A 287,652-nucleotide genomic window follows, 5' to 3' on the forward strand; every position below is an offset into this window, starting at 1 on the left:
TTCATTACTCAGCTGAACCTGCATGAATAGGAAGAACAGGAGGAGATGGGATTTGCCTGGAACATCAGTTCCAGGACCCTATTCATACACAAGGACCTGAGGGTTATTAAGTGAGAAACACACCATAATTATGACTTCAGTTTCGTGAGTTATCAGAGAATTAGCACCTCCAACAGCCCAATGACTTTTCCACTATTGTGTGACATTAGTTCAGGCTTGACTCGAAAACACAACCAGTACCTTGTGTATCACGCCAGCATATTCAGAGGTGTTTCCTGTTGGTAATTCAAGCACTGATTGTCAGAAGCTTTGAAAATGCGAAGAGGTGACATTGTAAAAAATGATTTTTCACCTGTTGGAAACTTTCCGATCTATGCCAGGTGCAAATGAATAGGAGGCCACTACAGCATCTAGAGAGGAATACGTCTCAGCACGTGCCGGCAACGCACCTTTTTTGCCTCAGTTCTGCTGTAAGAGAAAGACTGGAGGGGGAGGACGTGCCACGAGCAACTGCCTGTGCTCTTCGCATTCTGAACCCTCTGAGGTGAGGGTGAATCTATGAGGTGGAGGGCTGGTTTTATTTTAAGAACAGACCCAAGTTCTGCAACATGGCTCCCACTACCCTTGTAAGCTTGCAAATGACTGTACAAGATATGAGGTAGGGGAATTACGTCAAAAATCTCTTTCTTTTGGAAGTGTTTGCTACACATACACTTTTGACTACTGAAGGTGCTCTCAAGTCTCTCCCTTTTTACATTTTCCACTTTTCTTTGTAACAGTTTTTTTCTAGAGAGCTCTTTACATGCTCAATAGGCTTTCTCCCTCCTCTCTCACGTCCATAACTCAAATGCCACAAAAGACTTACAATATCTTCTTGTTCAATCCTCTTCACTTTTGATGCAATTATCAGCCTCAACTCATAGTATCTAGAGAAAAAAACAACTCCATTCTTTATCTCTCTCCTCTTGCAGACTGTATTTCTAGACACATATCTGCTTCACAAACCTCTCCCCCCTTAACCTACAAAGCACCCCAGAAAACAGGTTCCTTTCTGGTGATGATAGTCTTCAGTGCCTAAACTGCCTGTCTGTTACGGTGACAATCATTTGTTAGAACGTCTCTGATATGAGGGGACTAGCCAAGCAGGAATTCTGTACCTGCAGAAAAACACTGTTTTGTAATAGAAGACACAGCCTTTTCTTTTAACACTAAGAGGTCTCAAGATACCAAGTCTTAGACCTACACCATTGTTCTACACAGGAAAGGAACTTTAAGCTTGTTCTAGAGCTTTATTGATTTCTAATGAAGGTTTTGATTCCCCCCCCCCCCGCCCCTTTATTTCCTCATGGATAGATGCAGAGATAGATTTGCTTTACTTCAGGAGTTTGAACTTCTAAGGTACGAAAAGATTCCAAACTATTTTAAAAAGATCCCAAACTATTTAAAAAGGAAATCTTTCCAAAACATTTCTATGCTTGCATTTTGAGGGGGAGTAAAACTGTGTATACAGAGTAAGTTGCTGTCAAGAAAATGTGTTGCTGGCACTCTTTTGCTATGCCCTGTGTAACAGGAGTGGCAAAGCTCTCTGCGAGCTCTGAAGCTGTCATGAAATAGTTGTAGCCTCATCCCCTCCCTGGTCTGCCCTGAGCTCTCCCTTCTTGTTGGGTTTCCTGACTTCACCTCTGCAGGGGAGAGGTAGGATTTCACAGCTCTCCTGTAATTATGCTGGGCTCTGGGACACTGTCTCTGCAGTACCTGTACTAACCCAGACAGTCTGAATGCATTTGCAACTTTTCTTTCCAGGTGTCTGTGAATACTCCAGTTCATTAAAAACAGAATGCTATTTAAATATGTCAGCTCAACTATGTAAGTTTAGGAATTCCGAATAAATGGATTTGAAAATAACAATCTAGACGCATACCTGTCCTGCCTCAAGATTTCCCATCCATTAATGTGAGATGAATCCAGCCTAGTTTCTCTGTAAACTATAGCAACACCTTGCATCCCAGCCTGCTCGGACATAAATCGTGTCTGTTCTGAAACGAATCTCTTGATCTTTTCTATGCTTTTTTTCCTGTGCCTGCCTGCGTTTTCATCTTTTTAGATGAGACGCTTTTTTCAGACCGGTTGTAGCACCAGTAGAGTCTCCAAGGCCACCAGGATGGACATCAACGTTTTGTAAATCTCACTGTCTTCCGAGAGGCACTCCCTTGTCAAACATTTTCTGCCTGTTGTTCTTTTTTTCCCTAAAGCCTGCTTACTGTACTTACCTAACCTGAGACCGATAGCCAAGTCAACACTGTACTCATAAATTATTACAGAGAAGCTCCACTTTCATCACAGCAGCTTATGTGACTTCCTGCAGATTCAGCTTTCAGAGCACACTCTCTTGAATTATGTATAAGGCAGTCGGTATGCCTTTCCCACCGGAGAGAGCTTTGGTACTCTGGTAACATATACAATCTATGTTTATATTTATTAGTTATATTTTGACAATGTTGATACTGAGCGTCTTCAGTGGTGCTAAAATGGCTCACCAGCATGGGCTTCCTAGAGTAGTCCAGGAAATGCTCTTCCTCGGATCAGTAAGGCACCAATGCACGTCCTCAGTACCAACACAGTGAACAGTCCTCCTGATGATACAGTGCAAAGCTTTAATTGATTTTTTCCTGTTCTGTAAACTTAACATGCTTTGTGCCGTTCCAAAGGACTGAGTCCCATATAGCGTAAGAGTCACAGTCTACACTTGAGTGGAAAAATTTTACATAGCCATACCAGCAGCATTCTCCTCTCCGAGTCAGTTAAGGAGAGGTTTCCCAGCAACAGAAACATTGTAGAGGCACCATCAGATAAAACATAAAATCACAGCCCCGAGCACGCGCTATCATCAAGCATCCTCCAGCCTCAGAGCAGGATTGGAGGTGTTAGTTCCATTTTCCTGGCCAGATTCCCCTCTGATATTTAAATCCCACCTGCAGCTTCACTTTCTCTTTCAGTTCCAGCTCTTGGTTTCCTGCGTGCTGTTAAAAACCTGCCAGCTTTCAGCTGGAGCTAAGGAAAAGGGGACTTTTGTGTGAGACGTTTATTCATTTGGACCAGTAAACAAAAGCCACTTCTGAAGTTAAGATATTACTTGCCTTGGAAATGACAAGTGGCTCTGATCAGCACCTCAATTAACTCCTGTGCCTAATGCTGCCTCTTCTTCAGGAGCATCCCTCTTTCTTCCTGCTTTACAGTACAGAAAGCACAAGTGATAGGAATACTGTAACGATTATCAGTTTTGAAAGGTGGCTTTTGATTTCAGAATGTTTGCAGACGCATTGTCCAGCTGTGCGTCTACTGTCACATTTTCCTTTGTCTTTCTTAGCTCTGCAGTCTGCTCTGGGCCACGATTTAGCCATTTTCTGACCCCAGAGAGCTCAGTTTCGACCGGCAAGCCTCAGAAGCCAAGTGAATCTTGAGTAAAGGGTTAAACCGAGCCTCAGCTGTGCTATGAATGAGTGAGAAAATTTTCCATCAAAACATGTATTAATATTCCTGTCATATGTGCTACGTTTTATCTGTATTTTGGATGGTCTGACAGATATTATATCAGCTTTGTCCAAGAATTGCCTCACTGTCTAATTAACAGCTAGGTCGTATTTTAACATCTACAGAATTTTCAAGCATATTCATTTGTAGAAATAAAGTCATATGAACTTTTCAGGTCAAGGAACTTTCACTCAGTACAGATTTGTCCAATATTTATATCAAACTGAAACATCTTTCTGATTAGGCAGGGGTGTTATGTTATAATAGAAGTGCTAAAGAATAATGATTACACATTTTGCAAGTGCAAATAGTTGTATGTGCAAATCTAGGTTTTTGCATGCTCTCATCAGGTGGTTTTCAAATTTTGCAGGCACATTTATGGACGTCTGAAAAATTTGACATTTTCAGCAGGAGAACTCTATTACTGAGTTCTAAAATAGTTACCCTTCTTTTAAATGTTTACACACTTTAAAAATACAGTCAAATGATTGCAGATGTATGAAGCCTGTTACATTAATGGAGTGTAATAAAAAGTTAGTACATATAAAAATTTATAACATACAAGCAGTTAATTGATTAAATAGATATAGCAAAATAATCTTGGAACTAGATTATAATGTATTTATTGTTCGTCTTCACATTAAAAACTTTCAGAAGGATTACACTGAAGCCAATCAAAAAAACTGAGAAATAGGAAAAATGGATGGATCAAATAAGTCCTTTTTGGAAACTTAAGGTTTTCTTAATATTGGTCCAAAAACACATCCATAAAAAGAAATCAGGAAACAATTGCTTTTTTCCCTTGTAAAAAATCAACCCAATGAAAAAATTTCATGTTTGCTCAAAATTTTCTTCAAAAACATTGAATGTGGTTGTAATTCTCTAAGAAAATGTGCAGTTTTGTTACTTAAACATAAGAAGTCAAAATCATTGCACATATTGAAGAAGAAATTTTGCAGGGGAACTTTTGTGCATATATAGTAAGTCTTGTATTATCTTACTGGTTCTAGCTGCTTTCTCTATGCCTGACCAACATACATACCCCGGAGATATGTATATTTTTCCTTTAGTGCTTGCCAGAAGCAAAAAAAACAGACAGGATTACTGATTCCTCAGTGTCTGATGATCACAAGGGACTGCGGAGAAGGGAAGTTGCTTCCTTGACAACTCTTTGTAGAATGAAAATGAGAGATGCAGCTATCCTATACCTTTTGGTCCAAACCCCACAGGTTTCATACCACTACTTTTTTTAAGGCCAGGAATCAGCTTTTAGCACTGCAGACCAAAGTAAGGGTCAGGTCGCTGCTGCTTGAACAGAAGCCCAATAGAAACAAAAGATAGTCTGGAAAGAGATGGTTACATGCTGGGAGAGTGAGAGGAAGAGCCATATCAGCAGAAGTATATCATACAGTGATCTAAAACTGAGTTCATGGAGTGCAATACATGACTGACATATTCTTGAGTGTCTGCTCACATATGTTACTGTCCGCAGTGCCACTAGAATCCCAAATCTACCTGTGGTTTAGGGTCCTACTTAACATTTTGCATAGACCTAATATAAATTTTATGGTTGCTTAGAGCAAATCTAATGGTCCCTGAAATCTTCTTTAATGCGGGGAAGGGAAACAGTTGCCTGAAAACAATATTTACCCCAAAGACTAGAATGGCTCATTAGATACATTTGTATGTGGGCTTTTTCACTTTACAATGCATTATTGAAAATAAATATAAAAATTTCACAGCTCCCCTGGAACCACTTAATCCATCATCTACTTTCTCTGTACAGTTCTGTGGTTTACTGTTGTGAAAGTATAAAAAAGCTCTGCAGTGCAAAATACAATTCTTATTAAGTACTGTTACTGTTTCCAGTAAATCGTTTCAATAAAAATAATTCAGGCTTTTAGGAATGTGATTTTTTCAAACTATTGTAAAATTACTATAATATATTTCACACCAACCATTTGCCAGATTTGATTTTTTTCAAATTAGGCCAATATTTGTGATATCACAGAAATGTGAATAAACAACAAAAGAACATTCAGGATGGGAGCAGGGAGTTTACAACTTCTCCAAAATAAAATATTTTCAATTCCTTAACAAAGAGATGCATAAAGCAATATATTCACTGACTAAAACTGTGCTAAGTTTTTACGCGAGACTTCTGTGAGTACACTCAGAGAGTAACTTGTGAACCAAGCTCTAAAGGCAATGGGTTGCTTATGCTAAATATATACCCTGTCTTGTGAGATACTAAGAAAGCAATGGCAAAAAAAGATCTTTCGCTTTAATTATATTAATCTGTCATAAGGGACTAAAAATCATTAATTATGGGATTATTTTTGAAGTTAGATGTCCCGATAATTTTGCAGCCTGATTTTTCCTAGATGCAGAGCACCCATCAATGAAGTTTAGACACAGAAGTCATTCACTACTGTTATTAACAATATCAAAAATAACACAACAAGAGGGCACAAACTGAGCTATTATTCCTTTGGTGTTCAACAACAATTTAAATTTAAGAAAATAAATATTGAAATACCTTACTACTCACGATGAAACACACAGGATACTCATAGAGAACACTGAAATAGTTAAAAAGATGTTGCTCATTGCTGAACAGTTATGCTACATTTGACTGTGAAATCATTAGTTTTTTGGATATTAGGTGCAAATAAGTGCAAAGAATATTTAGTTAACTGTTACAGTACCACATTACAAAAAGTATTTTCTAGGCCACAAAGGCCACTGCTGATACAATTTATATTCAGATAAATGTATACATAAAATAGTTTTTCAGTCTCCACATATATATATATATATATCTGCTTCTGTATCAACCTTGCAAAATCACGATGAAAATGATCTAGGCCACAGAATCTCATGATAACAATGATGGGAGGGGAAAAAAACCCCACAGAGGAGAGTTTGTTCTCCTATTTAAAACATTACTCAGCCAGAGCAAAAAGAGGAATGAAATTCTGCAAGGCTGCTCTGTATTTACGGTGATGAAAATACAATCTTGGACAGGGAGGATCAGTGTTCAGCACTTCCAACCCTCCTTGGGAAAAGCTATTTCTGTCTCGAGGCCACGAGTAGCAACCTGGAACAGACATTCAAAACCTTGGGCTGGAGCCTTTTTTTTTCTTTTTTTTTTTTTTCTTTTTATAAAATTTGTAAAGAATGTCTGAAAGCTTTACTCGTTTGTTTGTTTGCTTGCTTGCTGTGTTTGTAGGCACAGAAGGCAAGGTATAAAATCTGACTCCTTTTTTGCTGTAGAAACACCTGTAGTGTTAAGACCAGCCTCCCTATCTTCTCCGGAGCAGTTAAGACACTTCAAGGCGTAGTTGACTGTCTTAGAGATTAGTTAGTGGAACAGAGGGTCTAGATCTTCATAACTTATTCTGTGCCAACCAGGCCAAACCAAGCCAAAACAGCTCTTTGGAAGTCTGTGTAAGCTGTCTCTTCCCTTCAAAACTAGATTAATTCTCACAAATTCTTCCATTATCATAAAACAAACTACCATTGGCATTTTTCTCGTGTATGACATTTTTCTTCTGTAAAAACGCTGTTTTGGAAAATACTACCTTCTCAGTTTTCTTTATATGTTACAAAGATACAAAAAGAGCCACCGTCCCAACTTTTTTCTAGCTGCATTTCAGCTTTAAAAGTCTCAGGCCCAATCATGCAGTCTTTGCCACGCTCTTCGCAGACAGAGAAAAAAAAAAAAAAGACAGAAAAAAGAAAAAAACCTGTGTGACTGAGGTAAACTGCAGTGCTAAAAAGAGCTAAATCCACAAAATAATATGTACTTGTCTTCCAGTTTTTAAAACAGCTCACTGCAGCCAATACTTTTTTGCATTTGCTGTCACTGTGTATCCTAATAAATGAGTTTACTTGATTATAAAATTGTTACATTTCAATTTCTATCTCCCGATATTGACAAAAAACATATCTCAAATTCATGCTTGGCTTATAATTCTAGAGGCATCCAGCCAGGGACTAGAAACTACTCCACGTGAGTTATTCACTCAGTCAAAATAAGTTCAAAGAAATCTAATGCTGTCACGCTAAATCAAGAATCAGAAAAATGTTCTGCGTAAGTGCAGTTTTTGGTCAATTTTTTGAACAGCTGAAACAGGTTAAATAAATTCCTTTACTTCAGAGCATTCTCTCGCCTACGGTTTGACCTGCAGAAGACTGGATAAGGACTGCATGATCTCAGCAGCAAATGGACTATTTCGAAGGGCCTGGATGCACCTCATCAGGAGACACCCACGTCTCTGTGGAGCTACGTCAGTTGCCGCACAACTCGTTGCAGACGTATTTGCTTTCCACAACGATACCCGTACGTGGGCTGCTCAGTGCCACGCAGAGACATCCCAGCTAGTCCTCCATCGGCCGGTGGGCAGTGAAGCAAACAGCCGCTGAGTACAGCCACCCGCCCGGGTGCACGTGCCCGGCTGCTTTGCTGGACAGGCTAACCAGTTCCTGTAGGGGCAGTGGGCGTCTTGATTGCCAGAAGGTTGTAACTGCATAGATCAGTTGTGAATCCTGTTCCGTTAAGGCTGAACTAAAGCCCAGTGAAGTCCGTAGGGTTGTTCTCGTTGGCTTCAGCGGGCTTTTAATCAGCCCTTCCTCCCTGCCCAAGGAATAAACTGACTTTCCAAACACTCAAAACTTGACAACAGTTGTTTTTTTTTCATGCAACATTCAGTTTGAAGTGTTATCTTGAGAAGTCATACAGGATTTAGTGCAATTTAGAAGAAATTTATTCCAAGAGCTATATACGACTATTTGCTCTCCCTCAAAAGAATTGGGCATTACCAGATGCAGTGGTTTTGAATTGCTTAAGAGATTTTTTTTTTCTGATTTCTTTGTCTACGCAAAGATATAGGTCATATCAAAACAGCTTGTATGTGACACTGGATATATGCCAGTGAGAAAACACGTGAATGAATTTGCATGAGTAAGGGTTATATTTGGCTCAAGTCAACTTCATTCTTACATTAAGAAATTATTATAAACTGTAATATAAGACTTAGAATAGGAAAAATGTAATTTAATAAAAAAATATGGATACAGTTCATCTGTGGAAGCCAAACCTTCTGTTTATGTAGATGTGAGCTACAGTGGAGCTTTGGACACTGAACACGATGAATCCACTCTTGTTCCCTAGGGCGTAAGCGGTGGTTTTGGTGATGAACAAGATCCCTGGCTATCAAAACTGGTTGCTCGGCCAGGTAACTGCAAGAAAAGTGTTAGTTTTACAAACGTCATCATGTCTGGCCACGCATTACACTCCATTCAGAGGATGAAAGACTCCCTCACAGAAGACCCCAAATCACACCTAGACCCTTTCTGGATCAAAGTCTCGAGCAGAACTAAAAATGGAAAGAAAAATCCTAAAGTGAGCTCCTAAAAATGCCTCTGGCTTCTTTCACAGGAGTGGGTTTAGTTCACTACTCAGGGGTGGTACATAATCCAGAGAAAGCCATGAACCTCCAAAAAGGGGCTTCTCTCCTGCACTGACTGTTTCCCTGCCCTCACACTGTAGGTGTTGTGCTGAAGCCTTGCTGTTGGTTTTTTTCTACCTATCACTGGAGTTACTGTGCAGCCCGGTGGTACACAGAAGGGAAAACAAATGGCCTGCGATGCCTCAGACAGCAACTCATTTTTCTACAGACATTGGGTTTGCAGAGGGCTAAACAGTGTGACCTCTGTGTCCCACAGTAAGGTCTGCTGCTTCTTGAGGGTTCAATATGAATCTTTCTGAACCCAAAGCTGTGCATGTTTTGTGTCTAGAAAGCCAGTAAGGTGTGGCCACAGCAGGTTGATCAGCGAGTCCAAGCCCAGGGACTTGTAGATATAATCACCCAAGCATTAGAATAAGCTTCCAATAAAAGTCTGTTTGAGTAACTCTCGAGGTAGCTGCTGTTTTGTTGCCTCAACTTAGCCTAATTAGCAGGCCAATTTCAGATTAATGTTTTAGCAACATAATTGTTCATGCTGAAGAACTTTGAATACGACATGATTGCTTTTGAAATACTTGCAAATGATCTTTTCTAAGTGGATGTAAGCTCCTTATCCTAATCTCTGGAAATTTCAAATGTCTTAATTGTTTAATGGCACAATGCCGTCAGCGCATCACAGAAACTTTTGAAGTGGTGCATTTAAGTAATCAATAAACCCATGCAACCAGATTTAGGTTGTGCTAAGGATCTCGTAGCTGCTCCACAGACACTGCACTGATTTTCACGATTCTTAGAAGCACATAAGTGTGAGAGAGACAAGAACATTCAGTATACTGAGAAGGAGAGAATTTCACTTCTTCTTACCTCTACTAGTGGATGCCAGTGAGTTATTGGTTTACGTGGGTAAGCCAACATTTCATTCCAATGATCTCTTCCAAGCCCTTCAGCATCAATTCCTGTCCGACATACCCCAATGACCTCATTGTGCCCTACTCTGAGAATTGCAGAGAGGCAGAATTTTTTTTTAATAAAAATAGTTCTAATAACATCTGATGTATAATTCAATTTACTGGTTTAGTGCAGTCCAGAATACATGCCCCAAGTTTTCACATTATTTGTTACATTATTTGTTTTAGTGTTAGTATAACAACATTAAGTTCTGTAATGGTAGCATCAAAAACCTCCAGCCACTAGCAAGGTGCTTATAGCAGCTATAAAAATAGCCATGAAGACACAACCCTTGCCATTAAAAGGTTACGAGACAAACAGCACAAGGACAGAAAAGGACCATAATACACCAAATGATCTAGGAGGAAAATGTGCTCAGATTTTGTGGGACAGGAAGGTGAAGGAAGATGGCAGGGAGTACACTTCCCACTGCAAATGCCTCAGATGTCGCTTCACACTGCATTTCCCAGCTCTAAATCTCGTGAACTTCAGCCAAAAATGTGAAAGAGAGGGATACAGCTGTAATAGGCTATACCTTAATACTTCATACTCCTGGCAGCGCCACAGAGCTGTTGAGGGACTCCAGCAAGCAATTTTCTGTACGTTGGCTCTATGTACCTTAGAATAATGTTTCCTAACTTCCTGTTAGCAAATGCTTTGAAAGCAGCAGCTGAAGAGGACTGAAATTGTGCAAGCTGCTGTGCTCTTCTCCTCTTAACAGCACTGCAGTGCCCCTTTCACATCTGACTGAAAAGTCTTCTTGACAGAAGTTGGAGGACGATCAGAAATCTGACGGCAAGGAAAAATAATCTGCAGGTTTGTTTTTTTCTGAACTGGACTCCCGCTGTTTCTTTGCCCTGCCGTCTCAGTAGCTCATTACTAATAGCACTTGAACGAAGCAGCCTTGGCTCAGGCATCATTCTATCAGTCACTGCCTAGTTTAACCCGCTGTCCTTGAGCTACTCTACGCAGAAGCCTTCCTGTCAGTTCTCAGTGAGGACATAGATAACTGAGGCTCAGATGCGTTATCAGTGAGCACTGAACACAAAGGTTACAATGCTTCCTTATTGAGTCAACCAAAGGATTAATTATGACTTAATTCAATAAGGTAATTAACATCTAACTCCTTTTTTAGTCATCCAGATTTTCTTTGATTTCAAATACCTGGCATTTAAATGGAAATTAGAGGCGTAAGGGTCTTTTTCAAACCGAGCCATACCTGATTTATAAAGCTTTTACATAGTCCGGCCACCAGATGGGACAGAAAGGTGTGCCAATGCTAATGGCCCATAAGAAGACTGAGCCATGTTTCTTTCTCATCACAGTTATTTCTGATGCTGATGAAATGGCCTGAGTTCTAAAAGGCGGGGCAGCTTTAAAACTCCTCAGGAAAAGACCCAAAGGCTAACCTTTTGTGACACTGAACTGACTTGAAAGTTCAGGGAGGTAGAAAGCAGTCGCTTGCAATGATCAGGTAACCTCTCACTGAAGATCAATGTCCAGAAAGCAAACTGTGCTTACCGATCATAGTCCATCACCGCAATGGAAAGGCTGACCTGGTCCACATTCTCTGGAGGGATATCAAAGATGATGGCCTCATTATAAACGGGATTGAGCGTGTTCTTCTTCGTGGTTGTTTTCCGCTTTTTCAGTCTTCGACCCTCACACATCAGTGACACTTTGACATATGGATCTGAGGAACAGATAATCAGTTGTGGGCATCTGGACTCAAAAGTCATTCAAATGTGTAGCACAAAAGCAATATTTTTTGGTAGGAATGCCATATTGATAAGACACAAATTTACAAAGATTTTAGTGACCCTGGCAAGCACTGCTGTCAACGTGCTGTCAATGTAAAGGAAAGGTATAGGCATTCTGAACAGACGAACTGACTGGCAGAACAAAGATAGCCAGCAGATCTGAACGGCGTCTATACCCATTCTCCTGCCACTTCCATTTCAGAACCATGCTAAACACATCCAAAAAAAGGAGTTCCTATTTGTCCCCTTCCTGAAATGATGCTGCCTTTTTATTTAAAAAAGAAGTAGATTCACCTGATGCGCCAGTTATATCCATTGCTTTGAGATTCCTACATTTAATGACTGTTAATGTCATTCTCCCAGCAGTAGGCAAATAACAGAGGGAAAACATGATCTCACCCAAGTCTATGCTTTCCTGAAAAAGAAAAGCAACAATTAGAAATCTGACCACACTGCCAACAATTCAGTTCAGATCATGCAAAAATTCAGAATTTTTTTTTAACATGGAGAGAATTCTTTTGCCGCCTCAGATGCTTTTGAAGAGGTCACAAACAATTTTCACAAATTATTTCTATAAAATATGGAAAGAGTACCAACAGGGTATTTGAGTGACAGGAGCTAAAATTACTAAACTGAGAAATGAAAACAAAAGCAGAGCCAAAACTTTCGGGATTCCTGATATATCTGTGTTGAAGTCACACAAACGAAAAGGTGATGAACATTTAAATGTCCAGTTCGGCTCTTGAAAAGACTCAGGTTCCGTCATCCCCAATAGAAAGAAATCCAGTGGGATACTTAGATCACATACTTTTACATGTGTTTTAGCCACTGGAATTTATGTAGGAGATTTATTTCTGTACACATGTATGCGTATGAGAAGTTTATGCAAAGTGCTTTGAAAAGATGCACATGCTTGTAAACGTTGCTAGCTTTATTGCTCTTACTGTTCTCTGAGGGGTTGTTCCATTTTAGGGAAAGTGAAGTGAAGGAGTAGCACCTACAGCTTTCCTAGCTCAAGGGCAACTTTTGGAGGATAATATACTCGGAAGGATGGATAAGGCCCGTGTTAATAATCTTCACAAAGAGATAATTTCTATGTTGAGACAATTTGATGTGAATTCATGCAATACGATGTTGTTATACAGTTTAGATGCTATAACACTTGAGAAATGTAATCTAAGGAAGAAAGGTTCCATCAATTCTTATTTTTCTTTCCTTACAGTTATATAATTATCCTAACATCAGAAAGTTTAGTTGTTGAGATGTTATGTTCCAAATTCCTAATTCCTGTTCTTCTAAGATTTTTAAAACATGCCCCAAAAAGCCCAAACACAATTGCATACTAAGAACAACTCAGGATTTTTAAATACGAGCTTGTAAGGAGCATGGAAGGAAGTCACTTCTGTAAGGCAGCCGTTCTCAAGTACGTTCATATGATCTCAGAGGACTTTCTCTGACTACTACTAAAAAGCTCGTTTTTAATATCCCAGCTTCAATATTTTATCTGTCAAACCTCCAGCTACCCCAAGAGCACAAATTCATTTGAGAACCGCTGGATTTATGGCACAGCTGTTCTAGCATCAGAAGGCAAGCACCATATATTTTTAAATGATACATACTAAAGTAATGATCACTGTGTAGGTGACAAATACATTGCTTATAGTTACGAGACAGACTGGGGCTTCTTGTCCACATTTTTCAGCTGTTTATATGAACAGCTTTATTGACTTCCTTTGGGTTAATGCTCTGTCTAAATTAAAATAGGCACTTCAGAGCTTTCTTGAGTAAAGATGGACTTAATCACATGCTTCAGGGTTTTTGGTTTGCTTTTTTTCTTCCTGCACTGCAGACTCTAGATCAAAGAATGCAGTTTTAGAATAGCTTTAAATTCTCTGTTGCACTGTTAATAAAATATTGACTTTTGTGTAGGTTGGTCAGTTCACACGTTCAGTCATTTTGCTGGGATTCTGTTCTGAGAATTAGGAGATTGATGAGCATGTGAGCATGCACTGAGGGCAAATTTCATGCTTGTCAGGATTTCAGGATTTCAGATTGCTCAGGATTTCAAAATGATCATTCAGTTCACATAAGATAAATACAGCTGTTTGACATCTCCTTAGCCCAGCCCCTTACTTTGCCACACAGAGCACAGAATTTTGTGCCACTGAGTACATTAACAAACTCACTTTTTTGTTTCAGAAAATATAAATAAAACTTGAACAAATGAAGTGTAGTTCTTTTCACTCATTTGTTAAAATGGCAAGTGTTCTATTTTACAGCTTTTGTCGTATCTGAAATCTGTTGCTAGTATCACTTTCTGAATTCAGTCTGATCGTTGTTCCTCATATCCATACGTGAAAGAGATCTCACTCTTCTGTTTGAAAAGGAAATTTAGCTCCCCCACATCCAGTGCTTCAAAATTTAAGGTCTACGTTGAGGGAGGTGATGAAGATGAGTTGGATCAAAAAACACAGTGAGCAGCTCATACAAGGGACTAATTCCTCCTTCTTCAGAGAGATGACTTATGTAGGTGAATAGAGAAAATCATAATTTTTGCAAGATGGCAGTATGAACTTGAGGGTTCTATTTTTTCTTTTTTAAGAGAAATTGAATAGACACTCAAAGGTTTGGGTGAGCTCAAATGATAAACAAGAATACAGACAGACAGGACTATTACGATGACTAAAATACTTTAAAAGAAACATTGTGTAAAATACTTGCAAAGCTCCATATGGCAGCTACCATACCCTACTTTTCTGAAGTGCAGAGAAAAGCATCAGTGCTTAACAAAATGGCAACAGATTGAGGCTTATGCTCAGTCCTTTTTCTGAACACCATGTACTGAAGTCATACTGAAAAAGAGCTTGGAAAATCCCCTGCAATCAAACCCAGAGATCTGACCAACCCTCATGTTGCTCTATGCACTATCTCAGTAGATAAATTCTGCAGTAGACTAGATATTATTTCAAATAAACACTCTTGTCTATATCAAAGACATTTATGAGTCACGCAGTGTAAGATCAAAGCGTTAGAAATAAAATTAGTTGCTACCCTGCACCAGTCCACAGACACCATTTAATTCTCCTCCTGGTGGAGAGAACTGGCTGTCCTAGATTGCCACCACTGACTCGGACTTCCCATGGTCCTCAGCTCAAGTTCAAATGCAAGTCCTTTCAGAAGCCTTTGAAACAAATCTGACTATTTTATATTTTTAATTTCATTTGGTACTAGTTGTGGCATCTGATATCCAGTAGACAGTGTCTTTTTGGTTAGTAAGGAATAGAAAGTTTTAGCACTCAGTTTCTGCTCTGAGTATCTGTCGAGACTGGTGGTCTTTCTTCGTACTTGGGTGAACTGAGCATATTTTGTTAGGAGCTCTAGTAGGGCAACTGGGAATTAAGACATTAAAATGCATCATTAAAATAAATATTCTTTGTAACTCCATCACACAGGGTCAAGCCTAAGACTTCTGAACATTTAAATGTTCTTTTTAAGGATTAAAATTACGCATATATATACGCATCTGAGACTGGGTATTGAATTAAATGCCTGGAATATCACTATTCCCCCTCACACATTTTTTTGTTGACTTCAACACTACAGGTTCTTGAATGTGGAGCTGAAAACACAGGTTCAGACCTAGATAATGACCAAAGTAAGGCTCAGCATTTAAATTTCTTATGGCAGTCTTTGTCTGCCTCATTGATTATCACAAGTAATATTTTTAAATGCCCTGAATCCTTAAGTATTATTGATTTTAACTGAGATTTTAAAATAGGATTTAAATTATTTCAGAATCCCAGTGCTCTAGAAAATTCGTGTTTTTCTCACTTTATAATACACTAGCTAATTAAGTTCACCCAACTCATGTGACAGGAAGCCTTCAGTACCAGTAAATCTGAGGAAGCCAAGGCACAGACTGCCTTCAACAATCATGTCTGCATTACAGCCCACTTCAAACAAAACATGACTCAAAAGATACATGCTTGGACCCATTGCCATTCATGCAAATTTTTAACTATGCTTCAGATTGTCTTACGTGTATCACATATTCAACTGAAATTGCACATTACTTTGGTAACTCCCACGAAATGTTATCTCTTTCCTAGGCCTACTTTGAGTTTTCCTTTTTCTTCTTAAATTAAACTTAGATTTCAATTAACAGCTAGCTTTACAGATGCTCGTAATGATTCCTCCCCACCGACTTGCAGTAACGGGTACAGAAGAACCAACATTGAGCACAGCTGCACCAATGCAAAAGAAAACATTTCTTGGTACCGCATATCTCTTCCTCACATTTCTCTTTTGTGTACACAAAGCATCATACAGAACTAAGGGACTGGAGCGCTGGTGAGCAGTCTACTGGCTTCAGTTATTTTTATGGGTCCCAGTTTAACTCACTATCCAATCCATTTTCCAGTATGGCAATGACGGAACAAAAGAAAACAAAGAAAACACCAACCTCAAATGCATATGACAGCTATTCAGATGAACTTGGGGTTTTTTTAGCTACAGAATAAGGGTTCTTCAAATAGCATAATTCTCATCCCACACAACCAACCACACCTGAATGGACGTGCTAGCAATTTTTTCCGTTAAATCACTAAGGATCTGTCCACATTCCCCGCTTTATGGGCTCTTGGGAAATCAGTCCAAGGGTTGGCAAAGTCAGATGAAAAAAGCTCCTTCTTCTATTATCTCTGTCATCAGACCCAACGGACACCAGTCCTCTCCTTTTCAAACTCTTGCCTGTAGAAGTAGTAGCGTTTCTACAGAGGCTGTTCTCCCTACTCACAACATGGACAGAGAGGGGAGGGATGTGAGAAGTTTGCAGCCCTTGTAGGGGAGCATCAACTAGCCTGATGAAGTTTTCAGAACCGTTGTTGCTGGAGAAAGCTTTCCTGTCTCTTATTCCAATTAATTTTCCCAGTTGTTTCCACTAAATTCAACAGAAGAGACAACTTTTAGTCATGAACTTCCACAAATTCAGTGAGGAAGTTAGAGATCCTTCCATGTTCCGGGTGGTTTCTTCTCACATATCACCACCCATAATCCTGAACTGAACAGGAAAAATTATTTTCTGACTATACTGATATTATAAGAACTTCACTAGTCTCCTTCCTATACTCCAAGATCTTATCTGGTTTCCTATGCTAGCAGGAGTGAAAAGCTTACAGGAGCTGATATATGAAATATCATGTGATTTTTGTGTCATTCTTTGATCACAAATGAACTCTAGGCCTTTTTTTTAGCAATGTTTCTTTCTTCTTTTCCCCTAGTTTTTGAAGTTTTGTAATTCAAACAAAGTCTTAAAGGAGCAACTCGCTATGGATTCTTCCAACAAGCTATGCAAATTTTATGGGAACAAAAAAAATTATACACTTTGATTGTTACTAGTGTGTCATTAATTGCCATGGTGAAAATAACAAGAATTTGCGTAACTAATACTGCATTAGAAATGAAATTCCCTCAAAAACTTCATTGCTGTTACTTTCATTATCATTTAGATTATCACAATCTACAGTAAGTAATCATTTTAATTCTTAATCTTAACCTTAATAACCAGAACTGCTTTCTTATTAATTGTAATTTAAATAATATTTTAAAGATTGCATGTGAGAGTAGCATAGCAAAAATACTAAGGGTGGCAAGAATTTATTTTGTACTTGATTCCTAAACAAGTGATTTGCAATTTTTTTCTCATTTTCCCCCTGTATTTTGAGTAAGCATCTGTACTAACTAATAATAGATATCAAAAAAGTTATTTAGGCAATTACATTCCTAGACTTTTAGCTGCTTACTTCAGTCACACTGAAAGTTGCTTTTCTGTATAGTATGCACTTTTTTTTTTTTTAAAAAAAGCATTGGCAGAATTAGACCCTTGGGCTACTGGAATCCTGCAAGAAGAGAATTGCCCCACAGGACAGATTTTTCTCTCTCTCTTTTTCTTGTTCTGATTAGAAATATATTATGTATATTCCTGCTTTCCAATAAAAACTACTGACCTCAAGCTTCAAGAATCAGGGATAAAATAAAACAGAATGATAAAAGTTGGGGGTTGGATGGAAAGGAGAGGGAAATGTGTCCCCTCAGGCAGCTGGCTAAGAAGGTATTAAGACATTTCTGGTTTTGAGGTATAGATCAAGAGTTAAAAGAATGAGAGGAAAAAGCAGTCTGTTTCCCATGTGTTTAGAATTTGATGGTATTTATGCTATCACAGAAATCGTCAAAAGTTACATGGAGCTGGAACCAGAGAGCTAATTCTACCCTCTCAAGGGGATTTGATTTGGAAACCTTGTCCCCACAGCTAATATTTATTTTCCTCTTCTGTTATTCTTTGCATATCAAATCTTCCTCCCAGCACCACTTCTTGATCGAGCTGTTGTCCTGGGAAACGAATCAATGAGGTTTGTGCTTGCTCTTGCCTCTGCGGAAGAGAGTGGGGAAGCAGTAGGGCCTGCTGCTCTGTCACCACTGCGTCTTCTGCTCGTGGAGGCCCAATGCTTGATTTCTGCGGGCACCCTCACTGCTCTGGGTAAGAGAAGCTGCTGATCGCAGCCTTGATTGCAGAGAGAGGACTCCCTGAGACAGCACGCTGGGTCCAGCCGGCTGAATGCTCTCAGCAGCACCCCAGGAAGCCTCCGGGGTGCTTCTTTTCTCGCTCCCTCTGTACATAACCATCTGGCTTGCGCATCAGCGAGGCAGTTTCATCTCGCCAGGCAGCAAGAAAGCCCATTCCTGCTTCAGAACAGCTGGGAACAGAGGTACTTCTGTAAACTAACTGTGGCATCTACTGGCACGTGAACAAACCAAAACGTATGTGGCTTCCCATATGAAGACGTTCTTCCGAAGCAGCAGTGCATGGACTGCAAAGAGATGATCTGCAGAAACTCCGCGAGCACTTTGGGCACAGCAGGTCAGTCAACCATGCACCTTAGCATAGCTACCACACTACCGCCTGGACGCAGAGGTATTAACTCCCCTGAGGAAACCATATTCTTCTTTCAACTAATATTTCTTACTTTTAAGACAGACTGAAAGTAGCAGTCTGCCTCTAGCAAAGCAGACTATTCAAATCATCTGTCATTTCAAATGAAAAGAAACATTCAATGGTAACAGAAACCTTCCCTGCTCTCAGTAACTGGACAGAAACCCACTTCTTCTCCGTCGTCTTTTCTAGCTATCCCCCAGACCTAAAGCAGTCCAAAATCTAAATGAAAGACCTCACCACATTTCCCGAGAAGACTGACCCAGAGTATTCTCTCATCTACTCAGCAGCAGGTGATCATGTGAATCCCTTATATCACCGGGCCCTGATTAGAAAGTACAAATGTCGGCTAGTCTTGGCTTTCAAGGGGCTGTTCCCATTATATGTTACAGATGATAAATGTTTCTGTGCTGACAAGCCTTTATTCTTTTACATGTATTTAGCATTATGTCAAAACTTTTTCCAAAAACAATAATAGTCTTAAGTCCATTCTGATGAGTATGGCGCATTGTAGAGCATCGTCCCCTACACTGCCGGTGACAAAACATTTCCTGATCGTGCTGCTCTTTGAACATGAAGAAATAGGACAATGTTTATCATGTGGCCTCGAAGTTTGACTACCATAAGACAAATCTTTTTCAGCTCTATACCACTACTGCCTTACTCCAAGTAAGGTCTAATGTGCCATTTTTTGTCCATTTACAAAAGAGTGAACTGCGGAGAAAACTAAGCAAAGACAATGCCTGCAACTGCTCTGGGCAATCCGCAGCGGTGGGCTTCATTCTTGTTTGATCAGGAAGACAGAAGATTCTCCTTCCATAACAGAGGCCAACAGCTGACAGGACTACCTGTGTGACACCCTGCTCTGGCAAATGTTTGAGATAGATCTACTGAGACAAATGTTACTGTCCTGTTTGTTCAAAAAAGGTATCTAAGTATTTCTGGTTTTTCCAGCAATGCTATCCACTTATATTGCAACTGCTTTAGAAATAGCAATCACGCATCACGTGCATCACATGAAGTCTGTGTCCCTCCAAAACCTTCTTGTATATCCCACTTCACAAATGAGAAAACTGCAGCACTGAAATCCCTGATGTTGGAAAACTAAATAATAATCAAGTTCCATCCATCTACAAGAGATCATGCAAAAGGCTACAAATATATGTCAGCTCCATGACTAATGTCTCCAAGAGACTACCACTGTGCTGGAAATGGCTTTCATCTAAATTCTGAGCCCTACTTATTTTTTTTTTCCAACTGCACAGTTTCCTATCATTGGTTACATTAATAGAGTTCACAGAATACCTTTGGAAAGAAAATGTTTCTGACAGTCACCTACCACTTTTTTTTAGGCAATGACGTTAGAGACAGAGATTTCCAAAGCCATCAATCATTTTTAAAAGTATAACAGGAAGTTAATAAACTTTTACATCCAGAAACAGAGGTTTTAAATCCAGAAACTTTTACAGCCTCACAAGAGGTGGTCTTTTTGCCTAAACAGTTTTACAACATTTCAATAAGAAATATATTCAAGCACTTAAGTGCTTGTTAGTAATTGCAATCAATGAGTTTTCTTTTTTTAAAGTATGTGGTATATTTTGATAGCAACAAAACCTCAGAAATGTATGCTAAAATCACAAGCACTTCACAAAAACAGAAGCTAGGTATGTTGATTAAACAATCCATTTGATATTGTTTGTTTGCCTCTGATGTTATGAATTATTTTCCTAAAATGTATTAAAAACTAAAGTATTCCAATATAATGAGAAACCTTCACAGGTCGTCCAACAGCTGCCTCCTGAGTTTTTCTTTTTTTTTAATTAATCGAACGAACAGAAGTAAACGATGGATTATTTATTGAAAATTCAATCACCCATGTATAAGAAAATTTGGGGATACTAATATCATCAGATATCTAGGACGCTTCTTTCGACAACCAGTTTTACATCAAATTTACCTTCATAATTTAACATTAAGAAATGAAAACGTTTTAGGACTTACAACAGGTACATGCTACATATTCTACAACAGCTGCAGGTTTTCAACATAACATAGAGAAACAATGATATGAATGAAAAATTAAAGGAACAAAATACAAACTACAAAAGATGACAAATATCAACAGCTGAAAACCAAAGAATAAAAAAAGAGCAATTGGGGAGGCCAATCCTGCACTTGTGTAAAATAGTTTCAAATTGCTACCATGAGCAAAAAAAAAAGTATTAAAACTGTGGATTCCCACAGAGTCATTGGTTTTATGGTCAAAAGGACTCAGTGCAACCACCTAGAGTCAGATTTTCCCCACAGTGTATTTCCTGTACCAAATAAAAACTCTTTATGGATATGCAAGCAAATCTTTAAAAAATTATGTTAACTACTGACAGAGAGTCTTTACATGGCAGAGAATCTCCCGACCTCCTGCGGTAACTTCCTTCACTGGTAAAATGTTGCAGCTCATTTCCTTGGTAAATCTGTCTAGTGCGTGTTCAACCCTCACACTGTCACAAAAATATGTTCTTTCCAAGCAGGTAATAGGAATGGTTTTTACCCTCACTCTACCTTCTGAATAGAAAACTTTTGACTATGGAAGAGATGTAAAAGACTCAAAGCTGAGGGGAGGCTACTTCTGCTGTGTTCCGTAAGTTTTGGACCAATCCTTTAATCTGTTACTTCTACCCTTCTCTACCATTTATCATTTAGCACCAGCATGAGCATACCACTGGGTGCAGGAAGCGTGTCTGAATAAAAGGCTGAAAAACTTCACACAACACACAACAAAACTGAGCAGAGGTGAAGAAGGAAAAAGCATGAAAGAAATATATTTGCAAAATGACATCTTGGTCCCTACACTCTACTGTGTAAGTAGGGACCTTCCCACTGAAACGGCCAGTTTGGTTTTTAAAGATTCTTTATGAACACCAAAGCATGCTCGCCTGCAGCACAGTTATTTTTCACTAATTGTAGAACCAGCTGGATCTTTTTTTCAAGACATAGTCCAAGTCCAATTGACTCTGGCAAGCATTAGTAAGTTATTTAATTACTAGTTGGTAAACTTCAGATCTGGTGCTTAAGACTATAATTCCCCATTGATTAACTTCTTACACACTGTTTATTCCTGTGCAGGATTGGCTCCCTCATCTTACAGTTTCTGGAATGGCAGAACTGGAAACCTTTATTACTAACCAATTTTAATATACATGAAACAGCTTCAGTAAAACACAAGGCAGCACACTGCACATATAGTGACAGGACGTCTTATGGGAGAGTTTCTCTTTGCCAAACTGAAAAATCAATTCAATCAGTTTCTTACATAATTTTCTGAGAATAGAGTAAGGCTTGTGAAAGCTGATGCGGTCACCCAATACTAGGAGATATCTCAGTTTTATGTCTTTATTTTTAATGCTTTAAATGGAGACAACTTATTCACACACGGAACGCTGTAAACTATACCAGCTGAAAGGCTGAAATCCAAAAACTTCATGTTTTCTCTTAAACTTCGGACATAATAAAACACCATTAGAGTGAGTTAAGTGCTATAACTCCATGTACTAACCCTTAGTGAGGAAGAAACTTGAATTAGAATTCAGCTCCATTTAGCAACCATTTTCACCCAGACGTATATTAGTATCTCTCCCAGCTGCATAATTTGGTACGGCATGTCAATCTGCTCAAAAGCATTGATGAACAGTCCAGGGACTCTAATTTGCTGAAACAGTTATCAGCTAAAAATCTCACACACGTCTGTTGCAAAGGACCAGTGAGCATTTAAATCATTACTAAAGAACTGAAGATAATATCAAAGCTAGAAGAAAATTTAAAAATTGTTACTGGGCTATTTTTCCAAGACCTTAAACACAGATTCAATTGTAAGCTTGAGAACACAGTTCTTAAGTTTACCCGAAGTCTGAGCTCAGTCAAACTCAGCATACACAGATGCAGTTTTCTGGAGGTGCGCTGGAGGTTGTTCAGACCAGCAGTTAAAATAAACAGCTGGTTTTATGAATTCATATTCAGAAACTGTCTTCACTATGCTGCACTCCCTAATGTTTCTCCTTCCTTACGAAATGTTTATGCTCAAACTGGTGAGGAAATACCAGTCTTCTTTGTTTTACTAGTCATGCAGACCTAGACTTCCCCGTCTAGCAGGTATGAACAGCAAGGAAACATTTGGGAAAAGAGACACGGGAAGTCTCCAGCTCTACCGAAGGGATGGGATGAAGCTTCTGTCACTGAAGCAGTGTCCAGTACAGCTCTGCCCCCTGTTCACCCCCACCGTGGAAGTCCAGCCCATGTTTAAACCCAGGGATGACTCAGACTGTTTTGGATATCTCCACAGAACAAGGGATGGGAAAACTTCTACATAAATAGTATAGTAGTTAAAAAAATCAAAACTAAACAAAAATAACCCCTCACACCCCAGCATTTAACCCCTCTCCCCCTCCCCTCCAAATTTCAGCCAGGGAAAATGAGTTTGGATTTCAAGGTTAATAAAGACAATGTTTGGAGACTGGTGGTATTCCTACTGGTAGCCTGTCATCCATCCTGTCATCCATGCACGGGCATCCTTTTCTTGCTTGCAACAATAAACACATAATTTCTATTTCCTAAATCTACTTGCTTGTGCCTCTTCCGTTTTGCTAGTAACCAGCAGCAACACAGATACCTCTGCTGTGGACACTAAGCACAGGGCAGAGAGCAAAGAACTTTTTAGGCTTCAAGCATTTGTAGCCTCTTTCTTTTCCTTCACAAGATTCCCAACCTATGAAAATCCACTGACAAGAGCAGGATGGGCCTTGGTCCTTAATAGATGGTCATTCTGAAGGACAGGGTATTTTGCTAACAGGAAAACGCTAATTGTTCTTATTAAGCAGTGACTTTTATGATGTACTATTTAATTAACAAGCCTAATTTATATTTGCACAGTGAGCCGTAAGGGATTTTTTAGTAATTAAATTCTATAGCTTCCTAAACATCTTATTCTCTATGCTGAAAGGAAAATATTGACAACCTTTTTTTCTTTTTTTTTGTCTTCCAGACTTTGCTGATAAACAGGATGCTCTGCCAAAAACTACAAAAGAGAAATGAAAAATTCACATTAATGCTTTTGGAACACATTACTTACTGTGGTGGCACAGTGGATGTCTTTCCATACATTGGCTTCCCTGGAGAGATCTGTGACTTCAAAAAGGTTATCAAGAATAACTTCCCCAATCATGTCATGTCTAGAAAATCTGTCAAAATCATAAACACTGAAATGCAATTTCCTGTTGCTGAGTTGATCATAGGCTACAGGAAACTGAAAGGTTTCATCAAAGACAGGATTTAATGTCTTTCTGTGAACTCGTGTCTGAAACTTCTTTTTCCTATCTGGAAGCAGATAAATCTTAACGTAGGGGTCAGATGTTCCTGTGAAGTCTTTAGCAGGCAGATCTAAGGCTTTGACAATTGTGACAGCCAGAAGTTCATTCTCATAATCATACCGGAGAGTGAAGTTAAGTTTTCCACATGTTTTCACATCTTCTTGTTGCCCATCAGAATCCACAGACTTCTGTTTGTAGAGCTCTGGTTTTATTCTCCCAATGCTGGTTGTCGTCTCTCCCCTTTGCAAAATCGGATCTGTCCCCATGTTAAAATCAACACTGGACACTTGCATCTGCCTTGGCAAGTGCCTCCTGAAAGAATTGTGCCTGCACACATACACATACACACACACAAAACGAGCCATGGTTATCTCCGGGACAAGACCTGGCTGTTACTAAGTAGAAAATACAAGAAGACCAAATTAGTAAGGGTTCCTCTCTTTAAAGTAATTTTAAATTAATCCCCCTCAAATGTTCTGCAAGTGTTAAAACATCCTTGAGAGAAATGATCATTCAGAACGAACTTCTTGGCCCAAGAGACACCCAGTGTCCTGGCAATACATAGATTTATAACCTTGTTTTCAGGCTATGCAGCTGAAACCGAATTCAGGTTCTCTCACAAGAACAAGTTGCCACTTCCAACATTGCTTGATTCCACTGTGCTAGGGCCTGAGTAAAGTATAGTCAGGCAGAAAAACCATCACTTGCAGAACTGTCATCAGTACTTCCTGGGTTTTGCAGGCATTCCTTGGTGGTTTTCCAATTAAATATTTACCAAGCTTCACATTGATCACTGTAAAGGCACCTAAAAAGGCCATGCAGAGCTATGTCTGGAGGTTTTCAGCACAGCGCTTTGCCATCCTACAACATTTTATATACACCTGCTCAGTATTCGCTACATGGATGTACAGGCTGCCTTCTCCAGTCCTACTGGGAACATCTTGTTCTGGCTGCAATACATTCCAAGGTTTTGGCCAGCGTTTTCTGTGGTAGGATTTTTCTCCCTGTTCTCATACTCCGGTGCGTAGTGTATTAGAAAGCTAATTCCTGTACTCCTAGCAAGAAACGATATGCTTAAATCCTTGTAATTCTGAATACATTATTGCATTAGCATATATATTTATGGGCTTATCTTGACTCATGAATATCAATGGACATTTGTGCCTTTCCTACTAAGAGTGAAAGCAAACCCCTGGTATGCCATACAGCCTTACCGTAATATAAAAACACTGGTCAAGAAGCTTCACAGAATTAATCATCATCAGATGCCATTATGACCACACTGTCCAGTTTATTTTTTCGGACATTTTCACATTTCCTTGGTACTTCGCTACCCCAGTAATCTGTACTGGAAAAGCTCACTACCTCCTCCTGTGAGCATACTTAGTTGCCGTTAAAAAACAATCTCATTGTCAGAATTTCCTCTGCTTTTTGCAATCAATTGCTTATTAATGCCAAATGCAGCCTTGCCTTATTGCTTGGTTTCCCTGCGGTGTTGTGTTCTGAAAACAAGAGGTGTCACAGCTGTGTGTTTCTTTCTTTAAATCAGAAATGCAAATTGTCCATTTGAAAGCAACCAGGACTCATTTCATAGATATTATTTGTATTTTTGCTGTAAGTGAAGTGGTTGCAGAAGGCATGAAGCACAAAACTACAGCAGTTCAGCTGAGCAGAGATACAAGAGGGTAATCTGCAGCCATTAAATAATAGACAAGAACATTTCCCCCTTCGGCTGTTTCAGTACTGCTAGATGCAGGGAGCACTCCTAGCGAAACACAAGAATAGGAGAGGGAGAACTTCACCATCTAGATTTGAGGTAGCTCCAAAAAATCCAGGTGTTTTGATCCCAAATTCAGATGAACAATACACCCCCCTCATAACAGATTCTACTTTTCTTTTTTATACAGATAGATAAGTTGGCAGATTTTCTTTTATCTTAGATGTTAAAACTTGCCAAATTCTTACTACACAAAGTCTACATTGGAACTGAGTGAGGAGCAGCAAGGCCCTAAATAGTCAGAAAAGCACAGTATTGCCCTCAGTGAGTTTCAGGGCTGTCCTTGTGCCTGTGTCCTCCGAGAAGTCCAGCCTCACAGGTGTGCTAAACACAGGGACGGAACTGAACTCTACCCAAAATGTAGTGGCAATAACTGTTTGGGCATGCAGCCATTTAAGCTCTCCAGTATCACTGACTCATAACGAAGTCCAGGAAGACCTGTGTTACCGCTACTTCTACCTGTGCTAATGAAACCCGGGCAGGTAGCCCTTCCTGAGTGCTCCTCACACCTGCAGCTGCAGTACTGGGATGCCCAGATCATCGTGTTCGAGCCATGGTAGACATTCAGTAGAGAAAACTGCCTACGCCGGGGCAGCAATGAAGCCGCCTGTACGACATTTCCAGTTTGAGTGAAAACGGATACAAAACAAATTCTCTTTCCCTCGATTTCTCTTGCATTTACGAAGATCTGAGTTAATATTGTAAAATTTACATATAAACCCACAAATCTAAGATTTCTAAGGTATCAATTGTCTTTCAAATTTTCAAACTTTATGCACGTAATATCCTCTAGTGAGCGCAGTCCTTGTTGCGAGATGCCACTAAGCAGAAGAGTGCAGCTGTTTGGCTGCTCCCCATGGGAACCTGCTGTGCTTTTGCTCTAGTAAGGCAAAGTCCTAATTACATAGCACCCAGTATCTGTTCTGAGTCACAGCATTTCACCAAGATAGCTAATTGGTCTGTTAATTATTAAGATGCTTCACTGTTGTCATGGCAACATATTTATCTTCTTTTGTTCTGCAATAACAAAGGAATTAATGACTATGATAATGAAGTACAAGATGTCAGGCAACCAGGTTGTGAAAATGCTGCGAATCTACCAACGTGTGCAAATCCAGGTACTTCAAGCCCTTCTGGATCTTACACGTAGCACTCCTGTAACAGACATGCCTTCCATAACTCAGAACAAAGACATTCTGAGTGACAGTAAATCTGTACGTAAATCTCTAATATAAAATAGTGCTTGCATAGGAGTAATAATAGTACGAAGCTGGTTTCTAACTCAGTAAGACTGCCACATGTAAGACAAAAGAGAAGGATAGGATGCTGATTTACAATACGACTTGAGAGTTATGAGAGGTGGCTCTGGTCTCGCTTTCTTAGATGACATTAGACCAATCATTTGGACCAAATCCAGGAATGGACACCAGCACTTGTAGTATTTAGACAGAACAGAGGCTGCTGTCTCCGCCCTGCAATCACTACAGTCAACGGACCTGCCTGTTTTTCTTTAACCTTAACATTCCCAAGAACTTTACATTTGCTTTTGTGCTTCTTGGGAACTGACTTCCTCTTTGCAGAGCTGAACGACAAGCTCCTCTCCGACCTAATGCTAAAGAGCAAAAAGCATGTCCTTTGAAAATACAGATGAACATTTGAAGGAAGCAGTATCATAGAAGCAATAAATTCTACTGCAAAATACTTTCACAAAGTACTGGGAAGAGTGGTTCTCAATAACACAGCAAAAATGTTTGTAAATGAACACCACTGATGTAGGACTTCTTCTATCGTAGTTTACTGGTTGTGATCAAGGACTAAAGAGTGGGTTTTTTTTTAACAAGCAGGTCTTTTCATATTCTTGGGAACTATGAAATGATATAGTTCTGGTTAAACAGAAATTCGCTATTTCCCTACACTAACATGGCTTCATGTTAAATTTACAGTTTATAAAAAGCAATCAGACACACTTTATTATTGCTCTGAATGGCTTCTTTAAATACTTATGCTTCAATTGCAATTGCTTAGTATGATTCCATTTCTTTTATTAAGAGCTGATGGCTGCAAGAACCTATCATAGAACTGGTTACAACCCTTTTTTTTTGCCCCAGCTCAGATGAGATCAGTGTAGAGGAGACAATCCAGACAGCAAATATTTCTCTTAGATCCTTTGTCAACAGAATATAGTCAGGAGATGGTGCATTTGGGTTACTCATGACTCCTGAGTACGATGGAGCATTGAAGGTGGTGCAAGCTAAAGTTATGCTACCTCTGTGTCTGCTAAAGGCTCCCCTTTATTTAGAGGTCCCCAATGAAGGACACCAGAGAGAGTTATCAGTCTTTTTGTGATCCAGCATTCTGTGACACAATAGAGGAGTAATCCAGAAAGCTGGACTAAATGTCCAGTCTCCATCTCATACATGATGCTCTTGGCACCAATAATTAATACGGGATGTCAGAAGGTTAAGACTCCCTTAAGGCAGGCAGGAGTATAGAAAAAATGCACTTACAAACACAGAAAGGACCATTTCTGGGTAGGTTTTAAGACACATCTCATTCTAAACGTGTTTTGTAGCAAGAGTGCAGAGCTTTTCAGCAAATTCAAAAGGAAGGTGATGTCTTCAAACACTCTGCTATTAGTTGGCTAAGGCGGGACACCCAGGGTTACTCAAAGCAAAGGAACTGTCCCTCTCAGGAGAGATTTAACCCTCATAATCTAGAGATGATAAAAAGAAAAATCTCCCTTACAAAGTTACCAACATATGCAGAAAGCACAGGATTGATGGCATGTTTTAATTTTGTAAAACTGTCCTTGGCTTCACGGATATCTTGTATGCATTTAGATCCCAGTCCATATCACTCTAGAGGGATGTGGGAATACTTTCACAGCCTGAAGTAGCTCTGGATCACGTCCCTGGAACTTCTTTCTTCCCTTATAGTACCACAGGGACTATTCAAGTCCATTTGCCAGCCAGCTATTTCTTCTGTCTGTTCAGGAAGTCAGACAGTCTGATTACCTACAGATTCACCTGTTGGTACATGATGGATTAAACTATTCCAATTAATATCCTATTAGGTAATAGTGAGTCGTGTAATATCCTTGTCATACTAAGCTCTGTCAATTTTGTTCCCTCTGTGTTCAGTGTAAGAACTACAATTTCAAAGTTGTCTTCCCAGTATTTTGGAAATGTTCCACAAAACGGCTTGGATCCTGTGCTCCCTCTCTCTGCAGATGGATACAGTAGCTGGAGGCAGGCAGAGCCAGGGCAATGTGGCTTAAAGCCAGCTCTACAGGCTCATCATTCAGGAGATGGTTCAGCTGCTGAAGGCAGTCAGACCTCCCCTGGCTGGAGCGCTCTCATTTTTTTGGGAGCCTCCTGTGGTTGCCTGTTGGCTGTTCCACGCTGTTGGAATAGCCGGGAACAAGCCCTTCAGCACTCACCGCCGCAATGAGCACGCTGAGCTGGCAAAACGCTGTCTTAGGGACTCACAGAAGGCCAGCAAAGTATCTGCCCACTAAATGTAAATCACATGTCTTCTCCAGTCTTGTGCCTCTAATGATCATTGTGAATGTGAGCTTTTTTTTTCCCTTTGGTAGCCCGTGTTCATTTAGCGAATGCTACTTCCTGTAAAATCTTTGTATTCTTACTCATGACATTATGTAATACTTCAGGTGCCTCCTTGAGCTTTCATTCTTTGTTTATAAAACTTTACCCATTATTTTTTTCTGCTGTAGAAAATGATCTTTGTAGTTCCCTGTTTGTTTTCCATGCATTAAATTTGCTGACAATATTTGAAGAAAACCTCTTTCGAAACTATAGGTCACTGCACACGTCTTCACCACTTTTCAATATAAAGCAGTACCTGAGACAAAATAAAAGTTTGTGTCCTCCACTTCAATACAAAAGAAATCACTTCAGCAATACTACATGCTTGTCATTTATTTTAGGATCTCTATAAAATCTGTACTGCTTTAAGATCGGTCCATAAGGATCTTCATTCTTGGACTGGGATCTTAATTCCTTTACAAGTGGCAAACCATGTCTTAAAGACATGTGCCACCACCAACAAATCTGTAATTTATTTAGTGGAGAGGGAAACTTTCATCTGCAGAAGCAACTGCTGTATCTATAAAAATATCTCTGTGAAAAGCCAGACTCGCAGTACTTTATAAAATAACACTGAAATAGATTTTTCTATACACCAAACCTAAACTGGAAATGCTTAAAGTAGTAACTTCTGTATTTACAAAGTAGTTGAAGACATAGGTTTGATCGTCATATGTTAAAATAATGATGTAACTGAAGGTACACCGTATGTTTCAGAATATTCTGTTCAAAGGACATCGAGGCTTCACCTTCATGTGACTGCTGTTTCACTCGTAACTGCTAAGAAGTCAGCGAATAATCCAGGATCCTGGAAATTTTCAGCAGACTGTTCTGGCTCTACCTGTTCCCAGGAAACGTGCCGTGAGTGCGAGTGCCCCTGACTTACCTTGATGACGACGTGGGCTCAGTGATCTGCCTCTGCATGCGTGCATGTCTGATCAGATGCTCTTTCAGCGCGTTCTGGACCTCTGCTGGTATATCAGGTGAAGTGTGGCTAATTTTCAATGCAGCCTCAAGTACCTTTGTTGTAGGTTTCCCATTTTCTTTAACTTCCTTTTTCTCAGCGGTCTCAAAAACCTCCGTAGGAGCACTGGAGCTGCTCTGAGGGACATTACTGGCATTGGAAGTGAGAGGTTTGCTTCTCCAGCAGGGCCAACACAGCTTCCAAAAGACAAAAAGCGAGACTACCAGCAAGGCGAGCCCACAGAAGCTGACGACTACTGCTAACAGACTGACTGAGATGTCTGCAAGGAATTAGAAACAACGATCATCATGACAGACAAACATGGAGAGAAAAAAAAAAAATAAAATGACACAGGTAAGGATATAGAAGCATTTTGATCATTATCTTGTGTTGAGCTTTAAAGTCCTAATTAATGGTTCTTTTCCTTTTTGATATCTAAGCCTGCACTTTTAAAATATTCTCATTCTCTAATGTCTGTTTCACATATACGCCATTAATTGTTGTTCAGGTCAGGGGCCAGTATCTGTACCGCTACCCATGCACTCTGTCAGACTTCTCAGGAAGTCAGGGACTACCCAAACGGTCCCAAACACACCTAGCCACTGTTGTCCAAGGGTGCCTGCTCAGGAACACATCCTGCTGAAAAAATTACACCACAGTCAACACTTGCTACAAACACACATGAAGACAGACCAGTTCTAAACCATCAGGCTGATGCACAAATTTCTTCAGGACTTGCCAGACTTCCGACTCTGCTTGTTAGCACATGTTAAAACCTAATGTTTAAGTGGCATAAATAGGCATAGGGTATAGTTTGTCACAAATAAGAAATCTAGGGTTAAATCTTAGGCTCTGGACCAAGACTGCATTAGACCAAGACAGCACATTTACATCAGTATCTAAAATTCTGCTCTGAAAATGCAGCTGCTCTCAGAGTACACTATGCAATGCCTTGAGTTGTACAGAGACCATACTGCGCACTTAGCTACCCCTGCTGCCCTGTGTTTGACTTTTTCTGCCACACTTAGTTAGCATCTCCAATAGTACGGCCAAAGATAGGGGAACAGATTTCATACTAAGGAAATTCTGTGAACAGACTTGTATTTTAGGAGATGGTGGATCACCACAAATGCCAGTTGAGCCCTAATTAGGAGTTTTATTCTATGTGACATGTTTCAGTTTGATTTTTCCAGTATCATGTAATGTTATAAAATATAACTAAAAAAGTTCCTTTCCTTTTGAAAAGAGCCTTTTGTCTGCTTTAAAAGTATTCAGTAAACCCTGCTTAAATGTCCCTCAAGCAATGGCTGCTGCTGCTTGTTACAAGTTTTGACAGTTTAACAGCTAATATTTTGTATCCATAGCTCCAGGCTACTAAGCTGAACCAGTGGAAAAGTGCAACGAGTTTGAGCGTATTTTTTCTAGAGGATCACAGGAAGAAAAATAGTCCTTTGGGTATGTATGAGCTCCATGGAACAGTATGTAGCTCACAGGTCCCTTTGAGAGACGAAGAAACAAACACTGAGCTTAAGGTCCATTCAACACAAAAATGCATGAGAATCAGCAAAAGCAAATAGAAAACGTTTGGAGTCTGGAGATTTGAACTACATAGTTCTGCTCAACCTCACGGCATACACGTCCTGTCTGGTGTCATGGGGGAACTGGCAGAGGATGTGCTTCACGATTTACAGAGCTTGGTACAACCTGCTGCCCTGCCTTGAACAGCAGTATGCCGCCCTGGACGTTCCCTGCCAGTCCTGAGACAGGTGTCCTCTTTTTCTGCCTGTAGTTAAAATGTCAAAGTGTAGCCCTTGGAATATGCATGCCAGCTTACTGAGAAATCTATGACAAAATCTAATTTAAGATGCTTCCGTAAAATGAATAGATGCGTAGTTATAGCTAATAATAATGTAACACAAGAAGCAAATGATACTTTTGCATAAGATTTTTTTAGATAATCTGTCCCAGTAGGGATTATTAAGATATTTGGTTTAATCTACTTTTACCCTGATACCCTCCCTGAGCCCAGTAATTTTAACCTGGCTTGTGCATGTTCTGCAGCAGGCTGTCCTGTCTTGGCAACAAGTGAAGACATTAAGTGATGCTGAGTTTCCAGCTTGTTTCAATGGTTAATCACTTTGTTGCAAATTTGTATTTTTGATTTGTATTTTTGTGGTTCTAATTTACAGTCATTGCTTCTTTCATGTCTTTGTATGAGAGATTAAAAGATACAACACGCTTCATAAGACATGCCTATACAAAATACAAATAAAACAAACTGTGCCAGGAAACAAACCCGGGACTTGAAACTCAATCGCCTATACCAGTCCCTGGCATGGTTTTAATCTGGGCCAGTTCATACCCTCCCAGTCAATTCCTGGGCACAGATCAGGAATTAGAGTAGGCCAATGATCAACCTTAATAGGTGGTTTGGATGTGGCCCTTCTGTTTCAGCAGATGACAGATGTTAATAGCATGGAGAGAGGCTCTTGCATACCAGTTGGCCTCAGTGCCAGACAACGGTCATAAGTTAATTTAATATATTAACGCAGAGATATGCCCCACTGAAGGAACTTTTCTGATAAATTGAACCAGCTGAATTTTCAATAAAGCTGGACAAAATATTTTTCCATTCTCAAAGGCTGACAAAACGCAGAGCTCTTGAAAATTTTGATGATTAAAAAAAAGAAAACAAAATCAACTCAATTTTGGGCCATTTGTAATATTTCCAGCTCAGTTTAGCGACAGCTGGCATAATTAGATTACATTTTGAGAGGAAGCCTTTCAGAACTGAAATTGTAATTTTTTTCTTCATTTATAAAACGTTGAAACAGGATGTTTTAACAACTTTGAAACTGCTGGAAACATTTCAAAACAAGAAATATGAAAATTGATCCTTTCCAGCAGAGTTTCAATTTGATGAATAGATACTATCAGCTGAAAAACATTCCATCAAAGCATTTCTAGACAATTCTATTTTCAGTTTTTCACTGCAAGACATTTTTCAAGCCTTCAAATAACTCTGTGTCTCCTTTCAACACCTACTTCTGTACTTGAACTTTCTCTAAGCTTTTTTCTCTATTTCCATTAAACTGTTTCAAATTCTAAGTCACTCCACAAATCTTTACAAAAAATGTATGTTTTATAGCCCTAAAACAACCACATGAAACATCTGAAGTCTCAAGAGCAGAGAAAGGAGATAATTCTACAGTTGTACAAATTACAGTCTCCATTTTTGCTATTTTACTAATAAATTACACAACCTCACGTATTGTGCTTCATAATACAACAAATACTTCAGCAAAAACACAAAATATTTTAATTGCCAGAAATTTGACCAAAAAATAGTTCATTACAAAAAGAAGTATGTAATTACATTTACCGCCATCGTTGCTAAAAAGCAATCTGTATGCCACATAAATTGACATTAAAAGCATATTGCTTCGTTTTCTCACTTCTGACAGTCACTCATTTGAGCAATTACAAGAGATTTGCTGTTATGTGATGACTGCAATCATCTGTAGAGAAGCAGTCCAATGGAGCTTCCCAGACCCTTTGCGTGTTAGACTGGAAATGTCTCTTATATTACCTTTTTATAGGAAGCTTGGTTTAAGAATACAAAACATTAAGAGGCAGTCCTGCACACTAGGAGTTTCTTCACATCCCTGCCAAGGAAACCTGGTCAGGAAGGACAATGGGTACTGAAGGATGGATGCGTCATCAGACCAGGGTTGCACTTCACGTGTAAGTATTATTTAAAAATGCTAAACTGGTGACAAGTTCAAAGACTGCCTAACCTTTTAGAGGCAGAAGGAGATATACTCACTGTGCTGGCACAATGTTAATTGACAACATTGTAAACAATGTTCTCACTGGTCTCTGGTACCAAGGAAGAGAAAAATCATCTCAAACTACAAGTAGTTGTTTGACAACTCTTTTTCTGAACTGGTAGTTGCAGCTTGTCTTCAATGCTACACATTTGCACAGAACGGGACATCTTTCTGAATATTCACCTGGACATGCAGCGTTATGCTTTTGCCATTCCTGTTCATGTGCTGTATAATCTTGGGAGCACGAAGAAAACCTTCTTTCTCACACACCCACTTCTATCTTCCAGCAACTTCAATGGAGTTAACATTTCACTCCTGGTCATTTTCCTTTGCTGACATCTGTCCTTAATGTCATCTTCATAGTCCTGATAAAATTTCATAACTGAAAGAAAGTTTCCTGTTTCCTCATGGTTTTCCATTTAAAACTACTCTTTCAAGATACAGAATTTTGGACAATCTCATTTGAGAAAAGCATGTCTATTTGGGAAGCGCGTGAATTCTCTTTACCTCAAAATCTCTCTGCATTTTTTATAAATAACCTCAGAAACCCTTCCACCGTAAGAGGCTCCTTCACAGCCAGCCTTTCATATTAGGCAAGGACTTCAGAAACATCCCCATCTTCTTTCTGGGTGCTAGGGAATGTTTTGGGCAATGGTTTCTGTACTACGCCCTCCAACAATCTGTTGTTTGAAACTTGCCTCAGAAAAGTTCTGCCCATGGATCTATTTGCAAAAGTGTACACTGGCAGACTTCTATTTCCAAACCAGATTAAGTTCACTTACATTTTAGCCAGTGCCCTGAGAGCTCCTTGATGCTTAACTTTGGAAGAACACACTCCACAAACCCATGATCTCAAATGGAGCGAGAGACCAGACAGCGCTGTGATGTAGCTGCCCATGTGTATAAGTGGCGGGCATCTGTCTGACGTGCACCATGCTAAAGAAAACGTACTCTTGCTAGCAGAGGAACAGAGGGAAAGGAAAGCCTGGGAAAAAAAGGGAGTTATATTCTCTTTTGACCCACCTCTTCGTCTCTATCTGATCTTGGTTGTCTTAAATCTTAAGTACAATGCCTCTGTAACCTTTTTCAAATTTTTTTTTCTTCAACTTTTAATTTGTTCTCTTATTCATCAGTCATAAGGAACCTCACCATTTCCATAGTGACCACTATGAAAAAAGGAACTCCTGTGTCTGGAATACTCAATCAGATAAATTAATACTTCCCTGGTTTTCTAGGATTTGGTGGGAAGCAAGAGCTTTATCAATTATAAAAAGTCTGTGTCCAATAAATCTCCCCGATTGCCATGTATATGAACTAGTTGGTCCAACCCATCATTTCTACTGTTCAGTTTTCCCTAGAGAAATTTGAAGAACATAAAAAGTTGCCAGTGTTCATTTTTACTAAGCATTAGCAGATCTTCCCCAACTACCTCCATTTCATCCAAATCCCTGCAGATAGGGATACAATGCTTCAGTGTGCCTCAGAAAGTGGCAGGTGCAGAGTCTTGTATTTTCTCTCATAGCCTGAACCTATCAGAACACTCGACTTAAATTTCAAATGGCAAAAACAGCCTTTCACTTAAAAGTCTGCGTGTGACCTCTTCTGCTCTCATGGAGAAACCTACTTTGAAGATTTTCTTCAAATCTTTTGACTCTAGCCCTGTTGTGAATGTGTTCCCTCCTAGGCTGTTAATTCAGTCTGATTTCTGAATTTGCTCAAAACACCCATCACCATCTACTGGCTGGCATATCACTTCTTAATGCTAACAGAGCTCTATGGCAGCATATTTCTTGACAGTCAGTGAATCAAATGCAGTCGGGTATCACTGTGATTTACTTCATGATTACAGCACAAAATATTATTAATCTCTTGTCAAAATCATTTTATCTAAGTTATATTATTTATTATTGCATCCAACAATCTATATCTGTCCAACCAAAAATGGAATGCCCTCTGTTGCTATTTCAAACTCCATGTACGGGACTTGGTGCCCAGCGACAGGACAAGGGGCAACGGGCACAAACGGAAGCAGAGGAAGTTCCAGCTGAACATGAGGAAGGACTTCTTCCCTCTGAGGGTGACGGAGCCCTGGCACAGGCTGCCCAGAGAGGCTGTGGAGTCTCCTTCTCTGGAGATATTCGAGACCCGCCTGGACGCGGTCCTGTGCAGCCTGCTGTGGGTGACCCTGCTTCGGCAGGGGGTTGGGCTGGGTGACCCACAGAGGTCCCTTCCAACCCCGACCATTCTGTCATTCTGTGATTCTGTGACTTCAGATTACATGACACAGAGCAGATACTGGGTATTTCTCAAAAGCTTACCAGCCTTCTCCTAGCCCACGTTACCTTCCGTTTTCCAGAAATGAGAAGGAGTTCGCCACAACAGCTGTGCATTCCTGAGCCTCAGTGCGTGATTTGTGTGCTGTACGTAACAGCAAAGACGGGCCCTCACTTTTGCCTGACTGGGTCATCGTGTTTTGCCTGCAGTGTAGGAAGCAAAAGATGTTGCACTGGCCTCTCCTAACACACCAAATGTAAATTATTTGTCTCCACTTCCAAGGCTTTTTCTGGCCTACTACTTTCCGACTTGCTAACTCTCACTTAACCTCAACAGGAGGCAACTCCCATCTTCTCTCAATCCACGTCTGTCCCCCTTGCCTTCCATTAAACAAAAAAACAGCTTTGGGCTTGGTCCCATGCTGCTCTGCCGCTTGTGAGGATGCCTCTGTAAGCATCTGCAAGAAAACTTCATTATCCTCTTTCAGACAAGAAAATAAAATCAAAGCACATCATAAGCCTACTGGACTGCCATTAATCATAAGCATACCATAGCTGTAACAAGTTTCACACAGCTCAAGTGTCATTTTTTAATTGTCATGGTTATGTTATTCTTACCCACCATTACATAACGAATATCTCACATATATGAGGAGATGAAGCAAAAGACTGTGTCTCTGTCTTCATCTTTACAGATTTGTCCTCCTGCTGTTAGAACTGTTTCTGTATTTTTTCATCTATATTTCTTTGCAAGATGTGTACGGAGGAAGATTCTTCCATAAAGCTCTTGCTTTTACTGCATATCACTGCTGTCTTCACGTTGAGCCCTTCTGCATCGTTGTGACTGCCTTCACATTTACTAAATCTGGTCTCTGTGGTATGTTTACCCCTCTGTTCCACCTTTATGCTGCTGAATTAGATGCAGTTCTGGTTTTCGCAGCTTGTTAACATTGATTTTGGAAGGCGTATTTTTCAGTAATCCTGCAATTCTTTCCCCCTCAGACTATATTTACATCTGACAGGAACTTTGTTCTGACCGGGTGATGACCTGTGTCATAAATAATTTGATCTGTCTGTTAGCTGTTCAGATGTTCATGATTTAACTTTATCACATTTCTCTGTAACAGAATGCTCGATTGTTTCACACAACAGTCACTTTCTCATGAAGGAAAGTGTTCCTTGCTTGTATGACTCTCCTACACTGATGACAGGTGTCTTCACGTTCATTCAAGGCATTTCTGGTCCCCTTCATGCTTGCTTTGGCACAGCTTGTAAGAACTTGCAAGCACACTACTGGGTATATGTGTTCTTTCTCTCCCCTAGGTGTATCCAGGCAGAGTAAGTACACCTACAGCTTACATGCCGCGTGTGTGTGCAAATGCGTGCATGCACACGTGCATATTTAAAGGAACCAACACTAAATGTAAACCATCAGCTGCCATCAGCAGGTTGGGAGCTGTCAGGGAAGCAGCTGACAACCAATGGGAGGCTCATGCCAACTACAGCAGGAGGACCCAAGACATGGCTCTTCAGGGAAGGGTAAGACTGTAGTACAGAGTGGCCATGCACAGGATGCTCCAGTGTTTTCTTGCTCCCTCTGTACTTCTATAGTAAGCTGTCAGTTAGGGGCAGGGTTAGAAAATTGGTACGTTACACTTTTATGTTAATGAAATAATTGTGAGTAGAATATTTAGAGGAATAACAAACGATCCTGGAGAAGCTGATGCTCTTTCCATGGTCAACTTTAAAAAATTCATTGTCTCACAAGCAAAAGAGCAAGAGCAAACATCTCTTTCTAGCACTTTCTAGCCACTCTAGAAGGCTAAAATATGCCCTCCTGGCAGGGAAGCAACTGGGTTCCCAGCTCTGCTATAAGCATCAGTTCCTTATGAGAACTGATAATGAGATATTAAAGCTCTGCAGCACCAGCAGGCCTAAAACAAGGCAAAGACAGCAGAAAGTGCCCACCCTTTGCAGAGGACATGCAATGAATTTTAAATGCTCATCCCTAGAGCAGGATGCCAAAGCTCCTCTCGTTACACTCTATGCAACTGGCGTAACCTTCAGAAATGCTCCCAGCTGGGACTTTGATCTGTTCAGTTCCTTTGAAAATGAGGAGGGATGCTTAACTGGCAAATATTAATTAGAGTCCTTTATTAACCAGATAACCTCAGTCAAAATACAGGTATAGCTAAGGTGCGTATATGAATTTTGGACACTTCTAGAAAATAATGTACTTGGATTAGAGATAAATTTTGTTAGTTGCAATCCCACACATCCAGCTCCCATTTATTTTCCATCTGAACTTTCCTATCAGTTGACAGTCATCTTAATCATTTTGCCCGAATCTACTGTAAATAAGGGGGTATAAAATAAAAAGAAAACAGTTGCACATCTAATTCCTCATTTTGCCAAAAATGTTACACCCTTCAGAAGCACGCTCACATAGTCATCTAACTACATAAAGGTAGCATAAATATAAACAGCTTCCTAATCTTTTCACTTGAACATTCCCCTGAGATGAGAGAATTAATAGTCCTTGTAATTACCAGGCAGAAAACATAACAGCAGATGTCGTATCTTCACTAACTGTCTAAAGCTCTTAGAAATACACAAAGAGATTTATCTCACTAAGATTGTTTGCTATGAGTTCCACAGATTAATCATCCATTACACTAAATTTAATTACCCCTTCTTGACCCAAGCAGCGAGCAGTAATTGAGGGTCCTAAGGTGGTGGTAGTGGTGTCACTGAGAGGAAAAAAAAAGTCAAAGAATCAGCCATTTCTTCTTGTCCCCAAAGAATGTCCAAACACTTCTTTCTCTGAGAATAACAGCAATCAGACACCTGGAGGTTATTTTTTTTGTTAGAGGCAAACCTGAATAGCTCTCCTTTCTGCTTTGCTGCTTCGTTTTGTTGTACTCTCCCTTCCCAAAGCCATACTTGCCATTTGTTGTCCTGTGTCTCTGGCTCCCTCTTCTTTGTGTTTGACACTGTTATGCTTGTTACGCTTCTTTCTCATACCTAGACAGCTTCACTATCAAAAAAAATCAGTACCCGGCCTCTGCTTGCCAGTGAAGCTTCTTGGGTCACAAGGTCAATATTCTCTCATATTTTGCTTTGAGCCTGTGATTGGGTAGTGCATCTTTTTTCTCAAGTAGCTGACTCCTCTGAGAAGCTGGGCTGTTTTTCACAGTCTAGCTGAACAGAAAACAATCATCACACCCACCAACACAACCGTATCACAGCAGTTCTAGTTGCCGTTTTTAATGTTTTCAACTTCCAGAGCATGTTTTTATTCTTGTATTAAATAGAAATGGTCTGTGTTCCTTTTTACTGTCTACTCTTTTACTTTCTGAAATGTTTCTTGCCCTACTCTTTCCTTTCCAAATACAAGTCTCCTCATCTTTTAGCCTTCTTCCCTCCAGTGAAAACTGATTAGTAATTTTTACTTATGCTATCTTTGTCACACTTTTAGGTACACTCTTTTCGAGATGAGGAAAACTGAATGAACCCGCCATTTAAAGAAAGACTATGCTGTCCCTATATAGCGAACTATGATTAATTTTTTCTTTTCCCTCCTCTTCATGCTGTCTCCTGGACTATTTGCTTTTTGGGTTCTCATTGAAAGTTTAGCTGTGATTCTATAACATAACAACATACAATAATAAACCATTATTCTGTAATGACCCTCTCACAGTCTTTTATCTTCTCCACATCGTCCAGAAGTCCTCCTCAACACCCAAGTATCTTCTTACTACAGTAGTTTCTTCTCCACACATCTCAGTGCTCGCTGCAGAAGTTAATTCCCAACACACTGCTATAACTGGACCCCCATACAGCAAATAACTGAATTGGTTCTATGATGTGTATCACCCAGTGTGGGAAAGTGCTTCCTGCATCATCACTTGGACACACAGCAAAACTAATAGCACTAAATTAGCCATTCCTCCTCTCTACCATACATCTACAGCTGCATGACACCTGAACCGTGCAGAAATTCAGCCACAGAAGGATACAGCTACATGACATGGAGTCTTATCCCAAATGCTACCACTCTATGTGTGAGACACAGATATTTCAGGAAAACACAGAGATTTATGGCTTCATTTTTAGAATGATGATGGAGCACACTTAATGTTTGTACCTTTAATGAAGAAGAACTATGGATGTTCAACCCTGTGCACAACATTAACTTTATCCATACCAACGATAAGGAATCTTATGTGCATCTGAAGAGCAGAAGAAGATAGCATGATTCACCTTTCAATGACCACTCTTCTTTCAGCCTAGACACTGTATTACAACCTTTCAGCTCATAAAATTCATGTGAGTGGTATTTAAGCCTTGTCTATCCAAATGTTTACATATTAAAATATTGCCCGTTATCAACAACAACAGTGTGTCTGTTTCTTCTCTGGAGCCAGAAGTATTCATATATGCTCCCTTGCAGTGTTACTAACGTTTAATTTAATACGTGTGCCAATAAAGTTGACACCCGTCATCTAATAATGATTTCCTTTTAAGTGGGAAAAAGTGAGATTTAGGAACTCAGTTGAGATGTGAGACCCAGTGGCTGAAGCCCCCGATCTGTTAAATAGCAGGGTTTTTTTTAATCCAGCTAGTTAGGGTTTATAAGTTAAAAAACAGGAGAATGGTTGACTTTGAAGAAATGTCTAAAAAGAACATCTTATTACCGTATACAGTGAAATTCTTCAAGGCAAGAGCTGAAGATTCAGATTTTCTAAACAGCCAACCTTGGTTAAGCCCCTGGGACCTTTTTGCACCCTTCCCACCCCACCTGTTTGGATATTAACTTTGTTTTTACATGACACCCAACACTGTCTCCCTGTGCGGTACTCTCTAAAAACCCTATAGAGAAACCAGGCTTTCCAGAGCCCCGTATTCCAGGCTCCGGAGGGTAATTTCGTTTTCATGCAACCTTCCGCGACTCGGACCAAGACAACTAACACGCTGCGCCATCGGAACATACTGAGGAGTGGGCACCTAACACAGCACGACAAACCCACTGTCTGTGCCGGCGCAGGCACCCTGCAAACCCCCACCCCCCGCCTCAAAGCGCGGAGCCCCCAAAGAACCGTGCAGGTACCAGAGACTGAAAGAAGAATCGCTCCTCTTCCAGGCAACAGGTTGGTTGGTTATTTTTGTTTTTGTTCTGAGATGCTACAAATACCCCAGGATTTGCAGTGAAATCTGTGGGCATCAGAAGAAAAGGGGAGGAAAAAAAAAAAAAGCAGCAGCTGTGGCAGGCGCTGAGAGCCCACTGCTTTTCGCGACTTGGTGTTAATTTATTTAAATCGCACGGTGGGCTCGTTATTTGTTGGCCATAATGCGAGCTGCCTGTTCGCATTTACGGACAGACAGAACAGGTCACCAGTCCCTCCCGGCAGGAACCCAGGCGCGGAGCTTGGGACCAAACATCGAGCCCCCTCGTAAAAAAAAGCCAAGCGCGGTGGAGCCGGCTCCCTGGGACCCTGACACCCCGGGGACCAGCGACCGAAGATAACATCGTTACCAGTCAAAATCCTGGCTGTAGCCCCGACACTTTTCTTCTGGCTTCGAAATATTTAAATGAACCCGAATTCCTCCCCCCCCCCCCCCCCAAATTTTCCTGGTCGAGCCCCGCACCGCAGGGCTGCCCCGACCCTCCGGGTTCCCACCGGCTGCGGGGAAGCTCCCGCCGCGGGGTAAAACCTCGCCGAAGCCGAGCTGCGGGGGGACGGGGCCGGCTCCGGCGGCGGGGTCTCTCCTCCCGGCTCCTCTCCTCGCCCCCCACCCCGTGCGCGGGGGTCCCGGCGCTTCCCTCGCTGCTCCCCGGTGGCGGGAGCCTCCGCGGGCTGCGAGACGATTTTAAAGCGAGCTGCGTGACTTCCCCCCCCCCGTCCGCCCTCCTCCGCAGGCAAAGAGAAAAGTTGCGCTCTCCGGCCGCCCACGCCGGCCCTGCGCAGTGCCGGTGCGGGTTACCTGTGCCGCCGATGCCCTGGCGGGCGGTCTCCAGGGGGAAGATGCCCGCGCACTTCTCCCGCTCCACCTGCCCGCCCAGGCAGAGCTCCGAGATGATCTGCAGTGCTTTGTGGCACAGGCTGCCCACGCCGTCCTCCGCCGGGAAACTCATCTTCCGAGCCGGCCGCCCGCTAAGCCATGACGGCCAGAGCGGGACGGCTCCGCGCCCGACCCGCGGGGAGCGGTACGGGAGCGGAGCGGCGGGAGCGGAGCGAGTGAACCCGCGCGCTCATCCGAAGAAGTAGTGGAAGGAGGAGGGGGGGGGGGGGGAGAGACAAAAAAAAAGGGGGGGGGGGGGAGGGGGAAAAAAAAGAAAAGAGGGGGGAAAAAAAATCAGCATCCACTTAGCAACGCCTTTTGTGCCTAGCGGGCTTCGGTAGGCGGCTCGGCCAATGGCAGTCCAGCGCGGGGGGGAGGGGGCGGTGGCGGCGGGGCTCCGCGCGTCCCCCGGGGAAACTTCGCCTTCCCCCCTCCCCTGCTGCCGGGATGGCGGCCCCCGGAGCGGCGCGGGGCTGGCGGCGCGGCCGGAGCCCCGGGGCCACAGCTCCCGGGGCGCTGGTCGCGCCGGCGGGACCAGGCGGGGCTGACTCGTTCGTTCCCCCGCGGCTCCGGCCGCTTTTCCCGGTGCGGTGGTTTCTGAGGCGACCGGGGCTGCGCTGGCCGGGGTGCGGTCCGCCGGGTGGCCTGGGGAAGCGGGTCGGCGTCTGCGCCGCGCTGCTCGGCAGCGGGGCCGCGGCCCTTCCCCTGCCTGGTGAGGGGCTCACCGTAACCGCGCGGTTGTCCGCTCTGTTTCCCCAGCGAGCTCTGTAAAGTTGTGGCTTTCTTTTGTTTGTGTTTTGTCTTTTTAATAGATAAAAAAGTTCCAGGGAACTGCGAGTGCTTGAACACGCCTCGGAAAAGCGGTGCAGCTCATGCTGCTGGCGGCTGTTGCAGTGCCCGAACAAGGCTTAAGCTGTTGATTTGCCCATACGCTGGCTGAAATTCCGAAGTCCCGATACATTCTTGTATTTGCGAAGAAAAATGCTTCTACCTCGATGGCGTACGTATGCCTTTCAGTACCTCGTTCTAATTAGGCGCAGTTGGAAGGAAGTCTGGTAGCAGTTTGCTGAGCAGCACTGCCTGTGGTCTGCTGCTAGGGTGTCCTGGTTTCATAAGCATGAGGAGTTAGCTCCTGCGCTGCTGCTGCTGCTGCGCCTTTTTTTTTCCTCCAGATTTCGATTTCTTAATCTGTTACCTGAAAATTAATAGCTCTCTCTAACAAACTGCAAAGTTTGACGTTTGAAAACTTTGTAAGCATCAATCGGTGACACTGAATTATGAAATAATACAGAAGTGTTTATTCCCGTTTTGATTCTGAAACTTCATCCTTCATATAGTATAAATACTTGTAAAAACCAGAAATGATAGTTCTAAAAATCAGCCTCTTGGCATTTTGAAGCCTCATGCGTTTATGCACATGCATTCATACACATGTATCTTTCAAAATCTTAGGAAAGTAACAGAGTCTGTTGTATACAAACTGTAACATCAACAGAAATTCTGTTCCATAAAGCTTTTTCACAGACACAGCAGGTATTTCAGAAATATCAGGTGCCAGTGAAGAAATCCTTCCCTTGTTCAGTGCATTTTCTGGGACTAGCATTGTCAAAGGTCTGTGTTATTTCTGCAAGATGCTCTGACAAATCCTGGAATGTTTAGACTCTTGCTGTAACTAGCGAGGGCGCAGAACTGTGTAGTCCTATTTGAAGACTCATTTAACCCTCGTGAGGACCTATATCTATGTAATTATCTCACAAGAATAGGCTTGACAGCAGTAGAAAGGTATGTACATCTTTTTGTTACAGTGAAGGCAACTGATGCCTGCTTCCAAACTTCAAATTATGAATGTATTTACTGTTTATGTGACATTTACAGTCCTGCTCCCAACATTCTGTCACGCACCACCAACTAATAATTAAGCAGTCTGTTTATTGTTGAGACATACTCAGAACTCTAGCAGCAGCCAACAGGAGACACATATACAGACTGGTGAAGGAAGAGTCTTAAACAGAAATTGGTTTTAACGAGAGTAGGGACTGCAGTGACTGAGACCTAAGCTGTTCTATTTCTGAACCTTTCTATAGACTGTCTGTGCACCCATGGGTGTATCACGCAGTCCATGAGTGAAATTTTTTGTCTCTGAAGTTAGTGGCAGTTTCGCCCTTCATCAGAAGAGTCAAAGTTTCACACATAGGTCAGTTTGCCACCGTGCTTGTTTACTTACGTAGTGAGACTTCCGTACGTTCTTACATTCTTCACCTTTGCACATGAGAACGTCATTTCACTGAAGATCATGCCACCTTATTACTATTGATAGTATTGGTAAGTACGTAGATACAGAAAGGCACAAACAAGTATATTCTACACTAGTAATTAAAAAAAAAAGTAAAATTGAAGACTGAGATTTTCAGGCAGATGTCTGGAGTCAGGTACCCAACTGGTACCTCTATTAGCTGTCCTAAGTACTTTAAAATATGGTTTTAGGTATACAGAAGATACCACCCACAGTAAGTAGTATCACTGTATCTTTGCCAAATGCATCACCATCTGAATCCTGTTCTTCAGTGAGTAGCATGGACATAAACCTGAATTTGTCAACAGAACAGTTCTTCTCAACCTAAGTAGCATGAGATGAGTTTCACTAGCAGGTGAATGATTCTGCTGGTGAAATATGCTGACGATCTTGTCCTAAACCAGATCCAGACACATCTGTTGTTGTTGGGGTCAAGTAATCGATGAAGGAAATTCTGACCACAGAGGTCCCTTCCAACCCCTACTATTCTGTGATTCTGTGATTCTGTATTGGGGAGTTTAGTCTGAAATGTGAATTCAGATTGGGAATCATGGCATTTTTTCTCCGGTGTGTTCTTTCAGTGGAAAACTACTTTTTCTGCATATGAAAGGGTATAAAAGCTGGTTTTCTAGCTTCAGCTCTCACTGCTTGGATTTTCAATAGCCTGGCAGTTTTAAAATGAATATGCAGTTGTGTCACGTGCCTTTGTGGCCACAAAGACGACTTCCCCTTTGGAAGTGCTCTCAGGCTGTCTCACCTCATGTGATTTGTTAGGATGCAGTGGACTCACGCCTGATGGGCTCCAGCTGCTGGGGTCACACCAGACCTTATCCACTCTTGATATGCTGGCTGCTGGTCATGACCAAGTTCATATTGGCTTGACTGCTTGCTGTTGATTGATGCTGACTAAGGGAGAAAATTTCCTGGTTTCACATTAATTGCGTGTATTCGTAAGCTCATATTATCTATGCAATATCCAACCAGTCGTTAGGGTACTACACTTTGGACTGGAGAAACGTGGGATAAATACCCATTTTTGTAAGATGTATCCTTTAACAAACACCGTGTTAGGATTTTTGAAGTTCAGTCAATATGGGTAGCCTAGAGGCAGATAAGGTTCAGATGTCTTTCAGAGTTAAGCAGCGCTACCAAGTGTGAGACCACAAATTATCTAGTGTAAACGAGTGAAGGCCTAGTAATTCGCAAAGGAAAAATGGACTGGTCTAGTGAGTATTGAGTTAAAAGTACGCTCTCTGCTGCAGGTGACGATAAACAGGTTTACACCTGAATAGCCATAGTAATGGTATACTCCACAATTAACAGCTTTTGGGCACTTTCTGAAGTGAATTTCTGTCTGAAATTCAGCTAGGGTGGCAGTGCACAATGCCAAAGACGTCTGCAACAGAAGGTAGTCTCTGACTGCATCTGTAGCCTTCCCTGCAAGCAGAGGCTGGCCCCGAGGATGTTGCTGGGCATGGCCAAGTGGAGCCTTTGTAGATATACACAGGGAGAACCACGATTTGCTCTTGATTTGTGCAGTCTTCAGCACCCCGCCTCCCCGTGCTTCTTGTACATAATGCCTGTTCACTTCTTTGCGTAAGGGCTCGCTCTGTATTTTTAAGAAGATGGCACCCGGTCTTAGGTGCAACCTTCAAGTACTTCTGTATCTTTTTACCTCAGCTGAGGGTTTGGCCTTGGTCTTATGATTTAGAATTAAGTAAGGATACCAAAAAAGCAACAGAGTTGGGGGAAAGGAAATATTTCAGCATTCAGCTTTTAAGAAGCTATGAGTAGACTAGACTAGTAGAAGAAGAAAGTGAAAAGACAGGTTACAAATACAGTTTTTGTTTGTAACAATGTTTAAAATACAATTTTTTTCCTGATAGCATCGCCTTAACTTTCAAATCCCTTTTAAACAGCAAAATAAACTCTGAAACACTAATGGTTGCTTTACTCTAGCTGCATATTTTTAACGCTCTAATTCTGAGTAAGAAGTGCCTTTCACCCCTAATGTTTAAAAAAAAAAAAAAGGAGAGAGAGCTGTCTGTCTGACAGTCATTATTACAGTTATACAGCAATCCAGGAGACAGTCCAAGCGGAACGCTCTTAACCTGCAAATTAGAGAGGAAGGGTGCCATGAGCTTTGTAAAGGTGCCCGTAATAGCAGACTGAAATGTTATGTCAGCTAGATATGGGAATGCTGCTGTTCTTTCCATCCTAATCGAGTGAAGATGAGATCATTATGGTCAGAATTGGGCCTTCGCTCATGAGGTGAAAGGCTAGCATAGGAATCCAGCACATGCAATCATGCCTTTCCTTCTTGTGATGTGAAAAGGTCACTGCTTGGCATCATTTTGTCATCAGAGCAAATACTGAATAGGTTGGTAGAGAGCTTCCAGCTTTTTGAATATTCCGAACTGCCTCCTTGGAAGAGGATGAAGGCCGCGTGGCTGCAGCAGTGAAGGGCCAAGGTGCGCATTCCTGTTTTCTGTCAGTCTTCAGGCTGTCCCTGTGACTTTGAGAAAGACCCTTGATTTCTCAGAGTTGCAAACTATAACATGAAGACAGTAATTCTTTCTGGCATCCTTTATTTTTCTTGTGTATGTAAGGTTTGAACACTCATGAACATGAAAGCTATCTTAGTTTTAGAAGTAATACGAAAAAGTTTAGATTTCCTTTTTTCTACCATTCTTCTCAATTTGTTCTTCTCACTTCCATACTTTCATAGTACCTATACAATGGAGCCCTCGTCTGGGTTGCTTTTTCCAACTTCCAGTTCGGTATGAATAAAAACCATGATCATAAAGACAGCCCCTCAGATTTGGTCGAAACAGATGCTTCCTCGATTTTCAGAAATGCTGAGCAACGCTTACTTTATTTTTTCCCTCTTAATTTGGTGTAGTTGAGACTACAAGTCTGAGCACAGAGGGTCCTACAGGACCTGCACAGACAGCTGAAGGAACTGCTGAGAGGCGGCAGCAAGTAACGTTTGCAGTCTTGTGGAAATGTTTTTTTGAAGATGTATGGCATGGAATAATTTGTGAAGATTTAAGGTGTTATAATTCCTCTCAAATAATTGGTTAGGGACAGAGAGCAAAGTGATTACTATTCTATTTCAGATCATGCTTAGTAAGTGGCACACAGGATGGGGAAGTTTTTGGTGTCTCAGAGTCCTAAATCCACTGTGAATTGTTTGCTTTTCAGCTACTAACTGGTAATTAAATAAAATACTTTTTTCACTGCAAAGCCATAAGCATGTGGTATGGTCTTTTCTGTGGCTGTCTGAGCGGAAGGAATAGCAAAACACTCGATCGGGAAGCCAGCAGATCCCCAGAGCTCATCGTGGCCATCTGGGGGAATGGCTGTGTGGGCCAGCACGCTGTTTGCCCCTGATGGAGATTTCAAGGCCTTCCTAACCAGCTATGAGCAAAGGAGCTGTGATTTCATTGATCAATGACCACAAAATGAACAAGTGCGTTGCTGCCAGGGTGCGGGAAGGGCTGGCAGCTCACTAAGGAGCCAGGAGAAATGGTGGCTCCCCGTGAAGGTGCGAGCAGGGCAGGGCCCGTGCCATTCCCCCCACCCCCCCCACCAGGAGCAGGGCAGCGGGGGGAAGCTGGGGGCAGCCCCGGGCATACGGCACTTCCCTGGGGACAGGGATGGGCTGAGGCTGGGTCAGGACATGGGCCTGGCTTGGTGGGCTGTGGGAAGGTGGAGAGCGGCCCTGCTGCAGTGTCCCTTGGGCAGGAGCTGATGGCCCTGGGGGCAGAAATTGAGTCCTGGGCCGTGGGGAGGGCGAGGAGAGCTCCGGAGCATGGGCAGGGATGGTCTGGCCTGGCAGTGTCCTCAGGGCCCTGACAGTTCATACAGAATAGGTCATAATTGCTATTAGACGGAAGTAAAGGGTGCTTAGAAAACCTCAGTTGGCTAATGTTCAGTCCTAAATGGGGTGAGGTGGTGGCTGGAGACGCGGTGCTCTGTGCGTCGGTGGCGCCAGGCTGGTGACAGACAGAGGAGCAAGGTAGCAGTGACTCCTGTTGTGTGATGGCTAATTACACGTTGGAAGAGGTGAGAAGAGCAGTCTGGAGACAGTTTCCTCCTCTGATAGGTTTTTTAACCAGACAAAGTATTTTTGAGGCTAATAAGCCTTTTACATCTGCCATTTCTCAGTTGAAGGGCTTCCTTGTCTCTGCTCTGTGACACCTGCATCACACAGCGTCTCATTCTCATTTTTATAGTTTTTCACCTACTTTTTGAAGCAGCAGAAAGGCAAGGTCACAGAGAAGAAACGTGTTCGAGCATGTGTGTGTGACGTGGTGGCTTAAAGGACATATTCTATTGAATGGTAGCATGTTAACAATCTCTGCTGCCTTTTTTCTTCTCATTACTTTCCCTTCTTTCTCTGAGTTTTACTGACTGAGGTATGAGGTTGTGACTGCCACTAGAGAGGTTTCTTCTGCTGTGGATGAGAAGTCGTGCTGAAATAATCTCATGATTTATGAAGTAGGTGGGTTTTGAAGAACTCAGAATAAAAGATTAATGATTTTTTTCTTTCTCGGCAGACTTTTCTACGTTTTTCCTCAAAGCCAGCTTCCTCAAAACACTCCGTTTGTGGTAATACAAGGCAACCACAAGCCTTGCTGAAATAAGGTATGTTTTGCTACTAGAATAGTTCAGTGCAGCAAGATTTTACTGATTAATTTGGGCTGTTCATCTGCATCTGATGAATTTATGTCTCTGTGTGCCTTCCAGTGAGGTGGCTATGAGCATGCTCCTTATTGGTTTCTAAAAGCTATTATCAAACTGAACCCAGCCAGAAGCAGTGTGTTTGGTGATTATATTTTTTGTTCTGGTTTTGTTCCTCTGTACTTTTCATGGTAGAATGCCTCCTATAACATCTGAAAATTTTTCTTCCAAAATATTTAATTAAAGAGCCTGATAAATTAAGGATTTTGTGGCCTATTATGTTGTATCCCCCTCTCAAGGCAGCACTGTTTGGTGAATGTATGATTAGGTCCTAATGGAGCAGTAAGAAACTCATTGAAATCATTTGTGGTGGTGCAAATACAGCAAAAAAATATTTGTTTTGAAGGACTACACTCTTTTGCTACAATACATTGAGATGTCTCTTGTCTAAGCTAATGAGAATAAAATAGGTCAACTATTTACGAAATGAACACCTGTTCATCTATGCTATCAATAGCCACTGAACAGGATTATTACATCTGTATCAGCCATTTCGTTCCACATAATAGAAAAAATAATTACTCCTCAACATTGTCAAAAGAGTAAAACTTCATGCTTTTAAAAGACACCAGCCCTGCCTCGACATTCATTTGTGATAAATGAGCCTCATTTCAGCATTTGTTGAGCGGCAGGAGACCTTTATCCTGTGACATTGTTCTATTCCACTGTAGTTATTTCTTAATTATCTCTGTCGTCACTACTTTGGAGTTTGGTATATGTTACTGGCCAAATTCAGCTTTGACTTAAGTGTGTACAATGCCTTTTACTCACAACAGAATTTATGTCCATTTGTGTCAGGACTGAGCTTAATTCTCAGCGCTTAACCAGTGGCTCGTGATTCACTTTCCTTGTTCACAGCAGTTGCTGGAAAATGAGCTCAGAAAACTGATTTTTACAATGAGCAAATACCATTCAATACAAATCTGTGGATCAGTTTCACCCTGCTGTCTTCCTCCTCTCCTTGCCTTCTGCCCTTATTCTGCTGGGGAAAAAGGAGAGCTGCCCGAACAGGGTGTCTGACATGTCCTACAAGCCAGGTTTGCAATTTGCACAGCGAGATAGGCTTGTTCTTTGAAGGTCTGATAGTGGCAGCAGGAATGTAGTACTCCTTGGCCATCCTCAACCAAAGCGATCCCCTTGGGTAACTGAAAATTAATCAGATTGTCCCTGCTGGGCTCAAGTCTTTTGTGCTTTAACCGCTGCGTAATATTTTGGCTAGACCATGGGACCATAGAAATGTGCCCAGTCATAAAGTGATATATCATGTTCTGATTCTGAAAGCGCCTGTTTCCCACCTAGGTCATGGTAAATAAATTCTGGTAGGCTTAGAAGGATGTTTTTTGTTCTCTAATAATTTGTAATTTAATTTTTTTCAGTGAGAGAAAGAAACTAATCTCTGGTAATTATAATTGACTCAACTTTAACTTTGCATAATCAGTCGTTTCAGGGATTTCTTCTTAGCCCTTAATCACTGCTCTCCTTTCAGTTTACAGTCAGGGGAATAAGTCAGAAACAATGCTCAAAGACAATCTGTTAGCGCCATGCACAGGCCTGTTTATGTGGTCTTTCATTAGCAAGCAGAGTGCAGTTGCTGAAGAATTTGGTAGGGATGGGGGCTGGCAGTGTGCACGGCTTCCCAGAAGGAATGGGAAGGGACCACGCAGGGCTGTGGCATCAGTTTTTCCTCCAGCGCTGACTGACAAAGTGGGCAGGTCTGGTGCACTGGAAGAAGTGTGCTGCACCTCTTTGAAGGGTTGTCTTGTCCCTTTCACTTGACCTGAGGGAAGTCAATTTTCCTAGCGGATTCTGCCTTATACAGTGGTTGTGGTTTTGTAAATGGCATAAATAAATGCCAGGAATGCTGATTCCCTCCATCCCACTCCAAACTCTGGTTATCCATCTTGAATTAATTATCATATCACAAAGTACGTTATTTACAAATTTCTTGATCTAATGTGTGAGCATTGTGGAAACTGACAGCAGCAGAACCTGCCTAGAGGTCACAGCTATTAATAATTGTGAAGGCTGTATCGGGGCTATTTTATTTTAAGTGCACCATCTATACATTTTTTTTTTTATGTTTATGGAAGAAATTTATTTTTTCAGCTTTTTTGAATATGCTGTCACATTGGCCCACCGCACCGATAGGAGGCCTGTGACGTATACACAGATGTAGGAATGGATCAGGATATAGGACAGTATACCCACAGTAGTAACTCAAGCATGTAAACCAACATGTTTCAAATGTGGCTGAATTATGAATATTCTTATCAAGGTTTCATATCAGGATTTCTGACTTGCCATTCAATCAGTATGTATATATACAAACAGTATTTAAATAAATAAATTCTGGTGAGGCACAAAGTTGAAGGGATGGAAGCAGAGACAAACATTCTTGCTAGTACATTCGAGTCTCTAAAACATGTGGCTCACTAACTTTCACAGGCAGCTTCTCTTAGTGTCTGGTCTGTGTCCTTACAGGAAGGTGTCATAATACGTGTTTCATTCACAAATTACCTATCTGAGAAGGAACATGGCAGAGTTTCAGAGGATGCTTCGCCATTTCAAAGCCCCTTAAGAAAATCTATACCTGCAAAATGGCATTCCTACATTTTTTCAGAATTACTTGTCACAAGTGCTTTTTCTCTTAAAAACATGAGCTTTTCCCAAATGGTTTGCAAAGCACACATTCAAAGGCAGTAAATATCATGATAAAATAATACAACAATGATTTGAATCAGTCATATAATAACTGACTGAGAACAAACCTCTGGAGTACTCTAATTACAGCATCCTCCCATTCACTGTAGTCTTCAGAAATCAAGCCACAGTTTTAAGGTAGAATCACTGCCAAATAGCTGTGTTTAGTGTTCCTTTCTTAACAGTGAATGGTGCCCTTAGGGAGAAAACTCTGAGAAGGTGAACTTTTAAGAATGCAGGTTTTAAAGCAAAAGGAGAAAAAAATTAAAAGCAATCTTCTTCATAAATGTAAAAGCTTTTACATGAATTCTGAGTCTAGCACTGTAGACATCAATTTCTCCTCCCAATAGAGATAAAAATATGGCCAAACTCGTCTTTGTACCTAGTCATCATTTGATTTAACGGAAAGAAGCCTGCAAAGAATCCACTGTAGGTCTGGTTGTGAGACTGGTCCTGTATTCAGGTTTTGATGAGGTTTTCACAGAATTACAGAATCACAGAATGGTAGGGGTTGGAAGGGACCTCTGTGGGTCATCTAGTCCAACCCTCCTGCCGAAGCAGGGTCACCTACAGTAGGCTGTAGAGGACCTTGTCCAGGCGTGTCTCGGTTTTGCTCTATTTCAGAGCAGCCTAAAAGCTTTTTTAAAATAAATGAACAGATTGTGACTCTGTTGTGCCAGTCCATCAGCTAAAGATCAGCTAGAAATCACAGCTCATGGGTGCTTAAGACCTAGGCCTATAAAAGAAGGTTGTAGAGGAATTTGTGGGTATGATTCATTTTACCTACATTTCATAGAATCATAGAGTCATAGGTTGGAAAAGACCTCTAAAATCATCTAGTCCCACCATCAACCCAGCACCACCATGCCTACTAAACCATATCCTGAAGTGTCAGATCTACACGTTTTTTTAAACATCTCCAGGGATGGGGACTCCACCACCTCTCTGGGCAGTCTGTTCCAATGCCTGACCACTCACTCTTTCAGTAAAGAAATTTTTCCTAATATCCAATCTAAACCTCCCCTGACACAACTTGAGGCCATTGCCTCTCGTCCTATCCCTAGTTACTTGGGAGAAGAGACCAACACCTGCCTCACTACACCCTCCTTTCAGGTAGTTGTAGAGAGCAATAAGGTCCCCCCTCAGCCTCCTCTTCTCCAGACTGAACAGCCCCAGGTCCCTCAGCCGCTCCTCATCAGACTTGTTCTCTAGACTCTTCACTGGCCTCGTTGCCCTGCTTTGGACACTCCGGCACCTCGTTGTTTTTCTTGTAGTGAGGGGCCCAAAACTGAACACAGTACTCCAGGTGTGGCCTCACCAGCGCCGAGTACAGGGGCACGATCACCTCCCTGCTCCTGCTGGCCACACCATTCCTGGTACAAGCCAGGATGCTGTTGGCCTTCTCGGCCAGCTGGGTACACTGCTGGCTCATGTTCAGCCGGCTGTCGACCAGCATCCCAAGGTCCTATTCCGCCGGGCAGCTTTCCAACCACTCCTCCCCAAGCCTGTAACAGTGCATGGGGTTGTTGTGACCCAAGTGCAGGTCCCGACATTTGGCCTTGTTGAAACTCATACAGCTGGCTTTGGCCCATCAATCCAGTCTGTCCAGATCCCTCTGCAGAGCCTTCCTACCCTCGAGCAGATCAACACTCTCGCTCAACTTGGTGTCATCTGCAAACTTACTGAGGGAGCACTCAATCGCCTCATCCAGATCATTGATAAAGACGTTAAACAGGACCGGACCCAAAACTGAACCCTGGGGAACACCACTCGTGACCGGCTGCCAGCTGGATTTAGCTACATTCACCACCACCCTCTGCACTCAGCCATTCAGCCCTCATCCACTAGGTGGGTCACCTGGTCATAGAAGGAGATCAGGTTGGTCAAGCAGGACCTGCCTTTCATGAACCCATGCTGGCTGGGCCTGATCCGCTGGTTGTCCTTCACATGCCCAGTGGGCACACTCAAGATGAACCGCTCCATAATCTTCCCTGGTACCGAGGTCAGGCTGACAGGTCTGTAGTTCCCAGGATCCTCCTTCCGGCCCTTCTTGTAGATGGGTGTTTCATTGGCGATCCTCCAGTCATCTGGGACCTCCCCTGTTACCCAGGACTGCTGGTAGATGATGGAGAGTGGCTTTATCTTTAGATATCTACAGTGTAGATGCATACATCTCGACTGTCAACCATTTATAGCTTATGGACAGAAGTGGGTACTGTACTGTGTTTTATCTGAGCCCTTGTACTTTTGTTTACCGTGGGATAAATTGCTCACTTAGCATACCTGTTCTTCTCCATTAACTGTGAAGGGATGACCAGCTCAGAGAAGCACATGAATCCCAGTGCAGGACAGTAAGTCCAGTGCTGTGATTTAGAATTTCAGTCTTGTAAGATAATGGCACCCATAGAAAGCATCAAGATATTGCAGTATACCATGAAACTATAGAACCAAGATGTTCTGAGGAAAGTGATTCCCCTTTCACTAGCCTCCCAGTTCCTCACACAGTCTGATTGCATTAGAGTATTTGGATTTGTTCCTTGATGAACGTCATCCGTGATGGAAGCCACAGGCCAAGATAGTCCTGAAGTCCCCTTGCACAACCTCTTCCTTCAGCTACTCATCTTCTGGGAAGCCAGAACCCTTCCACTGACCTCCTGCACACAGTGTCTGCTTTGGCAGATTTCCGTAGAAAGGCAGTAGAATAGCTGCTTGGTGGTAGGGCTGGAAATGGGGTGGAAATGGGACTGATTTGGGACAGAGGGCTAAACCAATTGATGTTTCCCCTACCTAACTTCCCTTCCTCTGGAGCAACATGCCTCAGTTCTGGAGGCTGTGACTGGGACTCTAAAGCATATGTAGAGGCTTGATTGTGGGTCATAAGATTGTTATAGCAACTAGATTATGAAGTGCGTAGGTGGTATTTGCACACTGCCCATCCTCACCAGGAAACAGACTCTCTCCTTTCTCAGTTGCTTGAGTGATGCAATGTAAGAGAAAGCATGCTTTGATACACCTGTCATGCAGGAGAAGGGTTTGGACTCCTACAAAACGTGATTGAGACCATATACTTTCTAAAGCTGTGGCAACGACTAGCTGTCTGTGTGATGAACAGTTGATTCATGCAAGTCGCATGCGCCTGGCAGTCAACAAGCCATAGATTTCCTGCAAAAGCATAGGCCCACGTGGGCAGCACACGTTACAATTGGCAGTGCCGAGGTGCAGAGAGAGCCCACCGTTCTATATAACAATGTGGAAATTACAGCCCTTGCTCACCAAGGGGAACTGCCTTCTTTAGCAGTCTCCTCTTTTGCCTGAACCCACATATTGCAGATGTTGCATGGCAGTGTGTTAGAACAATTAGGAAGAACCAGAAATTCCTTAGTCAGCTAAGCTGCCAAAATGACAGCAGAGTTTGGACTGAAGATGAGAACAACCCACGAAGTATACTGATGGATCCAGCTGGTATTGCTGTGCAGTTAAGCGGAATTACTTACAATGAGTATAGACGTGCCCTCTAAGAACTGGTAAATCTGTTCAAAGAACAAACTGGAATAGGGTGGCCTGGAACAGCCTTAATAAAAGAAGAAAATAAATGTGTGTGCCTGCACACGTGTAAATGCACTTGGATACATGTTATGCATGTTGCGTATGAGGAACAAACCTAAATAGTAATTATCTTTGAAGCAATTTTTCCACATCACAAATAAAGTAACATTATATCGTTTCTAAATAGCAAGGTAATCTGAGCATATTAGAGAGGACAGTAGGACTGGGAGCTACTGAACTAGTGTTATGTTGGTGGAAGCGATGGTGAAACTCGTGAGCTAAAAGTGGTTTTCGTGGGAAAATCAGCATGCAGATGTAATGGAGACGGATGTCTGAGCAATGTATTTTAAAACATTTAGAAAAACTTGCAGTACACAATGTTTACATGATATTTGGTGAACAAATCTGATGAAAATAAAGTGTAAAATAGAAGAAAGACTGGCATGAATATGAGTGGTGGTCCGCCAGCTACTGGAGTGGTGAGAATTACCAACCAGAAGAGGTTCTTCAGGGGAACTAAGGAAAAATATTTGAAAAGATAGAGTCAGAGATAAGTTAGGTGAACTGGGGAAATAAAAGATAAATGAATGCATGAAATTTTGCCTGCTCTGACTAGTAAAAGACCCAAACAATCGAAATAATCTGCAAACATTACTTAAAAGGACAGGAAATAAAAAAGACAGGAAATAAAGTAGACTCATAGAATCATAGAATTGTTTGGGTTGGAAGGGACCTTTAAAGATCATCTAGTCCACGCTTCCTGTAATGAGCAGGGAAAAAAATGAGCAGGGGAAGTAAAGAGGCAGGCTAGAACAGGAGGCTGAGATTGACACCGATATATTAATGAACAGTGCATTGAACAGAGAGAGAATTAGTGAAGCTAGCCAGTAAAGTTCAGATGCACTTAGTTTTGATTCAAGAACTGGTGACCCATCGTGTTTATTACAGTATGATGTAGAGAGTTTGGGGTTACATTCTGTTCGCAGGAGATGTCTAGCTCATTCATTTTGGTTGGCAGTACCAGATGACTTTCACTCTTACTCACACTTAGTACGCTGAGAAAGCATCGTAATTTGCCGTTTTTGTCAATCATCTCAGCCAAAAGTTCTGTACATCCTTTGACTGGGGGCAATGTTAGACCATGTCAGAGATGACCTGGTTCCTTTGAAACGCTGAAAATGCACGTCTATACTATCTCAATAAAACAGGGTGTATGCCTACAGTTTTTGATATTTTTTTTTTAATACTGATTAAAAAGCTATACACAATGATGCATTCAACATTTTAAAAAATACAATAATACAGCACTTTAAAGTGTGAATGTTATTTAATCTCAGTTGAGTATGTGGTGGTTCATGGTTGATGGAAAGCTTGTTAAACAGTAAGAATTTAATTAGCATTCAAGATGGACATCTCATTTTAACTGTTGTAGAGAGAGATAGATGCATGTTTTATGTATAGGTATATAAAACACACATATATGCATCCATAAGTGGTTTCTCAGTGTCCAGATTTCAACCACCCACTGCTTTTGCTTCCTCTAATTTATTATTGTCCTGTAGTAGTAGAACAGTCCAGAAGTTGTCTGTGTAACTGATGAACATGATACAATACCTACTTAGGAGCTATACAAAGCCACCTGAACTAATGCAAAGATTCTTATTGACTTCCAGGGGTTTTGGAGCAAGCTCTCAAGAGATGTCTGTTACTCAAGAAATGCACTAGATTTCTGCTGTTATATAATCCTAGATCATCAAAAAATATTTTCAGAATATCAGAAGCAGAAGGAACAAACACACCGTTTTTTAATATGTATATGTACACATACTGCACTTGTCTTTGAAATAGTAAATTTGCTCTAAGGCCATTCATGTATCAATACATATATCTTTTCATAATGTACAACTGTCTAATGTGTTTTGCAGGCATTATATCTTTGGGTACTAAATAATTAATCACTTCATCTTACTTTTCAGTAGAGGGCACTCAGAACAAATCATAGATCAAAATAATGTATAAAAGACACTAAACATAATGCAAGATATTCATTAAAAATACTCATCGTCTTAAACAAGACTACTATATATTTACATCCGTTTCATATGATAAGCAACTGTATGAAAAGATAAAAGTTTTAAAAACTTGAGCTGTCTCTTGAGCACATTCTTCTGTATTTCACAGCATGATGTAAGTGAGCTATTAAACTTTGAGAAAAAGTGGTTTGTTCACTTTTATGAATTAACTAGCCAGGGTCTAATAAAAAATTTAACAACTTTTTAATGAACTAAGCCTGTCCTCTCTTTCCAGACATAATGAATAGTCTGTATAGGTCTTGGCAATAGACATTATTCCCTTTTTTGGTACAGATAATTTAAAATATGCAAAGTAGAAAACATTCAGGCTTTGTTTCCAGCAAAAACTGATCTGTTAATAAAGAGGGTCCTGATTCCTCACTGTTTTCATCTAGCTTTTATACCAGTATAACTCTAACGAGTGCAGCTATCGCACCATTACAAAAAGAGTAATGCAGTGTGGATCTGGATAAGCAATTTGATTATATTACATTTCATAAAGAAATACTGCAGATTCAGATGAGCTTTTATAAAAATGCTAATATTTTAAATAACATTCAAGAAAAGAATCAACCTTTGTCACTTAGAAGACATTTCCAAGGGGAAGTGAAACGTAACAAATTTAAGGAATGAAAACTTTTGATGTGTTTCATACAGTTGTTATATAAGAGCTCAATTTTTGTTCTATAAATAGAAAAGAGAAACCTTGTTTCTTTGGGGTTTTTTATTTTATCATACAAATATCTGGACTTAGAATATGTATCTGCATTTGATAAAACGCATGGTTTGTGAGTTAATATTTACTAACCTGAGTCTACAACCTTGGTACACACAGAAGTGTTCCATGAACATATGGTTTAGTTAGTTTTTGTTCAGGAAGGGCTTCCATGCTTACATGGAAATTAACGTCTGTCATCTATTGTGTCTGAATTAAATCTGGAAAATAGGGGGGGTGTGTCTGTGTATCTACATAGAAAGAAACATGAGTCAAAGACTTTTAATTATTTCTTCAAATGATAATTTTATACCTTTTTATACATTTTCTGTCCTTGCAGAATGCTAAAACTGCTACTTTTTGTCTACAGAAGTACAGCAAGACAGTAAATTTTATGATAGTTTTCCCAAAGTGTGATTCAGATTTGATCTGCTGGAGGAGTAGAAAATTCCATCTGCATGCTAATTCTTTACTGGCCATGACTTCTTGAGAAATGGCCGTGCTAAGGTGAATCGTTAGCACACTGTTTTCAAGACTCAGTGACTAGAAGTACTGACTTTAGCTATAGATGCCATGAATTATTTTGCCATTTAATGCACCTTGCTAATAATGCACTACCCCTGCTATGTTAGTGATAAGTTGCTATTAAACAAGCACTGGTAATCATCCGGAACCAGGCACCAGTTCTTTGAGACTAACCACTAGGTATTAGCAGGAAAATTGCAAACTTGTTTTATTTCCGAGCTAAACTGGCACCAGAATCTGAAGTTACTTCTGTGGAGGTGAAAAGCTGGAAAGCTAATCTGCCATACTGCTAACTCTAACGGTTTAGCCAGTGTTGTATCATTGCGTGACATAATTCAAGGCTTTTATTTTTTTTGAAATATATAACCCTGGTGATTTAGATATTGACTTTAAAGATCTTCCTAGGAGAAAGTTTATTATATTATCTCTCCTCCATGTCAGAAAAGTATCTACTGTGAAATTAAAGTAACACACCATTTCTCAGAAAAGGAAGCTGGTCTGTGCTCTAGCTTTACTGGGGGGAAAAATCTTTATCACAAAGTCATTTAAATGTGTTTTATAAATGTACGTGTTAAGTTTGAAGAAGACTGTGACCTGAAAAGAAATACATATACATGATTATGTTCTTTGAAGTAGGGATATGTATATAGTATTTTATGTATATGTGCTAGTATTTGAGACTCCCACAAAGATGCTTAGGAGTGCTTCAGAAATTCACATACTAAATAGAAACAATGAGTATTTTTGGTTCTATTTTACACAGAAGTACCTTACATTATAAATTCTGACAACAAGCAATGCCCACTTAAGATGCACCTACAGCCCTGTTTTTGTTCAGATCAGGAGAGTGATTCCAGTTGTCCCCTTTCTCTGTGCTTTGGTTTGCGTCTTGGGGTGGTCTCAGGGCTACGAATTGGGTTCCTTTCCAAAGAAAAGAACCTGGAAGAGGTGTTCAACACGCTCCAGCCACTAATGAGAACTCATTAGTCATTCATTCATCAAGGAGCCAGCTTAAACCTTCTGAAAAATGTGATGTGGGTATTGGGCTCTAAGCACCAATGGCTTCATCCTGTGGGTCTCTCCTGCTGTGCTGTACTGTTTGCTAATACAGGCATTGCCGAAGCAATCCAAAATCTATATACTTCAGACATCTTAAAAATTCTCATTAGTATTTCTTGGTCCATAAACTATGCAGAGGCAGTTCATCACAAGCATCTGAGAGCCGAAATTTGTGCTGCGTTGGTTGATTTAAAATGTGTATTCAGTTCAGATGGTAAGCTTCGTACCCTGATTAACTGAGGATGGGAATGGAATATTCACGTTTATAAATTCACAGTTTGTTTTCCACAAATATTCTCCAGTGGTCACTTAAAGTTCAATGTTTTATATATTTCTGCGAAAAAGCAAGTTTCTGTAATAGTCAAACACAAAAAGGTTCATGATTATAAGCACCGTGAGAGCAAATTAATCTTCTTAGAAATGGTTTTACACTCTTTGCCCAGGACTAATTTGGTCTGCATGATTTTTCAGTAACAGAAAACATCATTTTTGACTGTTTTAATAAACATTTATAATGTTAAAATATTAATAACCACAGGAAAAGTGATTATTTTTACTTGACAAATAAAATGCTAATGATGGTTGGAGGAATCATTGTCCTTTTGCATAATGGCATGAACTGTAGCCACACAATAAAACAGCAAGAGAAGACTTTTATCTGTTTTTTTTCTATCAGAACACTTTTTACACTGATGAAAATACTGTTTTTCAAAATGTCTGTTCCTATAATATTATACGTCATTGCCCTCATCCAAACACAGTTGTAAACTGTGTTATGTGGGTTTTTCTATTAAGATACCCTACCTGCTTAGACAGATAAATAAAAATGTGAATGCAGAAGAAACACTAACTGCCTGCTTCCATAAAAAAGTTTCCAAATGCGCACAAGATTTGATGGGTGCCACAAAAGCATGGGGTTGTTTAGGCCTCACAAGGAGTTACAGAAGTTGCAAGCAACGTTCATTACATGGGTAAATTTTAATTTAATCTTAATGCTGAAACAAAATGTATTGGCAAAAGAGCAAAAACTTTGTCCTGCAAATTTTTCTACATGATGCTTTGTGGCTGGGTCATTGCCTAGGTGCGGTAGCTCACCAGCAAAGCAAATCATTTGCAGAACTGTGATCTGTGCACTGCTTTAAAAAAAAAGGGATCTTTTTACCCAATCTGTACTCAAGAGTTTTAGAGATTGAATGGCTCGCTTTATCAATAGTAAGCATAAAGCAGACCAGTTACCAAACTGTATAAATTCATTCATGTGTTAAGTTTGACACCTTTTATTTCCCAGTGTTCTGACAGAATTTTTGTAACACCAACTTTTTGCTGACATGTACCTCAGGAAAATACATGCCTTAAGTTCTTGTGTAATGAATGAATATGTCCATTGCTTATACTCACATTTTTTTAACCTTGTCTTTTGTAATTGTATTTAGAGCTTGCCTTGAAATAGTACCTTCTGGAAGAAAGTTTTTTAGGACACTTGCACAGGTCATAAACTCTAGATTTAAAATCAGATATATCTCAATAACTACTTCTAGTTTCAATTCTGTCTGACAGTTACGTGGGAAACTAGTTGTCCTATTTCCTAATTTCTAGAGCAGAATTAAAATAACATTGGTCTAGAATGGGTGATGCTTTTTCCAGGCTCTGGAGAAGAGATAATGGGCTTGACCTAATTTGTACACCTCCAGAGTAGTTATCAGGCATTCGTAATCTTTCCTACGTTTGAATATTTGATTACGCTGTAACATAGTACGTGCCTCTATTGCCACAAATCACTGCGAACATTTCAGCAGAAAAAAAAATACCCATCGCATGCTTTTGTGCATATTCATATTAGCTAATGATGCCAGTACAGGCATGATAAGGATAACAAAAGAATGCAGCTATAGTGCTGTCAAACTGCTTAATACCAATGTCTGTCTAGCTCCCTATCTGCTTTCTGACAGTGGCCGGTATTTTATGCTTTGGTAGAGAGTGCAAGAAACACGGCCAGAGCAGCATGATCGTTCTCCATCTACCAGCTTCTGACCACCTTCCTGATTTAAAGGTTGCATCCAACTAACGCTGTTAATAGCCACTGAAGGGCCTCTCCCTCCTGAATTTTTCTAATCCAGATCTAGCGTCAGGACTCATCAGGCCAGTAGATCCACGCCTCTGATTTGAAAAAGAAAAAAATTAAAAATTTCTTCTCCAGAAGATAATATTTTAGGCTTATAATCAGAATCTTTAGGGTATACACATTTTTATGTATTTCATAAATAAAACTGTATATCACAGTGCCAAAGCAACCTGATCCAGCCTTTTACTGGCGCAGATCAGTATGCAGAGCAAGGTCACACCAGTCTTGTGTGCTCATGGTCCACCCACATTGAGCTGCAGTCTGGTGGCACAGTGCGCACTCACCTTCAGTGCTGATGCTGAACAATGACTGGAAGAACATGAATCATGAGTGCCCCTCTGCCGCCTTTGCTGGAGGGGAGAAAGCAATGTCTTAAAGAGAAGAGACTGGATTAAATAGCTAGTGTCATACCTTAAGCTATTGCAGCAAGATCTGCCAAAGCTCACCTGTCCTTTCTGCTGGTGAGAAATATAGTCAAAACGGCTGCTATTAGCTCTGGTTTGACGAGGTAACAAGATTATTATGCTCAAAGATGATATAGCATGAGATTTTCCTTTTACAGAAAATAGTACAATTTTCTATGTGAATTCCAGATTTCATTATTTTACAGGAACAAAGTACTATGCTTAAATGAATGGAAAATGGAGTATGTGTTTCCATGTAAGGTACTTGTTATTCATAGTGTCAGGTGGATGCCATCCTGATCAGGCTGCAGAAGAGAAGAGGGGAGAATGGTTTGCAGCTGCATGGTTAAAAGACACAAGAGTACATTTTGAACTAGGCAGTGCTGGTTAGGAGGTTAAATTTCCCCAGAGTCACGACAAGAAAGTCTGCAGAGCTGCTTTTGGAACTTGCTTCTTACTTTATATGGAGACTTCCAGCTGTATGAATAGTGCTTTCCTCCAATACTTTCTGAAGTGTGGGCACATACAGGAGTCTAGTGCTGTTCTTCAGAAATGTAAAGTAGAGCTCTCCTTAAAAATTAACACTTTAAAATATCTTTTAGCTCCTGCTCCTTCACGGAAGATATTGTTCCTACGAAACTGCCCCATAGTATAAATGCATTAAAAAAAGGGAAAATTAAGATTTTTCTTATAATCATTACACATATATGGCATTGTTTGAATTAGAGATGTTGCAGTTGATCCTCTTTTTTGTGTTGTAAATGGAACACAGGAGCCTGAGTCCAGACTGTTGATCCTTCTCTGTAGGCCAGACCCCCAGATGATGAAAGTATTAACATACTGAGCCTTGCAGTGATCAGGACTCTTTGTAGATCTGTCTCAATACATAAAGTGCTATTAACAAGGAGAGGACAGAGACAAGAAGACTGGCAGATGTCAGCCATCCCTGGCAGACTGCACTAGCGCAAGCAAATGAGTGGCTTTCGAGGGCTTCTTAGCCTTTAATTGCTAAAACGATTTCATTTTGGTGATGTAGCAAATTATTTCCTTGACCTTTTTTTTGAATAAAGAACAAATCACATAAAGGACTTTGCAGCTGAAATAAACGCTGAGGGGACTGGCAACAGAGTGATTATATCAGCTCTCTGGCTATCTAGCTTAATACTAGTTCAGAAAAACAATTAAGCTGCTAGTTTTCAGTGGCTAGGAGATAGAACATTGTTATAGTTCTCCAGCTACAGAAGAGAGCGTATACTGCAGTGAATAATCTAGTTATAAATACCAATGAAGTAAGGGAGCAAAAATCTAAGCCTGTCTTTTGTGTTCTGAAAGGTAGTAGGGTGCTCTAGTGCCAGGAACAGTGAGTGCAATGAGCTTTGAGACCAGCTCCAGGGAGCCCAGCAGAGACTTTGATGCCCTGTTACTTACACCTCTGATTTGGGACTAGGACTGCCTGTCCCAGGGCAGTGATTTTAATCCTAGAGCTGTACAGTTTCTGCCCTAAACTTAGGTCCATCCAGGTGCAATGTCTGCTAAATAACACTATGAGATCAGTCTATTTCTAATATATTAATTAGCAACAGCTTTCCACTGCTGATCTTCAGCACTGATGTTTTGCCCCAGACTGGAGGAATAAGATTGCTCCATTCTGCAGGACTTCTGCAAAAGGTATTTCTGGCTACACATAGGAAGCACCAGATTCTGTCACTCCTTACGCGTGTTCAGATTTGGCAATGAGAAAATCAGCGTGGCCATTTTCAGAGCAATGTCATGTTTTAGTGAGAATGATGTTACCAGAATCTGGACAACACTTGCAACATTTGTCACTGAGTTACAGGACAACATATACTGAATAAATGGGAGAAAATGCAGGGTAAACTTGTATATTAAAGGCTTAACAGAGCCACATATGCCCATGTTATGGCTTACTTTCCTTGTGACCAGATCTTCTGGGACAAGTAATGGGAAAAGGACGTATAACACATAGGACATGGTGGCAGAATAAGATCTTCACTAGAATATATTTGGAAATAAAACCAGAACAGGCAGAGAAGAGTTTTATATCATTTCTGTATGAAGACCCAGTGAGGGTGCATTGTTCTTCAGACATTTTAGCAACTACGTGATTCAGCTGTATATCTGGGCAAAATCCTTCTAACTGCAAATAATGAATTACTCTGCTCTGTCCACGCATCGTGACAAGAAAAAAAAAAATGAGTTGGAGAACTTTTCTCCCTCAGTTTTGCTGTGAGCACCAGTCTAGAGCTTTTGGGGGACACTTCCCAAGGGAAAAGACAAGAAGCAGTAGTCAGCCTGCGCTCTGCCTGCTACGTATCTTGCACGTGTAGCACAAGCCATGCAGAGATAAGGCTGATAACTGGTCAATAAAGTCTCCATTTATATAACATTACAGAGAAATCACGTCGTGCTCAGCCAGAATGCATAAGGGGTCTCCATGGTTCTTTTGTGTAGGCCTGACTTTCACAGCTTCATTCCACTGCACCCACATGATGGTGTGAAACCACAAGCCCTGCATTTGAGTCTTTCTGCAAGTGAAGAACGGTCAGGACAGCTTTGCCTGAAAACCCAGGTGCAGCATTAGGTAATATGTTGTACGTTATCACTTGATTTTAAGTTGCTGAATTATTGCTGATGAGAAGGTTATGCATAAATGGTAATTCATAATGTCTGTCACAATCAACTGAAACAAATTCTCTGTTGCTATAGCTTCTACAAAATGATGAATAAAGTGACAGTGTTAAAAAATGTTCCTCTCAAATTTGGAATGAAAGAACTGCAGTATAATCTGCGTTTTTCTGCATGGGAAAGAACAGAATACACTGTAATATCAGGGTTAGCAAAAGCCAGACTGGAGCTTGTGTAGGGCATTAAACACAAGACTTGAAGGAATTTTGGGTAGCATTATGCCTGCTTAACAGTTCAAAACATGCATAGCATGATAGACTGGCTTTTAATAAAGAAGTAATACTTCTATTATACTATTTCATTTCTTCAAAGCTGTAAAACATTAAATACTAAAACATAAATAGATTTGAGAAACAAGCAAACAATTTTTGTTAAAGAAAGTACTTAAAAACACAGTAGGAAAAAAGTGAAGAAGCAGTGTTCAAATGCAAAATTCAAATGTTCACCTCTGCGAGCAATATGAAGTGGTCAGAGACCTGATCTTTTGCTTCTTTTTGAATGATTGTGGTGAAACATAGAACCTGGAAAGTCAAGATAACTGGCCAGCTGAAGATTTCCCAGAAGATGTGTAAGTGTTGGAGATTTAAAAATCCACCACAGCAAGGTGATCTCGATGGCAGAAAAACTGCTCATGCTGAGACAATCTGCAGTATCTAGAGGAGAGTCCTTACCTTCTGCTCTGTATGCAAGCAAGAGCAGTCAACTATTTCTAGACAATTTGGAAGACACGTTAACCATATTGACCTCTGAAGTGCAGCCTGCTAGCAAGCAAGGGCTCTACTTCAGAGAGACTAGATTGGCTTTGAGAGCTGGGTGGTAGCCTCCTTGTGCACATCTACAGCTCCAGGAATCCAAAGAATTTCTCTGGTAGGTCTATGACTTTGTTGCTGTCTTTTTTAGTCTACACTACGTGACAGAGAAAGTCAGGAACATCATCTTGGAAAACTGGTGTCCAAACTAACCAGTACAGTGCATAACTTCATCAGTAGGTTGGGACATTGCAGCAACTTACATATTCTCATAGTGCAATAAACACACAAATAAATAAGTAGTACACTCCTGTGACAGCAACCCTACAGATACAGTGTCAGAAAACAAATGGAGTCAATCATTAATTACAAATTTTGTTGCACTTAATGGAATCTGGAAAAAATGCTGAGGTGGACAGAGCATGGTTAAGTGGTGATGAATGTCATAATTGGGACAAATTCAGCGTTCAGAGGTGTCTACTGCAGATTAACTCTGATTTGTCTTAAGATCATACAGAAAGGAAAACTTCCGTGACTACAGGATGTGCACAACTCTCATAAATAAATATACTGCTTGCCAAGCTATTGGAGATTTGCTCATTTAGATAAAGTACAGATCTACTCCTATATTAGCTGTGCATCCTTAAAAGCAAAGTTTTTCCAAGAGCTGAAGCTAGAACTTTCTGAAAACCTGCAAAGTGCATATGAATCATTTGAGAAGGACGTCAGGCTAGAATCATTCAAAGTGTTCACACACCAGAAAGCTGTGCTGAAGGAACATCTTACAGGCTGTATTGATGTATGTTTCATTTTGGGGTAGAGATTAATATCACTGTATTTATCTCATAAAGCCATAAAGGATTTTGAGTCCTGGCTGTGTTAAAAAAAAAATTAACTGTCCCTTTTCTTGTACAAAACCATTTGAAATGGTAATAGAAAGAATTTCTCTAATTAATGGTCTCTTGGATCAAAAGGTGAGACGAGCTAAAGATACATACAAATTAGTAATTGCTAGTATACAGAACAGTGTTGTAAATAGCATTTTGAAAGATAGAACTGGAGCATCATAGATCCATTTTTATGACTGACAGATTTTCATCATGATTTCTAATAACTTCAAACACCCTTCCTTTTAACCTATAATTGAATTGTATATTTTTTTTTTAGAAATTGCGGTGACACTCCTACCGAAAGTAACCAGAGAAAGGAATTAGTATTAAGGACTCATTCATTTGGATCTCCGGCCTCTTACATATGTTGATAGAGGTATGTCCGCCTATTTGTGGGATCTTACATTTCTAGGGTAAATAATGCCATTTCAGCATTATATGTTCTCAGGACAAAGGAGAGTGGGAAAGAAAGAGTAGTAATTTATTCCTTTGCAATGAAGTCCTTGGTATAGTGACTTGGGAAAATGCTGGTTTAAGCCAGGTGTGTTAAGGGTGTGTGTTATGCGAGAGTCCTTGTGTGTTACTCTCCCATTACTTAAATGCTTGACGGAAGCTTTGTTACCTCAGCGCTTGTAAATGGCACATAGATGCTGTGGGGCATACTCTCTATGCTCATGCAGGTGGAGGGATTAGAGATAATGCCTCATGTGATTTACCATTAATTCATTCAACATTTTGGACGTAAGGATAAATTCATTGAACTTCCACCTGAGCTAGGTTACAGGCAAAGAAGGAATGTGGTGGTCTATGGAGTGGTAAACTTAAGTGTCTAGAGCACACACATATACATTAGGGAAACAGTTATATACTGGAGCTGATATAATGTACTATTTATGCTAACAGAAGGGTATGCATTTTATTTAATTCACATACATATACAATCATAGAATAATTTGGGTTGGAAGGACCGTTAAAGATCAACTAGTTCCAACCACCCTACAATGAGCAGGGACATCTTCAGTTAGGTCAGGCTGCTCAGAGCCCCGTCCAGCCTGATGTGAATGTTTCCAGGGATGGGGCATCTACCACCTCCCAGGGCAACCTGTTCCAGTGTCTCACCATCCTCATTGTAAAAAATTTTCTTATATCTAATCTAAATCTACCCTCTTTCAGTTTAAAGCCTTTACCCTTCATCCTATCACTACATGCCCTTGTAAAAAAGTTCCTCTCCAGCTTTCTTGTCGGCCTCCTTCCAGTACTGGAAGGCTGCTGTAAGGTGTCCTTGAAGCCTTCTCTTCTCCAGGCTGAACAACCCCAACTCTCTCAGCCTTTCTTCACAGGAGAGGTGTTCCATCCCACTGATCATTTTGTGGCCCTCCTCTGGGCCACTCCAACAGGTCCGTGTCTTTCCTGCGCTGAGGGCTCCAGAGCTGGATGCAGAACTCCAGGTGGGGTCTCACCGCGGCAGAGCAGAGGGGCAGAATCACCTCCCTCGCCCTGCTGGCCATGCTGGGGAATTTGTATCTGTCAATTTTGATGATGTTTATGAATGGACTTTTTATTTTAGAAAAAAAATCTTTTAAAATCACTTTAAATGAAGGCTATTACCTAAAAAGTAATTGCACCTCACTTGCATCTTAATGAAGAACAACTGAAATCTCTAACTACTGAATATCTGTTTAATTGATGGGTATCTAGGTGATTAGCTTTCAGAGGTACAGTGCAGTTGTTATGATTCTGATTGCTTCTGGGCAGAGGACGTATGATCTTCAGGTTCTGCTTAATGAATGTAGTAAAGTACATTGCTTAAAGCCTCCATAACCAAATAAAGGCTGGATTGCCTGTGCTATTTGTTTAAGAAGGAGTAATTATGCCAGTTTCTTCTTGTAGTGCTTCTGAAAAATTGCTCTTTGGCAATTTATTGTTTAGAAAGCTAAAGAGCAATTTTATGAATTTAGAATATTCTCCCAGAGAACTGCTACTCCTAACTTACTTTGTTTTTCTCTAGGTAGAAATGTTTATATTATCATTAGTTTCATGTCCGTTTATCAAGAGAAAGAAAATGTGTTTTCTGACTTTATAGCTGTTAAGCCAACTATTTCAATCTTTGTGTTCTTTGGTTTTCAGCTGCAACTACAGTGGGATGCTGGTTTTGGTTGCTGGGAAGGGAAAGTAACAAATAATTTAATGCTATCCTTCTTTTCCTCATTGCCTAAGTCAGCTTAAAAACTGTTAAAGGGTGACTCTGGCTAATGGCCGCTAACATGGTCCCTGTTGATGCACGATTGCCTACCAGCATCCTTCTGGCATACCACTGACTACTCTTTCCAGAGGCTGGACGGGGGAATTGATACCCTAAAGCACGTACTAAAGCATGTAGGCTGCATGTTTGTCCCAGTTGAAGTGCAGAATGCTGCTTTTTTTTTTTTCTTTACCCTTTTCCTTTTCTTTGTAAATAAGGCTCCACTTATTATTTAAAATCTTAATCTACATGGCCTCAAGTTGCATCAGGGGAGGTTTAGATTGGAAATTAGGAAAAATTTCTTTACTGAAAGAGTGGTCAGGCCTTGGACCAGGCTGCCCAGAGAGGTGGTGGAGTCCCCATCCCTGGAGGTGTTTAAAAAACATATAGATGTGGCACTTCAGGACAGGGTTTAGCAGGCATAGTGGTGTGACAGTTGGACTTGATAATCTTAGAGATCTTTTCCAACCTTTGATTCTATGATTTTGGGACATTGAAAGTAACAGTTAGGACTCTTCACTTTGTATTCTTCAGCACTCAGTATTTTATTCAGTTTCACTCAGTGGGACCTGAAGAGCGGCAATCTTGATATGCTGAACATCAGAGAGGAGTAATTTTTTACGGTGTATCTTTGTTTGTGTCTTGTGGGTTAGAGAAGGTGGTTCCTGCCTGCTTTGAACTCTGGTATTATGATAACAAATGAATTCTTCCACAGATGAAAGAAAATTTGTAATGTTACTGTGAAAATCTTCTTTAAATAGCTAGTGTTCAGGTAGAACGTACATTTCTGACCAGGACAAATAGGTCTAGACTGGTTTATATATAAACAAAGAGCTATAAATACTAAAAATGTAAACAGCAGGGCAGAATGAAAACCAACAGGAAATTTTTACTTTTGCTGTTGATTTTTGTAACCCGGAATGAAAATTTAAAGGGGAATTCAAAACACTTGCAAGCTCCAGGGGGAAAGAAAGTTTTAACACGGATGTAAACTTTCATGTTGCAGAATTTTGTCAAACTCTAGCGTAAATTAGGAAGAAGGGATTAGTGGGTTTCTTGGTCTTCTGGGGAGGTAGTTGCTGTTGAAAAGACAGGCTATTGGGTTAGACAGACCTCAAAGCTACCCTGAGGACAAGTCTTACATCCTTAAGAATGTTCTTGAAATAAACAGATTAGGACGGGGAAAAAACCCAACAAAACAAACTGGGCAAAGAAGTCAGATATTGGAAAAATTACCTCGCTTTGCACTGAAATCTTGTTACGTCAGTCTGGGGGAGCGGTAGCTTTAACTCTATAAACAGGTTGCAAAACCCCAAAGGACTTTGAACTTGCTGGACAATCTGATCCTTGAAGTTATTTGCTAAAAACACCAGTAATAAATGCAGATAAAGACCAACAGGAAAAGAGAACAATCTTCTGACTTTAATAGCTTGCTTTCCAGAATTTGTTCTTTGTTGTTGTCTCACAGCTCTCTGTGGTATCTCAGTCCTGGGGTTTAGCCTGAGGCTCTTTTGGAGGAAAGAAGCCTAATCTAATCTAATGTGTCATATTAGTCTTTGAGCAAAAGCAAACTTAAATTCCATATGTATGTATTTTAACAAAATTTATCTGTCGTGAGGAGGAGAAATGTGCCTGGGTGGCTGTGCCTGTGTTCTGATCACGAAAGATCTTTTTCAAAAGAAAGATACCAAGAAGGGAAGGGTTAATTTGTGAGTAAAACAGAAGAGGGGGTCAGTGGGTCTTGCCTCCATCCATGGTTCTGTAATATGTTTCCTGCATAGGCTTAGCAAAATCATTGCAGTTTCTGAGCTGTCTACAGCTTGAGGCACACACACATGGCTTGGGGGGGGAAATGATTTCTTTTCTACCTACTCTTTTATCCATCTTTCATAGATAACCTGAGTTAGGGTCTGTCTCTTTCAAGTGTCTGCACAGTACCTAGCAAAGAAGCCACCTCTGGGATTGCTCAGTTCTCCTGTTTTATACCTGGAAAGAATATAACCCCCAAATATTAAAAAAAAAAAAAAGGGGAGGGGAGAAAAAGGAGATAGTAGGGTTAAGAACTCATTTGCTGGTCAGCCTGACCTTAAAAAGAAGTAACAGAAATGGGAGAATGAATGGAGAAACGGGGAATCTCAGCTTTGTTATCCTGCCAGCCACTTTCCACGGTATCTCCTTTAGCTCTCAGCTGTCTGGGGCAAGACCTCTTTTGGGAGAGCTTTGCTGGTTTTTGCTGTACTGGTTTGCTGGATGGAAAATTCCTCCTGTTGACAATGTAGTTTATCATCTTTGATTGTTTATCCAACTAAAACTGAAACAAGGAAAAACACAGTCTTAGTTAATACTTACATCTTTCTCTACTGTTTCCAATGGAAAAGGAAAGTAATTATAGAGTCAGGTGTGGATTTTTACCTCTCCCATCAGTCTGATGCTTCTTTTCTTCTGAGTACTCCAGGGAAACCTGCTGCTTTTCTTGCTGAAGAAAATCTAAACAGGGACATTCACCTCTGCCTGTTCCCACACATTGCTGCTGATAGTCAGCAATATAGGGTATACTGGTGTGTATAAAGCAGAGACACACCTTACAAGAGACAGTTCCCCAGTGTCAGGGAAGCACGTGTCTAGAAGTTGTCTGTGGATAATCGGGAAGACTGGAGGGAAAAGTATGGGGTCGGTGGCAAGGAGAACCGCAACCATACTTTTTCCTTTGAAATGGCCAACTCTGTCTTCTCTACTGGATCTCCTGATGGAGGAATCTCATTTCCCTCTTCTCTCAAATATTGTACCGCCAGGCTAGCAAGAACCAAAGTCAATGACAAAGGAAAACATTCCTTAGGGATGAGCCCAAATACCGATACCTGGAAATGGATTTGAGGCCAGGTAAACTGCTTAGTCAATGTGTGTGTGTGAAAAAATGGGGAGAGAGTAAACAGTGGATGCAACCTCCATCTCTGGCTTGAATGAACATCTGCAAATGGGTCTTCTAGGAGGCCGTCTTTCACAGATGTTTTCCTGTTGTGTTCCTTTATTCTGTCTCAGAGAAGACCTTAGCTATGTTAGCATTTATGTCTGCTTTTGCAGCTCAGGCGATGCCGAGTGCCTCAGATCTTCCACTCAGCTGTGTATTCCAGACTGGTTACAGTGTTCCTCTCCTGTGGTTTTTGTTTCAACCACCTCGACCACATACATGGAGAGCACAGCTGTGAGGGTAAAGTGATCAGCTGAAAAATGTTAATGGCAAGCTACTAGGCTCAGTATAGAGGCTGGAGGGAGAAGCTCTTAAAAACAGTGCTGATATTTTAATTATAATCTAAGGATTTGCAAAGAGAGATAGAGAAATTTACTTCTACTCACCTGTAATTGTAAATGTAAATAATAATTAGCTGGTGTTGACTTCCCAAAAGTGTTTGCCTACCTGTGATATTGCATGTGGCTGATGCAGCTGGCAGAGAGAGAGGCAGGCTATGGCTGCAGGCAGCCTACCAATGCAACTCATCAGATGGTGCTCATTGGAGACTGGCCCAGAGGAAGCTTAATTAATTTTCTTGAAAATTATAAACACTGAGGACAACAGGTGAAATTTCAGAGCCTGCAATCAGTTTTGGATTGCTACTAGCCTTATTTATTCAGAAAACAGATTTTAAGGAGCCTTCATGAGAAGGTGGGTACTAGCCTGATGGTTCAGAGCATCCCACCCAGCCCAACAGCCAGTCTCCAGCAGCAAGCAGTGGTAGGTGCTGAAGAGTTTTCTCTCACAAGAACTGGCTGCAGCAGTGTGGTCCAGATACACGCAGCACAGCTATTACCACTTAGTATTTAGGCATGGAGAGAGGATGGCAGGATGATCTCTGCCAGATATGCTTGCTGTCTGATACTGAGTTTCCAAATTTTGGATTATTGTGAGATCCTTACTTGCTTGTGAATGTTAGGGAGAAACTCAGTGAAGACTTTTGGCATCTGTTCTTAGCTAGAAGGATCTAGGTCTTGTATTCAAATAAGAAAGCAATTTGTGAGATTATAATTTCAGCATTATTCAGAAGTTACAAATTTCTGAAGAATTGAGCTAGCCAGTGTTCTAACACCTGCTGTTGTTTCCAGAAGGAATAAATTACTGTTGTTGATCTATAAAGCCTTCAGCTCTCTAAAAGCAAACGTAATGCCATTGCCATAAATCTGCAGTCTGCAGTTGGGACTGGTAGAACCATGGTTGGCTAATTTGGAAGGGAAGAGCAGACCATGTGTTTTGATTTGGCCTGGATAAATGCCAGGTGCCCACCAAAACTACCCTATCACTCCCCCTCCTCAACTGGTCAGGGGAGAGGAAATATGATGAAAGGCTCGAGGGTCGAGATAAGGACAGGGAGAGATCACTCACCAATTACCGTCATGGACAAAACAGACTGAACGTGGGGAGAAAAGGGAGTTTAATTTATCACCAATCAAATCAGAGTAGGATAATGAGAAATAAAGCTAGATGTTAAAACACCTTCCTCCCACCCCTCTCTTCTTCCCAGGCTCAACTTCACTCCCGTTTCTCTACCTTGTCCCCCCGAGCAGCACAGGGGGATGGGGAATGGGGATTGCGGTCAGTTCATCACACGTTGTCTCTGCCACTCCTTCCTCCTCAGGGGGAGGACTCCTCACACCGTGCCCCTGCTCCAGCATGATGAGGTCCCTCTCACGGGAGACAGCTCTCTACAAACTTCTCCAACGTGAGTCCTTCCCACGGGCTGCAGCTCTTCACAAACTGCCCCAGTGTGGGTCCTTCCCACGGGGTGCAGTCCTTCAGGAACAGGCTGCTCCAGCGTGGGTCCCCCACAGGGTCACAAGCCCTGCCGGCAAACCTGCTCCGGCGCGGGCTCCTCTCTCCACGGGTCCACAGGTCCTGGCAGGAGCCTGCCATTTTTCCGCAGGTTTTTCCCCTTCTGAAATCTGTTATCCCAGTGGTGCTGCCACCGTCGCAGATGGGCTTGGCCTTGGCCAGAAGCAGGTCCATGTTAGAGCCGGCTTTATCAGACATGGGGGAAGCTTCTCGCAGCTTCTCACAGAAGGCACCCCTATAGCCCCCCCGCTACCAAAACCTTGCCACACATGTCAGGAACCAAAACCCACAACAACATGTCAGGAAGTCTGCTGTTATAACTTTAACATATTTCCAGGCTCTTTCTTTTTCAGGATTCTGTTGCTGTGGTTGAAGTATTTTGGCATGGGGAGGGAGTCAGGAAAGAGGGGAAGGACAGGTGCTGGGGTATGATGGATTCCGGGCTCTGCTTGCACTGGGCATTTCTTTGGATGGAATATAGTTATCCCCAGATATGCACACATTTTACCCTTCAGGCTGTGCAATTATAAAATATGAGTAAGGCTGGATTAAACTGGGTTTGCAATAAAAAAGTAAAAACTTTGCTAGAGTTGACCACACAAGTATTACACAACCTCCTGCCTCTCTAGTGTTTAGCAGCTCTTTATCTGAAATCATTTTATGGCCAAGGTTAAGATTCCATTTAATGACAAGAAAATGTAGAAAAAGTGAACTGGCCACAGGAGATTTGAAGATAAAATTCACTGCAAGAGCTAGACTTTTTTTTCCTCACTTCACAGTAGCTAACCATCACTGCTTACTTTCCTTTCTGTTCTTTATAAAATATGCTGTGATGGATCATGCCACATCTACTAAAGCAGTAGCACAGCTAAACAGGGATTCAATAATTATTAATATTGCATAGAATACTATGCTAGGACTACTACTGGATACATCTTATCCAAGAGCATATGAAAATATGAACATCGTGGTCCATAAATATGTATCTAGGGGAAAAATCCTGGCAATAGAAGTCTTTTCAATCTAGCAGATATGTATACCAAGATCCATCCCTGGAAAAAATCAGATACTGCACTTTTTTTTTTACATAGAAAGGATAATTGATCATTGGAATAATTTGTCCAGGGAATGTTCTGGCTTCTCTGTCACTTGGAGTTTTAGAATCAAGATTAAAATGTCAGCCTAAAAGATTTACTGCAATCCACTAGAGATTGTTGGACTTGATGCCACAATGAACAGGGAAACATTTCTGTAATAAACAGTAAATTTGGCTAGAGGACCTTATCTCTTCCTTTTGAGCTTGCCACATCTGGCTTTATGGTGTCAGTCAGAGTGAGCTTCTAAGGACTCAGGGGATACTTGAAAAGAGTTAAAGCTATGGACTAGAGTTCCTGTGAGATAAGGACTAGACAAAATGTTGGGCAATGTGCTCTAGGTGACCATGCTTTGAGTGGTGGGATTGAACTAGGCAATTTCCAGAGGTCCTTTCCCACATCAGCTCTTCTGTGGTTCTGTAGCACAGTATATTTTTTCCCAGTCTCAATTAATCTTTAACCCTTGGTGTGGTGAATGACTTCACGGACCCCAATCTTGTGCTCGATCAGAATCCTTTTATTGCTCAAGTGAATACCTTATATACTAGTACAATAGTTACTAGAGCCAGTCAGCTTTGGATTCGTGGCTTTGCAAATGCCAGTTCACAGTTGCTGTTTTCCAGGATCTTTTGCAGCTGGATGTGTGAAAACAGCTTATCTCCTGAGAACAGAGAAGGGAGGCGCAGGATGCGCTGATCTTTCAGGATCATGAGACAGTGCTGTTCTGTCTCATATTATATGGTTTCCCACACCTTGGGACCAGCAGACATCCTCAAAATGAGTGGAACTGGGGAGGCTGTAAAGCTCTTTCTTTAACAAGGACCCTCAGACCCCTCACAGATGCTCACTGTTTTCCAGACTGCCATTTGACAGCCATGGTAATAACCTATGATGCCATGAAGTGGGCAGGCAAAATACAACTTCTGTCTATCTGAGCATTTCTGTCATTTATTTGTTGTTTAGCCTTTATAAGTTACTAAAGAATGTAACTTCCTCCCCACTCCCAACAAGTGGATAGACACATGAATAAACCTAGTAGTAAAATGGTAAAACAGCTGAGAAGGTGAGGAGGCAACAATAGTGGTCCCATCAAGCCCTGTCAGAGACTTGGTAAGACTGATCAACTGGCACTGCTTTGGTCAGTTTGTGGGTTTGGGTACTGTCGATAAGAGGCAGTGATTTTGTCTTGCCACAGGAGGCTGCATGGGTCATGGGAGCAATGGGAGTTGTGCAGAACCTGTCACCAAGCTCTCGGTCTGCTGTGTGCTGTTGTGTCTCCCGCTGAGAGAGGAGACTGGTGTAGTGCCCCATGTTACAGCTGCAGGCAGCAACATACGGTCTTGCTGGTTGATGTTTAAACATATTGGAAGGCCCCCTGAGACCAAAACATGGAGGACCTTATGCCTAACTGCTCTCCAAAGTGCTTGGCTTCCTTGCTGGGATGGGATTCTCAGCAAGCAGCTGGAAGCAGGTTGTTTTCCCATGGCAGCTATCTAGAGTGTTGAAATGGAAGTTAATTTAATTCTGCAGTGGTTTACTGAAGGCAGTCTCCGATGATATATTGGTTTCACAGCATTTCCTTTCCAGCTCCATCTCTCAGGTAACAGTTCTTCTAGATCTTCTAGGCTCTTTAAATAAAATATATCTTCTCTATAATTCTTCGCTGTCTCCTAAAAAGAGATAGGAACAGGCATATGCCTGACGCAACACTTTTTACGCCACAGGTGTCGTTACCAGGCAACCATCCCATCCAGCTTTGGCAGAACACAAACTTCTTCAGCCACTAACCCTTCAAACTCCTGAACCAAGATGAGTCAGCAGAAAACATCAGAGATCTAGGTGAAGCAATGCAGTAACAAAGGTTTTCAAAATCAACAAGTTATTAAGGGCAATTGAGGTACATGAGCACTGTGGTTACCATGCACGTTTTACAAAATGCTGCTACAAATGATTGATGCCTACTTGCATGTGAAGGTTAATTATATCTGTTGCTGAGGGGAGGCATCCCAATCTCTCAGATTATCAGTAATCTAAATATTTTTATTATGGCAGGTTCAGTGCATTCCATATGAAACTGGAAAAACATTCACAGCTTCCATCCCAAACTAGAATAAAGGGACAGATGGGACACTTGCCAGGTCCAACCAAATTCTCTCCCATCAAGTGCTACAGGTAGTCATTTGTGTCAGCATGCAGCTGGTATAAAATTATCTTAATTTACAGTAGCGTTACTGTCTTCCTTTTCACAGCCATTAGAATAAAATCTGTGTACTTTGCTCAGCGTCTGGATCTGTGGCTGTCAGGCTTTTTGGAGTCTATGCAGCTCAGCAGGTAAGCGAAGGTGAAGGATGAACAGGTTTAACTCATCGCAACTCGGTTGGCTACAGTCACGTTGACATCTGCTGGGGACTTGTTGTAGGGTATACTCGTATATGCCCAGTGGATTAAAGTAGAAGAAGATGAAGTAGGTGGAGAAACAAATCACAGTCCATGGATATAAACACAGTGACATTCCTACTGGAGGACATGAGCATCAGCCAAAATAGACTAGTCAGTTAAGAAGTTTCGAAATGGGTTCCCACCACCTGAAAAGAGGCAATTTCCATCTAAGCAGCCTTCCCTTTGCTTCTTTGCTGGTCAAAGGATTTGACATTCTGCAGGAACACAGCTTGGTTCCTCACATGAAAAGGTCTTATAGTCCGTCAAACCTTCTTTTAGTCCGTAAATAGAAACGGGAGTAAGAGACCTTTGAAAATGTGAACATAGCTATATATAGTTATATTCATCAGATTAAAAAAAAAAAGTGGTGGAAACCAGCAGGTACGTGATGCACTACTGGTACTCAAGGTCATCTGTTTGCTCAACACTGGTGTCTGGTTTGCAAATGTAAATGTTATGAAGTGCATCTATAAATTATAGCGTGCAGAATTTGCATATACGGAGGCCAAGTTTGTCCTTTCACATGCAAATAAATATCCAAGAGCCAAGAACAACAGTGCCTGAGGTCCATTCTACAGCGATGTGATTGAATAGGGTTGACAGGTCCAGTCCCTCAGATGCTAGAGATGCATCATTCAAAAGTGTTTGAAGACTTAGTAGCACATTGAAAAAGCCAGGGGATTAACGCTGACCAAATGAACGACTCAAAGACACAAATTTCTCTTTCTGTTTGATTTCTTGAAGCTGATTGCAGATAAAAACTTCCTAAGGAATAATCCTAGCTTCCAAACTGAACCAGTTATCACAGAGACAGACATTTTAAATATGCTTATAAATCTTACCCTTTGTGTTTGGTGGGGAGAAGGAATCATTAATTAGCTAATTCTGTTTTGATCTTTCACACAAAATGTCTTTCAGTGGCCTTTCAGCAAATCCAAAAGGGCAGAAAGAAAACTCTATATGTTATTTCCTTCAGCATTTTTATGGTTCTAGGGATTGTCTCCTGTCATCATGCGTCATGTCGTGATGTGTGATTTGCACTGGGTTTGTGGATACTGGCTTTCTGAGACTTCATTGTACCACTTTTTATTGGCTGTTAATAAATGTTTACAATGAAATCAATGGAAATACAAATAACCGTGTTCAAAATGAGTGCCCCTCTTTTTTGGGATCCGTACAATAGCGGGTTCACATAATGATAAAGGTATTGGTGCAGATGCTTCCTGAAACTTTCTGCAGTGCTTTTAATCTATACACGACATATGTGTTCCCATTTTTTATTTAAAATCTTGCATATTTATGAATCTCTCTTCCTGGTGTTATGCCAGGGTGCCCTGTTGCCAAGACAAATAAAACAAATGACAAAATTGTCTAATTATTTTCTATTTCCATGTAGTACAAAAGAGATCATTACAGTCTGCCTTGTTCACGTAACAGCGCTATAGATTTGGTCACCGAATTCTGTTCTGAATGTATTATTTTAAATATGATTCTTCATGCAGAAATACCTGCTTCTAAGAGCTCTTCCTGTGGAATTAAAATTCAGGCAAAATGTTAGTTAAAAGGTGGGCCACTGACAAGTTTAGTGTTTCTTTGAAGAATTGCCTTGGTTTAAAATGATTTATGGTAGCACTAATGCCTGCTAATCTGGACACTGTGCTGTTCCTGCTCATTATTGCAAACAGGACCATAAAACTGAGCTAATAAAATGTTCTACTGCACAGATGAAATATTGCAGAAGTCCAGTCTTCCTTTTCTTTTTATCCTGGGTGTCTGTCAATCCTAAAAATACACAGCATGCTTGCTTGGCTTCGTTGTTAATTTCTTCTTTTAAAAAGTCATTTGTTTTCCCCAAATTCAGATCAAATAACTTTTTTTCACCTCACAGTTTTTACTAATTTCTCCTGATCCAGTATTAAAATATTGTAATATATCATTATTCATTGCATTTTGTGACAGTACATAGAATCAAAATTTTGAGACCCACTGAATATCGTTCTGATGATAAAGGGAACCCGATTAGAACATCAGGCCCAAGTGTCCTGAATAATTTACACATTGGTAGTTTTTAATTTATGAGTGTACTTGGTACCTGCATGAGTTTATATTTGCGTGATGTAGGGTGAATATGCATGGAGATCCCATTTACCCTGCAGCGCCTAAATTAAACCTTTCCTGCCAATTAGCATCAAAGTGAAAAAAAATAGGCCTAGTCTGTTCTGTAATTGAACAAATTGCACAGGCAGATAAAAGCAATTTTTCCTGAGTGTAGTATACAGAAAGTACTAATGTTATTGTAGTATTCAGAGATGCTAATCAAATTAGGTCTTTGTTATACTGTTGCATAAACACATGCACATTACTTATCAGAAATTCTTTTAAAATTGACACCATTTTTCCATTTACATATTTTGGCAAAGGGATTTCAATTTATTTTTTTTTCACAATTTTTGTCAAAATTGTGTGCAGCCACATTACGTATGGATATAGGCTTTGGTCAGAGTAACAAGGATTTGCTCATTTTTATAGAGTTCCTCTCCAGTTCAAGCTGGGTACGCGAGTCCAACAATGGTGTGATGGCTTTCTTCACCGATGAGGACACCACTTAAATCAGTCTCGAAGTTTTCCTGTGGAACTCTGTATTTAACATTCTTTCTTCTGGGAATTATATGCAAAAAATAACCAGTTATGATGGAATGTCAGTGTCCACTCAGCACTGTTTTGCCATCCAGCATCTCAGCTCTTGTTGTGGATAATAGAAAGGTAATCTGCTGTATCACTTTCTGTTTCCTTTTAGGATATGTGCTTTACAGCTTGTCAAATATAATAAAGATATGGCATGTGCAATAACCTCTTCTTTCTTTGTGAATAAAAATATGTTGTAATAAATTAGGCTGGCGGAGTTCCATCAACCAGAACACTTTCACAAGTAACTTGTTTAATTTAAAAAAGAAAGAAGTGGAGGAGGAAAAAATGTTAGTTTGTCTTTGAAACAAGGAAAATGCAGGGTCTCATGACACAAAAATCATTTTTTATAATTTAAAGCAACAATGCATGAGTTAATAAATCAATTATTTATCTAATTTATATTTGAGATGTTTTCTTAATTAATTTTTGAGATTTCTATGGCATGCAGGACTCTATAAATTGCATTAAATTGTGGTTAACCCTGCAGTTTTCAATCAGCTGTCAAGAAAAGCCAAGCAAACTTCCTAGGGAGGTGTATCTCCAGAGAGTCTATGTTCTGCACAACTTTCATCTTCCAGCAAAACTCAGATCAAGATAAAATATGTCTGTCACTTGTATCAATGAGGAAAGCTTATTTATGTATTTTTCAAGCATGCATTTCTATGCTGTCTTGTTGCACCGCAGGAGATTTTATTAACAACTGATGTATTACCTGCTTTTGCCCAATTCTGATTAAATAGTAATGGTAAAGAGATAAAAACCACAGTCTGCTAATGTTTTAGGGGCCTCTTACTTGCACATAGGATGGGGAAAACAACTTCCTCTGGCTTCCTGTGGGTTAACCTGGAGATGGGAACTCTTGTCGTGATAATCGTGAAGATTATCCTCTTGAGAAGAACTAACCTGTATGAATACTCTGATACTTGACTTTCTACATTGTATCAATTCAGTAATGATGGCAATCCTGTAGTTTGAGTCTTCTCCTCATTAATTCATCTGCTTCATCTGTCCCTTCCATTACTCCTCTTACTCTCTTTGTTTTCTTTCTATTACCATTCTTAGTCTTTAGGAACTTGCACAGGAAAATTACCAAAGAGCAGTAATAGAGACAGAAGTGCCCTGCATTTCTGCATGTTATCTTTATCTTTGTAAAGAAATGTTTTTTTCCATTCTTGCAAACATAATTCATGAATGGTTTTAGGCTTGAATCTGGCTAGAAGTGCTTGTTAGTTTCTGAAAATACACCTTTGCAAATAATTATCATTGGTAAGAAAAGAAAATTACTTTGATATAAGGGTATTAAAATGGGAAAAATTTCAACCTGCGCTGTATTCTCTAAAAGAAAAGCATGTAACTTCACGATTGCTTAAAATGGCCATAATACGATATGAAGTTTCAATGACACAAAGTTGACAGAAACATCCAGATGGATTTCACAACAGGCTCATCATCTGTATAATTATTGAACAAAGCACTTCATATGAAAACATGTGAATGTATAATTACAGGAGCACCTTAAGCACTCTGATTCACTAGTATCTCAAAGAAGAAGTATGGTTCAATGGGTATGACATTAAATTAGTTATTATGAGAACCAGGTAATTTTCCCAGATTTGATTGCAGTAAGTTTTAGACACTTCATGTTTGAGGTTTTTAATTTGTAAAATTGGTTTGATAATGCCTGTCTCCACTTACATATCAGTGATGGGACACTTTTAACCATGGTATCTTCAAATACTAAGGAGTATAGATTTGCTGGAAAAAGGAAGACTTTTAAGAAGGAGGACAATACTGAAACAGACTGATGTTTTTAGTCTTTTGTCTCAACAACTGTGCTATACTTAGCGTGGCATTAATTTTCCAATTGAAAGTACGCTGAACTGTCATGATCTGAGGTTTTTCAGCATTTACTACTCCTTAAAATAGTTTAATTTCCTAATAAGGACTGAAGAGAATGTGGTAAATTCCTATGTCTGCCACATATTCTCCTTTATAGGCACATGACTAGGTTCTAATAGTATCTGTAAAAGTGGCCAGTCATACACAATATAGTAAAAAATACAGTGGCAAATAGTTGCAAGAGGGATATAAACGAGCAATACAAATAAAAAAATGATAAAGTAGAGAGTACTGCCAGGAGTAATCATGACAAGAGTGCGTGCGTGGATGGTTCAAAGTATATGGAGGTCACATTGTCTTAATATTTTATTATCTGACTTGAAAGAAGATGCTCTCACTGTTGAAAATACTGTTTCTTCCTGCCTGTTACTGTATTAAAAGTTGTTTTGCTGGAATTCGTTTAAATGACATCTTATAAATCAGAGGGCCGTCACATAATCAACCCCACAAATAGGCAGTAGCTGATTGCAAGCTACAATACTAACTACATATTTACTTCTGCAGAATTGTGTCTCTTGACAGGCCTGTATACCATGCCTGAAGCCATTAAAGCCCTTAGATTGTTCCCTTGCCCTGCTGTCCCCTTTAGGAATGAATTGTGTCGTCTCTCTTTGTTCAGAGCAGGTGGACACAGCTTGTCTATCAAGACTTCCATGTGGGAGAGAACAACTCTCCTAAACCATGCACAGAACTGTGTGCATTAACTATGGCAAGAAATTTAAAAACAATCTCTGAAGCTCACTGGGGCAGGATGAGGAGTCACTTGGTTAGCGAAAGTCTATGCATTATTCCCTGAGATTAAAAATAACTTGATTTTCTAATTGAGACTCTTCAGCTGGGTTACTGCTTGGTAATTATAATGGAAAATAAAAGCTGGTCTACAATCCCTCCTGTGAAATGTATCACTGCCTTTTTAGAAAACTTGACCCATGCTCAATTCCTTGAAAGACAGAAGCAACACTCAATCTTCTGTAGCCTTGAGACATGTATTGTGTTTGACCTTAGGAGAAGTGCTTCAACAACAGCAGAAGGGTTGTTCGTAACGATCTTGGTGTCTTTCAGATCTCAGGTGAAGGGAACAACCCTTAAGGATACAGCAGCAGATACCTGCATGCCTACTGAGGTCCTGACATCTCTGCAAAGGTGAGCAATTAATGCCAATTACGTGATCTGCATCTCACACCCAAAGAAAGCAAAACAGCAGCTCATTCTCAGTAACTCATCAAGCATTCAACAGCAGATATTAAACTTCACTCATCTGCGAGGCAGAACAGACCCAGAGTTATATAGCTACTTGCAGCAGGCGCCGTTGCTGCCTGGTGAAAGGAAACACAGCAGGACTTTTGGGTGCAGGGACCCTCGGGGTCCCCGCTGCACAGGTGCGTATGGCTGTGCCCAGGAGCCCAGCCACAGCCATCCCCTAAGCACCGTGGCACGGCAGCGAGCAGGCACGCTGGAGCACAGCTTGCTCCCTGCTAGTGAGCACTGCCTTGGTGCACCGTGTGTAAGGGACTGATACAGCTATACTACGCTTCACAGCTCCCCAACATAAATCCTCCCTGGGATGCGGGGGGCGGGGGGGGAAGGAGACAGCTAAAATGAACAGAATAATTGCATGATAATGAAATGTGCCATGTCAGAGGTACCTTGGAAAGGTATGAAGTGCTTTGATTCTTTTTTTCTGAAGATGAAAGAAACAGAAGTTCAATATAACCAATAATTTAGTGTAAATTACTTTCCAATTGTTTTAGTTTCACTCAGCTTAACATGTTAGTTGTTTTCCTCCCCTTCCTGTTGGGTGTTTCAGCTGTTTTCAGGAGATAAAAGAAGTTTCACTCCAAAGAAATAGAAGAAGCTTTTATAATAATAATAATAATAATTTTATAATAATAATAACAATAATGTATTATTATTATTATTATTATTATTGTTGTTATTATTTTGAGCAGCAGATAAGAGCAGTCCATGAAAATCATTCTAGAACCAGACTACCTTGAAATCTGTATGACAGAAGTCAAGAAATGAGTTTAACACAAGAATCAGAGTGTCTGCCCACTGCTAGAATGAGAAAAAACAGAGATCACAATTAACATTTTAAGAAGTTATCTCTTTCCTCTTCCCAGCTAAAGGAGTTCTAGGGAAGCATATTGCGAGGGCCAGGTTTTTAGCTTTAGTTATAATCTGGATTTTTGCGTTGCTGCATTTCAGTTAGAGATGGTGAAAGTTATTGCTTAGGATTCTGTAGAAATACAAGAGTGTTCTGTCAATCCTTCTTTGAGAAGTGTTGCTATATTTTTGCTGTGTCTGGCAAAACTGCAAAAAGATAAAACTTATCACGAGGAAGAAATTTAAAAATAAACCCCCACATATTAAATAGCTATAATTTTAGAAAATAACAATTTAATGAAAACCAAAATGCTTTGGAGTTTATATTTAAAGACTGTAGCAGTACTAGTGCACAAATTTTATAGAAGATATGGACAAATAAAGGCTGAATTTCTGGTGTTGTATCTTGAAATATGCTATTTCCAATGGCTTAAAGACTTCCTCCGTGAGGTAAAGAAGAAAGATGTAATTAACCACTAAGAAAAAAGCATGTACCTATGAAATCTTTTTAAAACAAATAAGCACCTATTAATAGTGAATGCAAATAAAATGAAACATATCAGAAAGCAACTAGGAAATACTTCTATCTGGTGTTTTGGTTGCCTTCAAAATATTGTTACTTGTTTTTCTGAAAACTCCTCTGACGCTGAAGTTCACTTTTTGAGGGTGTGATACAGCTAGAGAGAAGCTGTTAGACGCTGTCCATCAGAAGGAATTATTACCACACTGAGTCGAAGTGACAGTCACGTCATTTGAATTCACAGAGAAGATGTAGTGATGCTTGGAAAGAAACTGGCCAGATGCGGCAAAAAGCCCTGGGTGAGGAGCACAGTGACTGAGGTCTGAACAGCACAGGGATTCCAGCCAAGTGGTCCGAGACCTGTCTTCAGACAGAGTTCAGCTGCGTTTAGAAGCATCGGTGCAAGGGAAGCATGGCGAAGGGGGGCTCCCTGACCGCATGGTGCACTGCCGGCGGCACGCCGGGGAGCGGGTGGAGGGGCAGGTGCTGGTGCCTAGGAGGGTGGTAGTGGGAAGTGAGGAGGAAGGATTCATAATTCTAAACAGAGTTGTGAGCATGGAAAATGAAGGCGCTATGTTAGCCTGCATGTAGGTTACGTAGTGTGGTGGTATGGGCAGGTGTAAACTGAAGAAACAGCCTCTACAAGTAAAGTGAGGACTACGCTGACCCACGAAAGATCAGATATGGGCAGAAACAGGCAGTGAATGAAACACCTCTTTGGAGATGAACAAAAATACGTCTCAGAAAAAAAAGACCTAGTGGACACATTTTAATGATGTAAATAGCTGGATGTGTTTCTTGTTAGTTTCTTATAATAGACTGTTATAGGAGAATTTTCTATACATAAAAAGTGGAGACAAGGAATATATATTCCCTTAAGAGTTATAAAATGAGGAGCACAGTGAAGAGGCTGAGTACTTCTTTTCCAGCAGGGGAGTAGATTTGAGTTGATGGACTCTACTCCCAAGTTTTTTATAGCTGTAATACACTTTCCTACTGTAAATTCTGCTTATGGGCTTCTCTTTAAGGATCCCAAAGACGAAGTACTGAAAATAGGAACAGGCATGAGACCACGTACATGTAGTTTTGAGGATGTATGCAAAAAAAAAAAAAGTTTTGTGTTAAGATAAAAAGAAAACAGTGCTTTTTCCGAACTCAAAGCAAACAAGATAGAATGCAGAGTGTTTTACGTAACAACTGCAATATGTAAATGTCTCTCAGTTGATAACCAAAAAGCAAAGGTCTCCCTTCCACTCTGTGGTTGGCATGAACTGCGCCTACTAGTTTAAACTAAAGATTAAACATGTCAAGTGAGTATTTCAGAACGAAAACAAAAACCTGGACTTGGCAGAGAAATGGTGAACTTGAAGCTAAGTCCCTGTCATGTACACAGCAGTGCAACAGGAATCCAAGCCTCTGATTTTCACCTGAACAAACTGCAAAATCAGGGAATGATTCAGTAAAATTCAGTTTGTTTGGGCGTGTGTATTCTCTAGAGCAATTAGAAGTGCTATAACTTGAGAACAGCATTCATTCACCATCAAGTTTCAGCCTTGTTTTGGTTTCGGCTGCCGCCGGCAACAAAAGCGCCACGCGGCCGCCCCTCCCCCCGCCGGCGTGCGGAGGAGAGTGAAAAGAACCAGGCAGAAACTGGTGGGTCGGGATAAGGGCAGTTTAACAGAACAGCAAACAGAGGGAAACAGGAACAACAACGATACAGATAAGGAGAAAACACGACAAAAACAGACCCGCTCTCTCGGACCGCACCGGCGCTGCACGCTCCCGAGCCGCGAGAGAGAGTTCCCGCCGCGCCACCCCCCCCCACCGGAACCCAGCGTGACGTCACATGGTATGGAATACCGGGCTCTGTTTGGCCAGGTGGGGTCAGCCCCCACCCCCCGGCTGTGTCCCTTCCTGGATTCCGGTGAAAATTAACCCTGTCCTGGCCAAACCCAGGACAAGCCTGAAAAGGGTCTATATCTAGTTCCCAAATGAAAAGTTGCATCAGAAAATAGGCAAGGAGATGGAGTTTGCTGAACTGAACTTGTCCTCTGCCTGCCAGCAGGTAGCATGTGCTGGAGCCGGAGAGGCTCCTGACAGTGAAGACACTCAACCTGCCTTCCCAGCTCTGAAAGGCAGAAACCAGGTAAACTTTATGAGTTTCAGAGAACAACGGAGCAAGAAAAAGAGGGGATAAATGCTGAGAGCTGCTATTTGCGAAGATGGCTGTGAAATCTCTCTAAAATTTGTTTTCAGAACATTGTAAAAAGCTGCAGGAAATTAAGCTCATACAGAAACAGAAGGTTTAGGCATTGCTTGGGGAACTTGGAGGAAGAAGGTATAACTACATTTCATGAATACGCATTCAGGAATACTTACTCCACTACAGGTCATAAATCACAGTTAAAATGTTGGAACCAGAAGTGAGGATTTTGGCAGCAGCCAGGCTTAAGACTTTGGTCGTCATTTTAGCATTGGTAGTGGCACAGTTGCTGTCAGCCATCAGAAAGAAACAGTCCATTGAATTTGTACTATTCTACTTGCATCTCTCTAAAGAGAGTGTAAAGACTTTTCTTAATGATTTTCCTCTGACAGCTAAGGAAGACTTGGAAGCCAGGAAAAGCTTCATTACAGGGAAGGTACTGTATGAACTTTTGAGACAGAAAAAAACCAAAGACCGAATTATGCATTACTAGCACAAGAAACTCAAGTTAACTCTGAGAATGACTGCTGCAGGAATTACAGTAGTAAGAAGAAAAAGTTTACTAGGAAGGCCACTGGCAGGGTTTTGTGTGTAGCATCAAGGTGCATTAATGCAAACATGGAAAACTAAAGGTTATTTCCTTGGGCCAGCTGGCCACAAAATGAAAGTGTTGGATATGGCTTATGTAGGAGCTATGCCAGAAGCAGCACCTGCCATCCGTGTCAATGTACTGCAGAGCCCTAGAAACAGCAGCAATTTGGCTATATAGAGGAAAAAAAATCAAATGTGCTTAGTCGTGGCTAAGTTCTATTCCCCATAGCCAGAAGTGGTGCAGGTAATAGCAACCTCTGCTGTGAGAACGTCTAAAACCCAGTGAACCATACTTGCTACTTACAGGTTGCAAACTCAGTAGAACACTGGAGATCTACTGTCTATCACTCAGTGTTGTATGAGCTGGGAGAGTGTTTTGGTAAAACATTGACAGGAGCTCTGGTCAAAACTGAGACAAGACATTGTAATGAAAATACCATATTTCTGCATAAATTTGCTCTTCAGACAGTGCCAGTGGTATTGCTTTTAAAATACCAGCTGCAGACTAGTTTTAATTACTAAGACCTGGGTTACCTAGAGTGCTGGTGTACGAACAAGTAGGAAATAAAATCTCTGAATACTGAAGAAGTCATAATATAGATTCAATAGGAATTCCTGCATAAGGCAGACAGTGCTGGTATACCATTACAGAGGAAGAACAGAGTGGAGGAAATGGCGGTTAAAGCACATAGTGTTACTTGTAATTTATGTAGCAGAGATCAAAGGGGAAGATAAGTTGTGTTGATCAATTGCAATCAGATGGTGATTTGCAGAGGTTACAAGATGAGGTTTCTATGGCTGATAAGAGGTTACAGCTTTTGTTCGCTTAAGGAGGAGGAAGAAAAGGTGACATGAGAAAATGATCAACAAGAAGAAAAAAGCCAAAGCACTTCTTCTGGGAAAAGTTTTCATAGTTGCATTAAAGAATTGGAAAAAAACTCTGAAAACTCACTTTGTCATGAATAGCACCAGCCAAAGAGAATTTTCCAGCTTACATTAAAGCTAAACTTTTATTGCAGTTTTTGATTTGTTCTTTTTCAGCCTAGTTTCCTATTGTATGTGTCTGCAAGCACACCTATCTGTTGTCTATAATAAATTCTGAAGTCTTTTGCCAGTTTAAATCAGGTTTGCCAAGGAAATACAAGTTTCCAGTGTGGTGCATTCCTCTGATAGAGTGAAAACAGGCAGCTAGCTAGGGAAGTATTAATATGTCCTGTGGAAAAGACTCCAGTCTGAGCTCACTGCTTTTCAGTTAGACCTGAATCTACGTTACTGTTTGCGCAAGAGTCACAAAGTCAATCAAACCGGACTGCCTCGATTTCTGCCCACTGAACTACCAGAGGGAAGTTATTGTTTGAACTGGGGAATATGCATTGTGGGAACAGGTCATGCTGCTGTGTTTAAGGTCTATGTATTTGCTTTTTATTGCTTGCAAACTTGAGGGCTCCAAGGAAGCAGGAGATCAAGCCTGAGTTTTCCGATTTTTAGCTTTAGATCTAAACTTCTTGATCCAAAGTGGATTGCATTCTGTTGGTACGGTCTTAGTTTGTGAAGTTCTTGTGATTTGGTTTCTGCGGAGTTTAATGGTAGCATTTACTGTTTAATATTCTAGCCACATTCAAAGTCATTAATATTTCCTCTTTGTTAGCAGTTTTCCATTTTGTAAAGTGACATATGACACTGAAAGTAAATAATATGTCCTTTGCCTGTGGAGTACCCTTCAGATATATCAGGTATTCAGGTATATTTATGTATGTGTATATATATATATATAATATATATATATGTATATATATATGTAGGTGTATATATGTATATATATGTGTATATATATTTATGTATTCAGGTACATAAAGTACCCTTTCCCCTCCTTGCTCTCTACTTACAGATCCAAATAGAAATATTTAACCTTTAAAAATCTTATTGTAAACTTGCACTATACAAACAGTACTTAAATCCATCCTCTCTTTCCAAATGCTATGGCCTCATATCAGTAGTGTTTTATTGCTGGAATCTATGCAGAAGAGTAAATGGTGATGTCATGCTCATCTTACGTACTTAATGGCAGGATCTGGGTACTGTTATTCCTTTGAGTGAGGTATCCTAGTCCTCAGCTGAACCATATCATTCCTCTTTAACCAGGGAAGCAGAAGTTCAAAAGTTCTCTCCACTTGCCTCAGGTCGCACAAGCATTTCTTTACCACCAGGTTTGATTTAAAGCCCTTTGCTGCTTTCTCCAGATTTCAGATAAATCTGTTGCTTCCTAACTCAAGGCATTACAACTTCCTCAGATCATTTTCTTCAGCATTCTTGTTTCCCTAATCTTATGCACTTTTCCAGACGTTTTGCTGAAAAAAAGAGTTGTAAGCCTTCTACCTTCAAATTAGGAATGGCCAAATATCTTATCATTATTTTAAAAAGTCAGATATGTGAACATTTTAGTGAAGAAATTATTGTACTTTCATTAAATTGGCTAAGGGATAAATGAATTCTGACTGTTACTGAGAAAGGAAATACTTTTCATAGAGACATTCTCAAAAATGTTTTCCTTTTCCACTTGCATTTACCTCCAGTAGCTTGTATCTCTCCATGGGCCTGCCTGCCCCTTTTGCTATTATGCACTGCTGGCCCAACTACAATTTCCAAGACTTAGATTTGGGTTATAGGACCAGTGAAAGACACTGGCTCCCTCTGAAAGGGTGAATATGTCATCTCATAAAAGAACATCTATTCCAAATGGAAATACACACTTTCTGTGAAGAAATTGTGACCATACAGGAAAAGCTATAAATACTTGACAGTATGAATTTGTTGATATCCCTCCAAAACATGCGGTTTTGGGCTTTTTATTTTTAAACCCATATGATTTAAACTGCTTTGAGGAGCCCATAAAAACTTGGGAGATTGTGTTTAGATTAAATTCCCTGAAATATCTATTGAACACCGGTCCTTAACATTACCATCAAACTCCAGCATATCAAAGCTTTCGTGTGACATGTACAGTTCACTCTGACTGCATCCAAATTAGAAACACCACAGTAAGAGATTTTTTACTCATTTAGTTCCTTCCCCCCCCCCGCCCCGTTGTATTTCAAACAGCATTCGGCTATGCAAAGACATTTAAAAATGAATTCCAATAAAAAACCTAATTAGCTAACACTTCTACATCCCTCCAAGGGTCCAGTTTTGTTTGAGCTCAGGGGAAAGGTTTCTATTTTAGACTGAAATGACACCTTCTTCCCTATCTGTAAGTGAATCAAGACTGAGTCAGGAGACAGACTAGCTATATCCAGTCAGTCAAGACTAATTAAGGTATATGCTGATGGGAAAAGACACCAAGAATATTGAGTTTAAGAAAAAAAATAGAGAAAAAAAGGGAGTTATATTCTGATGAGATCATGTTTTAATTCAGTCCGTCAAAACTCATAATTTCTGTTCTCCAGGAAATAGTGAACACTTAAAATTATTTCTACTTTAAGCTAAATCCAAATCAAATATTTTTGTCCTCCCTGCAAAATGGCTTTCCAAAGACGTTTGTACCTGAGTGCCCAGTATGTCTTTTTAGGATTATCAAAATTTTAATCTTGCATCACCTTTCATTTTAAAACTATTGTCTTTATGATTTCAGGTGCTTTTCTAGTATTTCCATAACGCAGTGTATGGTGAAGTGTCTGCTTATGTGTTCTCTATTTTGCTAGTGTCAAGCTGCTTCATTAAAACACAAGAGGAATAATGACTGAGTATATATTTCAGTACTGAAGAGCGATTGCCCATCATGGTTTTAAAAGTAAAATAAGCTAGTAAAATCATATTCCAGTTGTTCTACTAGCCATCCATTTCACCAGTAAAAATAGTAAAGGTAATGCTAACATTTTATGAAAAGCAATGTAAAATTGTTAAGACATACAGTTAAGTCTTTAATTTAACACATTTCAGTATTTTAAAAAAAAAATTTGTTAGAGGAACCCTTTTCATTTAAAAGTTTTGCAAGGAAATTTGTTTTGAGAGTCTGAAAAAATGTTTACTAGAAAACTGTTTCCTGATGAAAAATACCATCTTCAGATGAGAACCCGTATTAACAGACAGCACTGTCACAATGTCAGCTTAAAGGAAGCTAAAAGCTGACTACTGTGTGTGCCTGGAAATACTGACATGTGGAAAGGAAGGTAATTCACCAGCCTGTTAAAAAAGAAAGTAACCAAATACCTCTGCACCCACTATAAAAGGTCCCACTCTGTGTTTCTCTCAATGGCCATGGCCAGCAGGTTGGGGGCTGCTCTTCCTGAGCAGCCCCAGTAACCCTTTAGTAAATCTTCTGGTAAGTCCAGCTAGCTAGGTATCTTAATTGACTATATCAACTTGAGAAACAGTGTTGCACTACAAGACACGGTTTTACAATCTCTGGTTTATGGACTCTTTCTCATCTGTCGAAATGAGAACCTTCTTCCCCTGACGTCCAAAATCAGCAGGCAGCGGGCTGCTAGGTGGATTCCCTGTCTTGAAACCTTCTCCTAGATTTCCTGACCCCGACCTATCATCAGATCAAAATGAGGAATGTGGTGTTTCAGGGGTTTGTATGTTGTAGAAAGTCCACGTGTGTGTCTGACATGAAAGGCTGTGGCTGGGGCAAGTTTCAAATCCTTTCTCTGTGTGGATATCAAGATTGTGTTAAGAGAGCACGGCAGGTAGAAGATAGATTTCCCTCTCATCCTTTCAGCTGCTTTTTTTTTTTCCAAAAACAGACAAATGAAAACCGACCAGAACAACAAAAAATGTCCAAATGTTCTGAGACAAATAACAGACACAGAACACTTCAAGCTATGTTTGTGCAACTTATCTACATTCCCAGGTGACATCTGATTGGAGAAAAGGGCCATAAAACCTCAGAAATTAGAGTGGCACTAAAAGTACCTGCTGAATTATGAACTCATAAGAAACTGCATTATACTATAGTACTATTCACTGCTATTTCAATTTGAAAGAAAGGATGAGAAGATATTGTGAGTGTTTAAACACACACGGGAATACGGTACTAGCATTTTTCTTTAGAAAACTTAGTATATAGATTTGGTCCTGGCTTTTTGGCTTGGGGTTTTTCATTTTGTTTTGTTTTGATTTGGGTTTTTTTTGTGGGGGTTGGGGAGGTAGGGTTGAGCATTGTTTGGAGTTTTTTTTGTACTTGAGACTATTGCCTTTAATGTACCATTCACAGAAAACTCTTAATCCTTTGAAGAACATCTCTGCTTTTCCCTTGTGTCTGAGCAAATTTCAGCTGCTCAGTAGAACGACTTGGAATAGATCCTTCAGGTTAGCTTTTTCAGGATTTTATTCCTAGATGAATGTCAGATTTTAGGGAGTAGAATGGCAATGACAGCATAGAGAAATAGCGATTGATCAAAGGTGATTACAACAAAGTGTTATTACATTAACATTGTGCTAAATTCTTGATGAAAATTGCATTGTGGAGATTATTTTCTCCAGAAGAATGTAAGAGAAATATAATCAGAGATCAGATGTACAGTGAGAATGACTAAATGAGCCTGTTAGTCACAAAAAGCTGTTGCTCAAGTATATATTAACTTCCCTAATTACTTACCAAAGCCTTTAATATGCAAATATTAATGAGTCTTAAATAATTCTTGCAATTAATAATGCTTTGGCAGTGAGACAAACAGAATAGAACTCTGAATATTTGATTTTTCTATCTGTAGTTTTCAGGACGTTTATCCTCATGATTTCTGAGTGCTAAACACAATTAAAATTCACAAACTTGTTTTAATAATAGGCTCTGATCTTTTCATCATCTGTATCTACAGCTTTAAATTTCTTGATTCTTACTGATAGCAGCTAACTCTGGTAGCAAAGAGCTCAGCATGGATCACATAGAAGCTCCACTCCATTTCTTGATTAGGTTTTTGTGACTACACTGGACTGTGCACTACCAGGAAAATGCTACCGGCATGACCGGTGTCAGTCAGTGCAATGCTTATTCATTCAAATCTATGCAACCATCAGTCAGAGCAGTGGCTGTAGTGCAGTCTTATCCTGAAAGAATGGTTGTGTCAACACTTATTTCCTCCTTGAAAACAGTTATTTTGCTCCCTTGCTTTGAACTATTAGGAGAGAACTTTCTCCAGTATTCAAAGCCTTACAAGGTATTTGGAGAATGGGTTGTTCTCTTGTCTAAAGATGCACTTGTCACAAAAGTAATACTACATTGATTCTCTGCAAACCACAGGTTTGTAGATATTTACTAGTATTCCTGTTTTTTAGTGATTATGCAGTAGACCTGGAAAATAAAAAGTTTTTCTGCTCTAGTAAGACAGTGTGAGATTTTTGGTGCCATGCTCCTTGCTTCTTTACTCCATCTCTGTTTTTTATATAACAACTGCTTTTATTACTGATCTGCAGAAGAAGATCACATCACGTTAAACCAGATATTGTATTCATCTTTCGCAATCATAAACAAGCTATAAGAATTCAGGCTAATAGGAACAGTACTAAAATCCATATCCACTCTTTATCATAATTTCTCTTTCCTTAAGCAAGTGTTATGTTTGTCTAAGTAGCTCAACAGGAAAAGAGATAGCCTGAGAGTTTGGAATAAGATTTTTGGCTTGGAATTCACGGACCGTTTTTGAATAAATGAGATGGAGCCCTGCACTCTTCAGTCCTGTTTCTTAGCTGCAGGCAGTGATGGTGTTTTGCCTGCCTTATTCTAGCTTTTTAGTGCTTTTTAGTGAAAGCTGTTTCTTTTGAATAAAGTTCTTGTCTCAGAAGAGCCACAAGCTTGTCATGTACCTATGCCTATCCTAATTTTACATGACAAGTTGTCATTAATCCTGTGTGTAATACATATTATCAATCATCTCAAATATTCAGCATCACTCAAGTTTACTGAAAAGAGGTCAATTGGAATATACTGATTTATGTTCCATGACAAATAAAAGTGTGAAATCTGAAGCAGATCAATGTGTAATTTTTACAAATCACTATTATTCTTAGACTGGAATAAATTATACATAAAAGGGAATTCTGAGCCTAGTTTCTTAGAATCGATACCGGTCTTGCAGATCTCAAATATTTTGTAAATATTAATCCCAGATACAGAAGAGGAAGTAAGCATCAACTAACAGACCCATGACTAGATGGCACTGGTACAAAGAAGAAGGAAACAAAAAGAAATGCATTGTGCATTCTTTGTTTATCAGATGCTTCCAGCAGATGAAAAAAGGAACTGATTTTTCAGACAGGGTGGTAAAGAAAACTGGTTTTCAAGATTCTGAGAAGAAAACCAATGACAAGTGTAAAAAAAAAAATATTAGAGCAGTAACATCCTTTGGAGTGTCCTTTCCATTTAAGACACACTGAATTGCTATGGGAAAATCTATTCCAGCTGGTTATCGCAGTGAACTTCTTCGCACTGTAAGCCAGCCTGCAGCTGACCAGCACATGAACTACAATACCTTCAGTGAAAGGTTACGTGCACAAAAGGGGTTATATCCACGTTAGAAACTACCATGACTCAAAAGGAGCAGATCTTCAAGTTGAAACTGTCAGTGCTGAGAATGCAGTGGACACACCACACATGATTTCTGTGGGGGAATCTCACAAGCTGGGCTCCAGTCTGGTCCTGTGGCCTTGGCTCATGGCACACTTAACCTGCGGCCCATCAACAGTTCGTGAGCATCTTCCAGTTCAGTTTAATCTGAAAAGAATGATGTAATCTCATGAGTTCGTGGATTTATCTGAAAAGAAACCAGGTCATGCACTCCAGAATTCTGTGGTGGGATGAGGATGACCATGAGAAGATATTCCAAAGCACTCACAGTTGATCTCAACTAAAATTCTAAGGTAGGCTTCCCCTGGCCTTACCTTATACCTGCCACCTTCCAAAGAAAGATGAAACAGAAACCAATTTTATAACATTTATGCTAATTCAGTAAATGCGCTTCAGTTACGTCATAATAGATGAAAAAATCTGTGGGAGGATATTGAAGATATTGAACCTGGAATAAAATATAATATAATTTATCAAAAACAATTTATAGTGGTACAGTGTTTAAAATGCAGTTTATTCTGAAAAAGAAACTGTTTAATGGGCATAATGAAATTTCACATATTTTGGGATCAAATCTCTTTAGGTTACAGAAACAACTCTGCCTGTCCAGACACCTGGGTACCAGATGTACAAATGCAACTGAGACTTGTCTTCCTCAGATATCATCATGACTAATAAAAGTAATGTAGTCCAAAGTAGTCAGTAAATACTATTGCGAACTTAGATTTCCTTTAAACTGTATCGCTGGTGACAACTGGTGCAACCCGTCAAGAGCAGAGAGATTGTCTGGAAGGTACAGACAAGAATTTAGCAGGCAATTATTTGAAGATGTGCATGAAGGATTCGGGCGTCACTCGCTTCAGCACAGCTGCTCTTACTCTGTGAGGCTGCCCTTCATTTTGTCACTGGAGTCAGTATATCCACACCAAAACCAAGTCGAAAACTACTTTCAGACCAGAACTACTTTAACTCCCATTTATTGACTTCTACTTTGTTTATTATGTCCTTACAAGCCATGCATTTTACCTCCTGGTCTATAATATTTTGATTTCTCCGTAGCTTTATGAAGGGAAGACAAATATACGAGCTTCCGAAACTGAACCTTTGGCCTTTCTTATTCTAAAATTTCATCATAAAACCTATATTACCAAATATGGATATACATTTTTAACTTGCTAATGCAGAGATAAACTTCGATAATAAATTGTTTATGTAATGTAGAAATATTTTCTTCATTGTCATATGTCATTTGGCAAAATATTTTTTTCTTAAGTGTGAGATTGAACTTTCTGTTTTACAATTTGGCATACAATTGTTAACAATGTTTAACTGTTTTAAAAGTCGTCTACTTAGTTTATCTATAAATAGCCTGAGTATACTAAGATATCATAGGGAAGAATGAGTTGATAAAACTCTGTTATTGAAAAGAAAACAAAATTCATTTAGGAAGTTTCATTTTCAGAACTTCTATTTCTCCCTAAAGAAGTTTAGAGAAACATGTGGTGTGTTCCTCTGATATTTTTCAGTAAGAAAGTATTGTATAACATAAAAAGTTATCTATCGTAGTTTGAGGGATGGTGGTGGTGAGGAATTCATTTATGAAATTAAAATTAAATTGTGAGACATCCTCCATTAGTACAGAAATATGCCCAGCAATGCTATTTATACAATCTATGTCCTGCCTGATAATCACATCACAAACAAGACAGCTACTTATTTCCTTTTTTATTAAGTTAATATATTATTGCAGACTTACAGACAACAGGCCCTTTAAATGTGCAAGTAAGACAGTGGAGTTGCAGATGTACACTATCTAAAACAAATTATTGAAGCATTTCAGAATATGATTGTCTACTACTGCTTATTGGTACATCCTGCAGTGGTACAATGAAAGCATAGTAGGCATTTTTAAATCTTTGTATGTCAAGTCCTTAAAAGCCCGGAATCAGTGCACCCAGAGTTTTAAAGAAAATGTCACTCATCTCTTCTGAGACGGGCCACAGCTCTCCGTAGTCTGTATCTTTAATACTCGGATGCTGACTGTGCCCTCAAGATAGGTAAATAATGAAGTCACAGACTCTTCCTGTGGAGCAGTGAGCCCCGAGGATACGTGGTGTAGCTCTTCCCATTGATATCATCTGTCACAAAGACTTCTTATCTTCAGTGATCTGGTTAAAGATGGGATTTTCAAAGAAGCTGGGTTAGACTAGCTGCCTAAATCTCGCTGTGATTCATTGGAACTTGCTTGCGTGATTCCTTTGAGAAATCCCATAGAGCAATAAATAGAATACCTTAAACTGCCTTTGTAGTTTACAGAGATTTTATTATTCTTCTTACATGATTAATGATGAAGAATGGGAATCATTCAAGTATAATACTTAAAAACTCAGTTTATGCGATGTGTTCATGAGTCAGGAATTTTTAATGACTATGTGTCATGCAGATGGACGTCAGGCAAAAAATTTGCATCCAGTTTTTGAGCATCCGTAGATGTGTTGCTGTTTATATCACAGGTTCTGACTCACTGCTCTGTGAAATAAGCTATTCTTAAAGTCCACAGAGAGATGTGGATTCAGTGTGGAATTCAGATATCTCTGAATCAGTATCAGTGTGTTCAAAACTGAGAGTTGGTTTGGATCTAATTTCTAAGTGCCAGGTTAGTGGGCTAAATTCAAACTTCATGATAGGTTAAAAGGTTGGATGTGCCTTGTCACAGAGAAGTTTCTTGTGTCTCCTATCAGTTGCTAATCCCGAGAGGGTGCTTACATCAACTGTGTATCCACTTCCATGAACCCCGGGACTGTTTCTTTCTTGATGCATTCTGTGCTAAGCCTTTGAAACCGGGGATCAGCAACCATCAGACTTCAAGGGAAAAATAAATAAAGATGTGGAAACAAATGAGCTAGATAGAAGCAGTGCCACATAATACCTGGCTAGTCTGATACGTCCCTGTTTGAACAGTGCTGATTTTCTAGACAAGAGAAATACAGCAGACTGAAACTATTCATTCAGTGTACATCTAGTACAAGGATGTAGGAAATGGTTAGTGAAACTAGAGAACGTGAGGATTATTACCTGAGTAGCAAAGCTAGCAAGAAATAGACCAAAGGTAAGATGTTTATACTGCATTGAAATAGGAACTACTGTGCTAAGAAGGAAGTTTTAGCACAATTCTGAAGATTTTTTTCTTTAATACTTTCATTAGAGTAACTACTAAAGATTAGAAGTATCCTAATGGCATTTCTTCAAGATGCAGCACAGTCAGGAAGCATCAGATGCCTTAAGACAGTCATCAGAGAAATAGGATGAAATTTCGTGCTGTAACATGGAAATGCTACCTTCAAGGAATTAATAATGAAAGCTAAGGAGTTATCAGTTAGAAAATACAAAAGTGCTGAAAGTCTTGGAGGCACCAGTGGATCAGAATGTAGAACAGAAGGTGACCTGAATTTGCCATCCCTCTGTAACTCCTGCTGTCATGTGGGACAGAGAAAAGAAGGTATTTCTATTTCAATCTGGCAGTAGATATCTAGTCAAGATGTAAATCTTGACATTCATAAGAGGCACCAGCAAACTGGATTTTGGAGTTCTGATTCTCCAAATTAGAAAAAAAACCACAAACAACCAAAAAGTTGAATTCGTGGCATGGAAGTCAAAGAAAGACTGCTCAACAATTTGGAGGGACTGAAAGCCTTTAAGTTTTAATTAGCCAAGTGTGTAAATTGCTAAAAATACATGGGCTAAACACGAGAGAGGGAAAAGATTACTTTATATTAACTAACAGTGGTCTGAAGAAAACAGAGGCTAAGTAACTACAAATACGGTTATATTGACAGTTTACAGCTTCTAAGACTCAGAGGATAGATGTTCTGAAATATGCTTCCCACAGTGGAAATCCAATTGATTTTAAGTGAGAACTTGGTATATTTGTGAAACTGTTACTTGACATGGTTACCTGTGCCAGCAAGGAACATCTCTAGAGGAACCAGTAGGTCTGCTAAATTCCATTGTTCATTGAAAAATCAGTCATTTCACTGACTGCTCTGAGACAATTCTGAAGCAGCGAAGTGTAACATTATGTATACTTAGCAAAATTGTTTAATTGCCCTGGTGCCCCAATGCTCGTACAGCACATTCTCTCTGTTTTGATAATATTTTTCAATAAATTTCTCTAATAGCTGCAAGAATTTATAAAACATCTTCACTTCATTAATTTAGCAGCCAGTGTAGAATTACAAGTAGCAAGTGTTCCCAAACTTCAGTGGCTTTGTGGGCGTTGAAGTGGATGGAACTACAGTGAGTTAAGGGATATTAGTTGCAGTAGCATGCAGTTAGTCACACCCAATTATGTTTGCTTACTTTGATAAAACTGGGGAGAAAAATCTATCTCAACAACATGCAAATTACTTTAGATTATCTTGTATGCTGTCTTCGTAAAGCATTGCATCTTTCATCCTCTTAGCTCATACCTGTCCTTGAGAATTTGAATTCTTTTCCAACTTCTTTTCTGCCCTCCACTCTGGCTTCCTATCTTCTGATACTACAAACAAATTTCTATCAACCCCTTTCTGACCAAAAGGGCAATTTTTTTCCAGCCACAGTGCTTTTTTTGAACCTACTGATCATTCCTGAAGTCTCACCATGTTTAAGTTCTGTAAGTAACTCTGGGAGCCTTTCCTCATTAAAACCTCTAGTAACGCTGAGATAGGGAAAACATGGCAACTCCGCACAACGTAACCCTCTCTAGTGTATTGTGCGTAGCATCCTTCCGTTTTACTTGCTGCATGCATGGTATGTGACTGCACACAGTCTCTACAAAAACAACAAAGTACCCTATGCATACATGCAGGATTTTAGTGGTCAGCATGATGCTGTGCTATCTATAGCTGCATGCAACTGATGGTCTTGGTTGTCTTGCCACACTTGCACCTGTTGGTCAAATTCATGCCGGATAACCTTAAAACCTTCTTGAACCCATGAATCGGCCTCTCCAGGATGGGGCCAGGTGAGCTACCACTTGCCAAAAGCATCACAGCAGAGCAAGAAAAGCTACTTCCAGGAGTCCTGGGGTATGGACAAAGACCTAATATAGGAGAGCTGCCCTCATCATCCCCCTAGATTTGGAGTGCACCCATTTTTGAGTTATTACCACTTTGAGCTATTATCATCAGGTTAATTTTCCCCAGGTAGTGAAGAGGTTTCTCTGCAATCACTGAAAACAGACTTTTAATGGCATAATGCATCAAGAATATATAGTGTACTCTCAGGCGTGATATGAGGACAACAAGGTGCATGTAGGAGCTCTAGGACTGCTAGAATGCTGAATAAATCAAACTTTACATGATCTCATCCATACAACGTGGTTACTAGAAGGGCCCAGAACAGGTTGCTTCCCAAATGATTTCCAAGTTTCGTTTTAAAGAAGGCTAATTGAATGACACCAAAAAAGAATTTGAGAATGCCCTCAAAATTACAATGTTGCTGACTATGCATTTAGTACTTGAGCTTGTTGCCTAGTGCCAGTTTATTAAGATGTATAGTCATATTGGAAGCCACCAAATATTTAAATTATCTCTAGAGCCCTCTAAGGTTACTCAGACTCCAGGCAGAGAATGCTACCTACTCTCCATTTCCTTGTTTATCCGTTAAAGCATGTAGAGAAAGAAGTGGAAGCCTTGTAGAAAGATCTGTCAATAAGAACAGCATGAACAAAATTAAGGGACCCTAACCCAATCTGCCTCCCAGTGTGAAGTCTCCATTCCAGGCCATGGGCTGCCTGCCAATGCTGTGTTCATTAATGCTGTCTTTACAAGAAATAATGAGATTAGCCTAACTTCAAAAATGCAAACCAAAACAGAACCAAAAATTAAAGCAAAACACATTTCATTTAGCCCTGGCTCTGGATTTCTTTGCCCTTCATCTTGTTGATCAAGTACTTCTATCCCTTCTTCTGCTGCTGATATTTTGACCTTCTCTGGTGAGCATGTCCACTACAATAGTGATCAAGTCAGAGGTGCCCCCAAATTATTTATAGCCAGGCTTCCACCCGGCTACCTATTCGCATGGTTGCAAACTGTGGGGAGACTGGGACCTCCTGAGTGTTTCTGAGTCAGTGGACACTTGGATGACTCCTGACACCTGGATAACTATTGAGAGTACCTTTCAGCCTGATGGCTTGCATTGGCTTACAGTCCCACTGAAATCACAGGAGTGCTAGGCAGGAACTGGAGCATACCATGCCTCGTCAAATTTCAGGATAAGGATGTTATTGGGTATGAAACACATAACATGCATCACAGAGCTTAGTTTGATTCAGTGAAGTATTGTTTTGTGACATAGCTTGAAACTTGAATCTGAGACTCTCATATGGGGTAAATACGGGTTTGAATCTCTTGACCAAGATGTCTTCAGAGATTTCTTGCATTTTCTGATTCCAAACAGTCAACAAATACACCAAGCAGAACAGTCTTTTTCTCTCAAGGTGAAATACAGAGGTCTAGATACAAGCCCAGCTCATTAAATGCAGTTTTGATGGTTAATGAACATAGATTAGCAGGCTGTTGGATAGGTGTGTGTAAGCTTGAATATCTTATCCTTTTCCATGTCCCCTGTCGCTAGGTCCCCTGTCCGATTCAGCGGCAGGCTCACTTTTCCCTGGTCTTTCTTTCACTGCTGTAGACATCTCTAATTTCTTTCACAGCTCGCACCAGATTCAGCTCCAGGTGGGCTTTGGCTTTCCTAATCCCATCCCAGAACACTTGGACAGTGTCTCTGTATTTTTTCCTGGGTCACCTGCACCTGCTTTCACTTCCTTTACACTTTCTTTTTTTGAAATGTTTGAGTTTAGTCAGGAGCTCCTTGTTCATCCATGCAGGTCCTTCTACCACCTTAGCAGGATTTCTTGCATGTAGTGAATGGACCATTCTTGAGTTTGGAAGAAGGGATCCTTGAAAATCAACCCATTCTATTGGACCCCACTCGTCTCCCAGACAGTATCGCATGGAATCCCTCCAAGCAGATACATGAACTGGCCAGAGTCTACTCTCCTGAAGTCCGGGGCTGTGATCCTGCTGTTTGCCTTGTTCCCTTCTCTCAGGATCCTGAACTCCATCATTTCATGGTCACTGCAGCCAAGGCTGCCCCTGACCCTCACATCCTCCACTGGTTCTTCCTTGTTTGCAATTATAAAGTTCAGCAAAAAGACTCATCTTGTTGAACGACTGACAGCCCAAAGGCTCAGCAAAGTGCAGATCTTCCTAGCAGCCACAGAGAAGGCTTGCAAGACGTTCTGCTGGGAGGGAGCGATCTCTTCGTAGCAGGAAAGCACCCATCAGGAGTGCTAGTTGCATCAGATGCAGTGCAAGCATGCAGGGTATGAAGAATGACAAAGCTGTTTCTTTCTGCCTCTTTTGCCCTGCTGGAAAATCTCATATGGTGAATATGAGCAGAATTCACAAATTGTTTCAAGATGACAAAATTTTCTTTATTCAATTTCCTATTCACTGGGAAAAAAAAAATATTTCACCTCTTTTGGTAATTATCTCCCAGACTTGCCAGTCTCCATCATACAAGGCAGTGCTACTGAAAGGACAGGAGAAGACAATGCTGGTCAAAGGAGTGCCTTTGTTCACAGCCTGAGTGGCTGGCTAACGAACGTTTTGTTTTTCTTTAAAGAAGTTATGCCTACTCCTATACTGCAGTCAGGAACACAAGATGTGTTCAATTTTACACAGTTCAAAAAATCTCAGAAAGAGAGGACAGACCTCATTCACTTATAAACCAGATATAAACCAATCTTGAGAGCTGCGAAGGCCTGGGACATTTAATGAGGTGTAGACACACATTTTCTAAAAGCAAAGGAATAAAAGGGGTAGTGGAGAAAAACATAAATAAAAGGAAAGCTATGCAACATCAAAAAGGTTGGAGGCAAGTTCTGTGTGCAGAAGCACTCTGCAATTTTAATACCTACTACAGCTAATGGCACCAGTGAATACTGGAAATTAGGATTTAAAAGCTGATCTATTATGTACCACTTATTTTGTGACACTCATTCTTCATCCTACTTAGGGTCTTTTTTCCAGGTAGTTGCATTTATTTTTTTATTCCTACAAGAACACAACATAACAATTCCCTAAATGATTTCTCAGCAGGTCCGGATGATGCTTACGAAGTAGAGTAGGAGGGCTGACAGAGGTTGCAGTGAACGTTTCAGAAGGCACCAGTGAACGGGCTGAGAGCGTGGCAAATGACTCCTAATAATTCCCACTGCTGTGGCCTGAGATTTGAGAAAAATACTAACCCCTGGAGACAGGCCCACTGATAGATTGCTGATGACTATGCTACCACAGCTCCAGCTGTGCATGGTATGTTAGGAAACCACTTATTTATTATGGAAAGTGCAATTTTGTATTTCTCTTACTGACTGTGTAACCTTTTGTCCATTTCATACAGAGATATTCTCTGAGAGAGAACTGTTCTCCTCTGGCTTGCACCTACCAGTCATTTCTACCTACATGTGCAAAGCAGGTATGTGCTGCATCTATTTTGATGTGTAGAAAATTTGTCTACGCTCAGAATTAAATGATGGCACACAACTGAAAAGCAGTGTTGAATGATGCCTGTGGTATTCAGCTGGAAAAAGTAATGCATGTTATCGTGCTCTCCTCAGTCACCCCTTTGCTTGTGGAGTTCTTCAGGACCCTCCGCATTTATCTTAGCTCTCTGGAGGAGAAAATGCAAGGTGGTCCCCTTCTTGTGGAAGCCTTATTGTAGCATGAGGCTGGGCAACTGTGTCACACTCTCCTAGGCCCACCCAAGTACTGCGGGACCTAGGAAGAAGAGTCTTGGAATCCCGTCTGAGGGGAAGATCATATTTTCTCTACCCTTTCCACATTCAAATTAGAAAACTGACAATGTCCCCAAACAAATACATAAATCACTAGTCAACAAACATAGATCATAATTAGCAAACCTTCTCTCTGTTGAGCTGAGGCTTATTTACAGACCTTAATAAATTAAGCCTCACAACCCTAAGGAAGGCAGTGCTCTAAGTGCCTTTATTTTGCAGTGAAGCTGACTGTGGTACCAAAAGGTTCAGTGAGTTCCCCCAAGTCACAGAGCCAGTTGGTGGCAGGGGCAGAAGGAAAGTTTGCCGCTTAGAGGAAAAAAGCTTCCTTGCCGAAGCTACAACCCTCAGCCTTTTTACATGGTCTAAGAAAGACAGTTTTGAGATTCCTGGCTCTGGCAAAGTCTTGAACTCTTTCCTTTTATGCAAGCTGTGAAGCCCACTTCTCATGCCTGGCATCTGTGGACAGCTAGTTTGAAGATTTTGAGGGGCTTTTTGTAACCTTTTAGTGACAAAAGCCTTTCATTGAAATGCACGTTTTGGAAAGAATGTTGATTTACTCCAAAGTGTTTATAAGTAGTACTACTTCTTGCATGGAACTTGGTCTGGTTTTGCTGAACTTCAGTATTTTAAAGGCATCAGGTTTTCTTTTAATATTTAAGGTGAAAGAGATAAAAGAAATGCTGTTTCTTATGGTGGCACCCATCACAGACAGCTTCTGTCATGTGCACCATTTGTTTATTGGTCAGAGGACACCCAGGCATGCCCATTGCAATTACTAAATTCCTTTTTCCATGTATAAATCACTGTTTATTCATGGTGAGACACACTTAAACAGTCTGAATTTGAAGCATGCTGAGCTGTATGAATAGTGTGCTGGTTTCTTTTAGGAAACAGAAAATGGCTGTTAAAGCTGAGCTGCTGGTCAGTCCACAGTGATCACACTGCAGGGACACATGCTGCACCAGCAGCACAGTGAATACTTGCAAAACCACCTGACTCATGTTAAACTTTCATTCCAGTTCATGCAAAGAGGTTAGCTTTTTTCCTGTTATTTCTTCCATAACAATTTAGGAACTAGAGCTGCTGGTTTTGCCTTTCAGAAACTCCTGAAAACAGGACAGCCAATTTGTCCTGCAGGAAATGATGTTGCAACACTGTGGCAACAAGTAGCTCAGTGCAACACGGCATAAAAAGGAAGGATGGATTTGGTTAAAACACGAGTGCTTTCGGTCTCTCACACTCACGCTCTGGCACCCACAGCAGCAGGATGCATGCAGGCAGCCTGCTGAGTAGGACACCTGCACCCAGGTGGCCTGTCCAGGGCTGCTCACAGTAACATGGAGGTTGAGGAGCATCAGTGTCTGAGCCTCTCCCCACACTACCTGGGGTCTTACTTAGGAGTAAGAATCCACAGAGGAGTGTGCTGGTTCTGGATTAATCTCGTTACACCCTTCAGGTGGAATTAATCTCCCTTTTCTGTCCTGCTTCTGTGAGTCTGTGAGTCATCAGGATTTAGCCACCGTCTCTGTTTCAGATCTGGTTGTCCTGAGAAATCGCAGGTAGATGGATGCTAGGATCTTGATGATCTGCTACTGCAGGTCTCAGCAGCACAAGCCATTTTTATGCCCTGCTGGCATTTTGTACCTGGGTATTTACATTCACTTTCCATTCGTATTAACATATTCATTTTCTTTACAATTTCCCGCAGCCCTAAAAGATTCCAGGATTTCTATTGTCTGATACATCATAGGCTCTTTGGTATCTGCTGAGAAAAAAATGACAGCTAACTTTTATGATTCACAAGTTTTCTTCTCAGAAGTCTCCCAAGCTTCTGATGTTGCCCCTCAGTATTTTGGCAACATAGTAGGACTGTAAACTCTGTACTTTGCTGGCTCAGAATCAGAAATGAATGTTGCGGTACATTTCCTTCTGTGTAATCATTTCACCTACAAATTCTAATCGTATCCAAACTTCATGTTCTCTATCTCTATTTTACTGGATTCTGCTGAGCTTTGTGGTGTACCTTTCCACTTTCTTATTCTCCGTTATTCCCCTTACATAATCTTTTGTTATCCAGGACAAACTGGAAAAAAGTTTGCAGGAAAGGAGAAGAGAGACTTGTCATTGATAGGACAGACAGAAAGAAATCTGTTGAGTAAAGGAAAAAAAGATTTTCTTTTGCTTTTAAATAATGTTCTAAATACACTTTCTGTGAGTTGTTGTAATATTCTTTCATTGACTGTCCTGCTACACATTCATCAAGGGCTTCCTCCTGGCTAATCAGACCTTTATTGGTTATAATATAGATGTCAGCTGACATCAGGCAAAGACCTTGATCTAGGTTCTTTATTCAGCATTTATAACTGGGAGCAGCAGCTGACTCCCTCCTGAGAGTAGCAGCCCAGTGATCAATGCCAGATTGTTAGTAAGTTCAGTTCCACAGATCACTGTTAGAAGAAAGTCAGGGTGTTCAATGGAAAACTGAGCTGTGCAAGAATCAGGCAGACAAGACACTTAAGACACAAAATTCTAAGAAAGGAAAAACCGCTTAAGGGTAAACTTCATAGCAACCGAAATATCACACAGGAAGTTCAAACTGTTTAACAGCCTAGAGACTTCTTCATGTATGATGTTCTCAAGACAACAGTATGATGGTAGAGAATAATACGTACACATCTGAGGAACTAGGGCCTCTCATAACTGATTTCAGTAGCATCGCAAAGTCATAATTAGGTACAGGTTTAATCATAAATGTTCCAGGACAAAAAAATTTTAAAGAAATCTTATTTTTCCACTTTTTGGCAAGGAAAACATATTCACTGATAATTTTTAACCTGGTAAAAATTAACATTTTTATATGACCATTAGAATGTAAAAAAAAAGGAAGCAAAAGAATCATAGTACTTAAACAAATAGTTTCAATTGTTCTGAATACAGCAAGAATATCAATATTTACTGAGAAGAATAATTCAATCTTTTATTCAGCTGTAGTCCATGTTGCTTTCAAAGCTCTTTCTTGCTACCTTCTGTAACCTGCAAGCATCTTGGTTTGCAAGTCAGGTTAAAAGTTGGCTTGTGTTCAGATCAGCAATTCACCTTTCAGTGGCTTCAGAAAGGGGATTTCCACTGCCAAAGCTTCCTACCCCACCAGGGGCATAGTAAATAGCTTTTAACTGAAGTGGTGGCACAGACGTGTTTACTGACAGACTGCTACCATGCTTCTGTAAGAAATGAAACTCTGGACAATCGATGTAACTTATGCACTGAGGAACTTTATTAACAAAGTATTGGGGGATGTTGATTGCTGATCAGGCTTCTCCAGCCTTTTTCGCTTTTTCCTCAAACAGTGCTGCCCCTTCTGCAGCTCTTCCTCCTTTCACTGTTGCAGAACTGGGCAGAAAATGGAACAGACCAGGGCATACTGCTCTCTTCTCCCTCCTCAGTCAGTCAGATGAAGAATTTTAAAGCTTTCTGTAAGGTTATCAGCCTAAGGATGAGGAAACACACCTGGCACAAGCCTGTACCCTATATAGGTCTTACTGCTTAGGTGTAAGCTGCTCCACGGCAGAGAGCAATGGGAGCTCCCGTGCAGCCCTCAGCAAAGCCCAGAGGCTGCCGTCATAACACTGCTGTGTCATCCTGTTGGGCTCGGGCTCTGGTGTGTGGGGCCTCTCAGTGTGGCTCACAGGATGCATCTTTCCCCAGGGGCCCTTGGTGGCCTCCAGGGATGTGTCCACAGCCTTGGGCCATGTTTTGGCTCATTCCTGTCCCCCACCCCTTTGGTGCGCCACCCCTCCCTCTTGAACGTCCCCCACCCCAAACACTGCTTGTCCAGCAGCCTTGTAAAGTGTGGGGCTCCAAAACAGCCTTTTACTTTTTTTAAATTGTTTCCTATTAAAATTTAATTATTCACTAGTATTAAAGACTGTTGTATATACAGTATGCTTACACTTTTTTGGATCTATATAATTAATTTATATCCCTTTATATATCTATATATTTCTATGACATAACATATGTAAATACATATCATGTGTGTCTGTATCAGTAGCTAATAATACACGCATACATATATATAGTGTGTATATTATGATGTGTGAGCACTTCCTGGTCAAAAGGAAGGGAGCGGCTAATCGGAGGCTGTTCTGAGATCATGCGGGTATGACAGTTTCAAAAAGAAGTGGCAGTCAGCCAGTCGTAGGGCAACATTGAAACTTGTGGAGCGTGATATCGAAGATAGCGGCCTCCATGTACGTGGTGGGCAGCGGCTTCCAGGGCTGATCCACTGCTGGGTCAGCTGGAAGGCGTGGCTGGTGCCGGCAGGCAATCACTGGGCTGCTTTTGAGCACACGGAGTGAAATGGTGCTAGGAAACAGCCCTCAGGCAGTCATGGAACAGTATGAAAATGTGTTGGTTACGGTGGTTTATGAGCTGGCATCTGCCCGCCATGAAATGGTGGGCAACACAAAATGGCGGCCCCGTTGAGTGCAGTGGGGAGGGCCTTCCTGTGGTGATGTGCGCCTGACCGAATGGACAGCGGTGGGTGCCAACGCCAGCCAATCACAGAGCGGTCTGTGCTCCTGTCGGGGGAGGGCACTGTACAGAGCGACAGGATGGAAAGGGGAGGGGCAAGGCAACCACATGACCGCAAGAGGGGTGGGGCTTCGGGGGCAGGAGGATAGGTGGTGTCATCAGGGGCAGAGCTCCGCCATTTTTTACCTCAGACGTATAGCACATTGTTTTCACTGGAGAAGGCCTTACGTTGTTCAGTGACGTCCTGACTTAGAAGGGTGTGTTGGAAGAAGAAAGAAATAAATTCAGCTTTCCTCTGCGTCAGGTGTGTTCACGTCGCAGAACAGATTTGACGGTCTGAGTACTGCTGAGGAGAAGCCGTTTTGTGAAGACTGCCAGTGTGCTGTTCTGGCCACCTTCGGTTCAGAAACAGGGTTTACATATATATAAAAAGTTATGCTTGGAAGTTTGTAATCTGCCCACAGGCCGATACCAATCGCTGCTTTATCTGCTTGTGGGAGCTGAATTTGTAGTAAACCAGGCTCATCCCACTAAAAAGCAGAAAAGAAAAAAGAAAAAAAACCTATATATTATATACGCCATAAACAGATACATAACTTCAACTGTTATCTATTTTTTTTTTATTCAGTATGCTTTACACATTCTGTGAACTTAAAGATTTCATTTGTATCTGTGAAAATTTACAGAAAATAGAGATGGGAGAAGTATCCCAGCCATTGTCTACCTAATCCTTAATTTAGCGAACCTGCTGTGCCACTCTGGGTAAATGAGAGATGGAAGCGCAAAGAAAAAATACAAAAGCAATATGCCCTTCAAGCTGAGAAAGTATTAGTATAAAAAGGGCAAATTATAGAAGCAGCTAATGACTGTAATAGTTCCCAAGCTTAAAAACAGATGCATGCTCAGTGCTTTACAATTCTCATATAAAAGCATTTACAGTCTTGCAGAGACATAATTGAAAGGCAAAACAAAGAAGCCTTTAATCATATCTGGAACATATTTTTAAAACACCAGAAAGGTAGGGGCTGGCTGGTTGGAAAATGAATAGTAGGAAAAAATGGGTCCTAGTCAACCCTTATTTTTACTCAGGTAACTCACTTGAAACTAATACTTGCTACAGTTGCACTGAAACCAAAAGAGAAACAATTTTCTTTCTCTAACAGTAACATCAACAGCACAGAACAACTGGAAGCTGGAAGTAATCCGCAGTATGAGGACTGCAGTGATACAGGGTCCGGAGTTCAGTGTCTCTACTCAACGCCAGCGGGTTTAACAGTACAGAAGGTTGTCACCATCTCAGGAGTGCCCTGGGTGAAGGAGCTGCAAGGGGCTGGTCTTCATGCGAACACTGATGCCTGGACATCAGGATGTAACTCGGTGCATATAAACAACATGGTGTGAATTTATTATCTGACTGGCCAGATGGGATCTCTCCAGCATGTAAAGCCCAGAGTCTGTTTTGCCTGTTAGACATGGGTTGTGGCATTAAATGAATCTCCTGAGACCAGCCGTGGTGAGGGGTGTTTTCCCTGCATCATTATCAAGAAGGTCTAAGCCTTGTTTTTATGGGCAGTCCTCAACACCAAGTCCAGCCGTTGCTTTAGTAACATCCTAACTGGCCTTTAAAAATATGTGCCTGACTCCAGACCTCGAGCAGCTGCATTCCTGGAAAGTGTTAAATTACTGTGTAACATGTCAGACTGACTTTTTATTTCTACTTTCTCCAGACAGGCAAAGCAACAGGTGAACTTTAGTTTAAGGCTTGCATACAAGAGGAACACAGAGCACAGTCCTCTCAGGGTTTTCTTGCAACTCTTCTTTTTTCTTTTTTATTTTTTTTCTTTTTCTTTTCCCAGACTTAACAATACTATGAAGTGTTATGACTTTCACATGAACCAATCCTGAATCCTCCTCTAGCCCTAGCATGTACTCCTTAGGAGTTATTAGAAAGGAAAATCAACTGTTAGAGAGAGTTCTGCAACTCAGCTACAAAACATGCAAAAATTCTGGTGTGTTTTAGCTCTTTTAAATGATTTCCTGTATCTGTGCTTTTTTGTACTTTGTGATCACAGAAATGTGGTAGGACAACTCGCATGACTGGCATGCTGTCATAGATGGCTACAGACTCTTTAGGAAAGACAGACCAACAAGGAGAGGTGGGGGAGTTGCTCTATATGTGAGGGAGCAACTGGAATGCATTGAGCTTGGCCCGGGGCAAATGAGGCACAAGTTGAGAGCTTGTGGGTTAGAATTAAGGGACAGGCTCACATGGGTGACATTACGGTGGGTGTATACTACAGGCCACCTGACCAGGAGGAGGAGGTTGATGAGGCCTTCTACAGGCAGCTGCAAGCAGCCTCACAGTCACAGGCCCTGGTTCTCATGGGGGACTTCAACCACCCTGACATCAGCTGGGAAGACCATACAGCTAGGCAGGCGCAATCCAGGAGGTTCCTACAGAGCATCGATGATAACTTTCTGATGCAAGTGGTGGAGGAACCAACAAGGAAAGGCGTGCTGCTGGACCTCGTGTTAACAAACAAGGAGGGACTGGTGGAGGATGTGAAGGTTGGAGGTAGACTCGGCTGCAGTGACCATGAAATGGTCGAGTTCAGGATCCTGCGTGGAGGAAGCAGGGCGATAAGCAGGATCAAAACCCTGGACCTCAGGAGGGCTGACTTTGCCCTCTTCAAGGAGCTACTGGGAGGAATCCCGTGGGCCAGGGCTCTCGAAGGAAGGGGGGTCCATGAGTGCTGGTCGCTCTTTAAACAACACTTCTTCCATGCACAGGAGTAATGCATCCCCTTGAGAAAGAAATTTAGCAAAGGAGGCAGGAGACCTGCATGGTTAAACAAGGAGCTTCTAGCGGAGATCAGGCAGAAGAGAAAGGTCCATGGAATGTGGAAAGAGGGACAGGCCACTTGGGAAGAGTACAGAAACGTGGTGAGAGCATGCAGGGATGCGACGAGGAAGGCCAAGGCTCACCTGGAATTGAAGCTGGCAAGGGATGTCAAAAACAACAAGAAGGGCTTCTTCAACTACATCAGCAGCAAAAGGAAGGCTAGAGACAACGTGGGGCCGCTGCTGAATGAGGCGGGTGTCCTGGTGACGGAGGATGCGGAGAAGGCAGAGCTACTGAATGCCTTCTTTGCTTCAGTCTTCAGTGCTAAGACTGGCCCTCAGGAATCCCAAGCCCCGGAGGTAAGAGAAGAAGCCTACAAAGCGGACGACTTTCCCTTGGGTGAGGAGGACTGTGTGAGGGATTGCTTAAGTGATCTGGATGTCCACAAATCCATGGGCCCCGATGGAATGCACCCACGAGTGCTGAGGGAGCTGGCGGATGTCATTGCTGAGCCACTCTCCATCATCTTTGAGAGGTCCTGGAGGACAGGAGAGGTGCCCGAGGACTGGAGAAAGGCCAATGTCACTCCAATCTTCAAAAAGGGCAAGAAGGAGGACCCAGGGAACTACAGGCCGGTCAGCCTCACCTCCATCCCGGGAAAGGTGATGGAGCAGCTTATCCTGGAGGCCATCATGAAGCAAGTGGAAGAAAAGAAGGTTATCAGGAGTAGTCAGCATGGATTCACCAAGGGGAAATCATGCCTGACCAATCTGATAGCTTTCTACGATGACATGACTGGCTGGGTAGACGAAGGGAGAGCTGTGGATGTTGTCTACCTTGACTTCAGCAAGGCTTTCGACACAGTCTCCCATGATGTCCTCCTAGGGAAGCTGAGGAAGTGTGGGCTGGATGAGTGGTCGGTGAAGTGGATAGAGAACTGGCTGAATGGCAGAACTCAGAGGGTTGTCATCAGCGGCGCTGAGTCTAGTTGGAGGCTGGTGACAAGTGGTGTCCCCCAGGGGTCAGTACTGGGCCCAGTCTTGTTTAACTTCTTCATCAACGACCTGGATGAAGAGTTAGAATGTACCCTCAGCAAGTTTGCTGACGACATCAAACTGGGAGGTGTGGTAGATACACCGGAAGGCTGTGCTGCCATTCAGCGTGACCTGGATAGGCTGGAAAGCTGGGCAGAGAGGAACCTGATGAGGTTCAACAAGGGCAAGTGCAGGGTCCTGCACCTGGGGAGGAACAACCTCATGCACCAGTACAGGCTTGGGGTGGACCTGCTGGAGAGCAGCTCTGTGGAGAGGGACCTGGGTGTCCTGGTGGACGACAGGGTGACCATGAGCCAGCAGTGTGCCCTGGCTGCCAAGAAAGCCAATGGGATCCTGGGGTGCATCAAGAAGAGTGTGGCCAGCAGGAGGAGGGAGGTTCTCCTTCCCCTCTACACTGCCCTGGTGAGGCCTCATCTGGAGTACTGTGTCCAGTTCTGGGCTCCCCAGTTCAAGAAAGACGAAGAGCTACTTGAGAGAGTCCAGCGGAGGGCTACGAGGATGGTGAGGGGACTGGAGCATCTCCCCTACGAGGAGAGGTTGAGGGAACTGGGCTTGTTCAGCCTGAAGAAGAGAAGGCTGAGAAGGGACCTTAGAAATGCTTATAAATATTTCAAGGGTCGGTGTCAGGAGGATGGGGCCAGACTCTTTTCAGTGGTGCCCAGCGACAGGACAAGGGGCAGTGGGCACAAACTGAAGCAGAGGAAGTTCCAGCTGAACATGAGGAAGAACTTCTTCCCTCTGAGGGTGACAGAGCCCTGGAACAGGCTGCCCAGGGAGGCTGTGGAGTCTCCTTCTCTGGAGATATTCAAGACCCGCCTGGACAAGATCCTGTGCAGCCTACTGTAGGTGACCCTGCTTCGGCAGGGGGGTTGGACTAGATGACCCACAGAGGTCCCTTCCAACCCCTACTATTCTGTGATTCTGTGATTCTGTGATTGAGGTAGATCACATTGTTGTGCAGAGTGTCCACATTGCTTTGTTTATTAGTGTAAGAGGTTAAAAATGATTACACTTTAAGTATTAAATGTGACAGAAAAGCAGAAAGAACACTTTCAGTCAGTCATTATTTCGCAAGCTAATTCTTTCCAGAGACAATATAATCACCACAAATGATCATTTTTTATCAGTTGTTATTTCTTATAAATGCTATTCAATAAAGGTAATAAAGCATTCTGCTGACATATTGCTGTTATCAGTTCTATCTTTATAAACTATTGCTAGACAAGAATATAACAAAACAATCATAAAACACAGATATATTTTATTTGCATACATTTTAAAAGAAAGATGTATCAAAATCCTATTCTGACACTGTAGTCTAAATCAAAATTTTTTAGCACATGCAAAATTAATAGTAGCTGCACATGCTTAAAGTGAAATTTCCAGAACTCTAGTGATACTCTCAATTTATTTCAGAAGCATGGGATGTTGTTAGTTTATCAGTAGCTCTTTGCAGCCATGGTGAGGCTGTTTCTTGATTCCCGGTTCATTTCACAGCATAGTTTTGGACACTTCTTCTGAATCTAAAATGTCTGTTTTATACTGTTCGTGCAGTATCACACTGTGATATACCACATGTGTGAAGTTGTCAGGACACTTAATGGGGAGGGGGAGAGAGAAAACATAACATTTCTATTTCTGCCTCCTGTTGACACGCTCCAGCTGGGATTCAGCTAACAGATTAAAATACATAAATTCAAATGTTAACATTTGGGCATACACCGGAGCCTGGTATCTGAGCTCCCATTATAATCAATGGAGAGCAAGCTGGTACATGTGCAGTCTGGAGAGCTATTCAATTTATCCTCAAGTGGATGTATATACCTGATTGGCCTCATTTTCAAGCTGAATCTTAGTTTGCTCCTCTGCCCTATTTTCTTTCCAGCAAAGCAGGAAGAACTACGGCAGAGGGAAAAACAATGCAGAGCCAACAAACAATCCCACAATCATGTGAACCGTGATTACATGATGCTTTATTTTTGTTACCAGTGTTGGAGGTCTCATACATTCCCTAATTTCCTTCTGAATGATCAATGCTTCTAGAGTGCTTCTGGAGGTCTTGTTTTCCACCAAGGCTCACTTAGAAGGTTGTTTCTTCCTCTCAAGTGGAGACAACGTGCTTCTTATTACGACATCTCTTGCAGATGTGCACTACATGGGATGATATTCAGTATTTGTCTTGAATTTGAAGCTGAGACATATATTGAGAAAAGTATTGTGTTGTAAGCATGTCTTATCAGATCTTCAAGATCAGCCCTGCTTACACAAGGCTTTAAAAGGTCCTAGAAGCTCTGAGATGAGCCCACTTCACAAGCTGTGTCCTGATGTACAGCCGTGTATAGAAAACCTGTAGAGCCTCCTTTGTATAGAAGACTTAGAGGCTCTAACTTCAGAGTTCATCACCACCTACATGCTTGACAGTAAGATGTGATACCTATCTGTGTAAAGGAAGGACAAGCATGCCTTCAGAAACCTTGCAGAGAATTATTTCTATTTGCTGGGCACTATGAATTAACTGCTTCAGCACTGGAGTGGAAAACATTGTTCTTTTATAAGGATTGTGCAATGTATTTTAAATGTAGTGCTTGTGAGCTGTCTGAATACAGAGACCATCAACAAAAATTAAGAGCTCATGGCCTCTGACTCCAGATACCACCCAAGACCAGATCAGCGTCTGGATTATATCATTGGAAGTGATACCAATTTATGAATTCCCATGGTATCATTATTTTATCGATTATGTATATATTGCATTAATAATGTGCTTTTATTTGCCATTCTGAAAATGAATATGTATTTATTATACAGATTATCATTTATTGTGTGCAAGAAACTGAAGAAATTGAATGAGATGATCTAACCTATCCCTTCCTGGCACCCACACGAAATTAAGTTCTTCTTTCTCCAAAATTCTGGGCTGATTACAGTTAATACAGTTCAGTACAGAACATATCTGAATAGCTTCCTGTGATTCCTTCTGTCCTAGGTTGCGATGACTTTATGTTTGAAAGAAAGCCACTACCAACAAAAACAGAGCTGAGGAGTATCCTTTGGTAGTGTGAAGTAGAAGAAGCTTCGAAGATATCCAGGTGAAATGTATTCACGGCTTTATCTTTGAACAAGTTCGGTTACGTGAGTACTTGAAGTACATGTCAGGTACAATTAGTTGTTAGTGAATACATAATAAGACCAATTACATTCTGCAGTTCAAAATGCTGTCAGATTTTCTTCCTAGTCAAAGTTGCCCATTTGCTTTTCTTGCCCGCTGTAATCAGGCCTTTATTTACTGTCCTAATTCCCTGAATCATGAGCCTCTCGCATTTGAATGAGGTAGAGTCAGTGATTCCTGGCTTGAAAAGCAGCAGGGCACAGAGGTAGCAACTCTTGAACAAGTGGATCAGCCAGCACGTTACCTGGAAGAACTGGTAATCAGACTCTTTTATGTCTTCTAATAACAGTGAAAAACACCCAAATACACAAATATATATCGTCTTATTTGATAATACTAGTTCTTTTCTCTTAGTGGCTGGAATTGCCCTTTTGTGGTGTAGCAGCATAAACACATTTTTAAGTGATGGTGAGAAGTAGCAGCCAAACCAGATTGAAACTGCTTGTAATAGTAACCTCTCTATGTGAAACTTAAGGATCTTCTTAATGTGCTGTGAAGTAGCACTTTTCAGCCTCCACAACAAACAGAACAGACATATTCTCAGCAGATTTAGGAGACAGGAGATAATCTCAAATGTAGCTGAAATACCATTACAAATACATTATTTCTTGTATTCAACTGAGGGTGAATGCACAGTTTTAAGTTTGGAAAGAGGTTAAGAAAAATAAAATCGATGTAGTATACAAATGAAGAACCAGAGCGTAGTAAAATTTATGCCGAAAAAAATTGTACTCTGGAAGAGAAAATGTAAATTAAATAGTAGAGTAAAAGATAACGTATTAAAGAAAAAAGATGGAGAAGCATTCATTTCACTGCAGAGAGGATACAAATCTGCTGTTATCAGTGAAAGCAGATTCTTATCTGTACAAATTTAGGCATATATCAGTAGTGTTAACACTACTGTTATTCTGATGTAAATGATGATGGAGCATAGTCCCTTAAATCCTAACTTGATGTATATTAAAGTTATTCAGAAACTTTACAGTGACTTTAAGATAGATCTGAATTAAAGCTTATTTTTTGAAAGAAAAGATAACAACATATTCTCTTTTGAAAAGTATCTCAATACACAGATTTCATACAAGAAAAAGAAAAAATCGAATAATATGATTTGCTAAGAAGCTGGGGAATCTCTCTGGGCTAAAACAGGCAAAGAAATAAAAAGAAAATGATGTAATTTGTCTTTGGCAGGAGAGGAACAAGTGAAACGACACCAATTTATCTTGAGGGGAGTAAAAATGGAAGTAGAAGAAGGCATGAAAAGGCAAGAACAAGAGTTCTGAGTAAAATTCTTTCATTTTTTCCCTAGGCTAAAAATAAATAGCTAAATAAACACATTAAAACATTCACGTCTTTTTTCAAAAGAAGAAAATAATCCTTATTTCACAGATAAGTGAACTGAGGGGATGCAAGCTCAAGCAATGGAGGTAGTCATGCTTTAGGATGTCTACCGTAAAAAATTAGATTCTCAAAATCCTGTTTATCTGCTCCTTCACCCTGGATTATCAAAGCTGCTGATGCTCAAGTTCTGCTTGCAGCCTGACCAGAAGCATCACAGTGCTGAACACAGCGAGGTCTTGCTGGAATTGAAGGAGAGGCGCTCTTCTGGTTGCCTCATCCCAAGCGCTTCAACTTTTAGAAGTTGTTCAGATAATGTTGGAGAGCCAAGCTCTGCCCAAGATACCAAAGGAACATAGGCTGTTGGCTCCTCAATTTTTTTTTCCCCAGTAGTTCAGAGACTAGCAGGCTGTGGGAAAAAAATAGGTCTAATTCTCACCTGAATTTCCACCTGTCTCTGTTTCTTAATGACGAAGTTATGGAGTGTCCTGAGACAAGGTCTTTTTATTTCTCCACATCAAAGTTGGTCTCCTTTGCTTGAAATTATTAAATATTCATCGGACGAAAGAGGAGGAAGAGGGAGCACATTGATTCGATCTCTTTCTGGCCCAATAGTTAAGGCTCTGAACTCTAATAAGGGAAATTCAGATTCCTGTTTCTGCTCCAAACGACTATTTCAGTAGGTTATGTTGATAGTTCTGGAATACAGGTCACTTACTCCATAGCAATGAGAAACAAAATTTTGTTCTTATTTACGTCAATAGGACTTTCACCATCTACCTCAATGGGGTCAACATATCGTCTTCTAAAACAATGTCACTCCACGTTTCCATATTTTCTATTCACTTTCCAAAGATCTTATTTTCTCCTAGATTTCTCTGCCATTTTCAACTTCTGAATATCTGCCCCAGAATTTAATGGCAAAAAAATTCCCTCATGATTGCTGACCTCATGTATCTGATCTAAGCCCACTGAAATGAGACTTGATGTGTCTATCTGCTTATTTAATAAGTTTATCCAGCTGCTGTCTATGATGACGCAGTCAACTAGAGAAAGCCAATACATCTGAGTTAACTTAGTGTGCTTAACATATTTTTCCTGACTGCTGGCTTGCTGCCTATCAGTCAGTAAAAACCATTCTGCTGACTTTTAATACGCTGTTTCTTTTATTTTTATCTATATGAGTTCATGCTACTGTAAGAACTGAATGTAATATAGAAAATACTGATGTGGATCTAGACCTATTCTTGATTTCATTGCTTGCCTACACCATTTACTTTTGTTTCAGTTTCCTACGTGTAAGATACATGAAATGACACAAATCTTTGTGTAGTGATCTAACATTAAGCCTATTATTAAGAAACAAAAAGCAACAAAAATCAAAGCTACCAGTTAACTCAGAAATGATTGTCAAAGCTTCCTTTTACTTCATAGGGTTAGGTTGTCATCCCTAAAAAGTAGGGTTGTAGTATTCTCAGTGTACAGATTATACCCATCTAAAAGCTGTCTAGCCACCTACAGGGACAAATCTCAGTAGCTGCTGTGTTTGATTTGGTACGGAGCAACCTCAGTGTCAGATGGAATCAGACATCCTATACTACAGGTCTTACAATTACCATAAGAACTACTTTCAGAGGAAGATCAGTAAGGTTAATAGTGGGCCTGAGGAAAAAGCGTATCCAAGATAGCTCACCAGATGTTTGGAGTTTAGAAAAAGTGACTCTAGCAGATTAGTCTTCAATAAAAGCTTTAATTTGAATATATATTTAGAAAGCCACAGTGTCATTGTTATTGATAGAAAAACCTTACTCATTGAGAGGTACTACCTCATGCTTTCTTAGTGGTAATTACAAAATGTTTGTTTTGCACATCCTGATCTAGTATGGAGGATGTGACAGAAAGTGTAGGCAGTGATATTTTAAAGAAAGCAAGTTATCTCCCGCAGAGCTCTTTTTTTGTAATCCTGACACCCATAGGCTTCAAACAGCTTTAAGACTCAGTATTGGAGAACTGCTTGTTAGAGTCAGGCCTGGAACAGTTTTGTTCATTCTGCTGAAGCCCGACATATAAGAAATTTGCTGATTAGTATTCAACAAGCATGAAATATAAATGCAGAGAGTCATAAGTATATGGCTGGAAGGGGCCTGGTAAAGATGTCTAATCTAATCACTTGCCCCAAGGCAAGATCAAATGCAGCTAAAATATTTCTGACAGATGTTTATCCAGTCTATTCATGGGAATGTCAGTGATGGATATTGTACAATGTCTCAAGACAAGTTGTTCTCAAGACAAAAAACAAAATTTCAAAACGCAGCCTTGTGTTCTATGGCTAGGAGCTAAATGACGGCTGTTGGAGAGCTTTGTTGCACTGGGACTTATCCTGATTTACATTGATGTACATATCATCCATAGGGTGTTGAAATTATACCTCCTGCATGATGTGCTGGCAGTTGGGACTGTGTGAGGTTACTGGAGATATATATGGCGAATAGATTTTCAGATAACTGTGCTTATGAAATAGGAGATCTTGCTATCTGGCTATGTGGTTTAAAGACAACTATCTAAAGGATGCTATCTTTAGCCATATTAAACATAAAATACATCTCACAGGTTGATGTGTGTGTGGACTTCCCTGCATTTTTTGCTTTGTCTGTTTTCAATTACTTACTTGGCTTCATAGGCATTTGAAAGTAGACGGAGAAGATAAAGATTCAACTTATGCTTCATGACCCCCAAGAGAAACCAGTATGAGATGCAATTTTTAAATACGATTAATAGCTTCTACAGGTTTTTTTCCAGGATATATTAAATCTTCATACCTTCAACTTTAATTATGTCAGAATTCAAACTGTTCATTTGTTTTTAACTATTAGGGGACTGTGCAATATTATGAACCCTTGTAGCAAACAGCTAAACCTAAATTAGAAATGAATCAAAAGATTGTCATATTGTCAGATTGTCATACTGTCAGATTGTCATTGCCCGGCAACTGGCAACTAAGTACTAGACAGCCACTCGCTCACTCCCCCCCTTCTCCCCCAGCAGGACAGGGAGGAGAAATAGACAGAAACTCATGGGCTGAGATAAAGACAATTTAAGAAGACAACAAAATAAATACTAATACCAATAATGATAATAATGAATATGCATAACGAACTATATACAATGCACTTTTCTCACTGCCCCAGTGATCGATTCACAGCCAGTCCCCAGGAAGGAACCACAGAACCCACAGGAAGCCTGTGCTTTGGGAAGCAACTCTTGCCTGTCCTCTTGCATAATGGCCTAAAGCGATTTGCCCAACTAAAGAGCAGCATAACACAGAACTGTATAAGGCATGTTGTGATACATATTATGTAATGTCTTTGTATAAAACCAGGTGATGTCTATTGGTGTCCATTCCTTGGTTTCCCCTGTCTGTGTCATGAATTTCCATAGCACACAAACACGCTAATCAGTGTGTAGAATAGGGAAGCAGGAGTAAAAAAAGCTTCCCTCACACATTGAGAAGGTATACCTCTTCCCTTCACCACTCCTTTCTCTGAAAATGATCGATGGTTAAGTAGAGGGAGGGAAAAATCTTCTGGTAAAATTGGCAAAAATAGTAGAAATTAAGGTTGGGACATATGTGCAAAAATGTGCAATTAATTTCATGATATGCATTTAATGATACAGTCTGAACTTGACAACTAAAAAAAACTTGGGAAAAACATCAGGTTTCCCAACTAAAAATACATGAAATGGAAAAAGATAGTTTTACGCAGCTCTTTCAGTGACGCTTTCAGTCCAGTATGACAGGGAGTAGAAAGGAGCTCTGAAAACTGCACTTAAAAGTTGAAAACCAAAACCATATTCCTACATAATTATTGTGTCTTTATCTTACTTCTATTGCTTGCAAGAAATTTTGTCAGCAAAAAGGTATGAAACACTGCATAGCAACACTTCTATGAACTTACTTTTAATGCACGAAATTCACTCTATTCTGCTCAAAATCTTTTTGGAAAATGAGAAGTGTTACCAAGCGTTAAAGGAAATCTATCAAAATCATGAAGCATATATAAAATATATGTATGAATTTAAGTTTTAGCTTGACTCTTGCTAAGGTATAATAGAAAATTATTTAAATGATTAGAATTTACCATGACAATACTGTAGCCATTATTTTTTCTGTTCAGTGAATTATAAAACTTTTCTATTTTTCTGTTTCCTACAGGAGAGAGTATTCTTAAAACCTCAACTCTGTATTTTGCTGTACCCATCCTTCACTCCTAATAAGGTCAGAAGATCTGTAGAAAGCAACAGAGGACTCGGGTGTGTCATGGATTGTCGGAAGGATGAAACATTGTCTTCTCCTACACATAAATGCATACGCCGAGAAATGAGAGAGAGGAAAGAGATGCATTGAAAAGGTATTATCAATATCCTCATTTCTAGAAAGTATTCAGCATTTATCATTCACTGAAAAGAGCCACTAAATCATTCCTGTGTCACAGTCCTGATTTGCTTATAAGCTACTTTCCAAGGCTTAAAAACCACACACTGACTAGGTAAAGGGAATTTGAGGGTCTCTCCTACAATCCCCTACTGATTTAGGAAGAACAACAATCCAAAAAATGCTGATTCATTTGACTGTCACTCTAACTTTCCACAATTTCACAGGCATTGTATGTTCCTTAACAAATCATGTCCTTCTCTGAGAGAACTTAACCTTGATTTTTTTTGTTTAAGTGGAAACTTGTTTGCATAAGATAGCTTCTTTTCCTATAATAGGCCTAGGTCACAAAATCACTAATCCTTAAATGGTAGTTCTTTTTAGAATTAAAGAGCTAGACCTTCAAAGCTAAGCTGTCTAGGGTCCTTAAAAGAAATTCTGCTTTCTCTGGTGGAAGCTTGCATAACTGCAAATTTGATCCAAAGTTTTTTTAACTTGGCTGCCAAGTGTCTTTGGGAGCACTCCTGTGCTCGCACTCTTAAAACAAAACTAACAACTGTCACTGGAAGTTTGATTTCAACAGGCACAGCAGAACTTCTGTGTAATTTAACAAGGTTAGCCTTTTTATTATTTTTGAACAGAAGAGTAGTATATAAATCTGCAGGGTAAATATGTTGGCAGGAGTTCTAGCTGAAGAGACATCACATTTTGTTCAGCATAAAATAAACATCTATCATGCTAAGGTCTGCAGTATGTGCTTAATTTGACACCAGTCACTGAATTTTTTTTAATGCAACCTGCACTAATGTTAGGCAAAAGAAAAAAAAAAAAAAAAAGGTGGCTACAAAATGTATGTTTTGTTGGACAATTACAAGGGCGAATACAGAGCTCCAGTCCATGGAAAGCAGGACTAAGATGCAGTTTGTAAGCAGGTGTCAGCTCTCTGCATCACAGTGTTGCCTCTTGCATGTCGCTAAGTAAAAGCACAAGCTTACCTAGATGAGCCCAAAGCACTGAATTATGGAAAAGGCAACCCAAAGAAGATGACAAACCATGTATTAGAAGTTGTGGTGTTACTCAGGCTCTCATCTTGTACTTTTTCATTAAACTTTAAATACTTTTAAAGACATTTAAACTTTGATTTTTTAAAAGCACTCTGCCTTTGAGCGTCAGTTCTTTTTCATCTTTTTGGTATTGGTTACTTTTGCACTTACTCTATGTTTTTGCGCCTTCTTTATTACTCCCCCTGTGCAACAGTATTTTATGGACATGCCACCCATGACCACATACACTAAAAAGTGCTGCATTGTCTTTCCTTTACATCTAGCTCTCTTCATCAGCAGCTGCAGTGTTGTAACTGATCAGGGACTTTTAATTGCTATAACAGTATGATAAACTGTTGGAAAGTATTTAACTCTTAATTGCAGTGGTTGTATTCTTCCACGTTATACTAGCTAAAAGGACTTAGCAATGTTGATAGTACTGATGTAAGAGGGCTGAGACACATTTAAATATAATTCTGTTCTAAAGAGGCATCCCAAGAGTGGTTTAAAAGTGAGGGGAATTCAGGGTAGAGGAGATGTTCTGAGAGGTGCCAGTGAAAAGTAATTTAAAATTTTCATTTTTCTCTTGAGTACAATAGCGATATCAAGAAAACAGAAAGGAAAGAGCTAATCACTGGGCTTGTTCCGTCAGGCACTGCATTACCCCTGCTATAATTCAGATCTAAGCTTCACTCTGTGGAGGGCGCTGCTTACATATGAAGACCTTTTGCAGGTTACCTATAGTGTTTCACATTGCATAATGGGTGCTTTATTAAAAGGAGTCATCAAAGTAGTTTCTGAGAAATACACTATAACTTATGTAGTCATAAACTACAAGCTATAGGGTTAGCAAGGGTTAGCAAACACCCTTCAGGCATCTGTTTTAATAACACTTTACAGTAGAACTCAACCTCTTTGATAGCATATTTTATTAACGGATTATCAAGTTTACATGTTTTAAATATTTATGGAATTCATAATCCCATATGGTCCTTTCTGTGATGCATGATACAACTGTTTAATGAGAAAGTGTGGACATATTTATATAAAAAGAGTATCTGCTCTTTCCTCTCAATAGAGCTGGATTGCTCTGTTGAGTAAACTGCAGTGATTACACCGATTTTTGTCTCTTTTGTTCTGCTTTTTTTGTTTGTTTAATCTTCAGTCAATTTTGATGTTTCCAGCACCACACAATTATCAAAACAGCATTCTGGTTGAGAGCAGGCTTATAATATCCTTGTAAAATGCCATTCTTTGTATCTGTTAGCATTTCTCAGGGTACAGAATGGAACCAGATCGGACTTTTCTTCAGAGTACAGAACTTCCTTCAGCAACATCAGATCTTTTCATATATTCTTAAAGACAATCCAAAACAGGCATCCTGGCTTTTCAGTTTGGAGACATACCCAAGCCAATATATCTAATTAATTCCTCATTAACTTTTGTGCTGGAGACGAAGATATCCACTGAACAGGAAATAGAAAGGAGTTACATGTATGCAGAAACTTAATTTTCTAACTACATTTTGCAACAGCTAGACAACTGAGATGTGCTTATGGGTGGACATAAGGATGGATATTGAAATAAAAGTGGAAGATAGAGAGACGGATTGTTTCAGTCCGAAAAGGGAAAGATATATTTGCAGTTCAGAGGATTTCAGCTTCGTCAGGCGTGAACAAGATTTCAGCTTGTAATGCAGACAGAATTAAGGTTAAGGAAACTCCCAAGCTGATGGAATGAATATTAGGCATTATGGCATAATGATGCATAATCACAAGGGAAACTAAAGCGGTCAGTGAGATTACCTGAGGAACTGTCACAAGAAAACCTTGAGAAGCTGGATAGGGTAAACAGAAAAAAGGAGTCACGGTTTCTTTCTGGCTGCCCCTATCTGGTTTATGGGACCAAGAGACAAAGGAGAAATAGTGACATTAGAGAATATAGTTTACGCCTGGAACGATTCTTGGCCACGAGCTGGCGGGGCTCATTGAGAGGGCTTTAAACTAGGTTCGAAGGGGGAAGGGGATATTGCCCAGCTCACTAGGGATGAGCCTAGGCTTGGAATGCCAAGGCCAGGGGTGAGATTGACAGCCCAGCTCAAGTGTGTCTACACCAATGCACGTAGCATGGGCAATAAACAGGAGGAGCTGGAAGCCATTATAGAGCAGGACGGCTATGACTTGGTCGACATCACAGAAACGTGGTGGGACAACTCGCATGACTGGCATGCTGTCATAGATGGCTACAGACTCTTTAGGAAAGACAGACCAACAAGGAGAGGAGGGGGAGTTGCTCTATATGTGAGGGAGCAACTGGAATGCATTGAGCTTGGCCTGGGGGCAAATGAGGAACGAGTTGAAAGCTTGTGGGTTAGAATTAAGGGACAGGCTCACATGGGTGACATTACGGTGGGTGTATACTACAGGCCACCTGACCAGGAGGAGGAGGTTGATGAGGCCTTCTACAGGCAGCTGCAAGCAGCCTCACAGTCACAGGCCCTGGTTCTCATGGGGGACTTCAACCACCCTGACATCAGCTGGGAAGACCATACAGCTAGGCAGGTGCAATCCAGGAGGTTCCTACAGAGCATCGATGATAACTTTCTGATGCAAGTGGTGGAGGAACCAACAAGGAAAGGCGTGCTGCTGGACCTCGTGTTAACAAACAAGGAGGGACTGGTGGAGGATGTGAAGGTTGGAGGTGGACTCAGCTGCAGTGACCATGAAATGGTCGAGTTCAGGATCCTGCGTGGAGGAAGCAGGGCGATAAGCAGGATCAAAACCCTGGACCTCAGGAGGGCTGACTTTGCCCTCTTCAAGGAGCTACTGGGAGGAATCCCGTGGGCCAGGGCTCTCGAAGGAAGGGGGGTCCATGAGTGCTGGTCGCTCTTTAAACAACACTTCTTCCATGCACAGGAGTAATGCATCCCCCTGAGAAAGAAATCCAGCAAAGGAGGCAGGAGACCTGCATGGTTAAATAAGGAGCTTCTAGCGGAGATCAGGCAGAAGAGAAAGGTCCATGGAATGTGGAAAGAGGGACAGGCCACTTGGAAAGAGTACAGAAACGTGGTGAGAGCATGCAGGGATGCGACGAGGAAGGCCAAGGCTCACCTGGAATTGAAGCTGGCAAGGGATGTCAAAAACAACAAGAAGGGCTTCTTCAACTACATCAGCAGCAAAAGGAAGGCTAGAGACAACGTGGGGCCGCTGCTGAATGAGGCGGGTGTCCTGGTGACGGAGGATACGGAGAAGGCAGAGCTACTGAATGCCTTCTTTGCTTCAGTCTTCAGTGCTAAGACTGGCCCTCAGGAATCCCAAGCCCCGGAGGTAAAAGAAGAAGCCTACAAAGAGGACGACTTTCCCTTGGGTGAGGAGGACTGTGTGAGGGATCGCTTAAGCAATCTGGACGTCCACAAATCCATGGGCCCCGATGGAATGCACCCACGAGTGCTGAGGGAGCTGGCGGATGTCATTGCTGAGCCACTCTCCATCATCTTTGAGAGGTCCTGGAGGACAGGAGAGGTGCCCAAGGACTGGAGAAAGGCCAATGTCACTCCAATCTTCAAAAAGGGCAAGAAGGAGGACCCAGGGAACTACAGGCCGGTCAGCCTCACCTCCATCCCGGGAAAGGTGATGGAGCAGCTTATCCTGGAGGCCATCATGAAGCAAGTGGAAGAAAAGAAGGTTATCAGGAGTAGTCAGCATGGATTCACCAAAGGGAAATCATGCCTGACCAATCTGATAGCTTTCTACGATGACATGACTGGCTGGGTAGACGAAGGGAGAGCCGTGGATGTTGTCTACCTTGACTTCAGCAAGGCTTTCGACACAGTCTCCCATGATGTCCTCCTAGGGAAGCTGAGGAAGTGTGGGCTGGATGAGTGGTCGGTGAAGTGGATAGAGAACTGGCTGAATGGCAGAACTCAGAGGGTTGTCATCAGCGGCGCTGAGTCTAGTTGGAGGCTGGTGACAAGTGGTGTCCCCCAGGGGTCAGTACTGGGCCCAGTCTTGTTTAACTTCTTCATCAACGACCTGGATGAAGAGTTAGAATGTACCCTCAGCAAGTTTGCTGACGACACCAAACTGGGAGGTGTGGTAGATACACCGGAAGGCTATGCTGCCATTCAGCGTGACCTGGATAGGCTGGAAAGCTGGGCAGAGAGGAACCTGATGAGGTTCAACAAGGGCAAGTGCAGGGTCCTGCACCTGGGGAGGAACAACCTCATGCACCAGTACAGGCTTGGGGTGGACCTGCTGGAGAGCAGCTCTGCGGAGAGGGACCTGGGTGTCCTGGTGGACGACAGGTTAACCATGAGCCAGCAGTGTGCCCTGGCTGCCAAGAAAGCCAATGGGATCCTGGGGTGCATCAAGAAGAGTGTGGCCAGCAGGAGGAGGGAGGTTCTCCTTCCCCTCTACACTGCCCTGGTGAGGCCTCATCTGGAGTACTGTGTCCAGTTCTGGGCTCCCCAGTTCAAGAAAGATGAAGAGCTACTTGAGAGAGTCCAGCGGAGGGCTACGAGGATGGTGAGGGGACTGGAGCATCTCCCCTACGAGGAGAGGTTGAGGGAACTGGGCTTGTTCAGCCTGAAGAAGAGAAGGCTGCGAGGGGATCTTATAAATGCCTACAAATATCTGAAGGGTGGGTGTCAGGAGGATGGGGCCAAGCTCTTTTCAGTGGTGCCCAGTGACAGGACAAGGGGCAATGGGCACAAACTGAGGCACAGGAAGTTCCGTCTGAACATGAGGAAGAACTTCTTCCCTCTGAGGGTGACGGAGCACTGGAACAGGCTGCCCAGGGAGGTTGTGGAGTCTCCTTCTCTGGAGATATTCAAGACCCGCCTGGACGGGGTCCTGTGCGGCCTGCTGTAGGTGACCCTGCTTCGGCAGGGGGGTTGGACTAGATGACCCACAGAGGTCCCTTCCAACCCCTACTATTCTGTGATTCTGTGATTCTGTGAGAGGGGCCTAATGCCTTCTTAAGCTCCCCCTTTCATATTTTCATTTATTCTACCTGGAGAATGTATCCAAAGTTTTGTAAACATCCAAAGACAGTCTGCAGGGGAAGATGCAAGATGGGAAAGCATGATCCTCAGTAGGGTGATAAACCAGATGCCCACCTTGAAAAGAAAATACAGTGGGTATATTTTTGTTTAATAGCCATTTGCATGTTGATCAAACTTCATAGAAAAGGAATGGGGAAAATTGCCTGTGTTGCAGAAAAAAGTCCCATCTGCCTGTGTTAGTCATGTCTATTCCCCTCAGTTCCCCATACACTGGAAAATACACTCCTATGATTCCCTATAACCATTCTAATCTTCTAAGTTCTTTTTTTTAAAAAAAAAAACAGATTAAAATAAAAAAACCCCACAGACTTCTAAATTTATTTACAATAAACAAATTATCCTTCTTAGAATTTTCTGAAGTCTTCTACTCTTTCTGTGGTTTTCCTACAGAAGTATGTTCTTTGAAACTAGGACTTTTGTACTCTGTATCCTGCAAAAAAATGAACATAATAACATGAGTCAGTATCTTAATGAACTTAATGTGATGGTAAATCTTTCATGGCTGACCCTTACACAGATAAAAATTCTGCACATAAACCAACATCATCTTTTAAAGAATTTAATTTTATCCAGTCAGCAGGAACTAGACAGACAGTTACAAATTTTCCAAGCTCTTTTTGGCATTGTTGACATTTCTAGTAGGCTTCATAATTTGAGTAGAAAAACAGAATGCCAAAATCCCAGAGGAAGAGGTAACTTTGACCTTTCCTTCTTACATATATTTTTGCTCTTTCCAGAAGATGTAATCTAAATACCAGTTAAACTAGCAGCTGAATATTATTTCAAAAATTGTTCCAGCTGTGAAGCTTTGCAGCCACATCATTAGGATTAACTTGTGATCTAAATGTTATCTTGCAGCTCAGCTATCTGCTACTAAATATTGGATGCTTCTCTTTGGAAAACATTTTATTACTTGCCCAAATATTTAATTCAGAACACTCATATGAACAACTGACTGTGAGAGAACACAGAAGGAGCTTGGAAATGTCCGCTGGAACAAAACCCCACCTAACTAAAATGAGGCTATAGGTCAGCAAGCAGCCAAGACGTTATGAACTTTTTGAATCCCCAACATTTAGAACAAAGCAGATCACATGAGGAAAAATTAGAGATGGAAGATACGCAGCTTCTTGAAATACTGACAAGATACGTTTGCCACATGTAACAGTTGTATGTGCAATTTAACCTTTGAGACCAATGAACCTTATGGTTAGACTCTCTGGTGATGTGGACACTTCACATTATCATTTTCATGACAACTGTATGTGGAAGAGAAGTCTGGAAGCAATAGAATCAGTGCAGAGTACCATTTGAACCAGTTAGCAAACTTCTTGGAAGGCTAAACAGAGGATTTCACAAGTCACAATACTGTTTCCAGTTGCAGAGTTCAAGCAATTGCACATTAGCCTGTGCAACGCAGACATACCCGGAAGGTTATCCACCACGCTTTAACCTCTTATGGGACATAGTAAAGACGCACTGCCTGATTATTTTTACTCTAGTCTGTTCAAGTTATTTTAATCAGTAGGTATCAGATGCTTTTCCATCCATTCACAACTAACTAACTCATTCAGATCTAACTAAGTTAAGCAGCAGATAATCTGAGGGAGAGTTCTTCATTGTCTAAGATTGTGTTTTTACAGAAAAAATGAATTATCCCTCTACAGAAAAGAATAAGGCAAAGCATTGACAAGGAAGGAAAAGAAGGCCTCATTCAGAAGTATTTTCAAAGTCTGTTTTCTCATTTATCTTTCTTAATGGAGTTTGCTTTAGATACGTATTTTTTGTTGTCTTGTCTGTAAACCCTCACTAATTTATTAGCCATTGTCTTCCATAATCATTTCGGGTCATTGCCCTATTTAAGGCTATTTGCACACAGAAGATAACAAAATATTAGGATGCTTGGTGCTATTTAACTGCCGTTGGTTCCACTGCAATTTCTGCATTCAAAGTTTTGCAGCTAGTGAGCACTCACTCCTCTCTTCCTGTATATAAAAAGAATAGCATGAAATATTGACTGCTGTTTTGGATCATGAAGCTTGAATAACAGAGTTGGACCTTTCAACAGATCCTACAAAGCTGGATTTGGGACCATGCCTATCTATACCTTTTCTTTTATCCTTTCATTCAATCAAAAACTAGCTAACCAAATAATTACTTTTCTCTCTTCTGAACTATTATGCAATATGTACGGTTATTTGTACCAAAGCAAATGCACTTCTTCTGCGTGAAAAAAATGATGACTGCTACAAAGCTGTGTAAGTTCAGATGCACACAACTGAAATTCTGCTATGCATTGGCCTGAAAATTTGACCTGTGAGACAGAGATGTCAAATTTAATTTGCTTCAAAGATAACTGCAGTAAACAAGCAGTATGGCTTCGCAAAGTTTATTGGATGCAGTCATCTATCATCTATTTAATTGGGTTTCATAAGTGTTGGATATCTGCAAGTGTAAATGAGATGGTTAAATCACTCAAAGTTTTTAAGTATTGTACTTACACAGGCTACTTATTATCCATATTTTGATTCTTTCTCTACATCATCATCAACAACAATAATAATAGCAGCAGTAGTAATAATCCAGCTGGGAATAAGTGTTTGATGTTGTTTCTGTGGCTAATTGTAAGAACATAAAATAAATCCTACTTCTAGCATATCTGCCAGCAGTGTCTGTTTACTTCTGAAACAGTGAATATACTTTGGATCTGTGAACAGTAGTTGCCTTGGAGAATATGCTTTATGTAAGCATTGAAGGAAAATTGGTCTATGGCATGAAAAGAAACTTAACTTTTGTGTATTAGAAAACAGATGGGTCAATAACAGTGTATGGTCTGGATTATGTCTTACTCATCATTTTTATCCCATCCAAAAATCCGAAAAAGTCTGAGATGCCATATTTTTATGTCTGCCTTTTTTAAAATGAGAACTTATTCCACACAGAAACTGGGGAAGTTAGGTTATTTACAAGATTTCTCATAAGCCACAGATAGCAGACAGTGTGATTGTTCTGTGAAAATCTGACAGCTATCGACTATATGATTATTTGCTGTGTATCTACCAATGACTAAGAAATAATTGCAGCAGATTTGCTATTATTAAATAAAGGCACATTTAAATATTATAAATTCAACCCCTTTATCCTTTTTATTAAGGATAAATAGTTTATAAAACATAAATCAAAGCTGAATAGCTACTATGAACATTTTCTGAATGTTTTGGAGGCAACTGCAAGCACTGCAGTAGGCAATATAGTAGGTTATAGCTTTCCTTTAACGTCATCAACCTGTAAGGCCACTGATTAGCTATGCATTAGAATGTTTGTGAGCTATTTATTAACCCATTGTAAAGTCCTTGAATGTGTTGACATTCACAAAATTCTAGGTGTGATCCAAAGGACAGACAGAGGAATGCTTGTTTGCTTTTCCTTTCTAGGTATGCTGGAACAGAAGAAGATATATATGTGGATATATGTGGGAAAAGCAGAATATTCCCAAGACTGCTGATGAGTCATCACCCCAGGTGTTAGTGGTTGGCTTTGAAAACAGGGTAGTCACACAGGGTGTGAGGTAATATATTTGAATGTCTCCCAGAAACAACACTTCTGCAATGAAGCTCATCATGAAGAGGCTGAAGCATAAAGGGCTAACTTGCAAAGCAGGCACAGATTTTGGATTCACCGATTTTGAAGGAGAAGCCTCTCTACGATGAACTGGTATTTTCACAGGAGTGTCCCCTGAAGACAGGTACACAAATGTTAAAGGACTGTACTGGTTTTGGCTGGGATAGAGTTAATTTTCTTCACAGTAGCTCATATGGTGTTATGTTTTGGATTTGTGACCAGAAAAGTGTTGATAACACACCCAGGTTTTATCTCTTGCTGAACAGTCTTTATACAGTATCAAGACCTGTTTCTCATGCAGCTCTGCCAGTGAGCAGGCTGGGAGTGCCCAAGAAGCTGGGAGGGGACACAGCTGGGGCAGCTGTCCTCAACTGGCCAGAGGGATACCCCAGACCGTATGATGTCATACTGAGCCATAAAAGCTGGGGAAAGAAGAAGGGGGACATTCGGAGTTAAGGCGCTTCTCTTCCCAAGTAACCATTACGCATGATGGAGCACTGCTTTCCTCGAACTGGCTAAATATCTGACTGCTGATGGAAAGTAGTGAATGAATTCCTCATTTTGCTTGGCTTGCACAGGATGCTTTTGCTTTACCTGTTAAACTGTCTTTATCTCAACCCACGAGTTTTCACGCTTTTACCTTCTGAACTTCTACCCCAGACTACTAGAGGAGTGAGTAAGAGGTTGTGTGGGTCTGAGCTGCCAACTGGGGTTAACACACAACAGTCAGCCAACATTTTCAGCATATGGACGGAAAACTGCTTGATAGTCCCTCTGCTATCAGCCCGTTAGCTCCACTTTGGAAGCTGACTTCATAAATTTTTCCTGGTGTGAATATGGCAGTAGGTATGCAGGAGTGGAATGGTTTGAGTCAGAGCCACCAGATGAGAAGTGAGATCTTCAGGACATTCAGAATATCACAGGAATGAGTATCTGGAGCACAATGTATACATAATGGATATTATCTGTCTAAATTGCATTTCATTATATTGATTCAATTGCAAGCCACCTCTGATTTCCAGCTGGATACAAATATTTTCAGTGTTGCTATTGTATTAAATCCCCTGTTTGAAACTTTTTCTCCCTATCGATTTTTTTTTTCTGTTATGACAAATCAATGACAGGCTATATTACATTTTCATCTGCTAGAAAAAACAGGTTTCTTTCCAGGAGGATCTTTACTTTTTGGATTAGGGCTCTTTCTGTCACAAATTACCTCTTCTATCAGGCTTCAGTGTATGGTCTCTATTCACAGGACAAAGCACTTTCTCCTTTTAGCAAAATCTGATTTAGGTTTTCACTGCCTCACAAGATGGATAATGCTCCCAGGAGTACAGCCTCCCTGGTCTAAATAGTTAGGTGCAGGCAGTTGTATGTTAGCTCAGTCTCTGCTCTGAATCGGTGGGGAGCAAGCCAGATTGCACATGAAAGTTGTTCAGTCATATTAGCGCTTGGCTGTCCTCACACTGCCAAGTCCAATCTCTCAGCTGGGCATCCACAGCTGATCTCCAGACGGGGCTCACCTCCCTGTGCTGTACAACACACCTGCAAGAACATCCAGAGGCTGTGTGGGAACACGACCTCCCATGGCCAAGTGCAACAGGTGTGAACATGCCATGGGGCACCCTTGCGCAGGTCACCTATGAGGCAGCCCTGGGCATGGAGGGCTGGCAGGCAGGAGGCACATCATGCCATATGTCTGGTAGGGCTGGGAGCCTCTCGTTCCATGTGACATGGGCATAGCCAGTAACACAAGTGGGTAAGCACTCAGCAACAGACTGGAGAGGAGGGCGGCTCACAAGTTTCGGGACATCTCTATACCGCATCCATGGTAGGGAAGGGTTTCTGTCTGCCTGAACTGGTGTAGCATACAGAAGACCAAGTTATCAAAATACTTTCCAAGAGAAAGACAAAAATCAATTGACGTTTTGCTGTCATCTTTTCTTCCCTTAATCTGGTAGAGTTAGCATACACATACATATGTGTGCATGTGCATGGGAGGGAGACACTGCTGGGCAGGAGAAAGTTAAAGTGAGAGGAATATTTTGAGTGGTTCCTGATAGCTTTTTGGTTTAAAGTTGAGACTTCTGTTTGGCTCTGAAAATGCTTTACCTTATAATGATTCTCTCTAGAAATAATTTAACAGCTCCTCTGAAAGCAGCATTTCTAACTCTCAGTCTTGCTTTCCATGCAGACTAACCATATGGTGAAAAGTCAAGGTGACCTCAGACAAGGTAACCTCGGAATGTCTGATACTAGCCTTGCTCCACCTTGTAATGCATTTCTTCAGACAAATGAAAGAAACAGAAGTGTGGAGCACTAAATGAATTGTGTGACTTCACCTTGTGGAATAATATTTACTTCTTGTGTTACACGGGGAAAAAAATCTATTTGCGGTTAATGTAGTGTTTATTTCATTCAACTCTTGTGTGTGAGTGAACATTGCATGTTAAAATATGCTTATCTATGTGGACATACGTAACAGAAAACATCTGTTAATTTGGGATATATAAATAACACACATTTCCAAAATTAGCAGGTACAGTTTCTCTGCTGGGGAAAAAACAGTCTGCAGACTGAGTCACAGAGAAAAATACTGGATTCAATAATGTTGTTCATGACGCTAAACACAGCTATGGCTAATGTACATTCTTTCTTCAAAAACCAGGATTATTTACTCCAGTGTGAAAACAAAATGCAAATACATAAGCTAAAAATAAGTCATGAGACTTATTTTTCATCAATAACAAATCTATGAGCTCAGCTTTGTTTTCACCCTGTGCAAGACTTGGCTTCTGCAGACTTGACTTTCAAGTTGCTCTAGTAAACAACGCAAGCTGGGTGACAGTGAGAAGGCCTGAACTGAAAGCCCTTGCTGAGAGGTGGGAGTTAAGACAGGATCGCAGTAACCACGGAGGCTCAGCCTCAATTTAGCTACATGGACAGTATGAAATGTTTTCTATCACCTAAGCTAAAGACTTCCTATCATTTTTACGTTACTGAAAGAGCTTATGCCAAATAATGCCTCCTGAAATACAGCACTCCAAAGTTGCAAATGACAAGTGTTATTCAGGGTTAAAATAGGGGGAAAGTCTTCTAAAAGCAGTTTAATAAGCTGATGTGAATTCTGTACAGACAAGTCTACAATACCAGTACCTTGTGATAAACTTTTGAGGGCAGACTCTTCAGAGACAGTGCTATTCAACCCTTTTTTCTGTCAAAGAGCTGCTTCTGGAATGCTGTCAACTGAATTCCTACCACTGAAGCACCTGTTATGAAAAGAGCTAAGGATATGTAACTTTGGGACTTACAGTTCTGAAGAAAATGGAGCAGCTTGTCCACTAAGTCATAGAAGGAGAGCCTTATGTATGCAGGCATGGGTGTAGGAAACTTTTTCAGTGAATTGATGTGGTCGTACCAGTAAATACACTGGAAAATATATTTAGCAAAGCTGGCTTGTTTTCCTCAAACAATGCTAAAAACATTCTTACTTTTGGCAACATTTTCCTTGTATTTGAACTCCCTGTGACCAATCTATCCAGGCTTTTCAATGAGGCCACTAGTCAGACTACCGCCTGGGAATTCATCCATTTCATCCCTCATGTGCTTTAGGTTTCCATATTCTAAGATTCATCCTGTCCTGTCTGCTCTTGGACAACACTTATGCCACAGACCAGCTGCCTATGACCCTGCTAGGAATCTGGAATGGAAGACACCAATTGCCCTATAGCCTCCTGAGTACATTTCTGTGACTCCACCCCATGCAGCCTGAGCACATCATTTCTCATCAGCAAATCCATAATTCCTCAGGAGTCTGGTATTGCCAGGTGGGAGGAATGAGACAGGAACAAAAGCAGTTATGAACCACAAACAGAATGTCACTTGATTCTTAAAGATTAAGTGCAAGTCCATGCATATCGTCATAAAAGAAGTATACTTTCTGATCACTCAGGCCCCTCTCTGAGCTCCCCAAACTCATTTGTCTTCCTTCCAGCTAACTCTGCTTGTGGGAAGCCACAGAAGTCATATGCATGGATTTTCCTATTACCTGAAGGGCTCAGGGCAGCTACCCCTCAATTTCAGCTGATTAAAATGACTGAAGCAGAAAAATGGATGGCTTGTGTTTATCTTGCAGCCCCTCTACCAGGTAACTTGTGATAAGTCTCAGCAGATGATCACAGACTTCTATTAGGTGACATGCTCACCACAGCCAGGTGATCCTTCACAAGCCACCTTGCCCTGTAAGAGTTTGTGTATCACCCAATGCATTTGAATTGATGGTGGAGCCATCTTGGTCTAACAGCACACTGTTTACAGTCCATGTTGGCATTCTTAGGGACATTTGCATTATAGTTTTAGTGAAAATCATGTATTTCTTTTGGAAGTGAATCTTGGAGTGATCTTCTTTAATTGGAGAACTGTTCTGGTTCACATCATGGAGTGGTCTCAAAGCACAGAAATTGGACTTCTTTTGGATTAAATTCAACTGGATGAGGTGTCCAGAAGAAAAGTTAATGAATCCCAGCTGCTGATGGGAATTCAGTCCCATGGGATTGTCTCTAGAGCTAACCTGAAGCAGCTCCTCAAAAAAACTCACCTAGGTTTTGTTTTCAGTACCAACCTTTTGGCTCTACAAATCTATTCCTATTGGGCTGCATTATTTACTTGCATAGGTATAGCTATTGCAACAATAGACTAAATGTTAGACAACAGAGAAGGAGAAGGGTTGTGACTCAAAAATAAAACTGACTGCTTGAAAAAGGTATATTGAATAGATTAGATTCAGAAAGGTTTAGGAGTATGTACACACCATTCATTTCAGTGAACTAGAAGGTGCTAAATGCTTCTCTGAATCTGGGCTGAAGTATTTGTAGCCTTACACGGCTACTGTGTAGGTTGATTCTCCAAATCATTGTACCAACACAGAGCGGTAGCTACATCTGTTACTCTACAGTAGTGAATGTGGTGGTGCCCTCTGGACCATCTCAGCAGCACGTTCTTTTTATTCATTTTTATGCCATTTATAAAGGATTCCTTATGTCCTCTATGAGACTGATGTAAATCACTGTCTGCAAGGGAATGCATGCAAGCTGAAACTGTCAGAGACTGCTAATAACTACCCATCTGTTTGCAGTTAATTCTTATGGGGCTCTTAATGAGCAAAAATGCAGCACAAAGAATTGTTGGTTTTGTTTCTACTTTGTCTTGATACTCGGAAGGCTTTCTTATAAAGCTCTCTCACTGTAATTTCTAATGTGCACCTTGAACTGTACAAGGCTGAAGCGTACCTGCATGGCCTGTTACTCACAGGTCAGTAAGAACAGGAAGGTCTTTCTGTCTTCACTTGACCTATTACCTCTCTTCTAACAAAATGTCTGCTTCCCTTAAAAAAACAGTAAGATCTGTACAGCCTTGCAAACAGCATAGGTTTTCTGGTAAAATGAGGGAGACAAAAGTGGCACACACATTTTACAGAGGCCTAACGTTGTGTTTGGAATTGTTGACTTTAATACAGAGACTATTTAGCAGTGACCTCCTGAGGATGATAATGAGGTGCCTTAATTTAGATTAACTACTGCTAGTTCTATTTAACCTTAGGTGGGGAGATTTTGAAATAAAATGCATATTGCACAAACTCCTTGACTCCTCAGTAGTGAAAGAGAAGGAGAAAATGTTACATAAGGGGACATTATTGTAACAGCTTTTGTGGCCTTCTCAGGTTTTGTCAAGAATTAGACAGGGAAAATGGGGAGAAAAAAAGCCAATCCTACAACAATAGCTGCTTTATCTGGAGAAAGTCACATTCTTTTTTATTGAATGAATTCTCATATCTTGTGCTCTAATCCAAACACTGATTAACAATGCTCCAACTCTTTGTTTGTTTGTTGCTTTTTGGCAGACATTGTGGCTTTCGTACTTTGCTCCTTAATTACTTGTCATTTCACCTCTTGATTGGTTTTTCCAGACTCTCTCAGCAGAGCTTCCACAAAAGATTCACTTTCAGTGTGTTCTAAAGTATTATTTATTTATTTATTGCCAGGCAACGTTGCTTCTTTACAGAGCCTTTGTCTTGTATCAGAAATAAAGCTGGCTGCAGAAAGGTAGAAAAGATTTCCTGTACTCCATGAATATATTTAGAGAAGAGTTTTTCTACTGCTTTACACTAGATTCACTAACGTTGGCGCCTTCTAAAGAAGAAAGAGGCCTTTGAGAAATAAGCCATCAGAATAATAGTCCTGTATCACTGTCGTTGTGCTGCAATCCCTACCATGCTCAAGTGTAAACTATATGAAAGGTGGGTTCAGTCCATGTAAAGCTGACGAAGGGTCACAGAAGATGGGCTTTTATAGCCCAAGCACTGTCCTCACCATCTCTCTGTGCAGTCTGCTGCTGATCTGTTTGCTATGTTTGTAGCAGGGGGTGCTGGCTTGGAAGAGGGGGCCCTTGCTGCAACCCAAAGCTGCCCTCCTCTTTCTCATCCCATTTGCAACATCAGGAGCAGACCGCCCTTTCCTTTGGTGACGTCCTCCAGCACTGTGGCCCAGCCTGCGTCTATTCTTGTCCTGTTGCAGTAGGAGCATGATCTTGCCCAGGTCCCTTCTTTCGCCTCTTCTTTCACAGAAAGAGAACAGAGGGAAGACGGGGGCAGCTCAAAAAGTACACTCCTCTGGTGATCAAGTCGTGTCAGCAGGGTGCGAGAACAATATGTTAAAGGCTGGAGTCCTGCACCACAACAGGGCAGAGAAGAGAAATCCTATGGAGGGGACAGAAAGACCCTATTCCTTATACATCGCCCTGAGGAACCACCTTGTTTCCTCCCATCTCTCCTTCTCCTCTCCCAAGCCCCCAGCACTTACTTTGTTGTTAGGAAGAGGTGCAGACATAACCAACAGTAGTGCAGTGGTGGCAGCTATAACTGGCCAGAAAATTTGTCAGGATTATAGGAAAAAACAAGACAGAAAAAATCATTTTCTGTGGTATAACTTTAAAATTACCATGTCAGACAAAGACATTTAAGGATAACTAGAAGCAGAATTTTCTAATAGTAACGAAATCAGCAAGAAAATTTTGCCAATCAAAAATGGAAATAAATGAGGTATAGTCGGAGGATGATGCACCCTTATCAAACCTGTGAAATGGATGAAGGAGGCAATTGATTCAGCTGGAACTAGAGCATAGGTAGGTGTATTAGGTATCATATTGCATATCTCCAAGTGAAGTGTCTGGCCCCACTTGCCTAAAGAAGTCATTCCCCTGAAGCATCCCCACTCTTTTCTTTATGAATGCTCTGTGCGGGTATAGTGCACAGACCTGAAGAATGTTTTGAGTGCCATTGAAATGAAAAAAAAATCTTAGCAGTGAAGGACTATTAGTAAAAATAATAATGCTGATAACAAAACAGCAATAACAACAACAATAATAAAATGGTAATGAGAATTAATAAGAATTGCCAGTTTCTTGTCTTAGCATCATAAATTAGGGAAGTATTGAACCTACTAACATAATCATGTTTTTTAATATTACACTTAGCATATCCTTCCTGTGATTTTCTCAGAACACTTTTCATTGAACAGGAAGAGTTGGCTCCAGGTTAAGTTGTGTTCAAATGACTGACCTGAAGAGTGTGAGGATTTTGCTGATGTCTGAATAAATAATTCAGAACAGTTAGTATGAAAGCAGCCATGGGCTCATAACTTCTTTGCTGCTTTTTATTCTAAGGGGGCAAAACAAAACAATGTGGAAAAATTGTTCTCTGGTGGCATGATAGGGTGAGAGAGTGAGTCATGGTACTAGAATAAATTTCATGCACTTTTATTTCTAAAACTCCACATCTAAGTAAACATGCCTTTAGATTTAGGAAATGATTCCACTGACTACAGGACTAGTTTTGATGAAAGAACAACATCTTTTTCTCCTAGTTCAAAATACTGTTGCACAATATAGTGAAATCTAATTATATTTGCTACTTAACTAAGTTCAGTTTCACACAGTGTATTGTTCTTTCACTGAAGAGTGAGCTTTTTTGCATGGATGTGTGTTGCAATGGCATCTCTTAACACAAGCAGGCAGCAGAAGAAGAGAGACAGGCTGAGATTTTGGCACAGTTCTTGAGTAAACCAAGTAACATTAGCAGCATTGAGCTAAGCCTAGGAGACCACTAGGCTGCAAGTGATCTCCAGGTATCCCAGAGAATCTTACAGAACTTTCTCAACAACGCATCAAAGCTCATTAGTCAGCTCAGAGATAACATTACTCCTCCCTTGCCAGCTGCCAACTAATATGAACCAATATTCTGTCACAGCTAGAGCTGTTGTACATAACCAATTATAATGTATTGATTCATCATGCATTTTCTTCACTGCGGAGTAGAAGTATGCTCATTTTTTATCAATGCTACAGCTGCATTTCCTTAATAAGAAAAAATATGTTAAAAAAAAGAAAAATAACTGTTTATCCAGAGAACAAAGTAGATCATGCAGCAGAGATACAGATCTAGTGCAAACTTGGAGGTGAGCAGAAGATGATGGCTATTACAAGGAAAGTTAGTACTTTTCGTTACCTTCAAGCAGTGCTCGAGTCCTCCTCATCAATAAGATATCTAATAACTGTCACTAAGAGCCAGGAGCAGTCATGTCACTAGGCTAAAGGTGGGCCAACTTAATCTCTCGCTGATTGATCAAACAGCCAAATTAATCATTTTCTCGTCATGCTGCTGTCTAACAGCATGCCAAAGTGTATGAAGAAGCAGAATTGGCTGCACTTTAGGAGTCCATCAGGATGGTATTGAGGGGAAATGTCACCTATTTTTCTTGTGTTCTTCTCTTGTCAAAACTGTAGTAATTCTGTCCTTTAAGGGACTGGAGAATTATAGCAGGCTCAGTGTCTAAGCTTAGCTTTCATAGCGACTGTCAATGATATTTCCCAAACCATCCCTATTTGCACCCACAGAGCTACCAGATGATGTATATTCACCACAGGGAGTATTTAGAGGATTTAGCATCACTGATTGACTAGATCAGTAAGAAGGGCAGAACCAGAAGGTTCAGTTTTGGTTCAGGAATTCATTTTCTCTATGAACTGTCGTGATATGTCCTATACATTCTGTGACTTTCTTTTCAGTTCAGTTATTACTCTCAGCAGGGCAAACAGACGAACACCTGACTGAACTGATGCTGGGAAGTGGATCTACTGTCAGACTGAAATGAAACAGGATACCCAGCATCCCATTGTAATGACCAGGAGCAGCAATTGCAGTAGACAACAGGCATATACGTCTTATTTGGGAAGCACTGGGAAGTAGGTTGCCTTGGCTACTGTTAAGCTGATACGTGTATTCAAACACACCATTGACCCAGAGACTGCGATAATATGTAATAAATATATTTTATTTATATAAATGTATTTTGGATATGGTCTGTACCATGTTGTTCCAGATATAGACACAGGAGTCATTATCTTCTTTCTCCTGAATCCCTGAAGGATTTGGTAGGGACCATATTGGAAAAGGGGAGGAAATTTCATGTACTTGAATTTCTCCAACTGTGTGCCCAAGGTAGTATTGGTGGAGTCCTGATGCTGCTGAATTTATCCCATTGATCTCCTTTAAGCAGGGATTTTATAGCTGATGAAACAAAGTTGCTGCAAAAAATACAGATAAAAGATTTTTCCTGCCTCTGTTTCTGTGTAAAAAGGATGATTAGCATCATAGAGGAAAAATATAATTGTAAACTGATAGGTAAGAACACTTATTTAAAGAAACTTTTATTTGAACTTGATTTGCCACAGCCTTTTTGTGTACTATTTATGCATCTTAAGAGATGCTTCTTCATTGTGGAAAAAAGGGGAAGGAAAAAGACAAGTCCTTAAAAATCAAAGTTATAAGCAGAAGGAAAAGTGAAAGGAAAATATCTGAATAAGATAAACACTGAACAAAAATTACTGAGAGTGAAATATCTTCTGAATTCTGGTTTGGTAGCCACAAATGTAGAATTCCCTTGGGATTAATTATTTGCAATTATTAATGTATCTGATTAATTTGGACAAAACTCACTGATGAGACATGCATAAAGCCATTCTCATTTTCAGAATTAATCATTTCCTGATGACCTTATTGTCTGTCATCTCAGAACAACACAAATATGTGTCTGAAAAGCAGAGAATGACGTGTATACAAAACCCCAAATTCTGACTTTTATCATTTTCAGTTAATCAGTCCCTTATGATTTTCCCCATCCTGACTTGTGTGATAAGAGATTCCTTACCATTTCTTACGGCTAAATGCATTCTTGTCAAAGATCTTTTGCCATCAATATGTCTGATAGAACTTTTTTACATCACATCCTTCTGTGAACCAGGCTTCAACATATGTGCACACCTTTATCCCTCAGTTACAGCTACCAAAAACTTTCTCCTAGTTTTCCTAATAGATTCTGCCTGTTTCTTACAAAAATCTGCATGCATAGTTTTCACCACCTTTCTCTGTTTTTCTCTTTAGTTTGTCTTTTCTCTAATACACCACAAATCTCCGATAAGACAGGGTCTGAATTCTTATTTACAATACAATTCCTTCTTAGTGCTTTAGAGGAAATGAAAATCTGACCCTCTTACAGCGCTGCTATGAGACACATAGCTATGCTGCATATCTTCTGGTGTTTATAGAATCAAGAATAATATCTATAAAGACTTTCCTCTCCTCTGTAGGTGCATATACATGTCTAAGTGCTCCAGTACACCATCAAGATGATTGCTGCAAAATGGCGTAATCTCATTGAGTGTTCACAGTTATCAAAGGTCAACTGTCTTTAATAAATTGCTCGATCTCCATGGGCAACTTTCCTGATGGGGAAAGTTGATAATTTCATTCTGTTAAAGGTTTGGATTGCATTCAATTCAGTGGAAAGTAAATAGATACCAGCATTTCTTGGAAAGAAATTTTACCTGCTGCCATTTGTAGAAGCAAAATAATCCCTCCATAGAAATCAAGACTAAAATTGTCCATTGTTTCAATGGGAAATCACACCTAATCTTTGGACTCACTTACCAGAAAATGCTGGATTTTATGTTAACAGATATAGAGTTATCATGAATCTAGTTGTGTTTGGGCTCATCAGCTATCATCATAACATTCTTAGAATAAAGAAATCCCCCCAAAAAGCTCAGCAAAGAGAAGTTCAATAGTGGATGAAGCTCTATGAAACACATTCCCGAGAGAAGGAGGTATTACTTGGGTAGGCTTAGTGAAAAATCTCAAAGCAATATACAGGATCCCCTTTTATTGCTTTCAGGCTGAACACTGAAGAGACATCACTCCATTGTTACGATGCTAAGAAGAAATTTGGAAATTTGCTACTTGTGACTATGCTGACTTGGAAATGACTATTTTGATGTGACTCCCATAATTAAAGGCAAAGTAACATACTAATTCACCCTTGAAAAGGGATTTTCACAAGGGAAACCTGCTTCTGTGCATTGTATCAGTAGTGCTCAAGGCACAGTATGTGGAGAAAGACAACCCAGCTGATCTCAGTTAGCTCACCAGGACCAGCTGGGAAAGGTGATTGTAGGTTGCCCAGTTATGAATCTGCTGCATGGTTAATACCTCCTTGTGGTATGTCTTCAGGATGCTGGTACATGAAGCTGCGTAGAGGGAAAGGGTGTTCTTAAGTTTCCCATAATTGCATCACAGAATTGCTAGCCCTGTTTAACAGTTGCTAATTAATTTTTAAAGAAGCACCTAGAAATGCAATGTACGCCTTAGGAAAGAATGTGATTTATTGCCTAGCAAGTCAGATGTTGTTTTCCCTGCTTCGGACATTTTGCCTGTTGCTGTGCTAGTCAGTTACAGAAAAGGGGGGGAAATCTTCCTTTGGAAGAAAGTCACTGCAGGCTGCCTGAAACTGGTCTTCATAGGTGCAATGTCAAATTGTCACAGTAAGCAAGACAACTAACTCATGATTTTTAGAGGCTATCCCACCACTGATCAGGACAGAGTTGGCTGTTCTCTAAATGCTAAGAAACACCATTTGCTTATTACTATCAGCATATTAAAATTGGATTAATTCTGTGAATATTTAAAGCTGTGGAAAGATTCAGTCTCTGGTTTTGGATGGTGGCTTCTACAGATCTATCCATAAAGTCGAGATGTGGTACCACAGTGTCTCAAACAGTCTGTGTTCGCATTAATGTCTGCTAATACATTGATGGCCTGAGAACGCTGGAATACAGGAATAGAAGAGACCCTGAACTAATAATTTGCTGCAGATAGAGGCTATGAAATGTTAATTACAGGACAGGAAAAACACTGGCCTTTATGTTATCTCTTTTGCATGGGTGGCCCAGTGAGATAAGATATTGTTCTAAATTAAAATTAGTAAAGCAAAGCTGGATTTACATAGGATATCAGTGACTTAATGTGAGAGAAATGAGCTGATCCAGAAAAAGCGTGACATCCCTAATCTGTTTACAGACTGGAACAGATGCAAAGCTACCTTTAGTTTTACCTACAAAAATCTCCAGCCACATTCTTCCCCTGCTCCCTGGGTACCGCTCCTCTTTGCTTGTCTGTGCCTGCCTGAGCACTGCAGCAAATACACAATAGGCCCATGTTTAACTTGTCAATCAGGGCATTCAGAGTAGCTATTGAAACTCAGCCAGGTGCCAGTTCCGCTGTTTTAATAGAAGTCATTATAACATGTTACATTTGAAGGGTGCTTACGCTTTTGGGTACAAAAGGTGGACTAATGTCAGCTTATTTCGCGTTAATGCATTAAGCAAAGTATTAAGTTAAGCCATTCAGTTAAACTAACTGTGAGGTTCTGCTGCTGCGGACCTTGCAGTAGGATGTTTTTGGAAGGTACTTATATGAGAAGCTGTGGAAATGTGACATATGAAGGGTTAAAACCTAACCTGTTCCCAGCACCTTTATTATCAAAGCAAGTTTCAACCTCTTTTCTGACTGATGGCACATGAATCAACCTCTGAATGTTAGCGTGACCTGACTGGAAGCTCAGTTTATGTTTATCACAGGGCAACTGACCATCAAAGCATTTAGTGCCCTGATGAATATCACCTGTGTAATGGTATTTCTTCTTAATTGTGCTTCATAAGTCATTAATATTCCAACCTAATAATATTTTCTTCTATTAGAAAAAGGAGCCAAATGGAAATGGTGACCCATCTACTGCTGATGGAAGTCATTGCTTATTTGGCTATAAAGATGTGTCTGATCTCATATTTCTGCCATTTAATATAACCTGATGTTTCTTCCTTGAGTAGATGTACCATCCAGGATCAGCATCATGTGCTCCATCATCAAACTAAATGAGTAAGACATGATATTACATATGTGAGGCCTCAAAAAATTATGTTCAACTCAAACTATCTCATACATCTTGCGTTTAATCCACTCGCCAATTAACACTGACAGTGAATAGCACTGAAGGCCAGATGCTATATTGCCAAAGGGCTGTAGAATGAAGACTGGCATACGTAAGAACTCCTTAAACCATACGGAGGTGTCTGTTAGGAGGCAAAAGTATCCATAGGTATGGGGTTATCTGAGGAACTATGAGACAGAACATAGTCTGGGTCTCTAAAAACAAATGCCTCCTGAGTTAGTCTTTTGATTTTAACCTCTCTGTTTCTGGATTCTGTCAAACTGTGATAAACAATTTATATACCTAGAAATTTTAAGATTGATTTGTTTTAGTCTGGGTCAGTGGATTCCCTGCCTGTTCTGACTGAAATGGTATCTTTTCAGTTCTGCACACCCTTTACACGGAGGTGGTTTCTCTGTTGCTGTTCTCTGTAAAGACATCTTCCAAATTCTGTGTATTCCTCCTGGCAATTCACTCAGTCTCTGGGCCTGCATCTTTAACCCGTTTCATTCATGTGCCCCTAAAATTACCTCATGATATGTTCACCTTAAGTGCCATAGCTTTGGGTGTATCTTCCTGTAATTAGGCTGCCTCACTGCCAATTAGAGACATCAGAGCATGTATTCAGAATGTTCTAGGACATTAAAGTGAATAATGACAGAAAACAAGCTGTACCAGTCCTAATCAAAAATCTTCCTTTCATTAATCCATTTTGAAAGCAAGTGAAAAGATATTATTCCTCATGCTTTAGTGCTTAATCTATTAAGTAATAGATTTTACGAGCTTGCTGATAAGATATTAGGTCTCTTTTTTCTGATCAGTTAGATTTATTCAAAACTCTCCAAAATAAATATTGTTCAGGCTTATTAATCATAAAACAATAGTGAAAATAATGAATGATGAAGGTTGTGTGTTCACAAATAGGTAAATCAGGCCCTGATACATTCCCAGCTGAGTCAACAGACTCTTCAATTGATTCAGTCAAATGTTGAATCAAGTCTTTAACACCCATTTCCTGAGCACGTTTGTGCACAGAGACAGTGATCTGCCATAGGGGTGAGATTCAGGAAGTTACAGTGGTATATGTCTGGTACCTTAGGGTACACAGATAAGCTACAGAGGCCTGATCCCAAAGGTGCTCTTCTATTAGTTTCCAACTAAAAGATTCTTTTTGCAGAAATAGACTTCTGTTGTGCATGTGCAAAACCTCTCTAGACCTCCACAGGTCCTGCTCTGTTTTCTAGTCACCTAGCTTTAAGACAGCATGGTGCTAGGTGCCACAATATCCAAGTGTCTGTTTTTCTTGCAGTTGATAGAGAAGTCAGCCATCATGCGTCCTCAGTCAAGGCTATGAATAGTAAATATAGAAGAACAGAACACTACTGCTGTGATCGATGGTGGGTGTGAAATCTTTTTCCAGACAGGAGAGAGTTGTCTGGCATTTGAAGACTTAACTTTGCGGACACTAGTGCAGAAGATACATGTTTTAGCTTTGTAAAAGTATGGGTCTTGTAGTACCTGGGGAAATGAAATCTCTCAGAACACCTCCTTTCAAAGTAAAAGCTGCAGAAACCGAAAGGTAAAGAACAGGTAATAAAGCAGTGAGACAGAATATTGTGAGAACTGAAATTCAAAGAAAAAAGAGACCCAAGATGTATTCTGCTTTGTTTTAATTATCGAAACATTAAAAAAGACTCAGTAAATTATCTGCAGACAAATCTTTCTCTTAGGACCAGAGCACAATGGTATTGGAGAGAATGTGATAGCGAAAGGAAGAAAATCACAAAAGAGGTGTTTTGTTTCACTGGCCTGAAAATGCAAGTTAGAGAAAATGGAAGACATCTCAGAAATGTGAAGATGTTTGAAAACCTTCCATATGTTTTGGCACACATTGGGACCTATGGCAGCATTCACAGAATCACAGAATGGTAGGGGTTGGAAGGGACCTCTGTGGGTCATCTAGTAACTTCAAGGATTTTTTTAAAGGAGCCAATGGAAAAGAGAGTCCAAAATTAGGAAAAAAAACAAAGGCAGAAATGGTGGAGATGACCTACAGAAGGTACGTGAAGTTGCAGATACTAGTTTTATGGAAAAATGGGGAGACAATCTGGAAGAAAGTGGGGAAAGAAAAATAATATTGTCAGGTGGAAGCTAACAATTAGCTGGAGTAGACAGGAGTGTCAGTACAGGGGTGAGGAGGCAGATGTGAACAACTGAACTCAGCACTGGAGTGATGCAACAATGAAGGAAAGAAATGAAAAAATCAATGGGAGGAGTCCAAGACATGTTTAGAGGATTATAAGTTCTCTTTGGGATGCAGTAAAACTGGCATTACTAAAATTTAACACAAAGATCCATTTGAGTTGGATGTGAAAAATCTCAATTTAAAGTCTGATGTTGTTATAGTTATTATTATTGTTATCATCATCATTATGTTTGTTTTTTTAAAAACCTACCAAAGCAAGCAAATTTCTGTATATTTTCATGTTCTGAGCAAATGCAAAGGAATAGGATGTGTCTCAGATAAGTAGCAATCTATCACTATGCTAGGCATTTTGGCAAAATGAAATGGCAATTATTTCCTTTCCCTAAGAGCTTACATCTGAAACAGACAGAGACAGCAGGTACGTGCAAGAATGCAACAGACAGGGTGAACAGTGTGTTAGCATGGCACATTAGTTTCACTTGTGCTTCCCAAGAAAGATGAAGGTGAAATGGAAGGAAAGGGTACAGAAGGACACGGGAGTTGGAGTGGGTAGGCTGAGGGAGACTCTTACTCGATCGATCTCAGAAGGGAAGAGCAGAAGACAGTTCCTCTCCAGAACAGACACTTCCTTCAAATTAACTAATATTTTCCAAAGCCACAGAAAGTAAGGAGTGAAACTGATAAGGAGGAAATTAGGGAAAGTAAAAAGCTCAGCTAAGGTGTCTGATACTTCAAGTAAATACTCTCAGCGTGGCACCATTTATGTTTCAATGAATTCGCAAGTCCAAGGTAACAATTTCTTTGCTATAAAAAAGGAGAAATGTTCTATCACTCTTTAGCAACTTAGATGTATAATATAAAGTAGAAAAGATATACACGTGGCATTCCATAAGAATTGTCTGGAAGATCTCTGATTTGTTAAATTTCAGCCAAAATATCGTAGAACTGCGGATACATTTCAGAGGACTAGAAAAACATCAGGGCACTGGCTAAAAATGGCAGGACTAATCTGATATAAGGTTGAAATTTTAAGGAATGAAATTATAGCAATGCAATTAATGCCAGCCAACTTCATATGGCATTAGACCTAGTGTGGTTTATGTTGATGACTGGCAGATAAATATGCCCTCAAAGCTGCTGCAGTGTGTGGGTGACACAGAGTCCCTTGGAGGAGTGTGCACTAAGGGGGAGCAGACGCTTGCACACTACACTGTTACTTGTGAAGGCTGCTGAAATCCTCTGTGGGAAGATGCTACGGATAGGGCCAAAGAGCGATTAAAGCAGACTTTGAGCACAAATAAGACAAATCTGTTCTGGAGCCTTCCTTGCAGTGTTTCCCATTTCCTGGAAGACCTCGAGTCATAAATATTCACTTTGTGATGTTCAGCAGAGGCGTAGCCTCCATTCAGGCAGAAGTAGTACATGGTTATGAAGGCAGATCACTACAGTTATCTCTCATTAGGAAAGATAGATACAGGAATCATCTTTACTCTCTCTTTTCCCCATTTACTCTTGCACAAAACTGTACTCCAGGAGCTTCTTACAATGTTTCAGTTTCCCTGTCCATAGTTTTAACATTGCAGAGTAGAGAAATGAACCACAAAATGATACTTTACCTAGGAAGTTGCAATGGAGATGAAAAACAGCTCAATCTGTTAAGATTATTAATAAGGTTAATTAATAATCAAGGTTACTTGCTTATACTGTATAGGTATCTTCATGCCGAGAAAAAAAAAACCATTGGAAATTAAAGGGCTTAGGTGACCCTGCTTTGGCAGGAGGGTTGGACTAGATGACCCACAGAGGTCCCTTCCAACCCCGACCATTCTGTGATTCTGTGACAAGTTGCTAGAACTTGAAGTCAGACCACTTCAAGTTACAAACTATATATTTTTAACCAAAAAAGTGACTAATTGATGAAATAGACTATCCAGAAAAATTATAGATGGTTCATTTTTGCGAATCTCGAGGCCAAGATATGATGTGTCTGTGGAAGGCATGATTTCTTTTTATACAATCTCAGCATAGGAATGGCCAGGGAAGTTTAATGGCCTAAAATATGCTGAAGATTGGAGTGGATTGTTCATTATGAGATTTATGAGTCTAAGAATCAACACCCAAGTTACTGCGGTGTATATGACAGCAAGATAGCTACACAATAAACGATATGCTGAATACTGTATTTTACATTAATAGACAATTAATTTTGTTTGTTTTAAAAATTTGCTTTTAAATAGGACCCAAGAAAGCAAAATAAAAGAAAACACCCTCAAAAACATGCTGCAAATTAACCATGAGCTGTGAATTAGAAACAAAACTAAGACAAGCCCTATTAGGTGAACAGTAATTTTTCACTTTTCCTTTGAATTCCTTTCATTTCCCATGAAAGACCTGACTCATACCATCTGAGACTCACAGGCCCTGAAAACACATGCACAGCCCTGGAGTCCCAGTTCTGCAGAAGTAGTGTCTGGGAATATAGAGAACTGTGGCTTCAGCTGAGCTTCTTAACGCTCCCTGGATTCCCAAGACTTTCAGGATGGTGCCTACACCTACTACAAGGTCTATAGCATCCAATGAGCAACGCACACATGATCTCTTGAAGCCTGCCTTGTGTATACCAAAGATTCCCTTGAATGAAGATATCTTGGGGTCAAAGATTTGACATTTCCTTGAGAAACTGTTTCGGTAGAAATTTTATGTGCAGCTTTAACACTAAGAGATTTAAAACAAAAATCCAACTTCCAAGCCCCCATGTTTTTATTTTTCTTGAGAACGACCCTTTCTCAAATTATAAACAATGCAGCTAATGCAGCATGTTTGTTCCCAGCTCAAAATGTATTCCATAGCTCAAAAATACCATTTAATGAAAGGAACACTTGATGTAGCTGTTGCCATAGTAACAAGATATGTTTACACAGAAGCCGAGATGGAGTAGTGTGTGTGAGTGCGGCTGCAGGAGCTGGGTGGAGTGCTGGAACCACACAATTTCTGCACCTCTGTTTATTCTGGATTTCCTGCTGGATTTATTCTGTGCAGGGATGACTTGTGTGCAAATGTTATAGTTGGTTGCATGGAGCTATAGAAGAATATGAAATAATGTGCAACCAAATCTACGGTAAAGTTACAATTACTTGACCTCAAGATTTCTGCTTTTTGCAGAGTTAAAAAGTATTAGCAATCAAACATGCTCTTACTTGGCACCATCTCCAGGAGCTCTAGTACTAACATTTCAGCACTCAGACTCACCACCAGAAGTACTGACATGTCTTTTTGGGTGCCAGAGTCAGAGGCCAGCTTCTCAAAAGCTCAGCATGCCAGGTCTTGAGATATTTTGAAAAGGTGGCCATAACTGCATAAGTAAAAGCTGCAGAACAGGGAAGATTTAAAACTTAGCTAACTTTTCTTCCCTGCATGAAAACTTCCATTTTTCAACTTAGCAAATTACTTTTGCAAAATATCTCTATCTTTGTGGAGAAAACAGCATACCTCTACCCTACTGGAGACAAGTTTTGTACATTCAGTTGATGAATTAATCCAAAATAAATCTCACAGACTGCCCTAGGGCTCCTAGTTTACTGTTTTGTATGGCTTTGTGACTCAGCTGAGGACTTCACACCCCAGCAGGTGTGCCATCAGCCTCCTCAAAAGAAGAGTCCGAATTTCATGTTCTGGCCAGCTGTTCTGCCGAAAGAGAGCTATTTTTTTTTTTTAAATCTGAGCCAAGTCTTATCCTTTGAACCACTAGAGGTACATCTGTGCTTATCTGCATAAAGTGCTGATCTTGAATATTTGCTTACTTTCTGCTATCTTTCATGACTCAGTGCAAATATATGATCTAGTCAACCGAATACAGGACTATGACATGGAGTTTTTTGTTGTTATCCTGTTTTTCATGACTCTCTAAGAACAGGGCTATCATAAGTCATCCCCTGCTCTAGAGCTAATCTTTCAGTGAGGGGGAGAACTACATGCCCATCAAACCTTTTATGACTTCCAACAAACCAGCTAGCTACTACTTATAAAGTTCTTGAAGAGAAAATTGCTACGCACTGAACCTGATTCATCACTGCATTCCTGGTATAGCTCTGTTAATAGAGTAACAAGATGCTGAATTAGGATCCACATCATCTATCCCAAAAATATCCAGGAAGACAAAGATAAAGTCTTTAGTGCTAAGGCCAGCCCTCAGAAATCCCAGGCCCTGGAGGTAAGAGAGGAGGCCTGCAGAAACAATGACCTTCTCTTGGTTGAGGAGGACTGTGTGAGAAATCACTTAGGCAATCTGGATGCCCAGAGATCCATGGGCCCCAATGGAATGCACCCACGAGTGCGGAGGGAGCTGGCAGATGTATTGCTGAGCCACTCTCCATCATCTTTGAAAGGTCTTGAAGGACAGGAAAGGTGCCCGAGGACTGGAGAAAAGCCAATGTCACTCCAGTCTTCAATAAAGGGCAAGAAGGAAGACCCAGGGAACTACAGGCCGGTCAGCCTTACCTCCATCCTGGGAAAGATGATGGAGGAACTCATTCTGGAGGTCATCATCAAGCAAGTGGAGAAAAGAAGGTTATCAGGAGTAATCTACATGGATTCACCAAGGGGAAACCATGCTTGACCAATCTGGTAGCTTTCTACGATGACATGACTGGCTGGGTAGATGAGAGGAGAGCAGTGGATGTTGTCTACCTTGACCTCAGCAAGGCTTTTCCCACTGTCTCCCATAACATCCTCATTGGGAAGCTGAGGAAGTGTGGGTTAGATGAGTTATAAGTGAGGTGGATTGAGAACTGGCTGAATGGCAGAGGTCAGAGTGTTCTCATCAGCGGTGCTGAGTCTAGTTGGAGGCTGGTAACAAGTGGTGTCCCTCAGGGGTCAGTACTGGGCCCAGTCTTGTTTAACTTCTTCATCAATGACCTGGATGAAGAGTTAGAATGTACCCTCAGCAAGTTTGCTGATGACCCAAAACTGGGAGGAGTGGTAGACACACCGGAAGGCTATGCTGCCATCCAGCGAGACCTCGACAGGCTGGAGAGCTGGGCGCAGAGGAACCTGATGAAATTCAACAAGGGCAAGTGCAGGGTCCTGCACCTTGGGAGGAACAACCCCATGCACCAGTACAGGCTCGGGGTGGACCTGCTGGAGAGCAGCTCTGTGGAGAGGGACCTGGGTGTCCTGGTGGATGAGAAGTTGACCATGAGCCAGCAGCATGTCCTGGTTGCCAAGAAGGCCAATGGCATCCTGGGGTGCATTAAGAAGAGTGAGGCCAGCAGGTCGAGGGAGGTTCTCCTCCCCCTCTACTCTGCCCTAGTGAGGCCCTGTCTGGAGTACTGCGTCCAGTTCTGGGCTCCCCAGTTCAAGAAAGATGAAGAGCTACTTGAGAGAGTCCAGCGGAGGGCTGCGAGGATGGTGAGGGGACTGGAGCATCTCTCCTAGGAGGAAAGGCTGAGGGAGCTGGGCTTGTTCAGCCTGAAGAAGAGAAGGCTGAGAAGGGACCTTAGAAATGCTTATAAATATTTCAAGGGTCGGTGTCAGGAGGATGGGGCCAGACTCTTTTCAGTGGTGCCCAGCGACAGGACAAGGGGCAGTGGGCACAAACTGAAGCAGAGGAAGTTCCAGCTGAACATGAGGAAGAACTTCTTCCCTCTGAGGGTGACAGAGCCCTGGAACAGGCTGCCCGGGGAGGCTGTGGAGTCTCCTTCTCTGGAGATATTCGAGACATGCCTGGACTCGGTCCTGTGCAGCCTGCTCTGGGTGACCCTGCTTCAGCAGGAGGGTTGGACTGGGTGACCCACAGAGGTCCCTTCCAACCCCAACCATTCTGTCATTCTGTATCTTCTGAAAGTGGATAGTGACTTCCTTTCTCCACTTTGTCCTGCTTACAGATTTTAACAGGGACATTCCCTCTTCGCTGTCTAATCCAGGAGAGAACCCTAGTGAATGTTATGTGATATATTTGTCAGTCTGCCAGCCACTAGTGACTTGTCCCTCAGGTTGCAGACCAGCTGAGCACCATTGGTTAACAATTTCATCAAGACCATGTTTCTCTAATGTGCTTATAAAGAATGTTGTGTGAAACAGCATCAAAAGACTAAAGTGAAGATATCCATCTGTCCTGGGTTTGGCCAGAACAGGGTTAATTTTCACCGGAATCCAGGAAGCGGCACAGCCGGGGGGTGGGGGCTGACCCCACCTGGCCAAACAGAGCCCGGTATTCCATACCATGTGATGTCACGCTGGGTTCCGGTGGGGGGGGCGGTGCGGCGGGAAGGCACTCGCGGCTTGGGCGGGCGCAGTGTCGGTCCTGTTTGGGGAGAGCGGCTGTTGTACGGTTCGTGGTTGTGTTTTCTCCTTATTTGTATCGTTGTTGTTCCTGTTTTCCCTCTGTTTGCTGTTCTGTTAAACTGCCCTTATCCCGACCCACCAGTTTCTGCCTCTTTCTTTCCATTCTCCTCCGCACGCCGGCGGGGGGAGGGGCGGCCGCGTGGCGCTTTTGTTGCTGGTGGCAGCCGAAACCAAAGACATTTAAATTGGCACCCAACGTGGGGCAGGGATAACGGCAGGGCTGAGCAGCGGGTGTTAAAACTGCTTTCATATATTTTGTTAAAATTTATTATACGCATTTACTGTGCTAGTTAAAGTCGCCCGCAAAAATGTTTCTGACTTTGATCAAATATCTCTGCTACGTAAATCCTTACTTCCTGTATGTGTTTGTGGCCGTGCTGTTTGTTACCTCGGGAAAAAAGATCAGGATGATGATTTTGCTGTACTGTACGATATCGACTTATGATATGATAACATCACTGTGCATGAAATTAGTCTTGTATTTGCATGCGGCACTGCGGTCATTTCCGTACCTCGGATCCTATGTCTTAGATTTTGTTAATAATCAAACCCAGTCTGTGGGGAAAGCCGAAGGGGATACCTTCCCCCACTCTTTCGCCCCCCCTCTCTCCCTCAGGCTGGTCCTAACTGCTTTTGAGAATTTCGAGTACCCGTGGGATGCTCAGGGCAGCACTCTCCTTTTGTTATGAAAAAAGTGTGCTGCCACCCTGGGAATTCCAGAGAGACACAGATCACCACAATGTGCTGGGTTCTGGCCCATGCCTACCGAGCCCTGTTCAACACTGTTCAGTGCCTTAAAGGGGAAAGGGGGGGAAGCGAAGACGCAGGCGCTGCAACTGGCGCTGCCCCCCCAGCCGGCCCTGCAGCCCCTCCAGCCCAGCAGGCAGTCCCAGCCCCCCTGACCGGCACCACTGCTGCTGCAGCCACAGCTGCAGGGTCTGCCTCGGTTTCCCCAGCGGACACAGCAGCTGCTCCAGCCCCAGCTCCAGCCCCAGGCACAGTGACTGAGCCCAATGACCAACCTGTGCAGGTAGCAGTCGCCCCCGTAAAACTAAAGAAAGATGCAAAGAGAGCAGATCGCTCCGGGAGGGATGATGATGAGCCAGGGTCATCACGGGAGATAGAGACAGAGATCATCACCCGGTCCCTGTCCCTGGGCGAGCTGCGAGACATGCGGAAAGATTTCAGCCGCCACCCAGGCGAGCACATTGCCACCTGGCTGCTGCGGTGCTGGGATAACGGGGCTAGCAGCTTGGAGTTAGAGGGCAAGGAAGCCAAGCAGCTGGGATCCCTGGCCAGGGATGGGGGCATTGACAAGGCCATTGGGAAAAAGGAACAAATCCTCAGCCTCTGGAGGAGACTTCTGTCAGGCGTGAGGGAGAGGTACCCCTTCAGTGACGATTTTGTATGCTATCCTGGCAAGTGGACCAATATGGAAAGGGGTATTCAGTACTTGAGGGAATTGGCTGTGCGGGAGCTGGTTTACTGTGACACAGACGATGAGCAGGTACCCACAGACCCAGATGAACTCCAGTGCTCACAATCCATGTGGAGGAAGTTTGTGCGGAGCGCACCCTCCTCATATGCCAACTCACTGGCAGTTGTAAACTGGAAAGGTAAAGACGCACCAACAGTGGACGAGGTGGCTGTCAGACTCCGCCAATATGAGGAAAGTCTCTCTTCCTCCCTTGTCTCAGCTGTGGAGAAACTGGCCCGGGAGGTCCGACAAATGAAAGAGAGTAGGTCCTACTCCCCACCTGTACGGGCCAGTGTCTCAGCTATTAGGGGCAAGCGTTTCCCTGCTCAGGAGAGGGAATACAGAGGCTACACACCACGGGGCACCCTGTGGTTTTACCTGCGTGACCACGGAGAGGACATGAGGAAGTGGGATGGAAAACCCACCTCAAGTCTAGAGGCACGAGTACGTGAGTTGCGAGGTAAAACAATCACAAAAGGGGACTCTGTTAGGAAAAATGCCGCTCCGGTTTCCAAAAGCCAGCTCTCCAGACCAGGTAGACAGTTTGACCTTGATTCCGATCCTCTGGAGGGGACCTCCAAGTCATTTTTACAGCAGGTGAGCAGCAATTTCTCTGACGAGGATTAGAGGGGCCCTGCCTCCAGCCAGGTGGAGGAAAGGGACAACCGTGTCTATTGGATGGTGTGGATTCAGTGGCCTGGCACGTCAGATCCACAAGAGTATAAAGCTCTAGTGGACACTGGTGCACAGTGTACTTTGATGCCATCAGAGTTCCAAGGGCCAGAGTCCATTTGCATTTCGGGAGTGACAGGGGGGTCCCAAGAGCTGAGTCTACTGGAGGCTGAAGTGAGCCTCACTGGGCAGGACTGGCAGAAGCACCCCATTGTAACTGGCCCCGAGGCTCCGTGCATCCTTGGGATAGACTATCTTAGGAGAGGCTATTTCAAGGACCCAAAGGGGTATCGGTGGGCTTTTGGCATAGCTGCTGTGGAGACGGAAGAAATTAAACAGCTGTCCATTTTGCCTGGTCTCTCGGAGGATCCTTCCATTGTGGGGTTGCTGAGGGTTGAAGAACAACAGGTACCCATCGCGACCACAACGGTGCACCGGCGACAGTATCATACCAACCGAGACTCCCTTCTCCCCATTCATCAGCTGATCCGTCAACTGGAGAGTCAAGGAGTGATCAGCAAAACTCGCTCACCCTTTAACAGTCCCATATGGCCAGTGAGAAAATCTACTGGAGAGTGGAGACTGACAATAGACTACCGTGGCCTGAATGAAGTCACACCACCACTGAGTGCTGCCGTGCCAGACATGCTAGAACTTCAATATCAGCTGGAGTCAAAGGCAGCCAAGTGGTATGCTACAATTGACATCGCTAATGCATTCTTCTCCATCCCTTTGGCAGCAGAGTGCAGGCCACAGTTTGCTTTCACCTGGAGGGGCATCCAGTACACCTGGAATCGACTGCCCCAGGGGTGGAAACACAGTCCCACCATTTGCCATGGACTAATCCAGACTGCACTGGAAAAGGGTGAAGCTCCAGAACATCTGCAGTACATCGACGACATCATTATATGGGGCGACACAGCAGAGGAGGTTTTCGAGAAAGGGGAGAAAATAGTTCAGATCCTTCTGAAAGCCGGTTTCGCCATTAAGCGAAGTAAAGTAAAGGGACCTGCGCAAGAGATCCAGTTTTTGGGAATAAAATGGCAGGATGGGCGCCGTCAAATCCCAATGGATGTCATCAACAAAATAGCAGCTATGTCTCCACCAACCAGCAAAAAGGAAGCACAGGCCTTCCTGGGTGTTGTGGGTTTTTGGAGGATGCACATCCCAAATTACAGCCAGATTGTAAGTCCTCTGTACCACGTGACCTGGAAGAAGAATGATTTTGAATGGGGCCCTGAGCAACGACAGGCATTTGAACAGATTAAACGGGAGATAGTTCATGCCGTAGCCCTTGGTCCAGTCCGGTCAGGGCAAGATGTTAAAAACGTGCTCTACACCGCAGCCGGGGAGAATGGCCCAACCTGGAGTCTCTGGCAGAAAGCACCAGGGGAGACTCGAGGTCGACCCCTTGGGTTCTGGAGCCGGGGATACAAAGGATCTGAGGCCCGCTATACTCCCACTGAAAAAGAGATTCTGGCAGCATATGAAGGCGTTCGAGCTGCTTCAGAAGTGGTCGGCACTGAAGCACAGCTCCTCCTAGCTCCACGATTGCCGGTCCTGGGCTGGATGTTCAAAGAAAGAGTCCCCTCTACGCATCATGCCACCGATGCTACGTGGAGTAAGTGGGTCGCTCTGATCACCCAGCGTGCCCGAATGGGAAACCCCAGTCGCCCAGGAATTCTGGAGGTAATCATGGACTGGCCAGAAGGCAAAGATTTTGGAGCATCGCCAGAGGAGGAGGTGACACGTGCTGAAGAGGCCCCACTGTATAACCAGCTGCCAGAAGATAAGAAACAGTATGCCCTGTTCACGGATGGGTCCTGTCGCATTGTGGGGAAGCAGCGGAGGTGGAAGGCTGCTGTATGGAGCCCTACACGACAAGTCGCAGAAACTGCCGAGGGAGAAGGTGAGTCCAGCCAGTTTGCAGAGGTGAAAGCCATCCAACTGGCTTTAGACATTGCCAGTCGAGAGAAGTGGCCAGTGCTCTATCTTTACACCGACTCTTGGATGGTGACCAATGCCTTGTGGGGGTGGCTGCAGCAATGGAAGAAGAACAACTGGCAGCGCAGAGGTAAACCTATCTGGGCTGCCCCATTGTGGCAAGATATTGCTGCCCGGCTAGAGCAGTTGGCTGTAAAAGTCCGTCACGTGGACGCCCACGTCCCTAAGAGTCGGGCCACTGAAGAACATCAAAACAACCACCAGGTAGATCAGGCTGCTAAGATTGAAGTGGCTCAGGTGGATCTGGACTGGCAACATAAGGGTGAACTCTTTATAGCTCGGTGGGCCCATGACACCTCGGGCCACCAAGGAAGAGACGCGACATACAGATGGGCTCGTGACCGAGGGGTCGACTTGACCATGGACACTATCGCACAGGTTATCCATGAATGTGAGACATGCGCTGCAATCAAGCAAGCCAAGCGGGTAAAGCCTCAGTGGTCTGGAGGACGATGGCTAAAATATAAATACGGGGAGGCTTGGCAGATTGACTACATCACACTGCCACAAACCCGCCAAGGCAAGCGCTATGTGCTCACAATGGTGGAGGCCACCACCGGATGGCTGGAAACCTACCCTGTGCCCCATGCCACTGCCCGGAATACCATCCTGGGCCTGGAAAAACAAGTCCTGTGGGGACATGGCACTCCCGAAAGAATTGAGTCGGACAACGGGACTCATTTTCGCAACAGCCTCATAGACACCTGGGCCAAAGAACACGGTATCGAGTGGGTGTATCACATCCCCTACCATGCACCAGCCTCGGGAAAGATCGAACGTTACAATGGGCTGCTAAAAACCACTTTGAGGGCAATGGGGGGTGGGACTTTCAAAAATTGGGATACTCATTTAGCAAAGGCCACCTGGTTGGTTAACACTAGAGGGTCCACCAACCGGGCTGGTCCTGCCCAGTCAAAACCTCAGCGCCCAGTAGAAGGGGATAAAGTCCCTGTAGTGCACATGCGGAACATGTTGGGGAAGACGATTTGGGTTAGTCCTGCCTCGGGCAAAGGCAAGCCCGTCCACGGGATTGCCTTTGCTCAAGGACCTGGGTGTACCTGGTGGGTAATGCGGAAGGATGGGGAAGTCCGATGTGTACCTCATGGGGATTTAATTTTGGGCGAGAATAGTCCATAAATAAATTGTATAAAGTTAGTTGTTAAATAACCCTGTCACTGTCTGTTATCACTGTTATAATTGTTATATTTTGTACCAGTAGTAGCATAGTAAGAATCGTCCAGATTAAAGAAGGATGGACTTTTTCGATGAAAACCTAGCAGAGCACAGCGATGATGGAACTGGACCTGGTTTTCAACAACTGGCATCCAGCAACTTCATCAAGATCAACATCTCCTGCAGACTGTGGGCACGGGCCGCACCAGATACATCAGCCGTGAGCTCCGGATGCAGCAAGTGACCGCCCATCACCACACATCACCTCTCCTGCCACGGAAGACCATAACGACAGATGGAGCCTGAAGTCATGGATTAAATGAACTCAATGGACACTTTAGAGTGATGATCCATAGACTAAAGGAATGATATCTGGAGACAGGAGAAGTGGTGGTGATCAACTGGACAATGGGGGACCTGGGCATGACGTAGATGGTATGGAATAAAGGGTGGATAATGTCCTGGGTTTGGCCAGAACAGGGTTAATTTTCACCGGAATCCAGGAAGGGGCACAGCCGGGGGGTGGGGGCTGACCCCACCTGGCCAAACAGAGCCCGGTATTCCATACCATGTGATGTCACGCTGGGTTCCGGTGGGGGGAGCGGTGCGGCGGGAAGGCACTCGCGGCTTGGGCGGGCGCAGTGTCGGGGGGACTGTGTTTGGGGAGAGCGGCTGTTGTACGGTTCGTGGTTGTGTTTTCTCCTTATTTTATCGTTGTTGTTCCTGTTTTTCCTCTGTTTGCTGTTCTGTTAAACTGCCCTTATCCCGACCCACCAGTTTCTGCCTCTTTCTTTCCATTCTCCTCCTCACGCCGGCGGGGGGAGGGGCGGCCGCGTGGCGCTTTTGTTGCCGGCAGCAGCCGAAACCAAAGACACCATCATCTGTAGCCTTTCCCCCTACACACAAAGCCAAGAGTAGAGAGAATTTGCTCTTGACAACTGCACTTTGGCTATTGCTTGTCTTCTAGCTGCTTAAAATCAGATAGCTGGTTATTTGTTCCAGCATTTTCCTGAGTAGGGAGTTACCTGAAATTTCCTGTGTCATTTTTCTTCCACTTTTGAAGACCAGTACATCTTTCTCAGTTTTCTGGAAATTCACCTTTCCTTCAGGTTCTGAGAGGCAGCTGCTTCAGCCAGCTCCCTATGTAGTCTAAGGTGAACTTTATCAGGTTCGCTTATCTATAAACATCTGATTTCTCTGAATATTTCATATCCTGTTCTTTTCCATCTAAAACTTTTGTACATTTCTTGCTGATGTTAGGCCACTAACCCTTTGAATGAACTCTCCATTAAATGGCACTAAATGCTTCAGCCTTCCCAGAATCATCAGCTATTGTTTCTCCTTTTGGCTGAATAACAGGGCAGGCCTTTCCTTCATTTTGCTCTTATTACTCCTACTAAACAATTTATTGTTACTTTGCATTTCCTTTGTTAACATTGGCTCATTTGGTCCCTATTAAGAGACTATTATGTTATCACGATAGACAACAGCTACTATCTTTTTTAAAGCAAAACATTGGGATGTGAGCAATTGCTATTATTACTAGTAATCTCACTGCACCTCTGATACTTGTTGATCTCCTTTCTAAGGTCTTGGTGCACAGTCTTTTGTTTTTCCGCAGAGGGGAACATTGTGTCTCTCCTGCTCTGATACACAGCCCTGGGCTGCAGTGGCCCAGCACTAATTGAGGTTGTCTCAGCAGGTCTAAATACAGTTTTGCACTTCTGTTCTTTCCAGAAGTGGTAATATGTTCTTAATAAACTGACCAGAGAGCCTTCTTAAAGGCAAGTATTATTTATTTAGAAACAAGGCTTTTCAGAGAAAATCAATCTTTATGCAATAAGCTGTCTACTCACATGTTTAGCTCACTGGTTGTCTGCACACGGTCATCTTGATAGGTCGAAGTTTCCAACGGACCCTCTCTAAGATCTGGGCACAGCAATGTGTTCCTTTACCTCGAGGAACAAATCCCTCACTTTGGGGACAGAGACAAATATTTTTTACAGAAAAAAGAGGTTTTTACATCATGCTGTTTTCCAGAGATGAAAATACTTTATAAATACTTTTTTTCATAGCTTTTGGTTCACCTGTTCCCAGCACTGGCAAAATGGTTTTCTAATTTTGGGAGATGCAGCACAGAAAGAAGCTGTTGCCATGGATCCGCCCCCTCCCCTCCCCTCCCCTTCCCTTCCTTTCCCACTGTGTTCATTTGGAAGCAATTTATCCAGATCCAGCTGTTGCTTTCCTGCTTGATTTTTTTCCAGTGGCTTTCTATTAAGCAAAACCAATACATTATTTACAGGATATGTATCTCATTGGCAAGATTGCATATAAGGCTCCCAGTGTTGCTGCATGGTACTTATTCAGCTCGCTGTCTTACATTATTCCTGGTATCGTACATTATGAGATTAATTGTAATGGCAGTAGCTTTCCTGCTCCAGGGAATGTGTTGCAGCTGTTCCAGAAAACTTCTTCACTTTATTGCCTGAAATCTGTCTACATCGGCTAACAAGAGATGGAATCCTACTTTTTCTTTTCTTTTCTTCCTGTTCTGCATATGCACTTTCCCAACTGCCTTTTCAGGTACCTCTGGCATCTCAAAGGAAGGGAAAAGGTCACACTGGGATGTTATCAGTCAGTGCTTTGAAAGCGGGGAAGGCTTATTCAAAGGTTTAATATCACTTAGGTGACTACTCTTAAAAGAACACACTTAGAATTTGTTCTTCGAAGAGGAACTGTAGAGTGTGTAGTGAAATGGTCTTTCAAGTGTTTATGATTGTAATGACCCGCCACATACAAAGAAAAAAAAAGTCAACACATCAAAGCAAATACGTCCTTTCAAGTGATGTACTGCAACTGTAGTTACTGTAGTAAGTCTGTGTACAAATGCTGGTTGTACTCTGAGAGGTGAAGTGTGAGGCCCTATGTTACTGCATCTGCTGAGAAACTCAGGGCTGTTGCTATGACTAAGCAAGAATTATTAGCAGGTGTAGATCTAGGTTGAAGATCAGAACAGAGAGTGGATGATTATTGCTTAAAACTTGCTTTGTGGTTTGAGGGATACCAAAGTCACACAACAGGCGAATAAGAGGATTTATGGCTGGACTGCTAAATTCTTTTGAACAAAAAATGGTCTTGGGAATTTGAAAAACTTGCAAATCAGGCCTGCACCTATGAAGTGAAAGCACAGGAAAAAAGTGAGAGGCCCAGAACTGCTTAAGATTCACCTGGGGATAATCCTAAGAGTTTGGATACTCGTGCCAGCCAATCTTTCCCTTTGTGCCTAGGGCCTTCCCTCGAAGTATTAAGAGGGTTCTTTTTTTTCTTTTTTTTCTGTAGGCTATAATCCTAATGTGGTAAAACATTCTCAATGCTCAGACATAACACTTCAGTACATGTGAATAATGCAGCCTTCCTGGGCTTCCCCTAATGCATCTGATTTACATAAATGAAGTATTGTGATGTTAAAAGCGACTTCCTGCTGGCTTCATGAGGTTAAACAGCTGCTGCTTGTGAATGGGAACAGGCTATTTAAATATCAGATGTGGATTTCATATGAAAATGTTAAAGGAAATCACAATCACTTGTTGAGACCACTGCTTATTCCTAGTATTTAGGCTAATATAAAGGCAAGGGAAGTTCTTGTGGCATAATTTTTGGATATTTACAGGAAAAAGCAAATAATGCTGCTTTCTGATAAATAGTTTATGCCTTGAAATGAGATTTATCAGTGTCTTTAGTTTACAAATTTTGCTAGAACTGACTAGCTAGCGGTCTTTATCACAAATGTTAGTATGGATGTGCTTTTTTTTCCATTGCAGTTGAAAAGGATCTGGATTTCTGTGACATTAGCGTGCAGTAAACTCTATGGTTCATCATTGTGAACCTGGTTGATTCACTTCAGTTGTGACCCTGAGTGAAATATACTTAGTGAGTAATACCATTTAGCAGATTTCATGGTTTTCAAGCAGTTTTCTGTTCCACAGACTAAAACTTGGGACCAGTTAAACCCTCATGTCTTACGGCATTGGATCCTGATCTGGTAGGGTGAAGGACACAATCAACTTTTGAGATGTCATTGAGAATCTGTCTGCATGATCAGAGTGCATCTTAAACATATTTACTGCTTCTTTCTGATCCTCTGCATTTCATCAAGATGACAGACTGTGTTGCAGTAATTATGCACCAAGAGAAGCTTTCGTAAATGTGCTGTGTGATCTGCTTTCCCTCTGAGGTCATGGAACTTGGGCTGGGAGTGCCAGGTCACTTACTGTCTTCAGGCATAAGAAAGGGACCCAGCTCAAGGGGCACTGAAAGGATGGGAAGAAGAAACCAGAGCGACCAACAGAGTTTGGAGGGACACTGATGAGATCCAGTATTTGAGAAGCTGTCATCTTCAGTCAGGCAGCGCAGAGGGAGGTTGCTGGGGTGGACATGGAGCTTTGGGAAGCATCTCTATGGCCTGATCAAGCCAGTCAGAAACCTTCCTTCTCCTAAATTGTATCCAAGATGATTCCTTCCAACACATAGTTGAAGAGCCCTTGTGTGCAGAACTGAGGCAGATGCCAGAAAAGGGACGTGTGGAATTTCAAAATGTGATGGGCTAACAGATCAGCTGTTGAAGTTGCAAGCTAGTCGTTGCTGTTTGCCAAATGGGGAAAAATCCTGACTGCAGGTAAAATTACTGAGCTATGTTTAGTGCTGCCCTAGGAATGATACAGTGCTGGCTGAATAGAGTGCAGTGTCTATTATGGCTTGCAGTGCAAGCCAAGAGACAGTGCCTAACATATATTCATTTAATAGCTCATACATAGACCAAACACTGGAGTACAAAAGTAGACCTGCTGACTGAGTGTCATGACAAAGCTCACACATCTCAGGTCCTGGTGGCAGCTCTTTGTATACACGCTGCACTTCATATCCCTGGATGGAATAAAGATCACCCAGCAGCTAAGATACTATTAGAGCTTAAAGAGCAAGTATTTGTTTGTCTTTATTTTGCTTATCTTGCACTTGTTACCGCGATCACTACAGAGCCAACTTTAAAAGATCAGCGTGAGAAAACCATATCACTCATGTAAATTGTTTGTCTAAACCCCTGACCGACTGATTTTTCTCGTTAATGATCCTATCATTATAAAGTCACACAGAACACTGTGCCCTTTGTGACGGCTGAGGAAATACCTACGATGTATGTTGTTGTCAAACAGAAAGAAAAAACAACAATTTAAACAGGAACAAAGTTAAAAAAGGTCACAAGCTGAAGTTGTTATGTATTCAAATAAGGGTCAGAAAAACAAGGGTTGAAAGTAAGACAGGTAATACTCAACATATTAAGAAAAATGTAGACATTTAATAACGGGTGCTTGGGTATTGAGATTTAAATGTTCAAAAGCATTGATGCTAATTTAACAGTAAATTTTGAGTTCACCCTATTCAAGCCAGCTGTAATAGATCAGATCAGCTTTACACACCTTGTAATAAACTTTGGTAGATCAGGAGAAAACAGCAGTAGTTCAGCTATTCACTAACCTGCAGCAAACTGTAAATGAATTTGTGTGTTCCTGTAGAAGGATCTGCTCTGTCCAGCCAGGCCCTGTAATATTGTCAATACAAAACAGTCTCATATCGAATCAGTGGAGCAGGATGAAGTCTGCTATCATGAGTGAATTTTGTCAGGGCTGGACATAACTTGTGGGGGCTCAGCAGAGCTCTGGGAAAGGTGAGGCCTTTTGGGTATAAGTTACATAGAAAATTATTTATTTAAATATCATAGAAATATAAGGGACTTAAAAACCCAGGATTAGACTTGCAGACATGTCATTCTGCACTGATCCTCAGGAGCTGGTTTTCCCAAAGACATACTCTTAGGATGATCTGGAAACGGACACCTCAGTTTTGAGGTGAAGAAGGATACCACTGGCAGGATACCATATTCCTCTCTGGATTCATTCCCTTGGTATTTCTTTAATGGGAATGACAGAGATGGGAGTTATGCTGCACACGGTCACCCGTGGTTCATCATGTCTGCAGACCTCCCCCAGAGAGCAAGCACAAAACTGTGCATGGATCAATTGAGCACTCAGTGGTGGCTCTCAGTTCAAAACTAGATGTTAAGTTCCACTGAGAAGGTAATGAAGAAACTGTATTTCCTTGTTTGCTCCACTCTGAAGGAAGAACTTGCAAAGGTGCAGTCAGTGCCAGTACAAAGAGGAACTAATGTGAGAGAAATGTGGTGCCTGTAGGCCTAATTTCATTTTCTCTACATATGACTACATACATATGATGACAAATAGATGCCTTGGCTTTTTTGCTTCATATTACTGTTACATCAGTGTTGTTATAACAATAATAATGTGATTTCACCAACAAACATGTTCTCCCATGTTATTTACACACTGAGGCAGTTACATTGTACCCGACAGCCTGGCATGCCCTCGAGGTTGTGTGAGATGCATTTCTGTGTATGAACAATGGAATAGCGTGATCATGCTTATTTCAGCCGATTGTGGTATGATGTGTGCTTTCATTTTACAGTATGATTTGTGGTGGACTATATAAAGAAAAAAAAACCCAAACAGATAAACCTTCATTCAGATTTGCTTCACCGTCAGAGGGTTTATGAGCTTATGTACCGCATGGAAATTTGTCCCTACGAGAGCTAAAGCAGAGATAAAGCTTCAAAATAAAAGCTAAAATAGCAGTTTCATGTTTAAAATTGCTATATGGAGTGACTGTCACGCTCTTCCATACCCTGTCAGAAGAAGTTCTGAAACAGGAGTGACAATTTCAGCTGACTGTATACTTCTTAATTTCATTTCTTATAAGCCTCTGTTGTGTTTTGTGCCTAACAGCCACTTATCCCATCCTGAAACAAGAAGTGCACTAAGCTTAAATACAGCTCAGAAGCAAGCGTGTGATCTTTGTGGAAGGATAGGTGAATGTAAACAGAGAAGATGCTTTCTCGCGGCAAATGTTTAAATTGCTGATGCCCAATATTAACTCCGGAATATTGTGCCAAATGTTGCAAAGCACATTTCTGTAGCATGAAGGAACACTTCACAGCAATGCCCTGGAACAGTTTCCAGAGCACTCTTTTGTCAGTTCCCTGACAAAACTTTCGATCATACAATGCTCTTTTTTGAGACAGACATCTATAAAACTGACAGGAAAGAAAACAAATTGGCTTTATACCTCTCTGTACATATACATAGATCACTGTGTTCCTGGCAGTTCTCCAATGCCATCTCCTCCTCTTATTGGTACGCCTGTCTTAGAAACAAGTACTACCTGATGTGGAGTTTGGCATTGTTATTTTTACCAAAATTATAAAAAATATTTTTTTATCAAAATTATAAAAAATATTTTATGAAAGTAATCTCTGACTATTCTTCTCCCTTGAATTGAACACCTTGGTGTTTGGAGGCAGTCAGGGCTGGGCTTCTCTAAACAACCTTTGATGGGGTAATATATCATGTATGTTTACAAATAGATCTAGTGTCAGGCTTACAGCACCCCTATGACATAAATCATAACTCAGGATATATTGCACATAGTTCACCCACAGGAGTATGAAAAGTCTTTGCAATATTGCTGATAATTTGCCCACAAATGAGGATTTCAGCCTCATCTGCCCACGGCACTGCTCGCACAGAGGCACAGAGCCTGGGGCTGCTAGCTTGTCTTGCCACCTCAAATGTCAAACGTAGCTTAGGGGGTCCGTGCTGGGCGCCTCCGGCAGCCCTGCTCCGAAAATGCGAAAGTCTGCAGATAGCTGGCAGCCAGAAGGGGCTAGCCTGGAAAGCTGTTGCTCAGCCTCATCTGCCCATGGCACTGCTCGCACAGAGGCACAGAGCCTGGGGCTGCTTGTTTGATTTGCCACCTCAAACTTCCAATGTAACTTACTGTGTCTGTGCCTGGCGTCTCCTGCAGCCCTGCTCCCAAAATGCGAACGCCTGCAGATAGCTCGCAGGCAGAAAGAGGTAGCCTGCAAAGCTGTTGCTCAGCCTCATCTGCCCATGGCACTGCTCGCACAGAGGCACAGAGACTGGGGCTGCTTGCTTGTCTTGCCACCTCAAACTTCAAACGTAGCTTTGGGGGTCCGTGCCGGACGCCTAGAGCAGCCTGCTCCCAAAATGCGGATGTCTGCAGATAGCTCGCAGCCAGAAAGAGCTAGCCTGCAAAGCTGTTGCTCAGCCTCATCTGCCCATGGCACTGCTCGCACAGAGGCACAGAGACTGGGGCTGCTTGCTTGTCTTGCCACCTCAAACTTCCAACGTAGCTTTGGGGTTGCGTGCCGGGCATCTCCAGCTTCCCGGCTTCCAAAATGCGAACGTCTGCAGATAGCTCACAGGCAGAAAGAGCTAGCCTGCAAAGCTGCTGCTCAGCCTCATCTGCCCATGGCACTGCTCGCACAGAGGCACAGAGACTGGGGCTGCTTGCTTGTCTTGCCACCTCAAACTTCCAACGTAGCTTTGGGGTTGCGTGCCGGGCATCTCCAGCCTCCCGGCTTCCAAAATGCGAACGTCTGCAGATAGCTCGCAGTCAGAAAGAGCTAGCCTGGAAAGCTGTTGCTCAGCATCATCTACCCATGGCACTGCTCGCACAGAGGCACAGAGCCTGGGGCTGCGTGCTTACCTTGCCACTTGAAACTTCAAACTTATCTTTGGGGTTTCGTGCCGGGCGCCTCTGGCAGCCCTGCTCCGAAAATGCGAACGTCTGCAGAGAGCTGGCAGCCAGAAGGGGCTAGCCTGGAAAGCTGTTGCTCAGCCTCATCTGCCCATGACACTGCTCGCACAGAGGCACAGAGACTGGGGCTGCTTGCTTGTCTTGCCACCTCAAAATTCCAATGTAACCTACTGTGTCCGTGCCGGGTGCCTCCGTCAGCCCTGCTCCGAAAACGCGAACGTCTGCAGATAGCACGCAGCCAGAAGAGGCTACCCAGAAAAACTGTTGCTCAGCCTCATCTGCCCATGGCACTGCTCGCACAGAGGCACAGAGCCTGGGGCTGCTTGCTTGTATTGCCACCTCAAACTTCAAACGTAGCTTTGGGGGTGCATGCTGGGCATCTCCAGCCTCCCGGCTTCCAAAACGCGAACATCTGCGGGTAGCTCGCAGCCAGAAAGACCTAGTGTGGAAAGCTGTGTCTCAGCCTCATCTGCCCATAGCACTGCTCGTACAGAGGCACAGAGACTGGTGCTGCTTGCTTGTCTTGCCACCTCAAACTTCAAACGTAACTTTGGGGGTCCGTGCCGGGCGCCTCCGCCAGCCCTGCTCCCAAAATGCGAACGTCTGCAGATAACTGGCAGCCAGAAAGAGCTAGCCTGCAAAGCTGTTGCTCAGCCTTATCTGCCCATGGCACTGCTCGCACAGAGGCACAGAGACTGGGGCTGCTTGCTTGTCTTGCCACCTCAAACTTGCAACGTAGCTTTGGGGGTCCGTGCTGGGCGCGTCCGTCAGCCCTGCTCCCAAAATGCGAATGTCTGCAGATAGCTCGCAGCCAGAAAGAGCTAGCCTGCAAAGCTGTTGCTCAGCCTCATCTGCCCATGGCACTGCTCGCACAGAGGCACAGAGACTGGGGCTGCTTGCTTGTCTTGCCACCTCAAACTTCCAACGTAGCTTTGGGGTTGCGTGCCGGGCATCTCCAGCTTCCCGGCTTCCAAAATGCGAACGTCTGCAGATAGCTCACAGGCAGAAAGAGCTAGCCTGCAAAGCTGCTGCTCAGCCTCATCTGCCCATGGCACTGCTCGCACAGAGGCACAGAGACTGGGGCTGCTTGCTTGTCTTGCCACCTCAAACTTCCAACGTAGCTTTGGGGTTGCGTGCCGGGCATCTCCAGCCTCCCGGCTTCCAAAATGCGAACGTCTGCAGATAGCTCGCAGTCAGAAAGAGCTAGCCTGGAAAGCTGTTGCTCAGCATCATCTACCCATGGCACTGCTCGCACAGAGGCACAGAGCCTGGGGCTGCGTGCGTACCTTGCCACTTGAAACTTCAAACTTATCTTTGGGGTTTCGTGCCGGGCGCCTCTGGCAGCCCTGCTTTGAAAATGCGAACGTCTGCAGATAGCTCGCAGCCAGAAGGGGCTAGCCTGGAAAGCTGTTGCTCAGCCTCATCTGCCCATGGCACTGCTTGCACAGAGGCACAGAGCCTTGGGCTGCTTGCTTGTCTTGCCACCTCAAACTTCAAACATATATTAGGGGGTCCGTGCCGGGCACCTGCGGTAGCCCTGCTCCGAAAATGCGAACGTCTGCAGATAGCTGGCAGCCAGAAGGGGCTACCCAGGAAAACTGTTGCTCAGCATCATGTACCCATGGCACTGCTCGTACAGAGGCACAGAGCCTGGGGCTGCTTGCTTGTCTTCCACCTCAAGCTTCAAACATATCTTCGGGTTTTCTTGCCGGGTGCCTCTGGCAGCCCTGCTCCCAAAATGCGAACGTCTGCAGAGAGCTGGCAGCCAGAAGGGGCTAGCCTGGAAAGCTGTTGCTCAGCCTCATCTGCCCATGACACTGCTCGCACAGAGGCACAGAGACTGGGGCTGCTTGCTTGTCTTGCCACCTCAAAATTCCAATGTAACCTACTGTGTCCGTGCCGGGTGCCTCCGTCAGCCCTGCTCCGAAAACGCGAACGTCTGCAGATAGCACGCAGCCAGAAGAGGCTACCCAGAAAAACTGTTGCTCAGCCTCATCTGCCCATGGCACTGCTCGCACAGAGGCACAGAGCCTGGGGCTGCTTGCTTGTATTGCCACCTCAAACTTCAAACGTAGCTTTGGGGGTGCATGCTGGGCATCTCCAGCCTCCCGGCTTCCAAAACGCGAACATCTGCGGGTAGCTCGCAGCCAGAAAGACCTAGTGTGGAAAGCTGTGTCTCAGCCTCATCTGCCCATAGCACTGCTCGTACAGAGGCACAGAGACTGGGGCTGCTTGCTTGTCTTGCCACCTCAAACTTCAAACGTAACTTTGGGGGTCCGTGCCGGGCGCCTCCGCCAGCCCTGCTCCCAAAATGCGAACGTCTGCAGATAACTGGCAGCCAGAAAGAGCTAGCCTGCAAAGCTGTTGCTCAGCCTTATCTGCCCATGGCACTGCTCGCACAGAGGCACAGAGACTGGGGCTGCTTGCTTGTCTTGCCACCTCAAACTTGCAACGTAGCTTTGGGGGTCCGTGCTGGGCGCGTCCGTCAGCCCTGCTCCCAAAATGCGAATGTCTGCAGATAGCTCGCAGCCAGAAAGAGCTAGCCTGCAAAGCTGTTGCTCAGCCTCATCTGCCCATGGCACTGCTCGCACAGAGGCACAGAGACTGGGGCTGCTTGCTTGTCTTGCCACCTCAAACTTCCAACGTAGCTTTGGGGTTGCGTGCCGGGCATCTCCAGCTTCCCGGCTTCCAAAATGCGAACGTCTGCAGATAGCTCACAGGCAGAAAGAGCTACCCTGCAAAGCTGCTGCTCAGCCTCATCTGCCCATGGCACTGCTCGCACAGAGGCACAGAGACTGGGGCTGCTTGCTTGTCTTGCCACCTCAAACTTCCAACGTAGCTTTGGGGTTGCGTGCCGGGCATCTCCAGCCTCCCGGCTTCCAAAATGCGAACGTCTGCAGATAGCTCGCAGTCAGAAAGAGCTAGCCTGGAAAGCTGTTGCTCAGCATCATCTACCCATGGCACTGCTCGCACAGAGGCACAGAGCCTGGGGCTGCGTGCTTACCTTGCCACTTGAAACTTCAAACTTATCTTTGGGGTTTCGTGCCGGGCGCCTCTGGCAGCCCTGCTCCGAAAATGCGAACGTCTGCAGATAGCTCGCAGCCAGAAGGGGCTAGCCTGGAAAGCTGTTGCTCAGCCTCATCTGCCCATGGCACTGCTTGCACAGAGGCACAGAGCCTTGGGCTGCTTGCTTGTCTTGCCACCTCAAACTTCAAACATATATTAGGGGGTCCGTGCCGGGCACCTGCGGTAGCCCTGCTCCGAAAATGCGAACGTCTGCAGATAGCTGGCAGCCAGAAGGGGCTACCCAGGAAAACTGTTGCTCAGCATCATGTACCCATGGCACTGCTCGTACAGAGGCACAGAGCCTGGGGCTGCTTGCTTGTCTTCCACCTCAAGCTTCAAACATATCTTCGGGGTTTCTTGCCGGGTGCCTCTGGCAGCCCTGCTCCCAAAATGCGAACGTCTGCAGAGAGCTGGCAGCCAGAAGGGGCTAGCCTGGAAAGCTGTTGCTCAGCCTCATCTGCCCATGACACTGCTCGCACAGAGGCACAGAGACTGGGGCTGCTTGCTTGTCTTGCCACCTCAAAATTCCAATGTAACCTACTGTGTCCGTGCCGGGTGCCTCCGTCAGCCCTGCTCCGAAAACGCGAACGTCTGCAGATAGCACGCAGCCAGAAGAGGCTACCCAGAAAAACTGTTGCTCAGCCTCATCTGCCCATGGCACTGCTCGCACAGAGGCACAGAGCCTGGGGCTGCTTGCTTGTATTGCCACCTCAAACTTCAAACGTAGCTTTGGGGGTGCATGCTGGGCATCTCCAGCCTCCCGGCTTCCAAAACGCGAACATCTGCGGGTAGCTCGCAGCCAGAAAGACCTAGTGTGGAAAGCTGTGTCTCAGCCTCATCTGCCCATAGCACTGCTCGTACAGAGGCACAGAGACTGGGGCTGCTTGCTTGTCTTGCCACCTCAAACTTCAAACGTAACTTTGGGGGTCCGTGCCGGGCGCCTCCGCCAGCCCTGCTCCCAAAATGCGAACGTCTGCAGATAACTGGCAGCCAGAAAGAGCTAGCCTGCAAAGCTGTTGCTCAGCCTTATCTGCCCATGGCACTGCTCGCACAGAGGCACAGAGACTGGGGCTGCTTGCTTGTCTTGCCACCTCAAACTTGCAACGTAGATTTGGGGGTCCGTGCTGGGCGCGTCCGTCAGCCCTGCTCCCAAAATGCGAATGTCTGCAGATAGCTCGCAGCCAGAAAGAGCTAGCTTGCAAAGCTGTTGGTCAGCCTCATCTGCCCATGGCACTGCTCGCACAGAGGCACAGAGACTGGGGCTGCTTGCTTGTCTTGCCACCTCAAACTTCAAACAAACCTTTGGTGGTGCGTGCCGGGTGCCTCCGGTAGCCCTGCTCCCAAAATGCAAAAGTCTGCAGATAGCTCGCAGCCAGAAAGAGCTAGCCTGCAAAGCTGTTGCTCAGCCTCATCTGCCCATGGCACTGCTCGCACAGAGGCACAGAGCCTGGGGCTGCTTGCTTGTCTTGCCACCTCAAACTTCCAATGTATCTTTGGGGGTCCGTGCCGGGAATCTCGGGCAGCCCTGCTGCGAAACTGCGAACGCCTGCAGATAACTCGCAGCCAGACGTGGCTAGCCTGGAAAGCTGTTGCTCAGCATCATCTGCCCATGGCAGGGCTCACAAAGAGGCACGGTGCCTGGGGCTGCTTGCTTGTCTTGCAACGTCAAACTTCCAACGTATCTTTGGGTTTCTGTGCCCGGCGCCTCCGCTAGCAGCCCTGCTCCGAAAATGCGAACGTATGCCGATAGCACGCTACCAGAAGAGGCTATGTGGGAAAACTGTTGCGCATCCTCATCTGCCCATGGCACTGCTCGCACAGAGGCACAGAGCCTGGGGCTGCTTGTTTGTCTTGCCACCTCGAAGTTCCAATGTAGAGTAGGGCGTCCTTGTCGGGCGTCTCCGGTAGCCCTGCTCCAAATATGTGGATGCTTCCAGAGAGCTCGCAGCCAGAAGGGGCTAGCCTGGAAAGCTGTTGCTCAGCCTCATCTGCCCATGGCACTGCTCGCACAGAGGCACAGAGACTGGGGCTGCTTGCTTGTCTTGCCACCTCAAACTTCAAACGTAGCTTTGGGGGTCCGTGCCGGACGCCTAGAGCAGCCTGCTCCCAAAATGCGGATGTCTGCAGATAGCTCGCAGCCAGAAAGAGCTAGCCTGCAAAGCTGTTGCTCAGCCTCATCTGCCCATGGCACTGCTCGCACAGAGGCACAGAGACTGGGGCTGCTTGCTTGTCTTGCCACCTCAAACTTCCAACGTAGCTTTGGGGTTGCGTGCCGGGCATCTCCAGCTTCCCGGCTTCCAAAATGCGAACGTCTGCAGATAGCTCACAGGCAGAAAGAGCTAGCCTGCAAAGCTGCTGCTCAGCCTCATCTGCCCATGGCACTGCTCGCACAGAGGCACAGAGACTGGGGCTGCTTGCTTGTCTTGCCACCTCAAACTTCCAACGTAGCTTTGGGGTTGCGTGCCGGGCATCTCCAGCCTCCCGGCTTCCAAAATGCGAACGTCTGCAGATAGCTCGCAGTCAGAAAGAGCTAGCCTGGAAAGCTGTTGCTCAGCATCATCTACCCATGGCACTGCTCGCACAGAGGCACAGAGCCTGGGGCTGCGTGCTTACCTTGCCACTTGAAACTTCAAACTTATCTTTGGGGTTTCGTGCCGGGCGCCTCTGGCAGCCCTGCTCCGAAAATGCGAACGTCTGCAGAGAGCTGGCAGCCAGAAGGGGCTAGCCTGGAAAGCTGTTGCTCAGCCTCATCTGCCCATGACACTGCTCGCACAGAGGCACAGAGACTGGGGCTGCTTGCTTGTCTTGCCACCTCAAAATTCCAATGTAACCTACTGTGTCCGTGCCGGGTGCCTCCGTCAGCCCTGCTCCGAAAACGCGAACGTCTGCAGATAGCACGCAGCCAGAAGAGGCTACCCAGAAAAACTGTTGCTCAGCCTCATCTGCCCATGGCACTGCTCGCACAGAGGCACAGAGCCTGGGGCTGCTTGCTTGTATTGCCACCTCAAACTTCAAACGTAGCTTTGGGGGTGCATGCTGGGCATCTCCAGCCTCCCGGCTTCCAAAACGCGAACATCTGCGGGTAGCTCGCAGCCAGAAAGACCTAGTGTGGAAAGCTGTGTCTCAGCCTCATCTGCCCATAGCACTGCTCGTACAGAGGCACAGAGACTGGTGCTGCTTGCTTGTCTTGCCACCTCAAACTTCAAACGTAACTTTGGGGGTCCGTGCCGGGCGCCTCCGCCAGCCCTGCTCCCAAAATGCGAACGTCTGCAGATAACTGGCAGCCAGAAAGAGCTAGCCTGCAAAGCTGTTGCTCAGCCTTATCTGCCCATGGCACTGCTCGCACAGAGGCACAGAGACTGGGGCTGCTTGCTTGTCTTGCCACCTCAAACTTGCAACGTAGCTTTGGGGGTCCGTGCTGGGCGCGTCCGTCAGCCCTGCTCCCAAAATGCGAATGTCTGCAGATAGCTCGCAGCCAGAAAGAGCTAGCCTGCAAAGCTGTTGCTCAGCCTCATCTGCCCATGGCACTGCTCGCACAGAGGCACAGAGACTGGGGCTGCTTGCTTGTCTTGCCACCTCAAACTTCCAACGTAGCTTTGGGGTTGCGTGCCGGGCATCTCCAGCTTCCCGGCTTCCAAAATGCGAACGTCTGCAGATAGCTCACAGGCAGAAAGAGCTAGCCTGCAAAGCTGCTGCTCAGCCTCATCTGCCCATGGCACTGCTCGCACAGAGGCACAGAGACTGGGGCTGCTTGCTTGTCTTGCCACCTCAAACTTCCAACGTAGCTTTGGGGTTGCGTGCCGGGCATCTCCAGCCTCCCGGCTTCCAAAATGCGAACGTCTGCAGATAGCTCGCAGTCAGAAAGAGCTAGCCTGGAAAGCTGTTGCTCAGCATCATCTACCCATGGCACTGCTCGCACAGAGGCACAGAGCCTGGGGCTGCGTGCGTACCTTGCCACTTGAAACTTCAAACTTATCTTTGGGGTTTCGTGCCGGGCGCCTCTGGCAGCCCTGCTTTGAAAATGCGAACGTCTGCAGATAGCTCGCAGCCAGAAGGGGCTAGCCTGGAAAGCTGTTGCTCAGCCTCATCTGCCCATGGCACTGCTTGCACAGAGGCACAGAGCCTTGGGCTGCTTGCTTGTCTTGCCACCTCAAACTTCAAACATATATTAGGGGGTCCGTGCCGGGCACCTGCGGTAGCCCTGCTCCGAAAATGCGAACGTCTGCAGATAGCTGGCAGCCAGAAGGGGCTACCCAGGAAAACTGTTGCTCAGCATCATGTACCCATGGCACTGCTCGTACAGAGGCACAGAGCCTGGGGCTGCTTGCTTGTCTTCCACCTCAAGCTTCAAACATATCTTCGGGTTTTCTTGCCGGGTGCCTCTGGCAGCCCTGCTCCCAAAATGCGAACGTCTGCAGAGAGCTGGCAGCCAGAAGGGGCTAGCCTGGAAAGCTGTTGCTCAGCCTCATCTGCCCATGACACTGCTCGCACAGAGGCACAGAGACTGGGGCTGCTTGCTTGTCTTGCCACCTCAAAATTCCAATGTAACCTACTGTGTCCGTGCCGGGTGCCTCCGTCAGCCCTGCTCCGAAAACGCGAACGTCTGCAGATAGCACGCAGCCAGAAGAGGCTACCCAGAAAAACTGTTGCTCAGCCTCATCTGCCCATGGCACTGCTCGCACAGAGGCACAGAGCCTGGGGCTGCTTGCTTGTATTGCCACCTCAAACTTCAAACGTAGCTTTGGGGGTGCATGCTGGGCATCTCCAGCCTCCCGGCTTCCAAAACGCGAACATCTGCGGGTAGCTCGCAGCCAGAAAGACCTAGTGTGGAAAGCTGTGTCTCAGCCTCATCTGCCCATAGCACTGCTCGTACAGAGGCACAGAGACTGGTGCTGCTTGCTTGTCTTGCCACCTCAAACTTCAAACGTAACTTTGGGGGTCCGTGCCGGGCGCCTCCGCCAGCCCTGCTCCCAAAATGCGAACGTCTGCAGATAACTGGCAGCCAGAAAGAGCTAGCCTGCAAAGCTGTTGCTCAGCCTTATCTGCCCATGGCACTGCTCGCACAGAGGCACAGAGACTGGGGCTGCTTGCTTGTCTTGCCACCTCAAACTTGCAACGTAGCTTTGGGGGTCCGTGCTGGGCGCGTCCGTCAGCCCTGCTCCCAAAATGCGAATGTCTGCAGATAGCTCGCAGCCAGAAAGAGCTAGCCTGCAAAGCTGTTGCTCAGCCTCATCTGCCCATGGCACTGCTCGCACAGAGGCACAGAGACTGGGGCTGCTTGCTTGTCTTGCCACCTCAAACTTCCAACGTAGCTTTGGGGTTGCGTGCCGGGCATCTCCAGCTTCCCGGCTTCCAAAATGCGAACGTCTGCAGATAGCTCACAGGCAGAAAGAGCTACCCTGCAAAGCTGCTGCTCAGCCTCATCTGCCCATGGCACTGCTCGCACAGAGGCACAGAGACTGGGGCTGCTTGCTTGTCTTGCCACCTCAAACTTCCAACGTAGCTTTGGGGTTGCGTGCCGGGCATCTCCAGCCTCCCGGCTTCCAAAATGCGAACGTCTGCAGATAGCTCGCAGTCAGAAAGAGCTAGCCTGGAAAGCTGTTGCTCAGCATCATCTACCCATGGCACTGCTCGCACAGAGGCACAGAGCCTGGGGCTGCGTGCTTACCTTGCCACTTGAAACTTCAAACTTATCTTTGGGGTTTCGTGCCGGGCGCCTCTGGCAGCCCTGCTCCGAAAATGCGAACGTCTGCAGATAGCTCGCAGCCAGAAGAGGCTAGCCTGGAAAGCTGTTGCTCAGCCTCATCTGCCCATGGCACTGCTTGCACAGAGGCACAGAGCCTTGGGCTGCTTGCTTGTCTTGCCACCTCAAACTTCAAACATATATTAGGGGGTCCGTGCCGGGCACCTGCGGTAGCCCTGCTCCGAAAATGCGAACGTCTGCAGATAGCTGGCAGCCAGAAGGGGCTACCCAGGAAAACTGTTGCTCAGCATCATGTACCCATGGCACTGCTCGTACAGAGGCACAGAGCCTGGGGCTGCTTGCTTGTCTTCCACCTCAAGCTTCAAACATATCTTCGGGTTTTCTTGCCGGGTGCCTCTGGCAGCCCTGCTCCCAAAATGCGAACGTCTGCAGAGAGCTGGCAGCCAGAAGGGGCTAGCCTGGAAAGCTGTTGCTCAGCCTCATCTGCCCATGACACTGCTCGCACAGAGGCACAGAGACTGGGGCTGCTTGCTTGTCTTGCCACCTCAAAATTCCAATGTAACCTACTGTGTCCGTGCCGGGTGCCTCCGTCAGCCCTGCTCCGAAAACGCGAACGTCTGCAGATAGCACGCAGCCAGAAGAGGCTACCCAGAAAAACTGTTGCTCAGCCTCATCTGCCCATGGCACTGCTCGCACAGAGGCACAGAGCCTGGGGCTGCTTGCTTGTATTGCCACCTCAAACTTCAAACGTAGCTTTGGGGGTGCATGCTGGGCATCTCCAGCCTCCCGGCTTCCAAAACGCGAACATCTGCGGGTAGCTCGCAGCCAGAAAGACCTAGTGTGGAAAGCTGTGTCTCAGCCTCATCTGCCCATAGCACTGCTCGTACAGAGGCACAGAGACTGGTGCTGCTTGCTTGTCTTGCCACCTCAAACTTCAAACGTAACTTTGGGGGTCCGTGCCGGGCGCCTCCGCCAGCCCTGCTCCCAAAATGCGAACGTCTGCAGATAACTGGCAGCCAGAAAGAGCTAGCCTGCAAAGCTGTTGCTCAGCCTTATCTGCCCATGGCACTGCTCGCACAGAGGCACAGAGACTGGGGCTGCTTGCTTGTCTTGCCACCTCAAACTTGCAACGTAGCTTTGGGGGTCCGTGCTGGGCGCGTCCGTCAGCCCTGCTCCCAAAATGCGAATGTCTGCAGATAGCTCGCAGCCAGAAAGAGCTAGCCTGCAAAGCTGTTGCTCAGCCTCATCTGCCCATGGCACTGCTCGCACAGAGGCACAGAGACTGGGGCTGCTTGCTTGTCTTGCCACCTCAAACTTCCAACGTAGCTTTGGGGTTGCGTGCCGGGCATCTCCAGCTTCCCGGCTTCCAAAATGCGAACGTCTGCAGATAGCTCACAGGCAGAAAGAGCTACCCTGCAAAGCTGCTGCTCAGCCTCATCTGCCCATGGCACTGCTCGCACAGAGGCACAGAGACTGGGGCTGCTTGCTTGTCTTGCCACCTCAAACTTCCAACGTAGCTTTGGGGTTGCGTGCCGGGCATCTCCAGCCTCCCGGCTTCCAAAATGCGAACGTCTGCAGATAGCTCGCAGTCAGAAAGAGCTAGCCTGGAAAGCTGTTGCTCAGCATCATCTACCCATGGCACTGCTCGCACAGAGGCACAGAGCCTGGGGCTGCGTGCTTACCTTGCCACTTGAAACTTCAAACTTATCTTTGGGGTTTCGTGCCGGGCGCCTCTGGCAGCCCTGCTCCGAAAATGCGAACGTCTGCAGATAGCTCGCAGCCAGAAGAGGCTAGCCTGGAAAGCTGTTGCTCAGCCTCATCTGCCCATGGCACTGCTTGCACAGAGGCACAGAGCCTTGGGCTGCTTGCTTGTCTTGCCACCTCAAACTTCCAACGTAGCTTTGGGGTTGCGTGCCGGGCATCTCCAGCCTCCCGGCTTCCAAAATGCGAACGTCTGCAGATAGCTCGCAGTCAGAAAGAGCTAGCCTGGAAAGCTGTTGCTCAGCATCATCTACCCATGGCACTGCTCGCACAGAGGCACAGAGCCTGGGGCTGCGTGCTTACCTTGCCACTTGAAACTTCAAACTTATCTTTGGGGTTTCGTGCCGGGCGCCTCTGGCAGCCCTGCTCCGAAAATGCGAACGTCTGCAGATAGCTCGCAGCCAGAAGAGGCTAGCCTGGAAAGCTGTTGCTCAGCCTCATCTGCCCATGGCACTGCTTGCACAGAGGCACAGAGCCTTGGGCTGCTTGCTTGTCTTGCCACCTCAAACTTCAAACATATATTAGGGGGTCCGTGCCGGGCACCTGCGGTAGCCCTGCTCCGAAAATGCGAACGTCTGCAGATAGCTGGCAGCCAGAAGGGGCTACCCAGGAAAACTGTTGCTCAGCATCATGTACCCATGGCACTGCTCGTACAGAGGCACAGAGCCTGGGGCTGCTTGCTTGTCTTCCACCTCAAGCTTCAAACATATCTTCGGGTTTTCTTGCCGGGTGCCTCTGGCAGCCCTGCTCCCAAAATGCGAACGTCTGCAGAGAGCTGGCAGCCAGAAGGGGCTAGCCTGGAAAGCTGTTGCTCAGCCTCATCTGCCCATGACACTGCTCGCACAGAGGCACAGAGACTGGGGCTGCTTGCTTGTCTTGCCACCTCAAAATTCCAATGTAACCTACTGTGTCCGTGCCGGGTGCCTCCGTCAGCCCTGCTCCGAAAACGCGAACGTCTGCAGATAGCACGCAGCCAGAAGAGGCTACCCAGAAAAACTGTTGCTCAGCCTCATCTGCCCATGGCACTGCTCGCACAGAGGCACAGAGCCTGGGGCTGCTTGCTTGTATTGCCACCTCAAACTTCAAACGTAGCTTTGGGGGTGCATGCTGGGCATCTCCAGCCTCCCGGCTTCCAAAACGCGAACATCTGCGGGTAGCTCGCAGCCAGAAAGACCTAGTGTGGAAAGCTGTGTCTCAGCCTCATCTGCCCATAGCACTGCTCGTACAGAGGCACAGAGACTGGTGCTGCTTGCTTGTCTTGCCACCTCAAACTTCAAACGTAACTTTGGGGGTCCGTGCCGGGCGCCTCCGCCAGCCCTGCTCCCAAAATGCGAACGTCTGCAGATAACTGGCAGCCAGAAAGAGCTAGCCTGCAAAGCTGTTGCTCAGCCTTATCTGCCCATGGCACTGCTCGCACAGAGGCACAGAGACTGGGGCTGCTTGCTTGTCTTGCCACCTCAAACTTGCAACGTAGCTTTGGGGGTCCGTGCTGGGCGCGTCCGTCAGCCCTGCTCCCAAAATGCGAATGTCTGCAGATAGCTCGCAGCCAGAAAGAGCTAGCCTGCAAAGCTGTTGCTCAGCCTCATCTGCCCATGGCACTGCTCGCACAGAGGCACAGAGACTGGGGCTGCTTGCTTGTCTTGCCACCTCAAACTTCCAACGTAGCTTTGGGGTTGCGTGCCGGGCATCTCCAGCTTCCCGGCTTCCAAAATGCGAACGTCTGCAGATAGCTCACAGGCAGAAAGAGCTACCCTGCAAAGCTGCTGCTCAGCCTCATCTGCCCATGGCACTGCTCGCACAGAGGCACAGAGACTGGGGCTGCTTGCTTGTCTTGCCACCTCAAACTTCCAACGTAGCTTTGGGGTTGCGTGCCGGGCATCTCCAGCCTCCCGGCTTCCAAAATGCGAACGTCTGCAGATAGCTCGCAGTCAGAAAGAGCTAGCCTGGAAAGCTGTTGCTCAGCATCATCTACCCATGGCACTGCTCGCACAGAGGCACAGAGCCTGGGGCTGCGTGCTTACCTTGCCACTTGAAACTTCAAACTTATCTTTGGGGTTTCGTGCCGGGCGCCTCTGGCAGCCCTGCTCCGAAAATGCGAACGTCTGCAGATAGCTCGCAGCCAGAAGAGGCTAGCCTGGAAAGCTGTTGCTCAGCCTCATCTGCCCATGGCACTGCTTGCACAGAGGCACAGAGCCTTGGGCTGCTTGCTTGTCTTGCCACCTCAAACTTCAAACATATATTAGGGGGTCCGTGCCGGGCACCTGCGGTAGCCCTGCTCCGAAAATGCGAACGTCTGCAGATAGCTGGCAGCCAGAAGGGGCTACCCAGGAAAACTGTTGCTCAGCATCATGTACCCATGGCACTGCTCGTACAGAGGCACAGAGCCTGGGGCTGCTTGCTTGTCTTCCACCTCAAGCTTCAAACATATCTTCGGGGTTTCTTGCCGGGTGCCTCTGGCAGCCCTGCTCCCAAAATGCGAACGTCTGCAGAGAGCTGGCAGCCAGAAGGGGCTAGCCTGGAAAGCTGTTGCTCAGCCTCATCTGCCCATGACACTGCTCGCACAGAGGCACAGAGACTGGGGCTGCTTGCTTGTCTTGCCACCTCAAAATTCCAATGTAACCTACTGTGTCCGTGCCGGGTGCCTCCGTCAGCCCTGCTCCGAAAACGCGAACGTCTGCAGATAGCACGCAGCCAGAAGAGGCTACCCAGAAAAACTGTTGCTCAGCCTCATCTGCCCATGGCACTGCTCGCACAGAGGCACAGAGCCTGGGGCTGCTTGCTTGTATTGCCACCTCAAACTTCAAACGTAGCTTTGGGGGTGCATGCTGGGCATCTCCAGCCTCCCGGCTTCCAAAACGCGAACATCTGCGGGTAGCTCGCAGCCAGAAAGACCTAGTGTGGAAAGCTGTGTCTCAGCCTCATCTGCCCATAGCACTGCTCGTACAGAGGCACAGAGACTGGGGCTGCTTGCTTGTCTTGCCACCTCAAACTTCAAACGTAACTTTGGGGGTCCGTGCCGGGCGCCTCCGCCAGCCCTGCTCCCAAAATGCGAACGTCTGCAGATAACTGGCAGCCAGAAAGAGCTAGCCTGCAAAGCTGTTGCTCAGCCTTATCTGCCCATGGCACTGCTCGCACAGAGGCACAGAGACTGGGGCTGCTTGCTTGTCTTGCCACCTCAAACTTGCAACGTAGATTTGGGGGTCCGTGCTGGGCGCGTCCGTCAGCCCTGCTCCCAAAATGCGAATGTCTGCAGATAGCTCGCAGCCAGAAAGAGCTAGCTTGCAAAGCTGTTGGTCAGCCTCATCTGCCCATGGCACTGCTCGCACAGAGGCACAGAGACTGGGGCTGCTTGCTTGTCTTGCCACCTCAAACTTCAAACAAACCTTTGGTGGTGCGTGCCGGGTGCCTCCGGTAGCCCTGCTCCCAAAATGCAAAAGTCTGCAGATAGCTCGCAGCCAGAAAGAGCTAGCCTGCAAAGCTGTTGCTCAGCCTCATCTGCCCATGGCACTGCTCGCACAGAGGCACAGAGCCTGGGGCTGCTTGCTTGTCTTGCCACCTCAAACTTCCAATGTATCTTTGGGGGTCCGTGCCGGGAATCTCGGGCAGCCCTGCTGCGAAACTGCGAACGCCTGCAGATAACTCGCAGCCAGACGTGGCTAGCCTGGAAAGCTGTTGCTCAGCATCATCTGCCCATGGCAGGGCTCACAAAGAGGCACGGTGCCTGGGGCTGCTTGCTTGTCTTGCAACGTCAAACTTCCAACGTATCTTTGGGTTTCTGTGCCCGGCGCCTCCGCTAGCAGCCCTGCTCCGAAAATGCGAACGTATGCCGATAGCACGCTACCAGAAGAGGCTATGTGGGAAAACTGTTGCGCATCCTCATCTGCCCATGGCACTGCTCGCACAGAGGCACAGAGCCTGGGGCTGCTTGTTTGTCTTGCCACCTCGAAGTTCCAATGTAGAGTAGGGCGTCCTTGTCGGGCGTCTCCGGTAGCCCTGCTCCAAATATGTGGATGCTTCCAGAGAGCTCGCAGCCAGAAGGGGCTAGCCTGGAAAGCTGTTGCTCAGCCTCATCTGCCCATGGCACTGCTCGCACAGAGGCACAGAGACTGGGGCTGCTTGCTTGTCTTGCTACCTCAAACTTGCAACGTAGCTTAGGGGGTCCGTGCCGGGCGCCTCCGGCAGCCCTACTGCAAAAATGAAAACGTCTGCAGATAGCTGGCAGCCAGAAGGGGCTAGCCTGCAAAGCTGTTGCTCAGCCTCATCTGCCCATGGCACTGCTCACACAGAGGCACAGAGACTGGAGCTGCTTGCTTCTCTTGCCAACTCAAACTTCCAATGTATCTTACTGTGTCCGTGCCGGGTGCCTCCGTCAGCCCTGCTCCGAAAACGCGAACGTCTGCAGATATCACGCAGCCAGAAGAGGCTACCCAGAAAAACTGTTGCTCAGCCTCATCTGCCCATGGCACTGCTCGCACAGAGGCACAGAGCCTGGGGCTGCTTGCTTGTATTGCCACCTCAAACTTCAAACGTAGCTTTGGGGGTGCATGCTGGGCATCTCCAGCCTCCCGGCTTCCAAAACGCGAACATCTGCGGGTAGCTCGCAGCCAGAAAGACCTAGTGTGGAAAGCTGTGTCTCAGCCTCATCTGCCCATAGCACTGCTCGTACAGAGGCACAGAGACTGGGGCTGCTTGCTTGTCTTGCCACCTCAAACTTCAAACGTAACTTTGGGGGTCCGTGCCGGGCGCCTCCGCCAGCCCTGCTCCCAAAATGCGAACGTCTGCAGATAACTGGCAGCCAGAAAGAGCTAGCCTGCAAAGCTGTTGCTCAGCCTTATCTGCCCATGGCACTGCTCGCACAGAGGCACAGAGACTGGGGCTGCTTGCTTGTCTTGCCACCTCAAACTTGCAACGTAGCTTTGGGGGTCCGTGCTGGGCGCGTCCGTCAGCCCTGCTCCCAAAATGCGAATGTCTGCAGATAGCTCGCAGCCAGAAAGAGCTAGCTTGCAAAGCTGTTGGTCAGCCTCATCTGCCCATGGCACTGCTCGCACAGAGGCACAGAGACTGGGGCTGCTTGCATGTCTTGCCACCTCAAACTTCAAACAAACCTTTGGTGGTGCGTGCCGGGTGCCTCCGGTAGCCCTGCTCCCAAAATGCAAAAGTCTGCAGATAGCTCGCAGCCAGAAAGAGCTAGCCTGCAAAGCTGTTGCTCAGCCTCATCTGCCCATGGCACTGCTCGCACAGAGGCACAGAGCCTGGGGCTGCTTGCTTGTCTTGCCACCTCAAACTTCCAATGTATCTTTGGGGGTCCGTGCCGGGAATCTCGGGCAGCCCTGCTGCGAAACTGCGAACGCCTGCAGATAACTCGCAGCCAGACGTGGCTAGCCTGGAAAGCTGTTGCTCAGCATCATCTGCCCATGGCAGGGCTCACAAAGAGGCACGGAGCCTGGGGCTGCTTGCTTGTCCTGCAACGTCAAACTTCCAACGTATCTTTGGGTTTCTGTGCCCGGCGCCTCCGCTAGCAGCCCTGCTCCGAAAATGCGAACGTATGCCGATAGCACGCTACCAGAAGAGGCTATGTGGGAAAACTGTTGCGCATCCTCATCTGCCCATGGCACTGCTCGCACAGAGGCACAGAGCCTGGGGCTGCTTGTTTGTCTTGCCACCTCGAAGTTCCAATGTAGAGTAGGGCGTCCTTGTCGGGCGTCTCCGGTAGCCCTGCTCCAAATATGTGGATGCTTCCAGAGAGCTCGCAGCCAGAAGGGGCTAGCCTGGAAAGCTGTTGCTCAGCCTCATCTGCCCATGGCACTGCTCGCACAGAGGCACAGAGACTGGGGCTGCTTGCTTGTCTTGCTACCTCAAACTTGCAACGTAGCTTAGGGGGTCCGTGCCGGGCGCCTCCGGCAGCCCTACTGCAAAAATGAAAACGTCTGCAGATAGCTGGCAGCCAGAAGGGGCTAGCCTGGAAAGCTGTTGCTCAGCCTCATCTGCCCATGGCACTGCTCACACAGAGGCACAGAGACTGGAGCTGCTTGCTTCTCTTGCCAACTCAAACTTCCAATGTATCTTACTGTGTCCGTGCCGGGTGCCTCCGTCAGCCCTGCTCTGAAAATGCGAACGTCTGCAGATAGCTGGCAGCCAGAAGGGGCTAGCCTGGAAAGCTGTTGCTCAGCATCATCTGCCCATGACACTGCTCGCACAGAGGCACAGAGCCTGGGGCTGCTTGCTTATCTTGCCACCTCAAAGTTCAAACTTATCTTCGGGTTTTCTTGCCGGGCCCCTCTGGCAGCCCTGCTCTGAAAATGTGAACGTCTGCAGCTGGCTGGCACCCAGAAGGGGCTAGCCTGGAAAGCTGTTGCTCAGCCTCATCTGCCCATGACACTGCTCGCACTGAGGCACAGAGACTGGGGCTGCTTGCTTGTCTTGCCACCTCAAAATTCCAATGTAACCTACTGTGTCCGTGCCGGGTGCCTCCGTCAGCCCTGCTCCGAAAACGCGAACGTCTGCAGATAGCACGCAGCCAGAAGAGGCTACCCAGAAAAACTGTTGCTCAGCCTCATCTGCCCATGGCACTGCTCGCACAGAGGCACAGAGCCTGGGGCTGCTTGCTTGTATTGCCACCTCAAACTTCAAACGTAGCTTTGGGGGTGCATGCTGGGCATCTCCAGCCTCCCGGCTTCCAAAACGCGAACATCTGCGGGTAGCTCGCAGCCAGAAAGACCTAGTGTGGAAAGCTGTGTCTCAGCCTCATCTGCCCATAGCACTGCTCGTACAGAGGCACAGAGACTGGGGCTGCTTGCTTGTCTTGCCACCTCAAACTTCAAACGTAACTTTGGGGGTCCGTGCCGGGCGCCTCCGCCAGCCCTGCTCCCAAAATGCGAACGTCTGCAGATAACTGGCAGCCAGAAAGAGCTAGCCTGCAAAGCTGTTGCTCAGCCTTATCTGCCCATGGCACTGCTCGCACAGAGGCACAGAGACTGGGGCTGCTTGCTTGTCTTGCCACCTCAAACTTGCAACGTAGCTTTGGGGGTCCGTGCTGGGCGCGTCCGTCAGCCCTGCTCCCAAAATGCGAATGTCTGCAGATAGCTCGCAGCCAGAAAGAGCTAGCTTGCAAAGCTGTTGGTCAGCCTCATCTGCCCATGGCACTGCTCGCACAGAGGCACAGAGACTGGGGCTGCTTGCATGTCTTGCCACCTCAAACTTCAAACAAACCTTTGGTGGTGCGTGCCGGGTGCCTCCGGTAGCCCTGCTCCCAAAATGCAAAAGTCTGCAGATAGCTCGCAGCCAGAAAGAGCTAGCCTGCAAAGCTGTTGCTCAGCCTCATCTGCCCATGGCACTGCTCGCACAGAGGCACAGAGCCTGGGGCTGCTTGCTTGTCTTGCCACCTCAAACTTCCAATGTATCTTTGGGGGTCCGTGCCGGGAATCTCGGGCAGCCCTGCTGCGAAACTGCGAACGCCTGCAGATAACTCGCAGCCAGACGTGGCTAGCCTGGAAAGCTGTTGCTCAGCATCATCTGCCCATGGCAGGGCTCACAAAGAGGCACGGAGCCTGGGGCTGCTTGCTTGTCCTGCAACGTCAAACTTCCAACGTATCTTTGGGTTTCTGTGCCCGGCGCCTCCGCTAGCAGCCCTGCTCCGAAAATGCGAACGTATGCCGATAGCACGCTACCAGAAGAGGCTATGTGGGAAAACTGTTGCGCATCCTCATCTGCCCATGGCACTGCTCGCACAGAGGCACAGAGCCTGGGGCTGCTTGTTTGTCTTGCCACCTCGAAGTTCCAATGTAGAGTAGGGCGTCCTTGTCGGGCGTCTCCGGTAGCCCTGCTCCAAATATGTGGATGCTTCCAGAGAGCTCGCAGCCAGAAGGGGCTAGCCTGGAAAGCTGTTGCTCAGCCTCATCTGCCCATGGCACTGCTCGCACAGAGGCACAGAGACTGGGGCTGCTTGCTTGTCTTGCTACCTCAAACTTGCAACGTAGCTTAGGGGGTCCGTGCCGGGCGCCTCCGGCAGCCCTACTGCAAAAATGAAAACGTCTGCAGATAGCTGGCAGCCAGAAGGGGCTAGCCTGGAAAGCTGTTGCTCAGCCTCATCTGCCCATGGCACTGCTCACACAGAGGCACAGAGACTGGAGCTGCTTGCTTCTCTTGCCAACTCAAACTTCCAATGTATCTTACTGTGTCCGTGCCGGGTGCCTCCGTCAGCCCTGCTCTGAAAATGCGAACGTCTGCAGATAGCTGGCAGCCAGAAGGGGCTAGCCTGGAAAGCTGTTGCTCAGCATCATCTGCCCATGACACTGCTCGCACAGAGGCACAGAGCCTGGGGCTGCTTGCTTATCTTGCCACCTCAAAGTTCAAACTTATCTTCGGGTTTTCTTGCCGGGCCCCTCTGGCAGCCCTGCTCTGAAAATGTGAACGTCTGCAGCTGGCTGGCACCCAGAAGGGGCTAGCCTGGAAAGCTGTTGCTCAGCCTCATCTGCCCATGACACTGCTCGCACTGAGGCACAGAGACTGGGGCTGCTTGCTTGTCTTGCCACCTCAAAATTCCAATGTAACCTACTGTGTCCGTGCCGGGTGCCTCCGTCAGCCCTGCTCCGAAAACGCGAACGTCTGCAGATAGCACGCAGCCAGAAGAGGCTACCCAGAAAAACTGTTGCTCAGCCTCATCTGCCCATGGCACTGTTTGCACAGAGGCAGAGAGACTGGGGCTGCTTGCTTGTCTTGCCACCTCAAACTTCCAACGTATCTTTGGGGGTCCGTGCTGGGCGCGTCCGTCAGCCCTGCTCCCGAAATGCGAACGTCTGCAGATAGCTCGCAGCCAGAAAGAGCTAGCCTGCAAAGCTGTTGGTCAGCCTCATCTGCCCATGGCACTGCTCGCACAGAGGCACAGAGACTGGGGCTGCTTGCTTGTCTTGCCACCTCAAACTTGCAACGTAGCTTTGGGGGTCCGTGCTGGGCGCGTCCGTCAGCCCTGCTCCCAAAATGCGAATGTCTGCAGATAGCTCGCAGCCAGAAAGAGCTAGCTTGCAAAGCTGTTGGTCAGCCTCATCTGCCCATGGCACTGCTCGCACAGAGGCACAGAGACTGGGGCTGCTTGCTTGTCTTGCCACCTCAAACTTCAAACAAACCTTTGGTGGTGCGTGCCGGGTGCCTCCGGTAGCCCTGCTCCCAAAATGCGAACGTCTGCAGATAGCTCACAGGCAGAAAGAGCTAGCCTGCAAAGCTGCTGCTCAGCCTCATCTGCCCATGGCACTGCTCGCACAGAGGCACAGAGACTGGGGCTGCTTGCTTGTCTTGCCACCTCAAACTTCCAACGTAGCTTTGGGGGTCCGTGCCGGGCGGCTCCGCCAGCCCTGCTCCCAAAATGCGAACGTCTGCAGATAGCTGGCAGCCAGAAAGAGCTAGCCTGCAAAGCTGTTGCTCAGCCGCATCTGCCCATGGCATTGCTCGCACAGAGGCACAGAGACTGGGGCTGCTTGATTGTCTTGCCACCTCAAACTTCAAACGTAGCTTTGGGGTTGCGTGCCGGGCATCTCCAGCCTCCCGGCTTCCAAAATGCGAACGTCTGCAGATAGCTCGCAGTCAGAAAGAGCTAGCCTGGAAAGCTGTTGCACAGCCTCATCTACCCATGGCACTGCTCGCACAGAGGCACAGAGCCTGGGGCTGCGTGTTTACCTTGCCACTTGAAACTTCAAACTTATCTTTGGGGTTTCGTGCCGGGCGCCTCTGGCAGCCCTGCTCCGAAAATGCGAACGTCTGCAGATAGCTCGCAGCCAGAAGGGGCTAGCCTGGAAAGCTGTTGCTCAGCCTCATCTGCCCATGGCACTGCTTGCACAGAGGCACAGAGCCTGGGGCTGCTTGCTTGTCTTGCCACCTCAAACTTCAAACATATATTAGGGGGTCCGTGCCGGGCACCTGCGGTAGCCCTGCTCCGAAAATGCGAACGTCTGCAGATAGCTGGCAGCCAGAAGGGGCTACCCAGGAAAACTGTTGCTCAGCATCATGTACCCATGGCACTGCTCGCACAGAGGCACAGAGACTGGGGCTGCTTGCTTATCTTGCCACCTCAAGCTTCAAACTTATCTTCGGGGTTTCTTACCGGGTGCCTCCGTCAGCCCTGCTACGAAAACGCGAACGTCTGCAGATAGCACGCAGCCAGAAGAGGCTACCCAGGAAAACTGTTGCTCAGCCTCTTCTGCCCATGGCACTGCTCGCACAGAGGCACAGAGCCTGGGGCTGCTTGCTTGTCTTGCCACCTCAAACTTCCAATGTATCTTTGGGGGTCCGTGCCGGGAATCTCGGGCAGCCCTGCTGCGAAACTGCGAACGCCTGCAGATAACTCGCAGCCAGACGTGGCTAGCCTGGAAAGCTGTTGCTCAGCATCATCTGCCCATGGCAGGGCTCGCAAAGAGGCACGGAGCCTGGGGCTGCTTGCTTGTCTTGCAACGTCAAACTTCAAGCGTATCTTTGGGTTTCTGTGCCCGGCGCCTCCGCTAGCAGCCCTGCTCCGAAAATGCGAAAGTATGCCGATAGCACGCTACCAGAAGAGGCTATGTGGGAAAACTGTTGCGCATCCTCATCTGCCCATGGCACTGCTCGCACAGAGGCACAGAGCCTGGGGCTGCTTGTTTGTCTTGCCACCTCGAAGTTCCAATGTAGAGTAGGGCGTCCTTGCCGGGCGTCTCCGGTAGCCCTGCTCCAAATATGTGGATGCTTCCAGAGAGCTCGCAGCCAGAAGGGGCTAGCCTGGAAAGCTGTTGCTCAGCCTCATCTGCCCATGGCACTGCTCGCACAGAGGCACAGAGACTGGGGCTGCTTGCTTGTCTTGCTACCTCAAACTTGCAACGTAGCTTAGGGGGTCCGTGCCGGGCGCCTCCGGCAGCCCTACTGCAAAAATGAAAACGTCTGCAGATAGCTGGCAGCCAGAAGGGGCTAGCCTGGAAAGCTGTTGCTCAGCCTCATCTGCCCATGGCACTGCTCACACAGAGGCACAGAGACTGGAGCTGCTTGCTTCTCTTGCCAACTCAAACTTCCAATGTATCTTACTGTGTCCGTGCCGGGTGCCTCCGTCAGCCCTGCTCCCAAAATGCGAACTTCTGCAGATAGCTGGCAGCCAGAAGGGGCTAGCCTGGAAAGCTGTTGCTCAGCATCATCTACCCATGGCACTGCTCGCACAGAGGCACAGAGCCTGGGGCTGCTTGCTTATCTTGCCACCTCAAAGTTCAAACTTATCTTCGGGTTTTCTTGCCGGGCGCCTCTGGCAGCCCTGCTCTGAAAATGTGAACGTCTGCAGCTGGCTGGCACCCAGAAGGGGCTAGCCTGGAAAGCTGTTGCTCAGCCTCATCTGCCCATGACACTGCTCGCACAGAGGCACAGAGACTGGGGCTGCTTGCTTGTCTTGCCACCTCAAACTTCAAACGTAGCTTTGGGGGTCCGTGCCGGGCGCCTCCGGTAGGCCTGCTCCGAAATGCGAACGTCTGCAGATAGCTCGCAGCCAGAAAGAGCTAGCCTGCAAAGCTGTTGGTCAGCCTCATCTGCCCATGGCACTGTTTGCACAGAGGCAGAGAGACTGGGGCTGCTTGCTTGTCTTGCCACCTCAAACTTCAAACGTATCTTTGGGGGTCCGTGCTGGGCGCGTCCGTCAGCCCTGCTCCCGAAATGCGAACGTCTGCAGATAGCTCGCAGCCAGAAAGAGCTAGCCTGCAAAGCTGTTGGTCAGCCTCATCTGCCCATGGCACTGCTCGCACAGAGGCACAGAGACTGGGGCTGCTTGCTTGTCTTGCCACCTCAAACTTCAAACGTAGCTTTGGGGGTCCGTGCCGGACGCCTATAGCAGCCTGCTCCCAAAATGCGAACGTCTGCAGATAGCTCGCAGCCAGAAAAAGCTAGCCTGCAAAGCTGTTGCTCAGCCTCATCTGCCCATGGCACTGCTCGCACAGAGGCACAGAGACTGGGGCTGCTTGCTTGTGTTGCCACCTCAAACTTCCAACGTAGCTTTGGGGGTCCGTGCCGGGCGCCTCCGCCAGCCCTGCTCCCAAAATGCGAACGTCTGCAGATAACTGGCAGCCAGAAATAGCTAGCCTGCAAAGCTGTTGCTCAGCCTTATCTGCCCATGGCACTGCTCGCACAGAGGCACAGAGACTGGGGCTGCTTGCTTGTCTTGCCACCTCAAACTTGCAACGTAGCTTTGGGGGTCCGTGCTGGGCGCGTCCGTCAGCCCTACTCCCAAAATGCGAACGTCTGCAGATAGCTCGCAGCCAGAAAGAGCTAGCTTGCAAAGCTGTTGGTCAGCCTCATCTGCCCATGGCACTGCTCGCACAGAGGCACAGAGACTGGGGCTGCTTGCTTGTCTTGCCACCTCAAACTTCCAACAAACCTTTGGTGGTGCGTGCCGGGTGCCTCCGGTAGCCCTGCTCCCAAAATGCAAAAGTCTGCAGATAGCTCGCAGCCAGAAAGAGCTAGCCTGCAAAGCTGTTGCTCAGCCTCATCTGCCCATGGCACTGCTCGCACAGAGGCACAGAGCCTGGGGCTGCTTGCTTGTCTTGCCACCTCAAACTTCCAATGTATCTTAATGTGTCCGTGCTGGGCCACTCCTGTAGCCCTGCTCCCAAAATGCGAACGTCTGCAGATAGCTGGCAGCCAGAAGGGGCTAGCCTGGAAAGCTGTTGCTCAGCATCATCTACCCATGGCACTGCTCGCACAGAGGCACAGAGCCTGGGGCTGCTTGCTTAACTTGCCATCTCAAAATTCAAACTTATCTTCGGGTTTTCTTGCCGGGCGCCTCTGGCAGCCCTGCTCTGAAAATGTGAACGTCTGCAGCTAGCTGGCAGCCAGAAGGGGCTAGCCTGGAAAGCTGCTGCTCAGCCTCATCTGCCCATGGCACTGCTCGCACAGAGGCACAGAGCCTGGGGCTGCTTGCTTGTCTTGCCACCTCAAACTTCCAACGTAGCTTTGGGGGTCCGTGCCGGGCGCCTCCGCCAGCCCTGCTCCCAAAATGCGAACGTCTGCAGATAGCTGGCAGCCAGAAGGGGCTAGCCTGCAAAGCTGTTGCTCAGCCGCATCTGCCCATGGCACTGCTCGCACAGAGGCACAGAGACTGGGGCTGCTTGCTTGTCTTGCCACCTCAAACTTCAAACGTAGCTTTGGGGTTGCGTGCCGGGCATCTCCAGCCTCCCGGCTTCCAAAATGCGAACGTCTGCAGATAGCTCGCAGTCAGAAAGAGCTAGCCTGGAAAGCTGTTGCTCAGCCTCATCTACCCATGGCACTGCTCGCACAGAGGCACAGAGACTGGGGCTGCGTGCTTACCTTGCCACTTGAAACTTCAAACTTATCTTTGGGGTTTCGTGCCGGGCGCCTCTGGCAGCCCTTCTCCGAAAATGCGAACGTCTGCAGATAGATCGCAGCCAGAAGGGGCTAGCCTGGAAAGCTGTTGCTCAGCCTCATCTGCCCATGGCACTGCTTGCACAGAGGCACAGAGCCTGGGGCTGCTTGCTTGTCTTGCCACCTCAAACTTCAAACATATATTAGGGGGTCCGTGCCAGGCGCCTGCGGTAGCCCTGCTCCGAAAATGCGAACGTCTGCAGATAGCTGGCAGCCAGAAGGGGCTACCCAGGAAAACTGTTGCTCAGCATCATGTACCCATGGCACTGCTCGTACAGAGGCACAGAGCCTGGGGCTGCTTGCTTATCTTGCCACCTCAAGCTTCAAACTTATCTTCGGGGTTTCTTGCCGGGTGCCTCTGGCAGCCCTGCTCCCAAAATGCGAACGTCTGCAGAGAGCTGGCAGCCAGAAGGGGCTAGCCTGGAAAGCTGTTGCTCAGCCTCATCTGCCCATGGCACTGCTTGCACAGAGGCACAGAGCCTGCAGCTGCTTGTTTGTCTTGCCACCTCAAACTTCCAATGTAACTTACGGTGTCCGTGCCAGGTGGCTCCGTCAGCCCTGCTACAAAAACGCTAACGCCTGCAGATAACTCGCAGCCAGACGTGGCTAGCCTGGAAAGCTGTTGCTCAGCATCATCTGCCCATGGCAGGGCTCGCAAAGAGGCACGGAGCCTGGGGCTGCTTGCTTGTCTTGCAACGTCAAACTTGCAACGTAGCTTAGGGGGTCCGTGCCGGGCGCCTCCGGCAGCCCTACTACAAAAATGAAAACGTCTGCAGATAGCTCGCAGCCAGAAGGGGCTAGCCTGGAAAGCTGTTGCTCAGCCTCATCTGCCCATGGCACTGCTCACACAGAGGCACAGAGACTGGAGCTGCTTGCTTCTCTTGCCAACTCAAACTTCCAATGTATCTTACTGTGTCCGTGCCGGGTGCCTCCGTCAGCCCTGCTCCCAAAATGCGAACTTCTGCAGATAGCTGGCAGCCAGAAGGGGCTAGCCTGGAAAGCTGTTTCTCAGCATCTTCTACCCATGGCACTGCTCGCACAGAGGCACAGAGCCTGGGGCTGCTTGCTTATCTTGCCACCTCAAAATTCAAACTTATCTTCGGGTTTTCTTGCCGGGCGCCTCCGTCAGCCCTGCTCTGAAAATGCGAACGTCTGCAGCTAGCTGGCAGCCAGAAGGGGCTAGCCTGGAAAGCTGTTGCTCAGCCTCATCTGCCCATGACACTGCTCGCACAGAGGCACAGAGACGGGGGCTGCTTGCTTGTCTTGCCACCTCAAAATTCCAATGTAACCTACTGTGTCCGTGCCGGGTGCCTCCGTCAGCCCTGCTCCCAAAAGGCGAACGTCTGCAGATAGCACGCAGCCAGAAGGGGCTACCCAGAAAAACTGTTGCTCAGCCTCATCTGCCCATGGCACTGCTCACACAGAGGCACAGAGCCTGGGGCTGCTTGCTTGTATTGCCACCTCAAACTTCAAACGTAGCTTTGGGGGTGCATGCCGGGCATCTCCAGCCTCCCGGCTTCCAAAACGCGAACATCTGCAGGTAGCTCGCAGCCAGAAAGACCTAGTGTGGAAAGCTGTGTCTCAGCCTCATCTGCCCATAGCACTGCTCGTACAGAGGCACAGAGACTGGGGCTGCTTGCTTGTGTTGCCACCTCAAACTTCCAACGTAGCTTTGGGGGTCCGTGCCGGGCGCCTCCGCCAGCCCTGCTCCCAAAATGCGAACGTCTGCAGATAACTGGCAGCCAGAAAGAGCTAGCCTGCAAAGCTGTTGCTCAGCCTTATCTGCCCATGGCACTGCTCGCACAGAGGCACAGAGACTGGGGCTGCTTGCTTGTCTTGCCACCTCAAACTTGCAACGTAGCTTTGGGGGTCCGTGCTGGGCGCGTCCGTCAGCCCTGCTCCCAAAATGCGAATGTCTGCAGATAGCTCGCAGCCAGAAAGAGCTAGCTTGCAAAGCTGTTGGTCAGCCTCATCTGCCCATGGCACTGCTCGCACAGAGGCACAGAGACTGGGGCTGCTTGCTTGTCTTGCCACCTCAAACTTCCAACAAACCTTTGGTGGTGCGTGCCGGGTGCCTCCGGTAGCCCTGCTCCCAAAATGCAAAAGTCTGCAGATAGCTCGCAGCCAGAAAGAGCTAGCCTGCAAAGCTGTTGCTCAGCCTCATCTGCCCATGGCACTGCTCGCACAGAGGCACAGAGACTGGGGCTGCTTGCTTGTCTTGCCACCTCAAACTTCCAATGTATCTTAATGTGTCCGTGCTGGGCGACTCCTGTAGCCCTGCTCCCAAAATGCGAACGTCTGCAGATAGCTGGCAGCCAGAAGGGGCTAGCCTGGAAAGCTGTTGCTCAGCATCATCTACCCATGGCACTGCTCGCACAGAGGCACAGAGCCTGGGGCTGCTTGCTTAACTTGCCATCTCAAAATTCAAACTTATCTTCGGGTTTTCTTGCCGGGCGCCTCTGGCAGCCCTGCTCTGAAAATGTGAACGTCTGCAGATAGCTGGCAGCCAGAAGGGGCTAGCCTGGAAAGCTGCTGCTCAGCCTCATCTGCCCATGGCACTGCTCGCACAGAGGCACAGAGCCTGGGGCTGCTTGCTTGTCTTGCCACCTCAAACTTCCAACGTAGCTTTGGGGGTCCGTGCCGGGCGCCTCCGCCAGCCCTGCTCCCAAAATGCGAACGTCTGCAGATAGCTGGCAGCCAGAAGGGGCTAGCCTGCAAAGCTGTTGCTCAGCCGCATCTGCCCATGGCACTGCTCGCACAGAGGCACAGAGACTGGGGCTGCTTGCTTGTCTTGCCACCTCAAACTTCAAACGTAGCTTTGGGGTTGCGTGCCGGGCATCTCCAGCCTCCCGGCTTCCAAAATGCGAACGTCTGCAGATAGCTCGCAGTCAGAAAGAGCTAGCCTGGAAAGCTGTTGCTCAGCCTCATCTGCCCATGGCACTGCTCGCACAGAGGCACAGAGACTGGGGCTGCGTGCTTACCTTGCCACTTGAAACTTCAAACTTATCTTTGGGGTTTCGTGCCGGGCGCCTCTGGCAGCCCTTCTCCGAAAATGCGAACGTCTGCAGATAGCTCGCAGCCAGAAGGGGCTAGCCTGGAAAGCTGTTGCTCAGCCTCATCTGCCCATGGCACTGCTTGCACAGAGGCACAGAGCCTGGGGCTGCTTGCTTGTCTTGCCACCTCAAACTTCAAACATATATTAGGGGGTCCGTGCCAGGAACCTGCGGTAGCCCTGCTCCGAAAATGCGAACGTCTGCAGATAGCTGGCAGCCAGAAGGGGCTACCCAGGAAAACTGTTGCTCAGCATCATGTACCCATGGCACTGCTCGTACAGAGGCACAGAGCCTGGGGCTGCTTGCTTATCTTGCCACCTCAAGCTTCAAACTTATCTTCGGGGTTTCTTGCCGGGTGCCTCTGGCAGCCCTGCTCCCAAAATGCGAACGTCTGCAGAGAGCTGGCAGCCAGAAGGGGCTAGCCTGGAAAGCTGTTGCTCAGCCTCATCTGCCCATGGCACTGCTTGCACAGAGGCACAGAGCCTGCGGCTGCTTGTTTGTCTTGCCACCTCAAACTTCCAATGTAACTTACGGTGTCCGTGCCATGTGCCTCCGTCAGCCCTGCTACGAAAACGCGAACGCCTGCAGATAACTCGCAGCCAGACGTGGCTAGCCTGGAAAGCTGTTGCTCAGCATCATCTGCCCATGGCAGGGCTCGCAAAGAGGCACGGAGCCTGGGGCTGCTTGCTTGTCTTGCAACGTCAAACTTGCAACGTAGCTTAGGGGGTCCGTGCCGGGCGCCTCCGGCAGCCCTACTGCAAAAATGAAAACGTCTGCAGATAGCTCGCAGCCAGAAGGGGCTAGCCTGGAAAGCTGTTGCTCAGCCTCATCTGCCCATGGCACTGCTCACACAGAGGCACAGAGACTGGAGCTGCTTGCTCCTCTTGCCAACTCAAACTTCCAATGTATCTTACTGTGTCCGTGCCGGGTGCCTCCGTCAGCCCTGCTCCCAAAATGCGAACGTCTGCAGATAGCACGCAGCCAGAAGGGGCTACCCAGAAAAACTGTTGCTCAGCCTCATCTGCCCATGGCACTGCTCACACAGAGGCACAGAGCCTGGGGCTGCTTGCTTGTATTGCCACCTCAAACTTCAAACGTAGCTTTGGGGGTGCATGCCGGGCATCTCCAGCCTCCCGGCTTCCAAAACGCGAACATCTGCGGGTAGCTCGCAGCCAGAAAGACCTAGTGTGGAAAGCTGTGTCTCATCCTCATCTGCCCATAGCACTGCTCGTACAGAGGCACAGAGACTGGGGCTGCTTGCTTGTGTTGCCACCTCAAACTTCCAACGTAGCTTTGGGGGTCCGTGCCGGGCGCCTCCGCCAGCCCTGCTCCCAAAATGCGAACGTCTGCAGATAACTGGCAGCCAGAAAGAGCTAGCCTGCAAAGCTGTTGCTCAGCCTTATCTGCCCATGGCACTGCTCGCACAGAGGCACAGAGACTGGGGCTGCTTGCTTGTCTTGCCACCTCAAACTTGCAACGTAGCTTTGGGGGTCCGTTCTGGGCGCGTCCGTCAGCCCTGCTCCCAAAATGCGAACGTCTGCAGATAACTGGCAGCCAGAAAGAGCTAGCCTGCAAAGCTGTTGCTCAGCCTTATCTGCCCATGGCACTGCTCGCACAGAGGCACAGAGCCTGGGGCTGCTTGCTTATCTTGCCACCTCAAAATTCAAACTTATCTTCGGGTTTTCTTGCCGGGCGCCTCCGTCAGCCCTGCTCTGAAAATGCGAACGTCTGCAGCTAGCTGGCAGCCAGAAGGGGCTAGCCTGGAAAGCTGTTGCTCAGCCTCATCTGCCCATGACACTGCTCGCACAGAGGCACAGAGACTGGGGCTGCTTGCTTGTCTTGCCACCTCAAAATTCCAATGTAACCTACTGTGTCCGTGCCGGGTGCCTCCGTCAGCCCTGCTCCCAAAAGGCGAACGTCTGCAGATAGCACGCAGCCAGAAGGGGCTACCCAGAAAAACTGTTGCTCAGCCTCATCTGCCCATGGCACTGCTCACACAGAGGCACAGAGCCTGGGGCTGCTTGCTTGTATTGCCACCTCAAACTTCAAACGTAGCTTTGGGGGTGCATGCCGGGCATCTCCAGCCTCCCGGCTTCCAAAACGCGAACATCTGCGGGTAGCTCGCAGCCAGAAAGACCTAGTGTGGAAAGCTGTGTCTCAGCCTCATCTGCCCATAGCACTGCTCGTACAGAGGCACAGAGACTGGGGCTGCTTGCTTGTGTTGCCACCTCAAACTTCCAACGTAGCTTTGGGGGTCCGTGCCGGGCGCCTCCGCCAGCCCTGCTCCCAAAATGCGAACGTCTGCAGATAACTGGCAGCCAGAAAGAGCTAGCCTGCAAAGCTGTTGCTCAGCCTTATCTGCCCATGGCACTGCTCGCACAGAGGCACAGAGACTGGGGCTGCTTGCTTGTCTTGCCACCTCAAACTTGCAACGTAGCTTTGGGGGTCCGTGCTGGGCGCGTCCGTCAGCCCTGCTCCCAAAATGCGAATGTCTGCAGATAGCTCGCAGCCAGAAAGAGCTAGCTTGCAAAGCTGTTGGTCAGCCTCATCTGCCCATGGCACTGCTCGCACAGAGGCACAGAGACTGGGGCTGCTTGCTTGTCTTGCCACCTCAAACTTCCAACAAACCTTTGGTGGTGCGTGCCGGGTGCCTCCGGTAGCCCTGCTCCCAAAATGCAAAAGTCTGCAGATAGCTCGCAGCCAGAAAGAGCTAGCCTGCAAAGCTGTTGCTCAGCCTCATCTGCCCATGGCACTGCTCGCACAGAGGCACAGAGACTGGGGCTGCTTGCTTGTCTTGCCACCTCAAACTTCCAATGTATCTTAATGTGTCCGTGCTGGGCGACTCCTGTAGCCCTGCTCCCAAAATGCGAACGTCTGCAGATAGCTGGCAGCCAGAAGGGGCTAGCCTGGAAAGCTGTTGCTCAGCATCATCTACCCATGGCACTGCTCGCACAGAGGCACAGAGCCTGGGGCTGCTTGCTTAACTTGCCATCTCAAAATTCAAACTTATCTTCGGGTTTTCTTGCCGGGCGCCTCTGGCAGCCCTGCTCTGAAAATGTGAACGTCTGCAGATAGCTGGCAGCCAGAAGGGGCTAGCCTGGAAAGCTGCTGCTCAGCCTCATCTGCCCATGGCACTGCTCGCACAGAGGCACAGAGCCTGGGGCTGCTTGCTTGTCTTGCCACCTCAAACTTCCAACGTAGCTTTGGGGGTCCGTGCCGGGCGCCTCCGCCAGCCCTGCTCCCAAAATGCGAACGTCTGCAGATAGCTGGCAGCCAGAAGGGGCTAGCCTGCAAAGCTGTTGCTCAGCCGCATCTGCCCATGGCACTGCTCGCACAGAGGCACAGAGCCTGGGGCTGCTTGCTTGTCTTGCCACCTCAAACTTCAAACGTAGCTTTGGGGTTGCGTGCCGGGCATCTCCAGCCTCCCGGCTTCCAAAATGCGAACGTCTGCAGATAGCTCGCAGTCAGAAAGAGCTAGCCTGGAAAGCTGTTGCTCAGCCTCATCTGCCCATGGCACTGCTCGCACAGAGGCACAGAGACTGGGGCTGCGTGCTTACCTTGCCACTTGAAACTTCAAACTTATCTTTGGGGTTTCGTGCCGGGCGCCTCTGGCAGCCCTTCTCCGAAAATGCGAACGTCTGCAGATAACTCGCAGCCAGAAGGGGCTAGCCTGGAAAGCTGTTGCTCAGCCTCATCTGCCCATGGCACTGCTTGCACAGAGGCACAGAGCCTGGGGCTGCTTGCTTGTCTTGCCACCTCAAACTTCAAACATATATTAGGGGGTCCGTGCCAGGCACCTGCGGTAGCCCTGCTCCGAAAATGCGAACGTCTGCAGATAGCTGGCAGCCAGAAGGGGCTACCCAGGAAAACTGTTGCTCAGCATCATGTACCCATGGCACTGCTCGTACAGAGGCACAGAGCCTGGGGCTGCTTGCTTATCTTGCCACCTCAAGCTTCAAACTTATCTTCGGGGTTTCTTGCCGGGTGCCTCTGGCAGCCCTGCTCCCAAAATGCGAACGTCTGCAGAGAGCTGGAAGCCAGAAGGGGCTAGCCTGGAAAGCTGTTGCTCAGCCTCATCTGCCCATGGCACTGCTTGCACAGAGGCACAGAGCCTGGGGCTGCTTGTTTGTCTTGCCACCTCAAACTTCCAATGTAACTTACGGTGTCCGTGCCATGTGCCTCCGTCAGCCCTGCTACGAAAACGCGAACGCCTGCAGATAACTCGCAGCCAGACGTGGCTAGCCTGGAAAGCTGTTGCTCAGCATCATCTGCCCATGGCAGGGCTCGCAAAGAGGCACGGAGCCTGGGGCTGCTTGCTTGTCTTGCAACGTCAAACTTGCAACGTAGCTTAGGGGGTCCGTGCCGGGCGCCTCCGGCAGCCCTACTGCAAAAATGAAAACGTCTGCAGATAGCTCGCAGCCAGAAGGGGCTAGCCTGGAAAGCTGTTGCTCAGCCTCATCTGCCCATGGCACTGCTCACACAGAGGCACAGAGACTGGAGCTGCTTGCTCCTCTTGCCAACTCAAACTTCCAATGTATCTTACTGTGTCCGTGCCGGGTGCCTCCGTCAGCCCTGCTCCCAAAATGCGAACGTCTGCAGATAGCACGCAGCCAGAAGGGGCTACCCAGAAAAACTGTTGCTCAGCCTCATCTGCCCATGGCACTGCTCACACAGAGGCACAGAGCCTGGGGCTGCTTGCTTGTATTGCCACCTCAAACTTCAAACGTAGCTTTGGGGGTGCATGCCAGGCATCTCCAGCCTCCCGGCTTCCAAAACGCGAACATCTGCGGGTAGCTCGCAGCCAGAAAGACCTAGTGTGGAAAGCTGTGTCTCATCCTCATCTGCCCATAGCACTGCTCGTACAGAGGCACAGAGACTGGGGCTGCTTGCTTGTGTTGCCACCTCAAACTTCCAACGTAGCTTTGGGGGTCCGTGCCAGGCGCCTCCGCCAGCCCTGCTCCCAAAATGCGAACGTCTGCAGATAACTGGCAGCCAGAAAGAGCTAGCCTGCAAAGCTGTTGCTCAGCCTTATCTGCCCATGGCACTGCTCGCACAGAGGCACAGAGACTGGGGCTGCTTGCTTGTCTTGCCACCTCAAACTTGCAACGTAGCTTTGGGGGTCCGTTCTGGGCGCGTCCGTCAGCCCTGCTCCCAAAATGCGAATGTCTGCAGATAGCTCACAGCCAGAAAGAGCTAGCTTGCAAAGCTGTTGGTCAGCCTCATCTGCCCATGGCACTGCTCGCACAGAGGCACAGAGACTGGGGCTGCTTGCTTGTCTTGCCACCTCAAACTTCCAATGTATCTTAATGTGTCCGTGCCGTGCACCTGCGGTAGCCCTGCTCCGAAAATGCGAACGTCTGCAGATAGCTGGCAGCCAGAAGGGGCTAACCTGGAAAGCTGTTGCTCAGCCTCATCTGCCCATGGCACTGCTTGCACAGAGGCACAGAGCCTGGAGCTTCTTGTTTGTCTTGCCACCTGAAACTTCCAATGTAACTTACTGTGTCCGTGCTGGAAGCCTAGAGCAGCCCTGCTCCCAAAATGCGAATGTCTGCAGATAGCACGCAGCCAGAAGAGGCTACCCAGGAAAACTTTTGCACATCCTCATCTGCCCATGGCACTGCTCGCACAGATGCACAGAGCCTGGGTCTGCTTGCTTGTCTTGCCACCTCGAAGTTCCAATGTAGATTAGGGCGTCCTTGCCGGGCGTCTCCGGTAGCCCTGCTCTAAATATGCGGATGCTTCCAGAGAGCTGGCAGCCAGAAGGGGCTAGCCTGGAAAGCTGTTGCTCAGCCTCATCTGCCCATGGCACTGCTCGCACAGAGGCACAGAGACTGGGGCTGCTTGCTTCTCTTGCAACGTCAAACTTGCAACGTAGCTTAGGGGGTCCGTGCCGGGTGCCTCCGGCAGCCCTACTGCAAAAATGAAAACGTGTGCAGATAGCTCGCAGCCTGAAGGGGCTAGCCTGGAAAGCTGTTGCTCAGCCTCAACTGCCCATCACACTGCTCGCACAGAGGCACAGAGACTGGGGCTGCTTGCTTGTCTTGCCACCTCAAAATTCCAATGTAACCTACTGTGTCCGTGCCGGGTGCCTCCGTCAGCCCTGCTCCGAAAACGCGAACGTCTGCAGATAGCACGCAGCCAGAAGAGGCTACCCAGAAAAACTGTTGCTCAGCATCATCTGCCCATGGCACTGCTTGCACAGAGGCAGAGGGACTGGCGCTGCTTCTTTGTCTTGCCACCTGAAACTTCAAAAGTATCGTAGGGGGTCCGTGGCGGGCGTCTCCGGCAGCCCTGCTCTGAAAATGAGAATGCCTGCAGATAGCTCGCAGCCAGAAATAGCTAGCCTGGAAAGATGTTGCTAAGCCTCATCTGCCCATGGCACTGCTTGCACAGAGGCACAGAGACTGGGGCTGCTTGCTTGTCTTGCCACCTGAAACTTGCAACGTATCTTTGGGGGTCCATGTCGGGCGCCTCCGGCAGCCCTGCTCCCAAAATGCGAACGTCTGCAGATAGCTCACAGGCAGAAAGAGCTAGCCTGCAAAGCTGCTGCTCAGCCTCATCTGCCCATGGCACTGCTCGCACAGAGGCACAGAGACTGGGGCTGCTTGCTTGTCTTGCCACCTCAAAATTCAAACGTAGCTTTGGGGGTCCGTGCCGGGCGCCTCCGTCAGCCCTGCTCCCAAAATGCGAACGTCTGCAGATAGCTGGCAGCCAGAAAGAGCTAGCCTGCAAAGCTGTTGCTCAGCCGCATCTGCCCATGGCACTGCTTGCACAGAGGCACAGAGACTGGGGCTGCTTGCTTGTCTTGCCACCTCAAACTTCAAACATATATTAGGGGGTCCGTGCCGGGCACCTGTGGTAGCCCTGCTCCGAAAATGCGAACGTCTGCAGATAGCTGGCAGCCAGAAGGGGCTACCCAGGAAAACTGTTGCTCAGCATCATGTACCCATGGCACTGCTCGTACAGAGGCACAGAGCCTGGGGCTGCTTGCTTATCTTGCCACCTCAAAGTTCAAACTTATCTTCGGGTTTTCTTGCCGGGCGCCTCTGGCAGCCCTGCTCTGAAAATGTGAACGTCTGCAGCTGGCTGGCACCCAGAAGGGGCTAGCCTGGAAAGCTGTTGCTCAGCCTCATCTGCCCATGACACTGCTCGCACAGAGGCACAGAGACTGGGGCTGCTTGCTTGTCTTACCACCTCAAACTTCAAACGTATCTTTGGGGGTCCGTGCCGGGCGCCTCCGGAAGGCCTGCTCCGAAATGCGAACGTCTGCAGATAGCTCGCAGCCAGAAAGAGCTAGCCTGCAAAGCTGTTGGTCAGCCTCATCTGCCCATGGCACTGTTTGCACAGAGGCAGAGAGACTGGGGCTGCTTGCTTGTCTTGCCACCTCAAACTTCAAACGTATCTTTGGGGGTCCGTGCTGGGCGCGTCCGTCAGCCCTGCTCCCGAAATGCGAACGTCTGCAGATAGCTCGCAGCCAGAAAGAGCTAGCCTGCAAAGCTGTTGGTCAGCCTCATCTGCCCATGGCACTGCTCGCACAGAGGCACAGAGACTGGGGCTGCTTGCTTGTCTTGCCACCTCAAACTTCAAACATATATTAGGGGGTCCGTGCCGGACGCCTATAGCAGCCTGCTCCCAAAATGCGGATGTCTGCAGATAGCTCGCAGCCAGAAAAAGCTAGCCTGCAAAGCTGTTGCTCAGCCTCATCTGCCCATGGCACTGCTCGCACAGAGGCACAGAGACTGGGGCTGCTTGCTTGTGTTGCCACCTCAAACTTCCAACGTAGCTTTGGGGGTCCGTGCCGGGCGCCTCCGCCAGCCCTGCTCCCAAAATGCGAACGTCTGCAGATAACTGGCAGCCAGAAATAGCTAGCCTGCAAAGCTGTTGCTCAGCCTTATCTGCCCATGGCACTGCTCGCACAGAGGCACAGAGACTGGGGCTGCTTGCTTGTCTTGCCACCTCAAACTTGCAACGTAGCTTTGGGGGTCCGTGCTGGGCTCGTCCGTCAGCCCTGCTCCCAAAATGCGAACGTCTGCAGATAGCTCGCAGCCAGAAAGAGCTAGCTTGCAAAGCTGTTGGTCAGCCTCATCTGCCCATGGCACTGCTCGCACAGAGGCACAGAGACTGGGGCTGCTTGCTTGTCTTGCCACCTCAAACTTCCAACAAACCTTTGGTGGTGCGTGCCGGGTGCCTCCGGTAGCCCTGCTCCCAAAATGCAAAAGTCTGCAGATAGCTCGCAGCCAGAAAGAGCTAGCCTGCAAAGCTGTTGCTCAGCCTCATCTGCCCATGGCACTGCTCGCACAGAGGCACAGAGCCTGGGGCTGCTTGCTTGTCTTGCCACCTCAAACTTCCAATGTATCTTAATGTGTCCGTGCTGGGCCACTCCTGTAGCCCTGCTCCCAAAATGCGAACGTCTGCAGATAGCTGGCAGCCAGAAGGGGCTAGCCTGGAAAGCTGTTGCTCAGCATCATCTACCCATGGCACTGCTCGCACAGAGGCACAGAGCCTGGGGCTGCTTGCTTAACTTGCCATCTCAAAATTCAAACTTATCTTCGGGTTTTCTTGCCGGGCGCCTCTGGCAGCCCTGCTCTGAAAATGTGAACGTCTGCAGCTAGCTGGCAGCCAGAAGGGGCTAGCCTGGAAAGCTGCTGCTCAGCCTCATCTGCCCATGGCACTGCTCGCACAGAGGCACAGAGCCTGGGGCTGCTTGCTTGTCTTGCCACCTCAAACTTCCAACGTAGCTTTGGGGGTCCGTGCCGGGCGCCTCCGCCAGCCCTGCTCCGAAAATGCGAACGTCTGCAGATAGCTGGCAGCCAGAAGGGGCTAGCCTGCAAAGCTGTTGCTCAGCCGCATCTGCCCATGGCACTGCTCGCACAGAGGCACAGAGCCTGGGGCTGCTTGCTTGTCTTGCCACCTCAAACTTCAAACATATATTAGGGGGTCCGTGCCAGGCACCTGCGGTAGCCCTGCTCCGAAAATGCGAACGTCTGCAGATAGCTGGCAGCCAGAAGGGGCTACCCAGGAAAACTGTTGCTCAGCATCATGTACCCATGGCACTGCTCGTACAGAGGCACAGAGCCTGGGGCTGCTTGCTTATCTTGCCACCTCAAGCTTCAAACTTATCTTCGGGGTTTCTTGCCGGGTGCCTCTGGCAGCCCTGCTCCCAAAATGCGAACGTCTGCAGAGAGCTGGCAGCCAGAAGGGGCTAGCCTGGAAAGCTGTTGCTCAGCCTCATCTGCCCATGGCACTGCTTGCACAGAGGCACAGAGCCTGCAGCTGCTTGTTTGTCTTGCCACCTCAAACTTCCAGTGTAACTTACGGTGTCCGTGCCAGGTGGCTCCGTCAGCCCTGCTACGAAAACGCGAATGCCTGCAGATAACTCGCAGCCAGACGTGGCTAGCCTGGAAAGCTGTTGCTCAGCATCATCTGCCCATGGCAGGGCTCGCAAAGAGGCACGGAGCCTGGGGCTGCTTGCTTGTCTTGCAACGTCAAACTTGCCACGTAGCTTAGGGGGTCCGTGCCGGGCGCCTCCGGCAGCCCTACAGCAAAAATGAAAACGTCTGCAGATAGCTCGCAGCCAGAAGGGGCTAGCCTGGAAAGCTGTTGCTCAGCCTCATCTGCCCATGGCACTGCTCGCACAGAGGCACAGAGCCTGGGGCTGCTTGCTTATCTTGCCACCTCAAAATTCAAACTTATCTTCGGGTTTTCTTGCCGGGCGCCTCCGTCAGCCCTGCTCTGAAATTGCGAACGTCTGCAGCTAGCTGGCAGCCAGAAGGGGCTAGCCTGGAAAGCTGTTGCTCAGCCTCATCTGCCCATGACACTGCTCGCACAGAGGCACAGAGACTGGGGCTGCTTGCTTCTCTTGCCAACTCAAACTTCCAATGTATCTTACTGTGTCCGTGCCGGGTGCCTCCGTCAGCCCTGCTCCCAAAATGCGAACGTCTGCAGATAGCTGGCAGCCAGAAGGGGCTAGCCTGGAAAGCTGTTGCTCAGCATCATCTACCCATGGCACTGCTCGCACAGAGGCACAGAGCCTGGGGCTGCTTGCTTATCTTGCCACCTCAAAATTCAAACTTATCTTCGGGTTTTCTTGCCGGGCGCCTCCGTCAGCCCTGCTCTGAAAATGCGAACGTCTGCAGCTAGCTGGCAGCCAGAAGGGGCTAGCCTGGAAAGCTGTTGCTCAGCCTCATCTGCCCATGACACTGCTCGCACAGAGGCACAGAGACTGGGGCTGCTTGCTTGTCTTGCCACCTCAAAATTCCAATGTATCCTACTGTGTCCGTGCCGGGTGCCTCTGTCAGCCCTGCTCCCAAAAGGCGAACGTCTGCAGATAGCACGCAGCCAGAAGGGGCTACCCAGAAAAACTGTTGCTCAGCCTCATCTGCCCATGGCACTGCTCACACAGAGGCACAGAGACTGGGGCTGCTTGCTTGTATTGCCACCTCAAACTTCAAACGTAGCTTTGGGGGTGCATGCCGGGCATCTCCAGCCTCCCGGCTTCCAAAACGCGAACATCTGCGGGTAGCTCGCAGCCAGAAAGACCTAGTGTGGAAAGCTGTGTCTCAGCCTCATCTGCCCATAGCACTGCTCGTACAGAGGCACAGAGACTGGGGCTGCTTGCTTGTGTTGCCACCTCAAACTTCCAACGTAGCTTTGGGGGTCCGTGCCGGGCGCCTCCGCCATCCCTGCTCCCAAAATGCGAACGTCTGCAGATAACTGGCAGCCAGAAAGAGCTAGCCTGCAAAGCTGTTGCTCAGCCTTATCTGCCCATGGCACTGCTCGCACAGAGGCACAGAGACTGGGGCTGCTTGCTTGTCTTGCCACCTCAAACTTGCAACGTAGCTTTGGGGGTCCGTGCTGGGCGCGTCCGTCAGCCCTGCTCCCAAAATGCGAATGTCTGCAGATAGCTCGCAGCCAGAAAGAGCTAGCTTGCAAAGCTGTTGGTCAGCCTCATCTGCCCATGGCACTGCTCGCACAGAGGCACAGAGACTGGGGCTGCTTGCTTGTCTTGCCACCTCAAACTTCCAACAAACCTTTGGTGGTGCGTGCCGGGTGCCTCCGGTAGCCCTGCTCCCAAAATGCAAAAGTCTGCAGATAGCTCGCAGCCAGAAAGAGCTAGCCTGCAAAGCTGTTGCTCAGCCTCATCTGCCCATGGCACTGCTCGCACAGAGGCACAGAGCCTGGGGCTGCTTGCTTGTCTTGCCACCTCAAACTTCCAATGTATCTTAATGTGTCCGTGCTGGGCGACTCCTGTAGCCCTGCTCCCAAAATGCGAACGTCTGCAGATAGCTGGCAGCCAGAAGGGGCTAGCCTGGAAAGCTGTTGCTCAGCATCATCTACCCATGGCACTGCTCGCACAGAGGCACAGAGCCTGGGGCTGCTTGCTTAACTTGCCATCTCAAAATTCAAACTTATCTTCGGGTTTTCTTGCCGGGCGCCTCTGGCAGCCCTGCTCTGAAAATGTGAACGTCTGCAGATAGCTGGCAGCCAGAAGGGGCTAGCCTGGAAAGCTGCTGCTCAGCCTCATCTGCCCATGGCACTGCTCGCACAGAGGCACAGAGCCTGGGGCTGCTTGCTTGTCTTGCCACCTCAAACTTCCAACGTAGCTTTGGGGGTCCGTGCCGGGCGCCTCCGCCAGCCCTGCTCCCAAAATGCGAACGTCTGCAGATAGCTGGCAGCCAGAAGGGGCTAGCCTGCAAAGCTGTTGCTCAGCCGCATCTGCCCATGGCACTGCTCGCACAGAGGCACAGAGACTGGGGCTGCTTGCTTGTCTTGCCACCTCAAACTTCAAACGTAGCTTTGGGGGTGCATGCCGGGCATCTCCAGCCTCCCGGCTTCCAAAACGCGAACATCTGCGGGTAGCTCTCAGCCAGAAAGACCTAGTGTGGAAAGCTGTGTCTCATCCTCATCTGCCCATAGCACTGCTCGTACAGAGGCACAGAGACTGGGGCTGCTTGCTTGTGTTGCCACCTCAAACTTCCAACGTAGCTTTGGGGGTCCGTGCCGGGCGCCTCCGCCAGCCCTGCTCCCAAAATGCGAACGTCTGCAGATAACTGGCAGCCAGAAAGAGCTAGCCTGCAAAGCTGTTGCTCAGCCTTATCTGCCCATGGCACTGCTCGCACAGAGGCACAGAGACTGGGGCTGCTTGCTTGTCTTGCCACCTCAAACTTGCAACGTAGCTTTGGGGGTCCGTTCTGGGCGCGTCCGTCAGCCCTGCTCCCAAAATGCGAATGTCTGCAGATAGCTCGCAGCCAGAAAAAGCGAGCTTGCAAAGCTGTTGGTCAGCCTCATCTGCCCATGGCACTGCTCGCACAGAGGCACAGAGACTGGGGCTGCTTGCTTGTCTTGCCACCTCAAACTTCCAATGTATCTTAATGTGTCCGTGCCGTGCACCTGCGGTAGCCCTGCTCCGAAAATGCGAACGTCTGCAGATAGCTGGCAGCCAGAAGGGGCTAACCTGGAAAGCTGTTGCTCAGCCTCATCTGCCCATGGCACTGCTTGCACAGAGGCACAGAGCCTGGAGCTTCTTGTTTGTCTTGCCACCTGAAACTTCCAATGTAACTTACTGTGTCCGTGCTGGAAGCCTAGAGCAGCCCTGCTCCCAAAATGCGAATGTCTGCAGATAGCACGCAGCCAGAAGAGGCTACCCAGGAAAACTTTTGCACATCCTCATCTGCCCATGGCACTGCTCGCACAGATGCACAGAGCCTGGGTCTGCTTGCTTGTCTTGCCACCTCGAAGTTCCAATGTAGATTAGGGCGTCCTTGCCGGGCGTCTCCGGTAGCCCTGCTCTAAATATGCGGATGCTTCCAGAGAGCTGGCAGCCAGAAGGGGCTAGCCTGGAAAGCTGTTGCTCAGCCTCATCTGCCCATGGCACTGCTCGCACAGAGGCACAGAGACTGGGGCTGCTTGCTTCTCTTGCAACGTCAAACTTGCAACGTAGCTTAGGGGGTCCGTGCCGGGTGCCTCCGGCAGCCCTACTGCAAAAATGAAAACGTGTGCAGATAGCTCGCAGCCTGAAGGGGCTAGCCTGGAAAGCTGTTGCTCAGCCTCAACTGCCCATCACACTGCTCGCACAGAGGCACAGAGACTGGGGCTGCTTGCTTGTCTTGCCACCTCAAAATTCCAATGTAACCTACTGTGTCCGTGCCGGGTGCCTCCGTCAGCCCTGCTCCGAAAACGCGAACGTCTGCAGATAGCACGCAGCCAGAAGAGGCTACCCAGAAAAACTGTTGCTCAGCATCATCTGCCCATGGCACTGCTTGCACAGAGGCAGAGGGACTGGCGCTGCTTCTTTGTCTTGCCACCTGAAACTTCAAAAGTATCGTAGGGGGTCCGTGGCGGGCGTCTCCGGCAGCCCTGCTCTGAAAATGAGAATGCCTGCAGATAGCTCGCAGCCAGAAATAGCTAGCCTGGAAAGATGTTGCTAAGCCTCATCTGCCCATGGCACTGCTTGCACAGAGGCACAGAGACTGGGGCTGCTTGCTTGTCTTGCCACCTGAAACTTGCAACGTATCTTTGGGGGTCCATGTCGGGCGCCTCCGGCAGCCCTGCTCCCAAAATGCGAACGTCTGCAGATAGCTGGCAGCCAGAAAGAGCTAGCCTGCAAAGCTGTTGCTCAGCCGCATCTGCCCATGGCACTGCTTGCACAGAGGCACAGAGACTGGGGCTGCTTGCTTGTCTTGCCACCTCAAACTTCAAACATATATTAGGGGGTCCGTGCCGGGCACCTGCGGTAGCCCTGCTCCGAAAATGCGAACGTCTGCAGATAGCTGGCAGCCAGAAGGGGCTACCCAGGAAAACTGTTGCTCAGCATCATGTACCCATGGCACTGCTCGTACAGAGGCACAGAGCCTGGGGCTGCTTGCTTATCTTGCCACCTCAAGCTTCAAACTTATCTTCGGGGTTTCTTGCCGGGTGCCTCTGGCAGCCCTGCTCCCAAAATGCGAACGTCTGCAGAGAGCTGGCAGCCAAAAGGGGCTAGCCTGGAAAGCTGTTGCTCAGCCTCATCTGCCCATGGCACTGCTTGCACAGAGGCACAGAGCCTGCGGCTGCTTGTTTGTCTTGCCACCTCAAACTTCCAATGTAACTTACTGTGTCCGTGCCGGGTGCCTCCGTCAGCCCTGCTACGAAAACGCGAACGCCTGCAGATAACTCGCAGCCAGACGTGGCTAGCCTGGAAAGCTGTTGCTCAGCATCATCTGCCCATGGCAGGGCTCGCAAAGAGGCACGGAGCCTGGGGCTGCTTGCTTGTCTTGCAACGTCAAACTTGCAACGTAGCTTAGGGGGTCCGTGCCGGGCGCCTCCGGCAGCCCTACTGCAAAAATGAAAACGTCTGCAGATAGCTCGCAGCCAGAAGGGGCTAGCCTGGAAAGCTGTTGCTCAGCCTCATCTGCCCATGACACTGCTCACACAGAGGCACAGAGACTGGAGCTGCTTGCTCCTCTTGCCAACTCAAACTTCCAATGTATCTTACTGTGTCCGTGCCGGGTGCCTCCGTCAGCCCTGCTCCCAAAATGCGAACGTCTGCAGATAGCACGCAGCCAGAAGGGGCTACCCAGAAAAACTGTTGCTCAGCCTCATCTGCCCATGACACTGCTCACACAGAGGCACAGAGCCTGGGGCTGCTTGCTTGTATTGCCACCTCAAACTTCAAACGTAGCTTTGGGGGTGCATGCCGGGCATCTCCAGCCTCCCGGCTTCCAAAACGCGAACATCTGCGGGTAGCTCGCAGCCAGAAAGACCTAGTGTGGAAAGCTGTGTCTCATCCTCATCTGCCCATAGCACTGCTCGTACAGAGGCACAGAGACTGGGGCTGCTTGCTTGTGTTGCCACCTCAAACTTCCAACGTAGCTTTGGGGGTCCGTGCCGGGCGCCTCCGCCATCCCTGCTCCCAAAATGCGAACGTCTGCAGATAACTGGCAGCCAGAAAGAGCTAGCCTGCAAAGCTGTTGCTCAGCCTTATCTGCCCATGGCACTGCTCGCACAGAGGCACAGAGACTGGGGCTGCTTGCTTGTCTTGCCACCTCAAACTTGCAACGTAGCTTTGGGGGTCCGTGCTGGGCGCGTCCGTCAGCCCTGCTCCCAAAATGCGAATGTCTGCAGATAGCTCGCAGCCAGAAAAAGCGAGCTTGCAAAGCTGTTGGTCAGCCTCATCTGCCCATGGCACTGCTCGCACAGAGGCACAGAGACTGGGGCTGCTTGCTTGTCTTGCCACCTCAAACTTCCAATGTATCTTAATGTGTCCGTGCCATGCACCTGCGGTAGCCCTGCTCCGAAAATGCGAACGTCTGCAGATAGCTGGCAGCCAGAAGGGGCTAACCTGGAAAGCTGTTGCTCAGCCTCATCTGCCCATGGCACTGCTTGCACAGAGGCACAGAGCCTGGAGCTTCTTGTTTGTCTTGCCACCTGAAACTTCCAATGTAACTTACTGTGTCCGTGCTGGAAGCCTAGAGCAGCCCTGCTCCCAAAATGCGAATGTCTGCAGATAGCACGCAGCCAGAAGAGGCTACCCAGGAAAACTTTTGCACATCCTCATCTGCCCATGGCACTGCTCGCACAGATGCACAGAGCCTGGGTCTGCTTGCTTGTCTTGCCACCTCGAAGTTCCAATGTAGATTAGGGCGTCCTTGCCGGGCGTCTCCGGTAGCCCTGCTCTAAATATGCGGATGCTTCCAGAGAGCTGGCAGCCAGAAGGGGCTAGCCTGGAAAGCTGTTGCTCAGCCTCATCTGCCCATGGCACTGCTCGCACAGAGGCACAGAGACTGGGGCTGCTTGCTTCTCTTGCAACGTCAAACTTGCAACGTAGCTTAGGGGGTCCGTGCCGGGTGCCTCCGGCAGCCCTACTGCAAAAATGAAAACGTGTGCAGATAGCTCGCAGCCTGAAGGGGCTAGCCTGGAAAGCTGTTGCTCAGCCTCAACTGCCCATCACACTGCTCGCACAGAGGCACAGAGACTGGGGCTGCTTGCTTGTCTTGCCACCTCAAAATTCCAATGTAACCTACTGTGTCCGTGCCGGGTGCCTCCGTCAGCCCTGCTCCGAAAACGCGAACGTCTGCAGATAGCACGCAGCCAGAAGAGGCTACCCAGAAAAACTGTTGCTCAGCATCATCTGCCCATGGCACTGCTTGCACAGAGGCAGAGGGACTGGCGCTGCTTCTTTGTCTTGCCACCTGAAACTTCAAAAGTATCGTAGGGGGTCCGTGGCGGGCGTCTCCGGCAGCCCTGCTCTGAAAATGAGAATGCCTGCAGATAGCTCGCAGCCAGAAATAGCTAGCCTGGAAAGATGTTGCTAAGCCTCATCTGCCCATGGCACTGCTTGCACAGAGGCACAGAGACTGGGGCTGCTTGCTTGTCTTGCCACCTGAAACTTGCAACGTATCTTTGGGGGTCCATGTCGGGCGCCTCCGGCAGCCCTGCTCCCAAAATGCGAACGTCTGCAGATAGCTGGCAGCCAGAAAGAGCTAGCCTGCAAAGCTGCTGCTCAGCCTCATCTGCCCATGGCACTGCTCGCACAGAGGCACAGAGACTGGGGCTGCTTGCTTGTCTTGCCACCTCAAAATTCAAACGTAGCTTTGGGGGTCCGTGCCGGGCGCCTCCGTCAGCCCTGCTCCCAAAATGCGAACGTCTGCAGATAGCTGGCAGCCAGAAAGAGCTAGCCTGCAAAGCTGTTGCTCAGCCGCATCTGCCCATGGCACTGCTTGCACAGAGGCACAGAGACTGGGGCTGCTTGCTTGTCTTGCCACCTCAAACTTCAAACATATATTAGGGGGTCCGTGCCGGGCACCTGCGGTAGCCCTGCTCCGAAAATGCGAACGTCTGCAGATAGCTGGCAGCCAGAAGGGGCTACCCAGGAAAACTGTTGCTCAGCATCATGTACCCATGGCACTGCTCGTACAGAGGCACAGAGCCTGGGGCTGCTTGCTTATCTTGCCACCTCAAGCTTCAAACTTATCTTCGGGGTTTCTTGCCGGGTGCCTCTGGCAGCCCTGCTCCCAAAATGCGAACGTCTGCAGAGAGCTGGCAGCCAAAAGGGGCTAGCCTGGAAAGCTGTTGCTCAGCCTCATCTGCCCATGGCACTGCTTGCACAGAGGCACAGAGCCTGCGGCTGCTTGTTTGTCTTGCCACCTCAAACTTCCAATGTAACTTACTGTGTCCGTGCCGGGTGCCTCCGTCAGCCCTGCTACGAAAACGCGAACGCCTGCAGATAACTCGCAGCCAGACGTGGCTAGCCTGGAAAGCTGTTGCTCAGCATCATCTGCCCATGGCAGGGCTCGCAAAGAGGCACGGAGCCTGGGGCTGCTTGCTTATCTTGCCACCTCAAAATTCAAACTTATCTTCGGGTTTTCTTGCCGGGCGCCTCTGGCAGCCCTGCTCTGAAAATGTGAACGTCTGCAGCTAGCTGGCAGCCAGAAGGGGCTAGCCTGGAAAGCTGTTGCTCAGCCTCATCTGCCCATGACACTGCTCGCACAGAGGCACAGAGACTGGGGCTGCTTGCTTGTATTGCCACCTCAAACTTCAAACGTAGCTTTGGGGGTGCATGCCGGGCATCTCCAGCCTCCCAACTTCCAAAACGCGAACATCTGCGGGTAGCTTGCAGCCAGAAAGACCTAGTGTGGAAAGCTGTGTCTCAGCCTCATCTGCCCATAGCACTGCTCGTACAGAGGCACAGAGACTGGGGCTGCTTGCTTGTGTTGCCACCTCAAACTTCAAAAGTAACTTTGGGGGTCCGTGCCGGGCGCCTCCGCCAGCCCTGCTCCCAAAATGCAAACGTCTGCAGATAACTGGCAGCCAGAAAGGGCTAGCCTGGAAAGCTGTTGCTCAGCCTTATCTGCCCATGGCACTGCTCGCACAGAGGCACAGAGACTGGGGCTGCTTGCTTGTCTTGCCACCTCAAACTTGCAACGTAGCTTTGGGGGTCCGTGCTGGGCGCGTCCGTCAGCCCTGCTCCCAAAATGCGAATGTCTGCAGATAGCTCGCAGCCAGAAAGAGCTAGCTTGCAAAGCTGTTGGTCAGCCTCATCTGCCCATGGCACTGCTCGCACAGAGGCACAGAGACTGGGGCTGCTTGCTTGTCTTGCCACCTCAAACTTCCAACAAACCTTTGGTGGTGCGTGCCGGGTGCCTCCGGTAGCCCTGCTCCCAAAATGCAAAAGTCTGCAGATAGCTCGCAGCCAGAAAGAGTTAGCCTGCAAAGCTGTTGCTCAGCGTCATCTGCCCATGGCACTGCTCGCACAGAGGCACAGAGACTGGGGCTGCTTGCTTGTCTTGCCACCTCAAACTTCCAATGTATCTTAATGTGTCCGTGCTGGGCGACTCCTGTAGCCCTGCTCCCAAAATGCGAACGTCTGCAGATAGCTGGCAGCCAGAAGGGGCTAGCCTGGAAAGCTGTTGCTCAGCCTCATCTGCCCATGGCACTGCTTGCACAGAGGCACAGAGACTGGGGCTGCTTGCTTGTCTTGCCACCTCAAACTTCAAACATATATTAGGGGGTCCGTGTCGTGCACCTGTGGTAGCCCTGCTCCGAAAATGCGAACGTCTGCAGATAGCTGGCAGCCAGAAGGGGCTAGCCTGGAAAGCTGTTGCTCAGCCTCATCTGCCCATAGCACTGCTTGCACAGAGGCACAGAGCCTGGAGCTTCTTGTTTGTCTTGCCACCTGAAACTTCCAATGTAATTTACTGTGTCCGTGCTGGAAGCCTAGAGCAGCCCTGCTCCCAAAATGCGAATGTCTGCAGATAGCACGCAGCCAGAAGAGGCTACCCAGGAAAACTTTTGCACATCCTCATCTGCCCATGGCACTGCTCGCACAGATGCACAGAGCCTGGGTCTGCTTGCTTGTCTTGCCACCTCGAAGTTCCAATGTAGATTAGGGCGTCCTTGCCGGGCGTCTCCGGTAGCCCTGCTCTAAATATGCGGATGCTTCCAGAGAGCTGTCAGCCAGAAGGGGCTAGCCTGGAAAGCTGTTGCTCAGCATCATCTGCCCATGGCACTGCTCGCACAGAGGCACAGAGACTGGGGCTTCTTGCTTTTGTTGCCACCTCAAAATTCCAATGTAACCTACTGTGTCCGTGCCGGGTGCCTCCGTCAGCCCTGCTCCCAAAAGGCGAACGTCTGCAGATAGCACGCAGCCAGAAGAGGCTACCCAGAAAAACTGTTGCTCAGCATCATCTGCCCATGGCACTGCTTGCACAGAGGCACAGGGACTGGGGCTGCTTCTTTGTCTTGCCACCTGAAACTTCAAAAGTATCGTAGGGGGTCCGTGGCGGGCGTCTCCGGCAGCCCTGCTCTGAAAATGAGAATGCCTGCAGATAGCTCGCAGCCAGAAATAGCTAGCCTGGAAAGATGTTGCTAAGCCTCATCTGCCCATGGCACTGCTTGCACAGAGGCACAGAGACTGGGGCTGCTTGCTTGTCTTGCCACCTCAAACTTCAAACATATCTTAGGGAGTCCCTGCCGGGCACCTCCAGTAGCCCTGCTCCGAAAATGCGAACGTCTGCAGATAGCTGGCAGCCTGAAGGGGCTAGCCTGCAAAGCTGTTGCTCAGCCTCATCTGCCCATGGCACTGCTCGCACAGAGGCACAGAGACTGGGGCTGCTTGCTTGTGTTGCTACCTCAAACTGTCAACGTAGCTTAGGGGGTCTGTGGCGGGCGCCTCCGGCAGCCCTGCTCCGAAAAATGCAAACGCCTGCAGATAGCTCGCAGCCAGAAGGGGCTAGCCTGGAAAGCTTTTACTCAGCGTCATCTGCCCACGGCACCGCTTGCACAGAGGCACAGAGACTGGGGCTGTTGATGTCCTGCCACCTCAAATTTGCAAAGAATCTTCAAGGGTCCGTGCCGGTCTTCTCCGTAAGACCAGCTACGAAAAAAAATGCGAACACCTGCAGATAGCTCGCAGAAGAAGGGGCTAAAAAGGAAAGCTGTTGCTCAGCCTCATCTGCCCATGGCACTGCTCGCACAGAGGCACAGAGACTGGGGCTGCTTGCTTGTCTTGTCACCTCAAACTTCAAACGTAGCTTAGTGTGTCTGTGTCCGGCGCCTATGGTAGCCATGCTCCGAAAATGCGAAAGTCTGCAGATAGATCACAGTCAGAAGGGGCTAGCCTGGAAAGCTGTTACTCGGCCTCATCTGCCCATGACACTGCTTGCACAGAGGCACAGGGACTGGGACTGCTTACTTGTCTTGCCACCTCAAAGTTCAAACGTAGCGTAGGCGGTCCCTGCCGGGTGCCTCTGGCAGCCCTGCTCCCAAAATGCGAACGTCTGCAGAGAGCTGGCAGCCAGAAGGGGCTAGCCTGGAAAGCTGTTGCTCCGCCTCATCTGCCCATGGCACTGCTCGCACAGAGGCACAGAGACTGGGGCTGCTTGCTTGTCTTGCCACCTCAAACTTCAAACGTAGCTTTGGGGGTCCGTGCCGGACGCCTATAGCAGCCTGCTCCCAAAATGTGGATGTCTGCAGATAGCTCGCAGCCAGAAAAAGCTAGCCTGCAAAGCTGTTGCTCAGCCTCATCTGCCCATGGCACTGTTTGCACAGAGGCACAGAGACTGGGGCTGCTTGCTTGTGTTGCCACCTCAAACTTCCAACGTAGCTTTGGGGGTCCGTGCCGGGCGCCTCCGACAGCCCTGCTCCCAAAATGCGAACGTCTGCAGATAACTGGCAGCCAGAAATAGCTAGCCTGCAAAGCTGTTGCTCAGCCTTATCTGCCCATGGCACTGCTCGCACAGAGGCACAGAGACTGGGGCTGCTTGCTTGTCTTGCCACCTCAAACTTGCAACGTAGTTTTGGGGGTCCGTGCTGGGCGCGTCCGCCAGCCCTGCTCCCAAAATGCGAACGTCTGCAGATAGCTCGCAGCCAGAAAGACTAGCTTGCAAAGCTGTTGGTCAGCCTCATCTGCCCATGGCACTGCTCGCACAGAGGCACAGAGACTGGGGCTGCTTGCTTGTCTTGCCACCTCAAACTTCCAACAAACCTTTGGTGGTGCGTGCCGGGTGCCTCCGGTAGCCCTGCTCCCAAAATGCGAATGTCTGCAGATAGCTCGCAGCCAGAAAGAGCTAGCCTGCAAAGCTGTTGCTCAGCCTCATCTGCCCATGGCACTGCTCGCACAGAGGCACAGAGCCTGGGGCTGCTTGCTTGTCTTGCCACCTCAAACTTCCAACGTAGCTTTGGGGGTCCGTGCCGGGCGCCTCCGCCAGCCCTGCTCCCAAAATGCGAACGTCTGCAGATAGCTGGCAGCCAGAAGGGGCTAGCCTGCAAAGCTGTTGCTCAGCCGCATCTGCCCATGGCACTGCTCGCACAGAGGCACAGAGACTGGGGCTGCTTGCTTGTCTTGCCACCTCAAACTTCAAACGTAGCTTTGGGGTTGCGTGCCGGGCATCTCCAGCCTCCCGGCTTCCAAAATGCGAACGTCTGCAGATAGCTCGCAGTCAGAAAGAGCTAGCCTGGAAAGCTGTTGCTCAGCCTCATCTACCCATGGCACTGCTCGCACAGAGGCACAGAGACTGGGGCTGCGTGCTTACCTTGCCACTTGAAACTTCAAACTTATCTTTGGGGTTTCGTGCCGGGCGCCTCTGGCAGCCCTTCTCCGAAAATGCGAACGTCTGCAGATAGATCGCAGCCAGAAGGGGCTAGCCTGGAAAGCTGTTGCTCAGCCTCATCTGCACATGGCACTGCTTGCACAGAGGCACAGAGCCTGGGGCTGCTTGCTTGTCTTGCCACCTCAAACTTCAAACATATATTAGGGGGTCCGTGCCAGGCACCTGCGGTAGCCCTGCTCCGAAAATGCGAACGTCTGCAGATAGCTGGCAGCCAGAAGGGGCTACCCAGGAAAACTGTTGCTCAGCATCATGTACCCATGGCACTGCTCGTACAGAGGCACAGAGCCTGGGGCTGCTTGCTTATCTTGCCACCTCAAGCTTCAAACTTATCTTCGGGGTTTCTTGCCGGGTGCCTCTGGCAGCCCTGCTCCCAAAATGCGAACGTCTGCAGAGAGCTGGCAGCCAGAAGGGGCTAGCCTGGAAAGCTGTTGCTCCGCCTCATCTGCCCATGGCACTGCTCGCACAGAGGCACAGAGACTGGGGCTGCTTGCTTGTCTTGCTACCTCAAACTTCAAACGTAGCTTAGGGGGTCCGTGCCGGGCGCCTCCGGCAGCCCTACTGCAAAAATGAAAACGTCTGCAGATAGCTGGCAGCCAGAAGGGGCTAGCCTGGAAAGCTGTTGCTCAGCCTCATCTGCCCATGGCACTGCTCACACAGAGGCACAGAGACTGGAGCTGCTTGCTTCTCTTGCCAACTCAAACTTCCAATGTATCTTACTGTGTCCGTGCCGGGTGCCTCCGTCAGCCCTGCTCTGAAAATGCGAACGTCTGCAGCTAGCTGGCAGCCAGAAGGGGCTAGCCTGGAAAGCTGTTGCTCAGCATCATCTACCCATGGCACTGCTCGCACAGAGGCACAGAGCCTGGGGCTGCTTGCTTATCTTGCCACCTCAAAGTTCAAACTTATCTTCGGGTTTTCTTGCCGGGCGCCTCTGGCAGCCCTGCTCTGAAAATGTGAACGTCTGCAGCTGGCTGGCACCCAGAAGGGGCTAGCCTGGAAAGCTGTTGCTCAGCCTCATCTGCCCATGACACTGCTCGCACAGAGGCACAGAGACTGGGGCTGCTTGCTTGTCTTGCCACCTCAAACTTCAAACGTAGCTTTGGGGGTCCGTGCCGGGCGCCTCCGGTAGGCCTGCTCCGAAATGCGAACGTCTGCAGATAGCTCGCAGCCAGAAAGAGCTAGCCTGCAAAGCTGTTGGTCAGCCTCATCTGCCCATGGCACTGTTTGCACAGAGGCAGAGAGACTGGGGCTGCTTGCTTGTCTTGCCACCTCAAACTTCAAACGTATCTTTGGGGGTCCGTGCTGGGCGCGTCCGTCAGCCCTGCTCCCGAAATGCGAACGTCTGCAGATAGCTCGCAGCCAGAAAGAGCTAGCCTGCAAAGCTGTTGGTCAGTCTCATCTGCCCATGGCACTGCTCGCACAGAGGCACAGAGACTGGGGCTGCTTGCTTGTCTTGCCACCTCAAACTTCAAACGTAGCTTTGGGGGTCCGTGCCGGACGCCTATAGCAGCCTGCTCCCAAAAAGCGGATGTCTGCAGATAGCTCGCAGCCAGAAAAAGCTAGCCTGCAAAGCTGTTGCTCAGCCTCATCTGCCCATGGCACTGCTCGCACAGAGGCACAGAGACTGGGGCTGCTTGCTTGTGTTGCCACCTCAAACTTCCAACGTAGCTTTGGGGGTCCGTGCCGGGCGCCTCCGCCAGCCCTGCTCCCAAAATGCGAACGTCTGCAGATAACTGGCAGCCAGAAATAGCTAGCCTGCAAAGCTGTTGCTCAGTCTTATCTGCCCATGGCACTGCTCGCACAGAGGCACAGAGACTGGGGCTGCTTGCTTGTCTTGCCACCTCAAACTTGCAACGTAGCTTTGGGGGTCCGTGCTGGGCGCGTCCGTCAGCCCTGCTCCCAAAATGCGAACGTCTGCAGATAGCTCGCAGCCAGAAAGAGCTAGCTTGCAAAGCTGTTGGTCAGCCTCATCTGCCCATGGCACTGCTCGCACAGAGGCACAGAGACTGGGGCTGCTTGCTTGTCTTGCCACCTCAAACTTCCAACAAACCTTTGGTGGTGCGTGCCGGGTGCCTCCGGTAGCCCTGCTCCCAAAATGCAAAAGTCTGCAGATAGCTCGCAGCCAGAAAGAGCTAGCCTGCAAAGCTGTTGCTCAGCCTCATCTGCCCATGGCACTGCTCGCACAGAGGCACAGAGCCTGGGGCTGCTTGCTTGTCTTGCCACCTCAAACTTCCAATGTATCTTAATGTGTCCGTGCTGGGCCACTCCTGTAGCCCTGCTCCCAAAATGCGAACGTCTGCAGATAGCTGGCAGCCAGAAGGGGCTAGCCTGGAAAGCTGTTGCTCAGCATCATCTACCCATGGCACTGCTCGCACAGAGGCACAGAGCCTGGGGCTGCTTGCTTAACTTGCCATCTCAAAATTCAAACTTATCTTCGGGTTTTCTTGCCGGGCGCCTCTGGCAGCCCTGCTCTGAAAATGTGAACGTCTGCAGCTAGCTGGCAGCCAGAAGGGGCTAGCCTGGAAAGCTGTTGCTCAGCCTCATCTGCCCATGGCACTGCTTGCACAGAGGCACAGAGCCTGGAGCTTCTTGTTTGTCTTGCCACCTGAAACTTCCAATGTAACTTACTGTGTCCGTGCTGGAAGCCTAGAGCAGCCCTGCTCCCAAAATGCGAATGTCTGCAGATAGCACGCAGCCAGAAGAGGCTACCCAGGAAAACTTTTGCACATCCTCATCTGCCCATGGCACTGCTCGCACAGATGCACAGAGCCTGGGTCTGCTTGCTTGTCTTGCCACCTCGAAGTTCCAATGTAGATTAGGGCGTCCTTGCCGGGCGTCTCCGGTAGCCCTGCTCTAAATATGCGGATGCTTCCAGAGAGCTGGCAGCCAGAAGGGGCTAGCCTGGAAAGCTGTTGCTCAGCCTCATCTGCCCATGGCACTGCTCGCACAGAGGCACAGAGACTGGGGCTGCTTGCTTCTCTTGCAACGTCAAACTTGCAACGTAGCTTAGGGGGTCCGTGCCGGGTGCCTCCGGCAGCCCTACTGCAAAAATGAAAACGTGTGCAGATAGCTCGCAGCCTGAAGGGGCTAGCCTGGAAAGCTGTTGCTCAGCCTCAACTGCCCATCACACTGCTCGCACAGAGGCACAGAGACTGGGGCTGCTTGCTTGTCTTGCCACCTCAAAATTCCAATGTAACCTACTGTGTCCGTGCCGGGTGCCTCCGTCAGCCCTGCTCCGAAAACGCGAACGTCTGCAGATAGCACGCAGCCAGAAGAGGCTACCCAGAAAAACTGTTGCTCAGCATCATCTGCCCATGGCACTGCTTGCACAGAGGCAGAGGGACTGGCGCTGCTTCTTTGTCTTGCCACCTGAAACTTCAAAAGTATCGTAGGGGGTCCGTGGCGGGCGTCTCCGGCAGCCCTGCTCTGAAAATGAGAATGCCTGCAGATAGCTCGCAGCCAGAAATAGCTAGCCTGGAAAGATGTTGCTAAGCCTCATCTGCCCATGGCACTGCTTGCACAGAGGCACAGAGACTGGGGCTGCTTGCTTGTCTTGCCACCTGAAACTTGCAACGTATCTTTGGGGGTCCATGTCGGGCGCCTCCGGCAGCCCTGCTCCCAAAATGCGAACGTCTGCAGATAGCTGGCAGCCAGAAAGAGCTAGCCTGCAAAGCTGTTGCTCAGCCGCATCTGCCCATGGCACTGCTTGCACAGAGGCACAGAGACTGGGGCTGCTTGCTTGTCTTGCCACCTCAAACTTCAAACATATATTAGGGGGTCCGTGCCGGGCACCTGCGGTAGCCCTGCTCCGAAAATGCGAACGTCTGCAGATAGCTGGCAGCCAGAAGGGGCTACCCAGGAAAACTGTTGCTCAGCATCATGTACCCATGGCACTGCTCGTACAGAGGCACAGAGCCTGGGGCTGCTTGCTTATCTTGCCACCTCAAGCTTCAAACTTATCTTCGGGGTTTCTTGCCGGGTGCCTCTGGCAGCCCTGCTCCCAAAATACGAACGTCTGCAGAGAGCTGGCAGCCAAAAGGGGCTAGCCTGGAAAGCTGTTGCTCAGCCTCATCTGCCCATGGCACTGCTTGCACAGAGGCACAGAGCCTGCGGCTGCTTGTTTGTCTTGCCACCTCAAACTTCCAATGTAACTTACTGTGTCCGTGCCGGGTGCCTCCGTCAGCCCTGCTACGAAAACGCGAACGCCTGCAGATAACTCGCAGCCAGACGTGGCTAGCCTGGAAAGCTGTTGCTCAGCATCATCTGCCCATGGCAGGGCTCGCAAAGAGGCACGGAGCCTGGGGCTGCTTGCTTGTCTTGCAACGTCAAACTTGCAACGTAGCTTAGGGGGTCCGTGCCGGGCGCCTCCGGCAGCCCTACTGCAAAAATGAAAACGTCTGCAGATAGCTCGCAGCCAGAAGGGGCTAGCCTGGAAAGCTGTTGCTCAGCCTCATCTGCCCATGGCACTGCTCACACAGAGGCACAGAGACTGGAGCTGCTTGCTCCTCTTGCCAACTCAAACTTCCAATGTATCTTACTGTGTCCGTGCCGGGTGCCTCCGTCAGCCCTGCTCCCAAAATGCGAACGTCTGCAGATAGCACGCAGCCAGAAGGGGCTACCCAGAAAAACTGTTGCTCAGCCTCATCTGCCCATGGCACTGCTCACACAGAGGCACAGAGCCTGGGGCTGCTTGCTTGTATTGCCACCTCAAACTTCAAACGTAGCTTTGGGGTTGCATGCCGGGCATCTCCAGCCTCCCGGCTTCCAAAACGCGAACATCTGCGGGTAGCTCGCAGCCAGAAAGACCTAGTGTGGAAAGCTGTGTCTCATCCTCATCTGCCCATAGCACTGCTCGTACAGAGGCACAGAGACTGGGGCTGCTTGCTTGTGTTGCCACCTCAAACTTCCAACGTAGCTTTGGGGGTCCGTGCCGGGCGCCTCCGCCATCCCTGCTCCCAAAATGCGAACGTCTGCAGATAACTGGCAGCCAGAAAGAGCTAGCCTGCAAAGCTGTTGCTCAGCCTTATCTGCCCATGGCACTGCTCGCACAGAGGCACAGAGACTGGGGCTGCTTGCTTGTCTTGCCACCTCAAACTTGCAACGTAGCTTTGGGGGTCCGTTCTGGGCGCGTCCGTCAGCCCTGCTCCCAAAATGCGAATGTCTGCAGATAGCTCGCAGCCAGAAAAAGCGAGCTTGCAAAGCTGTTGGTCAGCCTCATCTGCCCATGGCACTGCTCGCACAGAGGCACAGAGACTGGGGCTGCTTGCTTGTCTTGCCACCTCAAACTTCCAATGTATCTTAATGTGTCCGTGCCATGCACCTGCGGTAGCCCTGCTCCGAAAATGCGAACGTCTGCAGATAGCTGGCAGCCAGAAGGGGCTAACCTGGAAAGCTGTTGCTCAGCCTCATCTGCCCATGGCACTGCTTGCACAGAGGCACAGAGCCTGGAGCTTCTTGTTTGTCTTGCCACCTGAAACTTCCAATGTAACTTACTGTGTCCGTGCTGGAAGCCTAGAGCAGCCCTGCTCCCAAAATGCGAATGTCTGCAGATAGCACGCAGCCAGAAGAGGCTACCCAGGAAAACTTTTGCACATCCTCATCTGCCCATGGCACTGCTCGCACAGATGCACAGAGCCTGGGTCTGCTTGCTTGTCTTGCCACCTCGAAGTTCCAATGTAGATTAGGGCGTCCTTGCCGGGCGTCTCCGGTAGCCCTGCTCTAAATATGCGGATGCTTCCAGAGAGCTGTCAGCCAGAAGGGGCTAGCCTGGAAAGCTGTTGCTCAGCCTCATCTGCCCATGGCACTGCTCGCACAGAGGCACAGAGACTGGGGCTGCTTGCTTCTCTTGCAACGTCAAACTTGCAACGTAGCTTAGGGGGTCCGTGCCGGGTGCCTCTGGCAGCCCTACTGCAAAAATGAAAACGTGTGCAGATAGCTCGCAGCCTGAAGGGGCTAGCCTGGAAAGCTGTTGCTCAGCCTCAACTGCCCATCACACTGCTCGCACAGAGGCACAGAGACTGGGGCTGCTTGCTTGTCTTGCCACCTCAAAATTCCAATGTAACCTACTGTGTCCGTGCCGGGTGCCTCCGTCAGCCCTGCTCCGAAAACGCGAACGTCTGCAGATAGCACGCAGCCAGAAGAGGCTACCCAGAAAAACTGTTGCTCAGCATCATCTGCCCATGGCACTGCTTGCACAGAGGCAGAGGGACTGGCGCTGCTTCTTTGTCTTGCCACCTGAAACTTCAAAAGTATCGTAGGGGGTCCGTGGCGGGCGTCTCCGGCAGCCCTGCTCTGAAAATGAGAATGCCTGCAGATAGCTCGCAGCCAGAAATAGCTAGCCTGGAAAGATGTTGCTAAGCCTCATCTGCCCATGGCACTGCTTGCACAGAGGCACAGAGACTGGGGCTGCTTGCTTGTCTTGCCACCTGAAACTTGCAACGTATCTTTGGGGGTCCATGTCGGGCGCCTCCGGCAGCCCTGCTCCCAAAATGCGAACGTCTGCAGATAGCTGGCAGCCAGAAAGAGCTAGCCTGCAAAGCTGCTGCTCAGCCTCATCTGCCCATGGCACTGCTCGCACAGAGGCACAGAGACTGGGGCTGCTTGCTTGTCTTGCCACCTCAAAATTCAAACGTAGCTTTGGGGGTCCGTGCCGGGTGCCTCCGTCAGCCCTGATCCCAAAATGCGAATGTCTGCAGATAGCTGGCAGCCAGAAATAGCTAGCCTGCAAAGCTGTTGCTCAGCCGCATCTGCCCATGGCACTGCTTGCACAGAGGCACAGAGACTGGGGCTGCTTGCTTGTCTTGCCACCTCAAACTTCAAACATATATTAGGGGGTCCGTGCCGGGCACCTGCGGTAGCCCTGCTCCGAAAATGCGAACGTCTGCAGATAGCTGGCAGCCAGAAGGGGCTACCCAGGAAAACTGTTGCTCAGCATCATGTACCCATGGCACTGCTCGTACAGAGGCACAGAGCCTGGGGCTGCTTGCTTATCTTGCCACCTCAAGCTTCAAACTTATCTTCGGGGTTTCTTGCCGGGTGCCTCTGGCAGCCCTGCTCCCAAAATGCGAACGTCTGCAGAGAGCTGGCAGCCAAAAGGGGCTAGCCTGGAAAGCTGTTGCTCAGCCTCATCTGCCCATGGCACTGCTTGCACAGAGGCACAGAGCCTGCGGCTGCTTGTTTGTCTTGCCACCTCAAACTTCCAATGTAACTTACTGTGTCCGTGCCGGGTGCCTCCGTCAGCCCTGCTACGAAAACGCGAACGCCTGCAGATAACTCGCAGCCAGACGTGGCTAGCCTGGAAAGCTGTTGCTCAGCATCATCTGCCCATGGCAGGGCTCGCAAAGAGGCACGGAGCCTGGGGCTGCTTGCTTGTCTTGCAACGTCAAACTTGCAACGTAGCTTAGGGGGTCCGTGCCGGGCGCCTCCGGCAGCCCTACTGCAAAAATGAAAACGTCTGCAGATAGCTCGCAGCCAGAAGGGGCTAGCCTGGAAAGCTGTTGCTCAGCCTCATCTGCCCATGGCACTGCTCACACAGAGGCACAGAGACTGGAGCTGCTTGCTCCTCTTGCCAACTCAAACTTCCAATGTATCTTACTGTGTCCGTGCCGGGTGCCTCCGTCAGCCCTGCTCCCAAAATGCGAACGTCTGCAGATAGCACGCAGCCAGAAGGGGCTACCCAGAAAAACTGTTGCTCAGCCTCATCTGCCCATGGCACTGCTCACACAGAGGCACAGAGCCTGGGGCTGCTTGCTTGTATTGCCACCTCAAACTTCAAACGTAGCTTTGGGGTTGCATGCCGGGCATCTCCAGCCTCCCGGCTTCCAAAACGCGAACATCTGCGGGTAGCTCGCAGCCAGAAAGACCTAGTGTGGAAAGCTGTGTCTCATCCTCATCTGCCCATAGCACTGCTCGTACAGAGGCACAGAGACTGGGGCTGCTTGCTTGTGTTGCCACCTCAAACTTCCAACGTAGCTTTGGGGGTCCGTGCCGGGCGCCTCCGCCATCCCTGCTCCCAAAATGCGAACGTCTGCAGATAACTGGCAGCCAGAAAGAGCTAGCCTGCAAAGCTGTTGCTCAGCCTTATCTGCCCATGGCACTGCTCGCACAGAGGCACAGAGACTGGGGCTGCTTGCTTGTCTTGCCACCTCAAACTTGCAACGTAGCTTTGGGGGTCCGTTCTGGGCGCGTCCGTCAGCCCTGCTCCCAAAATGCGAATGTCTGCAGATAGCTCGCAGCCAGAAAAAGCGAGCTTGCAAAGCTGTTGGTCAGCCTCATCTGCCCATGGCACTGCTCGCACAGAGGCACAGAGACTGGGGCTGCTTGCTTGTCTTGCCACCTCAAACTTCCAATGTATCTTAATGTGTCCGTGCCATGCACCTGCGGTAGCCCTGCTCCGAAAATGCGAACGTCTGCAGATAGCTGGCAGCCAGAAGGGGCTAACCTGGAAAGCTGTTGCTCAGCCTCATCTGCCCATGGCACTGCTTGCACAGAGGCACAGAGCCTGGAGCTTCTTGTTTGTCTTGCCACCTGAAACTTCCAATGTAACTTACTGTGTCCGTGCTGGAAGCCTAGAGCAGCCCTGCTCCCAAAATGCGAATGTCTGCAGATAGCACGCAGCCAGAAGAGGCTACCCAGGAAAACTTTTGCACATCCTCATCTGCCCATGGCACTGCTCGCACAGATGCACAGAGCCTGGGTCTGCTTGCTTGTCTTGCCACCTCGAAGTTCCAATGTAGATTAGGGCGTCCTTGCCGGGCGTCTCCGGTAGCCCTGCTCTAAATATGCGGATGCTTCCAGAGAGCTGGCAGCCAGAAGGGGCTAGCCTGGAAAGCTGTTGCTCAGCCTCATCTGCCCATGGCACTGCTCGCACAGAGGCACAGAGACTGGGGCTGCTTGCTTCTCTTGCAACGTCAAACTTGCAACGTAGCTTAGGGGGTCCGTGCCGGGTGCCTCCGGCAGCCCTACTGCAAAAATGAAAACGTGTGCAGATAGCTCGCAGCCTGAAGGGGCTAGCCTGGAAAGCTGTTGCTCAGCCTCAACTGCCCATCACACTGCTCGCACAGAGGCACAGAGACTGGGGCTGCTTGCTTGTCTTGCCACCTCAAAATTCCAATGTAACCTACTGTGTCCGTGCCGGGTGCCTCCGTCAGCCCTGCTCCGAAAACGCGAACGTCTGCAGATAGCACGCAGCCAGAAGAGGCTACCCAGAAAAACTGTTGCTCAGCATCATCTGCCCATGGCACTGCTTGCACAGAGGCAGAGGGACTGGCGCTGCTTCTTTGTCTTGCCACCTGAAACTTCAAAAGTATCGTAGGGGGTCCGTGGCGGGCGTCTCCGGCAGCCCTGCTCTGAAAATGAGAATGCCTGCAGATAGCTCGCAGCCAGAAATAGCTAGCCTGGAAAGATGTTGCTAAGCCTCATCTGCCCATGGCACTGCTTGCACAGAGGCACAGAGACTGGGGCTGCTTGCTTGTCTTGCCACCTGAAACTTGCAACGTATCTTTGGGGGTCCATGTCGGGCGCCTCCGGCAGCCCTGCTCCCAAAATGCGAACGTCTGCAGATAGCTCGCAGCCAGAAAGAGCTAGCCTGCAAAGCTGCTGCTCAGCCTCATCTGCCCATGGCACTGCTCGCACAGAGGCACAGAGACTGGGGCTGCTTGCTTGTCTTGCCACCTCAAAATTCAAACGTAGCTTTGGGGGTCCGTGCCGGGCGCCTCCGTCAGCCCTGCTCCCAAAATGCGAACGTCTGCAGATAGCTGGCAGCCAGAAAGAGCTAGCCTGCAAAGCTGTTGCTCAGCCGCATCTGCCCATGGCACTGCTTGCACAGAGGCACAGAGACTGGGGCTGCTTGCTTGTCTTGCCACCTCAAACTTCAAACATATATTAGGGGGTCCGTGCCGGGCACCTGCGGTAGCCCTGCTCCGAAAATGCGAACGTCTGCAGATAGCTGGCAGCCAGAAGGGGCTACCCAGGAAAACTGTTGCTCAGCATCATGTACCCATGGCACTGCTCGTACAGAGGCACAGAGCCTGGGGCTGCTTGCTTATCTTGCCACCTCAAGCTTCAAACTTATCTTCGGGGTTTCTTGCCGGGTGCCTCTGGCAGCCCTGCTCCCAAAATGCGAACGTCTGCAGAGAGCTGGCAGCCAAAAGGGGCTAGCCTGGAAAGCTGTTGCTCAGCCTCATCTGCCCATGGCACTGCTTGCACAGAGGCACAGAGCCTGCGGCTGCTTGTTTGTCTTGCCACCTCAAACTTCCAATGTAACTTACTGTGTCCGTGCCGGGTGCCTCCGTCAGCCCTGCTACGAAAACGCGAACGCCTGCAGATAACTCGCAGCCAGACGTGGCTAGCCTGGAAAGCTGTTGCTCAGCATCATCTGCCCATGGCAGGGCTCGCAAAGAGGCACGGAGCCTGGGGCTGCTTGCTTGTCTTGCAACGTCAAACTTGCAACGTAGCTTAGGGGGTCCGTGCCGGGCGCCTCCGGCAGCCCTACTGCAAAAATGAAAACGTCTGCAGATAGCTCGCAGCCAGAAGGGGCTAGCCTGGAAAGCTGTTGCTCAGCCTCATCTGCCCATGGCACTGCTCACACAGAGGCACAGAGACTGGAGCTGCTTGCTTCTCTTGCCAACTCAAACTTCCAATGTATCTTACTGTGTCCGTGCCGGGTGCCTCCGTCAGCCCTGCTCCCAAAATGCGAACGTCTGCAGATAGCACGCAGCCAGAAGGGGCTAGCCTGGAAAGCTGTTGCTCAGCATCATCTACCCATGGCACTGCTCGCACAGAGGCACAGAGCCTGGGGCTGCTTGCTTATCTTGCCACCTCAAAATTCAAACTTATCTTCGGGTTTTCTTGCCGGGCGCCTCTGGCAGCCCTGCTCTGAAAATGTGAACGTCTGCAGCTAGCTGGCAGCCAGAAGGGGCTAGCCTGGAAAGCTGTTGCTCAGCCTCATCTGCCCATGACACTGCTCGCACAGAGGCACAGAGACTGGGGCTGCTTGCTTGTATTGCCACCTCAAACTTCAAACGTAGCTTTGGGGGTGCATGCCGGGCATCTCCAGCCTCCCAACTTCCAAAACGCGAACATCTGCGGGTAGCTCGCAGCCAGAAAGACCTAGTGTGGAAAGCTGTGTCTCAGCCTCATCTGCCCATAGCACTGCTCGTACAGAGGCACAGAGACTGGGGCTGCTTGCTTGTGTTGCCACCTCAAACTTCAAAAGTAACTTTGGGGGTCCGTGCCGGGCGCCTCCGCCAGCCCTGCTCCCAAAATGCAAACGTCTGCAGATAACTGGCAGCCAGAAAGGGCTAGCCTGGAAAGCTGTTGCTCAGCCTTATCTGCCCATGGCACTGCTCGCACAGAGGCACAGAGACTGGGGCTGCTTGCTTGTCTTGCCACCTCAAACTTGCAACGTAGCTTTGGGGGTCCGTGCTGGGCGCGTCCGTCAGCCCTGCTCCCAAAATGCGAATGTCTGCAGATAGCTCGCAGCCAGAAAGAGCTAGCTTGCAAAGCTGTTGGTCAGCCTCATCTGCCCATGGCACTGCTCGCACAGAGGCACAGAGACTGGGGCTGCTTGCTTGTCTTGCCACCTCAAACTTCCAACAAACCTTTGGTGGTGCGTGCCGGGTGCCTCCGGTAGCCCTGCTCCCAAAATGCAAAAGTCTGCAGATAGCTCGCAGCCAGAAAGAGCTAGCCTGCAAAGCTGTTGCTCAGCGTCATCTGCCCATGGCACTGCTCGCACAGAGGCACAGAGACTGGGGCTGCTTGCTTGTCTTGCCACCTCAAACTTCCAATGTATCTTAATGTGTCCGTGCTGGGCGACTCCTGTAGCCCTGCTCCCAAAATGCGAACGTCTGCAGATAGCTGGCAGCCAGAAGGGGCTAGCCTGGAAAGCTGTTGCTCAGCCTCATCTGCCCATGGCACTGCTCGCACAGAGGCACAGAGACTGGGGCTGCTTGCTTGTCTTGCCACCTCAAACTTCAAACATATATTAGGGGGTCCGTGTCGTGCACCTGTGGTAGCCCTGCTCCGAAAATGCGAACGTCTGCAGATAGCTGGCAGCCAGAAGGGGCTAGCCTGGAAAGCTGTTGCTCAGCCTCATCTGCCCATAGCACTGCTTGCACAGAGGCACAGAGCCTGGAGCTTCTTGTTTGTCTTGCCACCTGAAACTTCCAATGTAATTTACTGTGTCCGTGCTGGAAGCCTAGAGCAGCCCTGCTCCCAAAATGCGAATGTCTGCAGATAGCACGCAGCCAGAAGAGGCTACCCAGGAAAACTTTTGCACATCCTCATCTGCCCATGGCACTGCTCGCACAGATGCACAGAGCCTGGGTCTGCTTGCTTGTCTTGCCACCTCGAAGTTCCAATGTAGATTAGGGCGTCCTTGCCGGGCGTCTCCGGTAGCCCTGCTCTAAATATGCGGATGCTTCCAGAGAGCTGTCAGCCAGAAGGGGCTAGCCTGGAAAGCTGTTGCTCAGCATCATCTGCCCATGGCACTGCTCGCACAGAGGCACAGAGACTGGGGCTTCTTGCTTTTGTTGCCACCTCAAAATTCCAATGTAACCTACTGTGTCCGTGCCGGGTGCCTCCGTCAGCCCTGCTCCCAAAAGGCGAACGTCTGCAGATAGCACGCAGCCAGAAGAGGCTACCCAGAAAAACTGTTGCTCAGCATCATCTGCCCATGGCACTGCTTGCACAGAGGCACAGGGACTGGGGCTGCTTCTTTGTCTTGCCACCTGAAACTTCAAAAGTATCGTAGGGGGTCCGTGGCGGGCGTCTCCGGCAGCCCTGCTCTGAAAATGAGAATGCCTGCAGATAGCTCGCAGCCAGAAATAGCTAGCCTGGAAAGATGTTGCTAAGCCTCATCTGCCCATGGCACTGCTTGCACAGAGGCACAGAGACTGGGGCTGCTTGCTTGTCTTGCCACCTCAAACTTCAAACATATCTTAGGGAGTCCCTGCCGGGCACCTCCAGTAGCCCTGCTCCGAAAATGCGAACGTCTGCAGATAGCTGGCAGCCTGAAGGGGCTAGCCTGCAAAGCTGTTGCTCAGCCTCATCTGCCCATGGCACTGCTCGCACAGAGGCACAGAGACTGGGGCTGCTTGCTTGTGTTGCTACCTCAAACTGTCAACGTAGCTTAGGGGGTCTGTGGCGGGCGCCTCCGGCAGCCCTGCTCCGAAAAATGCAAACGCCTGCAGATAGCTCGCAGCCAGAAGGGGCTAGCCTGGAAAGCTTTTACTCAGCGTCATCTGCCCACGGCACCGCTTGCACAGAGGCACAGAGACTGGGGCTGTTGATGTCCTGCCACCTCAAATTTGCAAAGAATCTTCAAGGGTCCGTGCCGGTCTTCTCCGTAAGACCAGCTACGAAAAAAAATGCGAACACCTGCAGATAGCTCGCAGAAGAAGGGGCTAAAAAGGAAAGCTGTTGCTCAGCCTCATCTGCCCATGGCACTGCTCGCACAGAGGCACAGAGACTGGGGCTGCTTGCTTGTCTTGTCACCTCAAACTTCAAACGTAGCTTAGTGTGTCTGTGTCCGGCGCCTATGGTAGCCATGCTCCGAAAATGCGAAAGTCTGCAGATAGATCACAGTCAGAAGGGGCTAGCCTGGAAAGCTGTTACTCGGCCTCATCTGCCCATGACACTGCTTGCACAGAGGCACAGGGACTGGGACTGCTTACTTGTCTTGCCACCTCAAAGTTCAAACGTAGCGTAGGCGGTCCCTGCCGGGCACCTCTGGTCGCCCTGCTCCGAAAATGTGAACGTCTGCAGATAGCTGGCAGCCAGAAAGAGCTAGCCTGCAAAGCTGTTGCTCAGCCTCACCTGCCCATGGCACTGCTCACACAGAGGCACAGAGCCTGGGGCTGCTTGTTTGTCTTGCCACCTCGAAGTTCCAATGTAGAGTAGGGCGTCCTTGCCGGGCGTCTCCGGTAGCCCTGCTCCAAATATGTGGATGCTTCCAGAGAGCTCGCAGCCAGAAGGGGCTAGCCTGGAAAGCTGTTGCTCAGCCTCATCTGCCCATGGCACTGCTCGCACAGAGGCACAGAGACTGGGGCTGCTTGCTTGTCTTGCTACCTCAAACTTGCAACGTAGCTTAGGGGGTCCGTGCCGGGCGCCTCCGGCAGCCCTACTGCAAAAATGAAAACGTCTGCAGATAGCTGGCAGCCAGAAGGGGCTAGCCTGGAAAGCTGTTGCTCAGCCTCATCTGCCCATGGCACTGCTCACACAGAGGCACAGAGACTGGAGCTGCTTGCTTCTCTTGCCAACTCAAACTTCCAATGTATCTTACTGTGTCCGTGCCGGGTGCCTCCGTCAGCCCTGCTCCCAAAATGCGAACTTCTGCAGATAGCTGGCAGCCAGAAGGGGCTAGCCTGGAAAGCTGTTGCTCAGCATCATCTACCCATGGCACTGCTCGCACAGAGGCACAGAGCCTGGGGCTGCTTGCTTATCTTGCCACCTCAAAGTTCAAACTTATCTTCGGGTTTTCTTGCCGGGCGCCTCTGGCAGCCCTGCTCTGAAAATGTGAACGTCTGCAGCTGGCTGGCACCCAGAAGGGGCTAGCCTGGAAAGCTGTTGCTTAGCCTCATCTGCCCATGACACTGCTCGCACAGAGGCACAGAGACTGGGGCTGCTTGCTTGTCTTGCCACCTCAAACTTCAAACGTAGCTTTGGGGGTCCGTGCCGGGCGCCTCCGGTAGGCCTGCTCCGAAATGCGAACGTCTGCAGATAGCTCGCAGCCAGAAAGAGCTAGCCTGCAAAGCTGTTGGTCAGCCTCATCTGCCCATGGCACTGTTTGCACAGAGGCAGAGAGACTGGGGCTGCTTGCTTGTCTTGCCACCTCAAACTTCAAACGTATCTTTGGGGGTCCGTGCTGGGCGCGTCCGTCAGCCCTGCTCCCGAAATGCGAACGTCTGCAGATAGCTCGCAGCCAGAAAGAGCTAGCCTGCAAAGCTCTTGGTCAGCCTCATCTGCCCATGGCACTGCTCGCACAGAGGCACAGAGACTGGGGCTGCTTGCTTGTCTTGCCACCTCAAACTTCAAACGTAGCTTTGGGGGTCCGTGCCGGACGCCTATAGCAGCCTGCTCCCAAAATGTGGATGTCTGCAGATAGCTCGCAGCCAGAAAAAGCTAGCCTGCAAAGCTGTTGCTCAGCCTCATCTGCCCATGGCACTGTTTGCACAGAGGCACAGAGACTGGGGCTGCTTGCTTGTGTTGCCACCTCAAACTTCCAACGTAGCTTTGGGGGTCCGTGCCGGGCGCCTCCGGCAGCCCTGCTCCCAAAATGCGAACGTCTGCAGATAACTGGCAGCCAGAAATAGCTAGCCTGCAAAGCTGTTGCTCAGCCTTATCTGCCCATGGCACTGCTCGCACAGAGGCACAGAGACTGGGGCTGCTTGCTTGTCTTGCCACCTCAAACTTGCAACGTAGTTTTGGGGGTCCGTGCTGGGCGCGTCCGTCAGCCCTGCTCCCAAAATGCGAACGTCTGCAGATAGCTCGCAGCCAGAAAGAGCTAGCTTGCAAAGCTGTTGGTCAGCCTCATCTGCCCATGGCACTGCTCGCACAGAGGCACAGAGACTGGGGCTGCTTGCTTGTCTTGCCACCTCAAACTTCCAACAAACCTTTGGTGGTGCGTGCCGGGTGCCTCCGGTAGCCCTGCTCCCAAAATGCGAATGTCTGCAGATAGCTCGCAGCCAGAAAGAGCTAGCCTGCAAAGCTGTTGCTCAGCCTCATCTGCCCATGGCACTGCTCGCACAGAGGCACAGAGCCTGGGGCTGCTTGCTTGTCTTGCCACCTCAAACTTCCAACGTAGCTTTGGGGGTCCGTGCCGGGCGCCTCCGCCAGCCCTGCTCCCAAAATGCGAACGTCTGCAGATAGCTGGCAGCCAGAAGGGGCTAGCCTGCAAAGCTGTTGCTCAGCCGCATCTGCCCATGGCACTGCTCGCACAGAGGCACAGAGACTGGGGCTGCTTGCTTGTCTTGCCACCTCAAACTTCAAACGTAGCTTTGGGGTTGCGTGCCGGGCATCTCCAGCCTCCCGGCTTCCAAAATGCGAACGTCTGCAGATAGCTCGCAGTCAGAAAGACCTAGCCTGGAAAGCTGTTGCTCAGCCTCATCTACCCATGGCACTGCTCGCACAGAGGCACAGAGACTGGGGCTGCGTGCTTACCTTGCCACTTGAAACTTCAAACTTATCTTTGGGGTTTCGTGCCGGGCGCCTCTGGCAGCCCTTCTCCGAAAATGCGAACGTCTGCAGATAGATCGCAGCCAGAAGGGGCTAGCCTGGAAAGCTGTTGCTCAGCCTCATCTGCACATGGCACTGCTTGCACAGAGGCACAGAGCCTGGGGCTGCTTGCTTGTCTTGCCACCTCAAACTTCAAACATATATTAGGGGGTCCGTGCCAGGCACCTGCGGTAGCCCTGCTCCGAAAATGCGAACGTCTGCAGATAGCTGGCAGCCAGAAGGGGCTACCCAGGAAAACTGTTGCTCAGCATCATGTACCCATGGCACTGCTCGTACAGAGGCACAGAGCCTGGGGCTGCTTGCTTATCTTGCCACCTCAAGCTTCAAACTTATCTTCGGGGTTTCTTGCCGGGTGCCTCTGGCAGCCCTGCTCCCAAAATGCGAACGTCTGCAGAGAGCTGGCAGCCAGAAGGGGCTAGCCTGGAAAGCTGTTGCTCCGCCTCATCTGCCCATGGCACTGCTCGCACAGAGGCACAGAGACTGGGGCTGCTTGCTTGTCTTGCTACCTCAAACTTGCAACGTAGCTTAGGGGGTCCGTGCCGGGCGCCTCCGGCAGCCCTACTGCAAAAATGAAAACGTCTGCAGATAGCTGGCAGCCAGAAGGGGCTAGCCTGGAAAGCTGTTGCTCAGCCTCATCTGCCCATGGCACTGCTCACACAGAGGCACAGAGACTGGAGCTGCTTGCTTCTCTTGCCAACTCAAACTTCCAATGTATCTTACTGTGTCCGTGCCGGGTGCCTCCGTCAGCCCTGCTCTGAAAATGCGAACGTCTGCAGCTAGCTGGCAGCCAGAAGGGGCTAGCCTGGAAAGCTGTTGCTCAGCCTCATCTGCCCATGGCACTGCTCGCACAGAGGCACAGAGCCTGGGGCTGCTTGCTTATCTTGCCACCTCAAAGTTCAAACTTATCTTCGGGTTTTCTTGCCGGGCGCCTCTGGCAGCCCTGCTCTGAAAATGTGAACGTCTGCAGCTGGCTGGCAGCCAGAAGGGGCTAGCCTGGAAAGCTGTTGCTCAGCCTCATCTGCCCATGACACTGCTCGCACAGAGGCACAGAGACTGGGGCTGCTTGCTTGTCTTGCCACCTCAAACTTCAAACGTAGCTTTGGGGGTCCGTGCCGGGCGCCTCCGGTAGGCCTGCTCCGAAATGCGAACGTCTGCAGATAGCTCGCAGCCAGAAAGAGCTAGCCTGCAAAGCTGTTGGTCAGCCTCATCTGCCCATGGCACTGTTTGCACAGAGGCAGAGAGACTGGGGCTGCTTGCTTGTCTTGCCACCTCAAACTTCAAACGTATCTTTGGGGGTCCGTGCTGGGCGCGTCCGTCAGCCCTGCTCCCGAAATGCGAACGTCTGCAGATAGCTCGCAGCCAGAAAGAGATAGCCTGCAAAGCTGTTGGTCAGCCTCATCTGCCCATGGCACTGCTCGCACAGAGGCACAGAGACTGGGGCTGCTTGCTTGTCTTGCCACCTCAAACTTCAAACGTAGCTTTGGGGGTCCGTGCCGGACGCCTATAGCAGCCTGCTCCCAAAATGCGGATGTCTGCAGATAGCTCGCAGCCAGAAAAAGCTAGCCTGCAAAGCTGTTGCTCAGCCTCATCTGCCCATGGCACTGCTCGCACAGAGGCACAGAGACTGGGGCTGCTTGCTTGTGTTGCCACCTCAAACTTCCAACGTAGCTTTGGGGGTCCGTGCCGGGCGCCTCCGCCAGCCCTGCTCCCAAAATGCGAACGTCTGCAGATAACTGGCAGCCAGAAATAGCTAGCCTGCAAAGCTGTTGCTCAGCCTTATCTGCCCATGGCACTGCTCGCACAGAGGCACAGAGACTGGGGCTGCTTGCTTGTCTTGCCACCTCAAACTTGCAACGTAGCTTTGGGGGTCCGTGCTGGGCGCGTCCGTCAGCCCTGCTCCCAAAATGCGAACGTCTGCAGATAGCTCGCAGCCAGAAAGAGCTAGCTTGCAAAGATGTTGGTCAGCCTCATCTGCCCATGGCACTGCTCGCACAGAGGCACAGAGCCTGGGGCTGCTTGCTTGTCTTGCCACCTCAAACTTCCAATGTATCTTAATGTGTCCGTGCTGGGCCACTCCTGTAGCCCTGCTCCGAAAATGCGAACGTCTGCAGATAGCTGGCAGCCAGAAGGGCCTAGCCTGGAAAGCTGTTGCTCAGCATCATCTACCCATGGCACTGCTCGCACAGAGGCACAGAGCCTGGGGCTGCTTGCTTAACTTGCCATCTCAAAATTCAAACTTATCTTCGGGTTTTCTTGCCGGGCGCCTCTGGCAGCCCTGCTCTGAAAATGTGAACGTCTGCAGCTAGCTGGCAGCCAGAAGGGGCTAGCCTGGAAAGCTGCTGCTCAGCCTCATCTGCCCATGGCACTGCTCGCACAGAGGCACAGAGCCTGGGGCTGCTTGCTTGTCTTGCCACCTCAAACTTCCAACGTAGCTTTGGGGGTCCGTGCCGGGCGCCTCCGCCAGCCCTGCTCCCAAAATGCGAACGTCTGCAGATAGCTGGCAGCCAGAAGGGGCTAGCCTGCAAAGCTGTTGCTCAGCCGCATCTGCCCATGGCACTGCTCGCACAGAGGCACAGAGACTGGGGCTGCTTGCTTGTCTTGCCACCTCAAACTTCAAACGTAGCTTTGGGGTTGCGTGCCGGGCATCTCCAGCCTCCCGGCTTCCAAAATGCGAACGTCTGCAGATAGCTCGCAGTCAGAAAGAGCTAGCCTGGAAAGCTGTTGCTCAGCCTCATCTACCCATGGCACTGCTCGCACAGAGGCACAGAGACTGGGGCTGCGTGCTTACCTTGCCACTTGAAACTTCAAACTTATCTTTGGGGTTTCGTGCCGGGCGCCTCTGGCAGCCCTTCTCCGAAAATGCGAACGTCTGCAGATAGATCGCAGCCAGAAGGGGCTAGCCTGGAAAGCTGTTGCTCAGCCTCATCTGCCCATGGCACTGCTTGCACAGAGGCACAGAGCCTGGGGCTGCTTGCTTGTCTTGCCACCTCAAACTTCAAACATATATTAGGGGGTCCGTGCCAGGCGCCTGCGGTAGCCCTGCTCCGAAAATGCGAACGTCTGCAGATAGCTGGCAGCCAGAAGGGGCTACCCAGGAAAACTGTTGCTCAGCATCATGTACCCATGGCACTGCTCGTACAGAGGCACAGAGCCTGGGGCTGCTTGCTTATCTTGCCACCTCAAGCTTCAAACTTATCTTCGGGGTTTCTTGCCGGGTGCCTCTGGCAGCCCTGCTCCCAAAATGCGAACGTCTGCAGAGAGCTGGCAGCCAGAAGGGGCTAGCCTGGAAAGCTGTTGCTCAGCCTCATCTGCCCATGGCACTGCTTGCACAGAGGCACAGAGCCTGCAGCTGCTTGTTTGTCTTGCCACCTCAAACTTCCAATGTAACTTACGGTGTCCGTGCCATGTGGCTCCGTCAGCCCTGCTACAAAAACGCGAACGCCTGCAGATAACTCGCAGCCAGACGTGGCTAGCCTGGAAAGCTGTTGCTCAGCATCATCTGCCCATGGCAGGGCTCGCAAAGAGGCACGGAGCCTGGGGCTGCTTGCTTGTCTTGCAACGTCAAACTTGCAACGTAGCTTAGGGGGTCCGTGCCGGGCGCCTCCGGCAGCCCTACTACAAAAATGAAAACGTCTGCAGATAGCTCGCAGCCAGAAGGGGCTAGCCTGGAAAGCTGTTGCTCAGCCTCATCTGCCCATGGCACTGCTCACACAGAGGCACAGAGACTGGAGCTGCTTGCTTCTCTTGCCAACTCAAACTTCCAATGTATCTTACTGTGTCCGTGCCGGGTGCCTCCGTCAGCCCTGCTCCCAAAATGCGAACTTCTGCAGATAGCTGGCAGCCAGAAGGGGCTAGCCTGGAAAGCTGTTGCTCAGCATCATCTACCCATGGCACTGCTCGCACAGAGGCACAGAGCCTGGGGCTGCTTGCTTATCTTGCCACCTCAAAATTCAAACTTATCTTCGGGTTTTCTTGCCGGGCGCCTCCGTCAGCCCTGCTCTGAAAATGCGAACGTCTGCAGCTAGCTGGCAGCCAGAAGGGGCTAGCCTGGAAAGCTGTTGCTCAGCCTCATCTGCCCATGACACTGCTCGCACAGAGGCACAGAGACGGGGGCTGCTTGCTTGTCTTGCCACCTCAAAATTCCAATGTAACCTACTGTGTCCGTGCCGGGTGCCTCCGTCAGCCCTGCTCCCAAAAGGCGAACGTCTGCAGATAGCACGCAGCCAGAAGGGGCTACCCAGAAAAACTGTTGCTCAGCCTCATCTGCCCATGGCACTGCTCACACAGAGGCACAGAGCCTGGGGCTGCTTGCTTGTATTGCCACCTCAAACTTCAAACGTAGCTTTGGGGGTGCATGCCGGGCATCTCCAGCCTCCCGGCTTCCAAAACGCGAACATCTGCGGGTAGCTCGCAGCCAGAAAGACCTAGTGTGGAAAGCTGTGTCTCAGCCTCATCTGCCCATAGCACTGCTCGTACAGAGGCACAGAGACTGGGGCTGCTTGCTTGTGTTGCCACCTCAAACTTCCAACGTAGCTTTGGGGGTCCGTGCCGGGCGCCTCCGCCAGCCCTGCTCCCAAAATGCGAACGTCTGCAGATAACTGGCAGCCAGAAAGAGCTAGCCTGCAAAGCTGTTGCTCAGCCTTATCTGCCCATGGCACTGCTCGCACAGAGGCACAGAGACTGGGGCTGCTTGCTTGTCTTGCCACCTCAAACTTGCAACGTAGCTTTGGGGGTCCGTGCTGGGCGCGTCCGTCAGCCCTGCTCCCAAAATGCGAATGTCTGCAGATAGCTCGCAGCCAGAAAGAGCTAGCTTGCAAAGCTGTTGGTCAGCCTCATCTGCCCATGGCACTGCTCGCACAGAGGCACAGAGACTGGGGCTGCTTGCTTGTCTTGCCACCTCAAACTTCCAACAAACCTTTGGTGGTGCGTGCCGGGTGCCTCCGGTAGCCCTGCTCCCAAAATGCAAAAGTCTGCAGATAGCTCGCAGCCAGAAAGAGCTAGCCTGCAAAGCTGTTGCTCAGCCTCATCTGCCCATGGCACTGCTCGCACAGAGGCACAGAGACTGGGGCTGCTTGCTTGTCTTGCCACCTCAAACTTCCAATGTATCTTAATGTGTCCGTGCTGGGCGACTCCTGTAGCCCTGCTCCCAAAATGCGAACGTCTGCAGATAGCTGGCAGCCAGAAGGGGCTAGCCTGGAAAGCTGTTGCTCAGCATCATCTACCCATGGCACTGCTCGCACAGAGGCACAGAGCCTGGGGCTGCTTGCTTAACTTGCCATCTCAAAATTCAAACTTATCTTCGGGTTTTCTTGCCGGGCGCCTCTGGCAGCCCTGCTCTGAAAATGTGAACGTCTGCAGATAGCTGGCAGCCAGAAGGGGCTAGCCTGGAAAGCTGCTGCTCAGCCTCATCTGCCCATGGCACTGCTCGCACAGAGGCACAGAGCCTGGGGCTGCTTGCTTGTCTTGCCACCTCAAACTTCCAACGTAGCTTTGGGGGTCCGTGCCGGGCGCCTCCGCCAGCCCTGCTCCCAAAATGCGAACGTCTGCAGATAGCTGGCAGCCAGAAGGGGCTAGCCTGCAAAGCTGTTGCTCAGCCGCATCTGCCCATGGCACTGCTCGCACAGAGGCACAGAGCCTGGGGCTGCTTGCTTGTCTTGCCACCTCAAACTTCAAACGTAGCTTTGGGGTTGCGTGCCAGGCATCTCCAGCCTCCCGGCTTCCAAAATGCGAACGTCTGCAGATAGCTCGCAGTCAGAAAGAGCTAGCCTGGAAAGCTGTTGCTCAGCCTCATCTGCCCATGGCACTGCTCGCACAGAGGCACAGAGACTGGGGCTGCGTGCTTACCTTGCCACTTGAAACTTCAAACTTATCTTTGGGGTTTCGTGCCGGGCGTCTCTGGCAGCCCTTCTCCGAAAATGCGAACGTCTGCAGATAGCTCGCAGCCAGAAGGGGCTAGCCTGGAAAGCTGTTGCTCAGCCTCATCTGCCCATGGCACTGCTTGCACAGAGGCACAGAGCCTGGGGCTGCTTGCTTGTCTTGCCACCTCAAACTTCAAACATATATTAGGGGGTCCGTGCCAGGCACCTGCGGTAGCCCTGCTCCGAAAATGCGAACGTCTGCAGATAGCTGGCAGCCAGAAGGGGCTACCCAGGAAAACTGTTGCTCAGCATCATGTACCCATGGCACTGCTCGTACAGAGGCACAGAGCCTGGGGCTGCTTGCTTATCTTGCCACCTCAAGCTTCAAACTTATCTTCGGGGTTTCTTGCCGGGTGCCTCTGGCAGCCCTGCTCCCAAAATGCGAACGTCTGCAGAGAGCTGGCAGCCAGAAGGGGCTAGCCTGGAAAGCTGTTGCTCAGCCTCATCTGCCCATGGCACTGCTTGCACAGAGGCACAGAGCCTGCGGCTGCTTGTTTGTCTTGCCACCTCAAACTTCCAATGTAACTTACGGTGTCCGTGCCGGGTGCCTCCGTCAGCCCTGCTACGAAAACGCGAACGCCTGCAGATAACTCGCAGCCAGACGTGGCTAGCCTGGAAAGCTGTTGCTCAGCATCATCTGCCCATGGCAGGGCTCGCAAAGAGGCACGGAGCCTGGGGCTGCTTGCTTGTCTTGCAACGTCAAACTTGCAACGTAGCTTAGGGGGTCCGTGCCGGGCGCCTCCGGCAGCCCTACTGCAAAAATGAAAACGTCTGCAGATAGCTCGCAGCCAGAAGGGGCTAGCCTGGAAAGCTGTTGCTCAGCCTCATCTGCCCATGGCACTGCTCACACAGAGGCACAGAGACTGGAGCTGCTTGCTCCTCTTGCCAACTCAAACTTCCAATGTATCTTACTGTGTCCGTGCCGGGTGCCTCCGTCAGCCCTGCTCCCAAAATGCGAACGTCTGCAGATAGCACGCAGCCAGAAGGGGCTACCCAGAAAAACTGTTGCTCAGCCTCATCTGCCCATGGCACTGCTCACACAGAGGCACAGAGCCTGGGGCTGCTTGCTTGTATTGCCACCTCAAACTTCAAACGTAGCTTTGGGGGTGCATGCCGGGCATCTCCAGCCTCCCGGCTTCCAAAACGCGAACATCTGCGGGTAGCTCGCAGCCAGAAAGACCTAGTGTGGAAAGCTGTGTCTCAGCCTCATCTGCCCATAGCACTGCTCGTACAGAGGCACAGAGACTGGGGCTGCTTGCTTGTGTTGCCACCTCAAACTTCCAACGTAGCTTTGGGGGTCCGTGCTGGGCGCCTCCGCCAGCCCTGCTCCCAAAATGCGAACGTCTGCAGATAACTGGCAGCCAGAAAGAGCTAGCCTGCAAAGCTGTTGCTCAGCCTTATCTGCCCATGGCACTGCTCGCACAGAGGCACAGAGACTGGGGCTGCTTGCTTGTCTTGCCACCTCAAACTTGCAACGTAGCTTTGGGGGTCCGTTCTGGGCGCGTCCGTCAGCCCTGCTCCCAAAATGCGAACGTCTGCAGATAACTGGCAGCCAGAAAGAGCTAGCCTGCAAAGCTGTTGCTCAGCCTTATCTGCCCATGGCACTGCTCGCACAGAGGCACAGAGCCTGGGGCTGCTTGCTTATCTTGCCACCTCAAAATTCAAACTTATCTTCGGGTTTTCTTGCCGGGCGCCTCCGTCAGCCCTGCTCTGAAAATGCGAACGTCTGCAGCTAGCTGGCAGCCAGAAGGGGCTAGCCTGGAAAGCTGTTGCTCAGCCTCATCTGCCCATGACACTGCTCGCACAGAGGCACAGAGACTGGGGCTGCTTGCTTGTCTTGCCACCTCAAAATTCCAATGTAACCTACTGTGTCCGTGCCGGGTGCCTCCGTCAGCCCTGCTCCCAAAAGGCGAACGTCTGCAGATAGCACGCAGCCAGAAGGGGCTACCCAGAAAAACTGTTGCTCAGCCTCATCTGCCCATGGCACTGCTCACACAGAGGCACAGAGCCTGGGGCTGCTTGCTTGTATTGCCACCTCAAACTTCAAACGTAGCTTTGGGGGTGCATGCCGGGCATCTCCAGCCTCCCGGCTTCCAAAACGCGAACATCTGCGGGTAGCTCGCAGCCAGAAAGACCTAGTGTGGAAAGCTGTGTCTCAGCCTCATCTGCCCATAGCACTGCTCGTACAGAGGCACAGAGACTGGGGCTGCTTGCTTGTGTTGCCACCTCAAACTTCCAACGTAGCTTTGGGGGTCCGTGCCGGGCGCCTCCGCCAGCCCTGCTCCCAAAATGCGAACGTCTGCAGATAACTGGCAGCCAGAAAGAGCTAGCCTGCAAAGCTGTTGCTCAGCCTTATCTGCCCATGGCACTGCTCGCACAGAGGCACAGAGACTGGGGCTGCTTGCTTGTCTTGCCACCTCAAACTTGCAACGTAGCTTTGGGGGTCCGTGCTGGGCGCGTCCGTCAGCCCTGCTCCCAAAATGCGAATGTCTGCAGATAGCTCGCAGCCAGAAAGAGCTAGCTTGCAAAGCTGTTGGTCAGCCTCATCTGCCCATGGCACTGCTCGCACAGAGGCACAGAGACTGGGGCTGCTTGCTTGTCTTGCCACCTCAAACTTCCAACAAACCTTTGGTGGTGCGTGCCGGGTGCCTCCGGTAGCCCTGCTCCCAAAATGCAAAAGTCTGCAGATAGCTCGCAGCCAGAAAGAGCTAGCCTGCAAAGCTGTTGCTCAGCCTCATCTGCCCATGGCACTGCTCGCACAGAGGCACAGAGCCTGGGGCTGCTTGCTTGTCTTGCCACCTCAAACTTCCAATGTATCTTAATGTGTCCGTGCTGGGCGACTCCTGTAGCCCTGCTCCCAAAATGCGAACGTCTGCAGATAGCTGGCAGCCAGAAGGGGCTAGCCTGGAAAGCTGTTGCTCAGCATCATCTACCCATGGCACTGCTCGCACAGAGGCACAGAGCCTGGGGCTGCTTGCTTAACTTGCCATCTCAAAATTCAAACTTATCTTCGGGTTTTCTTGCCGGGCGCCTCTGGCAGCCCTGCTCTGAAAATGTGAACGTCTGCAGATAGCTGGCAGCCAGAAGGGGCTAGCCTGGAAAGCTGCTGCTCAGCCTCATCTGCCCATGGCACTGCTCGCACAGAGGCACAGAGCCTGGGGCTGCTTGCTTGTGTTGCCACCTCAAACTTCCAACGTAGCTTTGGGGGTCCGTGCCGGGCGCCTCCGCCAGCCCTGCTCCCAAAATGCGAACGTCTGCAGATAGCTGGCAGCCAGAAGGGGCTAGCCTGCAAAGCTGTTGCTCAGCCGCATCTGCCCATGGCACTGCTCGCACAGAGGCACAGAGCCTGGGGCTGCTTGCTTGTCTTGCCACCTCAAACTTCAAACGTAGCTTTGGGGTTGCGTGCCGGGCATCTCCAGCCTCCCGGCTTCCAAAATGCGAACGTCTGCAGATAGCTCGCAGTCAGAAAGAGCTAGCCTGGAAAGCTGTTGCTCAGCCTCATCTGCCCATAGCACTGCTCGCACAGAGGCACAGAGACTGGGGCTGCGTGCTTACCTTGCCACTTGAAACTTCAAACTTATCTTTGGGGTTTCGTGCCGGGCGCCTCTGGCAGCCCTTCTCCGAAAATGCGAACGTCTGCAGATAGCTCGCAGCCAGAAGGGGCTAGCCTGGAAAGCTGTTGCTCAGCCTCATCTGCCCATGGCACTGCTTGCACAGAGGCACAGAGCCTGGGGCTGCTTGCTTGTCTTGCCACCTCAAACTTCAAACATATATTAGGGGGTCCGTGCCAGGCACCTGCGGTAGCCCTGCTCCGAAAATGCGAACGTCTGCAGATAGCTGGCAGCCAGAAGGGGCTACCCAGGAAAACTGTTGCTCAGCATCATGTACCCATGGCACTGCTCGTACAGAGGCACAGAGCCTGGGGCTGCTTGCTTATCTTGCCACCTCAAGCTTCAAACTTATCTTCGGGGTTTCTTGCCGGGTGCCTCTGGCAGCCCTGCTCCCAAAATGCGAACGTCTGCAGAGAGCTGGAAGCCAGAAGGGGCTAGCCTGGAAAGCTGTTGCTCAGCCTCATCTGCCCATGGCACTGCTTGCACAGAGGCACAGAGCCTGCGGCTGCTTGTTTGTCTTGCCACCTCAAACTTCCAATGTAACTTACGGTGTCCGTGCCATGTGCCTCCGTCAGCCCTGCTACGAAAACGCGAACGCCTGCAGATAACTCGCAGCCAGACGTGGCTAGCCTGGAAAGCTGTTGCTCAGCATCATCTGCCCATGGCAGGGCTCGCAAAGAGGCACGGAGCCTGGGGCTGCTTGCTTGTCTTGCAACGTCAAACTTGCAACGTAGCTTAGGGGGTCCGTGCCGGGCGCCTCCGGCAGCCCTACTGCAAAAATGAAAACGTCTGCAGATAGCTCGCAGCCAGAAGGGGCTAGCCTGGAAAGCTGTTGCTCAGCCTCATCTGCCCATGGCACTGCTCACACAGAGGCACAGAGACTGGAGCTGCTTGCTCCTCTTGCCAACTCAAACTTCCAATGTATCTTACTGTGTCCGTGCCGGGTGCCTCCGTCAGCCCTGCTCCCAAAATGCGAACGTCTGCAGATAGCACGCAGCCAGAAGGGGCTACCCAGAAAAACTGTTGCTCAGCCTCATCTGCCCATGGCACTGCTCACACAGAGGCACAGAGCCTGGGGCTGCTTGCTTGTATTGCCACCTCAAACTTCAAACGTAGCTTTGGGGGTGCATGCCGGGCATCTCCAGCCTCCCGGCTTCCAAAACGCGAACATCTGCGGGTAGCTCGCAGCCAGAAAGACCTAGTGTGGAAAGCTGTGTCTCATCCTCATCTGCCCATGGCACTGCTCGCACAGAGGCACAGAGACTGGGGCTGCTTGCTTGTCTTGCCACCTCAAACTTCCAATGTATCTTAATGTGTCCGTGCCGTGCACCTGCGGTAGCCCTGCTCCGAAAATGCGAACGTCTGCAGATAGCTGGCAGCCAGAAGGGGCTAACCTGGAAAGCTGTTGCTCAGCCTCATCTGCCCATGGCACTGCTTGCACAGAGGCACAGAGCCTGGAGCTGCTTGTTTGTCTTGCCACCTGAAACTTCCAATGTAACTTACTGTGTCCGTGCTGGAAGCCTAGAGCAGCCCTGCTCCCAAAATGCGAATGTCTGCAGATAGCACGCAGCCAGAAGAGGCTACCCAGGAAAACTTTTGCACATCCTCATCTGCCCATGGCACTGCTCGCACAGATGCACAGAGCCTGGGTCTGCTTGCTTGTCTTGCCACCTCGAAGTTCCAATGTAGATTAGGGCGTCCTTGCCGGGCGTCTCCGGTAGCCCTGCTCTAAATATGCGGATGCTTCCAGAGAGCTGGCAGCCAGAAGGGGCTAGCCTGGAAAGCTGTTGCTCAGCCTCATCTGCCCATGGCACTGCTCGCACAGAGGCACAGAGACTGGGGCTGCTTGCTTCTCTTGCAACGTCAAACTTGCAACGTAGCTTAGGGGGTCCGTGCCGGGTGCCTCCGGCAGCCCTACTGCAAAAATGAAAACGTGTGCAGATAGCTCGCAGCCTGAAGGGGCTAGCCTGGAAAGCTGTTGCTCAGCCTCAACTGCCCATCACACTGCTCGCACAGAGGCACAGAGACTGGGGCTGCTTGCTTGTCTTGCCACCTCAAAATTCCAATGTAACCTACTGTGTCCGTGCCGGGTGCCTCCGTCAGCCCTGCTCCGAAAACGCGAACGTCTGCAGATAGCACGCAGCCAGAAGAGGCTACCCAGAAAAACTGTTGCTCAGCATCATCTGCCCATGGCACTGCTTGCACAGAGGCAGAGGGACTGGCGCTGCTTCTTTGTCTTGCCACCTGAAACTTCAAAAGTATCGTAGGGGGTCCGTGGCGGGCGTCTCCGGCAGCCCTGCTCTGAAAATGAGAATGCCTGCAGATAGCTCGCAGCCAGAAATAGCTAGCCTGGAAAGATGTTGCTAAGCCTCATCTGCCCATGGCACTGCTTGCACAGAGGCACAGAGACTGGGGCTGCTTGCTTGTCTTGCCACCTGAAACTTGCAACGTATCTTTGGGGGTCCATGTCGGGCGCCTCCGGCAGCCCTGCTCCCAAAATGCGAACGTCTGCAGATAGCTCACAGGCAAAAAGAGCTAGCCTGCAAAGCTGCTGCTCAGCCTCATCTGCCCATGGCACTGCTCGCACAGAGGCACAGAGACTGGGGCTGCTTGCTTGTCTTGCCACCTCAAAATTCAAACGTAGCTTTGGGGGTCCGTGCCGGGCGCCTCCGTCAGCCCTGCTCCCAAAATGCGAACGTCTGCAGACAGCTGGCAGCCAGAAAGAGCTAGCCTGCAAAGCTGTTGCTCAGCCGCATCTGCCCATGGCACTGCTTGCACAGAGGCACAGAGACTGGGGCTGCTTGCTTGTCTTGCCACCTCAAACTTCAAACATATATTAGGGGGTCCGTGCCGGGCACCTGCGGTAGCCCTGCTCCGAAAATGCGAACGTCTGCAGATAGCTGGCAGCCAGAAGGGGCTACCCAGGAAAACTGTTGCTCAGCATCATGTACCCATGGCACTGCTCGTACAGAGGCACAGAGCCTGGGGCTGCTTGCTTATCTTGCCACCTCAAAGTTCAAACTTATCTTCGGGTTTTCTTGCCGGGCGCCTCTGGCAGCCCTGCTCTGAAAATGTGAACGTCTGCAGCTGGCTGGCACCCAGAAGGGGCTAGCCTGGAAAGCTGTTGCTCAGCCTCATCTGCCCATGACACTGCTCGCACAGAGGCACAGAGACTGGGGCTGCTTGCTTGTCTTGCCACCTCAAACTTCAAACGTATCTTTGGGGGTCCGTGCCGGGCGCCTCCGGAAGGCCTGCTCCGAAATGCGAACGTCTGCAGATAGCTCGCAGCCAGAAAGAGCTAGCCTGCAAAGCTGTTGGTCAGCCTCATCTGCCCATGGCACTGTTTGCACAGAGGCAGAGAGACTGGGGCTGCTTGCTTGTCTTGCCACCTCAAACTTCAAACGTATCTTTGGGGGTCCGTGCTGGGCGCGTCCGTCAGCCCTGCTCCCGAAATGCGAACGTCTGCAGATAGCTCGCAGCCAGAAAGAGCTAGCCTGCAAAGCTGTTGGTCAGCCTCATCTGCCCATGGCACTGCTCGCACAGAGGCACAGAGACTGGGGCTGCTTGCTTGTCTTGCCACCTCAAACTTCAAACATATATTAGGGGGTCCGTGCCGGACGCCTATAGCAGCCTGCTCCCAAAATGCGGATGTCTGCAGATAGCTCGCAGCCAGAAAAAGCTAGCTTGCAAAGCTGTTGCTCAGCCTCATCTGCCCATGGCACTGCTCGCACAGAGGCACAGAGACTGGGGCTGCTTGCTTGTGTTGCCACCTCAAACTTCCAACGTAGCTTTGGGGGTCCGTGCCGGGCGCCTCCGCCAGCCCTGCTCCCAAAATGCGAACGTCTGCAGATAACTGGCAGCCAGAAATAGCTAGCCTGCAAAGCTGTTGCTCAGCCTTATCTGCCCATGGCACTGCTCGCACAGAGGCACAGAGCCTGGGGCTGCTTGCTTGTCTTGCCACCTCAAACTTGCAACGTAGCTTTGGGGGTCCGTGCTGGGCGCGTCCGTCAGCCCTGCTCCCAAAATGCGAACGTCTGCAGATAGCTCGCAGCCAGAAAGAGCTAGCTTGCAAAGCTGTTGGTCAGCCTCATCTGCCCATGGCACTGCTCGCACAGAGGCACAGAGCCTGGGGCTGCTTGCTTGTCTTGCCACCTCAAACTTCCAATGTATCTTAATGTGTCCGTGCTGGGCGACTCCTGTAGCCCTGCTCCCAAAATGCGAACGTCTGCAGATAGCTGGCAGCCAGAAGGGGCTAGCCTGGAAAGCTGTTGCTCAGCATCATCTACCCATGGCACTGCTCGCACAGAGGCACAGAGCCTGGGGCTGCTTGCTTAACTTGCCATCTCAAAATTCAAACTTATCTTCGGGTTTTCTTGCCGGGCGCCTCTGGCAGCCCTGCTCTGAAAATGTGAACGTCTGCAGCTAGATGGCAGCCAGAAGGGGCTAGCCTGGAAAGCTGCTGCTCAGCCTCATCTGCCCATGGCACTGCTCGCACAGAGGCACAGAGCCTGGGGCTGCTTGCTTGTCTTGCCACCTCAAACTTCAAACATATATTAGGGGGTCCGTGCCAGGCACCTGCGGTAGCCCTGCTCCGAAAATGCGAACGTCTGCAGATAGCTGGCAGCCAGAAGGGGCTACCCAGGAAAACTGTTGCTCAGCATCATGTACCCATGGCACTGCTCGTACAGAGGCACAGAGCCTGGGGCTGCTTGCTTATCTTGCCACCTCAAGCTTCAAACTTATCTTCGGGGTTTCTTGCCGGGTGCCTCCGTCAGCCCTGCTCCCAAAATGCGAACGTCTGCAGAGAGCTGGCAGCCAGAAGGGGCTAGCCTGGAAAGCTGTTGCTCAGCCTCATCTGCCCATGGCACTGCTTGCACAGAGGCACAGAGCCTGCAGCTGCTTGTTTGTCTTGCCACCTCAAACTTCCAATGTAACTTACGGTGTCCGTGCCAGGTGGCTCCGTCAGCCCTGCTACGAAAACGCGAATGCCTGCAGATAACTCGCAGCCAGACGTGGCTAGCCTGGAAAGCTGTTGCTCAGCATCATCTGCCCATGGCAGGGCTCGCAAAGAGGCACGGAGCCTGGGGCTGCTTGCTTGTCTTGCAACGTCAAACTTGCCACGTAGCTTAGGGGGTCCGTGCCGGGTGCCTCCGGCAGCCCTACTGCAAAAATGAAAACGTCTGCAGATAGCTCGCAGCCAGAAGGGGCTAGCCTGGAAAGCTGTTGCTCAGCCTCATCTGCCCATGGCACTGCTCGCACAGAGGCACAGAGCCTGGGGCTGCTTGCTTATCTTGCCACCTCAAAATTCAAACTTATCTTCGGGTTTTCTTGCCGGGCGCCTCCGTCAGCCCTGCTCTGAAAATGCGAACGTCTGCAGCTAGCTGGCAGCCAGAAGGGGCTAGCCTGGAAAGCTGTTGCTCAGCCTCATCTGCCCATGACACTGCTCGCACAGAGGCACAGAGACTGGGGCTGCTTGCTTCTCTTGCCAACTCAAACTTCCAATGTATCTTACTGTGTCCGTGCCGGGTGCCTCCGTCAGCCCTGCTCCCAAAATGCGAACGTCTGCAGATAGCTGGCAGCCAGAAGGGGCTAGCCTGGAAAGCTGTTGCTCAGCATCATCTACCCATGGCACTGCTCGCACAGAGGCACAGAGCCTGGGGCTGCTTGCTTATCTTGCCACCTCAAAATTCAAACTTATCTTCGGGTTTTCTTGCTGGGCGCCTCCGTCAGCCCTGCTCTGAAAATGCGAACGTCTGCAGCTAGCTGGCAGCCAGAAGGGGCTAGCCTGGAAAGCTGTTGCTCAGCCTCATCTGCCCATGACACTGCTCGCACAGAGGCACAGAGACTGGGGCTGCTTGCTTGTCTTGCCACCTCAAAATTCCAATGTAACCTACTGTGTCCGTGCCGGGTGCCTCTGTCAGCCCTGCTCCCAAAAGGCGAACGTCTGCAGATAGCACGCAGCCAGAAGGGGCTACCCAGAAAAACTGTTGCTCAGCCTCATCTGCCCATGGCACTGCTCACACAGAGGCACAGAGCCTGGGGCTGCTTGCTTGTATTGCCACCTCAAACTTCAAACGTAGCTTTGGGGGTGCATGCCGGGCATCTCCAGCCTCCCGGCTTCCAAAACGCGAACATCTGCGGGTAGCTCGCAGCCAGAAAGACCTAGTGTGGAAAGCTGTGTCTCAGCCTCATCTGCCCATAGCACTGCTCGTACAGAGGCACAGAGACTGGGGCTGCTTGCTTGTGTTGCCACCTCAAACTTCCAACGTAGCTTTGGGGGTCCGTGCCGGGCGCCTCCGCCAGCCCTGCTCCCAAAATGCGAACGTCTGCAGATAACTGGCAGCCAGAAGGGGCTAGCCTGCAAAGCTGTTGCTCAGCCGCATCTGCCCATGGCACTGCTCGCACAGAGGCACAGAGACTGGGGCTGCTTGCTTGTCTTGCCACCTCAAACTTCAAACGTAGCTTTGGGGGTGCATGCCGGGCATCTCCAGCCTCCCGGCTTCCAAAACGCGAACATCTGCGGGTAGCTCGCAGCCAGAAAGACCTAGTGTGGAAAGCTGTGTCTCATCCTCATCTGCCCATAGCACTGCTCGTACAGAGGCACAGAGACTGGGGCTGCTTGCTTGTGTTGCCACCTCAAACTTCCAACGTAGCTTTGGGGGTCCGTGCCGGGCGCCTCCGCCAGCCCTGCTCCCAAAATGCGAACGTCTGCAGATAACTGGCAGCCAGAAAGAGCTAGCCTGCAAAGCTGTTGCTCAGCCTTATCTGCCCATGGCACTGCTCGCACAGAGGCACAGAGACTGGGGCTGCTTGCTTGTCTTGCCACCTCAAACTTGCAACGTAGCTTTGGGGGTCCGTTCTGGGCGCGTCCGTCAGCCCTGCTCCCAAAATGCGAATGTCTGCAGATAGCTCGCAGCCAGAAAGAGCTAGCTTGCAAAGCTGTTGGTCAGCCTCATCTGCCCATGGCACTGCTCGCACAGAGGCACAGAGACTGGGGCTGCTTGCTTGTCTTGCCACCTCAAACTTCCAATGTATCTTAATGTGTCCGTGCCGTGCACCTGCGGTAGCCCTGCTCCGAAAATGCGAACGTCTGCAGATAGCTGGCAGCCAGAAGGGGCTAACCTGGAAAGCTGTTGCTCAGCCTCATCTGCCCATGGCACTGCTTGCACAGAGGCACAGAGCCTGGAGCTTCTTGTTTGTCTTGCCACCTGAAACTTCCAATGTAACTTACTGTGTCCGTGCTGGAAGCCTAGAGCAGCCCTGCTCCCAAAATGCGAATGTCTGCAGATAGCACGCAGCCAGAAGAGGCTACCCAGGAAAACTTTTGCACATCCTCATCTGCCCATGGCACTGCTCGCACAGATGCACAGAGCCTGGGTCTGCTTGCTTGTCTTGCCACCTCGAAGTTCCAATGTAGATTAGGGCGTCCTTGCCGGGCGTCTCCGGTAGCCCTGCTCTAAATATGCGGATGCTTCCAGAGAGCTGGCAGCCAGAAGGGGCTAGCCTGGAAAGCTGTTGCTCAGCCTCATCTGCCCATGGCACTGCTCGCACAGAGGCACAGAGACTGGGGCTGCTTGCTTCTCTTGCAACGTCAAACTTGCAACGTAGCTTAGGGGGTCCGTGCCGGGTGCCTCCGGCAGCCCTACTGCAAAAATGAAAACGTGTGCAGATAGCTCGCAGCCTGAAGGGGCTAGCCTGGAAAGCTGTTGCTCAGCCTCAACTGCCCATCACACTGCTCGCACAGAGGCACAGAGACTGGGGCTGCTTGCTTGTCTTGCCACCTCAAAATTCCAATGTAACCTACTGTGTCCGTGCCGGGTGCCTCCGTCAGCCCTGCTCCGAAAACGCGAACGTCTGCAGATAGCACGCAGCCAGAAGAGGCTACCCAGAAAAACTGTTGCTCAGCATCATCTGCCCATGGCACTGCTTGCACAGAGGCAGAGGGACTGGCGCTGCTTCTTTGTCTTGCCACCTGAAACTTCAAAAGTATCGTAGGGGGTCCGTGGCGGGCGTCTCCGGCAGCCCTGCTCTGAAAATGAGAATGCCTGCAGATAGCTCGCAGCCAGAAATAGCTAGCCTGGAAAGATGTTGCTAAGCCTCATCTGCCCATGGCACTGCTTGCACAGAGGCACAGAGACTGGGGCTGCTTGCTTGTCTTGCCACCTGAAACTTGCAACGTATCTTTGGGGGTCCATGTCGGGCGCCTCCGGCAGCCCTGCTCCCAAAATGCGAACGTCTGCAGATAGCTGGCAGCCAGAAAGAGCTAGCCTGCAAAGCTGCTGCTCAGCCTCATCTGCCCATGGCACTGCTCGCACAGAGGCACAGAGACTGGGGCTGCTTGCTTGTCTTGCCACCTCAAAATTCAAACGTAGCTTTGGGGGTCCGTGCCGGGCGCCTCCGTCAGCCCTGCTCCCAAAATGCGAGCGTCTGCAGATAGCTGGCAGCCAGAAAGAGCTAGCCTGCAAAGCTGTTGCTCAGCCGCATCTGCCCATGGCACTGCTTGCACAGAGGCACAGAGACTGGGGCTGCTTGCTTGTCTTGCCACCTCAAACTTCAAACATATATTAGGGGGTCCGTGCCGGGCACCTGCGGTAGCCCTGCTCCGAAAATGCGAACGTCTGCAGATAGCTGGCAGCCAGAAGGGGCTACCCAGGAAAACTGTTGCTCAGCATCATGTACCCATGGCACTGCTCGTACAGAGGCACAGAGCCTGGGGCTGCTTGCTTATCTTGCCACCTCAAGCTTCAAACTTATCTTCGGGGTTTCTTGCCGGGTGCCTCTGGCAGCCCTGCTCCCAAAATGCGAACGTCTGCAGAGAGCTGGCAGCCAAAAGGGGCTAGCCTGGAAAGCTGTTGCTCAGCCTCATCTGCCCATGGCACTGCTTGCACAGAGGCACAGAGCCTGCGGCTGCTTGTTTGTCTTGCCACCTCAAACTTCCAATGTAACTTACTGTGTCCGTGCCGGGTGCCTCCGTCAGCCCTGCTACGAAAACGCGAACGCCTGCAGATAACTCGCAGCCAGACGTGGCTAGCCTGGAAAGCTGTTGCTCAGCATCATCTGCCCATGGCAGGGCTCGCAAAGAGGCACGGAGCCTGGGGCTGCTTGCTTGTCTTGCAACGTCAAACTTGCAACGTAGCTTAGGGGGTCCGTGCCGGGCGCCTCCGGCAGCCCTACTGCAAAAATGAAAACGTCTGCAGATAGCTCGCAGCCAGAAGGGGCTAGCCTGGAAAGCTGTTGCTCAGCCTCATCTGCCCATGGCACTGCTCACACAGAGGCACAGAGACTGGAGCTGCTTGCTCCTCTTGCCAACTCAAACTTCCAATGTATCTTACTGTGTCCGTGCCGGGTGCCTCCGTCAGCCCTGCTCCCAAAATGCGAACGTCTGCAGATAGCACGCAGCCAGAAGGGGCTACCCAGAAAAACTGTTGCTCAGCCTCATCTGCCCATGGCACTGCTCACACAGAGGCACAGAGCCTGGGGCTGCTTGCTTGTATTGCCACCTCAAACTTCAAACGTAGCTTTGGGGGTGCATGCCGGGCATCTCCAGCCTCCCGGCTTCCAAAACGCGAACATCTGCGGGTAGCTCGCAGCCAGAAAGACCTAGTGTGGAAAGCTGTGTCTCATCCTCATCTGCCCATAGCACTGCTCGTACAGAGGCACAGAGACTGGGGCTGCTTGCTTGTGTTGCCACCTCAAACTTCCAACGTAGCTTTGGGGGTCCGTGCCGGGCGCCTCCGCCATCCCTGCTCCCAAAATGCGAACGTCTGCAGATAACTGGCAGCCAGAAAGAGCTAGCCTGCAAAGCTGTTGCTCAGCCTTATCTGCCCATGGCACTGCTCGCACAGAGGCACAGAGACTGGGGCTGCTTGCTTGTCTTGCCACCTCAAACTTGCAACGTAGCTTTGGGGGTCCGTTCTGGGCGCGTCCGTCAGCCCTGCTCCCAAAATGCGAATGTCTGCAGATAGCTCGCAGCCAGAAAAAGCGAGCTTGCAAAGCTGTTGGTCAGCCTCATCTGCCCATGGCACTGCTCGCACAGAGGCACAGAGCCTGGGGCTGCTTGCTTGTCTTGCCACCTCAAACTTCCAATGTATCTTAATGTGTCCGTGCCATGCACCTGCGGTAGCCCTGCTCCGAAAATGCGAACGTCTGCAGATAGCTGGCAGCCAGAAGGGGCTAACCTGGAAAGCTGTTGCTCAGCCTCATCTGCCCATGGCACTGCTTGCACAGAGGCACAGAGCCTGGAGCTTCTTGTTTGTCTTGCCACCTGAAACTTCCAATGTAACTTACTGTGTCCGTGCTGGAAGCCTAGAGCAGCCCTGCTCCCAAAATGCGAATGTCTGCAGATAGCACGCAGCCAGAAGAGGCTACCCAGGAAAACTTTTGCACATCCTCATCTGCCCATGGCACTGCTCGCACAGATGCACAGAGCCTGGGTCTGCTTGCTTGTCTTGCCACCTCGAAGTTCCAATGTAGATTAGGGCGTCCTTGCCGGGCGTCTCCGGTAGCCCTGCTCTAAATATGCGGATGCTTCCAGAGAGCTGGCAGCCAGAAGGGGCTAGCCTGGAAAGCTGTTGCTCAGCCTCATCTGCCCATGGCACTGCTCGCACAGAGGCACAGAGACTGGGGCTGCTTGCTTGTCTTGCCACCTCAAACTTCAAACATATATTAGGGGGTCCGTGCCGGGCACCTGCGGTAGCCCTGCTCCGAAAATGCGAACGTCTGCAGATAGCTGGCAGCCAGAAGGGGCTACCCAGGAAAACTGTTGCTCAGCATCATGTACCCATGGCACTGCTCGTACAGAGGCACAGAGCCTGGGGCTGCTTGCTTATCTTGCCACCTCAAGCTTCAAACTTATCTTCGGGGTTTCTTGCCGGGTGCCTCTGGCAGCCCTGCTCCCAAAATGCGAACGTCTGCAGAGAGCTGGCAGCCAAAAGGGGCTAGCCTGGAAAGCTGTTGCTCAGCCTCATCTGCCCATGGCACTGCTTGCACAGAGGCACAGAGCCTGCGGCTGCTTGTTTGTCTTGCCACCTCAAACTTCCAATGTAACTTACTGTGTCCGTGCCGGGTGCCTCCGTCAGCCCTGCTACGAAAACGCGAACGCCTGCAGATAACTCGCAGCCAGACGTGGCTAGCCTGGAAAGCTGTTGCTCAGCATCATCTGCCCATGGCAGGGCTCGCAAAGAGGCACGGAGCCTGGGGCTGCTTGCTTGTCTTGCAACGTCAAACTTGCAACGTAGCTTAGGGGGTCCGTGCCGGGCGCCTCCGGCAGCCCTACTGCAAAAATGAAAACGTCTGCAGATAGCTCGCAGCCAGAAGGGGCTAGCCTGGAAAGCTGTTGCTCAGCCTCATCTGCCCATGGCACTGCTCACACAGAGGCACAGAGACTGGAGCTGCTTGCTCCTCTTGCCAACTCAAACTTCCAATGTATCTTACTGTGTCAGTGCCGGGTGCCTCCGTCAGCCCTGATCCCAAAATGCGAACGTCTGCAGATAGCACGCAGCCAGAAGGGGCTACCCAGAAAAACTGTTGCTCAGCCTCATCTGCCCATGGCACTGCTCACACAGAGGCACAGAGCCTGGGGCTGCTTGCTTGTATTGCCACCTCAAACTTCAAACGTAGCTTTGGGGGTGCATGCCGGGCATCTCCAGCCTCCCGGCTTCCAAAACGCGAACATCTGCGGGTAGCTCGCAGCCAGAAAGACCTAGTGTGGAAAGCTGTGTCTCATCCTCATCTGCCCATAGCACTGCTCGTACAGAGGCACAGAGACTGGGGCTGCTTGCTTGTGTTGCCACCTCAAACTTCCAACGTAGCTTTGGGGGTCCGTGCCGGGCGCCTCCGCCATCCCTGCTCCCAAAATGCGAACGTCTGCAGATAACTGGCAGCCAGAAAGAGCTAGCCTGCAAAGCTGTTGCTCAGCCTTATCTGCCCATGGCACTGCTTGCACAGAGGCACAGAGACTGGGGCTGCTTGCTTGTCTTGCCACCTCAAACTTGCAACGTAGCTTTGGGGGTCCGTTCTGGGCGCGTCCGTCAGCCCTGCTCCCAAAATGCGAATGTCTGCAGATAGCTCGCAGCCAGAAAAAGCGAGCTTGCAAAGCTGTTGGTCAGCCTCATCTGCCCATGGCACTGCTCGCACAGAGGCACAGAGACTGGGGCTGCTTGCTTGTCTTGCCACCTCAAACTTCCAATGTATCTTAATGTGTCCGTGCCATGCACCTGCGGTAGCCCTGCTCCGAAAATGCGAACGTCTGCAGATAGCTGGCAGCCAGAAGGGGCTAACCTGGAAAGCTGTTGCTCAGCCTCATCTGCCCATGGCACTGCTTGCACAGAGGCACAGAGCCTGGAGCTTCTTGTTTGTCTTGCCACCTGAAACTTCCAATGTAACTTACTGTGTCCGTGCTGGAAGCCTAGAGCAGCCCTGCTCCCAAAATGCGAATGTCTGCAGATAGCACGCAGCCAGAAGAGGCTACCCAGGAAAACTTTTGCACATCCTCATCTGCCCATGGCACTGCTCGCACAGATGCACAGAGCCTGGGTCTGCTTGCTTGTCTTGCCACCTCGAAGTTCCAATGTAGATTAGGGCGTCCTTGCCGGGCGTCTCCGGTAGCCCTGCTCTAAATATGCGGATGCTTCCAGAGAGCTGACAGCCAGAAGGGGCTAGCCTGGAAAGCTGTTGCTCAGCCTCATCTGCCCATGGCACTGCTCGCACAGAGGCACAGAGACTGGGGCTGCTTGCTTCTCTTGCAACGTCAAACTTGCAACGTAGCTTAGGGGGTCCGTGCCGGGTGCCTCCGGCAGCCCTACTGCAAAAATGAAAACGTGTGCAGATAGCTCGCAGCCTGAAGGGGCTAGCCTGGAAAGCTGTTGCTCAGCCTCAACTGCCCATCACACTGCTCGCACAGAGGCACAGAGACTGGGGCTGCTTGCTTGTCTTGCCACCTCAAAATTCCAATGTAACCTACTGTGTCCGTGCCGGGTGCCTCCGTCAGCCCTGCTCCGAAAACGCGAACGTCTGCAGATAGCACGCAGCCAGAAGAGGCTACCCAGAAAAACTGTTGCTCAGCATCATCTGCCCATGGCACTGCTTGCACAGAGGCAGAGGGACTGGCGCTGCTTCTTTGTCTTGCCACCTGAAACTTCAAAAGTATCGTAGGGGGTCCGTGGCGGGCGTCTCCGGCAGCCCTGCTCTGAAAATGAGAATGCCTGCAGATAGCTCGCAGCCAGAAATAGCTAGCCTGGAAAGATGTTGCTAAGCCTCATCTGCCCATGGCACTGCTTGCACAGAGGCACAGAGACTGGGGCTGCTTGCTTGTCTTGCCACCTGAAACTTGCAACGTATCTTTGGGGGTCCATGTCGGGCGCCTCCGGCAGCCCTGCTCCCAAAATGCGAACGTCTGCAGATAGCTCGCAGCCAGAAAGAGCTAGCCTGCAAAGCTGTTGCTCAGCCGCATCTGCCCATGGCACTGCTTGCACAGAGGCACAGAGACTGGGGCTGCTTGCTTGTCTTGCCACCTCAAACTTCAAACATATATTAGGGGGTCCGTGCCGGGCACCTGCGGTAGCCCTGCTCCGAAAATGCGAACGTCTGCAGATAGCTGGCAGCCAGAAGGGGCTACCCAGGAAAACTGTTGCTCAGCATCATGTACCCATGGCACTGCTCGTACAGAGGCACAGAGCCTGGGGCTGCTTGCTTATCTTGCCACCTCAAGCTTCAAACTTATCTTCGGGGTTTCTTGCCGGGTGCCTCTGGCAGCCCTGCTCCCAAAATGCGAACGTCTGCAGAGAGCTGGCAGCCAAAAGGGGCTAGCCTGGAAAGCTGTTGCTCAGCCTCATCTGCCCATGGCACTGCTTGCACAGAGGCACAGAGCCTGCGGCTGCTTGTTTGTCTTGCCACCTCAAACTTCCAATGTAACTTACTGTGTCCGTGCCGGGTGCCTCCGTCAGCCCTGCTACGAAAACGCGAACGCCTGCAGATAACTCGCAGCCAGACGTGGCTAGCCTGGAAAGCTGTTGCTCAGCATCATCTGCCCATGGCAGGGCTCGCAAAGAGGCACGGAGCCTGGGGCTGCTTGCTTGTCTTGCAACGTCAAACTTGCAACGTAGCTTAGGGGGTCCGTGCCGGGCGCCTCCGGCAGCCCTACTGCAAAAATGAAAACGTCTGCAGATAGCTCGCAGCCAGAAGGGGCTAGCCTGGAAAGCTGTTGCTCAGCCTCATCTGCCCATGGCACTGCTCACACAGAGGCACAGAGACTGGAGCTGCTTGCTTCTCTTGCCAACTCAAACTTCCAATGTATCTTACTGTGTCCGTGCCGGGCGCCTCCGTCAGCCCTGCTCCCAAAATGCGAACGTCTGCAGATAGCTGGCAGCCAGAAGGGGCTAGCCTGGAAAGCTGTTGCTCAGCATCATCTACCCATGGCACTGCTCGCACAGAGGCACAGAGCCTGGGGCTGCTTGCTTATCTTGCCACCTCAAAATTCAAACTTATCTTCGGGTTTTCTTGCCGGGCGCCTCTGGCAGCCCTGCTCTGAAAATGTGAACGTCTGCAGCTAGCTGGCAGCCAGAAGGGGCTAGCCTGGAAAGCTGTTGCTCAGCCTCATCTGCCCATGACACTGCTCGCACAGAGGCACAGAGACTGGGGCTGCTTGCTTGTATTGCCACCTCAAACTTCAAACGTAGCTTTGGGGGTGCATGCCGGGCATCTCCAGCCTCCCAACTTCCAAAACGCGAACATCTGCGGGTAGCTCGCAGCCAGAAAGACCTAGTGTGGAAAGCTGTGTCTCAGCCTCATCTGCCCATAGCACTGCTCGTACAGAGGCACAGAGACTGGGGCTGCTTGCTTGTGTTGCCACCTCAAACTTCAAAAGTAACTTTGGGGGTCCGTGCCGGGCGCCTCCGCCAGCCCTGCTCCCAAAATGCAAACGTCTGCAGATAACTGGCAGCCAGAAAGGGCTAGCCTGGAAAGCTGTTGCTCAGCCTTATCTGCCCATGGCACTGCTCGCACAGAGGCACAGAGACTGGGGCTGCTTGCTTGTCTTGCCACCTCAAACTTGCAACGTAGCTTTGGGGGTCCGTGCTGGGCGCGTCCGTCAGCCCTGCTCCCAAAATGCGAATGTCTGCAGATAGCTCGCAGCCAGAAAGAGCTAGCTTGCAAAGCTGTTGGTCAGCCTCATCTGCCCATGGCACTGCTCGCACAGAGGCACAGAGACTGGTGCTGCTTGCTTGTCTTGCCACCTCAAACTTCCAACAAACCTTTGGTGGTGCGTGCCGGGTGCCTCCGGTAGCCCTGCTCCCAAAATGCAAAAGTCTGCAGATAGCTCGCAGCCAGAAAGAGCTAGCCTGCAAAGCTGTTGCTCAGCGTCATCTGCCCATGGCACTGCTCGCACAGAGGCACAGAGACTGGGGCTGCTTGCTTGTCTTGCCACCTCAAACTTCCAATGTATCTTAATGTGTCCGTGCTGGGCGACTCCTGTAGCCCTGCTCCCAAAATGCGAACGTCTGCAGATAGCTCGCAGCCAGAAGGGGCTAGCCTGGAAAGCTGTTGCTCAGCCTCATCTGCCCATGGCACTGCTTGCACAGAGGCACAGAGACTGGGGCTGCTTGCTTGTCTTGCCACCTCAAACTTCAAACATATATTAGGGGGTCCGTGTCGTGCACCTGTGGTAGCCCTGCTCCGAAAATGCGAACGTCTGCAGATAGCTGGCAGCCAGAAGGGGCTAGCCTGGAAAGCTGTTGCTCAGCCTCATCTGCCCATAGCACTGCTTGCACAGAGGCACAGAGCCTGGAGCTTCTTGTTTGTCTTGCCACCTGAAACTTCCAATGTAATTTACTGTGTCCGTGCTGGAAGCCTAGAGCAGCCCTGCTCCCAAAATGCGAATGTCTGCAGATAGCACGCAGCCAGAAGAGGCTACCCAGGAAAACTTTTGCACATCCTCATCTGCCCATGGCACTGCTCGCACAGATGCACAGAGCCTGGGTCTGCTTGCTTGTCTTGCCACCTCGAAGTTCCAATGTAGATTAGGGCGTCCTTGCCGGGCGTCTCCGGTAGCCCTGCTCTAAATATGCGGATGCTTCCAGAGAGCTGTCAGCCAGAAGGGGCTAGCCTGGAAAGCTGTTGCTCAGCATCATCTGCCCATGGCACTGCTCGCACAGAGGCACAGAGACTGGGGCTTCTTGCTTTTGTTGCCACCTCAAAATTCCAATGTAACCTACTGTGTCCGTGCCGGGTGCCTCCGTCAGCCCTGCTCCGAAAACGCGAACGTCTGCAGATAGCACGCAGCCAGAAGAGGCTACCCAGAAAAACTGTTGCTCAGCATCATCTGCCCATGGCACTGCTTGCACAGAGGCAGAGGGACTGGCGCTGCTTCTTTGTCTTGCCACCTGAAACTTCAAAAGTATCGTAGGGGGTCCGTGGCGGGCGTCTCCGGCAGCCCTGCTCTGAAAATGAGAATGCCTGCAGATAGCTCGCAGCCAGAAATAGCTAGCCTGGAAAGATGTTGCTAAGCCTCATCTGCCCATGGCACTGCTTGCACAGAGGCACAGAGACTGGGGCTGCTTGCTTGTCTTGCCACCTCAAACTTCAAACATATCTTAGGGAGTCCCTGCCGGGCACCTCCAGTAGCCCTGCTCCCAAAATGCGAACGTCTGCAGATAGCTGGCAGCCTGAAGGGGCTAGCCTGCAAAGCTGTTGCTCAGCCTCATCTGCCCATGGCACTGCTCGCACAGAGGCACAGAGACTGGGGCTGCTTGCTTGTGTTGCTACCTCAAACTGTCAACGTAGCTTAGGGGGTCTGTGGCGGGCGCCTCCGGCAGCCCTGCTCCGAAAAATGCAAACGCCTGCAGATAGCTCGCAGCCAGAAGGGGCTAGCCTGGAAAGCTTTTACTCAGCGTCATCTGCCCACGGCACCGCTTGCACAGAGGCACAGAGACTGGGGCTGTTGATGTCCTGCCACCTCAAATTTGCAAAGAATCTTCAAGGGTCCGTGCCGGTCTTCTCCGTAAGACCAGCTACGAAAAAAAATGCGAACACCTGCAGATAGCTCGCAGAAGAAGGGGCTAAAAAGGAAAGCTGTTGCTCAGCCTCATCTGCCCATGGCACTGCTCGCACAGAGGCACAGAGACTGGGGCTGCTTGCTTGTCTTGTCACCTCAAACTTCAAACGTAGCTTAGTGTGTCTGTGTCCGGCGCCTATGGTAGCCATGCTCCGAAAATGCGAAAGTCTGCAGATAGATCACAGTCAGAAGGGGCTAGCCTGGAAAGCTGTTACTCGGCCTCATCTGCCCATGACACTGCTTGCACAGAGGCACAGGGACTGGGACTGCTTACTTGTCTTGCCACCTCAAAGTTCAAACGTAGCGTAGGCGGTCCCTGCCGGGCACCTCTGGTCGCCCTGCTCCGAAAATGTGAACGTCTGCAGATAGCTGGCAGCCAGAAAGAGCTAGCCTGCAAAGCTGTTGCTCAGCCTCACCTGCCCATGGCACTGCTTGCACAGAGGCACAGAGACTGGGGCTGCTTGTTTGTCTTGCCACCTCAAACTTCCAATGTAACTTACGGTGTCCGTGCCATGTGCCTCCGTCAGCCCTGCTACGAAAACGCGAACGCCTGCAGATAACTCGCAGCCAGACGTGGCTAGCCTGGAAAGCTGTTGCTCAGCATCATCTGCCCATGGCAGGGCTCGCAAAGAGGCACGGAGCCTGGGGCTGCTTGCTTGTCTTGCAACGTCAAACTTGCAACGTAGCTTAGGGGGTCCGTGCCGGGCGCCTCCGGCAGCCCTACTGCAAAAATGAAAACGTCTGCAGATAGCTCGCAGCCAGAAGGGGCTAGCCTGGAAAGCTGTTGCTCAGCCTCATCTGCCCATGGCACTGCTCACACAGAGGCACAGAGACTGGAGCTGCTTGCTCCTCTTGCCAACTCAAACTTCCAATGTATCTTACTGTGTCCGTGCCGGGTGCCTCCGTCAGCCCTGCTCCCAAAATGCGAACGTCTGCAGATAGCACGCAGCCAGAAGGGGCTACCCAGAAAAACTGTTGCTCAGCCTCATCTGCCCATGGCACTGCTCACACAGAGGCACAGAGCCTGGGGCTGCTTGCTTGTATTGCCACCTCAAACTTCAAACGTAGCTTTGGGGGTGCATGCTGGGCATCTCCAGCCTCCCGGCTTCCAAAACGCGAACATCTGCGGGTAGCTCGCAGCCAGAAAGACCTAGTGTGGAAAGCTGTGTCTCATCCTCATCTGCCCATAGCACTGCTCGTACAGAGGCACAGAGACTGGGGCTGCTTGCTTGTGTTGCCACCTCAAACTTCCAACGTAGCTTTGGGGGTCCGTGCCGGGCGCCTCCGCCAGCCCTGCTCCCAAAATGCGAACGTCTGCAGATAACTGGCAGCCAGAAAGAGCTAGCCTGCAAAGCTGTTGCTCAGCCTTATCTGCCCATGGCACTGCTCGCACAGAGGCACAGAGACTGGGGCTGCTTGCTTGTCTTGCCACCTCAAACTTGCAACGTAGCTTTGGGGGTCCGTTCTGGGCGCGTCCGTCAGCCCTGCTCCCAAAATGCGAATGTCTGCAGATAGCTCGCAGCCAGAAAAAGCGAGCTTGCAAAGCTGTTGGTCAGCCTCATCTGCCCATGGCACTGCTCGCACAGAGGCACAGAGACTGGGGCTGCTTGCTTGTCTTGCCACCTCAAACTTCCAATGTATCTTAATGTGTCCGTGCCGTGCACCTGCGGTAGCCCTGCTCCGAAAATGCGAACGTCTGCAGATAGCTGGCAGCCAGAAGGGGCTAACCTGGAAAGCTGTTGCTCAGCCTCATCTGCCCATGGCACTGCTTGCACAGAGGCACAGAGCCTGGAGCTTCTTGTTTGTCTTGCCACCTGAAACTTCCAATGTAACTTACTGTGTCCGTGCTGGAAGCCTAGAGCAGCCCTGCTCCCAAAATGCGAATGTCTGCAGATAGCACGCAGCCAGAAGAGGCTACCCAGGAAAACTTTTGCACATCCTCATCTGCCCATGGCACTGCTCGCACAGATGCACAGAGCCTGGGTCTGCTTGCTTGTCTTGCCACCTCGAAGTTCCAATGTAGATTAGGGCGTCCTTGCCGGGCGTCTCCGGTAGCCCTGCTCTAAATATGCGGATGCTTCCAGAGAGCTGGCAGCCAGAAGGGGCTAGCCTGGAAAGCTGTTGCTCAGCCTCATCTGCCCATGGCACTGCTCGCACAGAGGCACAGAGACTGGGGCTGCTTGCTTCTCTTGCAACGTCAAACTTGCAACGTAGCTTAGGGGGTCCGTGCCGGGTGCCTCCGGCAGCCCTACTGCAAAAATGAAAACGTGTGCAGATAGCTCGCAGCCTGAAGGGGCTAGCCTGGAAAGCTGTTGCTCAGCCTCAACTGCCCATCACACTGCTCGCACAGAGGCACAGAGACTGGGGCTGCTTGCTTGTCTTGCCACCTCAAAATTCCAATGTAACCTACTGTGTCCGTGCCGGGTGCCTCCGTCAGCCCTGCTCCGAAAACGCGAACGTCTGCAGATAGCACGCAGCCAGAAGAGGCTACCCAGAAAAACTGTTGCTCAGCATCATCTGCCCATGGCACTGCTTGCACAGAGGCAGAGGGACTGGCGCTGCTTCTTTGTCTTGCCACCTGAAACTTCAAAAGTATCGTAGGGGGTCCGTGGCGGGCGTCTCCGGCAGCCCTGCTCTGAAAATGAGAATGCCTGCAGATAGCTCGCAGCCAGAAATAGCTAGCCTGGAAAGATGTTGCTAAGCCTCATCTGCCCATGGCACTGCTTGCACAGAGGCACAGAGACTGGGGCTGCTTGCTTGTCTTGCCACCTCAAACTTGCAACGTATCTTTGGGGGTCCATGTCGGGCGCCTCCGGCAGCCCTGCTCCCAAAATGCGAACGTCTGCAGATAGCTCGCAGCCAGAAAGAGCTAGCCTGCAAAGCTGCTGCTCAGCCTCATCTGCCCATGGCACTGCTCGCACAGAGGCACAGAGACTGGGGCTGCTTGCTTGTCTTGCCACCTCAAAATTCAAACGTAGCTTTGGGGGTCCGTGCCGGGCGCCTCCGTCAGCCCTGCTCCCAAAATGCGAACGTCTGCAGATAGCTGGCAGCCAGAAAGAGCTAGCCTGCAAAGCTGTTGCTCAGCCGCATCTGCCCATGGCACTGCTTGCACAGAGGCACAGAGACTGGGGCTGCTTGCTTGTCTTGCCACCTCAAACTTCAAACATATATTAGGGGGTCCGTGCCGGGCACCTGCGGTAGCCCTGCTCCGAAAATGCGAACGTCTGCAGATAGCTGGCAGCCAGAAGGGGCTACCCAGGAAAACTGTTGCTCAGCATCATGTACCCATGGCACTGCTCGCACAGAGGCACAGAGACTGGGGCTGCTTGCTTGTCTTGCCACCTCAAAATTCCAATGTAACCTACTGTGTCCGTGCCGGGTGCCTCCGTCAGCCCTGCTCCGAAAACGCGAACGTCTGCAGATAGCACGCAGCCAGAAGAGGCTACCCAGAAAAACTGTTGCTCAGCATCATCTGCCCATGGCACTGCTTGCACAGAGGCAGAGGGACTGGCGCTGCTTCTTTGTCTTGCCACCTGAAACTTCAAAAGTATCGTAGGGGGTCCGTGGCGGGCGTCTCCGGCAGCCCTGCTCTGAAAATGAGAATGCCTGCAGATAGCTCGCAGCCAGAAATAGCTAGCCTGGAAAGATGTTGCTAAGCCTCATCTGCCCATGGCACTGCTTGCACAGAGGCACAGAGACTGGGGCTGCTTGCTTGTCTTGCCACCTGAAACTTGCAACGAATCTTTGGGGGTCCATGTCGGGCGCCTCCGGCAGCCCTGCTCCCAAAATGCGAACGTCTGCAGATAGCTCGCAGCCAGAAAGAGCTAGCCTGCAAAGCTGCTGCTCAGCCTCATCTGCCCATGGCACTGCTCGCACAGAGGCACAGAGACTGGGGCTGCTTGCTTGTCTTGCCACCTCAAAATTCAAACGTAGCTTTGGGGGTCCGTGCCGGGCGCCTCCGTCAGCCCTGCTCCCAAAATGCGAACGTCTGCAGATAGCTGGCAGCCAGAAAGAGCTAGCCTGCAAAGCTGTTGCTCAGCCGCATCTGCCCATGGCACTGCTTGCACAGAGGCACAGAGACTGGGGCTGCTTGCTTGTCTTGCCACCTCAAACTTCAAACATATATTAGGGGGTCCGTGCCGGGCACCTGCGGTAGCCCTGCTCCGAAAATGCGAACGTCTGCAGATAGCTGGCAGCCAGAAGGGGCTACCCAGGAAAACTGTTGCTCAGCATCATGTACCCATGGCACTGCTCGTACAGAGGCACAGAGCCTGGGGCTGCTTGCTTATCTTGCCACCTCAAGCTTCAAACTTATCTTCGGGGTTTCTTGCCGGGTGCCTCTGGCAGCCCTGCTCCCAAAATGCGAACGTCTGCAGAGAGCTGGCAGCCAAAAGGGGCTAGCCTGGAAAGCTGTTGCTCAGCCTCATCTGCCCATGGCACTGCTTGCACAGAGGCACAGAGCCTGCGGCTGCTTGTTTGTCTTGCCACCTCAAACTTCCAATGTAACTTACTGTGTCCGTGCCGGGTGCCTCCGTCAGCCCTGCTACGAAAACGCGAACGCCTGCAGATAACTCGCAGCCAGACGTGGCTAGCCTGGAAAGCTGTTGCTCAGCATCATCTGCCCATGGCAGGGCTCGCAAAGAGGCACGGAGCCTGGGGCTGCTTGCTTGTCTTGCAACGTCAAACTTGCAACGTAGCTTAGGGGGTCCGTGCCGGGCGCCTCCGGCAGCCCTACTGCAAAAATGAAAACGTCTGCAGATAGCTCGCAGCCAGAAGGGGCTAGCCTGGAAAGCTGTTGCTCAGCCTCATCTGCCCATGGCACTGCTCACACAGAGGCACAGAGACTGGAGCTGCTTGCTTCTCTTGCCAACTCAAACTTCCAATGTATCTTACTGTGTCCGTGCCGGGTGCCTCCGTCAGCCCTGCTCCCAAAATGTGAACGTCTGCAGCTAGCACGCAGCCAGAAGGGGCTAGCCTGGAAAGCTGTTGCTCAGCCTCATCTGCCCATGACACTGCTCGCACAGAGGCACAGAGACTGGGGCTGCTTGCTTGTATTGCCACCTCAAACTTCAAACGTAGCTTTGGGGGTGCATGCCGGGCATCTCCAGCCTCCCAACTTCCAAAACGCGAACATCTGCGGGTAGCTCGCAGCCAGAAAGACCTAGTGTGGAAAGCTGTGTCTCAGCCTCATCTGCCCATAGCACTGCTCGTACAGAGGCACAGAGACTGGGGCTGCTTGCTTGTGTTGCCACCTCAAACTTCAAAAGTAACTTTGGGGGTCCGTGCCGGGCGCCTCCGCCAGCCCTGCTCCCAAAATGCAAACGTCTGCAGATAACTGGCAGCCAGAAAGGGCTAGCCTGGAAAGCTGTTGCTCAGCCTTATCTGCCCATGGCACTGCTCGCACAGAGGCACAGAGACTGGGGCTGCTTGCTTGTCTTGCCACCTCAAACTTGCAACGTAGCTTTGGGGGTCCGTGCTGGGCGCGTCCGTCAGCCCTGCTCCCAAAATGCGAATGTCTGCAGATAGCTCGCAGCCAGAAAGAGCTAGCTTGCAAAGCTGTTGGTCAGCCTCATCTGCCCATGGCACTGCTCGCACAGAGGCACAGAGACTGGGGCTGCTTGCTTGTCTTGCCACCTCAAACTTCCAACAAACCTTTGGTGGTGCGTGCCGGGTGCCTCCGGTAGCCCTGCTCCCAAAATGTGAACGTCTGCAGATAGCTGGCAGCCAGAAAGAGCTAGCCTGCAAAGCTGTTGCTCAGCCTCACCTGCCCATGGCACTGCTTGCACAGAGGCACAGAGACTGGGGCTGCTTGCTTGTCTTGCCACCTCAAACTTCCAATGTATCTTAATGTGTCCGTGCTGGGCGACTCCTGTAGCCCTGCTCCCAAAATGCGAACGTCTGCAGATAGCTCGCAGCCAGAAGGGGCTAGCCTGGAAAGCTGTTGCTCAGCCTCATCTGCCCATGGCACTGCTTGCACAGAGGCACAGAGACTGGGGCTGCTTGCTTGTCTTGCCACCTCAAACTTCAAGCATATATTAGGGGGTCCGTGTCGTGCACCTGTGGTAGCCCTGCTCCGAAAATGCGAACGTCTGCAGATAGCTGGCAGCCAGAAGGGGCTAGCCTGGAAAGCTGTTGCTCAGCCTCATCTGCCCATAGCACTGCTTGCACAGAGGCACAGAGCCTGGAGCTTCTTGTTTGTCTTGCCACCTGAAACTTCCAATGTAATTTACTGTGTCCGTGCTGGAAGCCTAGAGCAGCCCTGCTCCCAAAATGCGAATGTCTGCAGATAGCACGCAGCCAGAAGAGGCTACCCAGGAAAACTTTTGCACATCCTCATCTGCCCATGGCACTGCTCGCACAGATGCACAGAGCCTGGGTCTGCTTGCTTGTCTTGCCACCTCGAAGTTCCAATGTAGATTAGGGCGTCCTTGCCGGGCGTCTCCGGTAGCCCTGCTCTAAATATGCGGATGCTTCCAGAGAGCTGTCAGCCAGAAGGGGCTAGCCTGGAAAGCTGTTGCTCAGCATCATCTGCCCATGACACTGCTCGCACAGAGGCACAAAGACTGGGGCTTCTTGCTTTTGTTGCCACCTCAAAATTCCAATGTAACCTACTGTGTCCGTGCCAGGTGCCTCCGTCAGCCCTGCTCCCAAAAGGCGAACGTCTGCAGATAGCACGCAGCCAGAAGAGGCTACCCAGAAAAACTGTTGCTCAGCATCATCTGCCCATGGCACTGCTTGCACAGAGGCAGAGGGACTGGGGCTGCTTCTTTGTCTTGCCACCTGAAACTTCAAAAGTATCGTAGGGGGTCCGTGGCGGGCGTCTCCGGCAGCCCTGCTCTGAAAATGAGAATGCCTGCAGATAGCTCGCAGCCAGAAATAGCTAGCCTGGAAAGATGTTGCTAAGCCTCATCTGCCCATGGCACTGCTTGCACAGAGGCACAGAGACTGGGGCTGCTTGCTTGTCTTGCCACCTCAAACTTCAAACATATCTTAGGGAGTCCCTGCCGGGCACCTCCAGTAGCCCTGCTCCGAAAATGCGAACGTCTGCAGATAGCTGGCAGCCTGAAGGGGCTAGCCTGCAAAGCTGTTGCTCAGCGTCATCTGCCCACGGCACCGCTTGCACAGAGGCACAGAGACTGGGGCTGTTGATGTCCTGCCACCTCAAATTTGCAAAGAATCTTCAAGGGTCCGTGCCGGTCTTCTCCGTAAGACCAGCTACGAAAAAAAATGCGAACACCTGCAGATAGCTCGCAGAAGAAGGGGCTAAAAAGGAAAGCTGTTGCTCAGCCTCATCTGCCCATGGCACTGCTCGCACAGAGGCACAGAGCCTGGGGCTGCTTGCTTGTCTTGTCACCTCAAACTTCAAACGTAGCTTAGTGTGTCTGTGTCCGGCGCCTATGGTAGCCATGCTCCGAAAATGCGAAAGTCTGCAGATAGATCACAGTCAGAAGGGGCTAGCCTGGAAAGCTGTTACTCGGCCTCATCTGCCCATGACACTGCTTGCACAGAGGCACAGGGACTGGGACTACTTACTTGTCTTGCCACCTCAAAGTTCAAACGTAGCGTAGGCGGTCCCTGCCGGGCACCTCTGGTCGCCCTGCTCCGAAAATGTGAACGTCTGCAGATAGCTGGCAGCCAGAAAGAGCTAGCCTGCAAAGCTGTTGCTCAGCCTCACCTGCCCATGGCACTGCTTGCACAGAGGCACAGAGACTGGGGCTGCTTGTTTGTCTTGCCACCTCAAACTTCCAATGTAACTTACGGTGTCCGTGCCATGTGCCTCCGTCAGCCCTGCTACGAAAACGCGAACGCCTGCAGATAACTCGCAGCCAGACGTGGCTAGCCTGGAAAGCTGTTGCTCAGCATCATCTGCCCATGGCAGGGCTCGCAAAGAGGCACGGAGCCTGGGGCTGCTTGCTTGTCTTGCAACGTCAAACTTGCAACGTAGCTTAGGGGGTCCGTGCCGGGCGCCTCCGGCAGCCCTACTGCAAAAATGAAAACGTCTGCAGATAGCTCGCAGCCAGAAGGGGCTAGCCTGGAAAGCTGTTGCTCAGCCTCATCTGCCCATGGCACTGCTCACACAGAGGCACAGAGCCTGGGGCTGCTTGTTTGTCTTGCCACCTCGAAGTTCCAATGTAGAGTAGGGCGTCCTTGCCGGGCGTCTCCGGTAGCCCTGCTCCAAATATGTGGATGCTTCCAGAGAGCTGGCAGCCAGAAGGGGCTAGCCTGGAAAGCTGTTGCTCAGCCTCATCTGCCCATGGCACTGCTTGCACAGAGGCACAGAGCCTGGAGCTTCTTGTTTGTCTTGCCACCTGAAACTTCCAATGTAACTTACTGTGTCCGTGCTGGAAGCCTAGAGCAGCCCTGCTCCCAAAATGCGAATGTCTGCAGATAGCACGCAGCCAGAAGAGGCTACCCAGGAAAACTTTTGCACATCCTCATCTGCCCATGGCACTGCTCGCACAGATGCACAGAGCCTGGGTCTGCTTGCTTGTCTTGCCACCTCGAAGTTCCAATGTAGATTAGGGCGTCCTTGCCGGGCGTCTCCGGTAGCCCTGCTCTAAATATGCGGATGCTTCCAGAGAGCTGGCAGCCAGAAGGGGCTAGCCTGGAAAGCTGTTGCTCAGCCTCATCTGCCCATGGCACTGCTCGCACAGAGGCACAGAGACTGGGGCTGCTTGCTTCTCTTGCAACGTCAAACTTGCAACGTAGCTTAGGGGGTCCGTGCCGGGTGCCTCCGGCAGCCCTACTGCAAAAATGAAAACGTGTGCAGATAGCTCGCAGCCTGAAGGGGCTAGCCTGGAAAGCTGTTGCTCAGCCTCAACTGCCCATCACACTGCTCGCACAGAGGCACAGAGACTGGGGCTGCTTGCTTGTCTTGCCACCTCAAAATTCCAATGTAACCTACTGTGTCCGTGCCGGGTGCCTCCGTCAGCCCTGCTCCGAAAACGCGAACGTCTGCAGATAGCACGCAGCCAGAAGAGGCTACCCAGAAAAACTGTTGCTCAGCATCATCTGCCCATGGCACTGCTTGCACAGAGGCAGAGGGACTGGCGCTGCTTCTTTGTCTTGCCACCTGAAACTTCAAAAGTATCGTAGGGGGTCCGTGGCGGGCGTCTCCGGCAGCCCTGCTCTGAAAATGAGAATGCCTGCAGATAGCTCGCAGCCAGAAATAGCTAGCCTGGAAAGATGTTGCTAAGCCTCATCTGCCCATGGCACTGCTTGCACAGAGGCACAGAGACTGGGGCTGCTTGCTTGTCTTGCCACCTCAAACTTGCAACGTATCTTTGGGGGTCCATGTCGGGCGCCTCCGGCAGCCCTGCTCCCAAAATGCGAACGTCTGCAGATAGCTCGCAGCCAGAAAGAGCTAGCCTGCAAAGCTGCTGCTCAGCCTCATCTGCCCATGGCACTGCTCGCACAGAGGCACAGAGACTGGGGCTGCTTGCTTGTCTTGCCACCTCAAAATTCAAACGTAGCTTTGGGGGTCCGTGCCGGGCACCTCCGTCAGCCCTGCTCCCAAAATGCGAACGTCTGCAGATAGCTGGCAGCCAGAAAGAGCTAGCCTGCAAAGCTGTTGCTCAGCCGCATCTGCCCATGGCACTGCTTGCACAGAGGCACAGAGACTGGGGCTGCTTGCTTGTCTTGCCACCTCAAACTTCAAACATATATTAGGGGGTCCGTGCCGGGCACCTGCGGTAGCCCTGCTCCGAAAATGCGAACGTCTGCAGATAGCTGGCAGCCAGAAGGGGCTACCCAGGAAAACTGTTGCTCAGCATCATGTACCCATGGCACTGCTCGTACAGAGGCACAGAGCCTGGGGCTGCTTGCTTATCTTGCCACCTCAAGCTTCAAACTTATCTTCGGGGTTTCTTGCCGGGTGCCTCTGGCAGCCCTGCTCCCAAAATGCGAACGTCTGCAGAGAGCTGGCAGCCAAAAGGGGCTAGCCTGGAAAGCTGTTGCTCAGCCTCATCTGCCCATGGCACTGCTTGCACAGAGGCACAGAGCCTGCGGCTGCTTGTTTGTCTTGCCACCTCAAACTTCCAATGTAACTTACTGTGTCCGTGCCGGGTGCCTCCGTCAGCCCTGCTACGAAAACGCGAACGCCTGCAGATAACTCGCAGCCAGACGTGGCTAGCCTGGAAAGCTGTTGCTCAGCATCATCTGCCCATGGCAGGGCTCGCAAAGAGGCACGGAGCCTGGGGCTGCTTGCTTGTCTTGCAACGTCAAACTTGCAACGTAGCTTAGGGGGTCCGTGCCGGGCGCCTCCGGCAGCCCTACTGCAAAAATGAAAACGTCTGCAGATAGCTCGCAGCCAGAAGGGGCTAGCCTGGAAAGCTGTTGCTCAGCCTCATCTGCCCATGGCAGTGCTCACACAGAGGCACAGAGACTGGAGCTGCTTGCTTCTCTTGCCAACTCAAACTTCCAATGTATCTTACTGTGTCCGTGCCGGGTGCCTCCGTCAGCCCTGCTCCCAAAATGCGAACGTCTGCAGATAGCTGGCAGCCAGAAGGGGCTAGCCTGGAAAGCTGTTGCTCAGCATCATCTACCCATGGCACTGCTCGCACAGAGGCACAGAGCCTGGGGCTGCTTGCTTATCTTGCCACCTCAAAATTCAAACTTATCTTCGGGTTTTCTTGCCGGGCGCCTCTGGCAGCCCTGCTCTGAAAATGAGAACGTCTGCAGCTAGCTGGCAGCCAGAAGGGGCTAGCCTGGAAAGCTGTTGCTCAGCCTCATCTGCCCATGACACTGCTCGCACAGAGGCACAGAGACTGGGGCTGCTTGCTTGTATTGCCACCTCAAACTTCAAACGTAGCTTTGGGGGTGCATGCCGGGCATCTCCAGCCTCCCAACTTCCAAAACGCGAACATCTGCGGGTAGCTCGCAGCCAGAAAGACCTAGTGTGGAAAGCTGTGTCTCAGCCTCATCTGCCCATAGCACTGCTCGTACAGAGGCACAGAGACTGGGGCTGCTTGCTTGTGTTGCCACCTCAAACTTCAAAAGTAACTTTGGGGGTCCGTGCCGGGCGCCTCCGCCAGCCCTGCTCCCAAAATGCAAACGTCTGCAGATAACTGGCAGCCAGAAAGGGCTAGCCTGGAAAGCTGTTGCTCAGCCTTATCTGCCCATGGCACTGCTCGCACAGAGGCACAGAGACTGGGGCTGCTTGCTTGTCTTGCCACCTCAAACTTGCAACGTAGCTTTGGGGGTCCGTGCTGGGCGCGTCCGTCAGCCCTGCTCCCAAAATGCGAATGTCTGCAGATAGCTCGCAGCCAGAAAGAGCTAGCTTGCAAAGCTGTTGGTCAGCCTCATCTGCCCATGGCGCTGCTCGCACAGAGGCACAGAGACTGGGGCTGCTTGCTTGTCTTGCCACCTCAAACTTCCAACAAACCTTTGGTGGTGCGTGCCGGGTGCCTCCGGTAGCCCTGCTCCCAAAATGCAAAAGTCTGCAGATAGCTCGCAGCCAGAAAGAGCTAGCCTGCAAAGCTGTTGCTCAGCCTCATCTGCCCATGGCACTGCTCGCACAGAGGCACAGAGACTGGGGCTGCTTGCTTGTCTTGCCACCTCAAACTTCCAATGTATCTTAATGTGTCCGTGCTGGGTGACTCCTGTAGCCCTGCTCCCAAAATGCGAACGTCTGCAGATAGCTGGCAGCCAGAAGGGGCTAGCCTGGAAAGCTGTTGCTCAGCCTCATCTGCCCATGGCACTGCTTGCACAGAGGCACAGAGCCTGGGGCTGCTTGCTTGTCTTGGCACCTCAAACTTCAAACATATATTAGGGGGTCCGTGCCGTGCACCTGTGGTAGCCCTGCTCCGAAAATGCGAACGTCTGCAGATAGCTGGCAGCCAGAAGGGGCTAGCCTGGAAAGCTGTTGCTCAGCCTCATCTGCCCATAGCACTGCTTGCACAGAGGCACAGAGCCTGGAGCTTCTTGTTTGTCTTGCCACCTGAAACTTCCAATGTAATTTACTGTGTCCGTGCTGGAAGCCTAGAGCAGCCCTGCTCCCAAAATGCGAATGTCTGCAGATAGCACGCAGCCAGAAGAGGCTACCCAGGAAAACTTTTGCACATCCTCATCTGCCCATGGCACTGCTCGCACAGATGCACAGAGCCTGGGTCTGCTTGCTTGTCTTGCCACCTCGAAGTTCCAATGTAGATTAGGGCGTCCTTGCCGGGCGTCTCCGGGAGCCCTGCTCTAAATATGCGGATGCTTCCAGAGAGCTGGCAGCCAGAAGGGGCTAGCCTGGAAAGCTGTTGCTCAGCATCATCTGCCCATGACACTGCTCGCACAGAGGCACAAAGACTGGGGCTTCTTGCTTTTGTTGCCACCTCAAAATTCCAATGTAACCTACTGTGTCCGTGCCAGGTGCCTCCGTCAGCCCTGCTCCCAAAAGGCGAACGTCTGCAGATAGCACGCAGCCAGAAGAGGCTACCCAGAAAAACTGTTGCTCAGCATCATCTGCCCATGGCACTGCTTGCACAGAGGCAGAGGGACTGGGGCTGCTTCTTTGTCTTGCCACCTGAAACTTCAAAAGTATCGTAGGGGGTCCGTGGCGGGCGTCTCCGGCAGCCCTGCTCTGAAAATGAGAATGCCTGCAGATAGCTCGCAGCCAGAAATAGCTAGCCTGGAAAGATGTTGCTAAGCCTCATCTGCCCATGGCACTGCTTGCACAGAGGCACAGAGACTGGGGCTGCTTGCTTGTCTTGCCACCTCAAACTTCAAACATATCTTAGGGAGTCCCTGCCGGGCACCTCCAGTAGCCCTGCTCCGAAAATGCGAACGTCTGCAGATAGCTGGCAGCCTGAAGGGGCTAGCCTGCAAAGCTGTTGCTCAGCCTCATCTGCCCATGGCACTGCTCGCACAGAGGCACAGAGACTGGGGCTGCTTGCTTGTGTTGCTACCTCAAACTGTCAACGTAGCTTAGGGGGTCTGTGGCGGGCGCCTCCGGCAGCCCTGCTCCCAAAAATGCAAACGCCTGCAGATAGCTCGCAGCCAGAAGGGGCTAGCCTGGAAAGCTTTTACTCAGCGTCATCTGCCCACGGCACCGCTTGCACAGAGGCACAGAGACTGGGGCTGTTGATGTCCTGCCACCTCAAATTTGCAAAGAATCTTCAAGGGTCCGTGCCGGTCTTCTCCGTAAGACCAGCTACGAAAAAAAATGCGAACACCTGCAGATAGCTCGCAGAAGAAGGGGCTAAAAAGGAAAGCTGTTGCTCAGCCTCATCTGCCCATGGCACTGCTCGCACAGAGGCACAGAGCCTGGGGCTGCTTGCTTGTCTTGTCACCTCAAACTTCAAACGTAGCTTAGTGTGTCTGTGTCCGGCGCCTATGGTAGCCATGCTCCGAAAATGCGAAAGTCTGCAGATAGATCACAGTCAGAAGGGGCTAGCCTGGAAAGCTGTTACTCGGCCTCATCTGCCCATGACACTGCTTGCACAGAGGCACAGGGACTGGGACTGCTTACTTGTCTTGCCACCTCAAAGTTCAAACGTAGCGTAGGCGGTCCCTGCCGGGCACCTCTGGTCGCCCTGCTCCGAAAATGTGAACGTCTGCAGATAGCTGGCAGCCAGAAAGAGCTAGCCTGCAAAGCTGTTGCTCAGCCTCACCTGCCCATGGCACTGCTTGCACAGAGGCACAGAGACTGGGGCTGCTTGTTTGTCTTGCCACCTCAAACTTCCAATGTAACTTACGGTGTCCGTGCCATGTGCCTCCGTCAGCCCTGCTACGAAAACGCGAACGCCTGCAGATAACTCGCAGCCAGACGTGGCTAGCCTGGAAAGCTGTTGCTCAGCATCATCTGCCCATGGCAGGGCTCGCAAAGAGGCACGGAGCCTGGGGCTGCTTGCTTGTCTTGCAACGTCAAACTTGCAACGTAGCTTAGGGGGTCCGTGCCGGGCGCCTCCGGCAGCCCTACTGCAAAAATGAAAACGTCTGCAGATAGCTCGCAGCCAGAAGGGGCTAGCCTGGAAAGCTGTTGCTCAGCCTCATCTGCCCATGGCACTGCTCACACAGAGGCACAGAGACTGGAGCTGCTTGCTTCTCTTGCCAACTCAAACTTCCAATGTATCTTACTGTGTCCGTGCCGGGTGCCTCCGTCAGCCCTGCTCCCAAAATGCGAACGTCTGCAGATAGCACGCAGCCAGAAGGGGCTACCCAGAAAAACTCTTGCTCAGCCTCATCTGCCCATGGCACTGCTCACACAGAGGCACAGAGCCTGGGGCTGCTTGCTTGTATTGCCACCTCAAACTTCAAACGTAGCTTTGGGGGTGCATGCTGGGCATCTCCAGCCTCCCGGCTTCCAAAACGCGAACATCTGCGGGTAGCTCACAGCCAGAAAGACCTAGTGTGGAAAGCTGTGTCTCATCCTCATCTGCCCATAGCACTGCTCGTACAGAGGCACAGAGACTGGGGCTGCTTGCTTGTGTTGCCACCTCAAACTTCCAACGTAGCTTTGGGGGTCCGTGCCGGGCGCCTCCGCCAGCCCTGCTCCCAAAATGCGAACGTCTGCAGATAACTGGCAGCCAGAAAGAGCTAGCCTGCAAAGCTGTTGCTCAGCCTTATCTGCCCATGGCACTGCTCGCACAGAGGCACAGAGACTGGGGCTGCTTGCTTGTCTTGCCACCTCAAACTTGCAACGTAACTTTGGGGGTCCGTTCTGGGCGCGTCCGTCAGCCCTGCTCCCAAAATGCGAATGTCTGCAGATAGCTCGCAGCCAGAAAAAGCGAGCTTGCAAAGCTGTTGGTCAGCCTCATCTGCCCATGGCACTGCTCGCACAGAGGCACAGAGACTGGGGCTGCTTGCTTGTCTTGCCACCTCAAACTTCCAATGTATCTTAATGTGTCCGTGCCGTGCACCTGCGGTAGCCCTGCTCCGAAAATGCGAACGTCTGCAGATAGCTGGCAGCCAGAAGGGGCTAACCTGGAAAGCTGTTGCTCAGCCTCATCTGCCCATGGCACTGCTTGCACAGAGGCACAGAGCCTGGAGCTTCTTGTTTGTCTTGCCACCTGAAACTTCCAATGTAACTTACTGTGTCCGTGCTGGAAGCCTAGAGCAGCCCTGCTCCCAAAATGCGAATGTCTGCAGATAGCACGCAGCCAGAAGAGGCTACCCAGGAAAACTTTTGCACATCCTCATCTGCCCATGGCACTGCTCGTACAGATGCACAGAGCCTGGGTCTGCTTGCTTGTCTTGCCACCTCGAAGTTCCAATGTAGATTAGGGCGTCCTTGCCGGGCGTCTCCGGTAGCCCTGCTCTAAATATGCGGATGCTTCCAGAGAGCTGGCAGCCAGAAGGGGCTAGCCTGGAAAGCTGTTGCTCAGCCTCATCTGCCCATGGCACTGCTCGCACAGAGGCACAGAGACTGGGGCTGCTTGCTTCTCTTGCAACGTCAAACTTGCAACGTAGCTTAGGGGGTCCGTGCCGGGTGCCTCCGGCAGCCCTACTGCAAAAATGAAAACGTGTGCAGATAGCTCGCAGCCTGAAGGGGCTAGCCTGGAAAGCTGTTGCTCAGCCTCAACTGCCCATCACACTGCTCGCACAGAGGCACAGAGACTGGGGCTGCTTGCTTGTGTTGCTACCTCAAACTGTCAACGTAGCTTAGGGGGTCTGTGGCGGGCGCCTCCGGCAGCCCTGCTCCCAAAAATGCAAACGCCTGCAGATAGCTCGCAGCCAGAAGGGGCTAGCCTGGAAAGCTTTTACTCAGCGTCATCTGCCCACGGCACCGCTTGCACAGAGGCACAGAGACTGGGGCTGTTGATGTCCTGCCACCTCAAATTTGCAAAGAATCTTCAAGGGTCCGTGCCGGTCTTCTCCGTAAGACCAGCTACGAAAAAAAATGCGAACACCTGCAGATAGCTCGCAGAAGAAGGGGCTAAAAAGGAAAGCTGTTGCTCAGCCTCATCTGCCCATGGCACTGCTCGCACAGAGGCACAGAGCCTGGGGCTGCTTGCTTGTCTTGTCACCTCAAACTTCAAACGTAGCTTAGTGTGTCTGTGTCCGGCGCCTATGGTAGCCATGCTCCGAAAATGCGAAAGTCTGCAGATAGATCACAGTCAGAAGGGGCTAGCCTGGAAAGCTGTTACTCGGCCTCATCTGCCCATGACACTGCTTGCACAGAGGCACAGGGACTGGGACTGCTTACTTGTCTTGCCACCTCAAAGTTCAAACGTAGCGTAGGCGGTCCCTGCCGGGCACCTCTGGTCGCCCTGCTCCGAAAATGTGAACGTCTGCAGATAGCTGGCAGCCAGAAAGAGCTAGCCTGCAAAGCTGTTGCTCAGCCTCACCTGCCCATGGCACTGCTTGCACAGAGGCACAGAGACTGGGGCTGCTTGTTTGTCTTGCCACCTCAAACTTCCAATGTAACTTACGGTGTCCGTGCCATGTGCCTCCGTCAGCCCTGCTACGAAAACGCGAACGCCTGCAGATAACTCGCAGCCAGACGTGGCTAGCCTGGAAAGCTGTTGCTCAGCATCATCTGCCCATGGCAGGGCTCGCAAAGAGGCACGGAGCCTGGGGCTGCTTGCTTGTCTTGCAACGTCAAACTTGCAACGTAGCTTAGGGGGTCCGTGCCGGGCGCCTCCGGCAGCCCTACTGCAAAAATGAAAACGTCTGCAGATAGCTCGCAGCCAGAAGGGGCTAGCCTGGAAAGCTGTTGCTCAGCCTCATCTGCCCATGGCACTGCTCACACAGAGGCACAGAGACTGGAGCTGCTTGCTTCTCTTGCCAACTCAAACTTCCAATGTATCTTACTGTGTCCGTGCCGGGTGCCTCCGTCAGCCCTGCTCCCAAAATGCGAACGTCTGCAGATAGCACGCAGCCAGAAGGGGCTACCCAGAAAAACTCTTGCTCAGCCTCATCTGCCCATGGCACTGCTCACACAGAGGCACAGAGCCTGGGGCTGCTTGCTTGTATTGCCACCTCAAACTTCAAACGTAGCTTTGGGGGTGCATGCTGGGCATCTCCAGCCTCCCGGCTTCCAAAACGCGAACATCTGCGGGTAGCTCGCAGCCAGAAAGACCTAGTGTGGAAAGCTGTGTCTCATCCTCATCTGCCCATAGCACTGCTCGTACAGAGGCACAGAGACTGGGGCTGCTTGCTTGTGTTGCCACCTCAAACTTCCAACGTAGCTTTGGGGGTCCGTGCCGGGCGCCTCCGCCAGCCCTGCTCCCAAAATGCGAACGTCTGCAGATAACTGGCAGCCAGAAAGAGCTAGCCTGCAAAGCTGTTGCTCAGCCTTATCTGCCCATGGCACTGCTCGCACAGAGGCACAGAGACTGGGGCTGCTTGCTTGTCTTGCCACCTCAAACTTGCAACGTAGCTTTGGGGGTCCGTTCTGGGCGCGTCCGTCAGCCCTGCTCCCAAAATGCGAATGTCTGCAGATAGCTCGCAGCCAGAAAAAGCGAGCTTGCAAAGCTGTTGGTCAGCCTCATCTGCCCATGGCACTGCTCGCACAGAGGCACAGAGACTGGGGCTGCTTGCTTGTCTTGCCACCTCAAACTTCCAATGTATCTTAATGTGTCCGTGCCGTGCACCTGCGGTAGCCCTGCTCCGAAAATGCGAACGTCTGCAGATAGCTGGCAGCCAGAAGGGGCTAACCTGGAAAGCTGTTGCTCAGCCTCATCTGCCCATGGCACTGCTTGCACAGAGGCACAGAGCCTGGAGCTTCTTGTTTGTCTTGCCACCTGAAACTTCCAATGTAACTTACTGTGTCCGTGCTGGAAGCCTAGAGCAGCCCTGCTCCCAAAATGCGAATGTCTGCAGATAGCACGCAGCCAGAAGAGGCTACCCAGGAAAACTTTTGCACATCCTCATCTGCCCATGGCACTGCTCGCACAGATGCACAGAGCCTGGGTCTGCTTGCTTGTCTTGCCACCTCGAAGTTCCAATGTAGATTAGGGCGTCCTTGCCGGGCGTCTCCGGTAGCCCTGCTCTAAATATGCGGATGCTTCCAGAGAGCTGGCAGCCAGAAGGGGCTAGCCTGGAAAGCTGTTGCTCAGCATCATCTGCCCATGGCACTGCTCGCACAGAGGCACAGAGACTGGGGCTGCTTGCTTCTCTTGCAACGTCAAACTTGCAACGTAGCTTAGGGGGTCCGTGCCGGGTGCCTCCGGCAGCCCTACTGCAAAAATGAAAACGTGTGCAGATAGCTCGCAGCCTGAAGGGGCTAGCCTGGAAAGCTGTTGCTCAGCCTCAACTGCCCATCACACTGCTCGCACAGAGGCACAGAGACTGGGGCTGCTTGCTTGTCTTGCCACCTCAAAATTCCAATGTAACCTACTGTGTCCGTGCCGGGTGCCTCCGTCAGCCCTGCTCCGAAAACGCGAACGTCTGCAGATAGCACGCAGCCAGAAGAGGCTACCCAGAAAAACTGTTGCTCAGCATCATCTGCCCATGGCACTGCTTGCACAGAGGCAGAGGGACTGGCGCTGCTTCTTTGTCTTGCCACCTGAAACTTCAAAAGTATCGTAGGGGGTCCGTGGCGGGCGTCTCCGGCAGCCCTGCTCTGAAAATGAGAATGCCTGCAGATAGCTCGCAGCCAGAAATAGCTAGCCTGGAAAGATGTTGCTAAGCCTCATCTGCCCATGGCACTGCTTGCACAGAGGCACAGAGACTGGGGCTGCTTGCTTGTCTTGCCACCTGAAACTTGCAACGTATCTTTGGGGGTCCATGTCGGGCGCCTCCGGCAGCCCTGCTCCCAAAATGCGAACGTCTGCAGATAGCTCGCAGCCAGAAAGAGCTAGCCTGCAAAGCTGCTGCTCAGCCTCATCTGCCCATGGCACTGCTCGCACAGAGGCACAGAAACTGGGGCTGCTTGCTTGTCTTGCCACCTCAAAATTCAAACGTAGCTTTGGGGGTGCATGCTGGGCATCTCCAGCCTCCCGGCTTCCAAAACGCGAACATCTGCGGGTAGCTCGCAGCCAGAAAGACCTAGTGTGGAAAGCTGTGTCTCATCCTCATCTGCCCATAGCACTGCTCGTACAGAAGCACAGAGACTGGGGCTGCTTGCTTGTGTTGCCACCTCAAACTTCCAACGTAGCTTTGGGGGTCCGTGCCGGGCGCCTCCGCCAGCCCTGCTCCCAAAATGCGAACGTCTGCAGATAACTGGCAGCCAGAAAGAGCTAGCCTGCAAAGCTGTTGCTCAGCCTTATCTGCCCATGGCACTGCTCGCACAGAGGCACAGAGACTGGGGCTGCTTGCTTGTCTTGCCACCTCAAACTTGCAACGTAGCTTTGGGGGTCCGTTCTGGGCGCGTCCGTCAGCCCTGCTCCCAAAATGCGAATGTCTGCAGATAGCTCGCAGCCAGAAAAAGCGAGCTTGCAAAGCTGTTGGTCAGCCTCATCTGCCCATGGCACTGCTCGCACAGAGGCACAGAGACTGGGGCTGCTTGCTTGTCTTGCCACCTCAAACTTCCAATGTATCTTAATGTGTCCGTGCCGTGCACCTGCGGTAGCCCTGCTCCGAAAATGCGAACGTCTGCAGATAGCTGGCAGCCAGAAGGGGCTAACCTGGAAAGCTGTTGCTCAGCCTCATCTGCCCATGGCACTGCTTGCACAGAGGCACAGAGCCTGGAGCTTCTTGTTTGTCTTGCCACCTGAAACTTCCAATGTAACTTACTGTGTCCGTGCTGGAAGCCTAGAGCAGCCCTGCTCCCAAAATGCGAATGTCTGCAGATAGCACGCAGCCAGAAGAGGCTACCCAGGAAAACTTTTGCACATCCTCATCTGCCCATGGCACTGCTCGCACAGATGCACAGAGCCTGGGTCTGCTTGCTTGTCTTGCCACCTCGAAGTTCCAATGTAGATTAGGGCGTCCTTGCCGGGCGTCTCCGGTAGCCCTGCTCTAAATATGCGGATGCTTCCAGAGAGCTGGCAGCCAGAAGGGGCTAGCCTGGAAAGCTGTTGCTCAGCATCATCTGCCCATGGCACTGCTCGCACAGAGGCACAGAGACTGGGGCTGCTTGCTTCTCTTGCAACGTCAAACTTGCAACGTAGCTTAGGGGGTCCGTGCCGGGTGCCTCCGGCAGCCCTACTGCAAAAATGAAAACGTGTGCAGATAGCTCGCAGCCTGAAGGGGCTAGCCTGGAAAGCTGTTGCTCAGCCTCAACTGCCCATCACACTGCTCGCACAGAGGCACAGAGACTGGGGCTGCTTGCTTGTCTTGCCACCTCAAAATTCCAATGTAACCTACTGTGTCCGTGCCGGGTGCCTCCGTCAGCCCTGCTCCGAAAACGCGAACGTCTGCAGATAGCACGCAGCCAGAAGAGGCTACCCAGAAAAACTGTTGCTCAGCATCATCTGCCCATGGCACTGCTTGCACAGAGGCAGAGGGACTGGCGCTGCTTCTTTGTCTTGCCACCTGAAACTTCAAAAGTATCGTAGGGGGTCCGTGGCGGGCGTCTCCGGCAGCCCTGCTCTGAAAATGAGAATGCCTGCAGATAGCTCGCAGCCAGAAATAGCTAGCCTGGAAAGATGTTGCTAAGCCTCATCTGCCCATGGCACTGCTTGCACAGAGGCACAGAGACTGGGGCTGCTTGCTTGTCTTGCCACCTGAAACTTGCAACGTATCTTTGGGGGTCCATGTCGGGCGCCTCCGGCAGCCCTGCTCCCAAAATGCGAACGTCTGCAGATAGCTCGCAGCCAGAAAGAGCTAGCCTGCAAAGCTGCTGCTCAGCCTCATCTGCCCATGGCACTGCTCGCACAGAGGCACAGAAACTGGGGCTGCTTGCTTGTCTTGCCACCTCAAAATTCAAACGTAGCTTTGGGGGTCCGTGCCGGGCGCCTCCGTCAGCCCTGCTCCCAAAATGCGAACGTCTGCAGATAGCTGGCAGCCAGAAAGAGCTAGCCTGCAAAGCTGTTGCTCAGCCGCATCTGCCCATGGCACTGCTTGCACAGAGGCACAGAGACTGGGGCTGCTTGCTTGTCTTGCCACCTCAAACTTCAAACATATATTAGGGGGTCCGTGCCGGGCACCTGCGGTAGCCCTGCTCCGAAAATGCGAACGTCTGCAGATAGCTGGCAGCCAGAAGGGGCTACCCAGGAAAACTGTTGCTCAGCATCATGTACCCATGGCACTGCTCGTACAGAGGCACAGAGCCTGGGGCTGCTTGCTTATCTTGCCACCTCAAGCTTCAAACTTATCTTCGGGGTTTCTTGCCGGGTGCCTCTGGCAGCCCTGCTCCCAAAATGCGAACGTCTGCAGAGAGCTGGCAGCCAAAAGGGGCTAGCCTGGAAAGCTGTTGCTCAGCCTCATCTGCCCATGGCACTGCTTGCACAGAGGCACAGAGCCTGCGGCTGCTTGTTTGTCTTGCCACCTCAAACTTCCAATGTAACTTACTGTGTCCGTGCCGGGTGCCTCCGTCAGCCCTGCTACGAAAACGCGAACGCCTGCAGATAACTCGCAGCCAGACGTGGCTAGCCTGGAAAGCTGTTGCTCAGCATCATCTGCCCATGGCAGGGCTCGCAAAGAGGCACGGAGCCTGGGGCTGCTTGCTTGTCTTGCAACGTCAAACTTGCAACGTAGCTTAGGGGGTCCGTGCCGGGCGCCTCCGGCAGCCCTACTGCAAAAATGAAAACGTCTGCAGATAGCTCGCAGCCAGAAGGGGCTAGCCTGGAAAGCTGTTGCTCAGCCTCATCTGCCCATGACACTGCTCGCACAGAGGCACAGAGACTGGGGCTGCTTGCTTGTATTGCCACCTCAAACTTCAAACGTAGCTTTGGGGGTGCATGCCGGGCATCTCCAGCCTCCCAACTTCCAAAACGCGAACATCTGCGGGTAGTTCGCAGCCAGAAAGACCTAGTGTGGAAAGCTGTGTCTCATCCTCATCTGCCCATAGCACTGCTCGTACAGAGGCACAGAGACTGGGGCTGCTTGCTTGTGTTGCCACCTCAAACTTCAAAAGTAACTTTGGGGGTCCGTGCCGGGCGCCTCCGCCAGCCCTGCTCCCAAAATGCAAACGTCTGCAGATAACTGGCAGCCAGAAAGGGCTAGCCTGGAAAGCTGTTGCTCAGCCTTATCTGCCCATGGCACTGCTCGCACAGAGGCACAGAGACTGGGGCTGCTTGCTTGTCTTGCCACCTCAAACTTGCAACGTAGCTTTGGGGGTCCGTTCTGGGCGCGTCCGTCAGCCCTGCTCCCAAAATGCGAATGTCTGCAGATAGCTCGCAGCCAGAAAAAGCGAGCTTGCAAAGCTGTTGGTCAGCCTCATCTGCCCATGGCACTGCTCGCACAGAGGCACAGAGACTGGGGCTGCTTGCTTGTCTTGCCACCTCAAACTTCCAATGTATCTTAATGTGTCCGTGCCGTGCACCTGCGGTAGCCCTGCTCCGAAAATGCGAACGTCTGCAGATAGCTGGCAGCCAGAAGGGGCTAACCTGGAAAGCTGTTGCTCAGCCTCATCTGCCCATGGCACTGCTTGCACAGAGGCACAGAGCCTGGAGCTTCTTGTTTGTCTTGCCACCTGAAACTTCCAATGTAACTTACTGTGTCCGTGCTGGAAGCCTAGAGCAGCCCTGCTCCCAAAATGCGAATGTCTGCAGATAGCACGCAGCCAGAAGAGGCTACCCAGGAAAACTTTTGCACATCCTCATCTGCCCATGGCACTGCTCGCACAGATGCACAGAGCCTGGGTCTGCTTGCTTGTCTTGCCACCTCGAAGTTCCAATGTAGATTAGGGCGTCCTTGCCGGGCGTCTCCGGTAGCCCTGCTCTAAATATGCGGATGCTTCCAGAGAGCTGGCAGCCAGAAGGGGCTAGCCTGGAAAGCTGTTGCTCAGCCTCATCTGCCCATGGCACTGCTCGCACAGAGGCACAGAGACTGGGGCTGCTTGCTTCTCTTGCAACGTCAAACTTGCAACGTAGCTTAGGGGGTCCGTGCCGGGTGCCTCCGGCAGCCCTACTGCAAAAATGAAAACGTGTGCAGATAGCTCGCAGCCTGAAGGGGCTAGCCTGGAAAGCTGTTGCTCAGCCTCAACTGCCCATCACACTGCTCGCACAGAGGCACAGAGACTGGGGCTGCTTGCTTGTGTTGCTACCTCAAACTGTCAACGTAGCTTAGGGGGTCTGTGGCGGGCGCCTCCGGCAGCCCTGCTCCCAAAAATGCAAACGCCTGCAGATAGCTCGCAGCCAGAAGGGGCTAGCCTGGAAAGCTTTTACTCAGCGTCATCTGCCCACGGCACCGCTTGCACAGAGGCACAGAGACTGGGGCTGTTGATGTCCTGCCACCTCAAATTTGCAAAGAATCTTCAATGGTCCGTGCCGGTCTTCTCCGTAAGACCAGCTACGAAAAAAAATGCGAACACCTGCAGATAGCTCGCAGAAGAAGGGGCTAAAAAGGAAAGCTGTTGCTCAGCCTCATCTGCCCATGGCACTGCTCGCACAGAGGCACAGAGCCTGGGGCTGCTTGCTTGTCTTGTCACCTCAAACTTCAAACGTAGCTTAGTGTGTCTGTGTCCGGCGCCTATGGTAGCCATGCTCCGAAAATGCGAAAGTCTGCAGATAGATCACAGTCAGAAGGGGCTAGCCTGGAAAGCTGTTACTCGGCCTCATCTGCCCATGACACTGCTTGCACAGAGGCACAGGGACTGGGACTGCTTACTTGTCTTGCCACCTCAAAGTTCAAACGTAGCGTAGGCGGTCCCTGCCGGGCACCTCTGGTCGCCCTGCTCCGAAAATGTGAACGTCTGCAGATAGCTGGCAGCCAGAAAGAGCTAGCCTGCAAAGCTGTTGCTCAGCCTCACCTGCCCATGGCACTGCTTGCACAGAGGCACAGAGACTGGGGCTGCTTGTTTGTCTTGCCACCTCAAACTTCCAATGTAACTTACGGTGTCCGTGCCATGTGCCTCCGTCAGCCCTGCTACGAAAACGCGAACGCCTGCAGATAACTCGCAGCCAGACGTGGCTAGCCTGGAAAGCTGTTGCTCAGCATCATCTGCCCATGGCAGGGCTCGCAAAGAGGCACGGAGCCTGGGGCTGCTTGCTTGTCTTGCAACGTCAAACTTGCAACGTAGCTTAGGGGGTCCGTGCCGGGCGCCTCCGGCAGCCCTACTGCAAAAATGAAAACGTCTGCAGATAGCTCGCAGCCAGAAGGGGCTAGCCTGGAAAGCTGTTGCTCAGCCTCATCTGCCCATGGCACTGCTCACACAGAGGCACAGAGACTGGAGCTGCTTGCTTCTCTTGCCAACTCAAACTTCCAATGTATCTTACTGTGTCCGTGCCGGGTGCCTCCGTCAGCCCTGCTCCCAAAATGCGAACGTCTGCAGATAGCACGCAGCCAGAAGGGGCTACCCAGAAAAACTCTTGCTCAGCCTCATCTGCCCATGGCACTGCTCACACAGAGGCACAGAGCCTGGGGCTGCTTGCTTGTATTGCCACCTCAAACTTCAAACGTAGCTTTGGGGGTGCATGCTGGGCATCTCCAGCCTCCCGGCTTCCAAAACGCGAACATCTGCGGGTAGCTCGCAGCCAGAAAGACCTAGTGTGGAAAGCTGTGTCTCATCCTCATCTGCCCATAGCACTGCTCGTACAGAGGCACAGAGACTGGGGCTGCTTGCTTGTGTTGCCACCTCAAACTTCCAACGTAGCTTTGGGGGTCCGTGCCGGGCGCCTCCGCCATCCCTGCTCCCAAAATGCGAACGTCTGCAGATAACTGGCAGCCAGAAAGAGCTAGCCTGCAAAGCTGTTGCTCAGCCTTATCTGCCCATGGCACTGCTCGCACAGAGGCACAGAGACTGGGGCTGCTTGCTTGTCTTGCCACCTCAAACTTGCAACGTAGCTTTGGGGGTCCGTTCTGGGCGCGTCCGTCAGCCCTGCTCCCAAAATGCGAATGTCTGCAGATAGCTCGCAGCCAGAAAAAGCGAGCTTGCAAAGCTGTTGGTCAGCCTCATCTGCCCATGGCACTGCTCGCACAGAGGCACAGAGACTGGGGCTGCTTGCTTGTCTTGCCACCTCAAACTTCCAATGTATCTTAATGTGTCCGTGCCGTGCACCTGCGGTAGCCCTGCTCCGAAAATGCGAACGTCTGCAGATAGCTGGCAGCCAGAAGGGGCTAACCTGGAAAGCTGTTGCTCAGCCTCATCTGCCCATGGCACTGCTTGCACAGAGGCACAGAGCCTGGAGCTTCTTGTTTGTCTTGCCACCTGAAACTTCCAATGTAACTTACTGTGTCCGTGCTGGAAGCCTAGAGCAGCCCTGCTCCCAAAATGCGAATGTCTGCAGATAGCACGCAGCCAGAAGAGGCTACCCAGGAAAACTTTTGCACATCCTCATCTGCCCATGGCACTGCTCGCACAGATGCACAGAGCCTGGGTCTGCTTGCTTGTCTTGCCACCTCGAAGTTCCAATGTAGATTAGGGCGTCCTTGCCGGGCGTCTCCGGTAGCCCTGCTCTAAATATGCGGATGCTTCCAGAGAGCTGGCAGCCAGAAGGGGCTAGCCTGGAAAGCTGTTGCTCAGCCTCATCTGCCCATGGCACTGCTCGCACAGAGGCACAGAGACTGGGGCTGCTTGCTTCTCTTGCAACGTCAAACTTGCAACGTAGCTTAGGGGGTCCGTGCCGGGTGCCTCCGGCAGCCCTACTGCAAAAATGAAAACGTGTGCAGATAGCTCGCAGCCTGAAGGGGCTAGCCTGGAAAGCTGTTGCTCAGCCTCAACTGCCCATCACACTGCTCGCACAGAGGCACAGAGACTGGGGCTGCTTGCTTGTGTTGCTACCTCAAACTGTCAACGTAGCTTAGGGGGTCTGTGGCGGGCGCCTCCGGCAGCCCTGCTCCCAAAAATGCAAACGCCTGCAGATAGCTCGCAGCCAGAAGGGGCTAGCCTGGAAAGCTTTTACTCAGCGTCATCTGCCCACGGCACCGCTTGCACAGAGGCACAGAGACTGGGGCTGTTGATGTCCTGCCACCTCAAATTTGCAAAGAATCTTCAAGGGTCCGTGCCGGTCTTCTCCGTAAGACCAGCTACGAAAAAAAATGCGAACACCTGCAGATAGCTCGCAGAAGAAGGGGCTAAAAAGGAAAGCTGTTGCTCAGCCTCATCTGCCCATGGCACTGCTCGCACAGAGGCACAGAGCCTGGGGCTGCTTGCTTGTCTTGTCACCTCAAACTTCAAACGTAGCTTAGTGTGTCTGTGTCCGGCGCCTATGGTAGCCATGCTCCGAAAATGCGAAAGTCTGCAGATAGATCACAGTCAGAAGGGGCTAGCCTGGAAAGCTGTTACTCGGCCTCATCTGCCCATGACACTGCTTGCACAGAGGCACAGGGACTGGGACTGCTTACTTGTCTTGCCACCTCAAAGTTCAAACGTAGCGTAGGCGGTCCCTGCCGGGCACCTCTGGTCGCCCTGCTCCGAAAATGTGAACGTCTGCAGATAGCTGGCAGCCAGAAAGAGCTAGCCTGCAAAGCTGTTGCTCAGCCTCACCTGCCCATGGCACTGCTTGCACAGAGGCACAGAGACTGGGGCTGCTTGTTTGTCTTGCCACCTCAAACTTCCAATGTAACTTACGGTGTCCGTGCCATGTGCCTCCGTCAGCCCTGCTACGAAAACGCGAACGCCTGCAGATAACTCGCAGCCAGACGTGGCTAGCCTGGAAAGCTGTTGCTCAGCATCATCTGCCCATGGCAGGGCTCGCAAAGAGGCACGGAGCCTGGGGCTGCTTGCTTGTCTTGCAACGTCAAACTTGCAACGTAGCTTAGGGGGTCCGTGCCGGGCGCCTCCGGCAGCCCTACTGCAAAAATGAAAACGTCTGCAGATAGCTCGCAGCCAGAAGGGGCTAGCCTGGAAAGCTGTTGCTCAGCCTCATCTGCCCATGGCACTGCTCACACAGAGGCACAGAGACTGGAGCTGCTTGCTTCTCTTGCCAACTCAAACTTCCAATGTATCTTACTGTGTCCGTGCCGGGTGCCTCCGTCAGCCCTGCTCCCAAAATGCGAACGTCTGCAGATAGCACGCAGCCAGAAGGGGCTACCCAGAAAAACTCTTGCTCAGCCTCATCTGCCCATGGCACTGCTCACACAGAGGCACAGAGCCTGGGGCTGCTTGCTTGTATTGCCACCTCAAACTTCAAACGTAGCTTTGGGGGTGCATGCTGGGCATCTCCAGCCTCCCGGCTTCCAAAACGCGAACATCTGCGGGTAGCTCGCAGCCAGAAAGACCTAGTGTGGAAAGCTGTGTCTCATCCTCATCTGCCCATAGCACTGCTCGTACAGAGGCACAGAGACTGGGGCTGCTTGCTTGTGTTGCCACCTCAAACTTCCAACGTAGCTTTGGGGGTCCGTGCCGGGCGCCTCCGCCAGCCCTGCTCCCAAAATGCGAACGTCTGCAGATAACTGGCAGCCAGAAAGAGCTAGCCTGCAAAGCTGTTGCTCAGCCTTATCTGCCCATGGCACTGCTCGCACAGAGGCACAGAGACTGGGGCTGCTTGCTTGTCTTGCCACCTCAAACTTGCAACGTAGCTTTGGGGGTCCGTTCTGGGCGCGTCCGTCAGCCCTGCTCCCAAAATGCGAATGTCTGCAGATAGCTCGCAGCCAGAAAAAGCGAGCTTGCAAAGCTGTTGGTCAGCCTCATCTGCCCATGGCACTGCTCGCACAGAGGCACAGAGACTGGGGCTGCTTGCTTGTCTTGCCACCTCAAACTTCCAATGTATCTTAATGTGTCCGTGCCGTGCACCTGCGGTAGCCCTGCTCCGAAAATGCGAACGTCTGCAGATAGCTGGCAGCCAGAAGGGGCTAACCTGGAAAGCTGTTGCTCAGCCTCATCTGCCCATGGCACTGCTTGCACAGAGGCACAGAGCCTGGAGCTTCTTGTTTGTCTTGCCACCTGAAACTTCCAATGTAACTTACTGTGTCCGTGCTGGAAGCCTAGAGCAGCCCTGCTCCCAAAATGCGAATGTCTGCAGATAGCACGCAGCCAGAAGAGGCTACCCAGGAAAACTTTTGCACATCCTCATCTGCCCATGGCACTGCTCGCACAGATGCACAGAGCCTGGGTCTGCTTGCTTGTCTTGCCACCTCGAAGTTCCAATGTAGATTAGGGCGTCCTTGCCGGGCGTCTCCGGTAGCCCTGCTCTAAATATGCGGATGCTTCCAGAGAGCTGGCAGCCAGAAGGGGCTAGCCTGGAAAGCTGTTGCTCAGCCTCATCTGCCCATGGCACTGCTCGCACAGAGGCACAGAGACTGGGGCTGCTTGCTTCTCTTGCAACGTCAAACTTGCAACGTAGCTTAGGGGGTCCGTGCCGGGTGCCTCCGGCAGCCCTACTGCAAAAATGAAAACGTGTGCAGATAGCTCGCAGCCTGAAGGGGCTAGCCTGGAAAGCTGTTGCTCAGCCTCAACTGCCCATCACACTGCTCGCACAGAGGCACAGAGACTGGGGCTGCTTGCTTGTCTTGCCACCTCAAAATTCCAATGTAACCTACTGTGTCCGTGCCGGGTGCCTCCGTCAGCCCTGCTCCGAAAACGCGAACGTCTGCAGATAGCACGCAGCCAGAAGAGGCTACCCAGAAAAACTGTTGCTCAGCATCATCTGCCCATGGCACTGCTTGCACAGAGGCAGAGGGACTGGCGCTGCTTCTTTGTCTTGCCACCTGAAACTTCAAAAGTATCGTAGGGGGTCCGTGGCGGGCGTCTCCGGCAGCCCTGCTCTGAAAATGAGAATGCCTGCAGATAGCTCGCAGCCAGAAATAGCTAGCCTGGAAAGATGTTGCTAAGCCTCATCTGCCCATGGCACTGCTTGCACAGAGGCACAGAGACTGGGGCTGCTTGCTTGTCTTGCCACCTGAAACTTGCAACGTATCTTTGGGGGTCCATGTCGGGCGCCTCCGGCAGCCCTGCTCCCAAAATGCGAACGTCTGCAGATAGCTCGCAGCCAGAAAGAGCTAGCCTGCAAAGCTGCTGCTCAGCCTCATCTGCCCATGGCACTGCTCGCACAGAGGCACAGAAACTGGGGCTGCTTGCTTGTCTTGCCACCTCAAAATTCAAACGTAGCTTTGGGGGTCCGTGCCGGGCGCCTCCGTCAGCCCTGCTCCCAAAATGCGAACGTCTGCAGATAGCTGGCAGCCAGAAAGAGCTAGCCTGCAAAGCTGTTGCTCAGCCGCATCTGCCCATGGCACTGCTTGCACAGAGGCACAGAGACTGGGGCTGCTTGCTTGTCTTGCCACCTCAAACTTCAAACATATATTA

The 287,652-nt window shown here is 47.9% G+C and overlaps 1 protein-coding gene and 1 long non-coding RNA gene across 5 annotated transcripts; one reads left to right on the top strand and one right to left on the bottom strand.

Annotated features, from left to right (window-relative positions):
- Window positions 1-1,347: 1,347 nt before the first annotated feature.
- Window positions 1,348-42,765, bottom strand: SYT10 (synaptotagmin 10). Its single transcript, XM_075428733.1, has 7 exons — window positions 42,493-42,765; window positions 30,327-30,684; window positions 23,821-24,385; window positions 12,005-12,125; window positions 11,472-11,643; window positions 9,867-9,996; window positions 1,348-8,775 (listed from the first exon to the last, which is right to left on the bottom strand). Exons 1-7 carry the CDS (start codon window positions 42,641-42,643, stop codon window positions 8,704-8,706), a joined length of 1,569 nt encoding a protein of 522 aa, XP_075284848.1. The 5' UTR covers window positions 42,644-42,765; the 3' UTR covers window positions 1,348-8,703.
- A 342-nt stretch (window positions 42,766-43,107) lies between these two features.
- LOC142362219 (uncharacterized) lies at window positions 43,108-132,309 on the top strand. Of its 4 annotated transcripts, none has more exons than XR_012764829.1 (11): window positions 43,108-43,155; window positions 43,383-43,570; window positions 49,426-49,513; window positions 67,375-67,473; window positions 83,344-83,424; window positions 103,410-103,625; window positions 103,714-103,788; window positions 109,807-110,020; window positions 115,527-115,629; window positions 121,261-121,456; window positions 131,019-132,309. It is a non-coding gene; the product is annotated as an uncharacterized LOC142362219 (long non-coding RNA). The 4 variants fall into 4 exon arrangements; XR_012764831.1 differs by having other exon boundaries at window positions 103,413-103,625; XR_012764830.1 differs by lacking the exon at window positions 109,807-110,020.
- Window positions 132,310-287,652: the final 155,343 nt, after the last annotated feature.

The sequence above is a fragment of the Opisthocomus hoazin genome, chromosome 8 (genome assembly GCF_030867145.1).
Source record: "Opisthocomus hoazin isolate bOpiHoa1 chromosome 8, bOpiHoa1.hap1, whole genome shotgun sequence".
Lineage (NCBI taxonomy): Eukaryota > Metazoa > Chordata > Aves > Opisthocomiformes > Opisthocomidae > Opisthocomus > Opisthocomus hoazin.

Coding starts and splice junctions, on each gene's coding strand:
- SYT10 (XM_075428733.1), bottom strand. CDS start 42,643: ATGAGTTTCCCGGCGGAGGACGGCGTGGGCAGCCTGTGCCACAAAGCA. Junction 9,997..11,471: donor GCGGTGATGGACTATGATCG/GTAAGCACAGTT, acceptor TGCAATTCTCAG/AGTAGGGCACAATGAGGTCA. Junction 8,776..9,866: donor ACTGGCATCCACTAGTAGAG/GTAAGAAGAAGT, acceptor CTTTTCTTGCAG/TTACCTGGCCGAGCAACCAG.